Source organism: Miniopterus natalensis, chromosome 17 (assembly GCF_054644295.1).
Source record: "Miniopterus natalensis isolate mMinNat1 chromosome 17, mMinNat1.hap1, whole genome shotgun sequence".
NCBI classification, from domain to species: domain Eukaryota; kingdom Metazoa; phylum Chordata; class Mammalia; order Chiroptera; family Miniopteridae; genus Miniopterus; species Miniopterus natalensis.
This window is the reverse complement of record NC_142097.1, coordinates 42,774,267-43,021,169: the sequence shown is the minus strand read 5'-3', so window position 1 is coordinate 43,021,169 and position 246,903 is coordinate 42,774,267. Positions and strand designations below refer to the sequence as shown.

The window sequence follows — 246,903 nt, the reverse complement described above, 5'->3', positions numbered from 1 at the left end:
CTGACCTCCACCAGACTGGGCTGCTGCCTTCCCTGGCCAGGGCCCTGCCTTCCTGTCTTGAAACTCGTGGTGTCCATGAGCATGCTGTACCTTGGAGCGAAGGTGAGGGTGGCAGCTGCCCGCTGCGCTCCTGCTGCTGGCTCAGGGCAAGGCCCAGCTCCTGGCACAGAGCCCGGGAGCACTGCCACCAGCCACCTGGCACGGTTTCTGTTTGAGGTCCTCTTCAGCTTACCCTGCAGAGGGGGGAGGCTCAGATGCAGGGGCTGCCTGGGCTGGGACAATCACCTTCCCTCCTCCTCCTAACCCCAAAACAGAAGAGTGTGGCCAGAGGCCTGGCCTTGTCCTGCTCCAGCCCACATAGTTCCACTGCTTTTCTCTGCTCGTCCCCAAAAGGCAGGAGTGCTCACTGCCGAGTCCTCGGTGCTACAGATCTTGGCAGGTTGGAGGGGATGGAGGAGCACGTGTGTGCCTGGGCTCAGGCAGGGGTGGCCACTATAAAGGACAAGCCCCCGTCCCCAGTCCCCAGTTGAAGCTCCAGGGACAAGGCAGAGCTGCCCCCTCCCAGAGGACTCTAGTCATTGAAACAATTCTGGGCCTCAGGTCTGTTCTCATTGGCTCCCTTCTCAAAGGTGGGGATCCCCCACGCCCAGTCCCTATCTCCCACCCCCCTGGGAGAGGCCTACTTTAGGGTGTGAGGGGAGGGGGTGACAGAATCACAAAGGAAAGTGTGGCAGGAAACAGCCCAGAAAAGGGTTTCTCCCTGGTCCCAACCCCGTGGTCAAAGGAGGGGGGCTGGCTAGGGTATCGTGGGAAAGGCAGGTACTCCCTGTGGAGGGGCTTCCCCCTGCTTTCCCCATCTGCCCAGATGCCTTTCATCTTTAAGTAATGACCCAACACTCACGCTAGAGGGCAGGAGGGGCAGCCTGAACCCCTGGGTCCTGGTGGGCACGCCCATATGGGTGCCCTTGCCTCTGCAAGCAGAAGGCAGCCAGGACCAGCCGCTCCTCTGCTCCTGCTCGGGCTCCTGTTTCTCTCACCCTCCCTGAGAAATGTCAGGTCCCTGGCCTAGAATCCAAACTCACCAGCTTGGCAGGGAGAGGCAGTGGTAGGGACAGGCCAGCCCTCTGCACCCAGGCCTCCCTCTCACAGGACAAGGAGCAACACTCCCCAAGCAGCCCAGGACAACCAACCCTGCACCTGGGCCATCCACTGGCCCTCACCAGGCTGTGCCCACCGTGGGGGTGAACCCAGCCCAAGTCCCAGCACGACCACCCACAGGCCCAGGGGCTGTCCCTGCCAGCCTGGGAAAGCACAGGTGGGCAGCGTCAGGGGTGAGGGTGGGAGGAGCCTCAGGGGTTTCCTATCAGGAAACAAAACTGAAAGGACAAACCCAGCTTCAAAGGACAGGATCCCGTGCAGGGGGTTGGGGGCAGCTGTGCCATCCTACCTTCCCGCAGGGGCAGCCCCACAGCAGGCTTGAGAAGAGAGGCCCTGGAGCAGGTGGCCTGACTCACTAGGCAGGGCCCTTCTCAAGTGTCACTTCACTTTGGGCCTAAACCTTCAGACCTCCCAGTCCCACTGTGGGGCCGGGGCTCATGGAAGAGCCCCAACCCTGGGCCAGACCCAGGCACCAGGGAGCAGACTCGTCTTTAGCCACCTGGCCCAGTCGCACTGGAGAAGCTGAACAAGGACCCCCGCAGGGCCAGGGGGTGCCTCCTGCCTGGCTCTGATGCCTGGAGGTCTCTTAGAAGCCCACACCATCTGGGCTCCCTGACAGCCTTTGTTGACTTTTGGGTCTGGCCACACAACATGCACACGAGCCAGGCTACCCCAGAGGAAGGAGGCCAAGGGCAGGAACAGCAGAGCCGAGAAGGGCCCAGTAGGAAGAGGCCTGGGACTGCCATTAGGCCAGCAGGTGGAAAGAGCAGCCAGGCCCAGCCCACACTGTGGGTGAAGGTGGCGGCCGCAGGACTGAGCCTGCCTGTGATGGGCAACAAAGGCAGGTCAAGAAGGAGAGAGGGTCACAGTAACCAAGGTGGGACCTGTCCCTCCCTCCCCACTCAACTGGACCAACCTGTCCACCAAGCCCTGGTCTGGCCATCCAGACCTTGTCAGAACAGAGCAGCTGCATGGCCGGGGCGCGGGTCCCTGTCCTCACCCCCAGCCATTTGCCCCTCCCCCCAAGGAGGGGCCTTCCCTACCGAGGCAAATAAAGGCACAGCAAACCAGGGAAGTTAGAAAAGTCTCTTTTTTAAGTTTTTAAATTAAAATTTCACCCTGGTGAAATGATTGATTTGGAAACTAAATCCAAAGGCAAGCTCTCTACTCTGGCATCTGCTCGGCCAGAGCATAGCAGGAAGCAAGCCCCAAGTGAGGCAGAGCCTGGGCCTCTGCCCCTTGCTGGCTTTCTAGTCCTAGCCACCAACTTGGGGTGACGATGTCTCATGATGGCAAAGAGGCCCCACACACTGGCCACCAGGCACCTCGGAGCCCCTTCTGCAGCCACAAGTAGGAGTGGGGGTGGCCTTCCTCCCCATTCCAGAAGCACAGCCTTTGAAAGGAGGCAGCAGAACTGTGTGCCTGCAATGTCACACCACCTGCCATGCAACACCTGCCCTGGACTGGGCGGAGGAAGGGGTGCTGCCCCTTCCCTCTGACCCCATACCCCAGGCCAGCCAGCCCCATTCACATACATTAGTTATATTTATATATTTATATATTATAGTTATATATTAAAAACAGAAAAAACTTGCCTGCAGAGAAACTCCTGAAGGACCCAAGTGGCTCAGGAAGTTTACTATCCCCCCCACCCCCCAAAATTCCTTTATAAAATCTTCCAGTGCGATCTTCAGGAAACCCCCACCCGCCCCAGCACCCCCAACCCTGGCCCTCCTGCGTCCCCAGACCCCGGACTGCCCCCAGCTCCAGCCCAGTGCGCGGCGCGTCCAGTCTCATCTCTGGCCATCCACTGTAGCCACGGCTTTCTGCTGGGCACCCCCCTGCTGTGCTCCGGGGGGCCACGTGGGCTGTGGGTGGTGCAGGTGGTGGAAGCTGTGGGCCGTTGGGGAGGAGGGCGGGATCCAGGTGGCCTGGTGGCTGGGTGGGGACGAGGCCCAGAAGGGGCTGAAGTTTGCAGGGGGCGAGCAGGCCACGGCCGTCATGGGGCTGTTGCTGCTCTGCAGGCCCTCCGAGGCGCGAAGCTTGGAGAACATGGCCAGGGCGTCAGGGAAGTTGGGCGGTGTGGCTGGTGTGTTGCTGGGGGTGCACATCTGCTCGGAGAAAACACAGGTGTCGGGAGGGCTGTCCGCTCAGACCCCTGATCCTGAGCCACACTGCGAGGTCCCAGGGAGCCTCCAGGGGGCTCACCCAGGCCGGCCCCTCCTTTATTCCCATTTGCCAGTCCACAAGCAGCTTCAGCAGGACAAAAGCACCCCTCTCCCCCTGAGCCAAAACCAGAGTTATGATGCTTAGGAATGATACCGAGTAGTGTCAGAAATAAATGGTTAATTCCAACTAGCAGCTGAGTGTCAGGTTAAAGCGAGGACCAGGGAGCAGCCCAGGACACCGCTTCTCAGCCTCACCCTGGTAAGAGCCCAGCTGGCCCCTCAATAATGTTCCCTCATGTTCCGAGGGGTGCTGGTCAGGGGAGGGCGGCCAGATCCTGGGTCTGTCTCCTGGGTCAACCATGGAGAGGCCAGTGTTGGTTTTCATTCCATGTCAACAAGCCAGCCAGCGTATATCTTACTTCTCAGAATGATGCCAGGTCATTTCCATTATCCCCTCTAAACTGCAGGTGGGGAAACTGAGGCCCAGAGCTCAAGTCCCTTGACAAAAGACACACCCACTGAAGGGTACAAGTAGAGAAGATGGTCCGCAGGCCCAAGCTCTAACCTCTACTCAGCCCTGGTCCTTCACACGTACACAGTCAGGTGCAACTTCATGCCTGGGCTCCCCGAGGACAGAAACCCAGGATTTTGATTTCCTGTGTCCCCTGCATCTCCCCCCATGCTGCTCTTGGCCAGAGGCTGGCAGAATCTGTTCAGCCCCCCTCAGCCCTCTTCCTGGGGTCACCACAAATATCCCATCATCTGCTGTCTTCTGCCACTACCCTGGGAGGAGGCTCCCCAAACTCCTCACTATCCCCTGCCATTTCGGATCAGGGAACCACAGCCAGGAAGGGCAGGGGTGGGGTAAGGGATGGGATTGGCACTCTCCCTGTGAATATCAGGGCCTGCAGGCCCCCTCAACCCTGCGGGTAGAGGTACCATCCACCCTCACCAGGGGCGTGGGGCAGACAGCAGCCAAGGCCTACACAGATGGGGTTGGTTCTGACCTCCCTTTCCCAGGAAGCCACGGAGTCTATCTTTGAATTTCTCCTAATTTTAGCAACACTGGCCCCTCCCCCAGGCACAGGGTAGGGGAGAAGATTCTAGGACTCTCCACCTGGCAGAGAGGGAGCTTCACAACTCTGCAGTTAAGCCGCAGCCAGAAATGGAGAGGGGGGAACACCCCACCCTGTTAACTGGGCCAGCCCAGTATCAGCAGCTAGGAAGCTCTGACCATTGTCTTCCTGGGGGCAGCCAATGTAGGCCTTGGCCTCACCCAGACCATTTCCCTCCTCCCTCCACTATTCCCGCCTCTACCCTCCACCCCCCACCCCAGAGCTGACTTCTCGGCAGCAGGAAACAATGAATGGGGGGGAGGGAGTGTACAAGCCAATTGCATCACAGCATCGTGACCAACTTCCCCAGTTCACCAAGCAGGCCCGTAGACTGTCTCCTGAAACAGCCATCCCGTGCCCGGCTGCTGTGTGAGCCTGGGCAAGTTCCTGAACCTCTCTGGACCTGTAAAACTAGGGGTTTGAACCAGATGCGCTAAAAACCCCTCCAGCTCTGTGCTTCTGACAACTATGGATGGGGCTTCCCAGCTCTTAAACCATGTCCACTGCACCGTCAAAGTCATACAGTTTCCAATCCATGGGCCTTTCCCCCCCTCTCGGCCCCGCCCAATCCAACCCAAGACCCCCCTCTCTGAGAAGACGCCTCCAACCATGTGAATGTACAGTAATCTACAGGACAACCACTTATCAATTGCTCATGCCCTGGGTCACTTCTGATGTTGCTACTATGCCATTACTGGTCTCTATTGTTTTTATTTAACTTTTTCCTTTGATTTACTGTCTAAGAAAATGACTGGCTCCTCGAAGGCAGGGTGCTCTCCACCAGCCCATGAGGTACTCAATACCTGGTGCTCCGATGGATACACTGATTACAAGGTCTGTTACACAACCCAACACCTGCCTCGAGGGAAGGAAGCTTCAAAAGGATTGCGATGCCTTGGATTGGCAGATAAGGGGCTCCAGGACCTAAAGTGACCTCCAGTCCCAGTTCTCCCCTGGCCTCCCTGCCACAGCAGCACAGAATGGGTGTTCTGGAAGGCCTGGGCCTGGTGGGGCAAGCCAAGGCCCCCTTGAGAGGAGATGGAGGCAGGGTACGCCCAGGCTCACGGTGCAAGGTGGGAGCTAGAGCTTTCCCACGGTCAGGTGCAGGGGTGGGTGAGCCTTAGCAGCCACAACCCTGCAAGCAACAGCTCTCCCGTCATATCCAACCTGTGTTTGTTTTTTGACTTAAATACAGCATGAGCCGTTCCAAGAAAAAGCTGGTTAAAAGGCCCAGACAGACCCTTCTCTATTTGTCCTTTGGAACGAGATGAAAACAGGGTGCTAAGGACAAGACAGGGCAGAGGAATCATTCGCAGCTCCTCCTGGAGGGGGGGCAGCTCTGGAAAAGGGGCCATGGGCAAGGACACCAACTGTCAAAAATGCGCTCCCCAAGCCACAACATCTCGGGGGAGTAATGTTTTACAATCCCTGGGATGGGACAGTCCCTCCTTCCCCAGCAGGGTAATAGGTAACTGGGGGGGGGGGGGGGAGACAGAGCATTCAAGTGTCTAAAGTAGAAGGCATGTCCTGTGCCCCTGGAAAGCACGATACCCCGCGGCCGGCGGCCGGCAGGGCCAAGGCTCAGGCCTGGGGGGGCCGGCGGAGAGAAGCAAGCACCTCCGGGCCCGAACCACTCCTGTTTCCTGCGCTTCTGCGTGTTCCCATCCTGGGATTAAAAGCAAATTCTTGGCATTTTCTTGTCGGAATCCGTATGGGCTCCCTGCTCAGGGTATGTTCTTCTTCCATAAACAGGAAAGAGAGAACATAGCTCTCGGGGTCGAGCCCGGCTCCCGGCCAGGGGGGGGCTGATCTCTTTCCTGCTCCCTGTGGAGCTGGGCTGTTTGGACGGGGGAGGGGGGGCTCCCCGTAAACAGGCGCCCCGGCTCGCGGACCCTCACTCAGGGCCCTCCCTTCCCGGGGCCCCCGGCTCCCCGCCGGCCGGTTCCCCTCGGAGCCCCCCGCCCAGCCCCCGCCGCCCTCGCCTCCCCCTAGCGCCCCGGCCCCGGGCGCACGGCTCCGGGCCGAGCCGCCGCCGCCCGGGAGGCCGGGCGGCCGTCGGGGGAGCCGGCCGGCCGGGCACCGCGCTTTCCTGGAAGACATTTTGGCTCTTTGTTTACATCGCGGCGCTCGCTCCCCGGCAACATGGCTGTCACCGCGGGCGCTGACAGCGCCGCGGCCCGCGCCCCGGGGCCCCCGCCCGCCGCCGGCCCTCCCGCCCGGGCGGCCGCGCTTACCATCTGGTGGTGGTGGTGGCCGTTGGGAATGTTGGTTTCTTGGAAAAACGTGCTCAGGGCGGTCTGCGGACAAACACAGCGGCGGGGAGGCGGTTAACCGGGGCCGGGAGGGGAGGGGAGCCCACCGGGCGGCCTCCGCAGGGTCCCCGACCCCTCGCTGAGGGAGGGCCGCCGGCCGCGCGCACGGGGAGCGGGCCGCGGGGCCCTGGCGCGGCCGCGGGTCGCCGGACGGGCGATATCAACAGAGCTGCCCCCGCGCCGCCGCCGCCCAGCCCCGGGGCCCGCGCCGGCCGCGCGCGCGGAGGGCCGCACGCACCTCGAACTGCCAGTGGGCCGCCTGCAGCAGCTGCTTCGCCTGGTCGGCGGCACAGCCCGCGGCCAGCACGAACTGGTTGATCATGACCTGGTGCCGCAGCTCCTCCATGTTCACCGACATCGCTCCGGCCGCCGCGCAGCCGGGCTCGGCGGCCGCCCTCGGCTCGCGCTCGCCGCCGCCCGCGGCCTCCGGACCCTCGCCGCCCCGCAGCCCGCCGGGCGAGGCTGGTGGTGGTCCCGGCTCCCGCGGCCGCCGACACGCCAACAACGGAGCGGGGCGGGGCCGGGGCCCAACGTTCCGGGGGCCGCGAGCCGCCGCCGCTGATTGGCCCGCGCCGCTCGGTCAGCTCCCGGTTCCGAGCGGACGTTCGGTTCGAATCCCACGGCCCCGCGGACCCGCACTGTTTCCCTTTTTGCTCGGCCGCGCCCATTGGCGGAGGGCCGCGCCGTGGGGCGCCCCGGCATTGGCCGGCCGCTGTGTTTTGGCCCGTCCGGGCTCGTGGTTGGCTACGGCCGGGTGTTGGGGGCGGAGCCGAGCGCGCTGATTGGTGCCCCGTGGGCCTGTTTGAACTCAACTTGAAAACCTAGAGCGCCCGCTGATTGGCCCGGGCCCCTCTGTTTGGTGTTGTAGGCTTGGGGGTGGGGCGGCCAAGTTCATTCATTACTTCATTGAAACCCAACATGCTCAGCTGGAAAAGCAAGACCGTGCCTTTGACTCACTTCCTCTGAAAGATGTGGTCATCTCGAGAAACAGAACGATCAAAATAGAAAGCAGATCGAGGCTCCGCGGCTGCTCAAGTCTCAGCATTGTTTATATTTTTAAATCTTTCAAGCAGCTCTACTTTTTTTTAGCCTTTTATTGAAATATAAGGTACCCCTTTCATGCCTACTTCCAGTCACTATCCCCCCGCCCCCCTAAGGGCCAAGCAGTTTGGTTTTGGGGTTTTTTTTTACGTTTTTAGATCAAGACTTTGCTCTCTGAAAACGTAAAGCAATGTTAATGTACACTAAATATAACTGCAAGGGAGTAAATAAGACTTTCTCAGTCACGAATATTCTAAACCCAGAATTTTTTTTCTTAAGTTGATTAACCTAACCGAATATTTAATTTCTACCGTCTTTTTCAAAAACAATAAATGAGTGTTATACAGGTCCTGGCTCTCAATCCTAGCCATTTAAAAACAAACTTTGTTTATGTTGTTCCACCTTCTGGATTAGAATTTGACCTTGAGGGCTGTGCTTGGGAATTGTGGGGGTGGATACAGAACCTGCAGTTTAAGCAGGTGGAGGAAGGGGCAGAGAGGTTAGGAAGCTAATACTACTAGGGATTCACTGTTAGAATGTCTGTTTCTAAAAAAACTTACTAAGTTTTAGATCTGAAATACCAATCCCAGAGTATATTTGGAGGCTAAGAAGAAAGAAAGCCAGGGCTCTATTTTGAGTTTGCCTAAAGTGGATTTAACTCTCCATCGAAGGAAACTTAACAATATAAAAATAGAACATAAACAGGGAAAAAGTTACACCCAATGTTTATTACTGATGAAAAACTGCCTCGGGATTTTAATGAGTTTATCCCATTTAGTCTTTTGTTTGTTTGTTTTGTTTGTTTGTTTTGAAGGGACAGGAGTCAGCTTTTTGCCTGCTGAGACCTGTTTCTCTTGCTGTAATTACACTTGACCACCCCAAAGTGTACCTGGGCTCAGACCTGGAGTGTGGCTGGAGAGTCAAGTACAGCTCAAAGCTCTTCCCTTCCGGTAATTGCAAGGTGAAAACAAAAGTGAGCAGCCAACAGCTTACGTTGTCAGGGAGCTCAGGCCATAGCAGCCCTAGAACAAGGAAGTACTGTCATTGCGGGGCTCCAGTTTTCACAAGTACGTACAGGTGCCAAACATGCCAGGGCCATGAGTAGTAAGCTCTACCTGGGCAGAAGCATTTCAGGCTGCAGGAGCCCTTAGATCTTAAGTTAGGAGTTCTCAAGGAAGGCAAGGGGCCTAGAAATGCCAAAATAGCCAAACCTCTTGCCTCCTGGATACCAAGGCAGTCTATCCAGAAGGTTTGTTTAGTGTTTACCATTTGTGGGGCACAGCTATGGGCACCTGGGAGACGCATGGAAGACGAGACCCCCAAGCCAGAGAGACTTGGGTTATGGTTATCTTCTATGGGCATAAGGTCACTCTGGGCCGAGGGGTTGGTGGCTGTCAGGCAGAAATGCTCAATCAATAATTTGGCTTCTGGGAATCTGGCCGGGCTTCCCCTCCTCTGGCTAGTTAAGGAAGGCGTTCCTGTCCTGGGAGTGCAGAGAGAATGAATGAGGTCATGTTCTTTGAGGCCTTTGAGCTGCTGGGATGAAAGCAACTCCTCAAGTGCAAGGTATTATTAACCAAAGGTGTTATTATTTTAATCTGCGAGGACAATGTGCGGCAGGTAAAACAGAGCAATAAAAACATGCCCATTGACAACAAATAAAACACAGTAGTGGCCATGGAAGGAACAAAATCCTCATTCCATCAATGTTCTAGGCTACAGAACGAGCCTGGATGCGGCAACTGAGCCGAGGAACAGTCTCACCCACTATTTCCTCAGGGTCCGGATAACAAGGACGTTTGGAATGGAAGTCACTGAGTTGGCTCTGAGACCGGCAACAGTAGCTGGAACCTAACAAACGGCTGTCATTTCCAAGCACTTCCTGTGAGCTATGTGCCTGAGTTTAATGTCAATCAACTCATTTCAGGCCTTGCAGCAACCCAGAGTCCCATCTCAAAGTGAGGCAGTTAAGGCACAAAGGACAGGAGGAGCTTACCCAAGGTCACAGCAAAAAGTAGTGGAGTCGGCATTGCCCCAGTCCAGTTCCAGAACCTTGTGGTTAACCATTACCCCACACTACCTTCCTTAATGCCGTAGTTGTCACCTCAGCGGGGCTCACAAAGGGACACTTTCCAAACAAGAGCTGTCAAGGGCACTGGGATGATTTCTTTTCTTTTTCTTTTTAAAATTTAATTTAACTTTGTTTTGATTATTTGTACTGGGGACGCTTGAAAATGAATGAGCCTCCACCGGGACAAGCGGGCGCCGGCTGTCGTGCGCAATCATGGGGGCGGGGTGGAGAACTGCTAACCCCAACCTCCATCTCTGCGCTGTGCCTGGTACCTATTCCTTTTGATCTTCTCTCTCCTACTCCCCGACCCAAATGGACCCAAGTGTGAGAGGAACTCCAGAGCTCTCGGGTATGGAAGGCCCACCACGTGCAGCTTCCTCGGGAAACTGTGTACCTCTGCACAGCAGCGTGGGCTTGCAACTCCCAACTGGCCTGAGGCTCAGAGAGGGCAAAGGACCTATTCAAGGTCACACAGCCCCTGCCTGATTTATGGTAGCAATATTAGATGATTAAATCAGGTTTGGTTGATCCAAGAGCTCATTTCTTCCCTCCCTCTCCCCCTCCCCTTCTCCCCTCCCCTCTCCTTTCCTTTCCTCCCTCCTTCCTTGAATTCCTATTTTTAGTTTCCCTATTGTTGCTTTAAGATGCCTAGACAAAGGGACAGTGTGGTTTGGAGAAGCAGAGAGATTTTGAGAGAACAAGAGGAAGATGGGAAAGGATCCAAGTGCTAAGATAAGAAGACAAAGGGAAGAGACGCAGCACCCAGGCGCGCTGGGCAGCACTCCCTGAGGTGGCCGCTGGGGTACTGACAGGCAGGATAGCTCCCCACCTTCATGGGCTTCTAACGCTATTACTAGCTTTGTTTGTTTAATGCAATCTAATTTCGTTACTACTTTTCATTGCAAATTTATGCCATTTCTACTACATGGAGGGTTGGGTAGACCTTGGAAACATTCATTTTTTTCTAGTTTTTTTCCTGAAGGTGGCCAGGGGCTTAGCGCAGGAGTGCTCCTTCTACTCCAGACACGTTCCAGTCCTCCCCTGTGATCACTGAGATTTATGTCTATTGAAAATGTGCTATGAACCCAGCTCTGCCCAGTTCTTCTTTTGGATTACCTTAATTACTACAACAACCCAGTGATGTGGAGACTGTGCATATCCTCGATGAAGAAATGAGGAAAGCAGAATCAGAGAGGTTAAGTGACTTGCCCAAAGTCACTCAGCTAGCTCAGGGTGGAGCTGAGATCCGAACCCAGGAACGTGTCGCTGCTCCCGGCTCTGGTGCTTTTAAATATCACACCCTCCTCTCCAGCCTCACCTACCCCTGAATCCTCCTCCTCCTCCTCTCCGTAGGCGATACCGAGAGGATAGAAAAGCTTGTCTGTGTCATTAGAAGTAGCAGGAAGGTCAAAGAGGGTCCCCTGGGGATGAGTTCCTGCTGGTTTACACCAGATTCCATTTCATCAAATGTCACGTGTCTTACGAGGGACAAAGGCCATACCACTCCCAGCACAGTTAATGGCATTTCCCAAAAGCAGCACTGGTGGCCTATACTCCCTGTCCCGTACCTGTCAGCACAGTGATAAGGTGGCCTCACCTCCAGCTGCAGGTGTGTCTTGTGGTAGGTGAGTCCCTGGCAGTCCTTTCGCAGAGACCCCGAGGCCGAGTCTTTGGCGAGAGGAAGAGGCAGCTTTGTAAGGAGGGCCCTGCTTCTCTGGAGTCCTGGAGCGTCGGCTTGGACTCAGGTTCCCAGCCACTTTCTCTCAACCGGACGGGAGCTGATCAGCCTGGAGCTGGGCCTCCCTAGCCCCACCCTTGTGCCCAAAACACAGGAGGCTTGTTGCCGTGGCAGCTGCTAACTTCAAGGTTTGAGGCGCCTTCCCACCTGACTGCTTTTTTTTTTTTTTTTTTTTTTAGAAATACATCACACACCAAGAGTTTCTGTACGACCTATGCACAGTTTGAGGAATAGTGAAAAAATCACCCAAGTACCCAACAAAGGACTTAAGTCCAAGACCTTTGAAAACCCTCACATGACCCTCCCCAAATACAGATTCTTTCCTCTCCAGGAAGATTCAGCATCCTTACATTTGTATTAATCATTTCCTCGATTTTCTTTGAAATATAATCCTATATGTGTGCATCTCCAAACAATGCATTGCAGGTGTGATAGATGGATTCCATTGAATAGGTGACTCACCTTTCTGCAGGGTTCATTCCCTCTCTCCACTAACTGTGCTGGGTGAGCTCAGTTCAGCCCCCTTACCAACATGGATCCCTCGAAGCAAGGGCTGGCTCTTCCCTTCCATGACCTTAGACAGCAACTCTGATCCAAGCTAGCAATCCTATGAGGTAGTCATGGAAGGCTCCTTGGAGGAGGGAGACCTGAAGCTGGGAAGGAGTGGAGTAGATAGAAAGGAGAAGGAAGGGGATTTTTGGAAGAAAAAACAATGGAAGCCAAAGCACAGTTACCTTGAAAGCAAGTTCATAGCACGGCTCATTCGGGCATCTGTTGGGAGACAGTGGGGTGGGGGAGATGCTAAGCTTGGATGGCCAAGGGTTAGAGTTGGCCTGCTCTGGGCAGTAGGGAGAAGAGGGAGTTAGTATCATTTCCTTTAGCCACGAAAAATGGCCCATGCTTTCTAAAGATGATACAGAGACCCCTCAAATTAACCGGGTTAGGCTAAGTCACACTGAGGTGACATGCAACCCTAAAGTCTTACTTTTCACTCATGCAAAGTTCTGGGCAACCTGGTGACTCTCAGGAAAAAGCGCCCTCTGGGCAGTGACATAATGAGTTGGCAAAATACAGCCCTGGGGCTGCTGCCCGTTTTGTAAATAAAGTTTTATTGGGACATAGCTATGCTGACTTGTTTGTGTAGTACCTGTGCCTGCTTTCCTGCGACAGCAGAGCTGAGTAGTTGCAACGAGAACCGCAAAGCCTGAAGGGTTTCCTCTCTGGCCCTTTCCACCATCTGGAACATGCCAGCAGGCAAATAAATGCTTAAGCCCAGAAGTAATACACTGTTTACCATTCAGCGTCCGGGAGAATCAGGCGGCGGCTCCTGACTTCCAGGGGCTGCGGGGCTGACCCTCCGTCCGCACACCCGGGTGGGAGAACATTAGCAGCTTCTAAACAGCAGCCCCCACCGGGCAATGCGATGAACCTACTGTCACTTGCTTATCTCTGACTTGCTTATCTCTGAATCTCAGAGTCATAGAGGGAATTAACATCAGAAGAGCGGAGAGAAATGTTGACCAGGTTTTTGATGAGATGCTTCTCGAGGTTTCAGGAGTCACCACTGTTTGGACCGGGGCTTGGGTGTTGCTAATAAACACGGGCATGTTCCCCATCAAGGGGAAGGACGTCTTTGCTGAGAAGGAGAGCGCTGGTTTGTACACAACAGAGTCGGGAAACCACCAGAATGTGCCTTGTCACCAGTGGCATCGGTGCTCACGTGCCCTTGGTCCTCGGAATGGTCAGAGCACATCCCATGTCCTGCCCTCGGGGAGCTTCCAGCCTTGAGCTGCCCCACTGACCAGCGTATATAGATGGAGCCCAGTCATCAGAAGGGACTGTGCAGGAGGCAGGGTGTCTGTCCAGGCCCGAAGGCGGTAGCAAAGGACAGGGCCCACTGAAATGTCTGTGGGGAGGAAGACTATTCATCTGCCTGAGCTCTCAGAATGAGCTTGAGGCTTCAAAGGACTTCCAGAGACAAGAGGAGATGGAGGGTCAAGGGCTTGCTGAAAAATGGTCCTAATTCAGATAAGGAGATGCTGTAGAAGGAAGTGGGCAGGGTAGGGAAGGCAGATTGCGTTTGGAGAGAGGCAAGATTAGGTGGGGGTGGAGAGAAGCCCCATGCATGGCCCTTTACCTCTGGTGCCCCTACAGACAGACGCCCCTCGCTCCCCACCCCCGCTGGCTTGGTGACCAGCAGGCCTGGCACCGGGACAGGTTTTCCCTGTGAAGGATGGTAGGAAGGCAATCTGGGTAAGACCTGAGACTTGGAACTCAGATGGACCTCAGGCAAGGCCCTGCTCCCTGCGCCTTCTTAAGGGAGCTTCAGGTTTCCCATCTGGGAAATGAGAACGACTATAGCACTTATGTCTTAGGGTTGTTTTGAAGATTAAACGAGACGATACCCTTAATTAAAACTGCTTGGATGGAGTCATTGCACACACAAAAATGATTATTCTTCATACTATTTAAATTGTCATTTATTTAGTGAGCACTTACTGTAAGGGAAACACTGGCCCTTCTGGGGAGTTTGAACAAACCTAAGACCGGGGCATACCCTACACTGGCTCTGGGCTGAGTAACTGTCCCCAAGATCCACAGACCATAAGAAAAGAGCTGGCTTTGACCCCTGTTATGTTTGGCTCCAGGGCCTTGTATGTCTTTTGCCTTTGGACGCTGGGGATAGCCTGCATATAAGTTTCAAATGGGTTCTACAGAAAATCATTCAGTGAGACTGCTGAGAGGGGGAGCCATGCTCTCACGGGAGTTGAAAGGGCGCACGTGGGAGAGTTTTTCATGAGCAGACACGTGAGCGGAATGGATGGCTGCATGTGGGGTGCAAGTAGGAGCTTATGGGGGAAGAGAGGGAGGAAAGGGTTCAGGGAGGAAGCATCTGTTTTGCGCAAGGTAATAGGGAGCCACTGAAGGTACACGGGCAAGGGAGTAAATGATGACTGCCGCATATCAGGAAAGTTACTCCGAGAGTGATTTTTATTTTTTTTATTTTAAAATTTTATTTATTGATTGATTTGAGAGAGAGAGAGGAAGGGAGGGAGAGACATCAATTTGTTGTTCCACTTATACATTCATTGGCGCGTGCCGTGTCCGGGGATCGAACCTGAAACCTTGGCGTATGGGGACAACACTCTAACCAACTGAGCTACCCGGCCAGGGCCTGGGAGTGACTTTTAGAATAGATGAGAGGAGAGAGGAAAGGACAGTGGAGGCAGGGAAACCAGAGAAGAAGCTAATGGAACTGCCAGACCTCTTTTCATACCCAGATTTCACCTCGGAATATAAAAGATAACAGTATACAGCCAAGCACACAATAAACACACACCTCGAGGTGCATTAAAAAGATCCAAGGCTCCCAGCAGTTCACGGAGTGAACCACAGTGCGAGGAGCACCTGTTTATTACTGTCAGGCTCAATGAGGAGCCTTTGAAGTGTCCTAATGAGGACAGCAGTTATCACTTAACTAGACAAGCAATTAGCTCAGGAGTAACTGTGTCAGGGAGAAGGAAGTCGCTGAATTGCTGACGGGTGGTGGACTTCAGCCGGACTCAGACTCTAGTAGGGACACACGACGCGTGTGTATGTGACACTTTTAACCCATTTGCTGAGAACCTGATCTAACCCTTGGTGGCCAGCACTTCTCCTTTCTCTTCGCCCTTCGGTGCCTGCGCTGGGAGGAGGTGGGTGACTCTCTGTCCTCAGCTCCAGTGTCAGGGGCCTGGGGGGAGGGTGTAGGGAGACTGCGGCTCCGAGAAGCTCTGTTGCTTCCTCTGCCGGCTCGAGCACCGTTAGGATAACTTCCACGCAAGGGCCCGGGACTGTGTGTCCGTCCTGCATTCGTGTCAGGTTTCTGAGCTTTGCCCTGGAGTTGGTTTCTCCTCCTATACTGGCTCTGGAAGACGGCTGATGCCGAAAAAGAAGGAAACCAAACCAGCGGCCCGGGTTTCCCAAAACAAGGCCCAGGGCCTGGAGCCGGGATCCCGGGGCTCTGAACCAGGCTGCCGCTCACACGGCCTCGGGCAAGTCCCTTCCCTTCTCTGAGCTGAGGCTGCCTCGTCTGTCTGGAGAGGGGCGCTGGACGGGTGGCCCCGTAGGCTTCTTCCAGATCTGCAGCTCCAGCCGGGACACCCAGGGAGAGGGAACAGAATTCGCCCCCCTGTGCTTTCCCGTGGTCTAAGTAACCGCAGCTGCGTGCTGGCGGAGCGGTGCGAGGGCTGTCACCGCGTCGCCTCTTCCCCACCCCGGTTTCTCGGGCAGCAGGAGGGAGATGCTGGGCCGTCTGCCCGCCTGCTGCGTTTACCCAGGAGGGCGGAGAGGGGGCCAGTGGGTACCAGCCCGCAATGTTCGTGGGCGCGTTCACGCGGCTTTATCATGCAGAGCGTGGGGCTGAGCTCAAAACCCAGGGTGGAGCGGAATGAAAGAAGACGGAAGCGACTGTCAGGACGGAAAGGAGCGGAGAGGGCCTGGTACTTGCTAGGAATGATCTGGAACTAAATGAAGGCGAAGAGAACGGCCTGGTTCTTTAACCGAGCCCATGAGCAGGAGTTAGGTGCCGCACCTGCCTGAGGAGAGCGAGCGCCCGCGTCAAGGTTACGCTGCTCCCCGGGGCCAGGCCACGCAGGGCAGTGTCAACACCGTCTTTCACTGGGGTCTTGAAAAGTAGATTAAGAAGCTGCAGACCCAGCCGAAGTTTGTAGCTGTTCGAACAGTTCTCCTTTGTTAAGGGCACACAGCTGAGGAGGGAATGAACAGCGAGGAATTCACATTTGGCAAGAAGCAAAATACGGAAGCCCGGTTGCGGGTTTCCTAAAAGACAAGGTCATTCTCCTCAGCGGGACCCGAAGTTGCCAGAGGAACCATGTGCAGGGTCCCAAAGCATGTAGGAGCCGGCTCCTCTGTCGGCGTCAGCCTGGCCCACGGATCTGAGCAGGATGCGAAATTCCCTGCTGGTGGTTTTAGCTTTAATCCGCTGAAACCACGGGCCTGAGAGGGGGATTAGGGCCTGAGAGAGGCCGTGGGTTGCTGGTTGGGCCCCTTCTTTTGGAGACACCCTGTGCTTCCTCCAGAACAGGCAGGGCTCCAATCTTCCTACCCCCTTGCGAGGGCAGAATGGCCACGCCAACAGCCAAGAAGGGGCCTGGCTTGCTCCCCCAGTCCCGGGGCGTCCCCTGCCCGCCGCCTCGTGAATGCGGGGCTACAGACCCAGGCAGCGGCGGTCGGCGTGGCACCTGCAGGCTCCTTCCTGCTACAGGGATCTGCGCGAATCGCTGAAGTGCGTGGATGTGTTCCAAAGGTGAGCAGAAACCAGGACAGCCCAAATGAACGAAATTAAATGCCCGAAGGGATGAGCTGACCTGGAAATGGCTCGTCCATGTGCTTCCCCCGCATGTTTCTCTTTGTCCCTTAGACCCACGGTTGAGAAGGGCTCGGAGCTGATTAACTATGGGGCTTTTGCCTCCCTGCCTTCTGTGGATGCTTAGCCACCCCCCTCCCCCCCTCCCCCCTTAACGCAGGCTGCTCTGCTGGGATCCTCCCAAGGGCTGCGTTCTCAGCACGGGACGGCACGGGACGCTGTGAGGCTGTTTGCTCAATGGACGCGTGGTATTTGCATGTAATTTCCCTGTGCACGCAGTGCTACCCTCCCCAGGCCGCTTATTCAAGTTAAAAGCATTTTTATAGTTCTCTCCACGGCAGTCACTGCCGGGTTATTTCGCTCTTGTCTGTACCATCTTCTCCCTCAGGCCTTCTCCCTGGCCCAGGCCTCCAGCAAGGGAGCCAAGTGGCGCCAAAGAAGGACCAGAGAGGAATGTGGGACTGGCAGCCCGGAGGGACTGCTCCAAGGGCTTGGCTGCTGATCTGCTCTTTGCCCTGGACACTGGCTGAAGTTCTCTTTTCCCAAACTGTAACACTGTGATTACATTGTGGGAAATGGGCCTCTAACTCAATTAGTTCACAGAAAGTCTCTTAGATCTAGAATTTTCTCTGAACTCTCCCCTATGCCTTTCTCTTCCGCCTCACGACCCTAGGCAGCTGGCTATCGCTTTCCTTTGTTTGTTTTTCACTGAGTCTTGATTCAATTATTGCTTGGCTATTTACAGACTGATACTGCATACTCAGACCTGAGTCCGAAGGTACACAGGCTTAGGGTGCTGATTTGTCCAACTCAAAACTCAGTGCTTTTACCCTGCCTCAGTGTTTTCAACTATAAAATGGGGGTGTTACTAGCACGTACTTCATAGCGTCGTGGTGAGGGATGCATGCTTTAGTATGTGTAGAGCTTTAAAAATAAGGCCTGTTTGCCCTGGCTGGTGTGGCTCAGTTGGTTGGGCATCGCCCCGTGAACCGAAAGGCTGCCGGTTCAATTCCCAGTCAGGGCATGTGCCTGGGTTATGCGGGAGGAGGCAGCCGAGTGATGTTTCAGTCTCACATCATGTCTCTCTCTCTCTCTCCCTCTCCCTTCTTCTCTCTCTAAAAATCAATAAAAATAATTTTAAAAAAAATAGGGCCTGGCATATAGTGTTGGATAAATGTCCACTAATGGTACTGTGCTATGCCATGTTTTTCTTTACTGTCCCAAGCATTGATTCATGACTCATTCGTGGGAACAGAAACCTAGTTATAGGCTTGGGGGGGCTATTAGCCAAGATGGGGAATGAACCCTTTTCCCAGGCTCACAGCTGACTGAAGTGGGGTCAGAACAGATCCTTGGGAGCAACAAGACAGAGCTGCCAGCCCTGGCTGGGTAGCTCAGTTGGTTAGAGCGTTGTCCTTATACCCTAAGGTTTCGGGTTCAATCCTCCGGTCAGGGCACATACAAGATTCAACCAATGAATGCATAAATAAAAGGAACAACAAATCGATGTTTCTCTCTCTCTCTTTAAAAATCAATCAATCAATCAATCAATAAAGACTGAGCTGCCTGATTGGGCCACATCCCTGCCTGGCTCTGGCTGGGAAGAAGAAACCCTCAGACACGATAAACCCCTACAGGGCATGGCACTCCCTTTACGAAATGCTGAGGGCAGGACGAACGGAGGCCTCTGAACCGAGCCCGGGGTTATGGGGTAACAGTTCGCTCTGTGATGCGCTGAAGGCCTATTTTGAAGCGGTTCTAGACTCTTCATGACTTGTAGTTCACCTTTACCCAGTAATTACAGGTAGGACCTGCTTGTGGTGAAAGGTGGATCAAGGTATGTCTGAAAGCCTTCTAGTGGTTAGGGCCAGGGGCGGGAGGGAGGTCTCTGAGCTCTGCCCGGTAGCTCTGGTGCCTGGGGGGAGGCTGCCATCAGCTTGTCTGAGCCAGGGGCTTGCCCTGCAGCTCAGTCTCCTCAGTGTCAGTCAATTTAAATGACCAGCAATAGCCCGGGCCGATTTGGCTCAGTGGTTAGAGCATCGGCCTGCGGACTGAAGGGTCCGGGGTTCGATTCTGGCCAAGGGCGCATACCTCAGTTGCAGGTTCCCTCTGGCCCTAGTCCAGGCATGTGCTCGCGGCAACCAATTGATGTCTCTCTCTCTCCCACTCTCTCTGAAAAGCAATGGGGGGGGGGAAATATCCTCGGGTGAGAATTAAAAAAAAAAAATAACTAAGTAAAGGGCCAGAGATATCTTCCTGCCATCCAGGGACCTTGGAGAAAACCAAGGCAAATGGGCTTAGGTACGTTCAGCTCCAGGTTCTGTTGGCTACTCTTGAAAAGAGGGGTGATGGAAAATGCAAAGTGTTATCAGGCAAAGGCGAGAGTCTACACAGCGGCCTTCCAAACCCACTCCAAACCCTGATGAGTTGTGAAATCACGTTCTAGCAGCTGAAATTTTTGCTGATCAGTCCACCCTCTCAGAAAAAAAACAAAACACCAGACCCACAGATAAAAGGTTTCAAACACAGGTAGGTGTCTGTAATTAAGCTCTGGGATGACGTCTCCTGTCTGTCCAGCTCCCCGCTGTTCGGCGTGTGTTTGTATCACGAGGAGCCCCCGCTCTGCCTGCGTGGCCCTGGCTTGACTGACGGACCCAGGCCTCTCCAAAGGTTCCAGAAGGTGCCCTCGGAGGTCATCGACTGTCCTGCTCTCATCTGGGGCTGGCGCTCCCCGAGGTTCAGGGCCGCCCGCACTGGCCCCGGGCCCCATGAACAGCATCTGTAGAGCTGGGGGACGGGACTGGCCGAGCACTTGGGGTGGAGGCGCCCACGGGGGGGTGAGATGGCCACGCCGCGTGACCCTCCGTGGGCCCTCTGTGCGGGTCCTGGCCGTCGGCCTTGCGGATGTCGCGTGGGGGCTGCAGAGGGCTCTCTCCGGGGGGATGCCCGGGCGCCTCGGGTTTAGGGGACAATGGGGGCCTCGCGCGCCACGCGGTAACCTGAGCCGGCCCGGCGGGCTCCGTGGGGCCACGCGCCCTCCGCCCGGGCCCCGCCCCGCCCCCGCGAGCCCCGCCGCGCTCCGCCGCATCCCGCAGCCCATTGGCTGGCGCCGCGCGGCCGCTCCCGCCCCGCCGCGCCATTGGCCGTGGCCGCCGCGGTCCCCGCGCGGAGCCGCCGCTGACATCACGCGGCCCGAGGCGGCGGCGCCCCCGGCCCAGCCGCAGCCCCCCTGGCCCCGGCGGCGCGGCGTGCGCGCGGGGCGGAGGATGGTGCGCGGCGCGCCCGGGGCCCCCCGCCGCCAGAGCCGCAGCGCCGAGGCCCAGGCCGAGGCCCCGCCGGCCGCCCCGGGCAGGCGACCCCCGCTCCGGGCGCGGGGCGAGCGGCCGCGCTGAGCCGCCCAGGGAGGCGCGCGCAGCGGCCATGGGCGCCCTGACCAGCCGGCAGCACGCGGGCGTGGAGGAGGTGGACATCCCGTCCAATTCCGTGTACCGCTACCCGCCCAAGTCCGGTGAGGGCGGGCGGGCGGGGCCCCCGGCTGGGAGGAGGGCGGGCGCTGCGGGGCGGGGCCCGGGGGTCCGGGGACCGCGCCGCTGCGGGGCGGGGAGCGCGGGCGCGCGGGGGGCGCGCGGGGGCCTGGGCGGCGTCGCCTTGGTGAGCGGCCTGCGCTCAGGCTGCCCCGCGACGGAGACGTGCGCCCCGGGGACTGCGGCTCCCGACGGGCGGGGTGCCCAGGGCGCAGCGCCAGGTCCCCTTCCACGCCGCCCGGGACCCCGTTTCCCTTGGGGAGCTGAGCGCTAGGGGAGGCGAGCTCGGCATCCAGAACGGGCACCTGTGCTAGGTGCCGGCCCTGGCCCAGGCATCCAGGCCCCGGGGAGGGGCAGGCGCGGGCTGGGCTTGGGTTTCTCGGGGGACTGCCCGCATCCGCTGCTGGGAGATGGGGGAGGCGGGAACTGCGCGTGCGGTGCGGATGCGGTTCAGGAGGCCGTCGGGAGGGGAGAGAGGTGTTAACAGAGATGTTTGGGCATCGAGGTCTCAGTCACCCCCGCTGTCCCTTTGCCAGAGTCGCAGGGGAGCCTGGGTTTGGGAATGGGCATCGCTCTGGGAAAGGGCGCAGGTATTTACAATGGGTAGGGGCGCTGTGTTTGTTTTCAGGATCATTCAGATTTAGACAAATGTCGGCGGCCTCTGGGTTGCGGCACAGGCATTGGAGAGAGAGGAGGATTTTGACAGCCAAGGAGAGGGGCTCGCGAGGAGGCTGAGCGCCGGCCAGTTCTGAGCTGTTGGTGCCTGACGACCAGACCCCCTGCTCTTTTTCATTGCTCTTTGCAAGACTTCAGGGGACCCATGACTACCGCCTTCCCTTTGGCTTAGGCCCTGATGAGGCTTTCGGTGATTTTGGAGAGGTGTCAGAATTGGGCAGTGGAATAAAAGGCCTGCTAATGAGATGAGCCTGTTTCCCAGCAGTGCGCGCAGTTGGTGCCAGGCGAGAGCAGGGGCCAGACAGTGAACCTGCGCCCCTGCAGAGCGGCTGCCGGTGCTGCGTTTCTCACCACTTTTGTGCCAAAGAAGGAATCCTTGCAGAGATGAATGTGCTCCAGGGCTGTTTTAGAACAGCCTGAGATAAAACTGCGGCTCATTCGCGTGGTAATCAAGCTCTGGCTAATTGCGAGGATATGAAACCGGTGCTAAAGGATGCGTGCGTTTTGCTTTTTAATAGATGACTCTAAGCACAAGTACTTGTGAATTTTTTTTTTCTTTCTGAAACCACTTAGCTTTTATTGATCCGGGGATGAAGCGTGTTTTGCTGAGCTTGGAGTTTTCAGTCGAGTTTGCTGCTGCAGAGCATCCAGGCCTCCTTCACATTGTGGGGATTAGGGTAGGTCATTCCCTGGGAGGATATTGATATAAGTCTGAATCTTGGATGATGGTAATGATAGGACAGTGGACCAAACGAAAACTTTTTGTAGTCAACACACTATGGTTTTAAACAATCCTTTCCACGCTACCTGTGAATTCTAATCATTGAAGTAACAGAAGGTATGGTGGGAGTTTGTTTCTCTATAGCATTTCATAGCATTTCTGCATTGGCATAGGAAGCTATTTATATAGCACTATTCTGCATTTGGTTTGGTCTTTGTCATATTTTCTTTTTAATTTTATTGACTTGAGAGAGAGAGAGAGAAACGTAGATGTTAGAGAGAAACATCGATTGGCTGCCTCTCGTATGCACCCCAATGAGAGATCGAACCTGCAATCTTTCGGTGTATGGGGCAATGCTCCAACCGACTGAGCCACACCAGCCACGGTAGACCTTTGTCATTTTTGAGTTAGAAGCTATACATGCTATTCAATCCTTCTCTGAGATCTTTGCCTCTTTTTTCTTTTTTTTTTTTAATATGTCTTTACTGATTTCAGAGAGAGGAAGGGAGAAGGAGAGAGAGAGAGGAGAAATATCAATGATGAGAGAGTCATTGATGAGCTGCCTCCTGCACGCCCCCGACTGGGGATGGATCCCCCAACCTAGGCCTGTGCCCTGACCGGGAATCGAACCTTGATCTCCTGGATCCTAGGGCGATGCTCAACCGCTGAGCCACGGCCGGGCAATACATTTAATACCAGAAAAAAACAAAATGTCACTCTGTTCAATGATGAAGTCATGGAGATTGACAGTTCAAGTGCTACTAGTACTCTTTAAAACATTTAAAAGGAGGTCATTCTGTTACTTTGGAAAATTCCGGTGACTTTTCCTTGTTTGTACTTTTACTTCATTGAGAGCAGACCGATTGCTTTCACTTCTTGATTTTGTCTTAAGATCTAGGCCCTTTGATTTCCTTGTATCATGGTGGTTGTGCTGTTTTGTGCTTTAGCATCTCCTGTCTCTTTCTCTTTATTACATACATGCACATTGCTGAGCACCTGCTGTATGTCATGCCTTGTGTTGTGGGCCAGTATATGGATTCTGATCCTGTGGCCCAGTGACTTTGATGCCTCTGGCGAGCAGCAGGACAGAAGCCCTAAAATCCACTTTGTCATTGATGATGTGGGGCACAGAGGGAGTATTAACAACACAAGCTATTTGGTGGTTGTATGAGTCAGGACTCTCCAGAGCAATGGAATATATGTGTGTGTGTGTGTGTGTGTGTGTGTGTGTGTGTGTGTGTGTGTGTGTGTGTACATATATATATGATTTATTGGCTCATGTGATTGTGGGAGCTGGCCGGCAGGCTAGCAACTCAGACATCAGTTGACATTGTAGTCTTGAGTCTGATATCTGTAGGGCAGGCTGGCAGCCTGGAGAGTCAGGCAGGATTTCTATGTTACAGCCTTGAGGCAGAATTCCTTCTCCAGGCAACCTCAGTTTTTGCTCATAAGGCCTTCAACTGATTGGATAAAACCCACCCACATTATCAAGAGGTTACCTCTTTTACTTAAAATCAATTGATTATAGATATCTGTCACATCTGCAGTTACCCTCACAGCAACATCTAGACTAGTGTTTCCCCTGGGCTAGCACCATAGCCTAGCCAAGTTGACATATAAAATTTAACAGAGTGGCTTCCACTTTAATTATTCTTATTACTAAGCTTGAATTTTTAGTTGCCGAAAGAGTGCTTGTACTGTGAACATATATTTTTAAAAACAAAAAGTTACAGTCTTTAAAAATCATTATTTAAAAATGATGCTTCTTCCAAAATTTCAGAGCTTATCATCTAGTGTCAGAAGCAGAATGCATGCATGCAGAGATAAATAAGAATACAGAATGTACCATGACCAAACGGGATCTATCCCAGGAATGCAAGGTTGGTTCAATATCAGAAAAGTCAATCAATAGTAATACCTGCTATATTAGTAGAATAAAGGGGGGACACCTGCTGTATTAGTAGAATAAAGGGGGGGGAACACACATGAGCATCTCAATAGATGCAGACAAAACATTTGACAAAATCCAATACCCATCAATGATAAAAATGAAAAAATTCCACACCAAAATGCGTACACAAATGTTTATTCATAGCAGCATTACTCAACATAGCTAAAAGATGGAAATAACCCAAAAGTCCATCAACTGATGAATGAAACAACTGAGAAAGAAAATGTAATAAATCCACACAATGGAATATTATTAGGCAATAAAAAGAGATGAAATGTTGACATTTGCTAAAACATGGATGATCCTTGAAAACACTAATGCTAAGTCAAAGAAGACAGATGTATATATTGTATAATTCCTTTTACAGGAAATGTTCAGAAGAGGCAAATCCACAGAAACAGAAAGTAGATTACTGACTGCCAGTGGTGGGGGAAGGGGAAATGAGGAGTGACTACTAATGGGATTCTTTTTAGGGTAATGAAAATGTTCTAGAATTAGATAGTGGGCATTAGTTACATAACTCTGTGAATATCCTAAAAATCCATTGGATTATACCCTTTAAATAGGTACTTGTATGGTACGTGCATTATATTTCTATCAAGTTGATTTAAAAATGGACCATCGACCTAAATACAAGAACTAAAACTATAAAACCACTACAAGAAAATAGAGGAAATACTTATTTGATTCAGATTGGGCAAAGAGGTCTTTGATACAACACCAAAAACATAATCCATAAAAGAAAAAAAACACTGATAAATTGGGTTTCTTTGAAAATGAAAATGTTTCTGCTTCAAAAGACAATAGTAAGAAGATGAAAAGACAAACCATCATCTGAAAGAAAATGTTTACAAATCACATAAAGAATTTGTATCCAGCCTGGCCGGCGTGGCTTAGTGGTTCAGCATCAACCTATGAACCAGGAGGTCACAGTTCGATTCCCTGTCAGGGCACATTCCTGGATTTCAGGCTTGGTCCCCAGTGGGGGGCATGCAGGAGGCAGCTGGTCAATGATTCTCTCTCATCATTGATGTTTCTCTCTCTCTCTCCCTCTTCCTTCCTCTCTCTCAAACCAATTAAGAAAAAACGTATTTTTAAAAATAATTTTTAAAAATCTTTTTTTTTTTTTTAATATATCTTTATTGATTTCAGAGAGAGGAAAGGAGAGGGCGAGAGAGAGATAGAAACATCAATGATGAGAGAGTCATTGATCGGCTGCAGCCCACAACCCGGGCATGTGCCCTGACCGGGAATCGAACCCTAATCGCCTGGATCCTAAACCACTGAGCCACGCCCAGCCGGGCTAAAAAAATCTCAAAAAAAAAAGTAACAACCCTTGGTATGGATCTTTGTTCTAAGTAGCTTAATAAGGTAAATTCCAAAAAAAAAAAAAGATCCTGCCACCTTAAGGGGAGTTCTGGTGCCAGCTCTTAAGATAAAATGCTCTTTATTCCATCTCCTTCCAGAAGAAAAGGTTATTCATTGAGTTTCAGGCAAAGATTGGGTGTCCAGATGGAATGATAGGGCAGGTGGTTAAAGATCGGGAGTGAAACTCCAAGGAAAGATGAAGACAAAGCTTTGGAAGTCAAGTGCAAGAAAGGAGAAGCCAACATGTACTAATTGCCCACGGGGTCTAGCCAGCTGCATAGGTGTTCATCCCAACAATAAGGCTTTTTTGAAAGCGTGTTTTTGTGTGTGTTTTTAATCTCTGTTTTACAAATAAAGAAACCAAAGCTCAAAAATGTTAAATAATTTGTTCTAGGTCACCCTGCTGGGAGACAGTAACATCAGCATCAGACCCAGCTCTGTCCTAAGTCAAGGCCTTTGCTTTGATTCTATGAGGGAGGGAGAAAGGGAGGGGGAAGGAGGGAGGGAGGGGGGAGAAAAGAAGGGGAGAGGGGGAAAGGGGGAGAAAGGGGGAGAAGGGAGGGGAAAGGAGAGAGGGAGGGGGAGGGGAGAGGATGAGAGGACTGGGCAGAGGATTGCGTTCTAAGAGACATGTCCACATTCATGACCTGGGTGAAAAAATGGAGCAAGTGAGAGGTAGGAAGAGAGTCAGACTGAAAGAGGTTTCAGAAGCCAAGGGGCAGAGAGCCCCAGAAATAGAGTTGAGGCCTTCCTGGAGTTCCTAAGGTGCATGGAGTGTGAGAAGAGACCATTGGCCTGGTCGGTGTTCCAGAGAACAGTTTCAGTGGAGTGGTGGGAACAATTGTAAAGATTTGAGGAGTTACTGGATGTGGGGTGGGAGCAGAGAGAGGAGGAGGGATGGATGGATGGATGGATGGATGGATGGATGGATGGATGGAAGGATGGGTGATGGATGGATGGAGGGAGGGATGGGTGGTGGATGGATGGGGGATGGAGGGATGGGGGATGGATAGATGGAGGGGTGGGTGATGGATTGGGGATAGATGGATGGGGGATGGATGGGTGGAGGGATGGGGGATGGAGGGATGGGGGATGGATTGGGGATAGATGGATGGGGGATGGATGGGTGGAGGGATGGGGGATGGAGGGATGGGGGATGGATTGGGGATAGATGGATGGGGGATAGATGGGTGGAGGGATGGAGGATGGAGGGATGGGTGGTGGATGGATGGAGGGATGGGGGATGGATGGGTGGAGGGATGGGCAAGAGGGTGGACATTAAGGCATGGGAGATGGAATTGTTTTTTGTGTTTTTTTTTAAGCTGGGGAGAGAGTGTGCTTGTGTGACGAGGCGAGTGAAAAGCCGGCGGAGAGGAACAGAAACGTTAGGGAAGGATGGCTGTGGAGGCCTGCAGGAGGTCGAGGCGGCTGGGAGTGAGAGCTCAGGTGAAGACGCCCTTGGACTGGAGGAGGGGGGATAACTTCCTGAGACGGGGAGAGTATGGATAGAAACAGGGGCGTTGTGAGGGGTTGAACTTCCGTGGTGGAGGGTTCGGAGGGAGCCCCACGAGGACGAAGGAAGGTAATAGGGGGGCGACGTTTACTAACAGCATTTACTGAGTAGTATTCATGACTTGGGCGATTCCTCCATTAATGTAAACTCCGTAACTTTTCTGGTTTCACCTCATGTATAATAAATACGTGATTTCTCACGTATAGAAAATATATTTTACTAAGCGTCGGCTGTAAATCGCTTAAATGCCGTGAGATGGCTGCTTCCACTTGCGGCACCTCCCGCTCTATAAATAATGCACTTGGAAAGTAGGGCTCGCAAGTTCTGGACGTAAATAATTGATAGTCGAGCTTTCCTGCCCGACGGCTTGCGCGGTGGCATCTCCTGCAGGTGACTGCTCCTTGCGCTTTAAGCTGTCGGGTCCCCCACGCGCCTCCGTCTGGGCTGTGGCCGCTCTCGGCTCTCGAAGAATCTCTTCTGGCCTGTTGTTTAACTAAGGAGTCGCCTCGCTTTGTGGGGAGCGATTTCATCCTTGTTGTTTTGTCTAAAAAAAATTTCTAGACTAAAGCTTCATGCGTAGAAAATCCAAAAATTGACAACTTGGTTGTTTTCCTGTTAGGGTTTTCGTCTTCCTTCCTGTGGCTTCCACACGGGCTGGGCTGAAAGAATCCAGTCTCTTTTTTTTTCAGAGTTTGCTGGGAACCTTCAATGAAAAGAGACACTGATTTAGGGAGTGAAATCCGTATCCCAGCTGATGTCGCTCGCACGGGAGCCTGGGGCGTTTCATAGTTGCTCCGTATTAACCCGAGAACTGGGGTGAATGGGAGCAGTGGTGAGGTGCGTGGTCGTGTGAGTCCTTCACTTTGGAGAGCTTACCTTCGTGGGGGAATTAGGTTGTAGAAATCTGGGTTACGAGGCGCTTCTTTAATTGTCAGAGCTGGAAAGCATTCCCTGACAGAGCCTGCAGTGTCACCTGCGCCTCCGGTGGTGACAGGTGACTGTCATCACATGCTGGCACTCCCTGGCACAGTTCCGGATCTGTCTGGATGAAGCCTGTGGGGATTCTGCCCCCTGACTGCTGGCTGCATCCAGGTGCTGTAGTGTGGGGCAAAGAGGGCCGTGCCACGCCTGACGCCACGCGGCCTTGGCCACGGCCACGGCCACGGCTAATGAATTGGAGGCTCACGGTGTGCGTGCGTGTGTCTTTCTTTCATGGCACTAAGCTGTTGTCCGGTTAAACCCCATAATCCATGTAGTAATTGCTAGGCAAAGTCAGGGCCAGCTGTAGTATTTTAATTCGTATTTTCCTATTAAACAATCATCTGAAGCACATATGACAATTGAAGAGCGTTGTAGAGGGTTGTACACGTGGTGTCGGGGGCTCTGAGACTCGGTGTTCGGGTAGGAGCTGGCTTATGAAAATCTAGGCAAAGGATTGTATGTGTCTGTATGTACGCTGATCTCCGTGGTTAAGATTCCTGACTGCGCCAGGGACAGAGAGTAGCCACCTCGAGTGTAAGTGGAAAAACCAGGAACAAAATACACACATACGTTCACTGATGTGCCTCATGGGGCCTTCTCGTGGTTGGGCCGATGGTATTAGAGACAGGTCGCGGCAGAGATTCAGTTAAGAATGCTGGAGGGGAAAACAGCGATCTGGTTTATGTTTCCTAGCTTGGCTTCTCGCCGCTTCGAGTTTGCTTATTTATTCCATGCCATTGTGCAGACCCAGAGAAGGACGGCCTCCTGGGCTTAGCAATTGCTCTGTTTGTTGGGAGCTAACATTTTTTCGAATCTGCGCCTTCGCTTGGGTTAGTCGGCCTGGCTTCATTTGCTCTTTCTGTGTCGCCCTCTCCAGGAAGCTATTTTGCCAGCCACTTCATTATGGGAGGAGAGAAGTTCGACTCCGCTCACCCCGAAGGCTACCTGTTCGGAGAGAACAGCGACCTGAACTTCCTGGGGAACAGACCCGTCGCGGTATGGCTGCCATCCGTCTCCGCCGGGGCTAAGCGGCCACTGCCAGCCGTCGCTGGCCCCGCAGTGTCTGTAGCTTGGTCTGAGTTGAGAGGGGTCCCGGGAGGCAGACGGCGGCCTGTCTGGCGGAGCTGGGGCCTCTGGCACTAGACGCTGAGCCGAGGGTAAGGCCGTCTCCCAAAAGCCAGCTCTCCGGGGGCTTCAGCCCTCCGCCTAAATGCCAGCTCTGCAGACAGCCCTTGCCCAGCCCGCCAGCTTGCCCTCTCCTAGCTTTATTTCCTTCTTCAGGGCGCTTAATACCATATAAACTTATTTCTCTGTCTCCCCCCCTGTTTACTATCTGCCTCCCCCTTTAGAAAGTGAGTTTCGTAGGGCAAGGACTATTCTGACTGTTGCATCGCAGCACCTAGGCCGAAGCCTGGCCCGTAATGATAGCCCTTCATAAAGAATAAAGATTTCTTGAATGAATGGTGGAGGGTTGCCCTTGGCGTCTGAGTTGATGTCAGGCTCTGTCTCTCTCGGTCCCTTCAGCTCATTCCGTAAACGTGCTCTGAGTGCACTGTCTGCACCCAGCATGCAGCTTGGGGATAATAGCTGCCCTGGGGCTGTTGAGCGGCTAAGGAAGGTCCCATGGACTTTGGACATTATTTCTAATCCTCCTAGAGACCCACCTGTCCGAGGAGTTGTTATTAATCCCGTTTTGTGAGCTGAGCGAGAGAACTGAGGTTCTGGGAGATGAAGAATGATCGTAGCAGCGTCGACGAAGGGCATACTCCGTGCCGGGCGTTGTTCTAAGGTTTCATGTAACGTTCCCAATGCCCTGGCTGGCTTGGCTCAGTGGTTGGAGTGTCGGCCCGCAGACTGAGGGGTCCCGGGTTCGATTGTGGCCAAGGGCACATACCTGCGTTGCAGGCTCTATGCCGGCCCCAGTCGGGGTGCCAAGAGGAAACTAATCGATGTGTTTCTCTCACAGTGATGTTTCTCTCTCTCTCTCTCTCTCCCTTCCACTCTCTCCGAAAAGCAATGGAAAAAATCCTCTAATGAGGATTAAACAAAAAAAAAAAAAAAGGTTCCCAAACTCACATCAGTAGGTCTGCCAGGCCACAGAGCAATAACCTTTCTTCCCACTGCTTCTCGTTGCTTAAATATCCTGCCTTCCTGTCTCTTAGAAACCCCCGTTTAGTCCGGCAGACAAAAACGTATGAGCAGGAAATGTTTAAACGGCAAGAAAGGTCCAAAGTGAAGGATTCTGTAGGGATGGGAGTGAGAGAGAAGCAGGCGAGGGCCCTTGCCCCGGTGCTGGTGCTGAGAAGAGGTGGCCGGCGGCCTGTCAGCAGAGGGGTGGGGGAGGCGCTTTCCAGGAGTGAGGTGCCGCCTGCAGGCCTAGAAGCATTCACGTTTTTTGTTGACCCAGCAAACGTTTACTGAGCAACTACTATGTGCCAGGTACTGTGATAGGCGCTGGGGCTACAAGGCTGAAGTGAGCAAATAAGGAAACCGGCCTGGCGGGAGTGGACATCTCCTCTGATGGCGAAAGGCGATTGGAAAGGTAGGCGGGCTCCGTGACCTGGAGGTTTCTGACTCTCTCCTGTAGCCACGGGGAGTATTGAGGATTCAGAGGCGGGTACGTGACCTGGAGAAATTTGTTTTTCCAGGACGATGAATGTGGTGATGGGCTTCCCATCTTGAGCTGTAGTTCAAAAACAATTTTGTTGGTGGTGGTTTTACCGTTTTCGTCTGGCGTGGTCCCTCTTTTAATCCCGAGTCCAGCAGCACTTCTCAAAATGCCAAGTCCTTCAGCTTCAGGTGCCGTTCCACCGGCTGTGACTTGCCAGACGTGCGCTCCGGTTTTGCTGCGATGACCTTGGCAGTTGGAGGAGAAAGATCTGCCCTTCGTGACTGAGCCGGGCGTTTCTCTCCCCCGCTGAAGCCAGCTCACGCTGGAGCGCGGCCCCTCCTCTGCGTGGACTCGCCCTTCGCATCAGTTTTGTCTTTTGTCTTTCCTCGTGTCTGGTGTCAGAATAGTTCTTTGTTGGTTGGTTTGTTTTTCACATTTTTTACCTTTCTGGGCTGTAAAGATGAGGTTGGAGCACGTCGGTGCTCCGTTAGGCTCGGCTGAGGCCCGTGCTGCTGACGGGCTTTCCCAGAGTCCCGCCATCGCCATGGTCACCCCTGTCCCCGAGCCCGCGGCGGGCTGGACGGGCGGCCTTGACCTCACACCTGAATCTTTGCCGCACCCGGAGCGTCAACACGGGCCTTTCTGCTGTTGTTTTTGGTAGTAATCCTTACCGTATCCTTTGCGGTGCGCAGAGCAAATGTTTTTTTCTCCAAAATTTCGCGTTAAGAAAGCAAATCAGAAATTGGTAGCTACCAAGTAGTCACGGGAGCGTCAGGTACCGCTTAGGGAATATAGTCAATAACGTTGTAGTAACTGTACGGCGCCAGGTGGGGACCGGACATATGGGGGGAACGCTTCGTAAAGTATTAAGTATATGATCGTCTGACGACTGTGCTGTACACTTGAAACTAATACAGAATAATATGGAGTGTCGGCTGTGATTGAGAAATAAAATTTAAAAAAAGAAAGGAAGCAAATCAGACAACTTCGCACAGGTGGCTAGAAGTATAGACTGAACGTAGCCCACTTTCCCTTCCCTTCCCCGCCCCTGTGCTATTTAATAACAATCAGAGCTGACATTTCTGAGGCGCTCACTGTTTGCCAGGCCTGGGTGCTCTAGGCTGTCCAGACACGTTGTCCTCCCACCCTGATGAGGAAGGTTCTCGCTTGACAGATGAGGAACACAAGGCACAGAGAGTTTAGACGAAGGTTCCGGAGCCTGCGAGCGCCTGCGTCGGGATTTGAACTCGCCGTCCAGCCTCAGAGCCATTTCTGCCGTCAGGTCAGGTGGCCTCGGGACCTCTGCCCACCTCCCGCCTGTGAGCCCGTGCACCTGCTGGGGTGTGGCGAGGGGTCTAAAAGTAGACCAAGTGGCAACGACATGTTCTCCTGGAGTCTTTCTTGAGAGCTCTGCTGGTGTGTAATTCCATCCGCCCGCCTCGCCCCTGGGTTTGCGTCCCTGCGCATCGTGCCTGGTTAGGGAGGGGGCCCAGTGATTGAGCAGCGAGTGGCCTGAGTCCGCGGGACCTGACGGCTACTCTCTAGTAACACATCTCCGGTGTCCGGGCCCGGGCGTCGGGTTGCAGAGGGAAGAGAGCAGCCTTTTAAAGCCGCCCGGCCGCTCGAGGCAGGAGCGTGAAGACGGTGGTTGACATAATTTGTTATATAAAACAGAAATGACATGGACTTCCTGGCCTGTGGGACTTGTGGTCTTCCCTGGCGTTCCTGAACGATCAGACCAAACAGAGGATCGTTCGATGGACCGTCGCTCCGCCTGTAGTTTATACCGGAGCAGTACTGAGCTGCTGCTTAAGAGAATCCATGAAAGTCAAATTTATCGTCTCCCGGGTCAGATCTAAAGAACTAGAGTAGCCCTGGCGGGCGTGGCTCAGCGGTAGAGCGTCAGCCTGTGCACCAAAAGGTCTCTGGTTCGATTCCCGGCCAGGGCACGTGCCCGGGTTGTGGGCTCGATCCCCAGCAGAGGGGCGTGCAGGAGGCAGCCGATCAATGACTCTTATCACTGATGTTTCTCTCTCTCTCCCTCTCTCTGAAATCAATAAAAACATATCTAAAAAAATAACGGAATGCCAGTTTAGTGTGTCTGTGCATTTGTATTTGCGGGTGCATAAAAGCACGTAAGAGAACGATGCATTTGAATGTGTTGCAGTGGTAACTCTTGGGGGTACGTCATCACAGTCACCTATATGTTGTTTGAATTTTCCCCATTGAACATGGTTTCATTTTTTAATTAAAAGCATTTTAATTTTCTTAGAGCATAGAGAAGGGACTGCTGCTGAGCAGAGGAAGGAAGGGGGTCTAGGAGAATATAAAGAAGTAGGAAAATCAAGGAAGTTCCTAAAATTATGGGTGTGATTTTTTTGGGTGAACTACAGGAAGGGCATGTGGCCCGCTGAGGAATGGGGCGAGGTGGCCCGGCCGGGCAAGCGCTGGATCGCGCATGGATGTGCCTGCTTTTTCAGTATCTTGGGGAAGATAGTTTGAAACTACTGCCTAGATTTTTTTTTTTTTTTAAATACAAAAAGCACCACCCGAGTTCGCTCCTTCTTCAGCTGCAGGGCTGCGTTGGCTGAGCTCGCGAGTGGGATGCGTGTCAGACCCGCCGCCCTGCTTTGAGAGGGAGACAGGGATCGTGGTTGTATCTGTCTGGTGTGTAGACTTCAGGGTATAATTTTGTGGATTAAAGTGATAGAAAGGGGTTGCCCCGTAACCTGAAATTATGAGGAAGGAAAGAGTCTCGGGAAGAAGCTGGGGAGAGACGAGCGAGCAGCAGCAGAGCGTTTCTTAGTAGCCGGTCACCTAGCGGGTTACCTTCCCTGAGGATTTCAGGACCAGTTCGGAGCGTAAACTACGTGCTGGGAGAAGGCGGAGGCGGGGGAGGAGGGGAGGAAGGAGCTGCGCCGTCTCCGTTTTTACCTTAGTTTGGTTTCTTTAATTATCATTAGGCCATGCCCAGCATTGCTCTCCCATTCCACAAATCACGGATTGATTGACTCATTCAGTCATCCCTTCATTTCCCTGAGCAAGACAAAAGGCCTTTCCTGCTTGAAGGAACTTTTCCCAGAGCCAGAGGCCTGAGCCCGTGGGAGGAGGGGCTGACGGTCCGAGGCAGCGGGCGAGGGAGGTCTGTGCGCTGCGGGCCGGCGGCACAGCTGACGGGGAGGGGAGGGTTCGGGGGGCGCAGGGAGAGCTGCGGGTGCGGAGCCAGGACTCCACCGAGGGCCCGGGTGCCTTTCTGCGAGCCTTGGACTTCTGTCCCGCAGGCATGGGAATCACAGATGGATTTAAGACTGGGAGTCGCCTGGCCGGCGTGGCTCGGTCGGCGGTTTGAGCATCGACCTATGATCTAGGAGATCGGGGTTCGATTCCCGGTCAGCGCACAGGCCCGGGTTGCGGGCTCGATCCCCAGTGTGTGGCGGGCAGGAGGCAGCCGATCAATGATTCTCTCATCATTGATGTTTCTGTCTCTCTCTTCCTCTCCTTCCCTCTCTCTGAAATCAATAAAGATATATATTTTTTTTAATTAAAAAAAAAAAAAAAAGACTGAGCACCATGCCCAGCTGGTATGGCTCAGTGGTTGAATGTCAGCCCACTGGTTGCTGGTTCGATTCCCGGTCAGGGCACATGCCCAGGTGTGTAGGAGGCAGCCAGTCGATGTTTCTCTCTCGCCGCTGTTTGTATCTCTCCCTTCCTCACTCTCTAAAATAAAGAAAAAAATCAATAAAAACATATTTTTAAAAAAAGACTGGGAGTCATATCATACACATTTTGAAAGATCAGTCAGACCGCAGTGTAGAAAATGAATTAGAGCACCGTAAGAACAGATAAAGGAGAACCAGTTGTCCCAGTGAGACTCAATGGAAATCTGGTCGGGGGCAGTAGGAATGAAGAGGAGGGGGGTCTGGTACACGAGGCTGGTGCCCGGTTGGCAGCCAGTATAAGGGGCAGAGACTGGCCGTTGGTAATCAGAGGTCTCCGGGGCCTTCCCGAGGGACACGGCCAGCTCGTGGGCTTTCTGTTGTATGTGGCAGACCCATGCCTGCTCCTCTGAGCCCTTTCACTTTCCAAAGACGGCTGTGCCCATTCTGGAAACATGTCGTGTGGCCCACGGCTTCTCCAAGCTCCCGAGAGGCCCCCTCCCCTGGCACATGTGAGACCCAGTGCCCTTGTCAAGGTGGTAACTCTGCGTCATGAGAGGATGTCCCCATGGCAACAGGCTCTTTCTCCACTGGCTTTATACTCCACACCCCGTGACCAGCACCCTCAGGACCCACGCCACACACACGCCTGCTCCTGTCAGTTTGTGTGTTGGCCTGGCCCACGGCATCTTGGCACAATACCCCCTCCTCTCTCGGCAGGCCCCGCAGCCCCAGCTGAGTGATACAGAGATTTGACCCCAATTTTGGTCTGAAGGCCAGGAGGGAAGAAGTGCCCAGGTCCTTTGTAGGGCAAGCTTTGTCTTCAGGCACAGGATAGCCGTCCCTCTGTCCTGCAGGGAGGGGGGTCACCACTTTGAGGCCCAGGGAATCTGGGGTTTGTGGTTCTCAGGTAATCTACACAGGCCCACCCATCCTGAGCCTTCGACTTCACGCCTTCCCCGTCAGGGCCCTGACTTTGGCCTCGGAGACTTGCCTGGGCTGCGAATTTTAGTTCTGCCACTCCTTAAAAATTAGGTGCGTGCAGGAGGTAACTGTCCTTAAATGTCCCCGAAGGAGGTTGGCTGACTGTCACACGTGGCTTTAAATGGCTGATGGCTGCATCTGAAAGTTTTATTCATTTTCTATGAGCTCTCTCTTTTTTTCCTATGTTTCTTTCAATGAATTCTTTTTAAAAATTTATTTATTGATTTTAGAGAGAGGAAGAAAGAGAGAGGAGAGAAACACTGACTTGATGTTCCAGTTATTTATGCATTTATTGGTTGATTCCTGTCTGTGCCCTGACTGAGGATCGACCCTACAATCAGTGAACTCTCAGTAACAGCCGCCCAGTTCCACAGTCCTGATTGTGACCATTTCTCCCGCACCTCCTGCACCGGGGACAGTCCGCCTGCCACATGTCACACCCTTACAGCACGCCAGGGACCACGCCGCGGTGACGGCACTCACTGCCCTCTGCCTGGTGGGTGACCTGCCCCCAGAATCCCACCCGCAGAGTCTACCTCCTGGGGCAGCTCCCGGGACCGGCGGGATTCGGTCGGGCTCTCCGGGAGCAAACCTGAGCTGAGAGCTCGGTGACAGCCCTCGATCGAAGGGGCACTGTCCAGAGAGGGGATGACGGAAGCCGGACAGGGCAGGGGGTTGAAACTGAGCAACAGCGCGGCCTGGTCCCTCGGACCAGCTTTGGGGGACAACTTGTACCAAAGTCTCGTATCTGTAGGCTGGGGCCAGCCTGCGGTGCACCCCCTCGGTGAGTCACTGGCTGTCGGGCCCTGCGGTGTGGCGATGGAGGAACAGGCACTGTCACGGACCAGGTGGCTCTGGTTCCTCTTTCCCGGTGAAGGGGCAGCCACCGGCTGTGTGTGGCCAAGGTCCTCGGTGCCTGGGGGATGCGAGCACAGGCCCGGAGGGTAGGGGTGGGGCCCCCCCACAGGACTGCACACCCCGTGCACGCTTCTGCCCTTGCCTGGTCATCTCGGTGTTTCTTGGAGGTCATTCTCAGTCCACTTACACAGGTCTGGCGGCTTGTCCCTTTCAAACGTGAGGTTCACAGGTACAGCATCTCCCTGCGTGTGGCCACGGTGTGCTCGTTGCCGTGGGGCATGTGCTCCCGTGTGAGTCCGCCCCAGCCTGTCCCCGCGTTGTGCCGGCATCGGGGGGCTGCTGTCCTGGGCGCTTTAGCTGCTGTGGACGGTGCGCGCGTGGCCGTGGGCGGGTGGCCGGTCAGCGCGGCTTCTGCTCAGCGGCCCTCAGCCCGAGCGGTGCCCCCGGCTCCCCGCACGACGCGCGCCCTTTCTCTCAGACCTGTGCTTTTTTCCACTGGGGGGTCACGTGTTTGTTAGACCACCAGGGTCGACAGACAGGAGGTGAGCCTGCTTTACTCCCGCTTTGCTCCGGCCAGTGTGCCCCATGAACTGAGACCCTCCGAGAGCCCTCCGGTCACTGCGGTGGGATTTATGCGTCTCCATGGGGTCTGCTGCCCAAGAGGCTAAATTCCAGTAGAGCGCGTGTGGGGTTCGCAGGAAACCCGCGGGGTCATAGCAAAGGGAGACACCCCCCCCCCCCGCTGCATTTACTCCCCGAGCTCTGGTATCATAGGTAAGAGCCACTTATCTAATGCTGGTGTTTCACTAAACATTCTTGCATCCAACTATCAGATTGGCATACGGGTAGAATTCTTTAAAGAAGGTAATATCATTGGTGACGATCACATCACCACTGATAGCCTGTATTTTTATGGCCCTGTATGATTTTGAAAACATTTTTTATTTGATTTTTTAAAATTTATCTTTATTGTTGAAAGTATTACAGATGTCCCCCTTTTGTTCCCCCGTTGATCCCCGCCCCCCCCGCATCTGCAAACCGCCCCCCCCAGGCCTTCACCAGACTACTGTCTGTGTCCGTGGGTTATGCACATATGCATAGAAGTTCTCTGATTAACCTCTCCCCACCCACTCCCCACCCCACCTTCCCACTGAGATCCCTCAGTCTGTTCCATGCTTCTAGGTCTCTGGATCTATTTTGTTCCTCAGTCTACTTTGTTTATTAGATTCCACATAGGAGTGAGATCATGTAAAACTGAACCAGGTAGAATCGGAAAACCTGAGTAGGCCAATAACAACTGATGGAATCGAAGCAGAAATTAAAAAACTCCCAGCCAACCAAAGCCCTGGTCCAGGCGGCCTCACAGGGGAGCCTTCTAATTCTTTCGGTTGTAGGGTTAGATGGTTTACTAAACATTCTTCTTGCTTTTTGAGGGAGGCCTGTGGTGCCGTGAACTTCCCTCTCAGGACTGCTTTCGCTGTGTCCCATAGATTTGGGGTGGTTGTGTGTCATTTTCATTTGTTCCCAGGAAGTTTTTGATTTCTTTCTTGATCTTATTGGTAACTCACTCATTGTTTAATAACATGCTACTGAGCCTCCATGTGATTTTAATCACCCCACCAGATAGACAAGGGCGGCCGGTTCCATTTCACAGATGAGGAGCCCGCTGCCTGGGCCGTGTCTCAGTGAGCGCCAGAGCCGAGGCGAGCGCCTGGGCCTTCCAGCTCCCGGTGGCCTCCCCATGCTACTAAATCACTTCATTTTCATCTCAGTCCTGCACACAGCTCACTGGCAGGACCCGTGGGTCTCAGCTCCTAAACTTCATAAACATTGCTCCACAGACCTTTTATTTAAAAGCCTGTGGCAGTCTGTTCTTCAGGGTTTTGTTTGTTTGTTTGTTTTTAAATATATTTTTATTGATTTCAGAGAGAGGAAGGGAGACGGAGGGAGAGATAGAAACATCAATAAGAGGAAAACATCCATCAGCTGCCTCCTGCACGCCCCCCACTGGGGATCGAGCCCACAACCCGGGCAGGTCACCTGACGGAGAATTGAACCGGCGACCTCCTGGTGCATGGGACAAGTCTCAACCAACTGAGCCAAGCTGGCCGGGCTGTTTTCCAGTTACTTTGTGAGCATTAATTGTGCCACCCTGCCATGCAGTCTGAAGGACAAATGTTTAAAATTCCAAGTGTCGCCGCAGGCATGAACTGTCCTCACCCGAAGATCTTATCCCCCCGTTCCGTTTGCAGATACCCACTTGTGTCTTCCACTGCGCCGGCCTCATCACTCTGGGCCACACAAACACGGCTCCCATGTGGATTTTGCCCCCAAGCTCGGTCTCACAGGAAGCCCTGACCTGCACACACAGGGAGAAGACATCAAAGGGACCCTATGACATAAGTTTGCTGACTTGGAAAGTGCCACTAAACGTTTGAACTTCTGGGGTGTTGAATGTCCTGTTTCTTCACAGACCGGCACACAGAGAACTCTGCGGTGTTCTGCAGTGAAACTAAAGCACATGTTGTAGGAATTTCCTCGAAATTTCTTTGAAACGTCCTGAGACCCGGGGTGCACGCTCTCACCTCAGTTTCCTGTTGTGCAGCCCGTCTTACGGGAAACTGTACTTACTGGTGCTGCATTTCAAAGAAAAACCTGGTTAACTTTTTCATCTTTTTAAAGAGCTGCATAGTGACCTTGAATCGTAATGAAACTGTTCTACAAAAGCCTCTAGAAGTCAAAGGGTTTGGGGCCCGTTGGCTTGACAGGTGGGCACAGATCACTGTTTCATTCTCAAACGGTCTTGCCGGGCCCATCGACTAAAAGAGTAGCCCTGATTATTATAGAAATTAATCAGACGTAGGCCTTCTTTTTATTATTAATTATTTTAATCCTCACTTGAGGATATTTTTTGTTGACTTTTAGAGAGAGAGTGGGAGGGAGGGAGGAAGGGGGAAGAGAGAGAGACAGAGAAACATCAGTTGGTCGCCTCCCGCAGGCAGCCCAGGTCCTCACCCTTGGCTAGGAATCGAACCTGAGACCCTTCAGTGTGAGGGCCAACCCTCTAACCACTGAGCCATGCCGGCCAGGGCCCCTTTTGGTGTTTTAGCTCTTCAGTACCTGCTCAACCAGTTCCTTATATTGAATTCTGTCCATGAAAACAACTGGTGTGGTTTCTGTTTCCTCGGCTGGACCCTGAATAATAATACAGCCTTTCATCTCACCAGCGATGAGGTAGCTGTCCCGTAAGCCTGTTTTGCAGGTAAGGAAGCGGACGCCTGTGAGGGTACAAAAATTTGCCTGAAATCACATAAGAGCTGAGACCCACACCTTCCTTTTTTTTTGAAAAGGATGTTTTATTGATTTCAGAGAGAGGAATGGAGAAGGGGAGACGGTGAGAGAGAAACATTGATCGGCTGCCTCCTGCACGCCCCCGACTGGGGACCGAGCCTACCACCGGGGCATGTGCCCTGTCCTGGAATCGAATCGTGCGTGACCTCCTGGTTCATAGGTCGATGTTCGACCACTGAGCCACACCAGCCAGACTGAACTTATTTTTCAAAAGTTATTTTATACTTCCAGAACGGCTGCAAAGATAGTGGAGAATTCCCATACACCCTTCACCCGGACACCTTACGTGACCACAGTACGTTGATCCACACTAAGAATTGGCAGAGGTGCATTACGGTTTACAAAAACTGTTATTGGGACTCCACCCATTTTCCCACTCAGGGCACTTTTGAGTCCCAGGATCTGCCCGGGGCACCACGTTACCTTCGGTTGTCATGTCTCCTCCAGTCCGTGACAGTTTCTCGGGTTGTTCTTACTTTTCACGACCTTGGCGGTGTTGAGGTGTACCGGTCAGGTATCTGTTTGGGTTTTCTGATATTTCCTCGTGATCGGAGCAGGGTGGTGATGGATTTGGGGGAAGAAGCCACAAGGGAAGCGCCCTGCTTATGGCGCCACATGAGGTCCATCATGGCTTATTACTTGTTCCTGGGGATGGCGACCTTGGTCGCTTGGTCAGGGTGGTGTCTGTCAGGTTTACCCACGGCAGACCTTCCTTTTCCATAATTTATTTGTTAGACTAAGCCAGTCACTGAATCCTCTCGCTGAACTTTGACTTCCTGCCTGATTCCGGGGCTCTGCTTTCTCAGCAGATCATTAACTAGGATCTCTGTGTGCACAGACCCGGAGCCGGCCCGGCAGCCCTGGAGATACGGCCGTGCTCCTGTCCGCTGCTCCGCCTTTGCTTCCTCCTGTGTTCAGACTTGGCACTTGGCCGTTTTCAGTCTCAGAAAGCTGATGGTTAATGCTCAGACACCTATTTATTCTTAATGAACGAGATTGCCTCTGACAAGCTCCGGAAGATGACCCGAGCCCGGCAGGTTTAGCTCGGTTGGTTGGGTGTCGTCCCAGGCACCGAGAGGTCACCACTTTGATTCCCTGTCAGGGCCCGTGCCCCGGCCTCAGGCTCGATCCCCAGTCGGGGGCATGCAGGAGGCAGCCGATCGATGTTTCTCTCTCATCAATGTTCCTCTCCCCCTCCCCTTCCCTCCCCCTCTCCCTCTCCCTTTCTTTCTCTCTCTTAAAAAAATAAAAAATAAAAAAAAGACGACCCAGGGACTTGGTAGCAGGCAGGAAATCAGTAAAAAGAGGAAGAGCCATTCAGAGGCAGCTGCTGAGAGCAGGGAAATTGCAGGACGTGGCTCAGGGATGGAGACTTACAGGGATGGACCGAGGGGCGGCCGGTGACAGACGTGGAGGGCGGCCGAGGTCTCAGGTAGGAGGCCAGGGAAGGGACTGGGATGGAACACAGGGCGAGAGAGCCGCCAGTGACATGAATCAGCCTCGGAGCTGGACTCTGAGCATGACACATTGTGGATATTTGTATCCTGTCTCTGAGATTCGCCATCTGGAATATAAAAGTTCTAGTATGCCTCTTTGGGGAAAATATATATATATATATATATATATATATATATAGTATATTTTAAAATGCCCGTTTTGACTGATGTGGTGCTTGCGTCTCTGGTCATGTTCTTTACACACAGTATCAGGCGTCTGAACATCTCTTTCTTACAAGCGGATTCTTATTTGTGAGCCGGGCAGTGAGTCTCCCATCCGGGCGAAACCCAGACGTCGGGCATCTGGAATGGGGTGCTTATGTGAAGGGGTGGCTTCTCCGGCCATTAGTCGTTATTTACCAACTTGCTGGACGGAAAAGATGACTGTTCCTACGGCAGTAAAAACCCTTCTTTGTCCCCTTTAACTCTCCTTAAAATAGCTGGTGTTGGGCAGGATCCTGTGTATCTGACCACAGCTCATCTTGCGGAAGGTGCTTTTATTGTAGACGCTGGGGGAGTGTTTTGTCCTGCTGGGAGGCCCCCCCCCCCCCGTCTCGGCCAGGGCTTCCTATCAGGGAGGAAGCCGGAAGTCAAGTGAGTCATTTGTCATCAAAACAGTACACAGAGTCCCGTGGGTGCGTTTGCTGTCAGCGTGGTACTGAATGGGTTGCCTGGTCTCAGCGCTCCCGATAGGAGGCAAGACCGGAGCCACAAGAAGGGGGACACACGGGTCTGTGATGGTCGTCGACGTAGACCTGTGTGAACTGATGATGGTGCTTCACCCTGCAATGGAGCGTCCGCGCCTCCCGTGTCACCTGTTAAGGTGAACAGGGAGAACTGATTCCTTGAGCCTGCTCATGCTGGGGTTTAACTATTTGGGGGAAGGTCAACATTAGCTGTGGTGTCACAGAGCCATGACATTGGTCCTGTGTTCTCCCCGCCAGGGGACCTGGCAGAGTCGTTAACAGACCATAAGTAGACCACCTTCGTGGGTCTAAGCCTTCAGCAACCAGACCTGGACATAGAGCGTGTCTGAGTTAAGGTCATCCTGTGACACCCTCTTGGCGTGTCCCCGCCCCCCTTTGATTGGAGTGGAAAAGGGTGCCTTGCGTCTCGTCAGCTCCGTGATCACCTTTCTGCTGTGGTGGTGATGTCCCCACGAGGACTGGATGGAAAATTAGTGAAAGGGGTTTTTTCTGCTGTAAATTTAGCTCACTGACGTTCTGGGCTCCGGCAGACGCAGTGCAGTCGGCCTCGGGGCTGCAGCTGGTTGAACAGGCAAATTTGCACTCGTTCTGCAACGTTTGAGCACAGGCTAAACTGGTCTCCCCTGACACTGATCTAAGAAAATGTTCTGAAGCATCACCCGTCTAAAAATACCCGCTGGTAACTTTTGGACACACTACATTTCTGAGAAAAGAGGAAGTAGAGAAAGCTGAGAAAATAACCAGGCATCATGAAATTTAAATAAAAATCCCTAAAACCTATAAAAGAAAGGGTTTATGTAGTGCTGTAAATGAGTGATTCATGTGACCCCAGATGTTGGTCTCCATAGTAACTATCATTTGATTCTTTGGCGTAAGTAGTACACATCTGCTGATATATAAAATGAGTACTTTTCTATTTTAATAATAAACTGTCTAAAATAATTTTCTTTCTCTTTGGAAGCAGATTTTTGGCATTTGGGGCTCTCTTTTTTCTAAGTAAAAACTTCATTAGTGCATATTCATTTGTTTTCTTTTACCCCCTCCCTTTTTTTATAATTAGGATTCCTTTCAAGAAATGTTCATTGGGCCTGGCCGGTGTGGCTCAGCGGTTGAGCATCACCTTAGGATCCAGGAGATTGTGGTTCGATTCCCGGTCAGGGCATATGCCCAGGGTTGCAGGCTCCATCCCCATCAGGGGGCGTGCAGGAGGCAGCCGATGGATGTTTCTAACTATCCCTCTCCCTTCCTCTCTCTCTAAAAACAAAATCAATAAAAAAAAAGAGAAATGTTTATTACGTCATTGTCTGTAATAGTGAAACCTGGAAACAACCAAGCATCCACCAGTGAAAGACTAGTGAGCGAAGGATGGTGCGAGGGAGACTTCCGTGAAGGGCAGGTGTGGTAGATGTGGTCGCTTCCAGGGAAAAGACGGGAGACGCACAGAGTGAACCTGGAACACCCTGCGGGCCGGGAAGGAGGGAGGTGCTCAAGGACCACGGGCAGGTTGGAGGATGGGCGCCAGCTTGAAGGCGCGCCCGGGCCGAATCGGGGATGCTGCACGCATGCCATCCGGCCTGAAACGCACCTGCCGTGTTAGCACATGACCCGCTTTAAACAAGCCTTTGTATGGAAGTTATTGTTTGAGTGGATTACAAATTCCTGGTAATCGCCCAATAATTTACGACTGGAACAAGGTATCCTACTATCTCACACGCACTGTTACCGTGTTTTCTCTAACAAAAATGTGAGTGCATCCGTCGTGGTAGTTTAACAAAATGCTAGTAGAATGGCTTAAAAATATCTCGGATCTATGGTTGATATATGCATACCTATCACGCGCGCACACACACACACGTGCACATACACACATGCACACGCACACGCATGCACACGGTGCAGTTCCCCGTTTGGTCACCAGGTGGCACTTTGCCCGTGTAAGGCCCACAGAAAGGAACCCTGAACACCGGGGTCAAAGGCCAAAGGGAAACAGCATCGCCTGCAGCCTTGACTGGCAGCCCCCGGGGCCCACGGGCTGGGTTCACCCGGCTGAGCCCACACTGTACCCCCGTCCTGGCCTTGAGGGGGTTGGGATTTAAGTGACTCCGAGATTTGGGCTTATTTCAGTGCCGATGCTACAGGCCAGTCGAGGGAGGGCCCTGTAGCCGCGTGCAGTGCACCGGGTGCAAGCGTCAGAGTCTGCCCCTCACAGATGGCACTCAGGGAGGTCGGTGTGCCCGGCCCCTTTCTGACCCCCAACCAAGCAGGGCACAGCGAGAGTGTGGCGTGAATGGGCAAGTGTCTTGGTCCTGTGAAAATAACGTAGGGAGAAACCACCGTGTCCACCGCGTCCGTGTGACCCAGCGTCCCGGCGGAAGGCGAGTGGCCCCTGCCCCTGCCGCGGCTGCACAGTGTTCTCCGCCACTGCCAGCCCTGCGTGTCCGTCTGGGTCTTCTGCGGGCGTTCTTAGGGTTACAGATGCGGACGTTGCCGTGCCGCGCTCCGGGCTTTGCTCTGAGGTGGCCCTAGGGGCTCCTGCTGCGATGCAGGAGTGCGACATTAAGCACGCCTAAGCGTAAGGGTGTCCTGCAGAGCTGGGACTGGCTTCCGGACCTGAGCAGCTGCCTGTCGAGCTGTCAGACTCTCCGCTCTCTGCTCGGGCTTCTAGAGCGTCCGGGGTCAGAACCACCTGCACACTCGCCCGAGGCTGCCGAGGCGGCTGCAACAGAAAGGCTGTCGCCTCCGGATCCAAGTCCTGGGTCTACTGCTCATTAGCCCTGGGACCTTCAATAATTGCACGAATCTTTTGAGTCTCAGCTTTTTTTTTTTTTTTTAATGTATTTTTATTGATTTCAGATAGAAGAAGGGAAAGGGAGAGAGAAATATTAACATGGATGAGAGAGAAACATCGATTGGCTGCCTCCTGCACGCCCCCTGCTGGGGATCGAGCCCGCAACCTGGGCACGTGCCCTAAGTGGGACCGGAACCCGCGGCGCCTGCCACACGCGTGTCAGCGCCCCGCACGGCCAGGCCGTGGCCGGGAAGCAGCAGCCTGCCCCAGGCCCCACGCGGAGGGACTGCCGGCCTCCGCCCCGCGACCTGACGGCCTGCCTCAGGCTAGTCCGGCTTATGGGGTGCCTTCCCATTTCTCAGACATCGCTCTGGAATAAATAAACTCGCAGCTTATGGAGGAGGCCTAGTGCGGCTCCCAGAGCCCATTGCACTTTCGTAGTGAAGACAGGCTTCAGGGAAGGACGGGCGGACAGAGTGGAATTAGGTCCCCGCGGGCCGGTGCCTTCAGGCAGAGTTAAGGCTCAGGTAATATCCTAAGGGGAAGACTGAGAGCACAGGGCGTTTGTTGTCGGCTTTTCCCCCTTTCCTATTTTTTTGGTTTCGGAGGGTGTGGAGGAGAAACGGCGAAGATTGAAGGAAGAACCGGTCTTTTTTTTTTTTTTTTTTTTTTTTAGCTAAAGAGGAGTTATGGCTCACTCCCAAGTACCTGTGCAAACGTATGATTAACTTACTACTCCAGAAAAGTATTTTAATCCCAAAGTCATTTATTTTGGCTTTAGAATAGACTAGCATTTGTGTCGGATTTTCCTGCCTAATTACTTTCTGCTTAAGCTTGTTTTAAAATTGTTTTAAATTCCTTTATGGTGACAGCCCAGGGAAGGGGGGTGGGGTGGAGAAATGGGCCACAGATGGGTCTGAACTAGGAATCCAGCTCTCCGGTATAAAAGCCTCCTCAGACTGGGCTGGTAGGAGACAAAATCGGAGTCAGCTTTCCGGAGAACAATTTGGCAAAGATATTTTTTAAAGTCTTAAAAATAGGCTTACTCTTTGATCCAGTAATTCCACGTGTAGGAATTTGTCCTAAGGAAGTAATCAAACGAGCCCGCAGAAATGTGGGAACATGGCACTCACCATGTTTATCTCAGGAAATCAAAAGTAAAACCAACATAAAACAGTGAAGACTATGGAACTGATTAAGTCAAGTACGCTCCTATCGCCGACATGCGTGGTCATGTCAAATCACAGACTTTAGAAATGTTCACCCCGTCTTTCCAAGTGGAAAAGAGACTGAAAAATAGTGTGTACGGTTTGAAACAGCACGAAGACACAGAGGCAGGTAGGCGGGCAGGCCGGTGGGTGCGTGGCGGCCTCGCTGGGAGGACTCCGCGGTGGTAACCTTGGTCTCCCTGAGTGGTGAAAAGATGGCCGGTTTTGTACTTTTTTGTGTTTTTCAAGTTTTCTGCTTGAATATATGTTACTTTGTAATTAGAAAAAACCAACTATTATGTGTTTTAAAGGGTACATGTTTAATGTGTCAATGAGAGAGATACAATGTTGCTCTTCAGTACCCACAGAGTGGGTAATTTGGATGCACACCTGACAATTTAGATTGAACATATTTTCTTAAGGGTCACGTTCATACACAGGAATTATCAGCAATCGTATCGAATTCATAAAACCAGATGTACTGTAGGTTATGTTTTCCAAGCGAAGGAACCACCTTCAGCAAAAACCTGTGAGTGTAACCTGGGTGCCCAGTTGTCTGAAGCCAGCGCCAGGAGGTAGCTGGACGCTTCTGGGAGGGAGCCACCATGGTTTGGCAAAGCTACACTGACTAGTAGGTTTTCTGTGAATTATATGCAAAAAGTATTTATTGCCCACAAAACAGCAGAACAATACTGGGAACATTTGAACTCATTCTTAATCCTCTGAGAGCAGTGCCCAGTTAAATGTGTTACTATTTCTCCTTTCTTATCCCATTGTCATCAACTCGGATGCCAAGAGGGAGAGTGTAAGGTAAATTCTGGGCAACCAGGAACCTTGATGACCCCAGAAGAGCACTTGGCTCACATTTGAAAGACCCCTGCTGCATCTGATCAGCTGGAGGGGGGGGGGTGCTCTTCGCTGGCGGCCCTGCAGCTCTGCACACGCAGGCTTCTCCTCTGTTCCCAGTTCCTAAATTCCTAGGATACCACGTGGCTTCACCCAAGGAAACACCTCGCGGGTCTGGCTCCCTGTCCTCCAAGGTCAGATGGAAAAGCCTTTTGTGATTAACTCGCCATGGTGTGTCCTTTGGTATTTGGAGCCGCAGTAGGCATTTTCATTAGTTATCTGAATTTTGAATGCTGACTCAGATAAGCTTCATAGAATGGGAAAGGCAGGTCCTCCAGTAGTTAGGAGACTGGGGCCTGCCCACCTCACCTCGCAAGGCTGTTCTTTGTCACCCGAGAGGCCCTGTGCCCGTGAAGAACAGTCATGAGTCTTTATAAACACCCCGCCTTCTCTCGCTCTTTTCTGACAGTTTCCTTACGCGGCCCCGCCTCCCCAAGAACCAGTGAAGACTCTGCGAAGCCTGATCAACATTCGGAAGGACACGCTGAGGCTCGTCAAGTAAGTCCCGGCACTCAGGCCAGGGGCCAGGGGCCTTGTGGAAACTATTTAAACTATGTACTAGTAACTTTGATTACAATGGAAACTAAACATAAGTAAACATAGCTAAACATAAACAAGTGCGCGCGGACGTTAGTTAGTAGTAGCGCTGTGAAATATCAGCCATCACTAGACACCCCACCATGGTAATGAGGTCTCCTGCCACCATCCCCAAGGAGGGTGGAAGCCGAAGTTTATGGTCATGGAGAGAAGCCTACAATATGTTAACTTAAAAAAAAAAAAGATATGGTCCGGCCAGCGTGGCTCAGTGGTTAAGCGCTGACCTATGAAAACCAGGAGGTCACAGTTTGATCCCCGGTCAGGGCATGTGCCTGGGATGCAGGCTCGATCCCCAGCAGGGGGCGTGCGGGAGGCAGCCGATCAATGACTCTCCCTCTCCTTCCTCTCCCTGAAATCAATTTTTAAAAAGATACGTTTTTAAATACCGGTTTGCTAGATGTGCCGAGGAGGTGAAGACCCCTGGGGAGGAGGCCGGCAAAGCTAAAGTCCACTACAACGTGGAGTTCACCTTTGACACCGATGCCCGAGTGGCCATCACCATCTACTATCAGGCCACTGAGGAGTTCCAGAATGGCATTGCCAGGTAAGAACCAGACACCAGGCGAGCCGCTCCCTCCCCGGCCAGGTGAGGCCCGTGCCTTAGACGCTCGCCTGGGGAGGAAAACATTCCTTTCCTGCAACCAGGTGAGATCTGGTTCTTGAACTTGCTTCTACAGAGCCTCACTTCCGCCCCTTTTCTCTTTAAATTGTGCCCTGCGGGTGCAGTGGCAGATGGCAGCGTAGCCCTTTAGGCCATTAAGATGCTGTGAAAACTCTATTAAGCTGCCCTCCTGTGACTGAGTGGGTCTCATAGATAAGTTTAATGGCATTACCAAGCAAAAGCAAAGGAAATAGATAACAAAGGGGGTCTGGCCTACTCTGCTTTATTCCTAGAGCCTGTGGATAATTGGGAACAGGCACGAGCTGGAGGAAGTGGTCAGATCCGTCTGGGCTGCACACTAACTCTCGCTCTGCTTCCTGCTTTGATCAATAGCTACATCCCCAAAGACAGCAGCCTGCAGTCGGAGACGGTGCACTACAAGCGAGGGGTGTGCCAGCAGTTCTGCCTGCCCTCCCACACCGTGGACCCCTCCCAGTGGGCCGAGGAGGAGGTGAGCCGCCCCGGGTGGAGGGGACTGGCTGCTGGGAGAGAACGCGGGGCAGGTTCCGCACGTGGACCCAGACGGGCCTGGGAGCTGGTTAGGACCACGGCCAGCAGCAAAGGGACTAAGTCACCCAGGCTCTCGAAGATCATGCTCACCTTCAGCCTTGGGACTCCTTCAGATCCTTGAAAGGATGCGCCTAACCTCGTCACTTTTCTATTCCAAACTAGCCGTTAGCCTGGGGCATTTCAAGAAATCCACGCTCAAAGAAAAGCACCTGGAGGGAGGTTAAGGGCTGTACCTCTAAGAGATTTTAAAAAGAAACTAGTGGGCCCAGTCAGCGTGGCTCAGTGGTCGGCGTGGCTCAGTGGTCGGTGTGGCTCAGTAGTTAAGCGTCAACCCAATCACGAGGTCGGGGTTCGATTCCCGGTCAGGGCCCATGCCCGGATTGTGGGCTCGATCCCCAGTAGGGGGCGCTCAGGAAGCAGCCGGTCAATGACTCTCATCATTGATGTTTCTCTCTCTCCCCCTCTCCCTTCCTCTCTCTGAAATCAATAAAGACATATTTTTTTTAAAAAAATGCAATCTCTATAATACATAAATAAATAAAGTAAAAAGAAACTGGTAGCCTTCTGTCAAACGGACGCGGGTGGCTCCGAGGTCGGTGGTGGAGAAGCCGAGACAGGTTCTTGGTGACACAACACCTCCCTTTCTGATGGTCCCTGTGCCATTTAACATGTGGGCTCCTCTGTTCTTATTTCTCTTCTTCCCCTCCAGCTTGGCTTCGACCTGGACCGAGAGGTCTACCCCCTGGTGGTCCACGCCGTGGTGGACGAGGGAGACGGTATGGGCGCCTTGCCTTCTTTTGCCAACACGCGGCCCTTTCGTGGCACGAGGCCCGGGGCAGCTGGGGCCGCCTCTGTGGGTGCCGGGCGGTGCCTGCACCCCCCTCCCGCAGTCCTGTTCCCCAGGCCCTCGGGCTGACAGGAGCCCCCCTGGTTCCGTGACGTGGCCCTGTGGTGACAGCCCGGGACGTGTGCCCGGCTGCGGGGAATCGCGGGGGGCGGGGGGCGGCCGGCGGGCCTCAGGCAGGTGTATTGCTTGGCTTTCCTCATCACCCATGTGCCTTCGTTTCTTCCAGAGTATTTCGGCCACTGCCACGTGCTGCTGGGCACTTTCGAAAAGGTGAGTGAGGGGCTTTCTAGGGCCTGACGTTAGCGCAGTTCACTCTTTCACGGGGGGACGCGTTAACCCTTGTTGCTGGCTGCTGAGCTCAGGCTGGGGGGCACTGTAATTCCATGGCGGGGGTCCCAGAACATGCGCAGTTGAGAGAAGTCGCAATGAACCGCTGGGGCTTTCTGGCCTCCCCCCCCTGTCATGTCATAACTGTCATATTTTTATTCCAGCACACGGATGGGACTTTCTGTGTCAAGCCCCTCAAACAGAAGCAAGTAGTAAGTATTGAGGGCGGGGACTGTTGGTGCCCCCCCCTTTCGCCTTTGCTAAGCACTCTTCTTTCCCTCTCACCCCCCTTTTTTTTAAATCAAAGGAGAGAAGAAAGGGTGTGCTTTTGTATGTTGGAAACTACGTGGGTGGCCTGGAAGGGACACTGAGTTTTGGTGTCTTTACTGTTCCAGAATTGTTGGCGTCGAGGCAGCCATTCTCCGAGCAAAGGGCCTGAGAAGTGAAAGGACAAGATTTGTCTCCTGCCATTAGGTTTAGCGCACTCCTTTTATCCAAAATGTCAGGCCTGAAACACTTCAAGCTAAATGAGAAAGCGCTGGAACCCGACTCAGGGCCAGTTAGGGCGCCTGGCTTCACGTATCCCACCAGGGCTTTTCTAACATCCAAAGTTCGCCAGCCAGCTGCCCCCTTCCAGAGTGACCCGCCAGTCAGGCACCTGTCTGCCAGAAGTCCTACCCCAGTTGTGCCCCACGCCGTCCCCTCTCGCAAAAGTAGGGGGAGAGCCCTGGAGGGTGAGGAGGGGGCAGTGGTGCCTGGGACACTGGCAGCCCCCACCCATGGGGTGATGGGCATCGGAAATCCTACAGTATTCATTTTTTTGAGGGGTGAAGTGCTCTCCCCTCTTAATGAGGGCAGTAGTAGTCAAAATACCTTAGTGTAAATTAGTTGATAGCGTCCTTTCTCTTAAAGCAGGTTTTAAGAGAGGCAAACGGACCCTGAGCCCAGGGTGCTGCCTCGATAGGGTGGCCGGCTGGAGTAGCTCAAGGAAAATGGCTTATCTGTGTTTCTGGTGCTAGATTGGCGTTAGTCACAGACTTTGTCAGACCGGAGAGTAGGATACAAAGTCAGTGACAAGCTAGGTCTCAGGAGAGGGGACCTAGACAGGCCAGGGAGCGGAGTGGCCTCCATTAGAGAAACCAGGGACGGGCCAGCTTTAGCACCGCCATGGCCCAGGCTAGTGGGAGGGACACTGGCTGTTGAAGTTGGAGGTTTAAGAAACAAGGCCAGGAGGGGAGATTTTGCCGCCTGTTGGGGACGGGTGACTCCGTGGCCGAGGAGGGGCTCAGGCGGCCTCTCCTTCAACCCCTGCCTTCCACATCTGTCCCTTCCCCTCTTTTCCTTGCCCATTTCTTCTCTTTATTTCCTTTCCATTCCTTTATCTTTACAATGTGTCATAGCTCGTGTTACATTTTGATACATAACTGTTCCATCTTTTTCTAGCCTACGCCTTTCGTAACTGTCAGCAGTAGCGAGGGCAGGACACGTATTATGGCTGTTTGTGAACCTTTGTGTCCCTGTTGGCGTAACGGTGGGTGAATTAACTGGTTTTCTCTCCTCTCTCAGCGAGGAGACATGAGTAAATAAAAGCAGCCTTGGATTTTCCCATTGTGAACCCGCAGCCCTTAGTGACGAGCGGGGGCGGGAGTTGCCGCTCTTATCTCAGTGGGGTCAGCCTGCCCTTGAGCTGCTTTCCCTGTTTGCTCGGCAGGTAGACGGGGTCAGCTACCTCCTCCAGGAGATCTACGGCATTGAGAACAAGTACAACACGCAGGATTCCAAGGCGAGTTCGGCCGAGATGCTGAATGCACTCTCCCCGAGAGGCACAGTGAGAAAGTCTCTTGATAAAGCCGGGATCTGGAGGTGTTGGGTGCCAGGCTCTGCAGTCAGTTCGGTCCTAGAAGGCTATTTTTCTGTTCCTCATTTCAGAGCATGACACTTCAGTTACTTTGGAGGCCCTGGCCAGTGTGGCTCAGTTGGTTGAGCGTCGCCCCCTGCGCTAAGGTCCCCGGTTCAGTTCCCGGTCAGGGCACATGCTCGGGTTGCCGGCTTGATCCCCAGTAGGGGGCGTGCAGGAGGCAGCCGACTGATGTTTCTCTCACATCGATGTTTGTCTCTCTCCCTTCCTCTCTCTCTAAAATAAATAAAAACCTATTTTAATATAAATAAATAATACATTAAAAAAAATTTTTTAAATCACTTTGGAAATGAAAAAACAACGGGCCAGTTTGGGTTAGTCCTCCGAGAGCCCCGGGCCCCCCGTTTGCTGGCCGGGCTTTCTGGATGCTGATCTTTAAACCCCTCCTCTTCCCTGTGTGGTCCGCTCGGCTCCGCAGCTCAGCTGGTGGGAGAGGCCGGGTCTGAGCCACACGGACGAGCTTGAGATTAGGGCTCCCAGAGTAAACCCAACTGAGAACGCGAATCCACCGGGTAAACTGTAAAGCCCCATGTGAATGTGAGGTTCTGTTCCTATTTCTTGTCTCAGTCCTTCGGGCAAACCGCCTGGTATAGAGCGTATGTGTCTTTCGTCCCGGGCTCAGCTTCTGTCTCCCCGCCAGGTAGCAGAGGATGAGGTGAGTGACAACAGTGCCGAGTGCGTGGTGTGTCTCTCGGACGTCCGGGACACCTTGATTCTGCCCTGTCGCCACCTCTGCCTGTGTAACACCTGCGCGGACACCCTGCGCTACCAGGCCAACAACTGCCCCATCTGCCGACTGCGTAAGCCCCGTCGGGTCCACACGCAGATGGGTGCTGGGCCGGGGGATGGGCGCTGGGCCGGGGGATGGGTGCTGGGATGGGGGATGGGTGCTGGGATGGGGGATGGGCGCTGGGATGGGGGATGGGCGCTGGGATGGGGGATGGGCGCTGGGATGGGGGATGGGCGCTGGGATGGGGGATGGGCGCTGGGATGGGGGATGGGCGCTGGGCCGGGGGATGGGTGCTGGGATGGGGGATGGGCACTGGGCCAGGGGATGGGTGCTGGGCTGGGGGGGCGCTGGGACGGGGCGGGGGGCACCGTGTCTGTCTGACTCCCGCACCCAGCTGTCCTCACCTGACCTCCCTTTTCCTTCTTTGCAGCCTTCCGGGCACTGCTGCAGATCCGAGCCATGAGGAAAAAGCTGGGCCCCCTGTCCCCAACCAGCTTTAACCCCATCATCTCATCCCAGACGTCCGACTCGGAAGAGCACTCGGTGAGTTGGGCTCAGAACCACAGCCCTGTGTGAACCAGCAGTGCGGTCCCCTCGCTGCCGCGTCTCGCCTCTGGCCCCTCTCTTTACCCGGCTTTGCAGCAAGTAATTAAACCCTGGCAGCCGAAGTAGCTAGTAAGCTGGCTGAGACCACGTTGCCTTGAGACCAGCCTGTAGGCCCTGGCCGGTGTGGCTCAGTGGTTAGAGCTCAGTCCGCCCGCAGACTGAAGGGTCTCAGGTTCGATTCCGGTTAAGGGCACCTACCTTGGTTGCAGGTTCATGTGGAAGGCAACCAATCGATGTGTCTCACATCGATGTTTCTCTCTCTCTCTCCCTCCCCTCCTACTGTCTCTGAAAAGCAATGGAAAAAATATCCTCAGGCGAGGATTGAAAAACAAACAAAAAAACCTCTGTAGCACAAGGGAAAATTGGATAGTGATCATCAAACCCTTTTCCTCCTGGCAACCGGGTGCTGATGGTGCCTAGAGCCCTCCGGTACTTTCCCCCTGTGGGAACTCCCCCACGCGGAAAAACGGGGGCTGTCTTAGGTTGGAATACAATTTACTGTCTTTATCTGAATTCTCAAAGGAGGTGACTGTTTTCCTTTATCCCATTTTCGTGGCTTCAGGGGCTGGGAGCCAAGCAGCTGAAGTCATTCCCCTTTGTTTCAGGGAGGAAGGCAGAGTGTTGGAGGGAAGCCTCCGCGTGGTGTAGCTGTAGCCCAGCAGATACTCTGTGCTAGGGGAAGACTCTCATCACTCAGTAAGCGGTGCTGGGACAGTTAGCTATTTGGGGAGGAAAAATCAGTTTAGCGCTTTGCTCCTTAGCAGATAACAAGTTGCACATGGAGTCGCTAGAGAACCGTACTCCAGACAGAGCAAAGCAGGCAGAACCTCAAAACCTGGAATAAGTTACCAACGACTCTCCGGAGGACTGTGGATGGGAGAGGGCTCTCTGAGCTTAAAGCAATGGGATACGATAAACCAGACTGTGCAGATTTTACCACATAAGAAATTTAAACTTCAGATGTGTAAAACATGACCAGAGTTGAAAGGCAGACAACCACCCATTTAAAGAAAAGAATTGTCATCACAACATTTACATCAGAGGAAAGCCTCGTGTGCGCACCGTGGGTCGTGTGAGTAAAACAGGAGATGAATGCTCAAAGGACCCCAAAAGAATTCTCAGAAGAGGAAACATAGCTGGCTGACAGCCGTGTCTTTCAAAGTCAACCACATTAACGATCAACAATATGCAAATTGACAGGAGACACCAGTTTCACCTTTCAGATTTAAAAACCTCTGCTCCATGCTGGCAGAATTAAACAGGTTTCCTGTTCTGCTCTTGGGAGTGTTAACTAGTAAGGTCCCTGGGGAAAAAACAAAGCCGCTGTATATATCAAGAGCCTTAAGCACGTTTATACCTGGTAATCTAAGGTCTAATTTTTAATACCAAGAAAACAATCTGAAAAAAATATTTATGCACAAATCTCAGGCATAAAGAATAGCACCGGTGGGACCATCAGGAGGAACTTCCAGTGCCTGTGAAAAGGGGACATGTGTGAAGGAAAACATTTCTGTCCAGGGAAATAAGCAGGATATAAAATTGTTCCTGACAGATAGACTGTAACTATAAACAGTATAGAGGGGGAAAAAATTGGAAGAAAATACACAGACTGCTAATAAAGTTACTACTCTGGGTGATTTGATTATTGATGGTATTTCCCCTCCTTTCTACTTTTTTTTTTTTTTTTTTAATCTTCACCCAAAGATATTGATTTTAGAGGAAAGAGGAGAGAGAGAGGAGAGAAACATTGATCAGTTGCCTCCCGTACGAGCCCCATCCGGGGATCGAGGCCACAACCTAGGTATGTGCCCTGACAGGAGCCGAACCCCACCCCTTTGGTGCACAGCACTTCGCGCCAACCACCTGTGTCACCAGGCCAGGGCCCCTCCTTTCTACTTTTACATATTTTCCAAATTTCCTGTAACAAACATATATTTCTATTACAATAAAAAAGTAAACATTATTCAGAAGAAGCTGATGTAGAAGCAGAATCTAGGCATCTGTGGTCCTTGGGCGTGTTCTCTTTCTTTGGCCTGTAGCTCAGAAGCAGCTTTTTTTGACAGCCTCCCACCCCCCTAGCAGACCTAAAAGAAAACATTTTCCCAGTCAGAGCAAGAAACAGGATCGTGCGGTAAAACCAAGAGCATCTAACTCACTTTCAACCTGTCCGATTCCCCTAGTCCTCCGAGAACATTCCGCCAGGTTATGAAGTAGTGTCTCTGCTGGAGGCCCTCAACGGGCCCCTCACCCCGTCCCCCGCGGTCCCGCCGCTCCACGTGCTTGCAGACGGCCACCTCTCAGGGATGCTGCCCGCCTATGGTAGTGACGGCCACCTGCCCCCGGTCAGGACGCTCTCCCCCCTCGACCACCTGTCCGACTGCAGCAGCCAAGGACTGAAGCTCAAAAGGAGTCTCTCCAAGTGAGTGGCCGGCATTCAACAGTACGGGCCTGGGGTCCTTGGTGGGGTGCTTCCAGCCACCCCTCGCCTCCTGGCTGCCTGGGGCAGGGCAGACCCTCTGGGCTGTTCCCAGAGATGCTCCTTCCACGGAAGACCTGGGGCTGACGCCGGGGGGAGCGTATCCCATCCCTTAGGAGAGGCCGATAAGGGGGCCCGTGGGGACTTAGGAAGGTCCAGCAGACAGATCTGTTACGCATTCGGTTGGGTGGGGGAATGGGGCCTCGGGAGCATCGTTTAGTCTGAAGATCTGTATCTCTTAAGCATTTAAACCCAACGAGGCACAGTCCCGGTCAGCTTTCTGCTGCAGAATAAAGATGGTGTCTTATAGATGAAAATATTAGGACACCAAAAATGCCAGTGGTTTTTCCCAAGTGCCGACACGAGTCATGGAAGGAAACTGGGGAGAAAACTCACACGTTCCGACACCCAGACGAGGTCTCCCACCCGCCCCCTGCTCCGTAGGATGTGGGGCGCCCGCGCCCTTTCCTGCGGCGGCTCAGCTGCGCTCCGTTTCAGGTCCGTGTCCCAGGACTCCTCCGTGCTGCAGGAGAGCGACGGGCGGTCCCGCAGCGAGTCCGAGGCGCGCGTCTCCCCGCGGCCGGCTGCTCAGCGCCTGGGAGAGGTAGAGCGCGCCGGCCCCCTCTCGGGCGCCGCACTCCAGGGCTCGCCCCTGCAGGCCCACCTGCTGCCACCCTTCCTCAGACACCTTTGGGACCCTCTCTGGGAGCAGCAAAGGTTTCGTTCCATTCAGTCATTCATGGCCTGTCACTGTCCCGTAAGCCGAGGACAGCAGCAGCAAGGAGCCCGCAGAAATCCCTGCCGGGTGGTGCTTACGTTCTTGATAGCGGGGTGGGCGTGGGCACAAAAGGCAGAAAGGAAAAAACGTGTCAGGGGGCACTGCGGGGCACTGTGACAGGCGGGGGAGAAGGGGTGTCGGGGCCAGAGGTGGGGTTGCTGTGTTCACAAAGTCGTCCATGAACAGAGACGGAAGGAGGTGTGAGAGCAAGCGGTGCAGGTGCTGGGGAAAGGGCACAGGCACAGGCAGGTGGACAAGCCCTGTGAGGACGTGCTGGGAGGGGAGGAGGTGGGGTCTCCTGCCCCCTGCACCCCCACAGGCTCTAGGTAACAGGCCCATCACACCCACTCGGCAACGCGGTGAGCTGGGTACCGTGGAGCACACAGAGGTGACAGAGGCTCCTGTCCTCAGGAGCTCGTGGTCTAGCGGGGACAGGACATGACATGGCTAACAGCACATAGCTGTTGCTCAGCTAAGTGTTTGTTGAATGAATGAATGAATGAATGAATGAATGAATGAATGAATGAATTTAAGGATAGGAAACAGGCGTGCCCATAACAGGGACAGTAAGTGCTGGGCAGAGGTGGGAGAGATGGCAAGTGGAGGAAACCAGGGGAAGCGTGAGGGAGAATGAGCCTGGAGCTGAACCTTGAAATTCTTAGAAATGAAGAGAGAGGCCAGAGAAGCACTGGGGATGGGGCAGGGCTCTGAGCAGGTCAGTGGTTCTGTGAGAGCTGTTTCCTGAAGGCCCACCTGCCGGAGGTGTGTCGATGGATCAGGGGGAGACAGACTGAGCCAGGAGCCCAGGCTGGAGGGAATGGGGGTCTGAGATCAGAAACGCAGTCTGCCAGGAGGAAAGAGAATGGGTTGTGGAGCTAGAACCCGTGGGACTTTGCATCTGCCTGGGGTGGGGGGGTCGCCTGCCCGGGTGGCTGACAGGCGGGGTACCAGGGCAGGTGGGGGGAAGGTGGTGTGGTAGATGACTGAGCAGAACTAACCCGACAGCCACGTGGAGATGCGCGGCCGGGGGCAGGGGGGCAGCCTCCCCTTCAGAAGGAAAGCTCTAACCCTGGGGAAGCCTGAGGTGTCCCCGTGTCCCAGCTGCTGGCTGACCTGTCACCCGAGCTGCGGTCTTTGTACGGCCCCAGCAGGTGCTGTGCCTCCAGCAGGACATGCTGACTGACTTTGCCCCTCCCCTGGGAGACAGCATCCAGGCCAGGGCTGGAGAGAGGGTGACAGGACACCACCCTGCCCCTGCATGTTCCTGATGTCGTGACCGTGACCTCGGTCCCTCCCAGTGTCCCCTTCCCTCCTCTTTCCCCGAGTCTCCTGCCCTTTCACGCTTCCTCCCCGTGTATGTGTGTGTCTGTGTGTGTGACCTGTGCTCCCTCCATCGCCCCAGGAATGTGGCGTCACTCCAGACAGCGAGAATCTCACCTTGTCGTCATCAGGAGCCATCGACCAGTCGTCTTGCACAGGGACGCCCCTCTCTTCCACAATTTCCTCCCCGGAAGGTACATGAGGGAGCAGGGAGGGCCTGTTGATTCCCCCGGCCCTCAGCGCCCCTGTTTCCTCCCCAACAGACACACTAACACCTGAGCTGCGTGATGCAGGCCCCACTTGGGAGGGAAGGAGACCTGCTCACCTGGGGGGGTTCTTGCCCCTGAGCTGGGGGACCGGCAGCTGTCTTCCTCCCAGTCCTGCAAGTCCCTGGTCCCCAAGGCTGAGTTCTAAGCTCTAAACACTAAAGAGCAGAGCCAGGGAAAACCTTAAATTAAAACCCTTTTAGGTGAGGGCAAGGGAAGGCCGCCGTGGCCCTCACCGCGCGGAGCAGGGAGAGCCCCGCTCCCGCTCAGCTCCCAGGACCCTTGCCTGACCTCCGTCTCCCTCCACCTCCTGTCTCCAAAGACCCCGCCAGCAGCAGTCTGGCCCAGTCGGTCATGTCCATGGTGTCCTCCCAGAGCCAGCACTCCCAGATCAGCACCGACACGGTCTCCTCCATGTCTGGCTCCTACATCGCCCCCGGCACCGGCACCGAGGACGAGGGAGAGGCTCTCCCTTCCCCGCTGGCCGCCAGCAGGGCCGCCTCAGAGGAAGGAGAGGTGAGGGAAGGGCACGGGGACATTCTTATCTCTGTGTGTGACATATCCCGAGCAGCTCCCTGAAGGGTGTGCCGGGGACATCTGCGGAGCCCCCACCGTGCTGGGAAGGGGAGCCTCGGAAGTGGGGGGTGTAACCCCAGGCTCCCCCCTCCGGCCTGGCTCTGCTTGGCACCACTTTGGTCCTGAGGACGTGGCTTGGGTTTGCTGCCGGGCGAGCCGGGTGTGGGAGAGCCGGCGTGTCTGTGCCCACATGCTTGTTGCTCTTGCAGGCGATGCCAGGGGCGTCTCCAGACAGCAACTTCATGGGCCTCGCAGAGGAGCAGGATGCGGAGGTAACACCCACAGGGGACCTGGTGCTCCCTCCCGTCAGAGGGTCGGCTGGTGCTGCCTGGGGAAGCAGATAGGACGGGGGTTGTTCTGGAACCATTCTTCCTGGGTGGCACAGGTCAGGGGTGGTGTGGAGGGAACAGCAGCTGAGCTCTGGTCGGTGGAGCATCGGTTAGCAGAGGGCTCTGGTCTGGTCTCAGTGTGACAGGCATGGAGTGGGCCCTCCGTTACCTTAGTGACTATTCGCACAGGTGACTGGGTCACAGGCGCTTTCTGGCACTGGGGGCCGTAAAGACCTGAGTGGCCTGGCTGCTGCCTTCCCACACCCCTGGAGGGAGGGGAGAGACAATTCACTGTCAGAAGTAGCTTGACTGAGGTGTATGGGAGGTTTGTGAACCGCCTGGCTCACAGTGAGGGCTCTAGAACTTTTACTTTTCTCTCTCTAGAACTTTTTCGTGAACCACATGGTCTCCAAGGAGTGTCTGGATGGGGTTTGCGATCCTAAGGGAGTTCTGAAGTTTTATGGCCTCACTGTTTGTTTTTTCACTGTTTCCACCTTAGAAAACAGTATGAACTAAACCGGGACCAAGGCTATTCCTGGCGCTTCTAGCGAGCATCCGAAATGTGCCCCAGGCCCAGTCCCTCCGGGCGGCCGTGCTTCGCCCAGCCAGCCTGCCTCTGCCCGGCCTCCCAGGCTGCTCCTACTCTACTGGCGTCAGCCCTGGGGTTAAATGCCGTTAGGATGACTAGTTCGGTCTTTGGCCCGTGAATGTACAGTTGGCCCTTAAACAGCACAGCTCAAACCCTCATTGTCCCCGAGTCAGCCGTATTTTCAGTCTGCAGCAGGAGCCCGTGTGTGCAGAGGGCCGACCAAAGTGACACGTGGGTTTTGACTGCGTGGGTGGTCAGTGCCCCTAACCTGCCATCGTTCGAGGGTCAGCGGTAGTCACTTGACTGCTCGGTAGACTCACGGCACCTTCCTTCTGTTGTAGGGAAATGATGTTACAGAGGAAGACGGCGGATCACCCACACAGGAAGATGGTAAAAGACCTGGTCTTCTGCTCCCTCTTACCCTACCCTTTCCTGGGTGTTCTTTCAAGGAGGGGGCACTGGCGTGAGTTGGTGGCATTCCTCAGCGCTGTGCCCTTGGGGAAGGGTCACCTCCTTGATGGATAGTAGAGCAAGCAGGGTGTCCGAGGCCGCAGTGGCCCTCCTGGCTCGTGCTGGGCTCAGAGCCACGGCCGGCAGGAGGCGGTGGCCGCAGATCTGTGGCTCTGCGTTTACACCGAATACATTCCGAAGCTTCTCGGGCGCAACTCCCGCCGCCTGCCTTCCTGCCCCGGCTTCCCAGCCGAGTCCCCAGAGCTGCTCCAGCCGCCCCGAAGTTTAGCAGCAGCAGCAAAACTGTCTCCTCCGCCTGGGAGAAAGGACTGTTAGGCTGCTGGCTTGGTTTTGCTTTAGCGAGGAGAGTGGCTGACCTTACGGGAAGGGTCCTAGGAGCCGGCGGCACGGGGAAGGTGCCGTGTAGAAGAGCGTTCTGCAGCTGTTGCAGTTGTTTTCTTGTAACGATTCAGCCTCCAGTATGTCCTCGGTTGGAAGGGTGTTGCTTCCAGTGCGGCAGCTGGAGAAGGGATGGTCCGCAGGGCGGGGAGCAGCAGGAAGGAGAGGGTGGGCCGGGACGTCCCGCCCAGGGATGGAACACAGCTGATCCAGGAACCAGCGTCTCTCCCCTCCTCTGCTCTGAGGCCTCCGCGGAAGGACGCCTCCAAAGCAGAGCCGGGCCCCAGCGGACGCAGATGTCATCCTAGCTGCTTCTGCTTCAGCGCTGGCCGTTGCTTGGGGAGTTCAGGGGTGCGCATGCTGACTTGACCACTGTCGCCTGGCCAAGTCGCCCTGAAGGAGGGGATGGCCGCCAGGGCTGTGCCTCCACCACACCTGTGCACGCCGGCCGGCCCCCGGAGATGGGGCCGGGCACTTCCTCCACCAGGTTGAGGTCGTCAGTGCTCAAGGCTCCCTTTGTGACTGTCCCCCCACACAGAATATTTGCTTCTGACAAGCGCAGGGCCGTGGGTGTTTTCCGCCTGTCATTCTATAGCCCCCTTCCACACACACACACACAAAAAGAGAGCACTTGAAAAAAATAACTTCTAAAACTTTCCCCTTCTCCGCTCACATGTCTATAGGTTTTGGGTCAGTCCCTTAAAACATGCCCACAATAACAAATTTCGTAGGTCTCATAAGAAAATGAATCCTAATATTGTAGATGTGGTGATTCTGACTTGATATGCAAACTCATGGAACCTACGGCCTTTCATTGCTGCCCTGTTATTTAGCGTTTGCAGAGCCCTGTGGTCATAAGCACAACCCACAGCACAGACAGACACAGGCAGGAGCAGGGTAGCTCCACCAGCGGGTCCCCCAGCCCCTGGCAGAGCTCCGCTTGGGTCACGTCCCCCGTGTCCCGGCCAGCAGCCCTCCCCGGGGCCTGACCTGCTGTGGAACAATAGCTGGCAAGGGGCCAGTTAGGGAAAGGGAGCAGCCGGCTAGCTCGAGAACACGAACATGCCCACACAGTTCGATTCCTTTATTGTCCACTCTCTACCCACTTAGTTATTGTCTTTTTTTTTTTTTAAACACATGGTTTGATTTTTTTTTGTCTCCATCCTTAAGATTTTTTTATTTTAAGGACAGCAAAGCAGAGGAAAATCCAGCCAGCCCCTGTCTAACTGCATTAACTCCATTACAGGCCAGAGGACATGCGCATTCCTAGGTATGGAGTGTGACAATAACAATGACTTTGACATCGCAAGCGTGAAAGCACTGGACAATAAGCTGTGCTCTGAGGTCTGCTTACCCGGTGAGTGGCCGTCTGCTGAACATGAACTTGGTGGGAGATGCTCCCCTGCTCACACCCCCGCTCTCTCCCTGGGACACCCATCTCCTGCCCTGCAGCTCCTGCTGAAGCCACGAAGCCACGGGCTGTGCTCAGATGCTTTGTGTCCTAAGGGAGAATGTTAGGCCAGGGAGAAAGGAGCAGCTCTCCCTCTCCTTCCCGTCTGCCCTGACCGGCCCCCTCCATCATGATCTTGCAGATCCCATGGCGGGCAAGATCCCATGGCTGGCGGCCTGGCCTTGTGTCCTCAACCGGAAGTTCGAGGCAGACACACCTCTCTACCTTGGAGAGAGAGCCTGAGCCCTTGCAAAGGACATCCGTAGCTCCCCCGAAGGAAGGTGTTTCATTAGACTCAGGGAGGAATTTGAAAGCCAGCATTTTATAGACTAGCGCATGGCTCCCTGATCCAGTTGCATTATACTTGTTAGCTCTGGATCCCAAAGGAAAGGTCAGGGGTCGAGGGCGACTGCTCCCGGGAGCCCTAACTTTAAATTTCATCAGGGCTGCTGAAATTTAGTGTCCTTCTCACGACATTAAACAATTTAGGCCGATTTCCTGCAAAGGAACCGCATTAATCACATGGTGAGCACTGACCTCCTTGGACCCCATGCTCATGTGAGGACTCCATGAGCCACTTCTCCCGAGTGGACTCGGTCAAACTTGCCCTCCCGGTTTTACGGCAGACGTTGTCCCTCACACGTGTTGTTGGTAATCTCTCCAACACCCCAGCCTCAGAGCAGCCCCATCATGTCATGGGTCCAGTGCTTTACTCGTTCAGCGAAGTGCTCGGAGGCATGGGAGCCACACAGCCTCCCGTGGTTGCCACGCTCCATCAGCCTGTGAAAGACACGAGTCCTCGCACGCCCGGGCCCCGCACAGGCTGCCGCCGGGGAGCCGGGCGCTCGGGAGATGCTTCCTCCAGCCTCCCGAGGGCTCTCGGGTCATTTTCTGTTTAGCGCTGACCCGGTCAGGTCTGGACGTCACCTCCTGCCTCCCTCTCCCCACCTTGCTTCTGTCTGTCTGTTTTTCACGTCTTTTTGCCAAGTGTAAGTCTGTCCGTCTGGTTTATTTTTCAATCCATTTACGTTATCTAGACTTTGTATGGAAGTTCATGTTCGCTCTGTGCCAACACTGTCCTCCCCGGCTACGCCACGCCCGCCCCCGCGCTTGCTGGGCCTGCACACATCCCAGAGGCTCTTGCTTAGGTTTCCATCCCTAACGGGCGAGGGCCCGTGTTCCATATACTAAGATTTTCCGAGAAAAAAAGTATTGCGAGGATATATTCACTCCTGTTCCAGACAAATGGGGATGCTTCAGCGCAGGGTTATGGGAAGGACCGGTCTTGGCCGCAGATGACATCTCTGCCCTCACTACGCCCTGTGTTTGTGGCAGCTACGCCGACCGGCTGCTCGCTGGGCTTCAGGAGAGAATCTAGGTTCCTGCCTCCCTCGGGGGGCTCTCCCACCCACCCCCACCTTTTGGCAGAGGGAGCTGCTGGGAATTGTCTTAGCTGACCATAGGGGGGAGGTTGGAAATTATGCCTCTGCTTCCTCCTGTTCCTAACCCCCTCCGGCCAGCCTGCTTGTTGATATTTATTCCATGGGGTTGTGGGAGGGGAGTGAGAACTGAGAGGAGGGAAGAACCCCTGGGGTTCCTGGTGGTGGTCTTGAAGGAGAGTCAGCCATCTGAGCTTAAACTGGGTTCACAGTTGAGGCCAGACACAAACCAGACGCCGCCGTGACTACTTTCGGGAGAGGGACTCAGGTGTGAGCGCGTGAGGTGGCCCATTGTCCCCTCGCCAGAGGTCTTGGGGCTCTTGTGGGAGAGGGAAGGCCTAGCTGCCCTCTCAGTAGACCGCTCTCTGGTTCTGCTGTTAGCCTCATACAGGTAGCAAACCTGTATGAGAACTCTGGAAGCACCCGCTGGGTTAGTGACAGGCTCATCTGCTTTGGCAGGTCCCATGGAATGAACTGGGCTCTTCTCCCTCCGCCATAAGGTCAAACTTCCATCAGATGACAGAGAGAGTCCTGGCTGGCTGGGCTGCTCGTGGGCCTGTGGCCTCAGGACAGCTTCCCAGGCCCTTGGTCTCTGCTTGAGTCTGTCTCCCTCCAGGCAGATGGTGCTCCCTTCTCAGAGGGCCATGAGAAGAGCCATGGGGGGGGGGGGCCAATCCCACCTTCCCTGTCTGCATCACCCTCCCCATGCTCCCGGGTGCTCTGTCAGCAGACCCAGCCAGAGGCCCAGCCCCTGGCGAGGACCGCACAGGTCCCCACCCTCACCACTCATCAAGTGACGCTGAGAAGGGCGCCTGTATCTCTGAGCCCCTCCTCCCCTAAGAGGCTTCTGGGTGGGGGGATGTTCTGAGATTGTTCTGAATGGCTCTCAAAGGGAGGAAATCTAAGTTGGCAGGTGTAGGTGGTGAGCAGATTAAAATTTGGAGACCATGCTAAGTAGTTGTGGTTCCAAGGAATTTGACACACAGGTGGCAAGATAGTGACCAGGGGACCAGTGGTGATTCTGTGAACAGCCATTGGGGAGTGTAGTGATGGGAAAGAGCAAAGATAATTTGGGTTTCGTAGGAGAGATACAAATACAGTTTTAAAATGACTGCGTTGGGCAGAAGTGGGCATAGCTAAATGAAATCTAAAAATACCTACGGAGACCTGAAATTCAAGGGGAGTAAACGACCTGAGACTAAGATGCTCCTGGGAAAGTTGACACTCCCGAGGCACCAGAGGCACCAAGGAAACATCCAATTTACTTTGCTGGGGAGAGAAACCGCAGGAAAGGGGAGTGCAGAATGGCTCTAAATGTGCTCCCCAAATCCACCTCTAGAGGTCTCTTCACTTTCCCGTTTCTGATTCCCCCAAATGGGGAACTGAATGGAAAGCACCTTTATCTGTCTCCCTCCAAGGGTTTTAAACCTCCAAGCTCCATTTTCGGGCTGAAGGGCTGGACAGAATGGTCGTGCTGGCTCAGGTAGCCTTTGGGGTTTCCTTCCCGTGGCCAAGCTCGCCCCTTGGGCCGGGTGAGCGGAGAGCAGCAGCGGGGTGTTGCTGAGGCCCGTTGCCAGCATCCCCTTTAGGGGAAGGACGCCACCGAGTGTATCAAGACACGGGGCAGAACAGGCTTGAGGTTGCCCCAGAGGAAGCAGCTGTCAGCCTGGCCACGATTGTGTAATAGCGTGTCTGCAGCCAGGGCTCGTGTGAACGCAGAGCGGCAGCCTCCTGTCCGCGGTCTCCTGGCGAGCCGGTGGCGTTTTTATTTTGTGCATGCACGTGTGTCTTCTCTCCTGTTTACCATCTGCTTTTGGTCTTTCCTACCGAACAGCCGCAGCTCCGGAGTCCTGCCCCATAAACATTGAGGAATAGGTATGAGATCTACCAAATTATATAAACGAACACACAATTCATTCTACTTTGGGGTTCCTAGCATAAACGGCAGTTGCCTTCTCTCTGTCTGGTCACATGTGAAGTGCCACCCTTAGAGGGGAGGAGCTCTGCTCACCCACGTCCCCAACTCCAGTACCTCAGGGACCAGCGGTCCCCAAATTCCTGCTGGATGTGAGAGAGACCTGAGAATTTCCTGTTCTACTCACTTCTCCCCCCCTGGGGTCCACCTCCTCAGACTATTATTAGAGACAAGAGGGATTATCACACCAGGACATTTCTTGGAAATAAGCAGTTTATACCGCTTAATCCCAGAGTTTCTGCCACTAGAAGGTTTCGTGTCTTGGGCTGGCTTGCCTGAGGCCGGCCCCACACATTTGTGAGCGGCAAGCCTCGGCCCACCCTTCAGAGTTGGTTGGCCCTGCCCAGGAGGAGCTGATGATCTCATGGAGGCAGTCAGTGTGAGAAGTGGGGTGGCAGTGCCAGCTGCTGGGGGAGCCCTCCGAGCCCCCTGGGCCTTGTCCGGCAGGGGGCCTGTGAAGGCAGGGTGTGGGGATTCCTCTGCTGCTCAGAGGCACAGGGGCCAGAGGAGGGAAGGCCTCCCTGACGCTGGGACTTAGGTCTGCATCCTGCATGTGGGCAGCCGAGGCCCTGCCTTTCCTCTCCACAGAGCTCCTCGCTGCGCTGGACAGAGCCCCGTCCTGGGCTGGGAGGGCGAGGAGGGAGAGAGGAGGGAGCCTGAACGAAGCCTGGGCGCTGGCTGTTAGGCATTTTCTGCTAGTCGGTGCCCAACTCAGTCCTCACCAATCCTGGGAGTTAGTAAAGTGACCTGCCAAGGCTCATACAGTGGACTGGGGGGAGGATGAGGTCAGTGGGCGGTGACACCTGTGGGACCCAGAGGCTCTCAGGCTAGTGTCCTGGGGTTGATGGCACCAGCAGAGAGTAAACCTCTGGGCTGCTCGGGTCAGAAAGAGAAGAAGAGCAGCAGGTGTGGGGACGGGGTGCTGCAGCCATGGCACTACCCCCCCCATGTCCCTGGCACCCTGCAGGGTTGCCCAACACTTCCTGCCCTGCCCTGGCTCTACGGCAAAGGCAAACACTCTGGGCCCAAACAAACACACTCCTCTCCCTGGGCTCCACTTCTTCCTGCCCTGAGAAAAGCTCAGCTAGATGCAGTTTCTCTCTCCGTGTCCATCATAACATGCAAGCAACTTCAAACAGTGCACAAAAGTGGATGCTAGGGCAAGTTCACAAAACAGGAAACATCCTGTGCGTCCCTCTGTCGGTGTGCCACAGTGGCCGAGACTGTCCCTGGCCCAGTGGCTCTCACGCGCTGTGGCCTGCGCATGCATTGGAGTTTCAGGTAACACGCTTCCTGCCAGCTTCCGTGCCGAGCTCCGGGGCTGCCCTGCTGGAGACACCGTCTGGACCTGGCCACATGTCGGGCTCCTGTAACCTTCCTTTCTCTCCTCCAGGCACCTGGCAGGCTGATGACAACGTTGTCAGTCGTCGGAACACAAGGCGCCGGCGCCTGTCCTCCAGCAGCCTGGAGGATGCTGAGACCAGGTCCTGCGTGTGGGGTCCTCTGGCTGTCTGAGAGCCCCACCCCCAGGCCGGAGCTCCCTCCTGTCCCCAAGTTCCATCCATGGCCTCCTGGGCATCCTCAGCAGGACACGCAGACTTTTACACCCACGTGGAAGCCGGGTGTGGATGTCAGCCTGCTCTTTGTCCGTCTCATCTCTTTCCATAACCATGACCCCGTCCCTCCTTCCTCGCGGGCTGAAGGCACCAGGTGAACAGCTCACAAGACCTTTTGCAGAGACTCTGGAACGTCTCCACTGGATCTTGATCTTCAGCTGGAGCCAAGGCCCGCAGGCTGGTTGTTTCTGGAGCATCTTTTTTCTCCTTGGGGGTAGACCAAGAAGACTTGGAGTTTTAGTGGCTGCATTGCAGACACCCATCTGACATTTCTTGGTGTCTGGGACGTCATAACCAATTTGAAACCTCCAGTTGGAGGTGGGTTTGGGGGATGACTCCTGTGAGAAGGGAAAGCCATATTGCACTATAAGTGGAGTTTCCCTCAAGGACAGGAGACATGGTGGCAACCAGAAGGTAGGTTGAAAAAACAGTTCTTGCTTCTGGCAGGCGAGCTAGTCTCCTGTGCCTCATGTTTCTGCCTGTTTAGGAAGGAGGCCTTGAACCTGACCACTCACAGGAGGGTTTGTTAGGATCAGGTGCATTCATGAAGGCCTGGGGCTCCATCCTAAGGTGACATCTCAAAAAACATGTTTTTGACCACCTCTCTGTACCAGGAACTGTTTCATCACTATGGCCCATCAGGTGGCACTCATCCCTATGTTCCCCGTCTCCACCCCTTTTTGTTAATAGTTGAAGAAATAGGCTGAGAGAGGGGTGGACCAGTGATCCTCCAACCAGTGCCCAGGATTCCCAGAGGAGGTGGTGGAGAGCACTGAGCTGGGCAGCAGTGGGCTGGGCGCCTGGTGGCTGGAGCCAGGGCCTTCACCCCTGGGAGCCTCTCCACCCCACGTTTTCTTCCCCTGCCTTCCAGTTCTCCTGAGCCTGATAGGGGAATGGGAGGTATTGCCTTCCACAGGCTCTTTAGAGATTTAGAGAGATTGTTCAAATCATGTGCTCCCCCCTCAGCTCAGCGTAAGGCATATAAACAAAAGCCTGAAGGGCAAGGCTAGGCCAGACCATGAGCTGGTGGGTGTTTCTCCTCTCAACACGAGCGCTGTGGATTCCACATAGTTCTGGGGTAAACGCTTTGTTCACTGGCTTTTGGAAAAGGCGGTTATTCAGTGGAGCAGGGGTTGGGAGCCAAACTGAGTACAGCACTTAGTGAGGCTGAGATGAGGAGCCTCGGGCTATGCCCATCCTGATGGCTTGTCTTAGTATTTAGAATTGTTGCCTAGAAGAGTTTCTCAGGGCCCTTTCCAAGGCCTCCAAGAGAGCCCAGTGCCCCGAGGATCCTTTGCACCTTCTGTGTGGCTTCTCTGCACCCCAGGCAGGTGGGGACCCTCACACTGCCTAGTGGTTGTGGCTCACATTCAGGGGGAAGAGTCCTGCTGTTCTGACAGATGTGACATGAGCCAAGCTGGAATCGAAGCGTCTGTCTTGAGTTCCCATGTCCACCTTCTCTGAAGTCCAGCAGAGTCCTCTGCTGGTTCAGGCCCCACTTCATGTCCTTCCTTTCCCTGAACATTCTCTCAGCCCCTTTCATATTTAAGATCTGAGCAATAACCCCACTCCCTGATTTCCTTGAAGTTTGAGGCCCAGAAACACCAGAGAATGGGTTTTTCCCCTAGCCTAGGGTAACGGCACACAGACCCGCCTGCTCTCCCGGGAGGTGGTAGTCACAGTGTGGTGTCACCTGAGATGAAGGAAATGCAGGTAAACAGTGGCCAGGAACCCTAAGAGGAAGCCGTCACATTCAGCCTTTCTGAGGGGTCTGTGTCCTTGCCCAGGGAGAGGCTCAGAAAGATTCTTGTAGGCCTTGGTTGCATAACCAAGACATCTGCATTACAGAATGGCCCTTCAGTCCTTGTGTTTCATACTTCCTGTCCTCTCCCCTATGCCCCCCCCCCCCTTTGTTCTCATTTAGATCTTTGGCAAGCAGAAATATCCCATCCAAAGAGGCTGGTCCTCAGCCTGATCAGGGGACAGGGTCAATGCCAGCCCTACTGCCCCATCCATCACCTGGACACCGTCGTGTTGTGAGCAGATGACCCAGAGAGAATGGATGGGGCCTGGCTTCTCACACGAGGGCACAGACTAACTGGAGGCCTGTCACTCCTTCCTGCCACTCAGGTCTGAGCTCTCCCATGGCCTCCAGGTGATCCTGGCCTCCTTGAAGAGCCTTCTTTCCATCCCACCAGAGTTCATGCCCACGCTGGGGCATCTCTTGGGCACCAGACCCACACACTTTAAGCCATCTCACCCGGAGAGGGTTAGCATCCCGTCCACCTGACCTCGGCACGCTTGTTGCTCCCTCTGCTTTCGGATCTGCACACCTGGCGTGTGCGCAGCTGTGTGTATACTGTTGTGCCGTCTGTGGACCCCTCTCACTCCCTGGAGTTACACTTGTGGGCACACTACAGTGGGGACATCAAGGATGCAATATTTATGGATTGCTGCATGATTCCTAAAACTGAATAAAACTGTTTACAAGGGAAGGAGAGCTGTTGACTGTGCAGTTGGCTTATTCGTGACAGTTTTTGTCTGACTTTCTCCAGCAACCTTTACTCAAGAGAATGTGTATGTGGAGTGGGAGGGGGCCAAGGGTGGGGAAGGACATGCCATCCCCTGGGCACAGGCTTCCCACCCCAGCCCTCCCGCGCCCGGGCAGAGGCCTGAGTAGGGAGCCCTCAGCCCCACCCTTGCCCTTAAACCGGAGAACTCCCAGCACTGCAGCTCCTCAATAATTGAAGAGCAGGAAAGCTGGTGACAGGAGGGAGGCCAGGGGAAGGGAGGAGGGAGGGCCACAGCCCCATGTCCCTGCACCCTGTCCCTTAAAGGTTGGTGAAATTGATGGGGCAGATGGCCCCCTGGGAGAATCTGGGACGTGCATGGCTCTTCCGAGGGCTCTGCTTCCTCCGCCACCTGGGAAGGAGGGAGCGCGCTTCCGCGGAAGCCTCGGGAACGTCAGGGGCGGGGGGCAGCCGCTTGCGGGGAAGCGGGGTGACCCTACCGACCTCGGGGTGCGCGCGCCCGGTGCGTCCCCGGCTGCGGACCTGAGCGGCCGGCGGCGTCGGAGGGTCAGACCCGCCCGCGGGCACCGGAGCCGACACCCAGGGTCCGGAGCAGGGCCGGGCTGCAGAGGGTGAGCAAGGGCCACTCGCAGCCCGGAGGACAGGGGCTGAAACCCCGGCGCGCGGTTCCCGAGCCTGAGCCCGCGGTCGGCCTCGCGGGTGCCCCGGGCTGCGCCCCAGGAGCCGCGGACGCCTCGGAGCGGCGGGGACAGGAAGGGGCTGGGGCGGGAGTACGGTTCCTGGGGCGCACGCCCCCCCCCCCGGTGCCCGGGCCGGGCGGGAGCGCAGAGCCGCGCGCTTCTCCGGGCGCCGGCGCGGGCCGGGAGCGCGCGCAGCCGGGCGCGGCGGCGGGCAGGGGGCCGGGCGGCGCGGGAGAAGCGCGCGCGAGGCGGCCGCGGGGAGTGGCTGGAGCCGCGGTCACCCTGGAGACGCGCTGGCCAATGGCGACCGCGAAAGCTGTTTATGGGGGCGGAGCGTCGCCATGGCAGCAGGAGAAGCCTTCGGAGCGGCTACTTAAAGCGGGTCCCCCGGCGGCGGGCGCTCAGAGAAGCGCCGTCAGGCGAGGGGGCGACGAGGGGTGCTGGCGGGGCCCTCAAGCGGAGGGCAGAGAGCCGCGGGGTGGGGACAACTTCTTCCAGAACTTTCCTTTGGCCCGGGCTGCGCTCTGAGCCAGGTAAGGGGCTGAGAGGTCAGCGGGCCGCGGGAAGGGAGGGCGCCAGCCCGCTCTCCCATCCGTCCGAGTGGTGGGCTCAGAACCTGACAACGGTGGAGTTTGGGGGTACAGTTCTGTGTCCTGTTCCCTTCCTTCCCGGTGGTCTTCCATCCTAATACCCCTTGTCAGACATCAGACGCCTCCCCTGCCCCCCGCCCCGTCGAACTGCCCTCCCGGGCTCCCTCGCCCCTCTTCCCTCCGCTTCAGGGCAGGGGTGTCTGGTTTCCCGCTCCTGGGAAGAACGGGGGAGCCTCGGAAGCCCCTACCCTCTCCCTTTACTCGGCTAATAAAGTCTCTCCAATCTCCGAGAGGAAACAAGAGCGAGGCGGGCCTTGCGGGGGTCGGGCCTCAGGGCGCTGCTGCTGTTTCGCAGACCTCGGCACTAAGAGATCCCGGCAGCTGCGGGGACGATTTTAGAGGAATTCCGCACGCGCGCGCGCGCACGAGCACACGCACAGGCACACACACGCACGCCCTCGGGGGCGGGGCGGGGCGGAGCGCTCAGCTCCCGCCGTGGTCCCCGCAGGCCCCACGTCCGTACTCGGAGGAGGCGACCCCTGGGGCGCGGGATGCGAGCGCGCGCCCGCGAGGCTGCGTAACTGGAGCGGCGGGAGCGAGCGGGCCGGAGAGCGCGGCGGGCCGGCCTGGGCTCGGCCCGTGGATGCTGACCGCCCCCTCGGAGGGACCCCGCAGACATGGCGGAGAGCTGGCTGCGCCTCTCGGGAGCCGGCGCGGCGGAGGAGGCCGGGCCCGACGGCGGCCTGGAGGAGCCCGACGCCCTGGACGACAGCCTGACCAGCCTGCAGTGGCTGCAGGAATTCTCCATCCTCAACGCCAAGGCCCCCACCCTGCCCCCGGGGGGCACCGACCCCCACGGCTACCACCTGGTGCCGGGCTCGGCCGCCCCGGGGTCCCCCCTGGCGGCGGACCCCGCCTGCCTGGGGCAGCCGCACACGCCAGGCAAGCCCACGTCGTCGTGCACGTCCCGGAGCTCGCCCTCGGGGCTGCAGGCTGCTCCCCCCGACGACGTGGACTATGCCACCAACCCGAGCGTGAAGCCGCCCTACTCGTACGCCACGCTCATCTGCATGGCCATGCAGGCCAGCAAGGCCACCAAGATCACCCTGTCGGCCATCTACAAGTGGATCACCGACAACTTCTGCTACTTCCGCCATGCTGATCCCACCTGGCAGGTAGGGGAGGCCACTCCCTCCCTCCCGACCCTCTCCCTGCCTCCCTGCCTCCCCCCCTCCTTCTCCCCTCTTGCCCACAGACTGGACTCACTTCCCTCAGATCCGAAGATCAAGTAGGCAGGCAAAGTGCAGCCAGGGCCCCACTGGAGGAAGGCCCTGGAGGAAGGGCCTGGAGGCAGCCCAGTGCTTGGAAATGCCCCTCATTTGACTTCAGAGAGGGAGGAGAGAGGATGCTCAGAGGGCTTTAGGTATGAGGATGCTGAGGTCAAGGGGCAAGCACTTGTCACTCACCCAACAGACTCAACCAAGGACCAGGGCCAGACGTAGCTGTGGACACAGCCCTCCTAGGGGAAGGTGATGGACCGAGGGACACATTTTTGTCCCAAGTCCTAGAATTCCTAGACACTGTCTTGCCCAAGGACAGTTTTTCAGGACCTGACTCAAGAGGCGGAAGCTGGAGTATTGCCTCTGCCAAGCTCTGCAGTTGGCTGGGGGGGCATGGGGGGCAGTGCAGTGGGGTGTGAAGGCCAGCTGTGTCTCAGTGGCCTGGGTATGGGGCCTTCCTAAAGCAGCAGTCCCCGCCCCCACTCCAGCCCCTCCCCAGTTTCCTGTCTCCACTCCTCCCCCTCTTCTCAGTCAACCTCCCTGGGGGGACAATTACCCTGAGCCAGGTGCTTTCCACAGGGGCTCTGCCTCCAGCTCTGGCTTCAGGTTCCAAGTCTCCCGAACCTGGTGCAGAGCTGCCAAGGGGCCAGGCCACCATGTAAACATCCCAGCCTTGCCAAAGGGCACTACCCACCCATCCTCCCTGCTGTTCACGCCCCTGACCCCTTTCCTCGTCATGGTTTGGATAAGACTATGCAACTAGGAATGAAGCAGGGTAGGCAGGGCAGACATTGCCCTGAGAGTCTCAGGATCAGGGGCTACCTGGGGACAGAGGCCCTGAGGATACCCAGACTCTTCCCTGGGGCACCCACAGGCAGCAGGCCACACATCACAGTATTCTTCACTTGCTCGGCGCTGACTGGGGCAGTGCCATCTGTAGCCTTGGTGAGAAAGCAGAGACACCCCCCCTCCCCCGCCACCAACTCTACCCCAAGCCTGCGAAGCTCAGGCTGCGGGAAATGGGCCCCAGGAATGAGCACTATGCTCTTCTCTGGGTAGTAATCAACTGAGGCCAAACAGCCTAGGGTGGAGGAGGGGCTGTGGGGGGTAAGGGCCCAGGCCAGCAGCCAGCTCAACAAACAAGGAAAGTCATCAGATCCCACCACTTTTCATCCCTACACACACTCCTATGCAGGCACGCACGCGTGTGCACACACACATACATACTCACACCCTCGGTCGCCCAATGCCCCCCACCCTAACGCACTCACTGCACAAACAGAGCGGCCCAGCCAGGCCCAGGCAGAGGGAGCTGGCTGTCCAGGCCCTGGGGGAGCTGAGGCGTTTGGCCAGAGGCTGCGAGTGGTGGGGTAAGGGAGGGAGGGCAGGACGGGGTGGCACTGAGAGCCACCCTGTGGCTCAGGGCTCGGATGACTGAGCAGGCAGATATCCCAGCAACAAGGAACAAAAGCCCCCGACAGCACTCCTGGCTCCGGGTGCCCTGTGGCTGGTGTCCCAGAGCCTCCATTCCCCTCCCCCATCGGAGAGAAGATGGTAGGAGGACAGGCAGGAGCACTGACAGCCACATCAGGGACTCTTCCTTGCCACTCACCCCAACCTGTCTTTCCTCTCTCCTTGGGCCCAGAATTCCATCCGCCACAACCTGTCCCTGAACAAGTGCTTCATCAAAGTGCCCCGGGAGAAAGATGAGCCCGGCAAGGGGGGCTTCTGGCGCATCGACCCCCAGTATGCTGAGCGCCTGCTCAGCGGGGCCTTCAAGAAGCGGCGGCTGACCCCGGTGCACATCCACCCCGCCTTTGCCCGCCAGGCCGCGCAGAAGCCCAGCGCCGCCCCGTGGGCCGGGCCTCTGCCCGTGAACACCGAGGCCCAGCAGCTGCTGCGGGAGTTCGAGGAGGCCACCGGGGAGGTGGGTTGGGGTGCGGGCGAGGGCAGGCTCGGGCATAAGCGCAAACAGCCACTGCCCAAGCGGGTGGCCAAGGTCCCTCGGCCTCCCAGCACCCTGCTGCTGACCCAGGAGGAGCAGGGCGAGCTGGAACCCCTCAAAGGCAACTTTGACTGGGAGGCGGTCTTCCACGCCGGCGCTCTGGGCGGAGAGCTGGGCACGCTCGAGGCCCTGGAGCTGAGCCCACCGCTGAGCCCTGCCTCGCATGGGGACGTGGACCTCACTGTCCATGGCCACCACATCGACTGCCCTGCGACCTGGGGGCCTTCGGTGGAGCAGGCTGCTGACAGCCTGGACTTCGACGAGACCTTCCTGGCTACGTCCTTCCTGCAGCACCCTTGGGACGAGAGTGGCAGTGGCTGCCTGCCCCCTGAGCCCCTCTTTGAGGCGGGGGATGCCACCCTTGCTGCCGACCTGCAAGACTGGGCCAGCGTGGGCGCCTTCTTGTAAGAGGCCAGGCCCTGCCCCCACCTGTGGACAGCACCCAAGTCAGGGCCCAGACTGCCCCCAACACAGGCCCATGGGACCATACTGCCCAGACAGGGGCTGGGCCAAGTCCCCCGAGGCTGGCCCCACGAGGCCACACATCCCCCAGCCTGGGCTGCCCTCAGATTCCCGCCCAGGAGGCTGAGAACTGGGGCTCAGGACCAATGATTTGCTGCCTCCCCTCCCAGCCCCCCCTACACACACACACACACACACACACACAGTCACAGTGTTTCATTGACCCTCTTCTTCCCTGACCCAGGGACCAGCTAAATAGCCCTGCACTGAGAGCAGCGGCCTGGAGGGGCCCTGTCTGGGCTGGGGAGTCAGAGGACAGGGCCGGCCCCTGAGCACCTCAGCTTCGAAGGTTGTCCCTTCCCCTCTCCCACTTTCCTCCCCAGGTTTCTATCCAGAGAAAGTTCCCAGGTACAACAATGCTAATTAGGTGACTGCAAATTAACCCCCTGGAGGCCTCTCCCTGCAAAACCTCCCTGGGGCTGGGGTGGGCAGTAGACGGGGTGTAGCTGGGAGGAGGGGGCAGAGAGAGGAGACTGAAAGGTCCGGGTGCTGGTGGGGCTGGGAGATTTTCTAAGGCCTCTGGAGTCTTCTGGCCCATCTCTAAAGGGGGGCTGAGCAGAAGGTGGAAATCCCTAATTTTTGAGCCCGACTGGAGGCTGAGAGCAGTGAGGAGTTGGGATTCTGGGAGGCAGGGGCCGCCAAGCTGCAGGGGGAAGGGGAAGACAGATTAACGTAGTGAGTGTAGCAGATAGCTGAGGTTTAACCGGGAGGGATGTCCAGCTTGCTAGAACCACTGGGACCGGGACAGCTCAGGCTCCACCCTGAGCACCCCAGGCTGCATCCCGAATCTATCCTCTTGCCCCTTGGGGCAATTTAACCTTTTTCATGGAAAGTTATTTACAATAAAAAAATTTTGAAAATAAAATTTTTAAAAATCTGAAATGGACCTGCTTGCAGCTTCTTTGGGAAAAGGTGAGGGCAAAGTTTGGAGGGGGCCCTTCTCTTCGATGCTGAGGCGAGTGGCTGGGAGGAAGTTGGGGAGGTCACCGAAGGCATGAAGAGTGCCTCCTGATGAACGCCCCACAACTCTGTGTCCCCAGGGAGAAAAGTGGGGGGGGGGAAGGCAGCCTTCAGGAGGTCCCCTGCAGCCTGAGCCTCAGTGCCTCTGTATGCACAGTGGGGGTCACCGCACCCACAGCCCCTAGGAGTGTGGGAGAAAGGAGGCACAGCCCCTGCCCTGGCCCTGGGCACTCACAAAGGCCGAGCCTGCCCCGGGCTCCGCTCAAGCGTCCCCCGCCGAGAGGGCGTGCCTGGGCTCGCCCGCCTGAATCTGCGGTCCCTGGCCTGGGCCAGTCTCCAGCACCTCCCTCCCTCAGTCTTCTGGGGGGGACAGGGTTTGAGGTCAGAGGGCCCCAGCCGCAGGTGCCCCACTCCCACCCTGGCGCGTGTTCACCCAGCTCGGTGCCTTTCCTCCCAGGCCCGATGCAGGCTCAACGTGGAGGAAGGCCACCAGGGCAGTCTCTGTGCCCAGCCCCCACTTCCCCACTTACTCACACGGGCAGGTCTGCTCTGAGGAACCCAGCCTACCAGGGTTCTGATAGGGAAACTGAGTCATAGAAAATGTGTGTTTGAGCTCAATCCTCTCACCCCTCCCTGCTTTGTCTAGAACCCACTCTCCACCCAGCCCCACAAGCACACCCTGGGGGTGCACGCTCTTCCCCCACCACACACACACACACCCTGGCACAAATGGGGACTTCGTGCATAGTCCTGCCTGGCCTCCACGGGCCCCTTTCTCACCCAAGCCCTTTCTTTCCCTTCCCTGGAGCCTGGCTCTAGGCCAGCCCGGCCTTCCCCATGCTAACTTGCTGCTTTCACTTGCTAATTATTCCAAATATTTCAGATGGGCTCACTTACTGCAGGACCAGCGGGGTGGGGGCCTTCCTGAGCCCAGAAGCCAGCCCACCCCCTTCCCACAGCAGGCTGGGGAGGCTGCCTCTCTCTGAGACTCCCCTCATCTCCAAGCAAGTCCTCCCTCCCTCCCCCACCATCCACCAGCCTCTCTACTGGCCCCCAACAGTGGGGGAACAAGGGGGGCTTCAGCCTTCTCCACTGGCTCTCAGGATCAGCCTCCGGCCCCTGTCAAAGGGGTTCCACCTTGGATTGACAAGTGGGGCATGCCACTGTCTCCCCCACCTCACCCTCTGCTGGCTAAAGAGGGGTTTGGTCAGGAGCAGGCAGAACTGCCCAGGGAGGTGAGGAAAAGCAGAGGAAGCCCAACAGAGGCTCTGGCTCACTCCTTGCTGCAGGGGAAAGTCACCAGGGGCTCCTGAAGATCCCTGGGCTGGGCCAGAGTCTCTGGGGCTGGAGCCCAGGCATCAGCATTGTTCAAAAGCCCTGAGATGCTACCAAAGCTGAGAGGGGGCTTGGAATGGGCACAGGCAGGCAGCATCATAATGCAGAAAGTGTGTTTCAGAGCCCATCCCTCCGACTCATCCCTGCCCTGGCGGCTCTTTTAAAAAGATGCTCAGCCCGTCCAGCATGGCTCAGTGGTTGAGCGTCAACCCATGAACCAGGAGGTCAGGGTTTGATTCCCGGTCAGGGCACAGGCCTGGGTTGCGGGCTCGATCCCCAGCAGGGGGCCTGCAGGAGGGAGCTGATCCATGACTCTCTCTCTCTCCCTCTCCCTGAAATCAATAAAGATATTTTTTAGAAAGGTGTTCATTTGCTTCATATTTATTGATAGATTCAATGTAACCCAGTCTAAATACGCTCTGAGCATTTGACAGTAAGTTGCAGGCATACTGCCCATTAGCAGGAACCACTCAAGTGTATATGTCCCTAGAACAAGGACATTCGTACAGAACCCTCGTGCCCCCGTCACAATCGGGAAATTGACATTGACCTGGTAATCCCCGCTAACTGCAGGCCCCGCTCAAAGTTTGCAGTCGCCCCGCCGATGCTCCTCTCGGGCCCAGCACCCCAGTCCAGGGCTGCAAGTTGCACTGAGGGGTACTATGTCTTTTAAGCTGTGTGGCGGTGAGCCCACGACTCAAGCTCTCTGAGCAGGTTCCTCTGAGCAGGTTCCCCATCTTTGAGGTGAGAGTCCCTAAACTACTTCATTCTTGGGTGTTGGGGACAGCCCTTCCCAAAGAAGCAGCCACTTTTCTGTCCCCTAACTGGTGGCCTTTGCCCCACCCTCCCTCTGCCAAGTGTCCTTAGCCAGGAGTGTGATGCGGGAGAGGGCAGGAGCTTAGACCTGGGGTCTTCCCCCTCCCTGCCCAGAGCACATCCTGTTCCCCTGGACAGGCCACCACAGGCTGCAGTTACTCAGGATGTCTGGAAGGCACCTGGGATTCCCCTGAGGTCCGCATTCCTTGCTGTCCTGCAGCAAAAGGCCAGGCACCTGCAGAGCTGAGCTGAGGACAGGATCCCTCTCCACCCCGCACCCCCGCAGCCACACACCCAGGGACAAGACTCAGAAGGAAGAGGGTGAGCGGGAAGGAAGGGGCGCGAGGGCAGGGGGGCAGGTGGTTGGGAATCAGGGGCACTTCCATCCTGGGCCGGAGCCCAAAGGTAAACAGGTGTATTTGGACTCCCAGCAGGGGGCAGTGAGGCAGGCCTGGGCCTGTCAGGGGTGGAGATGGGGGGGGGGTGCTGCGTTAACAATGGGTGGAGAGTGCCCCAGGTCCTGCTGACACATTCTTGTGTAATTATGAAGAGAAAACACAGGTGACAAGGGAGGGGAGGCGCTCTGAGGGGGTTTGTGAGGCCACCCATGCTGGGGCTGCGCTCACCTGTGTAAGCCAAGGAGGCACACGGAAGCCCTGGGGGTCACCACCCTCCTGGGGCACATGTGTCTGTCCCACTGGGTGGCTCCAGGTGGGACAGGGACAGGGGCAGGTCAGAGCCACCCCAACGGGCATGCTGGGGCCTGAACTTTCCCTGTGTGTGTCAGGAGCAGACAGGGACCAGCTGGAGGGCACTGTCCCCCAGAAGCCAACCAGCCTGGGGGGTGCAGGGAAAGGCAGGGTGCACATTAACTAAGGTGGGGGGACGACAGGGCCGAAGGTCTCCATGCCTTGCCCCCAGCTCCAGCACAATCTGCTCTGAGGGCAGAGGGGCAGCCTGGACCCCAGAACACCTTTCCCCTTGAAGGAAGCAGCTCACTGAGCTCCCAGGAAAGCAAGAGTTCCAGGTACTGGGGAGGGCAGGCTGCCTGCACACAGCCCACTCCTCCTGCGGCCCCCTGGGCCCTTTGAAGCCACAGTGATTGCCCACAGACTTCCCAGCTGTTTGCCCAGGGAATTAAGCTGAGCAGAGAGGCTGCCAAGTGCTCTCGCCCCTGCCCCAGACCACCCTGCCCCCTTCCTGCCCACCTCACTCTGGGCACCAAGCCCTGTCCCCGTCCCCACACGGCATTCCCGTTTCCTCCAACATGCTTTAAGTGCACTGTGCTGGGCCAAGTGGGTGGGCTGAGTGGCAGGGAGGAGTGACATGCAGACCCTGCCTCAGAGTTTTCCGTCTCAGAAGCTCTGGAGTCCTCAGACTCCTGCAGGCAGAGAACCTGCCTGTCTTGCTCATTTCTACATTCGCAGCATCAACTTCCTAAGGAATGAATGAATGAATGAGCGAGCTGGCTGGGCAGATGGAAGAAAGGTAGAGGAGCAGCCAAGTAGCCTTGGCAGAATTCAGTTGCAGACAGTAAGCACGAAGGGGTTCTCCAGCCAGTGGGGCAGGGAGGTTCCTGGAGCCCCAGGGCTGCCCGGTTGGGGAGAGAGCAGTCAGGTCCGCCGGAGCTTGGAGGAAAGCCCCTTGCTGCTGCCCTGTTCTGGGCAAGTAAGCAGCCCCTTTGCTGCCCCTGGGGGTGGGAGTGGGGCCTCAAGTGCCAGCTGAAGCTGAGTGGACCCGTGGCAGGTGTGAGCCAGGTGAGGAGAGAGGGGGAGGTGACACAGGACAAGGAGGAATGGATGGAGGGGGGTGGAAGAGGCCCAGCCTTCCCCATTCTCATCTGCTCCTGTAGTCTCCCAATCCCCTGGGGCCTGGGACCTGGAGCTGAGGGTATGGAGAAACTGGCATTCAAGGACCCCATTCAAACCCACAGGGTCAGCAAACGGGCCTTTCACCTATTTGCACCCCAGCTACAAAGTTACCAGGACAGAGCTGTGCCCAGCTCAGCTGTCCCTGCCTGGTCCCGCCCCACTGTGCAGCAGGATGGGCCCTGGGGCCACCGACCTGCTGCCCCTGGTGGCCCTGCTGCCCAGTCTCTAGCTGAAGCTGGCAGATCTGTGAGGAGCCTGAGAGCTCCCAGTGCCTGGTATTTGGCTAAAGATTAACCCTGGCCTGGGGGGAGGGAGCCTGTGAGGCTGGGCCAGGAGCTGGCACTGTCTCCCAAGGCAGGCAGGGTGGAGACCACCAGTTCAAGGCCATCTCTGGAGAAAGGGGGTGGCGTGCAGGCATTGTGGGTGAACCTCACAGAAGGCCAGGACTCACACCCCCATCCGCGTGCCCTGGGTCTCTCTGGGCTCCCTATTTCATGGGTGGGTTTTACTGAGGTGAGTGGGACATGAGGGTCTCCCAGCCCTGGAAGGAATCCAAGCAGGGGAGAAAGAGAATCACCAACTAGGCCCAACTACCTCCACGAAGAGAGGTGGGTCATGAGGAGCAGGCCCCCACCCAAAGGCTCAGCTCAAAGGCTCTGCCACCCTGTAGCCCAGGAAGCTCCTGCCTGAGGGAAGAGTTTGGGGAGGGGGCAGGAGGGCCACTGTGACCAAACCTGGTTCCATGTGGCACGGACCGGTGAGCAGGCCCAAGCCCTGTTGGCAGAGGAGGAAACTGGCCTCTGCGGTCTGGTTCCTTAGTCTGGAGTGGAGTGTCCCCATGACTGAAGGGGATGAGCCTAGTTGATGCCCAAAGAGAGAGCCATCCCCACACTAGTCTTGAACTTTGACCTCCACCAAACTCCCAGTCCAGCTCCCAGATGCCTGCCCATAGATGACCCGAGGTGCCCCGGCCCCCGGGGCTTGGGAAGGGGAATTTCAGCCCAGGAGGAGACAGGTGTGAGTGACAAGCAACGATGCGGCTACAAACTGAAAAGTAACCCAGCCTGGAACGATGCAGCCCAGTTTGAAGGAGCAGGCGCGTAACAGATACTTGTTGAACCCGCAGATGAATGAGTGGCCATATGAATTAGTAAGTGGAGGGGAGCCAGTTTGGGGAGGGGAGGAGAGGACACGGCGCAGGTCAGCCCAGGTCACGCGGGGGGAGAGTGGAGTCTGACCGGGAGCGGACACCACCAGCCCGGAGGCCTTCAAGCTGGGCTGAGATGCTGTCCCAGGGCCACCGGGTGAAGGCAGGAGCTCAAGCCCGAGGTGCAGGGACTCTCCCAAAGCGAGACAGCGGAGGAGCCGCGAGAGCAGGGTCCAAGCCGTGGCAGGGCCACTGTGAGGGCCTTGCCCCCCCGCGCCCCCGCACACACACCTGTTCCAGGCAGGCCCCGCCCCAAGGAGCCTGCGGTGCGAGAAAACAGGCGGCGCGGGCTCCGGAAGGAGGCGGTGTCGGCCCCGGACGGCCCGGGCCTCCCGGGGGGCACTTCCTTAGCTCGGCGGGGGCTGAACCCACAACGGGGAGGGGGGAGGAAGGGGGCGCGGGGCCGGGAGGCTGAGGCGGGGCGCCGAGGAGGCGCTGAGTCACGTTCAAGGCGGCGGCCCCGCGGGAGCCAGGCCTCCCCGCGCGGGCTGCGGGCGTGAGAACGTGCCCGGGGCGCGGGGCTGCGGGAGCGCGCTCGGGGGCCGGCGCGCGGGGCGCGCGGCGGGGGCGCGCGGGGGCCCCGCACCTCCGCGGAGGGCGGTCGCGCGCTGGCGTCCTCCGTTGCCTGGAGCCGCGCGGGCCCCGGGCCCGGACCCCTCCCGGCCGGTGGGGGCGGTGCGGGGAGCGGGAGGAAAGGCGGGAGCGCTGGGCCAGCCGCCGGCTCCCCCCGCGGCCTGCCCCTCCCCGCAGTGCCTCCTTCGCGCCCCCTCGAGTTCTGCTGGTTTATTGGCTGCCTCCCTCCTCCACGGTCCTCTCCTCTCCGGGGCCCCTCTGCCCCCCCCCTTTTCTGTTTTCACGCATCCATCTGCCCTCCGTCCTCCCCCGCCCCGTCCCTGAGCCCCTGGGCATTCTCGGAGGTTCCAGCCCTCGGGGCGCGGCGGAGAGGCGCAGGCGGTGTCGGGCGCCCCCTCGCGGCCCCCTTGGCCAGGGCTGGGGTTCAACTCCTGGGTTAGCGGGGGAGCGCGCCCCCCTGCGGCACAGCCGCGTCCTCCCAACCCGCTCAGAGGCTTCTGGAAAGCAGAAGGGGCGTCCTACAGAAGAGACCTTGAGACTGAAGATGCCCCGGGGAGTGCAGGAGTGGGCCACCCCGTGGGACACATGCCCACGGGAACACGTGTCCAAAGCCAGACTCCCACCTGCTCCTGGGGCCTGCCCTTGGTAGGGTGACAAGTTGGGGTGGGAGGCTGGGGGTCCACAGAGGGGCAGGAGGGAATAGGGGCCTCTCAGCCACATCTCCTGTGGTGTTTCTGCTCCTTGTGAGTATGTTGCTGTGATTTGCAGGGCAGAGAGGCTCACAGTTGCCTCAAGGGCGCAACGACCCCGTTTCCCTGGGCTCCCCACTGTCAGACACACACCCAGAGCTCATCTCATCCCTTTGGTCTTCCCTCCATGCCCCTGCTCCGCCCTTACCCTCCTGGATTTAGCCCTCGCTTAATTATTAGTTTACTGTTCATCATCAGTTTACTGTTCACCCTGTCTGTGTCGGACAGGGCCCTGGGGAGGCAGCCCAGCTCTTCCTGTCCCCCTCGTGGTACCACCCTCCCCGGAGGCCTCGCTGTCCTCTCGCTTTTGTCACTGGGTCACGAAGACCTTTGCTTCTTGCCTGCCTTTGATCTGCCCTCGGCGGGGCTCCAGCTCTGGCCCCTGAGCTCCTCCTCCTGGGCTGTGGGCCACTTCACAGCTCCACTGGGAGGATGCGGAGCCGGCCTCCCAGCCCCACCTTTCCAGGGTCACACTTTGCCTCCATTCCTTAAGTGGGCATGGTTCTCCCAGTGACATCCCCCAAGCCTCTTTGAGGACCTGCATCCAAACCAGTTTACTCAGGGGACAGTCAATTTGCAGTGTGAAAATGACTTTAAAGCTCACCCAAAGAGAGAACATCTATTGAAAGGTGATCAAGGTATACTATTATGTTAACATGCAGCCTACAGGAAAGTTGTTGTTGTTGCTGTTAAGTCCTCACTGGAGGATATTTTTTCCATTGATTTTTAGAGAAAGTGGAAGGGAGGGAGGGGGAGAGAGAGGGGGAAAAAAACATTTGATGATCCCCAGCACAGGCCAGGGCAGGAAAGTATGTTTAATGTGATAACATTTGGGGTTTTTTTCTTTTTATTATTATTATTTTTTAATATATCTTTATTGATTTCAGAGAGAGGAAAGGAGAGGGAGAGAGAGACAGAAACGTCAATGATGAGGTCATTGATCGAGCCCGCAACCCGGGTATGTGCCCTCACTGGGAACCAAACCCTGATCCCCTGGATCCTAGGTCGAAGCTCAACTGCTGAGCCACGCCCAGCTGGGCTGGGTTTTCTTTTTTCAAAAAAAAGAGAGAGCCCTAGTTGGTGTTCTCAGCGGTTAGAGCATCGGCCTGTGCACCAAAGGGTCTCAGGTTCAATTCCCGGTCAAAGGCACATGTCCAGGTTGCAGGTGCGGGAGGCAGCCGATTGATGTTTCTCACATCAATGTTTCTCTCTCCCTCTCCTCTCTCTGAAATCAATAAATATATATATATACTATGTATATATTTTTAAAAAACAAATTGCAGGTTTGAGCCCCCACGTGGTTGAAAGTACACTAAACAATTCCTTTGCTCTCTCTTCCTTAGAAGAAGGCACCCAAAAGCTGCCCACTCCTGGGCTTTCTCTCATTTTATGTATAAAAGGATTTCAGGGGGAAAAAGAACAAAAACAGAAAACCTCCTGACTACTCTGTCAGATGGCACAGTTGATGGCTGGTGGTTTCTAAATGGAAAAAAAAAAAAAAGTATATTTTTGATCATTACAGAAAAAAGGAAAATTTGTTTTCTTAGAAGTGTCGGCAATAGAAAGGTAATTTAAACTCACAATCTAGAAACTAGAGAAACTGAGCATCCCTTGTACTCACCATTTTAGTGTATTGGGGGTGTTTTCTCCTAAGTTTGTTTTTTTTCTTTTTTTGCAATGCATCCGTCCTATTTAAGTGGCTGTAATCCCAGAGAACAGACACTGTCGTGGTGGTTGACATCAGAGCTCACACAGTTTCAGTAGGGCTACGGGGCCAGGAAACGTTAAATTGGAGGAATGTTACACTTGACACCCCAGAAAAAGCCCGAAGTCTGGAATTAGGAAGTTACCAAAGAAAGAACACTGTTGGGGGAGGGAGCCCTTCCTTCCTCCCTCTCTCTCTCTGCAAAGAGGACGTCCTGGCTTAGCAGAGGGGCCTTGGCTGTGATTGGCACCAGTTGGTGAAGGACAATCTAGGCTCCTGAAACTGTGATTGAAACTCCGCTTGCTGAACGAACAGCCTTCGCCGAGTCAGCGTCTGCGTGCCAACGCGCGCCTGGCCCTGGGCTGAGAAGGGCTTAAACTCGCCCGTCTGTTCGCGCTACCCTTTTTTCTAGACGTGGAGGTCATAAAAATAACCTGCCTTGCACAACGGATTTTCTTGAAAACCAGGTTGGCAGCTTTGCATAGCAACACACAAGCCTCCCGAGCTGCCAGGCGCGGGCCGGGGCGGAGGAGGGCCCTGGGCCGGGCAGCCGCGCGGATTCAGGCCGCTGACCCCGGAGCCGGAGCCGGAGCCGCCGTCGAAGGGAGACGACGGGGGGGGGGGGGGGGCCCGCTCGGAAGTTTACCAGCGAGCAAGGACGGTGTTTGTAACAGAGATGGGCAAACGGAAGGCTCGCCCTGCAGGACAGCTGGCTACCAAATTACCCCTGGGGAAGGAAAGCTGAGAAAAGACGCAAAGGCTCGCGCGCGCATACAGAAGTTCATTTACAGAGGTGCAGGGATATTGCACAGAGTTCAAAGTGTTTGTTCACAATCATAGGGGATTCCCTTCCTAAGACATACAGAGCAAGATGGTAGCGACAGTCTTCCAGAGCCACTGCGACGGGCTCCGCGCCGTTCCGACGAGTGGCAGGCGCGGCCACACCCAAGATGGCGGCCCGACCCGCCCGTCGCCGCGCTCCGCGCAGGCGCACTTCCGCCTGCCACTCCCGACATGGCGCCGCCAACGCGCTCTGGGGCGGGGCCAAGGGCGGAAGAGGATGTAGCCCGGACGGAAGCCGAGAAGGTACGCGCGCCGGGGCCACAACACTGGACAGGGAAGCCGCGGGGTCGCAGGGATGATCCCCCCGCAGGAGGCGTCCGCCCGGCGGCGGGAGATCGAGGACAAGCTGAAGCGGGTGAGACTGGGGCTGGGGAGGCGGGGAAGGAGGGGAGGGAAGGGGCCGGGCCCCGGGCCAGGGCATCTACCCTGGAAGGAGGCGGGGGTGAGCGGGGAGATTGGCCTGGGGGCGAGGCCGCGAGCCCGCGACGCGGTGGTCCTTAGCCTCGGGCTTCTGGTGACTCCGTCCCCTCCGCTGCCCCAGGAGGAGGAGACGCTGTCCTTCATCCGAGACAGCCTGGAGAAGAGCGACCAGCTCACCAAGAACATGGTGAGTAACCGTCAGCTGCGAGGGGCCGACGGGCCTCGGGAGCCTGGACGGAGCCTCGCGGCCTGGCGGCTGCAGCGCCTGAGCCTTCGGCCCTGGCCCGGGTGGCGATGGCGGGGATGCGTGGGTGTCTCTTAGCAACGGCGCGGCGTGTCTGCGACCCAGCTCCCTTCGCCTTGTCCGCCTCGTCACTGAGGATGCCGCTGCCCCGCGGGCCCGGGCTTTCTGTCTTCTCCCCGAGCTCTGCGCTCTTCTTCCTCTCCTGCAGACATTTAGTGAGCCTGACTTAGGTGGGCTGGGTCCCGGTCACGCGTCACCCTCGATTCCAGGGGCGGTCGGAGGGCAGGGTTGGCACTGCTGAGATGACCGAGGGCAGGCCAGGCTCAGCCGAGGTCTCCCCCGTGGGCTTCGGGGTGGAATGAGCTCTGAAGTCAGACAGATGTAGGATGCAGCCCTCTCCCTCCACTGGCTTGTGTGTGGCCCTTGACAGGTAACTCCCAGCCTCAGTAGACTCATCTGATAAAGCAGAGACAACGCCAACCTCCCGATGGGGCTGTGAAGGTCACAGGAGCTGATACGTGGGAAGGCGTCTTGCACACCACCTGGTGCCCAACAAATAGGGAGTTTCCTTCTTTATTTCTAGAGGAGGCTGTAAAGCACAAACCGAGTAAATTCAAACTCGGGTGTGCATTTAGTAACACAATCATAAAGTCCCAGTCTGTGTTTAATGAAATTCACCCTTAGAGAGAGAGAGGCTTTAGAAAGTGCCAGCAACAGCATTCGAGGCTACTCCTTAGGACTCTACTTCCGGTCCAGTCTAGGAGAGCCTCAGAAAGGACAGAAATTGAGATTTGGCTTCAAAGGATGGAAGGGAAACTCTCCTGGGGTGATTATCTTAGGAGGAGTTCATTGGGTGCTTGGGTTGCCTTCAAATCAAACTTCGTCCAATTTATTTGGACCGCCTCCAGGCATGTGGTGGGTGCTGAGGATACAGTGGTGAACAGCTTATTGTCTAGAAAGCCATGGGGAAAGCAGCAAATGCCCAAGATCTGGCTGGGGTCTGGAAGCAGTGCTGGGACAGCAGTGAGGCCTGAGAGCACAGGGCTCCTCCCCCGCAGGTGTCTATCCTGTCTTCCTTTGAGAGCCGCCTTATGAAGCTGGAGAACTCCATCATCCCTGTGCACAAGCAGACAGAGAACCTGCAGCGGCTGCAGGAGAATGTTGAGAAGACTCTGTCCTGCCTGGACCATGTCATCAGCTACTACCATGTGGCCAGTGACACTGAGAGGATCATCAGGGAGGGGTGAGCTAGGGCCAGAGGGTCACGGTCTTTTCATTCTGTCTTTTTTTTTTTTTTTTTAACTTATTGTTGACTTCTTTTTCTTTAATTTATTGTTGACAAGGGCCACAATTTTAACACCTCCTGGTCCTAGGCCTTGGAGAGGAGGGATAGGATGTATTTGAATCCGGAGTCCCCTGGATTAAGTCTCTTCTTCCCCCTTCCCAGGACCCTCCCCTTGGCCCTCTTCGTCCTCTGTCTGCCGGGGCTGATGGGACTCTTTTCCTTCCCAGTCCCACAGGGAGGCTGGAAGAGTACCTGGGAAGCATGGCCAAGATTCAGAAGGCTGTGGAGTATTTCCAGGACAACAGCCCAGACAGCCCAGAGCTCAACAAAGTGGTAAGGGGCCAGCAGGGTAATGTGAGAGGTTTGGGGACACCAGGCCCTGCCCTGGTCTCAGAAGAGACAGAAGCAGCCAAAAGAAGAATGTGATAGAAAAAGCAGGTACCTAATACTGTAAACATACTTCGGTCCTCAAGACTCTGCCTCAGGAACCACAGGTATACATTTTATTGCATTTGTATAATGTAATTAAATTATAAGTTACATGTGCAGCGTATACTTAACATTTGATTTTTATAAATGCATTTGTGGTTTTTTTATTGTGGTAAAAATACATACTATAAAATTTATCAACTTAATCTTTTCTTTAAAGCCAAATTTATTCATTATTGATTTCAGAGAGAGGAAGGGAGAGGGCGAGAGAGATAGAAACATCAATGATGAGAGAGTCATTGCTCGGCTGCCTCCTGCACATCCCCTGCTGGGGATCGAGCCTGCAACCCAGGCATGTGCCCCAACCAGGAATCGAACCACGATCTCCTGGATCCTAGATTGATGCTCAACCACTGAGCCACTCCTAGCCAGGCAACGTAACCACTTTTTAAAATTTATTTTTAAATTACAGTTGACGTGCAATATTTTATTAGTTTCAGGTGTAGTGATTAGACATTTATGTACCTTATGAAGTGACCACCTCTGTAAGTTTAGTACCCATCTGGCACCATATGTAGTTATTACAGTATTATTGACTATATTCCCTGTACTTTGCTTTACATCCTTGTGACTGTTTTAATAACCAGTTAGTACTTCTTAATCCCTTACCTTTTTCACGTATCCCTCTAACACCTCTCCCATCTGGTGACCACCAATTTGTTCTCTGTAGTTATGAGTTTATTTCTGGGTTTTTTTGTTCATTTATTTTGTTTTTTAGATTTCATATATAAGTGAAACCATATGGTATTTGTCTTTTTCTGACTTATTTCACAATTTTGTGTGCACATGTTTTCAGTTCCCTTTCATGTCCTGGATACCTGTCTCTTATCAGGTATATGATTTGCAAATAATTTCTCTCATTCTGTGGGTGGTCTTTTCACTTTTTGATGGTATCATTTGCAGCACAAAAATTTTTAATATGAGAGTTTAATTTATCTATTTTTCTTTTGCAAACCCTTTTCTAACAAGAAAACAAGTGAATAGTGCAGTGAGAAAGTAACCAGCCAATGTTTATGAAGCATCTACTTATAGAACTCTGGGTTTCACCTGTGAACATGCAGTTTGGGAGAACATGAGGTGCAGAAATAATCAAGGAAAGCTTCCTGGTGTTTCTTCTCGGATCAAGGAAGCGAAGGCAGAGGAGGGGAGGCGAGGGCTAGCTGACCGCTGCAGCAGTGGCGGACCCACTTCCTTCCTTCACCCCTGCAGAAGCTGTTGTTTGAACGGGGGAAGGATTCTCTGGAGTCCGAGTTCCGTAGCCTGATGACCCGGCACAGCAAGGTCGTTTCCCCTGTGCTCATCCTGGATCTCATCGGTGGTGAGGAGGAGCTGGAGGTCCAGGAGGAGGTGCCCCTGGAGCACCTGCCCGAGGGCGTGCTCTTGGACGCGATCCGCATCTCACGCTGGCTGGTGGAATTCGGCCGGAGCCAAGGTGAGAGGGCCCGGCCCACAGGGCAGGGCCGGGGTGACAGGTGCCTCCCCTTTATTTCTTTCATCCACCTGGGTGCTGTTGATTTAATAAAAAGTTTAGCCATGGCCGGGTGGCTCGGTTGGTTGGAGCGTCTCCCGTACACCAAAAGGCTTGAGATCGATTCCTGGTCAGGGCTCATACCTAAGTTGCAGGTTCAATCCTCAGTCAGGGTGTGTACAGGAGGCAACTGATTGCTGCTTCTCTCTCACATTGGTGTTTCTCCCTCTCTCCCTCCTGCCCTTTCTCCCTTCCTCTCTAAAATCAATAAAAATTAATAAAATCATTTTGTTGATGGCTAAAGATATGGTGTTTTTTTCTTATTCACTGATGTCGTTTCTTTGCCTCCTATAAATTACTCACATCCTTTGAATCCTTACCAAATCTTTGCGTTTTCTTATCTAAAAAAACTTAGCTTCAAAAATTAAAAAATGATCAGTACCCCCCACTTCTGTTGGGGGTACTTTCACTTTTAAGACTGTCTGATTTGGGTTGAAGCCCCATGGGTGGCTGTGAGCCAGAGCAGGCGCTAGGAAGGGGTTAGCAAGCAGAAACAGTGGATGCCACTGCTGCCCTGCGGGTCTGGTCCAGAGGGGAAGGAGGCTGCCACAGCCCTGTCCCTGTCTCCTCAGATTTCATGAACGTCTACTACCAGATTCGCTCCAGCCAGCTGGACCGCTCCATCAGGGGCTTGAAGGAGCACTTCCGCAAGAACAGCTCTGCCTCCGGGGTTCCCTACTCCCCTGCCATCCCCAACAAAAGGAAGGACACACCCACTAAGAAGCCCATCAAGCGGCCAGGTGAGTCCCCACCCTGGCCCATTAAGCACCAGCCAGAAGGTTGTGTGGGACCTGGGTTGCTTTCAGCCACCCTAGGGTCAGCAGCGTCGGCCCCTCTGAAGCTTGTCCTCAGAGTAACCCCCCACTGTAGGCAGACAGGACAGAAAGCAGGTGTCTCTCCACCCAGCCAGGCCCCCATCAAGTGAGGCTCTTCAGCAGAGTCTGGGGGTTGCATTAATGTCTTTGGAGGAGGGAGGGGAGTCACAGATGTGGAGAGGCATGGTAACGGGGTGCCAGGGCAGAGCCACTGGCTGGGCCTCCTTCCCCTGCCACGTCCCATCAGGAGGCCAGGCAAGCTGCTCAATCGAGATCGTGGGCTGGGACAGGGGCAGCCTTCACCTCAGAAAGCCAGGGTGGCTTGAAGTAACGCATAGCTGAGAAGCAGATGGGGGAGTTTCTCTTCCACAGTCAATCCAGGAAGGGAAAAATCCCATCCCACCCTCTTGGAGCAAGTGCATCCGGCTTTCAGGGCGCACTGCAAAGTTAGTGCCTGTGGTGGGCAGTGGAGGGAGGGTGCTCGGGGGAGGCCCGGGCCATGGGTTATTGGTGTCCTGTGTGAACAGCGCCCTGTCTGTCCTCCCTGTCATCATATCCCCGTAGTTTGGGCAGGTAAACAGTGTCCCTGTGAGTACCTGCAGGTTGGCAGGCCTGGCGGTCTCTGGATGCTGAGAGGTGTTGCTCTGGGCTCAGGAGAGGCTGGGACACTCTAGGTGAGGGGCTGCTGCAGGCACATGCTGCTCTTTCCAGAAAACCAGTGGCTCCACTAAGCCAGCCGACTTGGCTGCAGCTGTGGCTGCTTCTCACAGGTCGGTCCCTCTCTGTGCCTCTGTGGGTTGAGCAGGGACTGTGTCTGGGCAGCTGCCTGGGCCTGGCCAATCTGTATTCGCTTCTCCTCTCTTCTCTGATGGGCCCCTGGAGGCCCCAGGCCCTGATGTGCTCTGCCCCCAGAGTGCTGGCTGGCCACGCAGGGATAGGGCCTTCTGGGAGGAGCAGCTTACAGTGGACCGAATCCATCCTTGGCTTGTAGACGCAAGAGGAAAACTAGCTGGGAGGGTCCCCATGTTTCTGTGGGGTTTCAAGAGTAATCAGGAAGTGGCGGGCTCAGGACTGGTGTTGGGATGAGGGAATCAGGCCTGGGACATCAGTTCCGGGCTTGGGGGAAAGTAGCAGGGAGGCTGGTTGGTGGTAATGAAACGCCAGCCTCTGTCGTCCGTGGTAATTGGGCACCTGATGACTTTGGAGCTGCCATACCAGCAGCCCCACTTGACATCCATGCCACTGTGCTGGCTGGGCTCCTGCGGGCCTGCGGCCCATCTGCTCCTGCTTAGTTGCAGGGCAGGAATCTGATGTGCTCGTTAGCAGGGCTGCTCACTGAACACGGGGAGACAGATGCTGAGCTGGGGCCCCGAGCGTGGTTATTAGTAGCTAATTGTGGTGTGGTGCGAACAGGAGGAAGTGAGCCCCTCCAGACCTCGCCTCCTTTCACCCAAGCCTTCCGTGGGGTTCGTCCAGGATTCAGGCAGCCTCACTGTACTCAGAGATTGAGGGGACGGAACTAGCAGTCTCCAGGGAAGAGGGACCCGTACAGGACATCTGTGCTTGCCTGTTTGAAATGCTATTTTGTTTCCCCACGTTTCCTGCCCTGAGGTGTCTCCTTCCCACAGAGGTGGCTGACCAGGAGGCTGGGGATGCTGCAGTTTTGTCTTCATTGTTTTAACTTGTGACACTAACTATTGTTTTTTTTCTGTGCCGAGAGCATGTACCCTCTCCTGCCCTCTTTCCGCTCTCTGTGAGGCTTCTGTTAACCCCTCTGAGCTCTCGAGTTTTTTCCTGTTGCTTTGGTGGTTTGGGTAACTTCAGTGTGTGTGGCCCAGCTGCCTCCGGGTCTCCAAGCCTTTCATCCTGGGCACTGCCCTCCTAGGAAGCCCCTGCCTGTCTCACTAGCTCCCGGGTGCTGCTTTCTGTTGCCTACTGTTTGGCTACCTGCCAACACTGAGCATGCCCAGAGAGCTGTGCCTGGCACTAGCAATGGGGCGCAGGCCTCCCAGGTTCCAGGTGCCCTGAGCTCTGTCCCCGGTCTTGCCCTCTGGGTGTGAGAGCTTCGTCACCAGCTCCTCCATTATGAGCTCTGGTCTGTTCGGATTTCAGTGCCACTCAGTACTTTTTATTTGGCTCCTCTTGGCGGATCTTTGCCGACCTTATCTCCCTCACTCTGCCTGTCCTAAAGTGAGCTCAGAGCCACACAGTGAGGGTCAGCGGCAGAACCAGGAGGCCCACTGGGAATGTGTCCATTCCTTCGCCTCTGTCTGCTGGGTGCCCGCGGCCCTGGGGAAGGGGCTGCTGGGAGAGGTGGTGTCGGGCGTGCTCACTGTCGGGAGGCCGGGCGTGGGCCGCTGCTGTTTTCTCTCGCTCGTTTCCTAGGTCTTCTTATCTCCTCTCTGTGTGGCTCTGGTGACAGGGACGATCCGTAAGGCTCAGAACCTTCTGAAACAGTATTCCCAGCATGGCCTAGATGGGAAAAAGGGGGGTTCTAACCTCATTCCTCTGGAAGGTAATCCCCCTGTCCCCCTGTTCCCCCTGTCCCCCTCTCCACCATGTGTTTGTTCCCGTGGCAGGGCAGAGCCTCCAGCCCCTCAGGAGGGCCTCGGGAGCAACCCTGAGAGGGGAACGGGTGGGCCTGCACGGCCCTGGGCCACTCGCTCCGGCTGGCATAGGGACAGGTTTTGTGGCCTTGGCCTGGTCCTGTCTGGATGGCTACAGCTCTGCCCTCCCTGGGGCTCCCCACTCCCTCCCCTCCCTGTCTCTGTCCTTGTCTCCTGTTTGAACTCAGAGAAAGTTCTTTGCCGTGGGCAGCCCTTTCACGCCGAGACCAGCGGTGGCAGGACCAAGCCCGCCTAGGCCTCCTGATCACCCCTCCACTCCCACCTTTAGAAGGAGCGGGGTGTGCAGCAAAGGGACAGGCAGCTTCTTGGCCATGTGCCTTCCTTTCTCCTGTCATAGGAAGGACAGCCCCACCCTAAAGGACCTGACCCTCTTTCATAACAGTGATGCTGGGGGACAAAAGGAAGGCTGTCCCCATTCACTCGGCAGTGGCATTTCTCTAACTGGGCCTCTCCCCGTTATGGTGAGATAACCCCATGGAGCTGAGCATCAGCCCCTCCACAGCTGCCAGAAGTCCTTCAGAGCTCTCCTTGGCCTCGCAGCTTTCTCCTGGCCTCCGGGCTGGGGGAAACCAGCTCCCTAGGATAGTCTGGGCCACTGCAAGTCAGGCTTGAAACGGCTGTTCCCTAGGTGGCCTGAGGCAGAAGGGGGCTCAGAGCCCTCTCCAGTGCCCCTTCCCCAACACCCACCTCACACCCTCTCCTGGAGATTAGGCCTTCTTCCCAGTTCCTGAGGGCCTGCCCGCCCGGCCCCTGGATAAACGCTGCTTGTATTTGTGCGGCTGACGTCTCGCTAGGTCACGAGCATGATTTCCGAGTTAAGCACCTGTCCGAGGCCCTGAACGACAAGCACGGGCTGCTGGCCGGTGAGTACCGCAGACCAGCCCGAGGGCAGCTACTGCTGCCTCACAGCAGCCACCGGAGGGCCCAGCCTGCCGCTCTGCTTCGAGAATGGGCCAGATCTGTCGCCTCTCTCTTTCCAGTCTCTCACTCTTTTGGGAACTAGGTCTCCTTGCCTCTCTCCAGATGGGAGTGCACACTTGGCTCTCAGGGCCCGGGCCAAGGGGAGAAGCTGCCACTACTTGGAAGGCAGGCAAAGAGGAAAAGGTGGCTTCCTGGAGGGCAGGGAGCCCTGATATTGACTCCAGCAACAGCTCCAAAGCCCTGACTCCTGGGAGCCCACCCCTTGGCAGATAGAACTAGGTTGCCCCTGCCCCAGCCTCCAGTAGAGGGATTCAGTCTCCCGTGTCAGCTGGCCTCATAGGCCGAAGCCCACAGCCTTCTTATATGTCTCAGACAGCCTGGCTGGGCTGGTCACTGCCCTCTCAGACCCAACATTTTCTGAGATGGATGCCTGCCCATCCCTGGCTCCTCTCCAGTACAACTCAGAATCCTCAATCCTGGGGCCAGACATACCCTACCCAGGAAATCCATTTGGGGATCTTCCCTCCTTACCCTCCCACCACCTCCAGTACCTGACACTCTGGGACATAGATACTGTCCATTGCAGAGCTAAAAGTGAAGCCAGGACAAAGGCCGGACTCAGCCCGTTTTCCCCTCCAACCGTGGGCCTGCCGGAGTCCTCAGCTTTCTTCCGGAACAGTCTTCCTCCTCCCCCGTCTGCTGCCAGTCTGAGCCCAGGCCAGGAGCTGGGGAGACCCACACCCCTGCAGCAGGGAGAGGGCTGCCCCCAGACCAGCAGCTCAGTGCACTACTGTCCTCCCAGGGAGAGACGACATGCTGGATGTGGAGACCGATGCCTACATTCACTGCGTCAGTGCCTTCGTCAAGCTGGCCCAGAGCGAGTACCAGCTGCTGGTGGAGGTCATCCCTGAGCACCATCAGAAGAAGACCTTCGACTCTCTGATCCAGGTCCTGCCCACACGGGTCCAGAGGCCATAGAGAGCTGTCACTGCAGCAGCGGGAGTGTGGACCATGCCTGTTGTCTGTAGCCCTTAAATACAGCCACTTCCACCCTGCATCCTGGGGATCTGCCCTGGGTGGTGTGTCGGGTTGGTATCTCTCCATCAGCAGCATACTGGTTCCCTTACCCCCTCTAGGTGACCTCGCCGTCTGTGAGAACCAGCTCTCACCACTCTGCCCCCTCCCTGAGCTGTGCGCTTGTCCCCCTCAGGATGCACTGGACGGGCTGATGCTGGAGGGGGAGAACATTGTGTCCGCTGCCCGGAAGGCCATCGTCAGACACGACTTCTCCGCAGTGCTCACCATCTTCCCCATCCTGCGGCACCTCAAGCAGACCAAGCCTGAGTTTGACCAGGTGCTCCAGGTATGTGGTTGGGGGACCCTTGGGGACAAGGGGAGGAGGAGCCCTGCTACCTGGTGTGGCCTCCCAAGAGAACCGTGTTCTCTGCCCCCACGCCTCCGCTCAGGGTGGCTGGAAGGGGCAGTCCCCCGGGTGAGAAGCAGGGAGCAGCTGGAGTGCACGGGGCTGCTTGCGAGCACGGTGGCCGGGGCGCCCGTTGTGTAGCTGTGTGCTTCCTTAGGGAACGGCCGCCAGCACCAAAAACAAGCTGCCCAGCCTCATCACCTCCATGGAGACTGTTGGAGCCAAAGCGCTGGAGGACTTCGCTGACAACATCAAGGTGAGCTCCTCCCTCCACTGCCACAGCCAGCTCCCTGTGGGCAGGGCCGCCAGTGGCCTGTGGAGCATGCCTTCAGAAGGACGGCCTATGAGCGGGTGGGTCTGCTGGAGGGAAGTCTGTCAGCACCCATTGCCTCCCTTTTCTTTCTGGGTCCTCCAGGCCTGAGGCTCCTGCCCACCTTTTCCTGGCACATCTGTCTTGCTCATCTTTGTGCCTTAGGGGTATCCTGACACCTGTCTGCCAGGAGGTGGCACCATGAGCTGGCATGGGGTGGGTTCCAGGCCTCCTGGGGAGCTCTTTCAGGGAGTCAGCGGTTGTTTTTCCCACAGAACGACCCTGACAAGGAGTACAACATGCCCAAGGATGGCACCGTGCATGAGCTCACTAGCAACGTATGTGCTGCCCCCGGTCACCTAGAGGGGGTGGGGCCCAGAGCCACCCTTTTCACTGGGCAGACCCCTGGCCCTGCACTTGCGCCAGAATGGCCGGGGGGGGGGCGCGTGTGGAAGGTGGTCTGGCCTTTGGGCCCTGCCCGACCTTCCTGACTTTTTTCCATCCCTGCACAGGCCATCCTCTTCCTACAGCAGCTCCTGGACTTCCAGGAGACGGCGGGCGCCATGCTGGCCTCCCAAGGTACTTGGCGCCTCCCAGCGGGGCCCCCAGCCCTGTGCCCCCTCCTCCCTCTTGCCTGGAGATGCGGGCTTAGCCCCTACTCCAGCGGGCACTGGCCACCTCTGATGAGGAGGCTTCCCCCAGCCTGTGGAGTGGGATGGAGATGTGACCTGTGGTGGACCCTGAGTTCGCTGGACCCTACCCCTCGGCTCCCTGGAGAGCACTGTGTGTTTGAAGGTGCCCTCCTGCCCCACCCTCTGTCCAGATTCCTCCAGCTACTCTTGTGTTTGCCTATCCTCCTGATGAGTTTCACACAGCTGACACTTTGGGAGGCTGGCATCTTGGGGCCAGCCTGGTGCCTTCCTGAGGTTGGCACATGACATGTGCACACTTCTAGTTGTTCCAAGCACTGAGACCCAGCTCAGTGTGTCTGGGCCCTGGGCCCTGGGCCCTCCCTGCCCCCATCTGAGGACTAGGGGCCATGGGGCAGCCTGTGCCTGTGGTTCTCCAGGTCTCTGCCTTCCTGTGTGCTCCCTGGTCTTCAGGGTCTGGCTTGGGTGTGCCTTGCTGTGTGTCTGGCTATGGGGAGTGGTATGCTTGACTCAGGGGACACAGCTGTTCTAACCCATTTCTGCGCTTTGTATCTTTCCTTGTCTGTCTCTCTCTCCCTCCCTCCCTCTGTTGCACCGCCTTCCACTCCGTAGTTCTTGGGGACACATACAATATTCCTTTAGACCCCCGAGGTAAGCAGTAGGGCTCTGCAGCCCCATTCTCCCCCTCTGAAGCCCCATGAGTGAGGCTCCCTGGGGAGAGAAGCAACTAACAGACTCAGGACCTACTGGGAAGTGGGGGTCAGAGGACACATGGGTTCCTCCAGGGTTTCCGGCCCTCTCACGGCCACTGTCTATCTCTGAGGTTGTCCAGGCAGTATCCTGCTGTCCCAGCACCCTCAGGACACCCTCCAGCCTAGCCCAGCACCTGCCCCCCACCCCCGGCCTTCCAATCTGTGTAGGCAGGTCCCCTCTGTTCAGCAGGGCAGGAGAGCAGGTGGTGGGATGTGAGGAAGGGGAGAAGCTGTGGGAGCCCATTCTGACTATTGCTGACAGATAGGATAGGCGGGCCTTAGATGCCACCCAGCAGGGGTCGGAGATTGGAGGTCCTGCTAGCCTTTCTGAGGATCATGGGCCACCCTGTCACCATAGAGGGGCTTATTCATTCAGGGTTCCAGAAAAAGTCCAAGGGAGTGCTCTATGTAGCCAGCAGGGTGCCCTGGAGCCCAGCAGATACCCAGCTCTTCCCCAGCTCCTTTCTGTCCCATCAGCCAGAGGAAGGAAGGCTCAGAGGCCCCTCCCAGCCTGACCTCAGTTGCCCCCTGGGCGGAGGGAAGACCAGAGGGTCTCGGTTGCTGCCGCCGCCATAGCAGGATTCTCCTCTCTCACAGAGACCAGTTCTTCAGCCACCAGCTACAGCTCCGAGTTCAGCAAGCGTCTCCTGAGCACCTATATCTGTGAGTCTCCAGCCGGCCAGCAGCCACAGCCATAGTCCCTGGCTCGCCCTGCCCTCTTCTTTTAGTGCTCTTCTGCTAGTCCTAGTTCCTCTCCTGAGCCCCCGGACCTTTGGAATTATAACCTAACCTCTGGTTCAGGGCAGAGGGGGGTTGAGGCTTGTGGGGTCTGGAGTCGGGGAGGGACTGCAGTGACAGGTAGGGCTTGGTTTATGGGTCCTAGGATTGGGTCATTTTGGTCAAACTGCCATGTGGGTGTGGCCACATCTTTTCCTATGCAGGTAAAGTCCTGGGCAACCTGCAGTTGAACCTGCTGAGCAAGTCCAAGGTGTATGAGGACCCAGCTCTGAGCGCCATCTTCCTGCACAACAACTACAACTACATTCTCAAGGCCCTGGAGAAGTACGTGGCGTGGGGCTGTGCCCTCTGCTGGCTGTGCCCTCCGCTGGCTGTGCCCTCTGTGTGTTTGGTGGGGAAGGCAGTGCTTTACTCTTCACTACCCTGGGACACGGAGGCATGTGTGCTGCCTTCTTATAGGCCTTGTGGGTGGGGTGGTTCGGGCAGGCCCCGCTGGTGTGCTGTCGAGGCCTGCAGCCCTTGGGCCCTGGGAGCCAATCCAGTCTCCTCTCCTCCATTTCCTACCCCACCCCAGGTCCGAGCTGATCCAGCTGGTGGCTGTGACCCAGAAGACGGCCGAGCGCTCCTACCGGGAACACATCGAGCAGCAGATCCAGACCTACCAGCGCAGGTGGGAGGCTGGGCCCTCTCAGGCACCCCGCCCTGCACCCACCACCCGTACTCTCCTGAGTCTCGGGACACTGGGCCCGAGTGGGATCAGTATCGGGGAGCTGTTGCCCTGTGGACCCCAAGCCTCCACTCGTCCTGTGATCGTGTTCAGCAGTGGTGATGGGAGCACCTTTACCCACCGCTGCCTATTCCTGGGGGCCCTGCGCCAGCCTCTTCAGAGGGTGGTCCACCTGCCGGCCAGGGTGACGCTAAGCCTAGTTGCAGGGCTGACGTCAAAGATGTGGGGAACGTGTGGCCCAAGCGAGGGGCAGGGTTACTAGAGCTCTTGAGCTTGGCTGAGCAGCCTCTGCAGAGCCCCCTCTTCTGCTCTGGGGTTTGTGTGTGTCTCTCGCCCTTTGTGCTCCTTCCCTTAAAGTGTCTTTCTCTGCCTTCCAGTGTCTGTCCCCTACCTTCCTTTCCTCCTCACCTGCTGCTCTGTCTTTATTTACGGTGATACGAAGGGAAGCGTAGTTGACAGTATTTGTTCAACTTATTGAATGTTTTTTCCTCTTCATTGTCAAAGAGAGCCTCTCACACTCTATTCCTGAAGAAAAACCTCCGTTGTGTTTTGTTTAGTTGTGATGCAGATGAGTTCCTGCCCTCCCCTCCCCTCCCTCAGTAGATCAAAAGATTTAAAACAACAACAAGCAAACCAGCCCCCAGGAAGAAGCAGCTGTCTGAGGCTGTCCCTCCTCCGCCCTCTGCTTTTTCTCCCTCTGCAGCTGGTTAAAGGTGACTGACTACATCACGGAGAAGAATCTACCTGTGTTCCAGCCCGGAGTCAAGGTGGGATGAAGGCCTGGGCTAGGAAGGGGTGTCTAGCATGTGTGATATCATTTGCTCTGTTCCCGGGAAAAAATGTTCGAGAGTCCATCTGGGGTGAGAGAACAGAGGATGCCTGTGGCCATTAGAGCTGGGCTCACGTGTTTGGGGAAGGAGCAGGGGTTGGTGACTGCCCTGAGGAAAGCTTTCCCCCCCCCCCCAGCTCCGGGACAAGGAGCGTCAGATGATCAAGGAGCGGTTTAAGGTGAGCTGGGACCCTGTCCCCGCCGCTGCTGCTGCTGCTGCTGCTTTAGCGGCACGTTCATCTCTGGGTCACTTCTCTTTCCACCTCCTTGGTGGCCAGGGTTTCAATGATGGCCTTGAAGAATTGTGCAAGATCCAGAAAGCCTGGGCTATTCCTGACACGGAGCAGAGAGACAGGATCCGCCAGGCTCAGAAGCACATTGTCAAGGAGACCTACAGGGCCTTCCTGCACAGGTGAGCCCTGCTCCCCACTTCCCTGGCTGCAGCTTTGTGCTCTCCTTCCAGAAAACATGGAGGAGGTAGGTTTGGGTGGCAGATCCAACGCCCTGGGCATTGGTGTGGGGTCAGGCAGAGGTGCCCCTCAGGGACACCCCACCTGGAGGGCCCTAGGCTGAGGTGAGCATGGGAGGGGGCGGGCTGCCTGCTGACCTCGGTGCCTGGACAGGTACAGCAGCGTGCCCTTCACCAAGAACCCCGAGAAGTACATCAAGTACCGCGTGGAGCAGGTGGGCGACATGATCGATAGGCTCTTTGACACCTCTGCCTGAGCCTGCTGCTGGCTCTGCCTGGTTGTACCAGCCGGCATGTTATTGGACACATAAACCAGTGTTAACCTGCCTCTGGCCCAGTGAGTTTGGTGTCTTTTGGGACAGGCCGTTTCTTCACTGCCCATGCCAGGAGCCCTGTTCCTGGGCCCTTGAGTCCTGGTTTACGCTTCTTCTCCGCCTACCCCCCCCCCCCCCCCATTCTCCACCAAACCAGCACTCTTCTGGCACTGGCTTCCTGCACACCTTGGGTCTTATGTCCCTGACCTCGGCCTGCAGGGGCCACGTGATGGCTTCAAGACAGGAAAGGACAGAGGAAGACAAAGGCTTTGCCCACAGCTGCCTTGTGGGCACAAGAGCAAGAGGCAGAACAACCCCCGCCTAGTTCACAGCTGGGGAGGAGCATGCCCTCAGCTCACGTGGGTAGAGAGGCACAGGCCACGCTGAGCAGAGGGCCTGGAGGAGACATGAGCAGAACTGACCAGCTCTTGGAATCCATGCAGAAAACATTTCCCGTCACCTGCATCCTGAGGGCTGGGGTGTGCTATCCCCCAGGAGTGCTCTCTCCCCATTCCCCCTGGGGGCCAGCACACCTCACAGTCGAGAGGAGTTCTGACCACCCTGTGTACCTGACCCTCGGGGCCCTGCCCCCTGGTCCCCACTGCCTCCCGCCCAGCCCAAGCAGTAGTCTCAGGAGCAGTTAGGCTGGAGGGGGAGGGGGACTGGCTAACTGGTGGCCACTGGTGAGAAGTTCAGGAGTGGAGTGGGGGTCTGGGTGTGAGGTGGGGCCCCACCTACATAGGATGAGAGTGAACAGCTGAGCTCAATGAAAACAGACCCTCAGGGTGCACTTGCACTTGGGTGATAGGTTTATTTCACACACGTTGCTTGCACACTATCAGGAGAGTTCAGGGTCGCCTGGGGTCCTCCAGGCTCAGGGAAAATGTGGCCTCCCTCCCCCTCTCTCTAAAGACCCTGTCACAGCCCTCCCCCAGGTCTATAGCCCCGGGCCCTACCCTGTTACAGCCTGGGCTGCCCACCATGGGGTGCAGCCTCCCCGGGGGCTGGGTCAGATTTGCATGTTGCCCACATCCAGAGTCCAACGAAAATGAACTGGCTGCACACTACCCCTGCCACATACAGCAGGAAGAAGGTGTGATCGGCAGCCTCGACCCAGCTCCTCCGTGACCCCGCTTCTCTTCTGGTGGCCTCTGTGGGGGAGGCAGGAGCACGAGCTGCACTGCAGGGCTCAGCCAGCACTCTTCCCCAGAGCAGAGGAGTGAACCCAGGGACTGGCGCCATATTTCTCCCTTCTATAGATTCACACCTAGTGAATATTCGGGTCTGGCCCATTCTAGGCCATCTTGAGTTGAAGGAAGACCCTCCTAGAGAGGTTCCACGAGGCACAGGGTCATCTCGGGGAGTTTGAAGTCACCCAGGCCTTCAGGAAGATTAACCTTGCCCCCTGCTCCAGACCTGCCTCTTCCATGGTAGTGCAGCCGAGAGATGGAGGCCGGCAGAGTGAGTGCAAGGAGCTTTTAAATAGCCCCAGGGACCCGGCCCCAGGCATGCAGCTGGCAGGCTCCGCCCTATTCAGCCTCCCAGCCTCCTGCCTCACCCACCCCAGGAAGAGTCCCAGCCCCTGCCCACCTTCAGGATTAGGCCCTGCATGCTCACGAGCTTGCTGCGCCCCTCTCAGGGCTGGGTGGGGGCTGCTCCTGGCCGGGAGGTGGTCCCTGGCCAGCAGCCCAGCCAGCAGCACAGTCTCCATGGTGCTGATGAAGAGCAGCAGCAGCAGGACGGTGAAGTAGTAAACTGGGAGGGCAGGGACAGGGGTAGGGGTCAGGGGCCAGGCCTGTGCCTCCAGTGCCCAGGGAGCTGAGCAGAGGGGGAGAAGGAGGCAGGCCAGGCAGAGTGGTCCTGCCCAGGGCCAGGTGAGGGCACAGGGCTTACTGAGCAGCGGGTTGCAGGAGGAGGAGCTGGGCAGGGCCTGCACCAGGGAGGAATGGAAGACCAGGTAGCCCAGCAGCAGGGTCACCTTGTAGGCAATGCGCTCCGTGGCCTGGAGGGGCAGCAGCCCCCCGCATATGTCAGCCAGCAGCAGCGCCTCCCCGGGAACCAGCAGCGCTATGATGGCCTTCAGTGCTGTGTTCTGAAGGTGCAACTGGAAGGAAGAGCATTGGGGCTTTCTGGGGGGACGTGCAGGGGGTGGGCGGGAGATGGTGATGTCATGCCTCTGGCTCTGCATCCTTGATGCCCCTGCTGCCCTCTGTCAGCCACCCCCTGACTCACCGTCACCTGGAAGCAGGGCACCAGCTGCTGGGGCGGGACTTGGGTTTTCAAATCCTGAACTATATACTCCCTCTTGACGCTCACAATCTCATTCACCACGCGGGCCTGAAACTCTAGCTCTGCCACTGGGGGGGAGGAGAACAGTGAGCTAAGAGATGCCCCGGCCCCCAGTCTCCTGGGAGTAGGGGTAGAGACAAGCTGGTGCCCAGGACGATGGAGACTTCTGATGGCTGCTGGGGCAGGCTTGGAGATGAAACTGGTCCATGCAAGGGCTTTCCAAACCAGAATTTGCCCCCCCCAAGTTTCCTCCAGTTAGAGGAAGGGCCTTTCCGATTCATAGATGAATTTTCATTGTACAAATAAATGCACTTTGCACCGCTTTGTGGAGGGGAAGTGGTTGCAGACATCCACTGGTGTAGCATCTCACATCTGAGTTACTAGGATTCATGGGGCTGCAGCTGTGGTATTGCCCAGAGGGGAAGGGTGTACGGGAGGGGTGGGACTTCTGTGCCAAGCCAGACATCACCTGACTGGCCTGTGGGGTACTGACTTGGTGGCTGTGCCCTCAGGATGTCTCCAGGGATGAGGCCACAGCGACCTGAGCTGACACCAGTGGCCCAGCCACTGCAGCTTGGCCCTGGGTGTTGAGGGCAATTGCTTTGCAGTAGCCGAGGGGGAGAGAAGACGAGGGGCTGCAGTGAGAGCAGGGGGAACTAGGAGGCGGGGCTGCTGCTTGAATGGGAGGTCAGGGTGAGAAGCATCTTTGCTCCTGGGTCTGTTCAGCTCCCCTAAGCCCAGGGTAGACCGGTGTGAACACAGGCCCACTGTCGCTGTGAAAGACATTTGCCAGAGGCCAGAAGCTTCCCCTCCCCTCTCCCCTCACCCCCCAGCCCCTGTCAGGTCGGCACCAGTGTTGCTGAGAGCGTAGAAGCTGAGGGTGCAGTTGCTCTGGTCTCTGGGGAAGTGGAGGAGCTCAAAGTCACAGTTGGTCTCCGTGGTGAGGGCCAGGTAGAGCTCGACATGGCCATCTTGGTCCACTTGGGCCCGCGGGCTCTGGTCCTGCCAGTCCACCCAGAGCCTGCTGGGAAAGGCAGCAGAGCCAGAGGCCCAGCCCCTTCTCTGAGTGGGGAGGAGGGGGAGAGGGGCTGCCCAGCTGCCATCCCCTGCCCTCAGGACTCCAAAAGGAAGGGGTAACACGGGGCAGTGGAGGCATGCCAGTGCTCTGCCAGGGCCACCAGGAGAGGGACGTTCACTAAGAGGGCTCCAGGCTCTAGGTGGGGAACACAGGGACATGCATGGTGGCTCTGGACAAGAACTCCCGCCACACTTACGCCTCCTGGATAGTGAGTTCTGGTGTCCACAGCGAGTCCCAGGGCAGCGTAAGCACGCGCCGTGGGTGCGCACTCGTGTTCCAGGCCAGGCGAGTGTCCAGCCAGGACTGGAGACACAAGGACCCGCTGAGGCTCTGGCCCTCTACATATGTGCCTCTCGGCTTCCAGGTTGAAGACCGTACATCTGAGCTGGACTCAGTGGGTTCTCTTGCCCCACCTCCACCCTTTTACACTCACCCCACCCCCACCCCGGTGGGCTCTCACCAGCCGAAGCAGCAGCATGGAGGACACTGTGTACTGAAGGATGTCCTGGGGGAGGGGCAGCACGTCACCTGGGGGTTGACGGCTACATGACCAAGGAAGGCAGGAGACCCCCGCACTCCAGGGACTGAGTCCCGGCCCATTCCCAGCTTCACACTCTGGCCCACCCTCCTCAGCCTGACGCTTACCACATCAAACACGTTTGTCACAAACACCTGCACGTCCACGATCAGGGGCGTACTCCCATTCTTCGGAATCTGGATGGTTTCCTGAACCTCCAGGGGTGAGTTGAGGTCAAAGAAGGATGGCCAGGCTGAGAGATGGAGGTCAAGGTCACCTGGGTGCCTTGGTGCCCAAATCCCAAAGCTCATGGCCGCCTACCTACCAACCACTGGTGTGCGGAAGCTGCGGCCCTGGGCCAAGGGCCTAGTGGTGCCAAGTCGGAGCAAGGCGAGATGGAGCAGGAGCCGCAGGGCCATCATCAGCGCTGTGCCGAGGGCTGGGTGGAGCAGCAGCACCTAAGCTGCAACCTCTATTTCAGTCACTTCTCTGGGGGACTGAGCAGTTGGTCGAGGCAGCTGCTCTGTGCAATGACCCGCGGGCCTTGGACTTGGCACCCCCACCCTGGGTTCTGCAAACACCTGAAGACAAAGCCCAGGACCAAGCCCTGCCCACCCTGCACCTGCCTAGGCTTTCCGGTCCCGCTCCACTTCCACCACCTGGAACAGGTTGCCGTGTTCAATGCCAGCCAAGTGGGCCAGGCAAGCACAGAACCACCCCCATCCCCACCCACGCCTTTCCTGGCTTGGTCCTTCCAATCTGGGCAGGTGCCGATGGCCTCCCTTGTGTTACCATAGTGGGCACCCACCTGGCTGAAAACAAGTCCTTGTCAAAGTGCCCTGCACACAACGATGTGAGATGGGCACACCTCGGAGTTCTCCAGCCTCTCCTTAAACACCCATCGAGCCCACTTCACGTAAAAGCTTCGGCTCAAGGACTCCAGGAGTGGGGCGAAGTCGGGGACAAGTGGGGGCTAGCTGAGCAAAGCCCCAGGGCGTTCCTGTTCCCCCACCGGATTCTCAGGCTGCCCCAGTCCAGCAGCGTTAGAAGGGCTGCTGTGCGCCCTGGAACAGGACCGGCAGGGCTGGGGCGGGACTTTCTGGTCCAAAAGAGAAATCGAGCTGTTGGAGCCCTGACCCCAGATAGCAGCAGCTAGGGAAGGAAACCCAAGGCTTAAAGTCTGCAGGCACTGATGGGGCTGCTGAGACTCCAAGGGTCCCCAGGGAGCTGGGAGCAGGGCAGGGCCCACCACACACACACTGGCGCGCAAAAGCTCCTAGGAACAGACACAGGTCTGCGTCTGCCATCGACCGGCTTCATCGAGTGCGCGCCGACACCCCGCCTGCCTGCGTCACGCGCACCGGCGGCGGCCGGTTTGCGGATCTGTGCGCGTCCGGCGCTTCCAGATGGCCGCGTGCAAAGAGCCTTCGCCTGTCGCGCTCCCCAGCCTTGCTCATTTAGGAATTTCTGCGCAGATTTTTAACTCGGCTGCCCTCTTTCCCAGTGACTCAGGAAAGCACCTGCACCCAGTCACCCCAAGTTCCCTTGTGAAGTCCCAGAGACTTCCCACCACAGAACCTCACGAGATACGCCGGAGACACAGCGCATCGCTTGCGCGTGAAATGGTTTGCGCGTTTTATTAACGGACGAAACTCCATCCACTATTCCCCGGCCTCTGACTCCAGTCCTTTAACACACAAGTGGACCCCCGAAGTGCGTTTAAGTCACATTAACTGTCAGGATGCCATTGGGGACCTTCTGGTCCCGCCAGGACGGGCTGGGAACCAGGCGCGAGCCCCGGACGCCGGGAGGCGCGGGCTCAGGCGCGGGAGGCCCGGCCGCCTGGCTCGCGCGCGTCAGGTCGGTGGAGTCGCGCTCCCGCGCGCTGCCCCTAGGGGCGCCCTGCGGCGCGGGGCGCTGCGCAGGAGGCCGGCGCAGACCTGGCGGAATCCCTTGCGGAAGCGCTTGGAGACCAGCGCGTAGACGATGGGGTTGACGCACGAGTTCGCGTAGGACACCAGGTGCGAGAGGATGCGCAGCGCGTAGGTGGCGCGCGTAAGTGGAAAGCGGCCGAACCACACGCAGAGGATAAGCGCGTGGTGAGGCATCCAGCAGAGGCAGAAGAGCGCCGCCACGGCGATGATCATGCGGGTCACCTTGCGCCTGGCCCGCCGGGCGCGCGAGCCTGCGGCCACCGGGTCGACCGCGCGCCAGAGGTAGCGCAGAGTGCGCGCGTAGGTCAGGCCGAGCACCAGCAGGGGCAGCAGGTAGCTGAACACGAAGGTGCAGAGGTCCATGGCGCGGCGTCGGGGCGCGCTCCACGCCGGGTGGCACACGGTCAGGTTGGCCAGCCTCGACTGGCGATAGTAACTCAGGTAGGGCCCAGAGAAGAGCAACGACAGGCCCCAGATGAGCGCGATGGCCGCCAGCGCGTTTCGAGGCGTGCGCAGCTGGCGGGAGTGCAGCGGGTAGCGGATAGCCAGATACCTGCGGGTCAGGCCGGGAGGGGAGATGCGGGCTGAGCGGGCGGATTCCGGTGCAGGCCCCGGCCTTTGCACCTCTGGGCCCACGTCCACTCTCGAGGAAGGTCCTTAGTGCGCGGACACCCCGCGCACACCCGCGGGGCGGGCGACCCGGTGCATCCCCGCGGGCCCTCTGCAGCGTCGCCAGGGGGGGGAGACCCAGCAGCACGAAAGGCGCACGTGCCGGACACTCGCATCTGCTCTTTCCGGGACTACTGCCACAGCCAGGCTCCACCCGGGAGGGCACCCCGAAGGCTGAACAGGCTTTGGGGCACCCGGAGGCTGGGATTGCCCACCAGTGACGGTGCCCGGAGAGGTAGGACCCGGGCGCCTCGAGGCTCCAGCAGACAAGCCTGGAGACGCCAGGCGAGGAATCTCCTTAGAGAAGCGGACGCTCGATGGGTCCCAGCAGCGCTCTTGGAACCGACACACTCCGCGCGCAGTGGAGCCGGGAGGTGCATGCGGAATGCGGCCCCACCTCGCTGTTTTTCCAGGGGGGATGGGGAGCACATGGGGGTGGAGGGGGGCGGGGAGATCCCATTGTCAGACCCGTATTTCCTCCCCAGGACTCATCCAGGTGTCCTTCCAAGCTCCGGCTTGGGGGGCTGGGCCAGCTCGAGCGCGCTCCTCTCCCTGCCCTCGACCCTGGCCTGGAGGTGGGGTGCAGAAGGCGTGGGACCGAGCTAGGGGCCCCAGGGTGTGCTCCCTCGGACTTTGGCACCCCCCCCCCCATGAGGGACCCAAATTCCGCAGTCGGGCCCAGAGTCCAGGGCAGCGAGCAAAACATGGCTTCAAGGTTGAGTTTGACGCCATGAGACCGCTGGCTTCCCGAACACAATTCCTGGGTGGGCGGCTCTGAGCACCCAGCCTGAAGTCGTTCTCGGCTGTAAAGTGGACACAGTAATCCCTCCCACCCCATCCCGATCTCACGGGGGCCTTGAGCCTCCAGCGAGACCAAGCACCGGGGGAAAACGCTGCGCTCTGTCGGCTGCTGGAGGCGCGCTGGGCAGCTGAGGTCTCAAGCCTACAGCCTCGGGGACGCACCTGACAGAGGGACCCCGGGGTCCCGCGTCCTTACGCATCTTTCTCCAGCAGGCCGGCTGGTCCTCCACTCCCTCCCGGTCCCTCTGCCGTCTTAGAGTCTTTTTCTGCTCTCCGCACGTCTTTCCCGCGCCCCTGCCCGGGTGGCCCACCCCTGGGCTCACCTGTCCAGGGAGACGGCGGCCAGCGTGAAGCTGCTGGCGTGCATGGTGAAGAAGGTGAGGAAGTGCACGGCCCTGCAGAGCAGGGAGCCGAACACCCAGCCGTCCAGGGTGTAGATGGTGGCCTGGAAGGGCACGCAGCACAAGATGAAACACAGGTCGGCCACGCCCAGATTGAGGATGAACAGGTTGGTGGTGCTGACCGCCTGGCGGCCCCGGAGCAGCACGGCCAGCACCAGCGTGTTGCCCACGGTGCCCACGAGAAAGATGAACGCGAATAGCATGGGTACGACGACCGCCTCGGGCTGCCAGCTGCCCCCGCCGCGCATCTCGCTCGCGTGCCCGACCCCGGGGCCACCCGAGTCATTCATGGTGCAGCCGCACCCGAGTTTCGACGGGCGCGCAGCTCAGCTGCAGGCGGAGTGAGCCTCGCGGCGCCCGGAGCTGGAGGCGGGGGTGCGCTGGGGCGAGCGGGAGGAGCTAGCAGCTGCAGGGGTGGGATGGCCCCCCGAGGCGCTTGGCTGCGCGGGGCGGGGGGGTGGGGGTGGGAGAAGGGCTGTCAAGTGGCGCTGGCGCGTCCAGACCCAGGCGTGGGCAGCCCAACCCCGGGGCGCAGGGCTCTTGGGCGCGCTCCAGTCCCGGGGTCTGGGCTGTGCGGGGCTGAGAGGCGGACTGACCTCCCCAGCAAACGCTGGAGTGGTGGAGGGAACGAGCTCCGGGACCTGCGTGTGCGCGGCGCTGCCGGGAGCGCTCGCCCCGGACCCGACGCGCCTTAGCGCTTCCCTGAACCCTGGTGGGCGCGCGGGGCCTCCCCGGGCTGGCGGGGGGCGTCCTAGGAAGATTTCCCGGCGGGTGCTAAGAGGTGGTGGTGGGGAGGTGACAAGGGGTGGAGGCAGGTGGGGGCCTCGGCTTTCCAGAATTGGAGAGTGGGACAGCCCTGCGGTGTACTCCGCGCCTCTTCCCAGTCGTAACTCCCAGGAGCACCGCGCCTCACTCAGGGGAGCGCCCAGAGGCCGTGGAGAGCCCCCGAGGGGATGAGGGAATTTGGTTACTTTCATCTCGTTCCCTTGTCTCCCCCATTAAACGTTTCTCTCTCCGATTCAATCCAATAAGTAGTATTTATCCAGCATCTCCTGTGTGCCAGGTATCCAAAAAGGGAAAACTTGAATACAAAGTAGCAGAAAGCACCAGCAGCCTTTTCCTAGATGGCCAGGAGGGTGTTTAGGTTGCAGTCAAACTTAAGTATTTGTTTTTAATTTTGACGTATCGGTCATCAAGCATTTGTGACGTGGAATCATTATTGTTTGTATAGAATTTAACCCCCCCAGTGCACTGGGTATGAAAAATCACCACCTTCTGCTTCTGTAGCTTGATCCCTGCCCTGTCCGTTGGCTCCCAGTCAAGACCATTCTCCCCCCCCCCCCCCCCCCAGCCCACCTACCTGTTCCTGTGAGCAGGGAAACCCTAATCACACCCCTGCCCTGCCTGCCTTCTCATTGCATAGAAAAATAATGCAGCTCACGTTTATGCGATGCTTGTCATTCATGCATTCAGTATTTAGTAAGCACCTACCCTGTTCCAGGCACCGTTCTGGGTCCTTGGGACCTACCAGTGAGCTCTGCAAAGACCAAGGCCCTCGGCGAGCTTCCTTTCTTGCAGGGGAGATGCACAATAAACATCACTCATGTAAATTATTCATCTCGTCCAAGTTGATAAGTACTTGCAGGCAAAGCAGATGAGGGTAAGGGAATTTAGGGGTTACAGGGGTAGCGGCCACGGTGCAGTTTAAAACGGGGTGGTCAGGCAGACCTCATTAGGAAGGTGACATTTGAGCAAAGACTTGAAGGAGGTGGGGGAGCTGGATTAGCAGGTATCCAGGAGAAGAGCGTTCCAGAGAGAGAACAGCCAGTGCGGGCCCCACGGCGGGCACGTGCCTGGGCCCCTGAGCAAGGAGGCTGGCGTGGCTGTGCCCAGCGGACGCGAAGGCGTTTGGCAGGACAGGGCGGCACTTCCTCTGGCCCTCGCTTTCTCAGGCTGTTCCCTCACAGGCGGGGTGTTTCTTCCTGTTGGTGGGCACCCCATCTCTGGAGTCCTCGGGGAGGTAGACACCGTGAAAGCCGAAGTCCTGAGCCGTCCGCCCCCGGCCCCTGTGCGCGCGGCGTGAGCAGGATCCTCTTTGCAAGGATGCAGGAGGTGGAGTTCCATCCCCGGGTCCTCCGCCCTCGGTGGACGGGAGGTGGGATTGCACCCGAGAAACCTCAACGGCAGTGATGCCCGCCAGCGCCCGCAAGCCCTCAGCCCCTCCCCCGCAACTCAGGTCTGGGAATCCCCGCCCCAGGCTCGGGCGCTTTGCAACAAGTGGCCGCCGCCTGCGGGCAGGGCCGAGGGCGGCGGAGTCCGCCGCTATCCCGTCAGCCCGCCGGCAGGCCCCGCTCTCTCCCGCGCCGTCGCCACGCCTCCTCTATCCCGTCCTGCTCTGCGGCTCTGGGGCAAGATGGCTGCTGAGAAACAGGTTCCCGGAGGCGGCGGCGGCAGCGGCGGCGGCAGCGGCGGCGGACGCGGTGCCGGAGGAGAGGAGAATAAGGAAAACGAACGACCTTCGGCCGGATCGAAAGGAAACAAAGAATTCGGGGACAGCCTGAGTTTGGAGAGTATCCTGGAGTAATGGGGCCTAACTTGGGATGACTACGTGTCGATCTGGCGGGCCGGGGGCGGGAGAGGCCCGGGCTTGTCGCTTCTCTAGCCCTTGCTGTTTGTCACTCCGAGTTCCTGGGTCTGTATTTCGAGCGGTCTTTCCTCGCATCTCTTTCTCCCTCCAGGCTGGGGACTGCCCTTTTCTTTCAGGCGGCCCCGGGATGTCGGGCAGATTTCTGCACTTTGTCCGCAGTTGGCCCAGTTGGTGGGCTGGTGGTGGGGTTGACGCTCTGGCCAGGGCACCTTCAGCTGCTAAACCGGGGAGAGGAAACTGCAGTCGGTCGGTCTTGACGTTTTGGCGTAATACTTTTGTCTGACAGCCGTCGGGGAATGGGTGGTAAAAATCACAGCTGGATGTTCTGCAAGTGAAGGCAGAAGTTGCTCGGAGGAAAAGCTTGTTGCCCCTTTTGAATGCAGATCATCGCAGCTTTTCAGCATCACTTGTGTGTCGCTGTCTTCGTAGATCTGTAGGCGTTCTATCGTGTTGAGAGTTGTCCAGACGAGCTGGAGAAGTTGATTTCTAGTTTACATCAGCGTGTAATCACCACCGAGGGCAGATGACACTCGTTCGTGGGTTTTTGAAATGAAATGACAAGTGGAGAAAATGTAGCTGAGTTTCCGAAATAACTTTTCAAGGGGTTGGAGTTTTACTTGAACTGGTGGTGTATTTCCAAGTAGGTGTTAGGATGCTTTGGTGTTACGACGGACCTTATATCTCCGTATTGAAATGGTCCTTTTTGTTTTCAGTATTTTAAAATACAGCCGTAGAGAAGTATTGAGGAAACTTTAAAAGAAAACTAAAGTTGTCTTTTAAATGTAGCTAAAAGGTGATTGGACTTTCTAAAGTTAGGTACGTCTTAAAATATTTTAAGATTCTTAAAAGGAGAGTTTGGTCAAGGCTTTTTCTTTTAAAAGGAAAACTTCAATATTTTAATGCAAACGGTGGCCTAGTTTGGTTGGCATGTGCTCACTGTAGGCTCATGCAGCATCACAGCTGTTAAGGAAAGTTAGATTTGGCAGAAGTAGGAGTTATGCAAATAGAGGAGTAATACACGTCATTTATAGCTGGAATCTGCTTGAATGAGTACATTACTGGGTCCAGGTGTAAATGTGTGGGAACCTCCCCAGTTACCGTCAGCGTTTAGAGTCCAGCAGCTTTATTTAAGCTCTTGGGTTTCGGTAATAATAGCTAGTTATGGCCTCCTTTTTAAGTTTGAAAGTAGTAATAGTTAAGGCAGTCAGCTTTTCTATGTGTTTAGTCCTGTCCTCTCACAAGACAGCTATTGAAAATGATTACAAGAGGTGTCACTAGTGAATGTGCTAAGTATTTCAGAAATGTTTAATGTGCTGTGGTTTGATACAAATATAGACTAACAGGGACATGTTTTGATTTATTTGGGTTCTTGCCATTGTAAGCTTTCCTTAATCTTGGCTCTAGTTCTTCAGATTATTAAGGAATCGCAGCAGCAGCATGGCTTACGGCATGGAGATTTTCAGAGGTACAGGTTAGTATCATGTGCAAGATATGTGCAAGCCACTGTGGAATTTTCAGACTTAGTTTGCCTTTGTTAATGTCCTATTTACTCTGTGATATCAGAAAGTATACCTAGAAAGTCTAACTCTGAACTTACATTGAGTCCTCAAAAGATACTTAATTTTCAAATTTAAAGTTTTATAATGAACACAAGGAGCCAGCCTTTTATCCATTTTGCCTCACAGTGTTGCAGATACGTTGGAAGCTTCTGCTGAAATTAATAAGCAGCTAATGGTGATCATTTCTGGTTTTCTAGTTATTTTATTCATTATTGCATTTTAATTGGATTTTTGGTGGTAAAATATACATAATATAACGTTGACATCAATATGTACCTTCCAGTTATTTTAATGTCTTTAAATACATAAATACATTTGTATATGTGTGCCTACCAAATAGTATTTTTGGTTTTCTAGTCTTTTTCTATGCACTTTTTCATAAATTTGCTCATATTGTATGTGCTACAACTTTGTATCCCACGTTTTTGCTAAATATTATATTGTATGTATTTCTCCCTGCCTATAAAAATGTTCTACACACATGACTCTTCTTTTTTTTTTTTTAATATATCTTTATTGATTTCAGAGAGAGGAAGGAAGAGGGGGAGAGAGAGAGAGAAACATCAATGATGAGAGAGTCATTGATTGGCTGCCTCCTGCATGCCCCCAAATGGGGATCGAGCTTGCAACCCAGCATGCGCCCTGACCGGGAATCGAACCGTGATCTCCTGGATCCTAGGCCGTCGCTCAACTGCTGAGCCATGCCCAGCCAGGCCACACATGGTTCTTACTAATACCCAGTATATATGCACACCATAATTTATTTACCTTTTTCCCAGAGTTGGTTATGTATATGACAGTCAGTTTTGTGGGTTTAAAACTTTTGTTCCCATGGATCTCTGTTCAAACCTCTTTGTATTTCTGATTATTTCTTGAGTATAGAATAGTACAGAAGTAGACTTGGTTTAGGGAGTATGGACATTTTTAAGGATCATGATAAATGTATCCATATTGCCAGAAAATTCTTACCAATTTATATTTCTCCCCATAATGTGTGAGTGTTCCATTTGATTTTATGTAAAAGGGTAAGTGATAATTAAAGCAAAAGTTATGAATGGAGGGAAGAGATCTAGTTTATAGATTAAGACATACTTATTTTTCTTTTTAATAAGCTATACCCTGGTAGCTTTAGGACTAAGATGCTAAAGTATCATTAAAATATTATTCTGTATTTTAAATTATATGCTATATTATTTGATTAAGGGTTGGTAAAATTTTATATGTATTTTTACACTAGTTTAGTCAAAATACTTTTACCAAGCATCTATATGTTAGGCACTGTGCTAAGAAATTTGAAAATAAAATCATCTTTGCACTAAAGGAGTTTATATTAGTGAAGCAGACATGTAAGAATTTAATTATAATGCTCTATACTATAATAAAAGTAAGAATAAAGAGCTACATGAGCAGAGGGAGGCTTGGCATAAGAGGTTCCTGCTCATTCTTTCAAAACCCATGACTTTCCAGTGAAAGTGTTAACAAGAAGAGAATGGTTAATATTGTCCTTTAGATTCAATTTGACACATGCTTTGTTTTCTTGGTTGCCATTTTATCTGCATGATCCTCCGCAACTAGAGTATGGGTTCTTTGGGAATGGGTACTGTGTCCTTTGTGTCTTAGTGTTTTTTGTGATGCCAGTCCAACTGCCCTGCATGGTTTAGTTCAGTGATTGTTTGCAAGATGATATGTGGTGTCTGTAGTCACCATAAGTAGAACATGTTAAACCCTTGATCTTACCTTATTGTAGAGCTGACCATTGAAAGTACTCTCAGCCTGGCTGAAGGATTGTTGTTTGTGGTTTCTTACAGGGGCTACTGTTCCCGGAGACAAAGACGTCTCCGGAAAACACTCAACTTCAAGATGGGGAACAGACACAAATTCACGGGGAAAAAAGTAACTGAAGATCTTCTGACTGATAACAGGTAGTGACTGCTTAGTGCTAGGTGCTGAGTACTTTTTGCTAATGCATTTATTGAACAATTACAGTGTGCCAGATATTGTGCCAGACTCTTTAAATTGTCTCGTGATTTTTTAGCAGCTCTGTGGAGTGGGCATTTGTACTATTGCTATGTTAGGAAACTGAGGCTCATAGAGGTTCAAGAACTGTGGTGGAGTGGTAAATGTTAAAGTCAGTGATTAAAATCTAACCAGCAGATTTCAGTGTCTGAGTGCTTACTTCAGTCAGTATATCTTAGGTGACATTGGGCCATGTGTAAATTTTACAGAAGAGTCCTGTGTTTCAGAGCTGAACGCACCTGTGCTTCATGTTTGCTGATGAAGTAGTCTGTCAGGCAACATGTATTGAAGATCTAGGTCAGTTCCTCAGACTTCGACCTGTGGGCCAAATTGGTCCTTCTGCCACCTGTTTTGTAAATACTATTTTATTGGAACATAGCCACACCATTTGTCTAGTATTGTTTACAGGTGCTTTGTGCTACAATAACAGAATAATTGTGACAGAGACCATATCGCTTACATAGTCTAAAATATTTACTATTAGGCCCTTTACAAAAAAAGTTTGCTGTCCCCTGGTCTAATATGTGGCCAGAACTGAGCTAGACCCCGTATTGGATGTAGAAGAGTTTAGGAGGCATAGTTCTTGAACCTCATTGACTGTGATCTTGTTCAGAGATGTTGGTCAAGTACAAAACAGGAAACACTGAAAGACAGCAAAACTACTGTACTGTGTGTCATTGACTCTTAAGAATTCTGAAGTCTTGGAAGGGAGAGATTAGCTTGGGGATTCTTAACAGGGAGCCAGGAAGTCTGCCTGGAGGAGGTTGGACCATGAAGGATTTGTGAGAGGAAAGAACGTTCTGTGTCAGGTGCTCAGGAACTGTCCTGCTCTGGACAGTTAGCTTCTGCTCAGGCAGTGAGGAGGCTGGGAGCGTGGTGTGTGGAGACAGTCAGAAAACTAGAGCACAGATACTGATGGGATGGGCAGGTTGTATTGAGTAGATCTGATGTGGTTGAGCTTGGAAGGGTCTCTTCAATAGCGAGAACCTTTATTTGAAGAGAGAAGATTAAGCTGATGTTTAAGGAAGATGAATCAGGCAGTAGTTTAAACAAAGATTCACTGCAGTAATAATAAAGTAGCTAATTTATTCAGCATTTAGCAAGTGCCAGGCTCTGGTCTAAGTGTTTTACATGTGTACTGCAGGGAGAGTCAGGCACAGAAGGCTTAGTACTTTGCTCAGAGTCACCCAGCTAGTGAGTGATGGCACTGAGATTCCAGCCCAGACTCTAGAGGCTTTTTCTTAACCACCTCAATGTACTGCTTCCTAAGGCCTTGGTTTCTAACTGGGTTGGGATGAAGGAGGTGTGGATCAAAGGTGAGGCCTCTATTTACTAAAATTTGGGAGAAGTCAGTCTAGGTTTGCCGTTGAGGTGGGAGCAGGCTTTTCAATGAGATATACGTGAAGGTTGGTTAGAAACCTGAGGTGGCGCCTGAGGCGGGATCAGAGATGCTGGTTTGGGGTCCTGGCTGATGCTATGGGAAGAGTAGTCAGGAGGTGGGCCAGGGAGCACGTAGAGAGAAGTTGAGAGGCTGTAGGTTGTGCCTTGGAGAATGCCTGAGTCTGATGCTCCTGGCCTTTACTCTTCAGCTCACTTGCTCTTGTCTCTGGTGTAGATATTTGCTTCTGGTTCTGATGGATGCTGAAAGAGCCTGGAGCTATGCCATGCAGCTCAAACAGGAAGCTAACACTGAACCCCGAAAACGGTTCCACTTGTTATCTCGCCTGCGCAAAGCCGTGAAGCATGCAGAGGAATTGGAGCGCTTGTGTGAGAGCAACCGGGTGGACGCCCAGACCAAGTTAGAGGCTCAGGTTAGTGTCCTAACCTCGGCCTTGTTTTACTGTGGAGATTAGAGATGTGACTTTAAAATAATACAGTGAAACAGAACAGTTTCTTAGGTTTCTTTTTCTCCCCCATCGCCCTCCAGGCTTACACAGCCTACCTCTCAGGAATGCTGCGGTTTGAGCATCAGGAATGGAAAGCTGCCATTGAGGCTTTTAACAAATGCAAGTAAGTTCTCCGATCCAAAGGCTGTGGCCAGTTTTGGTTCTAGACAGTCACGTTCCTTCCAGCTGGTGGTCGTTTCTGTGAAAGTCAGTACAGTGTCTTGTTCTCTTCCCTTTGCAAGTGTTGGCTGTTCTCTTTCATCCTCAGACCGCACCAGTTCCGGTAGTTGGTAGAAGGGCCTCAAAGTGCCATGTTTTGTTTTTAGCCACCATGTTCCTTGTGAGTTTGTTTTCTTAAAATAAGGCTGCTGTGAAGGCTGGTGTTTTTTTCCTTGCAGAACTATCTACGAGAAGCTTGCCAGCGCTTTCACGGAAGAGCAGGCCGTGCTGTACAACCAGCGTGTGGAGGAGATCTCACCCAACATCCGCTACTGTGCATATAACATTGGTGAGCACAGGGTGGCCGGCGGTCCATCTCAGAGAGCCTGGACTTTATGCCTCTCATCCATTTTCGACGTGGCTTTTGGTTGATGAAAAAGTAGAACTGTCAGAGTCAGCTCTGCTCAAATCGCAGAAGGCAGTGCCTTTGCTTTCGTTTCTGCCCTTCCATCTTCTGCGCCCCATGAGCTTCATACAAGGACTGGGAGTCACTGTACCTGCTTGTGGAAGGGGAGTTCCTTCACGTCGGGGGTGAACCTCCTTCACGTGGGAGGTGACCCTAGTGGTTTTGGAGAGAACAGACCAGACCAGACCCTTGAGCATTTTCTACTCTCTCTCCTTCTCAGGGGACCAGTCAGCTATCAGTGAACTCATGCAGATGAGACTGAGGTCTGGGGGCACCGAGGGTCTTCTGGCTGAGAAATTGGAGGTAATCTAGTATGTACATTCTTGTGAAAAATCTTTTTTTTAAAAAAGTCCAGAAAAAGGAGTCCATAATCCCATCACCCAATGTAATTACTATTAATAGGTGCATATTTGTGTCTGTATGTTTTTAGTAAAGTTTTTTCATTTAATATTTTTAATATTTCATTTAATATTTTTTCATTTAACATTTTCATGATGTTTCATTTATTTTCTAAGCAATATAGGCTCATAGAAAAAGTGGGAAATACAAAAGATGGGGGGAAATAGAATCATATAGGTTACCACCCAGAGGAAGCCACTTCGAATACTGTGAAGAAAATCTTGCAGACTTCTGTGTGTGTAGGGATAAAGACATGTTTTTTAAAAATGGGATCTCAGTATACAGTTTAGTAACATTCTTTTAAAATATAACGTCACATGTGGTTTTTCCCCTTCAATAAACACGTTTCCACGTCGTCTTTTGTTGGCCGTGTGGTACGCCTCTGAAGTGTGTTTTATTTCACCGCTTCACTGTTACTAAGTGCTAAACAGGATTACCGTAAATATCTGTGTTCCCAGTTTTTGTACACATTCTTAGTTATTTCCTTAGGATAAGTTCCTAAAATGGAATTGAATGTTTTGGAAGCTTTTGATACATACTGACAAATACTTCAAGTTTCTACTAATTTACGTTTCTGCCTGTGGTATATACAGAGATGCTTTCTTCTCCCACCCTTACCAGAACTTGGTGATGGCCTTTCTAACTTTCTGTTTTGTCCTTTTAAAATTTGAGATTCTGTAAGCCAAGATACATTATACCAAGGAGGAATTTAAATAAATTTGTATATACTCTATAAGGTATAATATGTTGGTTTTAGAAGGAGAGAAATACTAATTTCTGTTTATTTCACCTTGGTCACTCATATCCGTCAGTGAAAGCTTTAACTCTGAAACTGCTTTCCAGGCATTGATCACTCAGACTCGAGCCAAGCAGGCAGCTACCATGAGTGAAGTGGAATGGAGAGGGAGGACAGTCCCGGTCAAGATCGACAAAGTGAGGATCTTTCTATTGGGATTGGCTGATAACGAGGCAGCCATTGCTCAGGTGAGGAGGAAGTGCCTATTCGCTCTTCTGTGTCTGTCTGAAGAGGTGTGAGTATGTGTTTAAGAAGTAGTATTTTGGCCTGGCCGGGTGTGGCTCAGCAGTTGAGCATCAACCTAGGATCCAGGTGATCAGGGTTCGATTCCCGGTCAGGGCACCTGCCCAGGTTGCGGGCTCTATCCCCAGTCAGGGGCATGCAGGAGGCAGCCGATCAATGACTCTCATCATTGATGTTTCTAACTCTCTCTCTCCTTTCCTCTCTCTGAAATCAATAAAGATATATTTTTAAAAAAAAGAAAAAAGTATTTTGTCAGTATTCATTTTCACAAAACAAAAATTTATCTTAATGCTGCTGGGAATTTGTTAACAGCCTCAAGATGCAGCCTCTTGAATAAAATTTTTTTAAAAGCTGAGTTGATAGAGAAGATGTTATGTTTAAAGGGCAAAGAAATTGACAGCGATAGTCATCAACATAACAGTGGGAGCAGTAAGAAGTTGGCTTAAGGTAAGGGGTAACTTTTGGCCCAGCAGGTGGTGCAGCAGCTTCACTGTAATGTCTCTCTAGTCTCTCTGACCTCTTGTCCTATCCTTCTAGCCCTAAAGGGGCAGCCTCTTGTTCCTGGGCCTTTTAAGGAGAGCCTAGCTAAGCCAGAATATCTTGTTTGATGTGCAGTAGATATATAATATTCATGCAGAGCTGCTTACTGACATAATTGTTGCCTGTTTGTGGGTGTGAACAACCAAGTGAGTTTCAAAAGATAAGATCCTGGTGCTTTTGGTTTGTACAAAGTACTCAGTGATTAAGGCACTCGTAGAGCTCCTCCTCCATGGGAGGCAGAGCGTCTTTTAAAAAAGCCAGGCTGTTTAGCATGTCCACAACCTCACCGAGGACCAGTGGTGTTTCTCTCCTGAGACTCCATGGTAAACTGTTGGCCTGAGTAATTTGCATACGGGGTACTTTGTTAGTTGTGCTGATGAGTTGTTTTAAGCCTCCAAACTTTTCAGTGACTTGTTCCGAAATAGCTGCTTTGGTTTGAGGACAGCTTTCAGCAGTGGAACTACCTGTGCCTCTGTGTCGCATGTCGCCCTTCTCATTTCACCTTTATTTGCTTAAAGGACAGGACTAGAACAATGCCAGGAAGCTTTCCGCCCCCTTAAACTAAGAGATTGGGAAATAGTGAGAGCATTTCATTGCACTAGAGTGCGGCAGTATCTTCTGGACTGGGGCTCTGGTTGCAACAGTCATTTAGATTATGTGATCAGGGTAGTTACTTTGTTTTAACGTCATACATGCTGGAAGAACTGCCATCAGTGACAACGAGGCAGGAATTCTGGCTAGAATGGGGGGGCCCACAGGGTAGATTCAGTGGGAGCACCGTAGGATGGCCACAGACATGTATCAGATAAAGGACAAGAAAAGCTAACATTTATTAAGTCTTAAAAGTTATTCCGCTTAAAGGTTAGAAAACATAAACTCACTTTCCGTTTACTTTGGTCAATAGTGCATTGTACTACAAAGGAAACCAGGGTATTGCCTTTTAGTCTTTCTTGTATTCACGAAATGTTGTGTGTTTTTTACTTGTTGGAGTTATACTGAGTTCCAATTTTGTATCCTGTCTTTATTAAAATTTTATATCTAAACACAACTACTGCTCGTTCTGTGTCCCCCTAGTTTTCAGCTGCATGTTTATGTTATTAAATAGAGTCTGTGTAAGCCCTGACCGGTGTGTGCAGTGGTTAGTGCATTGGCCCATGCACTGGAGGGGCGCAGGTCGGATTCCCGTTCAAGGACACCTACCTGGGCTGCAGGTTTGATTCCCACCCGTCGGGGAGCCTGCAGGAGACAGCCACTTGATGTGTGTCTCTCACATCGGTGTCTCCCTGAAAGCAGTGGGGAAAGTATCCTCCCTCCTTGGGTGAGGAATAAAGAAATGTTCATAGTCTGTATTGTTTCGCTGCTTGTGGGGTAGGTCGTGCTGCCTCCTGTTAAGTGCCTGGTTGACTTCCTAGTGGTGGTGGATACAGTTATCTCGGGGTTTTCCCCCAATCCTCACCCGAGGATATTTTTTCCGTTGCTTTTCAGAGACAGTGGAAGGGAGAGAGTGAGAGCAAGAGAGACAGTGATGTGAGAGAGACACATGGGTGGGTTGCCTCCCGCACATGCCCTGACCAGGGCTGGGGATCGAGCCTGCAACCCAGGGACGTGCCCTTGGCCAGAATCAAACCTGGGACCCTCAGTCCATGAGCTGACACTCTAACCGCTGAACCAAACCAGCCAGGGCAATTATCTCTGGTTTTTAACAATGTTACAGTATGTTAGGGTCACTTCTGAGTGTCAGAGATCTTTAAATAATGTGGTAGATATAAAAGAGTAGATTAAACAAAATGTGTATTAGTCCCAGGGAATCCTGGTAGGGTTTTAATGTTAAAAACAGTTTAGTGCCACATGTCCTCTATCACACATATACCAAATCCAGCTGATAAATAAAATAATTAAGTACAGTGTCAAAGTTAATTAAATCCTTAGGTGTCAAATCTAGTTGATTAACAGTCTATTGAATTGAATGACTCGTAGGTTTTTAAATATGGAAAATACCCTTTAGCCATTTGAGATTAACCCCAAGAAGAACCAGTTGCCCCTTGGTGCCACTGTCATACGATCCAGCTGCTCGAACGTGGACCTTACCCTCCTTGCCAGTTCTCATTGTGCCGAGTTTTCTGCCCTGGAAACCAAGAGCTGTGTCTTAGAGAGAAGGGCTCTTCATTTCGGTGTCTCCTAACCGACCTGATACGGGTATTTGCCACCCTCTAGGAGCTGGGATGCAAGAATTTGGTGGTAGTCCCAGTTTACTGCTTGCTTGTTGAGGTTTTTATGACTTTAAATACTGAAACAGTAGTTTACTGAAAAGCATGGAAGGAAGAAATAATTCAGGGAGCTAAAACATTGGACTGAAAAGACTGGAGCTGAGAGTGAATCAGCTGCCAAAATCCAATTGCAAAATCCTGAGTCTCTTCAGCCAGGCTTTAAATCTTCATGTCTTTAGTATTGTCTTACTTTATAATTTATTTCTATTTTGCTTTATTTATACTTGGTCCCCCGAATTGTCACTGTGGTTGCATTGTGAGGCAGCTCTATGGGGAGGGGAGGGCAGGGTTTAAAATATCTGAAGATTGGATGATTCTTACCAAGTTGTGGTTAATATGTTAATGTTTGAGTGGAAAGGAGACCATTTATCCTTCTGTTTTTAAAAAAAATCTGTTCTTAAGTGAGGTATGTATCACCGTTTTCCAGATACCCATCGTGTTTCTAGACCTCCGTGGGCCAGGTGAAGCTTGGTGCCCATCCTTGGTGCTTCTGTGGGTGTGGTCAGACTTGCCTCGTTCATCTCTTAGTCATAGCACCTCCTTCCAGCAACATTTGTAGACAAGTGAAAACAGCCTGGGAAGTCTGTCTTTGGTGCAGGGGGCGTCTCTAGTTCAGGACATACAGTAGCCAGTTTTCCTCTGTATCAGTGAGCCAGGAGAGGTGGCCTCAGGCTGCATCCTGGGATGTTTGAAGTTTTATAAAATTGATCTGGAATATCTGCATTAGGACTAATGAGTGACACATCCCTTCTGGGCCTGAGGTTCCTCTGTGTCTTAGGTACACCTGGGGAAAAGGACCAGGGGGCCACGGCTCTTATGCAGGGAGTGTGTTTGGAGCACCTTTTGCTGGTTCAGCGGCAGACCTGTGGGGTCTGCGTGTGGATTTTGAGGAATCCCGCTAGATGTGTAGAGAGCTATTTCTTGTTCCTTTGTCCTTTCAGGATTATCTTAGCCTCCACCATAGGTTTATAGAATAAAAGTGTAAATAGCAAAATGTTGGAGACATTTGCCTAGCCCAGAGATTAGTGGTCTCTGAGTCACTGTGCATAACTGACGGATGTCCTCCCTCAGATAGGCTTTTCCTTCATTGTGGTTTCAGTCTCCTGTAGAATTCCCCATGGAACTAGAGTGTTGTGGACACAGTGAGAGTTTAGCTTTGCTCAGCACCTCGATGCAGAGGGGTCCTCATCAAAGGGAGTGAAGGGGACACATGGCAGTGAAGAGGTTTAGCAGTATTTTCATTTTCTTATTTGACCCTCCCTGCAGGAAAGGAGACAGATCCTGTGTAGCTGGTAAAATAAAGTTTACCCTTTTCTTACTTACACACCCATTGCCCCAACCTCGAACCTCGCCCATCTTTAAAAGGGTGTTGGCGTAATTGCTGGATTGCAGGTATCAGACTGGAGCAGGAGTTCACCCTGCCTTCTGAGGATGCGGCTCTGTTCTGAGTGTGGTTGGTGCCAAGTCTATTCTCAAATCTTACTCCAATTAAACTATTATATGTCTGCCCTGTTCCACAGGCTTTTTACTTTGAAAACTGGCCAGCAAGTTTGATTAAAAGATTATACAGAATCTTGTAACTGAAGTGCTTAACAGTGGTTTGTATTTGTGGAAAGTGTGTTTCTCCAGAGCTGCACTGTCCAGTACAGCAGCCACTTGAACACAAATGTCTAAGTTTAAATTCATGAAAACTTAACAGTGCTCAGTGATCAAATGGAGCTAACACCTGTCATATTGACAGCGCATGTGGTCATTGTGGACAGTTTCACGGACAGCGTGGCTCTAGGTTTCAGTGAGTTGATGGTGGCCGAGTTGGCCTTTATAGACTCATAGAGTGACCATGTCCTGATTTGTTCCTGAGTTAGGGAACAACCGGGGAATCGCGTGGCTTATAAATAGAAAAGTGTGTTTGATTTATGTTGGGTAATTCACAAGGGCTTTTTTTTCATACTGAAAACTAGGACAAACATAAGAGTTCTTAAGAGAAGAAAAGATCTTTCTTTAAACCCCTGCCAACTACCCCCTAAAGGCGTGGGCAGTCCTGGGTTTTCTTTCGCACTTTCTGAGAGGTCAATTGAATGTCAAGAGATAGGATTGGATGTTAGTTTCTGTGGAAAGTCAAACATGATAATGGAATGGATGTTTTCATGTCACAGTGGGTCTACCAGTAACACAAGTTCACCTCCTCTCTGCCTCTCGTCCGTTCCTACCTGCTCAGTCGGATTCTTTAGAACAGTAATGTGGTATGGCAGGTATTCATTCAGTTAATGAATCACCTTTCCCTTTTCCCAGCTGGCCAGCAGAGGGGTGACGCCCTGTGCTTGTGCAAAGACTGTCTTTGAGTACTTGTCAGCCTGTCTGCCCTAAAAATGTTCTCAGCAGAGCCATGTGGAATATCTGGGTGCAGACTTTCGGTGATGAAGAGAACTCGTATGATATGGAAGAGAGATGTATTTCTGATTGGTTATTGATTAGTAGTGTTACCCACTTGCTTGGACCTAAAAGAAACCCAGTGTCAGCAAGTCTGTTGGCTTACATTTGTAGGGATAATTCTGCTGGCACACAGTGGAGTTTAAGACAGTTTGTTCTGGAGGGAGAAGGGAAAAGAAACCTCTGGCGTGCTTCAGTGTGAAGTAGCAGTGCCCAAATCTCGTCTGTAAGGCCCCTTCAGGATGCCAGGGGCAGGTCCTGAGCACAGGTGGAATGTTGGAGGAAAGTAGTAGAAAGTTCTGGAATAGGAAACAATTCAAAGCATCTGTTGCCTGGCACATAGTTTCAGATGTTATGCAGACACTTTTTCAGTACATTCACTTTACTTATATATAAAATTCCCGTTTCCATATGAATAATGAACAGGACTGTAAGAAAAGTCTTATATGGTGTGGAATAGTAACAATTGAAATGCTCTCTGACTTGGGACACTTTTTGCTGGTGTGTACTTGGAATCAGCGCTGTTACACCCCCCTCCCATCTGAATATTGTGGCTTCCTCAAGGGGAAACCTTCACTCGTTCTGCCTTTGTTTAGGCTGAGAGTGAGGAAACCAAGGAGCGTCTGTTCGAATCCATGCTCAGCGAGTGTCGGGACGCCATCCAGGCTGTTCGGGAGGAGCTCAAGCCGGATCAGGTAGGACCAGCAGCTGAGCCACTGCCTCTTGCTCTGGGTGGAGGTCCTCCTTGTTCTTCGTGGCTCATTCCCAGGTGGGGCCCTGGTGGGCTGAGTGCAGTGGCTCTTAGCCACTGTTGTTTTGGGGTGTGGTGCTTGGCTAACAAGCAACGAAAGCCTCTGGGCTCTATCAAGTTGAGGAATTCTCTTTCTGTCCTGTTTCTCCTAGTGGTTTCCTGTATTACCTGTTAAGCTTCTGGTCTCAAATTCATCTCTCCAGGTAGACTTCTCCAGGGCTCCCTTTTTCTAATAAAATCGCTGTGGCTCATTGTCATCTGGGAAACCTTACAGCCGTTTTTGCGTCTTTCTTCCCTGTTACCAAAACCCCTGCGTACTCTCCCTTTGTCGTTTCTGCCTCGCGCTGGTGTGCTCACCGTCCTTCACACGCCTCTCCCACCTTGTCTCCTTACACTCTCCTTTCCTTTCTCACTCCCGGCTTACCTCTTCTCCCAGGCAGGCTGCACCTGTTTCGTAGGGTCCAGGTCATAGCTCACTGTCTCAGAAGCCTGCCCTAACCATCCTAGGCCACAGAGATCTCTCCATTTTCCACATATTTCGTACCTACAGCCAAAGGTTTTGTTTGATAGTTAATCAAGAATTGCCTTTTAACATTTTTTGTATTGTTTTATTTTGAGTTCTTCCCCTCAAGATTATAAGCATGTTAAAAGCAATGATACATTTTCTCCAGTATCTGCCACGGTACATTGGGTATAAAATGTCTAATAAATATTGGTTAGGCTACAGTCACCTGTCTCCCTTTCCCTTTAAGATGTTTTTGTACGTTACACTTCCCTTCATCCACTGAACAGGTAGGCAGAGCGCCAGCCTCCATCATTCACTTTGAATTCCAAGCAGTTGAGGGATGCCGATACCCCGCAGAGCAGGGTGGATAGGGTGATACCAAGGTGTATCCGTGCCCTGGCGCTGCTGTAACAGCACTGCACACTTAGTGGCTGCAGACAACACAACTTTATTTTCTTAACAGTTCTGGAGATTGGAGTCTAAATGGGTTCTCAGGGCTGCATTCCTGGAAGCTCGAGGGACACTAGGGGAGAATTCATTTCTGGTATTCCAGAGAATGCATTTTCTGCTTCTAGAAGCCACCTGCATTCCTTGGCTCATGGTCCCTTCCTCCATCTTCAAAGCCAGCGGCATAGCTTCTCTCTTTTCTGACCTTGGCCTCAGTCACTATCTCACTGACTCCTGCCTCCTACTTATAAGGAGCCTGTGACTGCATTGGATATTCTAAGCCAAGCAAAGATCCTTAACTATCACATCTTCAAGGGCTCTTTGCCACGTAAGAGAACCTCTTCACAGGTTCCAGAGTTGAGATTGGACATGTTCAGGGGTTATCACTCAACCAACCACAAAAGGCAGGAACTGATGGCACAGAGGGTCCAACTGGGGTTGAAGGCCACACCCTAAGGGGAGCCATGGACTGCGGAATGTCTGCAGCTAGTGCTGTGGACCTGGCTACAGGGAGCTGCACACAGGAAGCAGACTTACCGGCCATTACTCTGAATTCCCTTACCTTCCTCAAGTCCAGTTTTCAGATGCCAGTGGCAACTGTGGGACCCTGTTGTAGAACATGTCCGATAGATCTCTGGTGTTTGGGGACCCCTTCCGGGGCACTGTGGGGCCTGCACCACCGAATGAGGAGGTCAGAGCCGAGGATAAGATCAGTTGTTTACCTTTTTGCTTCTGCAGAAACAGAGGGATTTCACCCTAGACGGGGAGTTGGGGAAGGTCTCTAATCTTCAGTACCTACACAGGTAAGGGCTGTGATTTTTTTACTTTTTAAGTATTATATAGTACATCATTGGAACAAAGGAGTATATATAAGCTTCGTGTATGTTTTACTATATAATTTAATATATAATAAGTGATAGTAATGTATCTACACGTTTTACCTGTAAGAGCATGTGCACCGCATTTGGGGTCCTGAGCTCTACACAATTTAAAGTTGTACGCAGCGTAAGAACTGGAATAGATCCAGCGGCTCTGAAGCACCCGCTTGACTCCTGCTTCTCCAGGCCTAGCCGCTCTGGTCACCCTCCCCTCTTCTGAGTGTTTGACACTGTCCCTCTCACGTTTAAGTTCAAACTCAAGTTTAATTCCATCTGAAGTTTATGTTTGAGGGGTAAGGATCTGCTTCACTTTCCCCGTGAAGTGCTGGATTGTTCATACAGTTTATCCACGGCTCTGGCCTCCATGCCAACCTGCAGAGCTGGCCCTGTGAGGCGCACCTCCATTCATTTTTCCCAGCATGCTCCTGTGGGCTCCTCTCCTCCGCTGATGGATGTCTGCACTTACGCTGAACCTGCTTTACTGTAATTTATAAGCAGTCTCGGATCTGGTAGAGCAAGTTTCCCCCACCAGCTTTTTCCTCAGGCATATCTGACTGCTTCTGTCCCTTTGCCTTTTTGTGTACATTTCTGCATCATCTTGTCAAGTTTAATTTTTTTAAAAAGTGGATCATTTGTTTCACAGAAGAAAGGAGGAAGGAAGAGCTACAATTTTTGGAACTTTTTGGGGAGAAATAAAATCAGTTGGGAAAAGTCCATTTTTCGTCAGATTCGGTTCTCCATGTGTCTGAGAAATTAAAATTTGAGAGGGGCAGCTGTCATGTGAGCATGTCATCCTTGTAGTGTGAGTGTGGGCCAGGCCGTGAACTAGTCCTTGTTCAAGGAACAAGCTTGCTATCCATGGATCATCTTAAGGACTACCTCTGGGATTAGTAGCTCTGCACTTCTTAAAAAAAGAAACAGGTTATAATTCAGGCTACATCCAAAGTCTCATACTGGTCTCCTACATATTTGCCGCTGAACAGCCAGAACTGAGGGCCCCATGAGCTTGAAGACCAGGCTAAATGGCTCTGCCATGTGACATGCCCTCACCCCCACGCTTCCCCTAGGTCAGTCTCAACTTGTGGTCCTGTGCTCTTCTCAGAATGTCAGCTTCCTGAGCATAACCTGAGCTGACATGTGCTACATTCCAGCTACCTGACTTACATCAAGCTGTCGACAGCGATCAAGCGCAACAAGAACATGGCTAAAGGTCTGCAGAAGGCCCTGCTGCAGCCGCAGCCTGAGGATGACAGCAAGCGCTCTGCCCGGCCCCAGGACCTGATCCGGCTCTACGACATCATTCTGCAGGTGCCCCTGAGGCCTGGCAAGCAGGCGCTTGGCCTGTGCATGAGTTGGGCACCAAGTGACTTTGCTTTTCGTAGTGAAAGGGTGGTGACAACCAGCAGCTGTTAGTGTCTTGTCCTTGTACCATTTCAGTAGTCTGTGACCCCAATATTATCTGTTTATTTTATTCTTTTTTTAAATTGATTTGGATTGGGGGGAGAAACATTGATATGAGAAACATTGATCGGCTACTTCCCACATGCGCTCCAACTGGGGTTTGAACCTGCCACCTTTTGGTGCATGGGACAATGCTCCAACCAACTGGAGCCACCTGGCCAGGGCTGTGACCCTTATACTTAATGTGTTGATGTGCAGAGACTAATGAGCCCACAGGTTTCACAGAGCACTTTGTCTGCGTGTGGGCCTCACCCACATGCTGTGGCGCATCCTGAGACCAAGGTCACAGTGTCCTGTGAGCAAGACTGTGGGACACATTCACACACAGGCATCCATGTAGATGCCAGACGAGCAGGCAAGCTTGAAATAAATGGAAGGGTAGAGCCTGAAATGCAAGTGCAGAGCCTGAGCTGTCCCCTCTGGCTACACTGCTCTAAGAAGTCTCTGGAAGGGGTAAGGTGTGGGCTGAGCAGAAAGGACAAGTAGGCTCTCAGCGTCACAGGTGGCGGAGGTGACAGGTGTGACTCCCCTTCCATCTCAAGCCCGGGCTGTGCTCTCACCTCGTTGTTCTTACCCGGTCTGAGCCGCCCCTCGTGGGCTCCCTTTTTGCGTCTTGCGCAGAACCTGGCAGAACTGCTCCAGCTCCCCGGCCTGGAGGAGGACAGCGCCTTCCAGAAGGAGACGGGCCTCCGGGCCCTGGTGTACAAGGCCTACAGGTGCGCGGGCGGGCGCGGCTCTGGTTACCTTGCCCACGGTCAGGGAGCGGCCCGGGGTGTTTGAGGGAAGTCTCAGGTTGGGGCTGCAGTTCCCAGTGCCCCTCCTTTGCTCCTGGGTAGGCTGGAGCCGGACAGCACACCCGTTAAGTGTCTTCTCCCTCCTCTCTGCTTCCTCCCCGTGGAAAAGGAACAGTGCTGGAAGGGTCCACAGCAGAGCCAGGGCTGAACCAGAGCAGAAGCTAGAGAAAGCTGGCTTCTCGGTTTTTAAACGACTCATGTTTTTACTGGGATGTGGGCTGTGGAGCAAGAGGGGGTCTGGACGGAGTGGCCAACTGGAGCCCTTATTATTTTGGCCTTCACACCCCAGCACTCTGACTCCCCAGGGTGCCCATCTTGGCCACATTGCCCTTCTTCTGGCCCCTGGGGACCCTTCCATCCTGTTAGGCTGGCAGCCCTCCGACTTTGCTGATCCCAGTGGACTGGTTTCCATTAGGAGGGTTTGGGATTTGGTTTTTGAAAGATGAGCAGAGATGAACGATTGACTGATGTATGGGTGGTGCTGGGTGGCATTTATTTTGGACCTTCACTGTCACCTCCGATTGTGGGGAAGAGAGCAGCTTAGCCCAGCAGACCTGCGCATTGAGAATAGTCCCAAGCCGTGACCCTGAGGTTAAGAAACCTGTTTCCAAATCTAAAAGTTAGCCCTGGCTGAGTAGCGCAGTTGATTAGTGTGTCATCCCAATACTCCAAGGTTTCGGGTTCAATCCGTCAGGGCACATACAAGAATCAGCCACTGAGTGCGTGAATAAGTGGGGCGACAACTCTCTAAAATCAAGTAAAATTTTTTAAATTTAGTCTAAACTTCCAAGGAAGCCTTGCACTTGGGGAACTGTTGCTCTAGAATTCTGGCTTTTTTCCTGCCCCCCAGGTGCTTTTTTATTGCTCAGTCCTACGTGTTGGTGAAGAAGTGGAGTGAAGCCCTTGTCCTATATGACCGAGTCCTGAAATACGCAAATGAAGTGAGCGCAGGGTCCGGGGCCTTCAGGGACAGCCTCAAGGTGAGTGGCTGGGAGAAGTGGCCCAGGGAGGCTGTGGGGGCTGCCACTCCTCAGGCTGGTCCCCTGGTCAGCGTGGCCTAGGGCGTGTCCCTGAGTGCCTGGAAGCAGCTGCAGGTTGTGTGCTCACGGCAGCGTTTGGGTCTGAGGGGGACTCAGGTTCTGAGGAGAGCCATTCCTCTGGGTGATACTCCTGAAGTGCTGTTCTTAAGCCCCCTACACGTTGAAATTGCCTGGGAAGATTTTTTAAAAATGGATTCACATCCATCTCCTGTCCCCACACACCAGGTTTATCTTGATTTGCTGCCTTTGGGGGGAAAAAAATGGGTATCTTGGTCGTACCCAGAGATTCTGGTTCTAACTGGGGTGGGGTCTGGGATGAGCACTGGGGTTTTTAAAGCCCCTCAGTGGTTCTCATGTGTAGCCAAATGAGGACCAGTGCTGAAGCTGTTCCCCATAGGCTGCCCGGGCCAGCAAGCAGCCTGGGTGTTTGCTGGGAATGCTGACTCCCAGGCCCACCCAGGCCTCTGAGTGGAAATGTGCATTTTAGCAAGATCTGGGGGCGATTGGGTGCTGTCATCGTGCGCTAATATGAGTGCGGGTGATGTGGTTACTTGACTTGTGGAGGGATAGCTGGCTCTGCAAGCTCTCGGGCGGCTGCGGTGATGCAGATTCTTCAAGCAGCGCTGGTCCAAGGAGCCCATGTATGTTTTATGAGTAGAGACTGTTTAGAAGAATGAGCTGAGGTTTAAAATAATAGCACTATGTTAACGTAGACTCAGGCTGTTTGTTCAGAGCAGCACCAGGCAGGGGTGGGGGTAGAAACTTGGTTTCTGCCTTCAGAGAACTTGTGGTTTTGTCACAGCCACAGACCTGCGTGCTGGAGCCCGTCTGTGAACACAAACGCAGGAAGAGGTCCTGCAGCAAAGGCAGGCAGCTAGGAAGGACTGATGGTGTGGGCAGAGGGAGGGGTGCCCAGTGTGGCAGCAGCGTCACAGTGGGTGTCATCGGGATGTGCAGGCAAACCAGTGCGATGGCTCCTGAGAAGGGAGATGTTTTACAAACACCCATCCTCCCTAATGTTCGGCATAGAGGCCTGAGGGATTCAGCAGGACCCAGACCTCATCAGATCACTCTTGAATATTGTCAAGCAAGAGATGGAGACAAGAAAATGGCCTCGTACTCGAGCCAGACACCCTGGGGTGACGGCCCAGCTTTGCAGCCCCTGGGAATGCAACCAGGCACATTATTTGGCCTCTCTGTGCTTCAGTCTTACCTATAAAATGGGCACAACCTTCTTCAGGATCCTCATGAAGGTGGAATTAGCATTTGAGTAAACCACTCAGGACATGCCTGGCACAGAATGCATTTAGGGTATGATACAGTTATTTGTTAATACTATCATTAGTCGCATTATTTCCAGGCATTATTACTTAATCCATGGCTTAGCTTTTCCCATTTGCAACAGGCTGGTGTGTTTTTAATAGAAGTGTTTAAAAGTCAAATAATCCCATGAAAATACAGTGGAGTCCCCTGACTCAGGTTGGTTTGTGCCTCTGGCTGCCCCAGCTCACGAGTGTGTGGTTTCTGAATCCTTGCAGGACCTGCCCGATGTGCAAGAGCTCATCACGCAAGTGAGGTCGGAGAAGTGCTCTCTGCAGGCGGCGGCCATCCTGGGTGAGCCTGCCGTTCCCCACAGCCCCTTCCCTGCCGATCCTCCTCTCCCGCCCCACACTGATCTTTGAAGATTGAATGAGGTTGCTTTGCTTAATCTGTATGATTCTTATTTTCCCACCATTACTTCTGCCGCATTAAGGCATCAAATTGTGTGGAAGAATTCAGGGAAACTATTATACCGTCCCTTCTCCCTAGTCGTATCTCCCTAGCCGGCACCGGTCTGGGCTTTACCGTCTGCTCTGCATGGCTTCTCAGCAGAGCTTGGGCCCAGCGGGGAGAGGGCTGACTCTCCCATGGGTTGACCTCTTCTGCTCTTGGGATTAGAGCCTACATGTGTGATAGATGTCACTTGTGATCTAGTTTCCTAAGCCCTTGTCCTTACTGAATCCCTGTGACACTTTCAGATGCAAGTGACTCCCACCAAACAGAGACTGCCTCCCAAGTCAAGGACAGTAAGGTAAGTCTGGGCTGGGGCTTCCAAGGAGTAAAATGTAGGATTCCCAACTCATTAGGAACGGTTGCTCCTTGGTAGAAAGGACCCTCAATCTTAAGGACATATCCTACTCCCTCCCTTCTTTTACTCAAAAACCTGGAAGCTGCCTGTATAAGGCTCATCATGTGTCATCTGGATGGTCCCAAATAAGGTTTGGGACTTGCTGTGCAGAGTAGCACCCCTGGCTGGGAGCTCCTACTTGGGCATCTGGCAGGCCTGTATGTACCCTAATCCCAGCCTACCCCTTTCTCAACCTCAGCTATAAAATGGTTCATGGTAGCACTCTCTCACGGGAGATTTGGGGGGATAGGTCGCACATACTGGCCCTGAACTGGGCGCTCCACATGGAGTGAGGCCCTACCGCTCGCTGGTCTGTGGTTAACCCTGTTCCCTCCCTGTGACTCGATTTCTAGCCTCTGGTTGAACGGTTTGAGACATTCTGCCTGGACCCCTCCCTTGTCACCAAGCAGGCCAGCCTCGTGCACTTCCCCCCTGGATTCCAGCCCATCCCCTGCAAGCCTTTGTTCTTCGACCTGGCCCTCAACCACGTGGCTTTCCCACCCCTGGAGGACAAGCTAGAGCAGAAGACCAAGAGCGGCCTCACTGGCTACATCAAGGGAATCTTTGGATTCAGGAGCTAACCAGGCTCTTCCTGGGGGCAGGGGGGAGGTTCTGGCTCAGTCTGTATTGTGCGAAAACCCCAGCAAGTTCTGTGATATTAAATCCAGGTCCGAGTTGGCCCGGGGCGGGTGCGATGTCCTCAGCCCTGTGTCCATGTCTTGTGTGTTTGTGCACTTACATCCCTAACCATGTGCTGGAAGGGTGGGAGCCCTATTGTCATCTGGTGTGTGTGTGCAGGTCCCTCTGTCCCCTGCTCCTGGGGGAGGGCCACTGCCATCTGGTCCCATGTGAGCTGTGACTGATATCCTTGCTCAGTAATGTGTTCAGGGAGGAGGTTCACACCAGGCACGGCGAGGGGTTTGGGATGTTTTATCCCATTTCTTCGGTACCGTGGATTGGAAACGAACTCCTCGCTGTGAGTATCCAGAATCCCTCGAAGTTTGTCCATGACTAGGATGCATTGGCAGTGTCACCCCAGAATGACAGTCAGCCTTATCCCCTTCGCCTCCGAGTGAAAGTTAAGAAGTTTCAGAACAAGCAAAGAGCTCTATTTTTAGAAGAAATGTGTTACTCTCAGAAATGATGAGAACAAATCTTATATTAAAAGGCAAAGACATTGGAGACTCTGCCCATTTTTTACATGCCCTCCCGCACATCCAGTCCCAGGGCTCTCCTTGGGGGACATGTTGCACATCCTGTCGCCTGTCACAGCAGGTGTATCCTGACTTCCTGGCAGGGTGGGTTTGACGCCAGATGAGAGTGTTGGAGGGAGGCACTGTTCTACAGAGTTCCCAGAATAACTTTTAGTTGCTATTGTATTTTAATCAGTTTCTTTCATTACCTCATTTCTTTAGTCACTCTTTTATTTCTATTATAGCATCACTAATAAGTCACAAAAGCAATGTGAGAAAGCAAGGAATAAAGTGATTTACGCATGAGATGCACCTGAAACCTGAATCCCTTTGGAAATGGAAACATCCCATAGGAAGGAAAACCCCCCACGGGAAATGTTGGCGTCAGTGTGGTTCAGACATGGTGCCGACGAGCAGCTTGAGGAGGAGGTTGAACGGTTCAAGGTCAGAGCGTACGAGATGGAAGCCCACTGTGGGCACGTGGGGCTTGCCTCCCAGTGCATTGCAGCGAGAGCACCAGAAGCCAGAGGAGTGCGGTGGGAAGACGAATGGGACAGTCAGAATGGAATGTTGTCAAGGACTCTCGCGATGCTCACAGGCGTGATCTCTCCTCCCCCGGGGTTTGCGTTGGGTCAAAGAGCTGATTTTTTTTTTTAATTGGGAAGTTTCATGGTCTCGGCCACACAATGTAGGGTTACCCTCCCTCTCTCAAAATATAGCAGATCTTAGGTTGTCTTGGGTTTTGGTCCGAAGTCTCGGGGCCTAAGGGTCTGAGGGAGGTTGGGGATTTCACCCCTCCCTTGCCCTCCTCCAGCTCCCCAGTGCACTCAACAGCACCAGGGCTGCGGTCCAGGTCCCATCTCCCTCGCCACCTCGAGCTGACCTTGGCCAAAGCCACAGCCAGGATTGTCCTTCAGTGCCAGGAACCCAGTGCAAGGCCCCACTATGCTGGCAGTCCTCCCGCCTACCTGTGCCGGCGTCTGTGGCACTGTGGGGGTTGGACCAGGGCTGGAGAAGCTCCAGTCATCTGGGAAGATGTCCCTTTGTCTTGCTCATGGCCCTTCCAGCACCTCCGGTTTAGAGTGCAGGCATCAGTTATTCTCATCACTACTCTCCTAAGCTTTTTCTTTCTCATGACCACACTAGAAATTTCCCTCCTCCTGGCATCCCTGCTGGCTGCCCTGACTAGTGTGGCTGTGGTCAGCCAGTGAGGCTGGGACAGGACATGTTTGGTGTTACAAGTACATGTTTACATAAGAGGACAGGGCTGGCAGGGCCGAGGTCTCCTGTCGGCTCGCACATCCCTTCACATTGGGTCCCTGGACATTAAACAGGGGTTGTGGTGGGGGACAGAGTGCCAAAAGCAGGATCCCATCCTGTCCTCAGGCCCAGGAAGCTGCTTTCACCTCTGAGAACAGGTTCCAAGTCAGGCCCTGGGCCAATGGATTCAGGAGTGAAACAGCAGAGCTCACATGGTTCTTCCTTCCCAGGGAGCAGGTGACACAGTGAGGTGTGCAGGTGTAAGGAGTGGATGTGGACAGCGCTTTGTTTCCAGGGGTCTTTCCTGCTGTTCGGGCTCGAGTCCCCCGCCCAGGATAGGCTGGACGGCCAGCAGGTTGGATCCTGTGAGGGTCTTCTCTCTCCCCAGACCGAGAGTAGGAGGAAAGCTCAGTTCTGTTTGTCTTTTTAAGATATCATATGGGCTGCTGTGTTAATGATTTTTGTTTTTGTACTTGCTGGGGGTGATGGTCTTGATCTGCAGAAATATTAGAAGCAAAAAGCTGACTTTAGTTATCGAGGTAACGCTCAGCATGGGGTTGAAAAGACACAATTTGGCCAAGTTTGCCTTTAACCCCGTTGGTTCTGTTTATAATAAGGAGCATGGGCAGCTGGAACTGGATGTTTTTACCCTTTTCATACGCGTTGTTTTGATGTACTGTCTCTGGTTTTACATTAAGCCAAGCGAGGGTTCTGGACTCCCTGCTTGAAATGAAACACTACTGGGCTTGGTTCCATCTCCTTCACCTGCTGGCAGCCTAAGCCCTTCACTGTGGCCGTGAGGTGACAGCCTGGGTAGGAAGGCAGTGTGCCCGTCCACCCGAAATGGCCCTGGACCACCGTCGGTCTTTGCTCCCGAAGCTGAGGGAATGGCCTCGCCGTTCTCGGAGAGGAAGCCGACTCCAGGGACTCGAAAGTGAGGCTGCGCTCTGCCCCTCGCCCCTCACTGCAGAGCCCGCTCTTCCTACGCTCAGCCTCATTCACTACACGCAGAGCTAACTGGTCACTGAATTCTAAACAGCGCGCTGCTGTCTCGGCCTCGGAAAGCTTGGAACCTTCAGAGGTCTAGGAAAATGTCCAAAGATAGCAAAAATATGTGTTGGTTCTAATTTTTTGTTTTGAAGACACTTGTTGCTACAGAGGAGATGGAAACCAGACTTGGCTGTAAAATTTATCACTGTTCCAAAGCAAAGATAAATTGAAAACTGCCCACATCCTGACAACAGCAATGGGAAGAATCCAGCCTGTTGGTGTGTTGGATGTCAGGACACGGTGCGCGTGGGAGGGGGGCGAGGTGGGACACAGCCCCTAGCTGCAGGGGGTCCGCCTCCCTGCCTGGCGCAGTAACACTGGAGGTGTTAACTAGCTGTGTTAGCAGTTGGTACAAGTTAAAAGAAAATATAATCTCAAATGACTAATACGGATGAAATACTTGTGGGAATCTTGTCTCACAGTTTAAGGGACCTAGGTGTGCTTTTGGTTTTGCTCTTGCTTTGGGGGCAGGGCTGGGACCGCCTGGGCAGCCCCGTTAGAGGCCGCAGAGACCCCCAAGGCAGCGGCCCTGCTTCCTCCCTCGGCCGGTCGGCGGCACCCACCCAGGGGATGGTAACTGCACCGGAAGCGGGGCCTTGCTTCTCTGGTCCCCGTTTTTAGCAGGTGGTTTTGTTCACCTCCGTGAACTGCAGCTATGTGTCCTCACACTCAGGCTGTGTTTGAATGACCCCTCGCCACCTGGCAAAGAGCCACATCCTCCATGAGGCTGAACTGTCCCCGGGGATCTTCAGGCAGGAGGCTGTTCTGACGGCAGGGAGCCGGGTCCCTGAAACCAGTCACATTAGCTAGTGCTGTCTGGTCTGGGGGAGAGGGGGCGAGCATCCCTTCACCTGAGCCCTGTCCAGGCTCTGACCTGGGGCCCATGGGGGGAGCCCTGCCCAGCTGGGCTGCGTCTAGAAGTGTCCCCTCTTCCTCACCCCGGCCCTGCAGTGAGGAGGTTCCCGCAGTGAGCCCAGGGTCCGGTGAGTGGGCCCCGCGGGCCTCTCCCTGCTCTGAGCCCTTCTCTGCCTTTCTCTTCGGTCCTCCCAGAGCCGAGTCCCGCTCGGTCTAAGCAACGTCATTAGGGCAGCAGGCTGAGTCACGTGAGCTGCCCTTGCGTGCTGCCCAATTTCCTGGCAATAAAGACTAATTAGGAATCAGTCTGTGAAGACTGTTATTAGTTTCCCCCCCGCCTGCTTGTTCACCTTATAAACCTTTTCTTCCCAAACCAGGAGCGGGGCTCAGTGTGATTTAGCCGCTGCCCTTCGCAGAGCCGGTGCAGCTCCCTCCCGCTGCCACGTGTGCTGTTGACCTTGCCAAGGACACGGTTAGCCAGCTGCCCCCGTCAGACCCGAACTTCTTGATAGGGCTGCAGGTCCCCACAGGCAGCTGTGAAGGCCAGCCATCCTTCAAGGTGGCAGAGGGACCCAGAGCCCTTGGGCAGCTTGGGAGACCCAGAGGCCCCGCAGTTCCTGGCTGAGAGTGGGCGGGCTGTGGACTCCTGGAATTCAGGGATGGCTTGTGCCACAAGCTGCTGCTATGGCCCGGAGACGTGGGTGTACCAGCACTGGTCCCACAGGTGAGCTGGCGACAGAGGAGGCTCATCTCCTAACTCCCATCCCCACCAGCCCTTGTCCTCTCATCCCAGCTGGTGGAGGGACCTTCAGTCCTCAGCAAGCCAGGGAAGGCAGGGCAAGAGGTGGGCCAGCCAGCTTGGCTCCCAGGGTCTGGTGGCAGAGCTTCTGTGCAAACAGAGGGCAATTTCCTGAGATGGCAAAGCTTATCCTGACCAGGGAGCACCCGGGGGCCTGGAGATCGCCACCATCTGCTTCATCAGGGAGAATGCCCTTCCCTGCAGGAGCCCAGGAGCTGGGGGGGAGAGTGGGTAGCTTAAGCCCTGGAACATCCGAGCTGCCACCCGTTGCCTAGCTGCATGGGTGCGTGTGTGGCAGCCTCGGAGCTGGAAGCTACGCTGCTCTCAGCTCTGAGCGGCCCTCTTGCTCCAGCCCCAGGCCCCATGAGCTGTCAGCAGCCCATGTCAGCCCTCCTGGAAGCGCCAGGCCAGGGGACGTAAGCTGCCATTTAAAGTCATAGTTGGCACAGTGCTGGAGGGAGACTTGGGATCAAGTGATCGCAAACCTCTCAATCCACAGAGTAAGCAAGTGCCAGGCGAGAGGAAGGCCTTGGGGCAGGACAAGAAGCCAGGTCCTGGGCCTCCTGCCTGGTTCGAAAGGGGGAGACAGGCCTGGTTCAAAAGGCTGCAAGTCGGGGCCCCTGCCCAGCTTCCAGGTCGGAGCTGTCTGGCAGAACTGTACCGTGAGGCACAAGTGCAAGCCACGTCTGTCATTCCAAATTTTCTAGTGGCCACGTTAAAAAAGTAAAAAGAAACAGGTAAAGTTAATTTAAAAAAACATATTTCACTTAACTATATATATCCAAAATGTCATTCTGACGTGTAATCGATATAAAACTCTATTGAGATGTTTTACACCCTCTTTTCACACTAAGCTCTGAAATCCAGCTTGAAATTTACCCCGACAGCGCATCTCAGTTCTCACTGGCCAGGGCGCAAGAGCCACACGGGGCCCGTGGCCACTGCATGGGACAGCACAGGTCCATTCCTGGTTTCTAAAGGAGCAACTGGCCCTGGCTGGTTTGGCTCAGTGGTTAGAGTGTCGGCCCGTGGACTGAAGGGTCCTGGGTTTGATTTCGGCCAAGGGCACGTAGCTCAATCAGACTCAATCCCTGGCCTTGGTGGGGGCTCAAACTAATCAATGTGTCTCTCTCACATCAATGCTTCTCTCTCCCTCTCTCCCCCCTTCCACACTCTGAAAAAGCAATGGAAAAAATATCCTTGGTGAAAATTTTAAATAATAATAATAAATAAAACCCTGTGTCTATTTTTTTGTCCCTTGGGAGCCAGGACACTGCCCCCTGAGTAGGAGCACCCCTTGGTGAGTGGGGGTCGTCCTCTGAGTCTGCTGTTCCTGCCACCTTACCTGGTGGGCCCTTACCTGGGAGCTGGGCTCTGATTTGCTTGGGCATTAGTCACGCAGGACCCCAGCTCTTGTTTTTCCTGCAGTGAATCAGCCCTAATCCCTGGGGGTGTGAGGCCCCCTGTGGCACTCGTTTATTTCCAAGAGGGCTTCTGCAGACGGGAGGCACAGACCCAATGTTCCGGAGCTCTGCCCGGCTCTTCCACCACCTGCCCTCCTCCGGGGGCCGCGGCCCTCTCCCCTGACTGCTCCCGCTCCCGGGGCTGGAGCCCGGACATCATCTCCCCGCTGGGCTCCCACCTCCAATGACTACCACCTCGGAGGAAGGGGCCTGGAGCCCTCGGACAGGGCCTGGGGGCCGCCTCTCCCGTCTCCGCTCTCCTGGGCTGGGCGTTGCCTAATCTCAAAGATAAGAAAGTGTGCCGACTGGTTTAGGATGAGAGGCCCATCGGCAGGGCTGGCTCCTGGACCCTGCAATTTAAGCAAATGGCCCCTCTCTGAGAACTGTTGATTGCAGGTGCGCTACTAGTGGTTAGAAGAAAATTGTCACCCAGGAACCAAGTGGACCGCGGCTGGGGCAGCGGCTGAGTGGCCTCTGGGCCCCACCTTCCACCTCACTCCGCGGCAGCCAGTGGGAGCAGAATGGTGGAGACCACGCCGCTTCCCTGCAGCCGCTGGTCCTCTCCCGGCCTCCTGCTGCCCTCCTACCCCCACTGCCACCGGCAGTCGCTCCCCCTCCAGGATGGGTGACTTCTGTGTCCCCTCTCCAGGGCCAAATTCAGCGGCTTGTCCATGAGATGCAGCCAACAGGGCCTCAGGCCTTCTCTGTCCCCCTGGGACACGTGGCCAGCGTCAGGCCTCCGTCCCAGGTCTCCCCAGGCTGCCGGGACCCCTCTCTCCTTCTAAATGTTTCCTGCACTCAGCTAGGCCGGCCAGGATGCCCCACACTCCACACAGAGTGACTGCACCCTTCTCGAGCTGGGCCAGTGACATGAAAGCCTGGAGATGGGGGGACCCACTCCTTTCTTGAAGACCCTGGGGGCCACCGCAGAAGAAGGCAGCTACCCAGGTGACCTTTCCAGCACCCAGCGTGAGGAAAAGGCCAATAAACTGGCGCCGCTGACAGCCACTCCTCCTGACTTCAGAAAAGCCACCAGCGGCCACTTGCAGGAGAGGCAGGGTTCCCAGGGGCTCATTCAGCAGCACCTGGGGACTAACACAGGATCCTTGGGGGAGGGGCCCAGGGGAGTCCCTGGAGCTGGCCTGAGACCCTTCTGACGATCCCGGCCATGCATGTCCTACTGCCCCTGGCCCTAGAGTCATGGGCAGGTGGGATGACGCTGAGCCAGCCAGGAAGATGGGTCAAGCTGGGTGGTGCCCACTTTTAAAATGTACCTTGTGCCAAGTGTCTGGGGTGAATGCCCCTGGCTTCCTCCTCATGTCAGAAGCGACCACAGAGCAGAGACCTGGAGGCCCTGGGGGTGAGTGGAGAGCCAGGGCCGTGGGTGGGGGCACCCAACAGGCCTGCCGCTGCGCTGGCCGGAGGTGTTCATTAACCCGAGCCGAGCTTGGGGCCCGGCCTGTCCCGGGGCCTGCGAGTGTCTGTCTGGAGCCCTGTCCCCCTGTTCCCAGCTGCTTCCCCAGCTGGGTGTGACTGCTGCTGGCTGCCTCCGGGCCTGTGGGAGTGACAAGTCCAAACCTTCTCTGGGAGTTGGGCAGGCTCGGGCGCCCCGCCCTCGGGGCTCTGCCCTTTCCTCCCAAACTGGTTGTGCAGGAGAGGGCGTGAGTGTGGTGAGTGTGGGTGCATGCGCAGCCGCGGGCCTCACCTGCAGAGAGGGGCCTCCCAGAAACTGCCTTTCCTGCCAGTGCCCCGCCACCCCAACTTGCCAGAGCCCAGCCGAGCCGCCAGCCAGGACACACGCCGCCCGCCGCCCAGCCCAGCCTGAGCCAGCGCCTGCCTCACCACCATGTTCAAGGGGCTGAGCAAAGGCGCCCAGGGGAAGGGGTCCCCCAAGGGCTCCCCCAGCAAGCACAACAGGTGAGTGGAGCTGGGGGATGGGGCTGTGCAGGGTGGGACCAGACCCAGGTGCTCCAGCCACCTGGAGGTGCAGCCCGGAGCCCAGGAGCAGCCAGCCCAGTGCTGGCATTTGGTGTCCCGAGGCCAAAGGGCCCAGGGGGTTGGACTCTTCCAGACCCAGGCTGAGCTCCAGCCCTGGCAAGAGGCTAGCAATGGCCTGGGGCTCCTTGCATTCTCTGGGCGGGGGTGGGGGTGGGGGTGGGGAGGAGGGGCTGGGGTCAAGAGTTGGGGCTGCTCTGCAGGAGTAGGGGGAGGCCCTGGCAGCTACCTTCCTCCGATGGGAGGCTGGGGGACTGGAGGGCCTGGCTCCTGTTCATGGCTCTGCCCTCAAGGCTCTGCTTGGGCTGGGACGACCCTTGGGACCTGGGCATGGGGTGGGCAGAAGGCCTGAGGCCAGAGAAGCTGGGAGCTGGGAGCTGGGAGGCGGGATGCAGCTTTCCCCCACGGGGCTCTCACCTCAGGCCTTGAGAGTCTTGTCACAGAGTTGGGGTGATTCCTTTACTGTACAGGTGTGTGGAAGGGGTGCTGTGGGGAAGGGAAGGGCCCACAGGCCCCAGGCCTCCTCCAGCCTCCCTTGGTTCACCCAGCTCTCTGGAGGGCCCAGCCAGGCTTCCCGAGCCCCACCGTGTGTGGGCAGACTTGGCCGGCATTCCTTCTGCACTGGCCACCAGCCTCTCTGCAGGGTAGGGTGGCAGCTTACCTGGGGTCCCAGGTGTGGAAATGAGAGGACATGAAAAGCCTATTATCCTGATAGAGATCAGGGCGAAGGGCGCCAATCCGAGGCTGGGCTCCTGGGCAGACAGGAAAGACCGCACTGAAGACACTGGTTGGAGCCACCTGTCCTCCCTGGGGCTCTGAGCCCTGCCCAGGATAGAGGTGCTCCTTCTAGGGGGAGCAGGACCCCCAGGAGGCCAGGCCTGAGGACAAGGTGTCCAGGGCTCGGGACCCAGAGCTCCCCTCCCAGGCAGCCTCCTGGGCAGTGCTTCCTGGCCGGCATCTCTGTCCACATGGCCCTGTCCTCTGGTTGCTGCCCCCTAAGAGGGCTCCTCATTCCCCTCCCGTGCAGTCCACTTGTCCAGCACGTGTTTGTTGCACCCCATTGTGTGTGCCGAGGCTATTCTAGGCACTGGGGATGCCCCACAAACAACTGACTGGTCCCTGACTTCACGGTGTGTGTACATCCTAGTGATGTAAAAACTCGTACTTGCTGGGGGCCGACTACACGGGCTCTGCACTGGGCGCTTCGGATGGATTGGTTCTCTTAACACAGTGACACGGCGAGGCAGATACTACTGAAGCCCCACTTACAAGGGGGGAGCCTCTGTCACAAAGAGGTTAAGTAACTTGCCCAAGGCCACGCAGTAGTAGTGACAGAAAGGGCCCAAACTGCCCAAACTCAGCCGTGCTGTCTGAAGTTCGGCCTGAATCTGGCCGGGTCTTTGCTGCACCGCCCTCTGCCTGGGGGGCTTTGATCCCTGGGTGGGAGCCCAGCTCTGTGAAGGCTTCCCTTCCCCAAGACTGTGACCCCACAGGGTGCCTGGCTCCTGAGGCTCGGGCCACTCTTCCTTTTATTAGGTCTGCTTGACCCTCTGGGCCCCAGAGAGTGAGCTCCAGCACACAGCAGGCGCCCATAGAGGCTGCTGGACGAGTGCATAGAAAAGAACCCTGGAGACCCCGTTCAGGCTCCTGGCTGTGTGACCTGGAACAAGTCATGTCCCAATTTGGGCTCAGAAGCCCCAAATATTGAAAATGGGGTGCCCTGGAAATCTCTTGGCCCCCACATGCCCCAGTGCTGTGTGGCTCCTCTGGAGAGCCTGGGCATAGGCGAAACCTGGGGTTCTAGGGGGGCAGGGGGAGGCTGGGCTGATGGGCTGGGGTGGGAGGAAGTCGCAGTGGGGACGCACTGCTGCTCCCCAGCCCGCAGCCGACCCAGCTGCCCCTCGTCAAGGCCCAGCCGTCCTGCCTCAGGTGTTAGACTCGAGCTGGTGATTCACTCCCGGGGCTGCCGGCCTGCCAGGCCGGGAGCTGGGTGGGTCGGGAACTCACTGCCAGGCCAGTGACGTCAGCCTGCTCCGCGGTGCCTCACGCGCCTCGACCCTCGCTTTCTGATCCCTAACTGAGGGCTGCGCTCCCTCCACCCCCTGCACAGTATCTGAGCCTCCTACAGGAGACCAGAGCTCCCCAGCCTTACCCTCCCTCCAGGGCAGCGAGCCCGGCTGTAGGGAGGGCCGGGGCCGGGCCGGGGAGGCAGGCGACCCTACCTGGGTGAGTAGACCTCTGCCCAAAGGAAACAGGGGGACCTTTTCCCACCATGCTGCCCTGTGTCCCTACCACCCAATAGAGCCGCCACCCAGGAGCTGGCCCTGCTCATCTCCCGCATGCAGGCCAATGCCGACCAGGTGGAGAGGGACATCTTGGAGACCCAGAAGAGGCTGCAGCAGGTGAGGCCTAGGGGCGGATAGCAGGGCGGGGGGCATGGAGGCCCAGTGTCACGTCACTAGTCGTGGTGAAGATGGGACAGATGAACTCTGTTCTTCACTGGCCACTCCCCAAACACAGTGGGAGAGAGGGCTCGGCCGGGCTTCTAACTTGGGAGGTCACAGGGGCTCGGGGACCAGGCCTTCCCTGTGTCCTTGAGCTCACCCCTCAGATGCCCTGGGCCTATCCCTCTGCCAGTGTGCGTTCCAGCGTCCGCCAGTGCAGCTGGGGCTCATCGGGGTGGGGCTCGGGGCAGGGCCGGCCGGGAGGGTGAGGTCCCACGCCCCCTCGCCCGCAGGACCGGCTGCACAGTGAGCAGAGCCAGGCCCTGCAGCACCGGCAGGAGGCGGGCCGCAGCCTGAAGGAGGCCGAGGTTTTACTGAAGGACCTTTTCCTGGATGTGGACAAGGCCCGGCGGCTGAAGCACCCACAGGCTGAGGAGATCGAGAAGGAGTGAGTGGGGCGGTGGTGGGCGTGGGCTCAAGGATGCAGGTGGCGGGGACCCCGGGGAGCCCCTGGCCCAGCCGTGACCTGCTGGCTGTCTCCTTGGCAGCATCAAGCAGCTGCACGAGCGGGTGACCCAGGAGTGTGCCGAGTACCGTGACCTGTACGAGAAGATGGTGCTGCCGCCCAACGTGGGGCCCAGGGTCGACTGGGCACGGGTGCTGGAGGAGAAGCAGGTCAGGGGACATCCCCAACTTGGAGACCCCTCAAGGAGCTGGATGTCACACCCGGCAGTAATCAGAACAGTACAGGGTGTCATCGGGGGCCTGACAGTTTGCTGGGACCCGGAGGTGGGAAGGGGTCTGGGAAGGGAGAGAGCGAGGAGACAGTGCAGCCGGGAAGACTTCCTGTAAGAGGAGGCTCGGAGGCCTCAGAGAGGTGGAAAGGCGTGGCTGGGTTGGGGTGAAGTGGTGAGGAGAGGACCCTCCAGAAAGAAGGAACTGAGGCTCCTGCCAGAGGAAGCCTGGGCGTGATAAGAGGGGGGGTTTCCTGGGCAGAACCAGATCACAGGCACCCTAAACCCTCAGCCTGACTGCAGTCACGGTGACACCAAGGCCCCAGCTGGGGCCACTGGAGAATGGCATGTCCCCAAGGGTGAGCCGCCGGCTAACCCAGGATATTCCCCTGGCTCGTCCACCCTCTGCCCAGAGGACCAGCTCCACCCTGCCGGTGGGGATGCGGGAGGGCAGGCCCGAGGCGGAGCTAAGTGGCCGGCTCTTCTGCAGAAGCAAGTCCGAGAGGGTCAGTACGGGCCGGGCATGGCGGAGCTGGAGCAGCAGATTGCGGAGCACAACATCCTGCAGAAGGAGATCGACGCCTACGGGCAGCAGCTGCGGAGTCTCGTGGGGCCGGTGGGTGAGCCTCGGGCACATGCATCCCAGCCCCAGCCCCCTGTCTCCCATCAGAGCCCGGGCTAGGCCCGCTGGGCCCTGAGGGCGGGAGGCGGGCCCCAGGTGGCCCAGGGCACGGGGAGATCTCCCCTACCCCGCCTCTCACCGGCCCGCGTTTTCTCCCCCTCGGTTGAGACAGGACGCGAACTCCATCCGAAGCCAGTACCGGGACCTACTGGTGAGCAGGAGGAAGGGCCAGGCTGGCGGGCTGGCAGCGGGGCGGGCCCGGCTGCCTGCACCCTGGCCGGGGCCAGTGCTTCTGGGTGCAGCCTGATGGTGCCCCCTGCTCCCCCTTCTCCCCTGGAGCGCAGAAGGCGGCCTCGTGGCGCGGGCAGAGCCTGGGCAGCCTGTACACGCACCTGCAGGGCTGCACGCGCCAGCTGAGCGCCCTGGCCCAGCAGCAGCTCCACATCCTGCAGCAGGACTGGAGCGACCTCCTGGCGGACCCCGTGGGCCTGCGGCGGGAGTACGAGGTGAGCGGGGGAGAGGGGGGCGGGGGGGGGGGGACGAGGAGGGCAGCTCCCTCACCGCCTGCTCCCCGGCTCCCCAGCACTTCAAGCAGCACGAGCTGCTGAGCCAGGAGCAGTGCGTGAACCAGCTGGAGGACGACGGAGAACGCATGATAGAGCTCGGGCACCCGGCCGCGGGGCCCATCCAGGTGCCCGGCCCAGAGGCCCCTCAGCCTTGGGGACCCCTGCTCCCTCCATCCAGGGCTTCCCGGGGGGGCTGGGGAGAGGGAGACACGGCCCAGCTCGGGGCCAGGGGGCAGGGCCAGCAGAGTGGGTGGTGGGCGGTGGACCGACCAGGGTCTGAGGGCTCCACGCGCTGTCCCCAGGTCCACCAGGAGGCCCTGAAGATGGAGTGGCAGAACTTCCTGAACCTGTGCATCTGCCAGGAGAGCCAGCTGCAGCACGTGGAGGATTACCGCTGGGTGAGCCGCGGGCGGGGCGGGGCGGGGCTGGGCAGGGCGGTGGACGGGGGTGGCCACCAGGGCCCCGGCTGGAGCACGGACACGCTCGCATTGTGGGAGACAGGGCACCTCATAAAAATGACAGAGGTGTGTCTCTGTGGCCAGGTCCCAGAGGGAAAATACCGTCACACCTACATTCCCAGCAAGGAGATGTCACTCCTCCCAAGAGAGGGCGAGCTGGTTCTTATGAGTGAAATAAAGTGACTCTTTTTATGCATAAACCGTAGATACACACACACAGGGGACCCACAGCGCTTCCATGGTGTTAAAATTTCATGGAAGTGGTGGGGAAACTAAGGAAACCATGTCTAGAATACCTCCTTAGAAAAGACAGTAATAAAAAGTGTTGAGAAACATGGATAGAATGTACAACCGGGACTCTCTTTGGTAGTTTTCACCCAAAATGTTTCATATCCTTGGAGAGAGATGAAAGGGGTGTTTTCTTCCCTTTTTCTGTATAAACCACAACATCATGTCCCGCCATGGACAAGAATTCCGGGGGTGATCAGCGCGTCATCCGATACACCAAGGTTGCGGGTTTGACCCCCAGTAACCGCACATACAAAAACCAACGAATGATGCATGAATCAGTCTCTCTCTCTCTCTCTCAAGTCAATTAAAAAACAAACAAACAAAAAAACAAAAAAACATCAAAGCACATCCCCAGCTTCTACATCTTCTACACCCTGGGCCCCCATCCTGCGCACCCGCCCCGTGTGCCACCTGAGTCCCAGCCAGGACAACTCTGGGGGCTGGAGGGAGGCAGAGGCCTCGCCCTTCCTCCCCCCCTGCAGTAAGGACGAAGCCAGTGTTTATAACACTAAAGGAAATTAAGTTCAGTGACCCAAAAACGCCCGTGTGCAGAACACTCCAGCTCCAAGGGCCCTGCTGCCTGGGCCGTTTGGGTTTAGCCAGTTTGCATTGAGCTGTTTCGCTGGGGTGGGTGCCCTGGGCTCTGCATGACCACCCGCGACCTCAGTTCCAGGAAGAGGCCAACTCCGTCAGCCAGACCCTGGCAAAGCTCAACTCCAGCCTGGACACCCAGTACAGCCCTGCCCCTGGGGGGCCCCCTGGTGCCCCCACAGAGCTGCTACTACAGCTGGAGGTGAGACAGCCCCACCCGGCCCCCTGGGAATGGGGCCTGCCTGTGTGTCTGGGCCTCACCCTTCCCAGGTGCCTAGTCCTGCCCGAGCCCTGGCCTGGGGACCAGGAGGAGGGGGTCACTCTAACAGGAGGAGGCTGGTCTGTCACCAGCAAGCTCTTCCCCCCCCTGGACCTCAGTTTCCTCACCTGTAATGTGACAGGGCCTCCAGGGTCACTCTGGGGCTCCTCCAGCTCCCACTCTGGGCAGTCCCCACCCACTCCATCCAGCAGACCCCAGGATCCTCCCAGGGAGGGGCTCCTTTTACCATTCTGACCTGGAGACCATCTTCATAAGGCCAGGTCTCTGGCTCTCCTGGGGGAAGGATATGGGGCGGGCCTGGCCTGAGCCCCCACTGCCTGGGACCCCATAGGCAGAGGAGAAGAAGCTGGCCGTGGCCGAGAAGACCATCGAGGACCTGCAGCGGCGGAGCCGGAAGGTGGCCCCTCTGCCCCAGCGCAGGAACCCGCCCCAGCAGCCTCTGCGGGTGGACAGCATCTGTGACTGGGACACAGGAGAAGTACAGGCTCAGCCCTTTCTGCCCCACCTCTGTCCCACTCCTACCCATTCCCACCACCACCCCTGCCCCTGCCCTGCTCCTGTCCCCCTACCTGTCCCTGTCCCCAGCCCTTACCTCATCTAGGCCTTGGTCCCTCCTCTATCCCCGGCCCCTGAGCCTACATGAGCCCCTCCCCACCTACCCCCAGGTGCAGCTGCTGAGGGGTGAGCGGTACACGCTGATGGACAACACTGACCCCTACACCTGGGTGGTGCAGGGCCCAGGCGGGGAGACCAAGCACGCCCCGGCCGCCTGCTTCTGCATCCCAGCTCCAGACCCTGCAGCCGTGACCACGGCCTCCAAGTAGGTTGCCTGGGGAGACTCGGGCAGGGGCAGGCTGTGGGCCCACACTGGCCCTGGGGGGCTTGAGGCCATCGCCTGGCCTTCGCCTGGCCTGGTGCCTGTATGGATTGGGGGATAGCGGGAGGAGGGACATCTTCTCTGATCTCTTCCTTGATCCAGGCTGGCCTCCGAGCTGCAGGCCCTGAAGCAGAAACTGGCCACAGTGCAGAGTGTCCTGAAGGCCAGCGTTGCAGAACCCTTCCGGCCTGGCCAGCAGGGTACCGAGGGCTGACCGGGGCGTTGGGGGTGGTGGAATAGAAGATAAGGACTCCTACTTTCGCTGCTGCTGGGGGGCTACAGTGGGCAAGGTGGGCCCTGGACCCTCACAGGCACCCTGTGTCCCCAGCTCCTACTGGCTCAGCCACAGTGGACCCACAGGCCCAGAAGCTCCTGACACAGATGACCCGGCTGGACGGGGACCTGGGGCGGATAGAGAAGCAGGTGCTGGCCTGGGCCCGGGCCCCGCTGAGCCACACGGCTCCGCTGGAGGACCTGGAGGGCCGCATGCAAAGCCACAAGGTGGGTGAGCGAGGGCGGCCAGGAGAAGAGGTGGCCCTGCCCCGGGGCTGCGAGAACTCAGACAGGCACGTGTGGGAGCAGCCCCAGGACCCACGGTGGATGAAGGGAATGCCCCGTGGGAATCACACAAACTGGGTCCTGTCCTCCTGCCCAAGATCATCCACATGGGGAGTAGCAGGGCCAGGACTGTTCCCAGATCTCTAGCCTGGGCCCTCCGAGCACATACCCACCACACTCTCAGGCTCGTGGGAGGAGTTAGGTCGAACTGGCAGGAGGGCTGGGTGAAACCCACCTGCCCAGAACACAGATCCCTGCCCCCCGCCCACCCCAGGGCACAGCCCAGCAACTGCAGAGCCTGGGAGCTGAGAAGGAGGCAGCCCAGCAGGAGTGTGAGGCGTTCCTGTCGGCGCGGCCAGTGGGCCCGGCCGCCCTGCACCTGCCCGTGGCCCTCAACAACGTCAAGAACAAGTACAGTGACGTGCAGGCTCTCTGCAGCCTCTACCAGGAGAAGTGAGTGCTCTGCGCGCCGGGAGGGAACCCCGGGCGGGGCAGCGGCGGTGTGGCCAACGGGGTGGCTGACCCTCGGCCTCCCCTGCGGCAGAGCGAAGGCTGCCCTGGGTCTGGAGCGGCAGATCCGGGACGCAGACAAGGTCATCCGAGGCTTCGAGTCTGTGCTGGCACAGGAGGCCCCCATCCCCGCTGGCCCGGGCGCCCTGCAGGAGAGGGTCAGCGAGCTGCAGGTGAGGGCCCAGCGGTCTCCTGGTGGGAGGGGTCACAGCCTGAACAAGCTTTTGGGGTAAGGTGGGTCGACGTGGCATCTCATGTAACTGTGAGGGTCCATCTCGCTGTGTCCCCTCCCCCGCCAGCGCCAGCGAAGGGAGCTGCTGGAGCAACAGGCCTGCGTGCTGGGGCTGCACCGCGAGCTGAAGGCCGCCGAGCACGCGTGTGGCGCGCTGCAGAACAACTGCCACGAGTTCTGCCAAGACCTGCCTCGCCAGCAGCGCCAGGTGCGGGCCCTCACGGACCGCTACCACGCCGTGGGGGACCAGCTGGACCTGCGGTGAGCGGCTGGCCATCAGGGCTTGAGGCACGCCCCACAGTGCGCAGCAGCTGCTGCTGCTGAGCTGTGTGATCTTGGGTGGGTGACTCCACCTCTCTGAGGCTGTTTCCTCACCTCTAAAATGGGATAATAGCAGCACCTACACCCCCAGGGTGGTGCCTGGTAGAGACTGTCGGGTCCATCTGTGAATGCTCAGCTCTAACACAGGGCCAGAATTAGGGGGTCAGCATGGTGGTCACTCAGGCCTCCTGACCTGTCCCGGTGAGGGAGGGACCCACCAGCCTCCTCCCTGCACCACGCACGGCCCCCAGAGGGCAGCTCTCACCTCTGCTCCGGCTTCATCCTCGCGCAGGGAGAAGACGGTGCAGGATGCCGGCCTCACCTACCAGCAGTTTAAGAACTGCAGGGACAACCTCAGCTCCTGGCTGGAGCAACTGCCCCACAATCAGGTGCGGCCCAGCGATGGGCCCAGCCAGATTGCCTACAAGCTGCAGGCGCAGAAGGTGAGGGGCTGGGGCTGCAGGGGACCTGGGGACAGGTCGGGACCCTGCCCAGAGCTGGGACCTCAAACCACCTCCACCTCCCTGGCAGCCTCTCCCACGGGAGAGACGCCTGTGCTCCTGTGGCCCCCTAGTGGCCAGTACTGTAAAAGACCTTAAGCTCAGACCACAAGGCCTTGGGTCATCACCACCCCCCATGCCCAAAATGTTCCGCTTTGCCCCAGAAACGGCCAGCCTAGCGCCATCTGGCCGGAGGTGGGCAGTGGGCTCTATGCTCTTGGCAGTTACACCTCCTACTGCACCCTCTTTCTCACACTTGCCCCTACTATACACTGGCAATGAGCCCTGGGCTGGGGGGACAGCCTGGCCCTGGGGCAACTCAGGTCATGGGAGGCCGATGTATCACAGGCCATGATGCTGATAAGTGCTTGGTGGAGAAGCCAGAGCGCTGTGGGAGCCCACGGCAGGACACGTGTGGGGTCAGGGCAAGAGGTCTAGAGGGAGCCGACTTCTGAGCTGAGGCCTGAGGAATAGAGTGGCCAGGTGGGAGGGGTGAAATGTCCCAAGCTAAAGCCACAGTGGGTCAGGGGAGGGAAAGGGCAGTTTCCCACAAAACCCTCCTGGCCCCTGAATGTGGCCCTGGAGGCGCCTGCCTGGAGGAAGGTCCTGAGCGGTGCTACCTGGCCTCCTGACTCTCACCTGTTCCCGAGCAGAGGCTGCTGCGGGAGATCCAGGGCCGGGAGCGGGACAGGGCCAAGGCATCCCGCCTCTCCCGGGACCTGCAGGAGGCTCTCCAGGTGAGCACTTTTACTTCAGTTGGTCCCTCTTTATCCACCCTCCCTCCCTCCCTCCTCCTGCCAGTGCCCTGCTCTCCCACCCAAACTTCCCTCACTGACCCCCAGCCTGTTGTCTTTTCCCTGCTCAGGACTATGAGCTGCAGGCAGATACCTACCGCTGCTCCCTGGAGCCCACCAAGGCAGGGTGGGCCCCCAAGAGACCCCGAGTGGCTCCCCTGCAGGAGAGCATCCAGACCCAGGTGAGGCGGGACCCAGGGGGCACCGGCTCTGTGGTCTCTGGGGTGGGAGCTGACCCTGCCCTCCTGCGCCCCCTCCCTTTGGCCCCTCTAGGAGAAGAAGCTGACAGAAGCCTACACAGAGGCTGTAGCCATGCACCAAGAGCAGCTGCACCAGCTAGAGTTTGCCAGAAGGATGCTGGAGAAGGTATGGGGAGGATGCCCACTCCGTTCCCGCAAGAGGCAGCCTGGCCTGGTTGTTGACCTGGCCGACTTCCTTCCCCCTCACCCCACCACCTGCAGTCCCGGGGTTCTGCCTCCCCCACTTCTCTCCCCAGAAGCTCTTATAGGCTGGGCTCCATCTCAGAGTAGATCCTGGAGATGTCATTCAGGGGGCTCACAGCTTAGCCACTGGACAGTCCCCTGGGGGGGAAACAGGAGAAAATGCCCACAAAGTCTTCAGCCTTAGGACCCAGCAATGGGCAAGGCCACCAAGGTCTCCTCTTCGTGACTCTTGGTGACTGACCAAGGGACTGGCCAGCTTTCCTACCCAGAGCAGTACTCCAGTGTCCCCCAGAGGGGTGTGCAGATAGAAGGGGAAGGAGGAAGGTTGGAAGGGAACACCTGTCCTATTTGCACATTACAGTGCAGGCTTGGCCTGGACCCTGCCTTGCCTCCTGACATCCTGGGATTAATGGGTCCTCTCAAAATCCTGCATCCAAGCGTCTCAGGTCTTCAGCTCTGCCTCCCGGAACCCACCGGGAAGGATGTCTCGGGAAGCAGGGAAGGGTGTCTGTTCCTCCACAGTCCTCTCCCCTGTTCCCCTCACTCTGCAGAAGGAGCTCAGCGAGGACATCCAGGCGGCCCTTGGCGTGCAGAGGGGGTCTGCGAGCCCAGCCCAAGCAGGCAGGGAGTCAGAGGCGCTGAAGGCCCAGCTGGAGGACGAGCGAAAGCGGGTGGCCCGGGTGCAGCACGAGCTGGAGGAGCAGAGGAAACAGCTGCTGCGGCTGAGGACCCAGCGGCCCTTGGAGAGGCTGGAGGAGAAGGAAGTGGTGGAGCTTTACCGGGACCCCCAGCTGGAGGGCAGCCTGTCCCGGGTGAAGTCCCAGGTGGAGGAAGAGGGCAGGAAGCGGGCTGGCCTGCAGGCAGACCTGGAGGTGGCGTCCCAGAAGGTCGTGCAGCTGGAGGGCAAGAGGAAGGCCATGCAGCCTCATCTGCTGACCAAGGAGGTCACCCAGGTAGAGAAGGACCCAGGTCTGGACAGCCAGGCGGCCCAGCTCAGCAGTGAGATCCAGCACCTGCGGGCAGAGAACACAGCTGTCTCGGCCCGGCTGGAGGGGCTGAAGAGGGAGCTGCTGGCGCTGGAGCAGGAGGCGGCTGACGTGAGGGAGAGGGTCGTGGTGAAGGAAGTGGTCAAGGTGGAGAAGGACCTGGGAATGGTCGCGGCAGCCCGGGCCCTGAGGCTGAAGATCGCGGAGGACGTGGCGCAGAGGAAGAGGGCGGAGGAGGCGGCGGCGCAGCTGCAGGCTCGCATCGGAGACCTGGAGCGGGCCATCAGCGCCGTGCAGCCCAAGGTGGTCGTGAAGGAGGTGAAGAGGGTGGAGCAGGACCCAGGCCTCATCAAGGAGGCGTCCAGGCTGCGCGGCCTCCTCGAGGGGGAGAGGAGTAGGAACGCCGTGCTGGCCAAGGAGCTGAAGGAGCTGCAGGGCAAGTACAGCGAGGTGGGGAAGCAGAAGCCCAAGGTGGAGCTCCAGGAGCGCGTCCGCGAGATCTTCCAGGTGGATCCGGAGACGGAGCTGGAGATCGCGCGGCTCCGGGCCGAGCTGCAGGAGACCGCCAGCAAGAGGAGCGGCGTGGAGAGGGAGGTGGAGAGGCTGCTGCCCGACCTGGCGGTCCTGCGGGCCCAGAAGCCCCTGGTGGAGTACAAGGAGGTGACGCAGGAGGTGGTCAAGCACGAGAAGAACCCGGAGGTACTGCGGGAAATTGACCGCCTGAAGGCCCAGCTCAACGAGCTGGTCAACACCAGCGGGCGCGCCCAGGAGCAGCGCATCCGGCTGCAGGGGGAGCGGGATGAGTGGAAGCGGGAGCGGTCCAAGGTGGAGACCAAGACGGTGAGCAAGGAGGTGGTGCGCCACGAGAAGGACCCGGTCCTGGAGAAGGAGGCCGAGCGGCTCCGCCAGGAGGTGCGGGAGGCGGCGCAGAAGCGGCGGGCCGCCGAGGACGCGGTCTACGAGCTGCAGAACAAGTACCTGCTCCTGGAGAGGAGGCGGCCCGAGGAGAAGGTGGTGGTGCAGGAGGTGGTGGTCACCCAGAAGGACCCGAAGCTCCACGAGGACCACAGCCGGCTGAGCCAGAGCCTGGACGAGGAGGTGGGCCGGCGGCGGCAGCTGGAGCTGGAGGTGCGGCAGCTGCTGGCGAGCGTGGAGCAGGAGGAGGGCCTGCTCAGCTTCCAGGAGGACCGCGACAAGAAGCTGGCCGTGGAGAAGGAGCTGCGGCAGCTGACCCTGCGGATCCAGGAGCTGGAGAAGCGGCCCCCCGCGGTGCAGGAGAAGATCATCATGGAGGAGGTGGTCAAGCTGGAGAAGGACCCGGGCCTGGAGAAGTCTGCGGAGGCCCTGCGGCAGGACCTGGACCGGGAGAAGGCCCAGGTGACGGAGCTGCACCGGGAGCGCAACAACCTGCAGGTGCAGATCGACGTCCTCCAGAAAACCAAGTCGCAAGAGAAGACCATCTACAAGGAGGTGATCAGGGTGGAGAAGGACCGGGTGCTGGAGGGCGAGCGGTCCCGGGTGTGGGAGATGCTCAACAGGGAGCGCTCGGGCCGGAAGGGCCGCGAGGAGGAGGTGCAGCGCCTCCGGGAGCGCATCGACAGGGCCGAGGGGCTGAGCAGGACCTGGGCCCGGGAGGAGGCCGAGCTCCAGAAGGCCCGGAGCCAGGCGAGCCAGGAGTGCAGGCAGCGGCAGCAGGAGCTGCGGGAGCTCGAGAGGCAGAAGCAGCAGAGGGTGCTGCAGCTGCAGGAAGAGTCGAAGCTGCTCAGCCAGAAGACCGAGAGCGAGCGGCAGAGGGCCTCCCAGCAGGGCCAGGAGCTCTCGCAGCTCCAGGCAGCCATCCTCCAGGAGAAGGACCAGATCCACGCGAAGGAGAGGACCCTCCGGGAACTCCACACCAAGGTGAGCCGGGAGGAGCTCAACCAGGAGACCCAGACGCGAGAGACCAACCTTTCCACCAAGATCTGTATCTTGGAGCCCGAGACAGGGAAGGACCTGTCCCCGTACGAGGCCTACAAGAGGGGCATCATCGACCGAGGCCAGTACCTCCAGCTGCAGGAGCTCGAGTGTGACTGGGAGGAGGTCACCACCTCGGGCCCCTGTGGGGAGGAGTCGGTGCTCCTGGATCGAAAGAGCGGGAAACAGTACTCCATCGAGACCGCCCTACACTGCCGGCGCATCTCCAAGGAGGAGTACCATCTCTACAAGGACGGCCTCCTGCCCATCTCCGAGTTCGCCCTGCTCGTGGCGGGGGAGACCAAGCCCTGCTCCTCGCTCTCTATTGGCTCCATCATTTCCAAGTCCCCACTCGCCTCCCCAGCCCAGCAGAGCACCTGTTTCTTCTCTCCCGGCTTCTCTCTCGGGCTCGGCGATGACAGCTTCCCCATTGCCGGGGTCTACGACACGACCACAGACAACAAGTGCACCATCAAGACGGCCATGGCCAAGAACATGCTGGACCCCATCACGGGGCAGAAGCTGCTGGAGGCCCAGGCGGCCACGGGGGGCATCGTGGACCTCCTCAGCCGGGAGCGCTACTCCGTGCACAAGGCCATGGAGAGGGGGCTGATCGAGAACAGCTCCACGCAGAGGCTGCTCAACGCCCAGAAGGCCTTCACCGGCATCGAGGATCCCATCACCAAGAAGCGGTTGTCGGTGGGCGAGGCCATCCAGAAGGGCTGGATGCCCTGGGAGAGCGTGTTCCCCCACCTGCTGGTGCAGCACTTGACCGGGGGGCTCATTGACCCCAAGAGGACAGGCCGCATCCCTGTCCCGCAAGCCCTGCTCTCGGGAATGATCAGTGAGGAGCTGGCCCAGCTCCTGCAGGATGAGTCCAGCTACGAGAAGGATCTAACAGACCCCATCTCCAAGGAGCGGCTGAATTATAAGGAAGCCATGGGGCGCTGCCGGAAGGACCCCCTGAGTGGCCTGCTGCTCATCCCGGCCGCACTGGAGGGGTACCGCTGCTACCGCGCAGCCTCCCCCACCGTACCCCACACGCTGCGCTGACGGGGCAAAGTCATGGGAGTGTATGTGGGGGAGGGGGAGGATGCATGCACCCCTCACCCCAGAGCAGCCTCATCCAGGGGGTGGGTCTCCCGTCTGCCTGATCCCTGTTCTGACTCAACATTCGCGGTGTTGGGCTCCCTCCCCTAATTTAGGTGCCCACTCCATCCCCAGACCTGGAGATCCGTAGATCTGTTCCTCCCCTACCCAGTACTTGCAATAAACGAATTCTTCCAGCATCTTGTTCACATGTGGGAGTGCAGAGTGGATCTGTCTGGGGCAGGACACAAGGGACCCCTCTGCTTCAGTCCTTCCCAGCTAGGGAGTGGACATTCACACTGGGCCTCAGAGGAAATGGGCCCCCATGACTCTGGGAGGGATATGCTGGCAGGTCATGGAAGGAGATCGTGGACAGGCAAGTCCCTGATGTGCCCCCAGCAGAAAAGCACGGGAAAACTTGGAGTACATCACTTTTATTTCCTGATTTTAAATCCAGAGGCAAACAAATGTAAGCATATCCTAGGTAACAACTACTTAGGACACACACACACCTGGGACCAGGAAAATGTCCCTTCTCTCAGCCACCCTGCATCCTGCTTTACTTGGGACTTTTTAACTGGAACTCAACTCTTCCCCAAAACATTTTAAATCCAAAAAGACCAGCAGGGGGCACCCTTTCCCTCAGGGTCTGGCTCTGCAGCTGAGGGCTGGGCAGGTGAAGGGCAGAGGAGTGCCTTGCCCGTGAGCAGTGGCCAGGGAAGGCTTTCTGCTCTCCTTGGCCGGCTACCCCAGTGCCAGGAGACCCAGGATCTAACTTAGCCCCTCTTGCATGGAGCTTCTGTGCCATCTTGAAATGGCACCGTGGAACCCAACAAACAACACAGGAACTTGCTAACTTGTTGGCAGGACCAACCCAGACTCGGCCCTCTTATGGCTGATGCCAAATTCCATAGACCTCTGCTCTCTCCGCAGACATGTTTCCTTTCTTGGGAAACCGGTGAAGAGGCAGCTGGGGCCGCAGCTGGAGGGAGGCTTTCAGGTGGTGGCCTCATCTGCTCTCAGCGGCAAAAACGCTCCAGCACACACTGGTGGGGGGCTGGGGAGGTCTCGGTGGACAGGAAGTATGGATGGGCAAGGGCGCCCTTGGCTGAGATCCGCTGGCTGGGGTCGTACTGCAGGAGTTGCTGTGAAGGAAGGAAGAGGGGGAGGAGAGAGATTGGGCGTGTATGGTCCAGGGTGGGGAGAGGAATGGCCCTCCCAGGATAATCCTGGCCGGTGGGCCCTAAGCCCCAGTGTGCTGCCTTCAGACCCAGAACTGCACACAGCTACTACCTCCCAGCTCAGGAGCCAGTGTGAACACCCCTGGGATGTGGAGACCAAGAATTAGTTCTGGTCCAGCCCAGCTGAGTCAGTCTCTCCCTTCCTCACTGAGGTTCCCGTACTGCGGTTTCCAGGCCCCAGCCTACTTCTAGCCGAGACAGACTTCTCTCTGTGTATCGGGAAGTATGGGGCCAAACCTGCCAGGGTGGGGCAGGAACTCCCAGTCCCTATTCCCAGCCAAGCTGTGGAAGGACCCACTGCCTCGGAGTGGGAGTTGCCAGGACAGTGCTGAGAGCTTTGGTGGGAAGTATGTGCTGTCCTGCTGGCACTGGGTAGGTACACACGCTGACTTCTGGAAAACTAGACACGTAGCCTGAAGATGGAAACACGGCCCAGCCTTCCTCTGAACCAGGGAGAAAGGTGTCTCCCAGGCTTTGTGCGTAAGAACAGATGGCTCTACTAAGGCCACCAGGGCAGTCTGGCCTGGGCCAGCCCAAGGGATCAAGATGGTGCAACAGGAGGGGAGAGACAGAGCAGGGGCCCAGGCGGCAGGGAATAGCCTTGTGTGGGAGTAACCACTGTGGAAGGCACTGTGGGGATACTGACGCAGTAGGGGGTGTGGTCCCCGCCTGGAAAAGCTTACAGTTTAGACCACAGGGAAAATTACCAAGAACACAAGGCAACGGCAAAATAGGGCAAGAATCACAGCATAAAAACCAAGCTAACTAGAAAAGAGACGTTTACAAAGAAACGGTGTACACTGGACTTATGACAGGAGAGGCCTCTAGGTGGAACAATCAATATGCTCAGGGACTGGGACAAGCTGGTTGTGGACAAAGGTCAGAAAAGGGACCAGCCTGGACTCAGAAGGAGCCAGAGTTACACAGGACGCTGGTTAACTACAGGGACACTTCTGCTTGGAGCAGCAGCTGGAGCTAGGAGGCCTTTCTTGCCCTCCGGGCCGCCTACCTGTACCTACCATGAGCAGGTCCTTGCCCTCCGGCTCCAGATTGGGCACAATGTTCTCCAGCCCCTTCCTGGTCCACTTGGGGAAGCTGCCCTTATAGTCAGGCAGCTGGGTGACACCTGGCCACGTGGCTTCACTGGGTGTCCCCAGGGTCCGAAAGATGCGGAAGAGCTGGTCAATCTCAGAGTCACCGGGAAACAGAGCTTTGCAGGTCACCTGGGATGGGAAAGAGGTGACAGTTAGGGGTCCCCTCCTGATCATTCAGAATCCAATACCAGAGAAGGGCTGGGCCAGGGAGGCACTGTCCAGACCCCTCCCGGGGCTGGCTGAGAACCCTGGCCTTTCTGGAATAAAGCTCAATTCCTCAGTCCTTTCGCCAGTCCCTCAATCCGCCTCTGACAGGTGACTCAGGGCCCCCACCCCACCTCAGTGGGGCCCTCCCCGGGGCCACGTCCGTCCCTCGCTCTACCATCTCTGCAAAGATGCAACCGATGCTCCAGATGTCCACCGCTGTCGAATAGAACCTGCTGCCCAGGAGGATCTCAGGGGCGCGATACCACAGCGTCACCACCTGTGGGGACAAGAAAACCACATTGTTCGGGGGGTAGCCGAGGGTGTGGGCAACTTCCCCTCAGCCGCCCTCCCCTCCCCTCTGTCCCACGGTTACCTCGTGGGTGTAGGTGCGCAGGGGCACCCCGAAGGCTCGGGCCAGCCCGAAGTCGGCCAGCTTGATGGCGCCCAAGTCGCTGATGAGCAGGTTCTGGGGCTTCAGGTCGCGGTGGATGACCCGATGGGAGTGGCAGAAGTTGACCCCCTGCAGCAGCTGGAAGAGGTAACTCTGGAACAGCGAGGGGGCGCCAGCTGAGCAGGGGGTCGGCCGCCTTCCCCGTCCGTCTGTCCGTCTGTCCGTCTGTCCGTCCTTCCCGCGGTACCTTGACTAGGTGCAGGGGGAGCTCGGAGACCGGCGTGGAGTCCATGAACTTCTTGAGGTCCTGGCTGAGGAACTCGAACACCAGGTACAGCTTCTTCTCGCTGTGCACCACGTCCAGCAGCCTGGGGGGGACCAGTCAGGAGGCGGCCTCGGGGGCGGGGAGGGGGCCGGGCCCCCCGCCTCCCGCCCCGGCTCACCTGACGATGTTGGGGTGCTTAAGCTCCTTGAGCAGGGAGATCTCCCTGATGGCGGTGCTGGGGACCCCTTCGGTCTCCCTGCAGGAAAGGGGGGCCCAGCAGCGGAGCAGGGAGCTGAGAGGGTGCTTCTGCCCCTCCCCCCGCCCGGGCCCTCATTCGGGAGGAGGGCCACCCCTCAGGCGGGGCGCCGGGCTCCGGGGCGCCCTCCTGCCCCCCGGGCAAAGCGCGGTCGGGGTGGGGCTGCGCCCTGAGCCCCGCGCCCCGCGCCCCCCGCGCTCGGGAGGGGCCCCGGGGCCGCGCGGAGCCGGGCCACTCACAGGTCCAGCCGGATCTTTTTGAGGGCCACGAGCTGGCCCGTGTCCTTGTTCCTGGCCTTGTACACCACGCCGTAGGTGCCCTCGCCCACCTTCTCCACCTTCTGGAACACGTCCATGGCGCCGGGCCCCGCCCCGGGCACCGCGTGTGAGGTGCGGCCGCCTGGGCCCCTGGGCCCCGAGCCGCGTGCCGGCCAGGACCCGGCCCAACCTCGCCCCGCGGCCTCCTCTGAGGGCGGGACCTCGGCGGGGTCGGCGCCCCTGCGTCCTGGGCCGTCCAACCCTGTCCCCCACCCCTGTCCCCTCAGGCGCGCGGCCGGGATTCACCGGAACCCTGCGCGCCGGCGCGGCCTTCCCGCCGGCGGCCGCCCGACGCGCGGCGCCCTCTGCTGGCCGCCGCCCGCCTCACAGCGCCCCCTGCTGGCCGCCGCCCGCCTCACAGCGCCCCCTGCTGGCCGCCGCCCGCCTCACAGCGCCCCCTGCTGGCCGCCGCCCGCCTCACAGCGCCCTCTGCTGGCCGCCGCCCGCCTCACAGCGCCCCCTGCTGGCCGCCGCCCGCCTCACAGCGCCCCCTGCTGGCCGCCGCCCGCCTCACAGCGCCCCCTGCTGGCCGCCGCCCGCCTCACAGCGCCCCCTGCTGGCCGCCGCCCGCCTCACAGCGCCCTTTGCTGGCCGCCGCCCGACCCTCGCGCCCCCTGCTGGCCGCCGCCCGCCTCACAGCGCCCTTTGCTGGCCGCCGCCCGACCCTCAGCGCCCCCTGCTGGCCGCCGCCCGGCCCTTGGCGCCCCCTGCTGGCCGCCACCGGCGCTGCACCAAGTGCGCACTGCGAGGTCCTGCCACCAGCGCCTTTATTCAGGGAGATACCAGGCACCCAGCGCCGGCGCCCCAGGGCTCGGCTGGGCCTCCTGTGCTCTCCCGCCGGAGGGGAGGGGAGGGGAGGGGAGGGGAGGGGAGGGGAGGGGAGGGGAGGGGAGGGGAGGGGAGGGGAGGGGGTGGCGGGCTCCGGCGCCGCCTGTGCGCCCTCGTTTCTGGCACAGTCCGGATGCTCGAGCGCTGCCCTCTGCTCGCGGGCCCCCGAGCCGGCCGCCGCCCGGGGAAGCCCCGCGTGTTGTCTGCAGCAGCCCCCGCGTCTGCAGGGGCGCGTGCTACGCGCTGCCGCCCCTCTCGCGCTGGTACCGCCTCTGCTCTCCGATGGCTCGCTCCAGCCGGGGGAGGTCCAGCCCTTCCACGCAGGTCAGCACCCGGGCCTTCACCACCGCGCCTCCGTCTGCAAGACACGAGCCGCCGGGCACGAGCTGCGGAGGAGCCGGGCACAGGCGGCCCCGCGGGCTGTCGCCTTGGCCCCCGCACCACAGGCGCACGCCTGGAGCCGAGAGGGTGGCCCAGAAAGTCCGGCCCTCCGGGGGACACGGGCGGAGACACCTATCCTCTGCCTCCCTCCCTCGCAGCTTAATTCTTGCCACCTTTCTACAGGCCCCAAGAGCCTGGGGTTGAGGAGGGGTCGCAGTCGCCACCCCAGTTTTCCATCTGTACCAAGGGAAGGGCATCCTGGCACCCTCTGGCATTGGAAATCAGGGCAAAGAGGACCCCATCTGTAATCAACCCCAGGGGAGAGTCATCCCACCCCCTGCACGAGGGGCAAAGGGGGGGCTTCTAGCAGGTGCTGTGGGGACCTCATGAAAAGGTCTGTCGGTGTTCAAGTGACATCAGACAGGAAAAAAAAAAAGACACCTGGAGTTTGCCCCTGTTGGTTTTTCTTTTATTTATTTTTGCACTCATGTGCTCCCCGCTCTGCAGATGAACCGGGGCATGCACTCAGCGCTCCAGATCGCCGTTCCGGTCTTCCTTAGGTGCAGCTCGGAGCCACGGGCTCTCTGATCAGCAGCGCCTATGCCCAGCTTTCCTCCCGTCCTGGCCACGGGGACTTGACTTAGCACAGCCTGGGGGCCGAATGCAGAGTGCTGGCCAGTGTGGACTCCAGTCTTCCGCAGGGGAAGGTCAACGTGTGGGAAACACGGGGTCACCTGTGTGTCGCTGACTCCCGCTGGCCCCGGTGATGGGCTGCAGAGGCTGCACAGCCAGGCGTGCAGCGGGCAAGGGGCAATGCCTGGGTCTGTCGGCCAGTGTCCACGGTGGACTCTCCACCCTCTTCAGGAACAGCCGGGCTAGCGACGCTATCAACCAGACAGGGCGTCCGCCCCAACGTCTCGTGGCGCTGCGAGGCCTGCACCTTTCCTTGGGACACGTGTGGCCCTAAATCGCTTTCACAGAGCAGCTGCGTGTGCTCAGGGCGAGGCGGGGAGAGCAAGGGCAAAATCGGAGTCTAATTCACAGTTAAAAAATCTCCAAATAGGGCTCTGGCTGGGAGCAAGAAGGAGGGATGGAGGGACAGGCGTCATCACAATGCATTGGATTGAGGGGTGAGCCGGAGACAAGGGAGGGGTGATATGGGGGACGGTCGGACCTCCTTTTAGGAAGAGTGACTGTGAAGGGAAAGAGGGTCGCAGCTAAGCAGGCGTATAGAGCAGAAGATGACATTCATTATTATATTATTATTACTGAGGCAGGAAAGTTAGAGCAGGGAGCAAAGGCCTCAAGCTCGGCCCCTCCCCTTCTCCACCTTGGATAGAACATCACAGATGCGACCTCCACGGAGCGCCTGTTCCGCCACTTCCCCCTCCTCAATTTCCTGTAATTGAGGGGATTCCTTGTGCCCCCCCCAATCGATGCCTGGAGAGGAGAGACAAGGACAGGCAGCACAAGCAGTCACCCACCAGCGTCAAGGCAGAGGACCACCCTAGCTCCCCTAACCTTGCCCATGTTTCATAAAAATCTTCCACCCAGGCCCCATGGGCGCATCTTGATCTCCAAGGTCACCCGCTCTCACTTTTCGAGTGGGTGCTATCACTTCCGTAAGTTTACTGTGCTTCGCTAAATCTCTCCATCACGCCCTTGAATTCCTTCTTGGGCCGCGACAAGGACCTGGATGGGGCCGAGGCCTCGCTCGGCCTCCCGGGTGCCGCCTGGCCCCAATGGCTAATATCATTACTGTCTTCACGTGGAAGCGGCTGCTGGAGCCTTAAATACTGAGGGGGGAGAACCTGTGGAAGCAGGTGAAGGGTTCGGCTGGGAGAGCAGCGCCCGTGCGGAGGGCAGGCCACGGTCACGGCGCCTCGGGCAGGGGGACCCTTCTCCACCCCAGACTGGAGGGAAGGAGCCGCTGACGGGTGTGGCCGCTGCGGCCCCAAGTTCACCTGGGATGCAGGCGGTGAGGTAATTCGCCGAAAGGGACTGGGGAGGTGACGACGTTGGGCTCTTGCGTAACAGCTGACCCCCTGAAACAGCTGTGTGCATTGTGGGACGGGAGTTGAGGGGGACATGGGGGAGGAATTCCAGGCAGCGTGGACGACCCCAGTGAGATAAGACACCCTGACGTCGTCATGCGAGGGATCCAAGGAGCTTTGTGACCTGTCTCCACCCTCAGTCGGGCTGGACCGAGAGGGTGGAGGTCGGGGCTTAATCAGGCGGGAGTGAGAGGTGAGGGCTGAAGCTTCTGCCAGGGGTGTCGCTGAAACAAAGGTCCAGCTGGAGGGAGGAAAGCCGGCGGGAGAGAGGAGATGGGGGGGAACGGAGGCGGCCAAAGTCCACGGCCGAGGGGGGCAGGCGGAGGGTGGACCGGAGCAGTCCAGGGAGCAGAGGCGGCCGCTCTGGGAGGGGCCTGGGTGTCGGGGGCAGACGTGGGGCAGGTCACAGGGTGGCAGAACTGGTACCGGGAACCAGCAGGATTCCGGCCCCACCTCTGCGGTGTGGGAGGCAGGGTGGGGAACTGCGGTCCTGGGAACAAGCCAGGTTTCAGGCGGGTCCGGGCGCAAAGGCAAGAGCATGAAAAGGCGGCTCGGAGGTGGAAGAGCACAGGTCCCCGAGGACACGACAGGAGGCGGGGGGGGGGGGGGGGGGGCACGGGGTCAGCTGGAACAAACCAGAAGGGTGGCAGCGCGGGGCTTATAGCGAGCGCTCCAGGCAGCCTCCGGCCTGGGAATTCCACCAGCGCCCCGGAGCAGCGCGTGGCGAGGCCGCGTCCCGATACCGAGGCACCTGGGCAGGGAGCCCTCGGGCCTTTGGGTGGTGCCCCGAGGGTGACGCAGCCCGAGAGTTTAGACACGGAGCTGGCATTTCTTCACCTTTTCTATCTCCCAGCAAGCCCTACGTGTAAACATGTCAGACAGGTGACTTTAGGCACCCCCTTATCTGTCCTCAGAACCTCCCACAGGACTTCGGACCTGACCGGGGTCAGCCACACCATGCGCCCTGTGCCCGGGCTGGGGGCGGGGTGCCCCTCCCTCCTCACTGTCCTTTCTTTCCTTGTGTCAGTTGCAAACCATGAGCATGTATCACTTTTAGAAACTTAGGAGACTTTACTTTTTTAAGAGAGAGAGAAAAAAAGGCCCTGGCCAGGTAGCTCAGTTGATTAGCGCATCGTCCCAATGTGCCAAGGTTGGGGTTCGATCCCCAGTCAGGGCACATACAAGAATCAACCAATAATGCATAAATAGGTGGAATAGCAAATCAATGTTTCCCCCTCTCTCTAAAAAATCAATTAAAAATTTTTAAAAGTTAAAAACATTTTAAAAAATACAGTTTGTAATGTGATCAGTGAACTAGTGAGTGCCTAGGAAGGCTGCTGCTGATCTAAGAGTTGATTGCTCAGGTTCGATTTTTCTTTTTTGGGCCAGAACACTGCGCAGTGGAACTGTGTGCCCTCCCGATTCATCACAGCAATGTCACTGATCAGTTGCTTGCTCCGCCTCATTGATGGTCGGATGGACCCGGCAGGCCCAGGGGCTGGCCTGGTCCCTGCACTACGACACTGCAGCTGGTGATAACGATCGTAGCCCGGGTTTATTATTTCACCGGAGCTTTGAAAGAGGTGACCTTCAAACGTAATGACTTCTCCTGCATTTAGTCACTGTGGTTCTCCGTGGAAGAGCCTTCCCTCATCAATCGTTTGGTTGCCCTGAGATAGAATCTAAACAGAAAAAGGCAGGATAGACGCAAGGGAGGGGGGCAGCAGGTGTAAGGCGGCCAGGAGGAAACAGTGAGCCAGGTCCAGACTCCAGGAAATTCTATAGAACAACTAAGCTCTCCAGTAAATGGCACTTTTTAAAAAAGAAAGAAAAAAGGAAGAGAGAATGGTTAGAGATGCAGAGACTGGGGATATGTGATCCAAATGGACACGAGGGTCCTGATTTGAGCTGCCCACTGTAAACAGGGTTTTTTTTTGTGTGTTTTTTTTTGCAACTGGGGGAAAGTGAACATGGACTAGGTATTAGATTATATGAAGAAACAGCTATTAAGTTTGTGAGGTGTGACGGTGGTGGTGGTCGAGATGCATATTCAGGTATCTATGAGCGCGAGACAATGCCTTTTATTCGCTTTAAGCAAGCCCTGGCCCGGTGGCTCGGTTGGCTGGCGGGTGTGAAGGAAAGTGGCTCAGGGACAGCCGACGGGAGGTAAAAGATGCACGTGCCTGGGTTCAACGGAGCAACCCTCAGCTCTGGGTGCCAGCGATCCTTCCAGGTCGCTCTTACTTGATCCGCCCTTTGTGTCCTATTTCTCTCACCCTGACTTTGGGGGTGGTTATTCCAGCCCCATCCTCCCTGAGCCTTGGTCTTCTCATCTATGAAGTAACAATAATAAGACTCAGAGTAAGGGCTGGTGGGCAGATTCAAAAAGATTTAAGCAAACCTGGCTCCAGGCCTGGGCTCTGCAGCCCTCTGGAAATGAAAGGTTTCTCTCCGCCCTTCCTCAGTGCCCTGCAGAGCAGCAGACGGGCTCTGAGCCCGATCACCTATTTCCCGCGGGTCCTTGAACTTGGGGGCTGGTTTGGAAGGAATGTTAACACCGGTGAGGGACTCCTGTGGCATCAGAAACCAGGCCCAGTCCTAACAGAGCCACCGCTCAGAACCCAGAGTAAAAAAAGCGTCTGCAAGGTGCCCACTTACCCTCCTGGTGCTCCAGCTCCCCGAGGACAATGTACAGGGAGCCCGGCTGGGCTCGGAACGGCTCCACCAACTTGGTGCAGACGAGGATCTGGTGCTGCTCAGGCCCGTGCTGGGCCGCCAGGGTCACTCGGGACTGGGTCATGTCGTAGAGGCACAGCCTGCAAGTCGGGGAAAGTGCGATTGTTTCTCTCCACAGACCCAACCACCACAGAGCTTGAAAGGGTTGGGGAGGCCAATAACTCCAAGGGGAAATGGTCAGCCTCACTTTGACAGACAAAATAAAAATGGCAGCAACAAATCCCAACAACTGCTTTCAGTCTAGAGTGTTGAGCTATAAATTACATCCATTTAATATTAAAAGGCACCTGTCCAGCGAGACTTGACAAAATACACCCTTGGTGTAACCACCACCCCAGTCAACATCAGGTGCATTTCCATCACCCCAAAGTTCCCTTGCGCCCGTCTGAAGTCCACCTCTCCGTCTCCCACCCCAGGCAACCACTGATTTGCTTTTGGTCTCTATAGCTGAGTTTTCCTGTTCAAGAATCTCATGCAAATGGGATTTCTCAGTTCTTTCTCTTTAATTCTCACCAGAGGATATTTTTTCCATTACTTTTTCAGAGAGAGTGGAAGGGAGAGAAAGGAACATCGATGTGAGAGAGACACACAGATTGGCTGCTTCCCAATCATGGCCAGGGCTGGGGACCAAGCCTGCAACCGAGGCGTGTGCCCTTGGCCGGAATTGAACCCGGGATCCTTCAGTCCACAGGGTGGCACTCTAACCACTGAGCCAGACCTGGCTGGGGCCAGCACGGCTCTTTTGTGTCTAGCTTCTTTCACTCAGCAGGATGGTTTTGAGATCTGTTGATGTTGTTGAGTAAATCAGTGCTCTGTTCCTTTCCATCGCTCAATAGCACTCTGTTGAATGGATGTCTTTGTCGAAAATCAGTAGATTTTGGTTAAGTCAACAGATTTTGGTTAAATAAATTATGATATATCTATGCCATGGTATAAAGTGGATTTAAAGCGATGGCACAGATCTATACACTTGGCGCAGAACTAGGTCTACCTGGTAAATAAATAAATGGTACCACCTAGTAATATAACAGGATCTCATCTAAGTTAAAATATTTCTACATAAAGGGTGTCCCCCCAAAAATGTATGCACACACTTTGAATAATTATAAAGGCAGTATTTATTAAAATATATTTCATTTTCAAAATTGAGCTATCAGCTGTTAAAGTGTGTATACATTTTGGGGGGCACCCTGTATACGTACACATACTTCTCCAAGAGAGTCTTGTGAGGAACTGAGTCTTATGGACAAGGCCAGCCACCTTGAATGAGCCACCTTGGAAGCAGACCCTCTAGGTCCCGTCCGGCCTTCAGACATTGGCCCAGCTAATCTACTCCCAAGTTCCTGGCCCACAGTAACTATGAAATAATAAGCTTTTGTTTTGTTTTATTGATTTTTTTTTTTTTTTTTAGAGAGAGAGGGAGAGGGAGAGGAAACATCGATGTGACAGGGAAACATCGACTGGTTGCCTCCCATATGCACCCCTACCAGGGATTGAACCTGAAACCTATATACGTGCCCTGATGGGAACTGAACCCTTGACGGGTATGATGCTCAACCAACTGAGCCACACCGGCCAGGGCCGAAATAATAAGCTTTCGTTATCGTTTTAAGCCACTAAATTTTGGGGTAATTTATTACACAGCAATACATGACTCATACAGTATATATGTATGTGTGTATGTATATGTGTATATATGTGTATATAGTGTGTATACATACCCAGCCACATATACATATAAACATACACACACATGAAAAAGTGTGTAATCACCAAAAGATTAGCAGTGGTTGTTTAGACAGTGGGATGTCGGGTGATTTTTTATTTCTTTCTTTACACCTTTATGGTCTACATTTTTTTTTACAATGAATGCATCTTAAGTTTTTAGCATTTTAAAAATAGACAAAATTATGATTATTTAAATTTGGGGGGGAGCCACTTAACCCCCCCCCCTTGTGAAGAAGCCACCGCTCTCACCTGCCGAACGTCCGCAGCGCGCCCCCGTCGGGGACCTGGCCGGCGCTGACCTCCCAGGGGAAGTAATAGGTCCCAGGCTTGGGCAGTGCCATTGGCTCCTGTCACCAAAGGCGTGGGATGGGTTGTTGCAGATTTCTGACAAACCAAGCAGACCACGAGATGGGGGTTAACAGATGCCTGAGACCCACAACGTCGGAAAGGCTAGTTCCAGTGGGTGGTGGTTTAAATTTTTTTAAAAACATCTTTTTGATAGGTTATGCCATCACAGTCTGAAGAACAAAACTACGTACCTAAGCTCCTCCTGCTCCAGTCCCCTGCCACCCACCCCCTTCCTTCCCCCCGACGCAGGGGGCCGCCTGTCACCAGCACGCGGGACCCGGCCGCCGTGAGGCCTGCTTTCGTCACTAGTACAGTCTTCCATTCTTTCAGAGTTGTACAGAAAGGGAGTCTTCACGGGTTTTAAAATAACCTTTTTATTTTAGAACACTTTTAGAGTGATTTTTTTTTAAAGCCCGTAGGACGGTCCAGAGAATTCCTATACACACCACCCCAGTTTCTCCCGTAATTAACACTTCGCGTTCGTGTGACACTTGTCGGCATCAATGCCCCCACAGAGATGTTGTCAACTCCGACTTGACTTGGATTTCCTCAGCTTCCCCGACGTCCCTCTTCTGATGCGGAGTCCCCTCCGGGACAGCACATGCCACTTGGCGGTCACAGCTCCTCTGGGCCTCCAGCCTGTGACGGTCTCTCACACGTCCCTGTTTCTTTGACGAGCCCCCTGGTTTTGAGGATACTGGCCAGGGGTTTCGTGGGCTGACTTTCAATTTGGGTTTGTCTCACGTTTTTCTCCTGGTTAAATGGGGGGTGACGGGGTTTCGTTACAATTTTTTAAAAAGGGAAAGAGAAGGCTGGTTAAGTGATGCTGCAACAACGCAATGGAACCCTGCGGGTTGTTTCCTTTAATCACCCGAGGATATGTTTTTACTGATTTTTAAAAATATATGTTTTTATTGATTTCAGAGAGAGGAAGGGAGAGGGAGAGAGGGACAGAAACATCCGTGATGAGAGAGAATCAACAATCGGGGAATTGAACTGCGACCCCCTGGTTCATGGGTTGATGCTCAACCACTGAGCAACACTGGCCAGGCATTGTTATTGGTTTTTAGAGAGAGAGGAAGTGAGAGAGAGAGAAATTAATTGTTTGCTTCCCATACATGCCCCGACCAGGTATCATACCCGCCACTTTTTGGTGTATGGGACAAAGGTCCAAATGAGCGACCCAGCCAGGGCCACTCGTAGGCTTTTTAAGATGAGGTGTTACACACACTCATATGGCAAGATCTCCAAGATACACTATCTGGAAAAGAAGTGAGGAACAGGCGTGTACATGTAATATATACGTGTGTGTGTGTGAGAGAGAGAACAGCTCCGTACCATGAGAAGCCACGTGCAGAATAAGTTAGCAAAGTGGGGATTCAACGATAATTATTCGATGACAAAGGGATCCTGAGGGTGAGCGCCTTCAACTACTTCTTGATGGGACAAGAAAGGAGATGTGACCAAAGAAAATGGTAAGGAAACGATGCCAAGTAAGATCCGTGCAGAAATCAGATGACGCAGCCTCAGTCCAGAAGAGGAATGTAACTCAGAGCCTTGGTTCTGGGCTCCTCTGTTGAGGCCAGCAGTGTCCCTTGGTCATTTCAGGACAGTATGCCCAGCCGGGCTTGGCTGGCCCAGCGCCAGGGCCTCTGGTCGAGGTCTGGCTCTGTCCCCCTAAATGCACATGCTCTGCAGTCCGCCACCAGGGAGCAGAGCGTCTGTCACCAGACACGAGACAGCCCCCTAATCACCTCTGGCGTAAGAGAGAAGCGAAAAACAAAACAAAAAAACAAAAAAAGCCCAGAGGTTGTAGTCCTTCCCGTTTGGGATAATGGGGACGATCCCGTCCAATCTGGCAGAAAGCTGAAACTTCAGAATCTTTTTTAAGGTAATTTTTCTACTCTTCAAGCATCATGTATACTATAAGCTAAGCTATAAGTAACAATGCCATTAAATTTAGTTTTATTTTTTAAATTTTCATACAGTAGAACTGACTCTTTGAGGGGGGGTACACACTTATAAATTTAACCTGAATTTCTTTTCAAACAAAAGTCGCTATGCGTTTATTAAGACAAGCACAGCTGGCTCCATAAGTCGTTATCCACATATTATCACACATTCCACAAGGTTCCCGAGAAGAGAGCTCAGGGCAGGCTTCTCTTGTGACTCAACTGGATTCCAACTAATCTCCCTAAAAGTCTGAGTATTGGTGCAACCTGTAATTAAGGGCCCTGCCCTGTTCATTCCCCAGGGCACTTCTGGCAGAAATATCCCTGGTAGGAACAAGAGAAATAAAAGAACTACTCTTCCTCTGAAGGTCTGGGGAGTTTGAAAATATTGTACAGGAAGGATGGTGAACCAATCTGACCAATTCTTTCATTTCTTCTAAAGCAACCGCCAAGGTTTCTGCAGCAGGATGGAAGGTCAGAGACATAACACCTGTAACCAAGTTCGTGAGAGCCTGTATCAGCTTCCGGTTTGTTTTTTAAGACAAGAACCTTGACTGCATGTTTGCCACTCCAGAATCAGATTAGGCTCCCGGCTTATTAGGAAAGGCTGTCACTCGGACAGCCCGATGGAAGAGGTGCACGGGACAAGGGGTGTGGGAAGGGGCGTGCAGCTTCCAGCGCCCTCCCACGCCCCTCCGCACGGTCACCAACCCAGAAGCAGCTCGCTAATGCTTTAAAAGTTACAAAACTTTGCTAGTCTCTATTGCACAATGAATCTTCAATGTGAAAACTCGAGTTACACAACATGATTTGAACTATGGCCTCAAAAGGTCCTAGCACGTGGGGATTACAAATATTACACGTAATCTCAACTAAATAAATTTCAACTAACCAAATAAAAGGATTATTTTACTAAGTCTTTAGAAATTTCCCAGAGAAAAATGTATTCAGAGACTCATCATCCATGGGTGCTAAAGGTACCAGTGGGATGTGTCTAATACAGCATCGGGGACATTATTAAATATTTACTGAGTGGACGCAGAAGAGAGTGAAAACCAAAACCATCTACTCCCACACTCAGCTTGGGACACAGAGAACCCCAACACCTTACCGCCTACATGAATGTGACTTTGTGGTCTGCTGCCTTCAATGGCATTTTTTTACTTTTCCTAGACTGTCCAGGCCAGGCAAATGGTTTGAACATCAACAGCCAGTTTGCCCACTGAGATTCTTTGAATTCCCTCGCCTTAACGTTTCCAGCAATTTTGGACTGTCGTGCAGTGGTTCTTACCCAATCCTAAACAAGACCCTGAACTGAAAGACCCGCCTTAAACCAAACTTCCAGTTCTGGCCTTACCTTCGCCTCTCTGAGATTCTGCCAAAGCTCTGCCAAGTAGTGCTCTCCTTTCCAGAGAACACAATAAACTCAGCTCTGTCTACTAACAGGTTGTGTGTTGGTGATACTCTGAGCCAATTTTTGACAAGAGGAATACAACCTAAACACCGTAGCCAAAATAATAATATTTTAATGCCTGGTGGCACTAAAAACAGCATCAGTAATAGTGCCCTTGCCAGGGAGACTGGAGCTTGAGACAAAAGGAACAATCGGCAATCACGATCTTGTCTTTATTTAAAATTTTGCTATTTTGTTCATCGTGGATTTTCTTGCATTACTTTTGATTTTTTTAAAATGTTACATTAGAACACTATTAATCTATTCATTCTTTGGCTCTTCCTTAAATTTTGTGTTGGGAGGTGAATGCTTCACTCATTTACCCTTATTCCCAGTACTGGAAGGAACACAGCATTTAAATGTATAGTTTTGTGGACAGAAAAAAAAAAAGGTTCTGTGGAAAGTCACCTCACAGGGTGACCTGATCATAAATTCCTACATGGGCAGGTCATCAAGGTGAGCAGTCACATCCCAGGCCTGTAACTTCTTTTATATATAAAAGTATGTTGATTAAAGTTACAAAGGTAAATTAGGGAGATATAAAGGGGGTGGCGTAGTGCGCTTTATCTTCATTATCATGGCCTGAAGTCTAAACGAACAACTAAAAACAGGATTTAAGGATTTTACTTATCTTTTTTTTTTAGGAATCAGAACTAAAAGCACAACTGATTAAAAGTGGCTGCGTCCGAGGGTGGGGAACGTTTGCTTTTCATTACAAATCCCCCTGTACTAGGTTTTTAAAACCTGTGCATTTACAACTCGGACGACGGCGAAGATCATCATGAAGACAATAAAGTGGATTCCAAAGATCTCTCCCCTCGGGCCAGCTCGGCCTCAGGCGAAGTCCGCGCCCCTCCCAGCGCAACGCCGCCCACGCCTCTGGCAGCAAAGGTGCCATTATTTTAAAAGATAACGCTGGAGCCCCCCCCCCTCCCCAGTGCTACTGGGTCCCCGTCTTTTTTGGCCCAATCCGGGAGGCTTTGGGGACACCCTGCGACGCCCCCTAGCAACTGCGCAGAGCCCAGGGTTCACCTCCCCTAGGACCTCGAGTCTCCTTCCCCGCTCTTTTCCGGGGAGGCTTTTGCGTGCGGACCCGGAAGCGGCGAGACGGGTCAGACCCCAGGCGCAGGCGCAGTCCTCCTCCACCTTGTGGTCCCGCCCCTTCCCAAGCCCCCAGCCAACCTGTCTGCGCGTCCGGGAGGCCTTGGGCTGCTTCTTCCCGCCCGCGTGATCACGTGACGAACGAGGGGCGGGGCTGAGCGCGTCTCGCTTCCCCCTCCTCCCCCCGGACAATTTCTTGTGCAGCTTCCAGGGTCTCTTCCCGGGTTTTGGGAGGGGGGGCGTCGGCTCTGGGGCTCTCCTGGCCGAGAGCTGGGCACTCGCCTTCCCGGTGGCTGGGCCCGGGTCACGGCGACCAGGCCGGCGCCGCCTCCACCTTGGCTCGGGTCCGTCACGCTCCCGGGGGTCGGCGGTGACGGCGAAGGGGCGGGCCGGGGCGGGCCGGGGGCGGGGACTCGCGCGGTTTTGAGGCTGCTCTCCGGGCCCGGCCGGCGCTACAGCTCCCGATAACCTTCGTCACCGCAGTCTCGGCCTCCGCTACCTCCGACGGCTGTCACCATGAATCCGGACCTGCGCAGGGAGCGGGCCTCGGCCAGCTTCAACCCGGAGCTGCTCACGCACGTCCTGGACGGCAGCCCGGAGAACACCCGGCGCCGGCGAGAGATCGGTGAGGGCGGCGGGCCAGGCCTCCCTCCTTCCCCGAGCAAGGCTTGAGACTCCCTCGATAGAGTCTGGGGGTGCTGTCGGACCTGGGCTCTGGCCCAGCTTTAGGGGAGCCGCGACCTGCACTTCTGGGGGCGGCCTGTGGAGGGGTGCGGAGGGGGTTCGCCCATCCGAGAGGGGACCTGGGCGGTGCCTCTGAAGCCAGCTGCGATTCAGGGAGCTGGTAACGGAGCCCAGAATTCCTGTCTTCGTCTTGATGCCCTTTAATCCCTTCCAGAGAACCTGATTCTGAACGACCCGGACTTCCAGCACGAGGACTTGAACTTCCTCACTCGCAGCCAGCGTTACGAGGTGGCTGTTAAGAAGAGTGCCAGCATGGTGCAGAAGATCAGGGAGTTTGGCATCTCGGACCCTGAGGAAATCACGTGGTTTAAAAAGTACGTAGGCCCTAGTCGTAGATCAAATTTTCATCTGTGATCAAAGCCCAAACCTTAAATCCGCGGACCGCGGGTGCTTTCTCATCGCGCTTGGCGTTTGAAGACGCATACTGGCATGTTTTCAGGCTACTTTGGAAGCTGAATGCGTGGAAGATAAATGGTTAGGCTTGTATTTAGACCTTTTAAAGGGATGACCTGGGGAATGCTGATAACGAATTGGAGACCCTGCAATTTTCATTCTCAGGAACAGTATAAATTCTTTAGGACAGGAGTCTCAATTTTGAGTGATTTAAATTCAAAGTGCTTTTGCTCTTTGTAGGAAGGAGGCCTGCTAAATTTAGATGCTGACTTGGAAGGATTTTTCATTTGCAAGACCAAACATTTAAGTATTTTGTAGCAATAACATCATATTTTTCTGTGGTGGCGTAGATCTTGAGTTTTAAATAATGTAAACTAGGGAGTGGGGGAAGAACATAAGTCAAATCTCAGAATGCATATGAAGTATTCTAAGAACTCGGCATTGTTGAACCTGCAGGCAGTGGTAACACGGTTCTCTGGTGCATGTGAGGCCTCATAAAACCATCCTGTGGTCCCAGCCCCTGAAAAAAAGAGTCTTTCCCTTTTTCAGACCATCCACTTTTTGTTGTGTTTTGTTATTTAATTGGGGGAAAAATGCACTTTGTTTTTGCCTTTAAGTAAGTAAACACTCCATAATTACATGATCTTAGTACAAGGTTCCCTTTGGCCTGTAGCACCTCTTACACTTCTTATTTATTCCTGGGCATTTCCTCTTTTAGGTTTCTACATTTTAGAAGAATTCCAGTATTTTCATCAATAAAGATTAAGTGATGTGAATGGTGTATATTCAAGATCCAAGAAAAAAATGAAACAGGTTTTCATTACAAGTTTTGCCTTTATGTAGTAAAAATCATTCCTCCCATAATACTGTTGCCTCTAGTACATTTGGTATCTAATTGTTTTCAGCTTTACCTCTTTACTATTGTCAAGATGAAATAATTTACTCTGGTCCTTAGCACTTCCCTCAGAATTCCTTTTCATTTTAGTTATAAAAATACAGTTTATTTTTGGTAGCCCAAATTAGAATACTTACTAACTTCCAAATGCTCTTTTTTTAATTTTTAAAGTTTGTAACTCATGGCTGGGGGGCTACTAAGGTGGAGCCGTGATTTTCGACCTTGTTCATCTCATGGCACACACAAACTAATTACTAAAACTGTGGCACACCAAGAAATATGTTATATTTTTTGCCAATCTGATAAAAAAAGGTATAATTTTGATTCATTTACACCAGATGGCTGTTGTTGTTGGCTGTTGTCATGTATTTGACAATCGAAAGGAAAAGAGGTCAGTGCCCCTGACTGAGGTCAGGTATTGTATGTTTGCTTGTTTTTAAGAGATTTACAAATTTTTAAAAATTTATTTATTGATTTTAGCCAGGGAGAGAGAGAAACATCGATTTGTTGTTCCACTTATTTGTGCATTCATTGTTTGATTTTTGTATGTGTCCTGACCAGGGATCAAACCCACAACCTTGGCATATTGGGACGATGCTCTAACCAACTGAGCTACCTGCCCAGGACTGGTATTGCCTGTTTTAAAAATTCTTGTGATACACCAATGTGTGTCTTGCTGCCCCTGGTTGAAAATCGCTGAGGTAGAGCAACTCCTAGAAGATTATGTTTCTGAATTTTATTTTTATTTTATTTTATTTTTTTTCTGTTAATCCTCACCTGAGGATATTTTTTTCCTTTGCTTTTCAGAGAGAGTGGAAGGGGGAGAGAAAGAGAGGGAGAGAGAAACAAACATCAGTGTGAGAGAGACACATCAATTGGTTGCCTCCCGCAACTGCCCCCACTGGGGCCTGGAATTGAACCTGCCCTTGACTGGAATCAAACCAGAGACCCTTCAGTCCTGGGGGCCGATGCTCTAGCCACTGAGCAAACCAGATAGGGCTATTTGTTTGTTTTTATATATATCTTTATTGATTTCAGGGAGACGGAGAGAGAGATAGAAACATCTATGATGAAAGAGAGTCATTGATCGGCTGCCTCCTGCACGCCTGCTGCTGGGGATCGGGCCTGCAATCCGGGCATGTGGCCTGACCCAGAATCAAACCGCGATCTCCTGGATCCTGGGTCGATGCTCAGCGGGTGAGCCGAGGCATGCCCAGCCCAGCCGGCTAGGGCTGTTTTGCTTTTAAATGGTTAATGCAGTGTTATTCAGAGTTGGTTAGAAGATTTCATAATCTGTGATGGTAACCAGATTAAAGGGAAGTCACAAGGAAATAGGACAAAGCTCTTTATGTGAGTTAAAAATTAGTGGACAGCTGGCAGTTTTGTGTATTTTTCATGATGCATACCTTGCTATTTGGGGACTAAAGAACAAACTTGAACATACCCTTTGACATCCTTCCAGTATCCATAGGATAATACTGGGAGATCAATCTATGTAAGAAAAGGGGATTGAAGAGTATTCTTGGCAAGTAATGAATGCTATCAGGTCTAAGCCTCCATTGATTGTAACTCATGCCCACGTTTTATATAATTATGAAATTTATATAATTATGATGTAGCATAAATTGTAAGATACATCAGATTTCTTAAATGCTAAAGTTGAGGTAAGGGTGTGCTAGAATTGATGGAAAACAGTAATCTTTCTCTTTCTGGGGATTTTGGGCATTTACTGATCTCTTTTACATCTATTCCTCCTATCAAAATACAACTCACTTATGAGAGTATTTTGAAGTTGACTGAATATTAGTAAAATACTTTGGAATGTCTCAACTTGAGCAACAAAAGAACTTTCAGTTCTTGAGAAAATAAGGCCTTGCTGTTGGGGGAATATAAAAGTTGTTTTTCTGAACTCCTTTCCTGTAATTTTGTCTGTTAACTGTTTGCTGTGAAAAAACAAAATGTTCTTCAGAGTAATTTAAAATTCTAATAAGAAGTAGTCACAGCATCCTTAGGTTTTTATTATTATTATTTTTATTTTTAAAGCGAGAGGGAGAACCTAATTTATGCATTTATAGGTTACTTCTTGTATGTGCCCTAACCAGGGATTGAACCCCCAACCTGGGCATATCAGGACCACACTCTAACCAACTGAGCTGCCTGGCCGGGCCCTTCTCAGGTTTTTAAAGCTGGTTCCTTGGAAAGCATCTTCAGGAGGAATTAAACATAACTTAAAAACAAGCACTCAGAGTTTGTTCTTGAGTTGATTTTCAAGTGGCCTCCAAAAAGAATCTCAGTATATTATTAACATAAATATTTGGCAGTCTTTATTTTGTGTCACATATTTTCCCCTCTCAGTTTCCTAGAATTATTTTGTGCCAAAGTCATCATTTTTTAAACCCAGAGTCTCAGTTCCCTCATGGAGGTAGGAGCGTCTTATATTGGCACCATGTCTAGCACCAAAGTGACCACTTGTATTTCTCAGGAATCCTTGTAGGCTTGTTTCCTCTTTTGGTAGGACGTGGCTGTCAGGGAGTGCCATGGTGCTCTTGCCTTTCAGAGTGACTTCTACACGTTACTCTCTACACGTGACTGTTAGGCTTCAGCTCCCACGTCAGTGAGGTGGGGGTGTTTTGTGAAGCATGTTACTTTCCTACAGCGTAGCAGCAGGAAAATGCTGCTAATCTCAGCTACTGGGGGAAAGCAGCTCCCCTTTTCTGTTCATACCCATCCTTCCCCTCTTGCCCTCCATTCAGTTTCAATTAACAGTTGATACTGCTGTAAAAATCCTGGAACGCTGATGAGGGCCAGCCCAGGCTTTCCTTGGGCATTTGAGTCTGTCTGGCACCTCTGGAAGGTGATCTTCCCCCCGAAAGGTGATCTCAGGGCCTCTGCAAAGTTGAATTGCGAGCCTGCCCCCGACCCTTGGTTCATGCTCTGCTTGTACAGATCAGGACACACTGGTGGCAACACCACCCCCTCTTCATCCCCTGAGAAGTCATGAGCGTCATGAGAAAATAGTTAAAGACTGAATTTCATTATGATTCAAGTTCCTTTAATCAAGTGATTTTCAGAGCCCATTGGCAATAAATGTTTAGCAGGCTCACATTACCTGCTGACCCATCTGTAAACCGCAGACCGTTAAAGTGTGTGCTTCGGCACTGGAATGTGCGTTTACCACTCTGGGGGTTTGCTTCGGTGTCTAGGGATAGATTGCTCACCTTCTTTCATCTGTAATGTTTTATTGTGTGTCTTTAAAAAAACTCAGCCACAACCGTGTCATTGTGCAGAAAAAATGAACAGCTGTTTAATATCAAGTATCTAGTCAGTGTGCACTTTTCCTGACTGTCTTATGCTTTTTGACAGTTTTTTTGAGTTTTTAATTTTATTGAACTTACTGGGTGGCATTGGTTAACAAGATCATACCGGTCTCAGGTGTACAAGTCTATCCACACCACCTGCACATCGTGTTGTATGTGCACCCCCCAAGTCACGTCTCCTTCCTCCGTCCTTCTTTGAGGCTGTTTTAACAGACCTACAGTAAGTATTGTATGGAATTATTTTGATTTTCAAACAAGTAAAACCTGAAAATAAAGACACATGCTCCAAAAAATCCAACCAGCCAAACCAATGCATAACACCAACAAAACCAAAACCAGAAAGTGTTCTTAGGCTCAAACGGTTGGTAGAATTTGCTTTCTGGATTAAGTATAGAATTAAAGAGGAATCTGGCCCTGAAATGGCAAGGGGCAGAAAAGATTCCACTACGTTTAATTTCGTGAGAAAGGGGTTTGAGGGCTCCTGCCCTTGGTCCTGGGGCCGGTCTGGCAGGAAGGGTGCAGGCTGCAGTTTCTAGCCTGAGGCTGAGACCCTTTTCTTTTCTCTCCTGTAGACTACATGTGATCAATTTTGTGGAACCCATGAACCTCAATTTCTCCATGTTTATTCCCACCTTGCTGAATCAGGGCACCACTGCTCAGCAAGAGAAATGGCTGCGTCCCGCCAAAGAGCTCCAGATAATTGGCACCTACGCCCAGACGGAACTGGGCCACGGTTAGTCCACATCTGAGGGTCAGTGGGTAACCCACCTCAGGACTTCAGTTAACAGATGACTCCTGGCATTTGTTTTTTCCTGCTGCTACACAGTTGAGATTTTACTTTTAAATCATTAAATTTTAAATAAAACTCAGCGCCTTGTCCTCTCATAGATCATTTCCCCATAAACTGGCCCAGGACTCTGGCCTGAAACATCCTTCGTTGTTATTTACCGTTGCTCCATACCCCAATTTTTAACAGGTGTTGAGCAGTTGGGAAATATGGGGTTAAAATATGGCAAAATACCCCACCGTGTTAGTGCCTGATTGTTAAAGCTTTCTTGGAAATTGTTGAGAGGGTTGCTGCCTCTACGTCTGGGAGATGCCTCTGCTTTAATAAAATGTGGGTTTTAATGGGGGCAGGGGACTAGAGCAGTTAAGTGTCTTGCTCTTTCATTGCCCACTAGTGGGGCTATAAGGCAGTTTGAAAAAAAAGTCGATGGTTCTCTTTGTTTCTTTTATACGTCTTACCTATACATGTCCATGGACTTTGCATTATGAATAATTCTCAGTTAAATTGTTCTTAAAAGCCTGGCTACTTTCAAAAAGTATTGTGTTTGGTCTCGATGTGAAATAAGTTTGTTTTCATGGACAAGGCCATTGGCAGGTATGTGTCTTGAATTTGCACTGCCCAGTCTCATTCCTAATTATCATATTGCTTCGTTATGTAAATAAAGGAGAGTAAAGACAGGGAAAGAGGATTTGGTGCATTTTGGTTTGTGAATTGGTTTAAGAAAATGCTTTTTATCATGATCCCCGGGAGGACTGCAGATTCTGGTTCTGTGGTCTGAACACCTTGTCAAACACCCAAGATCTGAGCTTCAGGCCAATGCTGAAACTACAGCCTGAGGAAAGGGGTCTCGAGGGAAGGACAATAACTTCATGTGGTCTTTCCACCTTGGCGGGGGGTGGAAGAGAGTTTTGTGATCTTGAAATAGCTTTTTCTCTTTCAGGGTGTATCATGGCAGAATTTATTTGACTTAATAGTCGTGCTGTTCGTAGGAGGCATAGGGTGTAAACCGTCCTGGGTCCAAATGGGTCTGATATGTTTGTCTCTTACTGGTCTAACCCTCCTCTCTTTTTAAAATACATTCCAAATATATATTTGCCCTACATTTTGAAGGAAGAGCAGAAGAAATGAGGCTTGAACTTCACTGGTTTGAGGAGCCCAGAAATTGGACTATAGGCTCTGGGCGAGTTTGCAAATGTGAGTTTTTTCCTGTGGCTTCTGATTTTTAGATATTTTCTTGTGTTTGAACCAACTTTGTCTTCATCTCTACAGTTTACTTTAGAGCTGAGGTTCTCAGCTGGTGTGCTATAGTACGCTCCCTGGTGCGCTGCAGGAATTTTTAAAGCGTGACTGTTTAGTCAGGGCACTGACCTCTTTCCCCTTAGATTGTCAAATAAAATAGTGACGGCAGCCACACGACAGCCGTCCAGTGTGAGTGAATCAAAATTATACCTTTTTTGTGTATGTGTCAGATTGGAAAGAAATAAAATACCTTTTTTGGTGTGTCGCAGAATTTTCGTACTTAGTTTGCGTGTGCCATGAGATGAGGAAGGCTGGAAAGCACCGCTTAGAGAATACATGTTAGGGTTGGGTCTTGTTTCCTGCCTGAATCCTGAATCCTGTCAGTTCCCATTGGTGCGGGCTGTGCTCCGTTGACTGCTGTCCCTTCCCAGGAAAGCCAGCCAGTCTGTTAGCCCATTCCCTCATGTGACAGCATGTACCTTAGGCAGATTACATAAAAAGTTCAGCATCAGAGAGCTTGGCAGTAGAGTAAGAGCAGCTGGCACAAGATAAAGGTTTGACTATTTAAGTCCTGAGATTTTGGAACATTGATCAACAATGATTATGTAAAGTGTTCTCGCAGAGCTGGCTCTAACTTTGCGCCTGGGATTCTTTCACTTCTGGGGAGCCCCTCAGAAGTGAGAGACTCAGTGTTGCCCATTCCAGGATTCTCAGGAACCTTAAAATCCCATCTCCTGCAGAAAGTTTCAGTCACCCGGCTCCTCTCTTGCCTCTAGAATGTCTTCCGTCCTCTAAATACACACCTGTCTGCATGGGCACATAAGTTCTGACTTGAATTTTGTGCGTAGGTCTGTGGCCTTCATCGAAGGCAGAGGTCTGGGCTGAGGGGACCCCCGCTCCCTGGGGTTTGGGTGTTGAAGGGACAACCTAGAGCGTGTGTGGTCCAGGGTTAATCATCCTGACCAGACATTTCTCCAGGTCACAGGTCAGGTATTCAGGGTTTTCTCAGGTACTTGATCATTTCACATTCTGGTCTGGTCACTCCCTGGTGATTCTTCTTGTGTGTCATTTTCTGTTACTGTTGTTATTAATATTGAGGAAAATGAAGCTTACACAGTATGTTATGAGCATCCTTGAAGGTGGTGCAGTATCTTTACAAGTTCCCATCACCAGTACTCAAATTGAAATACAGCATCTTTCTCCCTCTGAAACCTGAAAAATAGTGAACTTGATTTTATAAGTCACTGATCTTTCTTCCCCTGTATCATCACTGCTCTGTCTCCCCGATGGTCTCCTGTCCCTCTTCCTGGGTGAGTCTCTTCCCTGTTAGGACTTCCCATGAGACTTGCTCCCTTGGTGTTTGGTTAGTCTAATTTCCCCTCTATTAAAAATAACAGTATCAACTTCTTTACAAAACTATGTTCTTTGCAGTTATGTCTTTAGAATATCTCAGAAACGAATTACTGCATTAATGGAAATGATCATTTTCTAGCTTTCATTGCATAGTTCAAGACTTTTCCTGAAACGTAGAACCAGTTTAGAGTGTATTTAGCAACTTATTAGTATGCTTGGATCTCCATGGCCCCATCAGCATGGTTACTGTGGTTTTGTTTTGCTACGTTAATGTATACCTAAGAGTTAAGTTTTCATTTGCAGTGCCAGTGAGCCTGGATATTGTTACATGTTTTGGCTTCCTGCCTGCATTTCCTCCTTTGAGCACTGACCCAGTGGAGCATGCCTGCTGCTCTTAGTGATTGTCTTGTACCCGCCAGGTTTCCGTTGCCTTCTGTTCACTCAGCATCTGGCCGCACGTATTCAGTGCGCCCTTCCCTCAGCAGGTGTAAGTTTTCTTTGTTTTCTCCCGGTCTGTTGCTTCGATGTGTACTCAGAGCTTCGACTCGCGTATGCTGTAGAGTGATGAATGAGTCCCACGCTGTTTTTATGGTTATTAACTCCTAACTCGTTTTCCATTATGTTCTTCTGGTCCATCTTAGAGTTTTATAATGGTTCCAGTTTACTTCAGAATCTTAAACATATCACAGTGACTCGTTTCTTCCTTTGTTTTTCTCCTAGCACCATAAACTTGGGTTCATTGTTGCTTTGTAAGATATTTGAAAATCTGATAGCATAAGCCTGCTATTGTTACAGTTCAAGACACATGTATTCCGTGTGCCTGCATACTTGTTCTAGATGCATTCTGATCTCAGTTTGTCAAGTCGTAAAATATATTCTACAGGAATTAAAATGCATGTTACATTAAATCCTTGTGTCTTCCTGGGAAATACTAACTTTATTTAGTCCTTCAGCCAAGGACTAGCAGTTTCTTTTTTTGCTATTCGTATCTTCTTCTATTCATCCTATTAGATATATGTATTTTCCTAATTAAATATTTAATATCCTGAGCTAAATTACAGAACAAATTTTAAATATTGTGTTGCTTTTGTAAATCTCTTTTGTGGGGTTTCTACTTCAATGGCCCTAATTGATAAGAATGCAGTGATTTTTTTTCTTTTTCTTTATAGCCTACAGCTTTATTTTATTTTATTATTTTATTTTATTTTATCTTATCTTATCGATTGATTTGAGAGAGAGAGACATCAGTTTGTTGTTCCACTTATTCGTGTACTCATTAGTTGCTTCTTGTATGTGCTCTGACTGGGGATCAAACGTGTAACCTTGGTGTGTTGGGACAAGGCTTCAGGTGTCTGAGCTACCTGGCCAAGGCCTTACAGCTTTTCTAAAATCACTTATTAATGATGGTGTTATTTTTATTTCTTCCTTTCTCTTATATTATCAAATCATTTTGTCCTCAGTGTTGACTTCCAGCCTTTCCAGCCCTTTATCACAGAGGAGAGACTAGAAAGGCCTTCGGTGTTATGGGTTTAAAAGAATTAACTCTGGTGCTTCACCAAGTAAAATGTTGGTGCTTTATTTTAAAATAAATTATTTTAAAATAACATGTAATGTCCTGGCCGGGTTGCTCAGTTGATTAGAGCATCATCCCCATACACCAAGGTTGCAGCACATAGAAACATCAAGCAGTGACTGCAGAGGTACGTGGACCAGCAAATCGATGTTTCTCTCTCTCTCAGCCTCCCTCTCCAAAAAAATTTATATATATGTAAAATATTTGTGACACATAACTAACATTTTTTTCAACAAATATTTGATTTAAGTGAAAAAATTATCTAGGTCACTTTCTCCTTGTAACATGTCTAAATTCCACCCACTTCCGAATAATCTTAGTCACAAGGGACATTCTTCTGCTGTGAAAACATTCTTCAGTCTCAGACAGCTTTGACCGTGGCGGTTTTACCCGTCCGCCATGGGTGTCGTGGCAGCTTTGTTATTGGGTGTTGCTCCGCAGTGCACTCTGCGCCCCCCACCCCGGCCCCGCATGGGGGTGCTTCAGAGGGGCCCCTCCTTCCCGAGCTCTGGTTTCTAGTAATGCAAATGAGCCTTTCAGTGCCACCCGAGCAGGTCCCACGCCACAGTTCTCAGTCCTGGTTCAGAGTTTCCTCTCTTCAGGTCCCAGGCATACATTTATTTTTGTTCCTGCTCCATTCTTTTAAAAATGGGACAGTTGGCATTTTTTATTGTGAATGAAAGGCACTCTCTCATCCCATGAATTTTTTTTTTTTTAACTTTTTATTTTGAAATGATTATAGATTCCTAGGGAGTTGCAAAAATAGCACAGATCAGCCCCATGGACCTTTCACCCAGTTTCCACCAGTGGTCATATCTACGGGATGCTTCCAGTAAGTCTCTAGTGTCCTCATCATTGTTCTCAGCCCAGTGGCACTAGACTCAAAGATGTGATTGGACGATAAGATTATTTTTTTCTTTTTTTTTCTTTTTAGGGAGGGAGAGAGGGAGGAGAAGGGGGGGGAGAGAGAGAGAGAGAGAGAGAGAGAGAGAGAAACTGACATGTTCCACTTCTTTACGCATCATTGGTTGATGCTTGTATGTGCCCTGACTAGGGATCGAACCCCCAGCCTTGGCATATGGGGACTATGCTCTAAGCAGCTGAGCTACCTGGCCATGGCTAAGCGATAAGATTCTTGTTCTTGACTTGTTTATAGAATGAGGAAGCCGGTCACAGATTCTCTGATTTTTATGTGCTTGCTTAGCTGAAAGCACAGCCACCCAGTTGGAAGACATAATTGGTCCGCTCTTGCCTGAGCAGTGTGCCCTGGTTATGTCTTCTTCACCTTTTCTGGAACAAATGGAAAGATCTTGAAACTGAAATGTTTCTAAGATAATTAAAGCGAATAATAATATCAGCATAGAGTTGGTTAATTTAGAGCTAGAAACTAAACAGAATGCCGGTAACATAAAAAAATACAAGGGCAAGTCTTGGCCATTGTTGCTCAGTTGGTTGAGCGTCGTCTCGTGCACCGAAAGGTCAGCAGTTTGATTCCCAGTCAGGGTACATGCCTGGGTTTTGGGCTCAATTCCCAGTAGGTAGGCATGCAGGAGGCAGCCGATTGATGTTCCTTTCTTTCTCTCTCCCCCTCCCTTCTTCTTTCTAAATATCAATAAAAAAACAATTTTAAAAAATACGAGGGCATGTAGAAGACATAAAGAATTATTTTCTATTAAAGATAAATTCACACAGAAGTCTAAGGCATCTGCAGATTTTAAATGGAAAAGAATGACTTTAGAAAGTGGAATTAAAATGACTAAGATGCTTATTACTTACAATCCCCATAAATTGTAAAGGAGAGTTTGTTATGCATGAGTCTGTTATTTGTGATTATTATGGTCTTCACCAGAAATTGCATGTCTTTTTTTATTTCTGAAATTTACTAGGATGAAGAGCACTGTTGGTTTTTGTATTAAATGATTTTGATGGCCTGTGGCTAGATATCAATGATGAACCCGAAGGAAATGAGCAGAGTTCAGGGATGCAGATCAGTGCTGGATGTTTTGCGGACGAACAGAAGAGTCCGGCACTATTGAAATTGCACCTGGGACATACTGTCCTCTGAGAGAACTGCTGTGCTCTGTCTCAGCCGCTCTTCAGAGCAAAGCACATACAATGTAAATTCTGCATTCCCTGTACTTGCTTCTGATTTTTATTTCCTTTGATTTAATGGTAAGCCTCGAACCTCTGCCTTGCGCACATGGTTTTGTGTGCACAGGCTTTGAAATCGGCAGCCAGCCCTGCCAAACATTTAGAGACAAGTATTGTACAAAAATACTTCTTGCCAACTTCAGAAAAATTGCCAGCAGTTATGAAGTGATACAAAAAGGGACAGTGCTCTTATACATGATAAATCCACCACTAACTCATACTTACAGAAGGTGTTTTTTTTCTCCTTCCCTTGATCTGTCTGTTCACATTGCTGATTCTCTCACACCTGATGGCTCTTCTTAAATGCCCACCCTTGATACTCCTTTGAAGCTTTGTGCACCGAGGGCCTTCGCCTCTGGATCTTCACTTGGGCATGTTCCTGCCCACCTTGCTTCACCAGGCGACTGCGGAGCAGCAGGAGCGCTTCTTCATGCCCGCCTGGAACCTGGAGATCATTGGCACTTATGCCCAGACAGAGATGGGTCATGGTACGGTGCATTCAGTCTACTTTCTGGGCCGGGCGGGGCGCTGCAAGCGCAGCACGTGTGGAGTGCCCGCCACGTGGTAGCCATGGCACCTCTGCGTGCCATACATGCTCTGTTTAAATGCGACCTTTCTGCAGAAGCCAGGTTTTTCAACATACAAGTCTTGGCAAGGACATTGCTTTGGTTGGTGAAAATGAAAGTTTAGGTTATCACAGAGAAATGCTGATTTTTTCCCCTTTGGTTCCCCTTTAGAAGGTCAGTGATTACAAGTGAGGCCTTACTAATTGGTTTCCAAGCTCACTGAAGTTGTGTAGAGTGTGTGTGCAATAGAATCTGAACCCAGTGACCCTTACTACTGATACGTTAGCGAACTTGCACAAATTCCAGAAGAAATACAGATTCAGAGTGGATGTGCTCTTTGATTTCCTGGTGGGAAATGAGGGGCTTATATGCTAAAATGGGAATCATTTCATACCCAGAAGTTACCTGAGCCTGATTCAGTAAATTCAGTGACGTTCTGAAGGTGGCTAAGCCAGAGCTCCGAAAAATAAGATGAGCTGTACCCCTGGGCAGTTGGTCTCACTCTGTGCCTGCTACCTTTTTTCTTTCCATCCCCTCCTCCCTTTTCCCGTCTCTTCTGAGTTCATATCTGTCTTTGTCATTCATCTGCTTCCGGCTTCTCTTTTTCTACTTAGAGGTCTCGGGACAGCTGGTCCGAGGTGTGTTTGCCACTCGCCCTTTTTTTCTGTGCGACTCTATCTTGTCGTAGCTACTTTGGCTTTCGTCTTTGGTACTGAATACTGCTGTGCAGGATTGTCAAGGCTCCAGAGGGGGTGCCATTTGTTTTGGTTGTGCATTTGAAAATGTTTTGGCATAATCTGTTCTGTTTAATGTTATCTCATTTTCCTAAAAAGCTGCCCCTTTGGTGAAAGGAGCCTATGAGTGTCTCTTTTCTTGATTCCCACTCTGGGGAAGGTTGTGGGCTCACATGCAAACAGGCCATGGCTGCTGTTCACCTTGGAAGTTTCTAGATGTTTCAGAGCTTCAATGTTTGATGAGATCTATGCAGCATTAACAGAGCAGTTTGTATTATCAGGGAGAGTGTCACTTAGAACATTTTCCTGTAACTCTTAAAAGAATTTTGGCACATTTGTGTTAGGATTTAAAACATGACTCCCTGCCCCTCCTCAGTAAACATACGAAACTGGGAGCTTTTCCTGGTCACACTGAAACAGCCAGCACAGTCACTGTTCTAGGTCTTCTCCCCCATAATGGTTATACCTTTTTAAGGTCTCATTTTCCATTCTAGCAATCATTCTGAAGTAAGTTCTCAGTTTACAGGGCCTTTAACTAGACACTCTTCCTGTCACAAGATATCTTATCCTTCGTAGTTGATGCAGTAAACACAATAGTGTGAGTTGAAATTGGCATACTCACTACTTAAAAGGGCAGTTAACTTCCTATGAGATTATGTCCTGTGATCTTATAAAACTAGGACTCTAAGCTGCCTTTACATTTTCTTTTGGTTGATCTAAATAAATGTTACCTGATTTAAGTGTAGGAAGCTATTATGTATCTTGGTTATCAATCATTTGTAGCTCATCTAAAAACATTTTATTGTCATTAGAGCCTGTTCTTCTCTGAGATATTAGAGCTTAAAGGACTGGACAGGAGATGTACCCTGTGTGTGTTTTTTCCCATATTCTGTCTGAAGTGAGTGTAATTTATTTCCTTAGGAACTCATCTGCGAGGCTTGGAAACCACAGCCACTTATGACCCCGAAACCCAGGAGTTCATTCTCAATAGTCCTACTGTGACCTCCATCAAGTGGTGGCCTGGTGGCCGTAAGTGAATTCTTTAGCAGCTATTAGGTGTTATACGATCACGTTTAGAATGTACAGCTTATATGAGGAAATCGTTTTGAAATATAGAAAAAAACCTTTTTTTTATAGAAAAACTCTTAAGGCTTAACTATTCTAAGCTATTCCACATTGACTTGTGGTGCATGTTACAGATACGTGCACACTTACATAGCATGGAAAGGACAGCTGTCTCACTCTGCTTTCCTTCATTTTCACCTAAACCTTTCCATGTATTAGCATAGTTTATAGCATCATCAGTCAAAGTAACTGTACTCCCTGTTTGGTGAGTCATTTCTGTATTGAAAAGCACTTGAGTTGTTTTCAGATTTTATTGTAAATAAGTTTGACATGAAACTTACTGTATTCCATTCTGAGCCATTGTCTTAGTATATATATCTCAGATGGCGCTAGTGCTTGAAGGATTTTGTTATTAACATTATATATTTTAATATGTGACACTACAGTTTTGTAAGAAAAAAACTAGCGTGCAAAAAGAGGGTAAATATTTCTGGATGTACTAACCAAAAACCTCTTAAAGCAGCTCTATCCCATAGGGCCTCCTGCAATGATTGGAATACTCTCTGTCTTTGCTGCTCAGGGTAGTAGCCACTACCATGTATACCTATCGAGGACTGGAAATGTAGCTAGTTGACTAGGGAACCGACTCTTTTATTCTACTTAGTTATAATTTCGTTAAATGTAAATAGCCACGTGTGGCTAGTGGCTGCTGCTTTGGGAAGCGCTACCTTAAGGGAGAAAACTGAAGTAATTTAAATGAATGTTCTTATGGTTAACCTGTACTTTTCTTTATATAAGCAAGTAAATACGTAGAAAAGAAAGCAGAGCTGAGCTGTCTTTTAAAATAAATTGCTATCAAATCAACATGTTGTGCACCTTGAACTTACATAGTATTACATGTCAGTTATCCCATTTAAAAGTTTATACATATATGGAAATGAAGGATTGCTTTGCCAAATTTCCATAAATTTTAATAACTCCACTTACGTAGATTTTCTTCTGAAAACTAGGGGTGGCGCTGTCATAAACAAGGCTCCCTGGGCACACTATTGATAGTCTGGTGTCATATTTAACATGTATTCTCCCCTTTTTTGTGTCTGTCCTTTGAACATGAAGAAGGGTTGCTCACTGTCTCTTGTTTACTTTGATGCTGCAGTTGGAAAGACCTCAAATCATGCAATAGTACTTGCCCAACTCTACACGAAGGGGAAATGCTATGGATTACATGCCTTCATTGTACCTATTCGTGAAATTGGAACCCACAAGCCTTTGCCAGGTTAGACTTGTTCATCTGATGTTGAGATGAAAACTTAAACCGAGCACTTTCTAATGCAAAAAGTGTAACATATAACTAAAGAGGAGTGGGGACAGCCAGGGATTCCAGAGCGTGAACACCTGGTGACTTTCCTTTCTCCTGTGGTAGGCATCACCGTTGGTGACATTGGTCCCAAGTTTGGCTATGACGAGATGGATAATGGCTACCTGAAGATGGACCATTATCGTATCCCCAGAGAAAACATGCTGATGAAGTATGCCCAGGTATATGACAATAGAAGAGAGGGGCAGTGGTGTCGGGCACGGGATTGCTGTGGCTGTTGGTAACCACGGTGTTAAAAGGGTCTGTTTTTAGGAGGTAATAACATAGTGTCACTTCTGATGCTGCTTTTATTATGACAGTGACAGTGAAACCAAAGGCCGTTGGCAGGTCCGAGGAGCATGTGCTGGTCTGCTAAACCCACGACTCACACATTAGGGTGTGTGAGAACCACCTGGAGGGCTGGCTAAAATCCCAGTTGCTTGGCCCCCAGAGTTTCTGATTGAATAGGTCAGTGTGGGGACTGAGATTTTATATTTCAAACAAGTTCCCAGGCAGTGCTGATGCTGTGGTCCTGGGGACCACACTTTGAGAACCACTGGCCAGTTTAACAGGAAGCATCAGTCCCATATTCTTTTTCCAGGTAAAGCCTGATGGCACATACGTGAAACCCGTGAGTAACAAGCTGACCTACGGGACCATGGTGTTTATCAGGTCCTTCCTCGTGGGAGAAGCTGCTCGGTGTCTGGCTAAGGCATGCACCATTGCCATCCGCTACAGCGCTGTGAGGCACCAGTCTGAAATCAAGCCTGGGTAAGGTGGAAGCTGAAGTGGGCTCATTACTGAAGACCTGGCTTTGAGCCCATTCAGATATCAAAATTCCCAGATGTGTAGAAAAGATGCATTGTCTATAAAGTTAGCTAAGATGACAGTGTACTGGATCTGCTACTTAGAACCTAGGCTTCCTGTTCTTAAGTAGAAAGGTGAGAATACCACCTTATTATTTTTAATTTTCTAAGAAAAACAGTAATAATATTACTTGAGCTGTATACGTGAAGTGTTCAGAACATTGAAGGCAATTTGAAAATTCTAGTTGCTACTAGCAACTACAAATTGGGCATGGTGGAAATGACATTAAACTGTTGTGTCCATGCCCATGGTTTATTCCTGCTACTGCCTTTCACTTGGGCATGACTCCCTGGTAACCTTTTTACTCCGAAAGAGGGGATAAAGAAGTTGATAAGAGCAGACCTTAGAATTCAAATATTTGACTCTGTGCATTGGGTCTTCTCCATAGTTGTGATCAAAATATAGTTTATTTAGTCTAGTTACTGGGTTAGATCTCTGTATCATCGCCTTCCTCCTATGAAATTAACTAACTTTGATTTTGTATATTGCCATAAGATAGTTTCCTTAGTCATACTGGAAAGACAAAGAAAGACACAAACTTCACAGCTAGAAACTTCTGTCCACTGAAGACAGCTTAACAAGGTGGTTAACAGCATCTTCTGTAGCTACATAGCCTCAGTGTAAATTGAGGATCTGCCGCTTACTAGCTGCTTGACTGAAGGCAGGTCCTGGGCCTCTTGTTGCTCCAGTTTCACAGGGTCTTTATGAGAATTAAATAAGTTAATATAGCAAAGTGCTTAGACCAGAACCGGGCACAGAGTGAGTTCTGCACATGTGTTTAATTTTTCCTTTTTCTATATACTTTAGTGAACCAGAACCTCAGATTCTGGATTTTCAAACTCAGCAGTATAAACTCTTTCCACTCCTGGCCACTGCCTATGCCTTCCATTTTGTGGGCGCGTACATGAAGGAGACCTATCATCGGATTAATGAAGACATTGGCCACGGCGACCTGAGTGAACTGCCTGAGGTACGTGTTCAGTCTCGTTCATGTGTGGGCACCCTTCTGCTTCTGCTTGCCTGAGATAATATCCAGAGGAAACTACGAATTGGGATTTCATGAGTGGTCCATATATTCTCAAAGGATCCAGAAGTTCTGATTGGAAGTGAATTAAATGTGAAGACTTGTGGGTTTTGTCTTTAAGTTTCAGAAGTGCTGTACCGTATTGGTCGTCTGTTAATCAGGGTGACTTTTTGCCAAGTGGCACAGTTCAGAAGGGAGTGTGGGAACGGATGGATTCAGGCCGGGTAGACGCCCGTGCTGCTTCAGTCACGCGCGAAGCAGGTGGTTTTGAAAGTGACCGGCACTGATGGAGGGTCAGTGTTCTCATTAGAACTCGGGCTGTCAGCACTCAGATGTTCTGACGGCCTGTGCTTGCCCTCAGCTCCATGCCCTCACTGCTGGGCTGAAGGCTTTCACCTCCTGGACAACTAACACTGGCATCGAAGCCTGCCGGATGGCCTGCGGCGGGCATGGCTACTCACACTGCAGTGGTCTTCCTAATATTTACGTCACTTTCACCCCCACCTGCACCTTCGAGGGAGAAAACACCGTCATGATGCTGCAGACCGCCCGGTGAGAGCCTTAACTCGTGACTACTCTTGTCTGTTAATAAGTGTGTTTGAGACCTTCTCATGGCTTCCAGTTACCATGGTTTTTTTGTTTGGTTGGTTTGTTTTTGAATATGTCTTTATTGATTTCAGAGAGAGGAAGGGAGAGAGGGAGAGAGAAACATCAGTGATGAGAAAGAGTCATTGATCAACTGCCTCCCGCACGCCCCCTGCTGGGGAGCGAGCCCACAACCTGAGCATGTGCCCTGACCGGGAATCGAACCACGTCCTCCTGGATCCTAGGTCAGTGCTCAACCAGTGAGCCAGGCTGGCTGGGCTGCTACCATGTTTTCTCTTTGCGTTACATTTGTTCCTGAAAGACATCATTGTGCTCTCTATCCTGACCCACTGTGTTTATCTTGTGATCAGAGCAGCAAGTATGAAACTCACTTGTCACATGACTTAAAGCCTCTTGAAGGTTTGGTTTTATTTCAGTTTCACCAGAAGCAGAGTTACTAAAAGCACGTGTACTGATGATTTTTAGGTTTCTGATGAAAAGCTATGACCAGGTGCACTCAGGAAAGTTGGTGTGTGGCATGGTGTCCTACTTGAATGACCTGCCCAGTCAGCGCATCCAGCCACAGCAGGTGGCGGTGTGGCCGACCGTGGTGGACCTTGACAGCCCCGACAGCCTCGCGGAAGCCTATCGGCTCCGCGCGGCCAGGTGAGCTGGCCCTCGGGCTGGAGCTGCGGCAGGGAAGAGAAAGGGTGTGAGCTCCATTGCTCTCCTTCCCCAGCTTCAGTTCTCTCTGATTTCTCAACAGATTAGTAGAAATTGCTGCCAAAAACCTGCAAACTGAAGTGAGTCACAGGAAAAGCAAGGAGGTAGCCTGGAACCTGACTTCCGTTGACCTCGTGCGAGCAAGTGAGGTCAGTGACAGCTCTCTTTCCGTCTCCACTGTGCCAGCCCTCCCTCCAGCACCTGCCCCGTCCTCTTGCTGCAGAAATCCTGTCGCTGCGTGGAGGGTCCTTCCCAGGGTTTTCACATTCCACTGTGTTCTTTTATCCAGGCACATTGCCACTATGTGACGGTTAAGCTCTTTTCAGAGCAGGTCCTCAAAATTCAAGATAAATCCATCCAGGCTGTCTTGAGGAATCTCTGTCTCTTATATTGTCTGTACGGAATCAGTCAGAAGGCGGGGGATTTTCTCCAGGTCAGTATTTGCCTAAGTTGACGTCCTTTTTTTTTGTAGAAAAATAATTGTGGTCTGCTTTATAGCTGTGTGTGCATGTAATATATCTAGCTGTTTGTATACAGGGTGGCCAAACGTAGGGCAGTTGTTTGGGTGGAAAAAGACATGTGGGTCATGATTATAACAGTAGCTTTATTAACTCAAAGGAACATCACAATGCAACTGAATCTCCTCCTGTCCACCATGTACAGACACATATCTGCATCATTTGTCTGTTCTGTTTCTTCCAGGAGAGCATCCTGACAGACTCTCAGGTGACCCGAGTGCACCAGCGCATCAAGGAGCTCCTGACCGTGATCCGCCCGGATGCCGTCGCTCTGGTCGATGCGTTTGATTTCCAGGATGTGTCACTGGGCTCCGTGCTGGGCCGCTATGATGGGAATGTGTATGAGAACTTGTTTGAGTGGGCCAAGAACTCTCCACTGAACAAAGCAGAGGTAAAAAACAGTATCTTTTCACCTTTTATAATTGTTCATTTAAATATTAAGAGAGAAAAGACCCCTGAGCTGGTCTATCTGTAAAAGCTTTGAAAGCTCATCTCGGACAGTCACGTTAGTCAAGCAACAGGTTCAGAGGGGAACCAGCTCATTCCTGCAGTAAGCAGGCCTTAACTTCCTTGACTGTTTAATAACTCATTGAAGCTTTTCAAACATACGTAAAAGCATGACACTGATGCAGCTCCCCAGGCCCTTTGTCACGCTTCCACAGTCTACTTCCAGCCAGTTGGCTTCATCTGGAACCCCCAACCCTCACTGTCCTAAGAATTATTTTGAAACAAATCCAAGATGTCAGATAATTTTATCCATAGATATTTCAATATGTATCTCTACAAAAGATAAGGATTCTTTTTAAAAATATAGCATTCTCACACCTAAACAAATTAACAACAATTCTTTAACATCATGAGCTGTCCTATGTCCAGAGCTTCTCAGTTGGCTCAATTCTATTCCCCACCCCCACCCCAATTTCTTTGGATCAGGATCCAAATAAGATGCCGATAATTTCTTGGTTAAAAGTATGCTCTTTTTGCCCAGCCTGTGTGGCTCAGCAGTTGAGCATCAACCTCTGATCTAAGAGGTGAGGGTTTGATTCCTGGTCAGGGCACATGCCTGGGTTACAGCCTCAATCCCCAGTAGGGGGTGTGCAGGAGGCAGCCGATCAGTGACTCTCATCATCGATGTTTCTCTTTTTCTCCCTCTCCCATCCTCTCTCTGAAATCAATAAAGACTTAAAAAAAAAAAAAAAAAAAAAAAGTATGCTCTTTTACATTGCAAGCTCCTTATCAGTCATTTCTTCTCTCTCCCTTCCCTCAGGTCCATGAATCTTTCTACAAGCACCTGAAGCCACTACAGTCCAAGCTCTGAAGGTCACAACAGCACAGTCCTCTACTGCACCTGTCACACAAATCTGCACTGAATCTTGATCAAATTCAGAGCGCTATCGAGCAAATGATAAATTGACCCCTTTCCTCTTTATAAATGAAGAAAACAATGAACAGCTCTCAGAAATTAAATGGAAAAAAAAGTATTTTAAGTGCAATTAACACTAAGAGAGACCTGTGAAGCATTCAGAAAACGCTTTAAGAAATGCAGTCTGACTTCCCTCTGTAACGCTGCTAACCCCAGGCCATCACTTTTGATAATTAGTAGAATGTAACTACTAAGTAGTTGATTTTTTCACATCTTAATTGCTAATCACTGGATATCTGTGTTTTTAAGCAAAGGTATTTTTTAAGTGAGGTAGAAACCTTCCGAGCTTTCCTGCTAAATGCCCTACTGCTCCTGCCACCAACCCTGGCTTAAAAGCAGAACTGAAGAAAATTGATTGGGGAAAATAAACTAATCAGGAAACTTGTTGTGAGTGAGTCTGTGCTTGACACATTTCCTGCCTGCTTGCCCTTGGTTGCTGATGTATTGTTTTTTTGTTCATAGTAGCATTTTTCTAACACAAGGATTTCTTCAGCAAGATTGTGGTCCTGTGTAACTGGAAGTTAATCTTCCATTTGAAGGATCCCTAAATTATCACTGTAGTAGCGCTTTGTCCCCAACAACTTGGGAAGAGGTAGGTAGCAAAGTTATCTCTACGTAGGACCTTTGTCAGCTGATGGGACTTCAATCTGTGGTGTTTGGTCTCCCTCCCCCCCTCTCCCTTAACCTCCTGAAAGAGATGCTAAAGGAGGAAAGGTCACCATTCCTTCCTGGTAGGAGGTGTAGGGAGGGCTCTTAGTTATGGTTGCTGTAACTTTGGTGACCATATTAACTGGATAGTCTGGAACAATCCAGGTTTCATATGTGCTGTAAAATGCTTGGAGGTCACAGTACCTGTCATGACAAAAGTAAAAGCATCACTCAGGTTACTTCTGACACCCAGGAGTAGCACAGAAAAATCCTTTGTAAACCATATATTCTGGTTTTTGGATCAGAAAATAGAATCATTGAAACTATGGCTAAAGGACAAATGGAAGTTGCATAGAATCTGTTTCTTATTGTACATCAGGCTTTATTTTCAGTATGTTTCTAGGACTGCTAAATTGTCCTTTCAGCTAAAATCTTATCTGCACAATCTTTCTATATTTAAAGGGTAAACATGTACCTCTTAATGATTTTATTCTTAAAGTCAACGTAAAACAATACATCATTTTTTTTCTAACTGTGTCTGTGACATCTGCCTCAGGAAACTGGTTCTAGAATCAGTCTTGAGGATGTGGTATAATTCATGGAAATGTAATTACTATCTGGGACCTGACATAAAATCTGTCCCAGTGGAACTGGTAACACGATAATTTAGGTCCAGCAGAAATACTGTCTGTTGACAGAAGCCTTAATCTTTCCACCAGGAGAGTTAATTGATAATTGTGTTAAGATGGAAGTAAAAAGTGCGGTGTTCATCTCATTTGGGTATTTGACAGTAGTTCAGATTCTGAGAAATAACAAAGTAAACTTAAATTGCTGAATATTGACCTGTTAAATACAGAATTGTTTCGATATCAGTGATTACGTACCTCACTCAGAGATGACTGTCTTGATCAGGATATGAGTGTGTTTGAAGTGATACCTAATCAAAAACTAAATCTGATATTTGATACTATTTTTATTAATATTGGTATGTTTTGTCTTGAACTTGACTCACTGTAATCAAAGAATAAAGACATAAAACCTAATTTGTACTGTCAAGAGGGAAAGTGTACCGCACGCATAATTAAGTATAAGTTCTAGTTTTGAAGAATTTTAAGATAATAGGTTTATTAGGTTTAGGTGACACTAAGGACAAAAGGAGTGAGACCTCCCTGAGCTGATGGCACTAACATCTGCTGTAATTGCTGAAGTTGTCTCATGGGCCATGAGTGCTCTGGTCACTTTAGGAAAATTAATTTGTTGACTAAAAAGGAAATGGCAGATCCAGTTTGCTATCCCTAAGGAGCCAAACTGCCAGAGGTAAGATTGGTTTTGAGTTCTTTTGTGAGCCGTTTCCAGAGAGTTACAAAGATAAACTTCAAACTACTCTCCTCCAAAATGATGATAAAGGCTGAGTAGAATTAATGAGGTTTCTCTATTAGATACTGATGTCTTTTTTAAAAAAGTACTCTGACCAGTACTCAAGATTGAAAAGTTGAGGTTTAATAGGGATGTTTTGCTCTATAATGGGTGAGGGTTGATCCTTCCTCAGGTGTTTGCAGCTGTTTCATGCTGTTAGGTGTGTGCCGAGGAGTATTTGTGTTTGAACGTTAGTGACCTCAAAACATGATTGGTCCCAAAGCCGTGGGGCCCTTCCTGTTGTCTGCAGAACATAACACTACTAAGGTATCGGCCTTTCATGTTCAGTCTCCTAGAGTTCTCTGGGGAATGCTGCTGCCCAGGACCACCTCCCCCTTTCTGAGTTCTTTCCACCCATCTTATTAGGAAGGAGAGGAATAGATGATGGTTTCTAACGCTGCTAATCTTTTTACACGTGGGAAACATGCCTGGAGTTACAGGCTGTCTTCTAGCAGTAGCTGCTACTACAGCTGGAGAGAGGAGCAGGGCCAAGAAATTGGTTATTCTACCTGAGTCCAGGAGTCTTTTCTTGATTCTCCTGACTCCGATAAAGGTTTTGATTGTTTGCCTGGAATAATGTGGAGATCATCTGAGCTAACTGAATATTTACTACATTCTGGAGGATTAGACCAAGTCCTATGTAAATGACTAAAAGGGTTTTTCATTTTAAAATGGTGGTGGTGGTGTTTTGCTTTTAACTGTGCATACTTACTAAATTTTTCAGTAACTATTCCTGTGGCCCATGACAGTAAACATAGAAACATAAGGAACCTTCAGAGTTAGTTACCAGGTGTTAGCTGTTGCAGACATGCATATTCCTAGATTCCAAGGGGGTTTTGTTTGATTTTGCCTTAAATTTAAGTGAGCCATTCATTATCTCTGGAAGATCAGGGAAAATTGGAAGTGATTTTAAGAATTCTGAACTGGCCCCGGCCGGGTAGCTCAGTTGGTTAGAGCACCATCCCCATACGACAAGGTCGCAGGTTCGATCCCTGGTCAGGGCACATACAAGAATCAACCAGTGAATGCTTAAGTAAAGGGAACAACCAATCGATGTTTCTCTCTCTCTCCAATGAATAAATTTTTTTTAAAAAGAATTCTGAACCAAAATAAGTTGTTTTGCCACGATACTGTTGACTGTTTCATAAATTAGGTACCAAATGTGAGCTCTTCCACATAATACTAAGACTGCTGGCTACTGCTTTGTAAACACCATTTTACTTACAATTGCTGTGGACTTGTATCCTCTGGAGTGTATAATTACTTTGCTACCTTTTCTCTTTCACTGCTGTGGTTTGGGTTTGCACTTACTTTTCGTTGTCACCCAGCCCCGCGGGACCGTCAGTGCGGGCGGGAGTGCCGACGGTGCAGGGGCCGCAGCACGTCAATCACGGCTGCACAGCTGGGGGCCGCCAGCAGCGCTGGGCCTGCCGGCAAGACAAACCACTAGCCCCTTTTTCCGCTGTAAAATTCAAAGACCCTTAATAAAATCTGTAATTAGCACAAAAAAGTTACGTGTCTTTATTGGGGGTGCTGTGGGGTTTCATTCGGGCTTTACGCCTTTGATTTCCGTATTTGAACAGTTAGGTCGAGGCCACTTCCCTAAGCTTTGGAATGTGGGATAAGTACCTAATTATGGTTTGACACGTCCATCTTCCAATCGTAACACAAGTCTCACGCGCTCCCCGTCACCACGCGGCCCTCTGAACGGGGCTCGGCCTTGCGGCCGGGGTGCACTGACCTTGGAGCCCGGAGCCCTCGTCCCAAAGCGGCGTCGAAGCAGCTCCTAGCAACGGGCGGAGTCGCGAACAGAGGCCGGGTTCCGACTAACGGCCGCGGCGAGGCACCCTGGGAAATGTAGTTCATCGTGGCGTCCCCTGTTCCCTTGGTCCCGACAGGTGAGCGGGCCTCGGACTACAACTCCCAGGATGCCTCGCGCCTCGCCTTTCTTTCGGAGACCTGGCGACTAAGAGATTGGCGTCCACAGGGCGCCCACGCCGGAGTCCTGGCCCAGCTGGGCCCGGACCAGCGACTATGGCTCGGACAGTTCCCAGCGGTAGCGCCTCCGAAGTGAAGGGTGCGTAACCCCGGGGGACTTCAGGGGCTGGGAGGATCGCGGGCTGCGCGGGGGTCGAGATGTGCCGGGCGCGCGGAGTCCCGGGACCGAGGCGGTGTCCGCGGGAGGACCCTCGCGGAGGGGCGGGCTCGAGAGTTTAAACTGGCGCGGAGTCGGCGGAGCGGCTGCGGCGACTGGGCGGCGCCTGTGGCCCTGGGGCCTTCGCGCGCCTCCGTTAGACGTGCGGGCGCCGAGTCGCGGGAGATGCCCGGCAGCGCCCGGCCGCGCTGAGACCGCGCGCGTCCGCGCCCGTAGGTGTGAGAGCTGCCGCTCCCGGGAGAGAGACACGGGCCTCCAGAGCGGCCCCCGCGGGTAACCCCAGGTAAACTCTGCAGGCGAGAAACACGACGGGCCGACGCCCGAGAGACGGGGATGACCCCTCCCCCTCCTTCCTCCCGCGGCCGCCCGAGGTCGCTTCGCGGGGCGCGGGGCGCGGGGCGGGGGCGGCGGCGGCGGGAGGAAAACTCTGAAGAAAACAGTCGTCTGTGAACGGGGCGAGCTGGATTTATAGTTAGTGTGAAAGACAGGATTTCCACGGCCCGTGAAAACCGGCCCTGGGGGGGAGTAACCCGCACGCGCACGGCTGGGTGTGCGGAGCGCGCCCCGGGCAGTAGTCGGGCTGCGGCCTGGGCGCCCCGCACCCGCACCCGCCCACCTCCTTCCCGAGAGGGGCGCCCGCCGCCTCAGCGCCCCCTTTCGGGCCAGGGACGCGGAGCTCGGCACTAAGCAGGCCTCGGGAGGCTCCTTGGGTCACTCGGGGCACTTCAGCGTCTGAGTTGCTTCCCCCCGAAGGAACGGTTCTTTTATGAAAGGAGGTTTCAACCTCTTGGCCGGTGCAGTGGGAGAAGCTTTGATGGGCCTGGGACTTAAGCATGGTTAAAGGTTTTCAGCAACCACTTACAATTTTCTTCCTTAGGGGAGCCTGAGCCTGAGCCTGAGCCTGAGCCTGAGCCTGAGCCTGGGGTGGGCAGACCCCAGATGAGCTGGCCAGCGCGGTGAAGGAGCCGCAAGCAGTGCCCAGAGCCTTGAGATGGTAGGCAGAATGCAGCGGGAGATGTGTGGAAATGGGAACCTGCCCTCTTCGCCCAAGATCGCCAGGGCATGGAGGACTGGGGGAGGGGGGCTTCGTGACCAGGACCCCAGGACCGGGATTGGTCCCTGGACAGGAGTGACATGGAACTTCTCCTTAAGCAATGAGCCAGCATTTCTTCTGAGCCTCTGAACCTACAGTTGGAAGCAGTTTTAAGTCTGTTGCTGGTATCGAGTCGGGCATACGGGATAGAGGAATAATGTTCCCAGTCACATTGAGTCCCGGCCGGGAGGGTTTGTGTGTCGCTTCTAGAATTCAGGCAAAAGGAGAGACTTCTTCGCATGGGTGGGGGGCGGCACCCACAGTGGCATCCCCGGCTGGTTAGTAGGGGCTGTTTCCATGCTTTGAATGAGTCTATCCTGATGAATCTCAGAGAGCATAAAGGGCTCACATCTCTAAGTGCCATCCGTGCTCCTTTTCCCTGTGGTGACTTGGCAAAAGGCAAAGCAGTTGATTCTACATTCTCGGTTTCAACGCACATTACTGTTTGTATGATTTCGTTAAAGTGATTTGTTTTTCCCATTTTAGGCATCAAAGACCAAGAAAGGGTTGAAAGGTGAGTGGAGAGATGGAACATCACCCATAAGCCAAAAATAATTCCCCCACCTTGGGTCCAAAAGTAACTTACATGTGTCTGTGTCTGAATGTTCCTGGTGGTTTCCCCATAATTCCATTGTGGCTTTCGTCTTTTAGGGGATTCCTAATGTTGCCTCATTGGCCCTTAGAGTAATCCAGAAATAAACAAGGAATGGGATTTGGAGAAAAGTCCTTCTCGCTGAGCTCTGTATCTAGAAGATCCAGAAGGACTCGGTTGGGGTTAAGGGTGGTGAAGGCACTTGGGCTAGATGTGAAAACTAATTCACTCACTCGCACTTGGGTTCCCGCGTACCCCATGGAAAAGTGGCCAAGGAGGCGTGTGTGCCTCCAGACCAGTTCTGGGGGTCTTGGGTGGAAGGGTTATAGGAGGCTGTCGGTATGAAAGAAGTTTGTGTGTGCCTAGAAATCCGTGACACTTTTCCCAGAGACACGCACTGGGCTTTGTTCAGAGCCTAAAAGACTGGCTTGTTGGCAGTGTGTCACATAGAACATAGGTTCTGCTAAAAATCTTCACCATCTTCAAGAAGGTTGAATTTTTCCCCTGGGGTCTTTCAACAAGGTCATGGGACTTGTTGCCAGAGAGTTAGAAAGCACCTCGTGGCCAGTGAAGAGAGAGCTAAGCCTAAGGTCCGAGGTCTGAGAGCCCTGAGATCCTGGGGTGAGGGCTCAATACCCATGGCTGTAGGACCATTCTTTCCTCCTGAAGTGCTGCCACTCTTTCTGTTCCAGACTCCATTGATGACATCCTTGAAGACCTCCTGGGGGATGAGAGTAAGTACCCCTTCCCAGAATTCCCTGATTTAGGCTTGTTTTTTGTTTTTAAAATTTTTTAAATATTTTATTAATTTTTAGAGAAGGAAGGAAGAGAGAGAGAAATATCAGTTGGTTGCCTTGCGCATGCACCCTGACCAGGGATTGAACCCACAACCTGGGCATGTGCCCTGACTGGGAATCGAACCCACCACCTTCTGGTGTACGGGGCAACACTCCAACCAACTGAGCCACACCGACTAGGGCTCTTCTTTTTTTTATAATTGAGATATAATTCACATAAAATTTGTTCTTTTGAAGTGTACATTTCGATGGCTTTTAGTGTATTCACAAAGTTGTACAACCATTACCACAGTCTAATTCCAGAATGTTTTCATCACCCTGTAAAGAAACTCATGCCCGTTAGCAGTCAATCCCCACTCTCCCCCCGCCCCCAACCCTAGGCAACCACCGATCTACTTTCTTTCTCCATGGATTTGCCTCTTCTGGACATTTCATATTAAATGGAATTGTACAGTATGTGGCTTTTGCATCTGATTTTTTTCATTTACCACAAGGTTTTCAAGGTCTCTTTCCATGGCTGGGCAACGTTCCATTGCGTGGATGTGCCATGTTTTCTTTGTTCGTTCATTAGCCGATGGCTATTTGGCTGGTTCCACATTTTGCCCAAGCTGTTAGGAATGATGCTGTTATGAGCATCCCGGCAGCCTTGGACCCTGGAAGTATATTGTTCTGCCTGCATTTCCGTGGGGTGGGGTGGGCATGGGTTCTTCACTTGTCACCAGTTGGCATTTAGGCTTCACCTCCTGCTTGGAAATAGACCACCCCGTCCCCATTCAGGTTTTTCAGGGAATAACATCAGAGCCCACCTGTGGGGCCACCTCCTTCCTGCAGACGGCCCTTCTCGCCGTCGAGAGGCCTGGGAGACAGCCTGGGCGCTCACAGCCCTTTTTGTGGTCACTCTAGGTCTCTGAGCCCAGCAACATCTTTCCTGTTCTCTCTGTTTTCCAGTGATGCTGCCTGAGAAGCCTGTGAAACTAGCTTCACGAGCCAGAGATAAGACGGGCATAGCCCAGACACTCCCTTCTGCAAGGGCTAGAACCAAGTAAGCACAGGACTGGTTGGGCAGCCATGACCCGGTTCCGTCCAGATGCTCTACCTCCCTGTCCTCTGCCTGCAACTTAACATGTGCCACCCTTCAGTGTCAGCCATCTCATCCTCCCCCCTCAGCTCTTGGTCGGGGAAGAAGACTTTGGGAGTGGAAAGAAAACGGAACTAGAGGTCGGAAGTCCTGGCTTGTAGGCCTGTGCCTGCTGCTTACTGTGTGACCTTGGGCAATCCCTGAACCTCTCTGGGCCTCAATTTCCTTATCTTCAGACTAAGAGGCTTGTCCTGGTTTGGTGATTGTCAGGTTGTTTGTTCTGAGGTTCTCCTGACAGTTGAGCCATAGTGAGGAGCTTTGAGTTTCCCACCCCACCTTTTTAGCCGCAGTGTGTCTGCTTCTCTCTCTCACCTGTTGTTTAACAGTTTGGTTTTAAAGAGTCCCTACTCCTTTTTTAAGAAGTTAAAAATCACTGCATTAGGTAGCCTGTGAACTTCCTTTCAGCAGCTCTGTTCCCCGGGGAAGAGCGGCTCTCCAAGTTCACCTGGACTCTAAGCTGTTCTTTTCCCAGTCACCTGGCGTCCTGGGGACGTGGGCAGTGCTCATTCCGCCCCTTTGCAGGTCCCTCCTGGAAACCGATGCCTTCGGCACCACGGCAGGCCTGGCAGGAGCTGAAGCCGAGGTGAGCCTGGTCTGGTGCCTACTCCCTACCCTCTCTACTTACTCCGGGAAACAGTGAGATGGGAAATGGAGGGGCTGCTTACAGAATGGTTCAGAAGGCCCTGAAAGCCAGCTTGTTCACAAGCCAGAGAATCCCCAGGGCTTCCGAGTTTCCAAAGCAACATTCCCTTCCTTCCCACCAGTGGGATGACCCAGGAGGTGGCGCTCCTGGCAGCTGCTGTGGCCCTGAGTGTTGCACCTTCGAACTGGCTCCTATAATAAACTCCACTGTGTCCAATCACCTGCTCAGTGGCAGGGTCTGAGTCCTGTGCTGGGAATGGTCTTCCTGGTGGGGAGGAGCAAAAGCAGCAGCACTTTCTGGGTCTCCACACCTGGGCAGGTTCCATTTCAAACGACACACAAGCGCCACATGAGGGCAGGACGCTCCTGTTCATGCCCCATTGCCCAGGCTCGCCCCTGCCCTAACAGAAGCAGGGCCACTAGGGGTGAGGGCCCTGGGCTTGAAGGGCCTTGACTAACACACGTCCTTCCCTCTGGTGAACTTAGGTTTCAGATGTCTCGGATGCAGACCCACAGGCCCTGCTCCAGACCATGAAGGTACTGGAGCAGCTTGCTAGTCCTGGGCCGGGGGGCGGGGTTGGGTACGGAATTTCTTGCTACGCCCTCATTCTCCCTAGTCTGTCCCTTTCAAGATCGCACTTTGAGCCCTTCCCAGGGCAGGAGTGGAGCTCATCTGTGAGCTATTGCCATCGGCCCCTCCAGGGATGGATCTCTGGTTTATGGAGATTCTCCCACCCAGAGACACATGGGCCAGGCCTCTGGGGACATGGGGCCAGCTCCCATCCAAAGTCTCACCCAGCTACATCCCTCCACACCCCACCACCTGGCGGGAAAGATAGGGAGACTATCTCCTTTTTCTGCACATCTCTCCCCATTGCCCTGCCAAGTCCCCTGCAGTAGAGCTGTCCTCTGATCAGATCAAGACCCAAGCTGATCTTGACAATGCAATTTAAGACATAAATTCTGAAGACTAATCTCTCAGTGCTTGGAGCATGGAGTCACTTAGCAACCACAGCTGAGCACCTGTGGGATCCCTCCCTCCTCCCCCTTTTCCAGGACCTGGACGACATGGATACGGATCTCTTAGGTCTGAAGAAGTCTCATCTAGCCTCTAGCAGAAGTGCTGCAAAGGGTTCTGGGAAAGAAGAGCTTCCTAGCAACCCCAAATCTGCTGGAGTGTTAACAGCTAGTGAGAAAGGCGAGTAAGACATAGCTCCTCAGATCTAGGGAGGCTTTGGAGACATGGAAGGTGCTTAGAAGGAAGCTTTCCTGTCTTGTGGGTTTTCTCTGCTTGGGGTGGAGAGGCCAAGAGCTAATTGTGTATGAGCATTTATGGTGGGGGAGGGGGACAAGTCGAGCTGCCTTCCTGGAGCTGTCCAGTCCCTCTGATTCCAACATGGCAGCTCGTGGAGAAGCCATTTAAGTAAATTGGAGACTTTTATGGTAACCTGTGCATCTCCCAAGTCCATGTCACTAGAGTGCTTGTGACTAGAGGGCAGGTAGCTTCCAGACCACGTTTCCCTGTCAGAAGCCTGTGTGAGATCTGGGGAAGTGCAGACACATCCCAGGGGCATGTCCACAGCCACAGTCCCTCAGCTCCATCTGGAAGAGGTGCATGCATCCTGCACCCAAGTCATTCTGTGGAAGAACCTCAGCCAGCAAGGGCCCAGGCCGTGACCTTGCCTTCTTTGCTTTCTGCAGGGGATGCCATTCCCACCAAGAAGCCCTCTCCCCCTCCCGGCAGCTTCGGGCATCGGTACAAGAAGTTTTCTTTTGAAGGTACCACAGGCCTTCCAGTCCCGCTTCTGGGACACTCTAGTTTGGGGAGAGGAGTAGCCTTGGCAGCGCTCACTGGCCCGAGTCGCTGTGTGTATCAGACAAGAAGCAGGCATCCGGTGCCACTGATTTAGTTCCTTGTGAACCCAGGGAGGGACGAATTATGTGTATTCACCTCAGTATTTGGGGAACTTATTTGCAAGAACTTTGAAGCCAGACATCAAACTGAAGATTTTATAAAGTATAGGAAAGGTTCCTTTCCCTTCGTGAATGCACAGATGTTTGATTTCTCTTCCAATGTCTGGGGACATTTCCAGAAGGCTGTGCCAGCAGCAGAGTCTGTGGCCACTGGCAAGCCTGGCACAGTCACACTGGACCACAGGCCCAGGGGCACTGTCCCACTCCCTGTCCCCGTGCAGAGCCTGGTCTGTGTCCAGATGCTGAGGGGCCTGTTCTGTATCAGTGCAGCTAGGAGAAAAGTAATAACCTAGCAGCCCCTCAACGCAGTGCAGGGCTTTCCTGGAGCGAGTGTACAGTCTGACCTGTGCTTTCCCTCTGCCCACGAGACTTGGAAGACCCACTGGCAGGACTTCTCTCCGACGATGAGGAAGGAATCACCAAGACGCTGCCTGGGACAGAGAGCAAAGAGGCTTTCGGAAAGAGCCCAGCCCCAGCCAGAGATCAAGGTAGGGAGGGCGGGCTTGTGTCTTGTCCCCGGGAAGATGCTCTGGGCATCCCGCTCACTGAACTTCCCAGTGCAGAGCCAGAGACCCGCCAGGCAGGGTCGCAGGACTGAGATTTGGGATCAAGAGATCATTCATCTCTTAAGAACAGGGTGGGGGGCGGGGAGCCTGGGAGTGGGTTGGGGTTGGGGTGGGGTCAGGTCCTGTGGAGGGACCACACATGTTTGATGCCTGCCGCCCCATCCAAAGATCAGGGTTGCAGGGAAATGCTTCTCTCAACCCATCACAGCATCACAGTTGAGGGCTGGATGGCTATGGGCATTGTGACCTGTGTTCTATCTCCTAGGCCCCTCCATTCCTCTAACCCCTGGGGACACCCCTGTCCGAAAGAAAGAAGAATCTCTTTTTGATGATGAGGATGACCTCATGGCCACCCTGGGGTTTGGAGATAGCCCCAAAGCAGAGAAGAGGCAGACAGGAGACCAGTAAGCATCCTTAAGAGGGGAGAGTCCCTGGCCAGGCTGCTGCTTCAAGTCTGGGGAGAAGCCAGGGGGTGGATATAGAATGGGCCCCAGGAGCCCCTCGTATTCATATGTAGCAGCCCTGTGTCCTGTCCTACAGGGAAGCGCCCCGCCCTGCTCGCTCCAAGCTGGATGAGCTGCTGGGCCGAGGCACTGCCGCCAAACACCTGGCTCGTCTGGGCACTGGCGAGCACCTAGACTTCAAGCTGGACAGGAAGTACCGGAGGCCACAGGGTGAGGGAGCTTGCGGGGTAGGGAGGGGGGTGGGAATGAATCCCCAGAGCAGGTTTCTACCACAACCCATAATAAGAACTAAGCTTTACATCATGATGCACACACAGTGCACGTTTATAACCGAGACAAGTGGCATGACAATAATTACCATGTTCCATACTGCTGCTGCTTTTTATTTACATGCTATTTGATTTATAAATACATTGGTTGCAACACATTAAGTTGGTGTCTCCATCTGCTAATAGGTAGCAACTCGCAGTGTGAAAGCCACTGCCGTGTTTCTCGGTGTCGGTCCAGGGCCATCTGTGGACTTGTTCTTGTCACACGCAGCTCATGGCCACCCCAAAGGGTGCTGGGCAGGGCCCACTAGTGCATTTTAGCAGCTCCCCAAGGATCTCTGAGTGCTGGGGTTGGAGACATGGGGCTGACACCCAGCCCCCGCCCGCCTCTTCCAGAGCAGCTTCGCCTGCCCACGCTTCACACACCATGCTGCCCGTTTAGCTGTCTTTAAACAGCTCTGTAGCCACGACAGGGTTCGACTCCCCTACCCTGGATCACAGGCTCCTTCATCCACAGACAAAGAAGATCCCTGGGGCAATGAGGGCTTCACCTTTGGGGCCTATCAGCCCACCGTGGCCTCCTCTGAGGGCCGGCAGTCCCGCCGGCAGGCAGGCAGGTAAGCAGGCCTACAGGGAGCTTGGCCTCCCACAGGCTGCCCACTGGAAACGGGTAGCCTCGCCCCATCCCACCGACAGTCGGGTTTGGAGGCCCCGCTGCGCAGGCTCTAGGCTCTGCAGTGCTGGAGGAAGAGAGGTTGCCCAGTCCCCCCTGTGTGGGCCAAGTTAGACTCCCCGGTTCCGCTCCCCGCCTCCTCGGAAGGGAGAGAATTATCTCAACTTGGGATTTTTCTCCCAGTATATATTTTAAACTCTATATTTTTAAATAATTTCAAACTGACAGGAAAGTTGTAACAACAGTACAGAGAACTCCCTCCTGCCCTTCGCCGAGACGCAGCAGTTGTTAACATGCCATGTTGGCTGTATTGGCCTTTCTTTCTAAATAACCCCTGCACATGCCAATGCTTTCCAACCCCTGCTGCACCAGCCAGTAGGACATGGGCAGTGGCCGATAAAGGAACCGGTAGCAAGATGACTGTTGCCGGAAAACCACTTGATCCAGCTGATTTCCTCTGGACACATGTGCCTGTGGTTGTCCTTTGGTTCTGTTCACTGCACATGGAACTGTCCCCAGTTCACATGATGGGTTTCAAGATGTTTCAAGATGTCTTTTTCGTGGTGTTTTACCAACAGTGCTCGCCGCCACTGCTCTGCCTCCTGAACTGGTGCAGGCGCTGTGTTTCCAGGGCTGGCTGTGCTGAGCCCGGGGGAACCGGGCCTCCTTGGTGTGGGCCTTGCAGTCACACACACACCTCCCCCCCCAGCAGTGGAAAGGGAAACTGGTCAGAGGTTCTTGGGACAGGCTGGTTGCCCTGTCCTAGACCCCCTCCTCTTTGTCTTGAAGTAGGTTCTCAGCAGAAGGTGGCATGGACCTCAAGGGAGAACCAGGTTCCAAGCAGAGCACCCCAGCAACAACCAGCCCCACCCACCCCAGGAAGGGCGGAGCGGACTGGCTGGGCCTCAGGGAGGAAGATGAGGACCTGCTCCCTCCCCCTCCCACCAGAGAGCCTCGGAGGGGAGGTTCGGCACTGTCCACACCCTCTGTGCCCCATCAGGAGAGCCAGCACTCTGCTCCAGGCCGGCACTCTGTCTCCACTGGGCTGCCCTCCTCCTTGGGGGCAGAGGCACCCCCCAAGGGTGCAGGTTCTCCTGCCAGAGCCAGCCAGCTTTCCCAGCTAGGAGCATCTGAGGAGGGGGAGGAGGACTGGCTGAGCCATGCCTTGTCTCTGAAGAAGTCCCGAGATCTTACCAGAGAAGAGCGTGCTGCCACTTCTAAGGGCCAGAACTCGGTGGGGGCCAGGGGCCGACCCCCTTCCAGCAGGTACTGGTGCGGGCTGCCGTCTCCAGTGGAGGGAGGACCGGGCAGGGTGTGGGTATAGGGAGTGCCACCTCTTCCCTGAGCTCCTCTTCCTCTGGATGATGCAGAGGGCTCAGACTTGGGAAAATTGCCAGGATGGGATGGTGGGAACAGGAGGAGGCCAAGGGGAGGCAGGAAGAGGAACAGCCTCACAGCCTCACGCTGGGGCCTTGTCCTGTCTTCGTCCAGCCTGACCTGGACCCCTACCACCTTCACTTGAACGTTTACTTCCTCAGCCAACCTGTGGCTAGTCCTCAAGGGCTTGAGCATGCAGGTGCAGGAGGGACCTCAGGACCAGCAGCACAGAAGCCGCCTGCCGAGGCTGCCGCCTCGGGGTACGTCTGCAGCTGGGGCCCAGGGTGGAGAGAGGCACACTGGGGGCCAAACCGGGCCTCCTCTGACTTAGGCAGATGGTACATAGTATTCGATACCTCGCATCAGGCCCACTGATTAAGGAGTTTCCAGAAGCCTGGGCCCCACTATACTCCCTGAGGTCTCACTTTGTTAAACTGCCAGCCACTGGGGCCTTTCCAGTCGATGTAATGTGAACCTCTTTTCCTTTCCTGCCACCCCCATCCCTGTGTCCTCAGGTCCCCCATGACTTGGAAACCAGCCGCCTTGTCCCTCTATGCAGGCAACTCAAAGAAGGACACAGCCCCTGGAGGCCTCTCTGGCACGGGTTTGTTTTCTGCTTTGCTTGGGGGTTAAAATCTGGGTGAGAAAGAGGCACTTTGGGCTTCCTTTGGAGTTCCCAGAAGAGAAGTGATGCCACACACACACACACAGAGACACACACACACACACACACACACACACACGAGACCTTGGGCCTTCATGGGCCTCCTTCCTGTTCAGTTCTCTGCTGTCAATTTTTCAGACCCTGCGATGTGTTTCCCGAGCTCCCAGGAACCCACAGGGCTTTCTCTGCCTGTCCAGGTAGGGAGGGCTGACAACTAGATATAGGTCTTAGGCCCATGATGCAATTCTCCCGTGCTCAGAGGCCACACCAGGATATCAGAGAGTGCACCCGGGCTCTCCCATCAGTACTTTCCTGCACTTGGAGCCTTGTCAGGCAGAGCTGGGTGCTAACTTGCCAATACCAATAGGGACTTAGAGGTGCCGCCAAGGCAGGGTAGCCGGGAATGCTCTAATCAGAAAGCAGGGTTGTAGGTGTCTTGTTCTGTCTAGAAAGCCTCCTCCATCGTGGCCATCCTCCCTCCACACCTCCATGTTTCCCAGGTGTGGCAGTCACTTCTGACCCCTGGGACTAGGGAGCCTGGCCCACAGGATCATGTCCCTGATAACCCAGAAGCACCTTTGGAGATGGGGCTTGGTGGGCAGCCAGCAGAAAGCAGGATAGCTGTCAACATTTGGACTTCAGAGCTGACAGAAAGGGCCAGTGTCATAAGCTTTTGTCATTGTTAAGACAGCTGGATCTCAGCCATTCGTCCAGGAATCTGGACTGCTGTTGGGAGGATGCTGTCCTGAGGAAGAAGGGAGACTCATTCTAACCAGACCTGAGTGGGGAGAGCGGTGACCATGTGGCTCTAGGGCCTCATCCTTGGTCTCTAGGTGTCAGGTCCTAACCCCATCTGCAGCCCCTTCTCAGATGCAGGGCCTGTGAGGCCCAGAGATAGCTGTGCTCCGCTGAGTCCCTGCCCCTCCCTAACCTGGGACATGTCTCACCCTCTCCTATAGTCCCCACTCCTGGAATCCCTGGCGCAGAGCAAGCTGCCGGGCACAGGATACCAGAAGCAGCTCCTGGCTGCTCAGGTGCAGCTTCAGAGTGGCACTGCCCAGCTCCAGGCTGAGCTTCTGCAGAGTCAAGCCCGGCTGGCAGAGCTGGAGGCCCAGGTGAGGGTCAGGGGCAGCTGACTGTGGGTGCAGGGTTGCAATGGGAAAGTGTCACTGTGAGGGCTGGAAGCCTTCCCCAGGGGGCCCAAGGGACTTGCCTCCATGCTGTCCATCTTGCTATCTCAGGTGCGGAAGCTGGAGCTGGAGCGAGACCAGCATAAGCTGCTGCTGGAGAGCTTGCAACAGCGACACCAGGCTGACCTGGAGCTCATCGAGAATGCTCACAGGTACCCCTCCACCTGTGGCCTCCTGGGCTTCCCAAGGCTCATAGCCTGCCCCAGCTGATGTGTTCCAAGAGGCCCTTCGGGTGGCCACCCTCGCCTTCTGCACCCCACAGCTGGGTGTTTTGTTGGCAGAAGCCGCATCAAGGTGCTAGAAACATCTTACCAGCAACGGGAAGAACGGCTGCAGAGGGAGAATGCGGAGCTGTCCGCCCAGTACCTGTCACACTGTCAGGAAGCTGAGCAGACCCGTGCCGAGCTCACCGCCCAGCACCAGCGGCGTTTGGCAGCTGTAGTGCAGGAGAAAGACCAAGAGATGGAGCGGCTCCGGGAGCTGCAGCGGTGAGGGCACCGCCCAGGGCCAGGCTGGCAGGGGAGCAGGCTTCCAGGGTAGCCAGGGCAACCTGATTGCCATGAGACCCCCACACCGTGACTCAGCAGCCTTTGAACCGAGGCCTGTCCCCTTTCCTTCCATGCGAAGACCCAGGCCAGCACACTGACCCATCCCACCCATGAGTGGGGGGAACACTGCCCCTACAGAGGTGGGAAGGGGTACCCACAGTGCCCACGTTGTTTGTCTGGGCCTGGCAGCAGCAAGCACATGGGCTAACTTAGCCCAGGTCAATCCACTCACCTTCTGGAACTCTAGTTACTGGATCGACCCTGGAAGTGGTTTGTGCTGGGTGCCTGGTATAGTTGCCATTCTAGGTTAGAGCAAAACTAAGAAAAGGTACCTAAGGGAGCTGGCTGATGAGGACAGAGCCAGCCTTTTAACACTACTCAGTCCAGACGTGCCTGCTTTTCCTCTGTGTAGTGTCCTTTGCTGAATAACGGAAGGAATCTACCCCTTAGATAGTGGATGTGGCATTAAGGCACCAAGACAGATAAGGCTGAAGAGCCAGGGAAACTGAGGCAGTGCCTGGAGGAGGAGGAGGGGAGGCCTGGGAGCAGTGCACCCAGAGATACGCTCCTCCCTCGGGAAGCTGCCCACAGTCCACCCTCCCCACGGCCCTGTAGGGCCTCCATCCTGGAGATGCGCAAGGACCATGAGGAACAGCTGCAGCGGCTGAAGCTGCTGAAGGACCGAGAGATTGATGCTGTCACCAGTGCCACCTCCCATACTCGGTATGTGTCTGGTCCAGGCCCTACCCACTCCAAGGGGGTGGTGCTGCGGTCCCCAGGCCACGGTGACCAGATCCTCCCCAGGTCCCTGAATGGCGTCATTGAGCAGATGGAGAAGTTCTCCAGCAGCCTGAACGAGCTGTCCTCCCGTGTGGAGGCCTCGCACCTCACCACCACCCAGGAGCGGGAGCTGGGCATCCGGCAGCAGGACAAGCAGCTCCGAGGTACCGCATAGGCCTTGCATCCCTTCCTCCTCTCCCATCTTGGTGGGAGGTGGGCAGACAGTGAGTGCCCTGTGGGCCACCCCTAGCACTGCAGGAGAGGCTGGGCCTGCAACAGCGGGACATGGAAGAGGAGCGGAGCCGGCTCCAGGAGGTCATCGGGAAGATGGAGGCCCGCCTGAACGAGCAGAGCCGGCTGCTGGAGCAGGTGAGGCCACCTTCATCCAGGCAAGGCCTGTCTCCTACGGCCCCCAGGGAATGTCCATAGTACTCTGAGCTCACCTCCTGGCCTCAGGACTTCCCTCTGAAATGTCTCCTGCCTTTCCTGCCCACCTCCGCAAGTGCCCTCGCCCACTGCAGCTGAGCCCCTCTGCCCATCAGCTGCACGTCCCGCTTTCTCTCCAGCCACTTGAATCTGTCACAATAGCTGATGCCTGTGACCTTGGAAGAGATGTTCTTGCCTAACAGACACATTTTGAATTCCCTACATATCTTTCACACAGAAGAGTGAGCTCTATTCTTCAAAGAATACCTTTTGTTTTTTTTACTAGGTTATAACATACATTTCACTGAAAAAATTAAACTACAGAAACAATAAAGAAAAAATGGAAATTATTCACTAGCTAGAGATAGCCACCGATGATATCATGTATGTCCTGTGGACATACCAACATGTAGATATAGATAGTTTTATATTATGGACCATATTTATTCAGTTCTTCATTTGGTAACTTTATTAAGCCCCTGCCTCGGTCCAGGCCCAGTCAGCTTCTAACCTCATGCTGTGTGTGTCCTGTGTTCCCTGCCATGTGCAATGTCACTCTCACCCTGTGCTTTGCCTGCTTGGTTGCTGGGAAGCAGGCAAGGCCAGTGCTCACTGGTAATTCAGAGACCAGAGATGCTGCTGCCTCTGGAGCCTCCCAGCAGAGGTCCCTGAGCCGTTAAGCCTTGGTGCAGTTAATCAGTGGCTGGACCCTTAAGCCTTCTCGGGTGTCCCTCATTTTGCACCTCTCTGGAAAGGAGGTGTTTGTGACACAGGTGGGAGGTGCAGATAGCTTTGCACAGCAGGCAGGCTTGACTGGGGGCAGGTGGAGCACAGAGGGGGAGCTCATTCTCAGCCCTGACCGGCATCAGGAACGCTGGCGGATGAGTGCTGAGCAGTCCAAGGCGGAGTCCACACAGCGTGCCCTGGAGGAGCAGAGGAAGATCATGGCCCAGCAGATGGCCATGGAGCGGGAGGAGCTGGAGAGGGCCAAGGTGAGTCCAGCCACACCATATTCAGCTGCTGTCCCTGCCCTTATTCCCAAGGATGCTCACCCCTCGCCTTTGTGCCCTTGTCCCAGAGTGCTTTGCTGGAGGAGCAGAAGTCTGTCATGCGCAAGTGTGGGGAGGAGCGGAGGCGCCTGGCAGCCGAGTGGGCCGAGTTCTACGCACAGCAGAAGCTGAGTAAGGAGAGGGCTGAGCGAGAGGTGGAGCGGGTGCTGCAGGTGGACACCCATCGGGAGGGCACCCTCATCAGCCTGGCCAAGGTAGGACCCTAGAGCCGCCAGCCCTGCCTGGTCCTCTGTCTGCTCCTCCATCGGGATGGGTCTGCTTAGCAACAGGCACAACAAGAGTATCAGAATTAAAACCACAATAATCATAGAATAATAATAGCTTCATTGTACTGTCCTAGGTGCTTTATACATGTTGCTCATTCAATCCTCATCATGTCCGCATGACTTAGATACTCCAGAGATGAAGAACCTGGGGTTCAGAGAAGTTGAGCCCAGGGGTGAGGGGTAGCACCCAGACATGGGCCCCCCAGGCCTGTCTGACTGATCCTGGGACCCCCTATCCCACCGCACCCTCCCAGAGGCAGGGTCAGGTAGAGCCACAGCCACGAGGCAGGCAGGCTAGGGGCACTTTGAACCCTGAGCAGAGCCCAGTTCAGGACAATACAGTGGAAGCGTTGCCATCTCCAGGAGCAGGCAGAGCTGAAGATCAGAGCAAGTGAGCTCCGAGCCAAGGAGGACCAGCTGGCGGCTGAGAGGGAGGCTCTGGAGCGGGAACGGCAGGAGCTGCGGCTGGAGAAGGAGAGGGTCAGCGCTGCCGCCCTAGGCATCAGGCGCCGAGCCGAGGAGGTGGAGAGGATGAGCCAGGTTCCAGGCAGCTCAGCTCGGGGCATGGCAGGGGCTCGGGCAGTCCTGACCTCAGCCAGCCTGGCTGACCCTGGTGGCCTGCCTGCAGGTGGCCTCAGAGAAGTACCAGGAGGGAGAGCAGGCATTGCATGAGGCACGGCGGGTGCAGTCGGAGCAGCAAACCCGGCTACAGCTGATGCGACGGCAGCTGGAGCAGCTGCAGCAGCAGGAACAACACATGCACCAGGCAAGGCCCCTCTCAGCTCTGGCTCCTGCCAGTCTAGCTCCACTGACACCCCCCCCCCCACCTCCAGCCTCCCACCCTCACAGCCGTGACCTTCTCTCTGGGGACGGGGAACAGGAACATCTGAATCTGGCCCAGCAGAGGCTGCAGCTGGACCAAGTCAGACAGGACCTGCCCTCCAGCCCCATGGGGCTGTTTGCCAAGGCACAGGGCCTGGCATCCTCTGGCCCAAGTGGTAAGTGCCTCTACAAGAATGGGACTTTGACCACTGGGCGGGGCAATGTCAGGAGCATCAGATCCATGTCTCCCTCTACTCAAGTTAGGGGGCTAGCTGGGTTTTAAAGTTATCTTGTTACTACTTTTTTACAGAAGCAGTGCATGTTCATTATAGAAAATTAACTTTGAAAATGGAGGGAGAAAAACTTTTTTTGAAAGTTACTCTCAGCCGCACTTTCTAGAGAGAACTACCTTTAACATTTTGGTGCATAGCGTTCTAGACTGCCATGTGTGTTTTTAAAAACAAAATTGAGCCTGGCTGGTGTGGCTCAGTGGTTGAGCATTGACCCATGAACCAAGAGCTCACTGGTTTGATTCCCAATCAGGGTACATGCCCAGGTTGTGGGCTGAATCCCAAGTAGGGGGTGTGCAGGAGGCAGCCAATCGATGATTCTCTCTCATCGATGTTTCTCTATCCCTCTCCCTTCCTCTCTCTCTAAAAATCAATAGAAAACATTGTTTTAAAAAATTGACATCTCATATATTGTTTGGTACTTTGATTTTTTTTACTTGGAAATATACATACGGAGCATGTTTTCATATCAGTAAACATTTAACCATAATTTTTAATCAGCATAAGTTTCCATTATGAGGCTGTTCCATATTTTTTATTTTCTATTGAGTGATTTTTTTGTCACTAAGATAAAGAGCACATTAGTAAAAATATTTGTACATACATCTCTGCACCTCTGATTATTTCCCTAGAATAAAGTCCTAGAATTGGACTTGCCAGGTAAAATCCCCTGAGCATTTTCAAAAGCTTTTCAGAGTTGGTGGATGTGCCAGAAGATTGGTTCTGGCTGCACCCACCCACAGTGGTAAGAAGGCCCCTGCGAGACAGGCTGTGGCCGTCGTGTCCTCCCACCAACACTTGGTCCCTGACCTCCTCAGCTTTTTCAGCCATCGTGGCTCCTGTTCCCGCCAGTCCTCAGGGCAGCCAGCCGCCAGCCAACCTAGGCCCTTCACTCCTCCACGCCAAGCTGGTGCTGTTGAAACACACAGCTGAGCAGGTAAGCATCCCGTAGCAGGGGTGGCCCAACCCAGGCCTGCCATTCCCCCTGATCCCAGGGGTCTTCATGGTCACACTGGTGACAGGCAGCTCAGGGCAGTCAGACAGGAGCACATCCTGGCCCTGAGGAGGGCTGAAGCCACCCCTTGGAGGAGAAAAGTGCACATTGCTTAGTGACCATCTCTGAGACCTGCCCTGTAAGCCAGATTCTGTTCGAAGCCATTGCTTGTATCATGTCAGTGGAACCTCACAGTAAGCCTGTGATGGTAGTTACAGTAGTTCCCACTCACGGAGCATTTCCTGTGTTTCAGGCTCTGTACTGAAACTCTGCCCTCCCCAGCTCTACAAGGCAGATAATGCTGTTCTCTCTAGTTTACAGACAGGCTTAGAGAGGTGCAGTCATGTGCTAGCAAGTGGCCTTGCCAGGACTGAGACCTGGTCTCACTTCTCCCTCCAGGTCCCTCCTTCAGCCTCCAGCTTCCCAGAGCGAGGGAGGAAATGGGGAGGGGCCCTGAGTGAGGGCTGGCTCACTAGCACCTAGGGATCCCCCTCTCAGTCCCTCAAGCCTATGTCCCTGTTCACAAAAGTGGTACAGGAGGGAGCCAGAGGGTGACTACTCACTCAGCTCTGCATTTCAGGACCGAGACTTCTTGGAGAATGAACAGTTCTTCCTGGAGACCCTGAAGAAGGCCTCCTACAATGTGACATCCCACTCAGCCTGAAGGGCCCTGCTGCCTCAACAGAAGACTCCGACCCTGACACTCTCTCCTGCTGCCCACTGGCTGCCAATCCAGGGAGGGGGTGCCCAGGGCCTGATAACAGCTCTGCCTGTGGACAGGGTGCAGGGGCATTCCTTCTGAGCATGCCAGCCGTGGCTGAAGCTGCAGGTGTCCCCGTGCCTCTAAGGTTTGAGGTACAATGGCCTCTGGGGAGACAGTGCTGAGAGGCTCAGCCCCAAGACACTGTCAGCCTCAGCTTTGGTTCTCTCGCCCTGAAGATGTCCAGCTGGGACCCCAGGGTCCACCTGGGCTCTGTGGACCCCTCCCGTCCTCTGCAGGCAGATGGTTGGGGGATCTTTTCACCTGCTCCTCTTCTGAGGCAGGGTGTCTTCTCAAGGGATGCCTAAGAGGCCAGCAGAGACAGCACAGGGTCCCTTCCCTACTGGGTGTGTGGAGTAAGACCACATGTTTTGAAGGGTCTCCTATCCTCCTGGCCACAGGTAGGGGATGCAAGGGCAGGAAGGGTGCCGTGCCCAGCCAGGTTTTCTCTCACAGTCCGACGTGCTCTTGGGACTCAGCTAGCCCTTCATGCTTACCCAAAGCCCGAGTGATTAGCTCGGCATGGACACTGGCTTTGCTGGCTGCTTCTCACAGGCTCCCCAGAGGCTGGCGGAGGGAGGGGTGGGGAACAGGACAGGAAGGCTGCTTTTGTGTTCACCTACCACAAGGCCACAACTGGGTGGGAATGAAGACAGAGCCGGGCCTCTGCCCTGGGAGGGTAGGAGCACTGGGAACCCTGAGGGACGCACCCAGGATGTCCCCTAAGGTGGGCACATTTCCACTTGTGGTTGGGCCAAGACCAGCTGGAGGGGTACCAGGAGGAGAGGGGTAGGAATTGCAGTTACTTGTAAAGCGGCTTCTCTCGGTGAGCTTATGACCGTCCATGGAAAGAACATGTCCTCGAGCAGGAAGAGCTGAGTGGGCCTTGAACAGGCAGTTTGTGTGTCTGTCTCAGAACAGCTTTCAGAGGGATCTTACTTGTTTACCAACAGTTTACACCATGTTGGACCCATCAAAGTGCTATATATATTTTTAATCCAGCCAGTTCGTTTCTTGCATTATTTGATTTAGAGATAGCCCTTCCCTTTCCTGTTTTACAATTTCACTGTGTATGCACGTATGTGTCCACAATACAGAATATTGATTTGTGCGTTTAAAAATCGATTTAGCGCTGGCCAGCGTGACTCAGTTGGCTGGAGCACCGTCCCATACACCAGAAGGTGGTGGGTTCGATTTTCCGGTGGGGGCACGTGCCTAAGGCGCGGGGCGATACCTGGTGCGTGGGGGAGGCGCAAACGTTTGCTGGCCGGGCCTGGGACCCTCAAGCCTGCAAGCCACACTCCGCGGGCAGCGGGACCGAGGCTCAGGGAGCTCCGCCTGCCCGGTGGCCGGCCGCGAGCAGGAGCCCCAACCGCTCGCAACCCGGCCCGGTCACTCAGCACTTCCGGGGCGGGGAAGCCAGCCGCTTCCGCTTGCGGGAAAGGACCTCGAGCTCTTCCCGGAAGGAGTCTGGCTGGGGCGGGGGCGGGGCTCCTGGGTCCCGGGGGCGGGGTCTGGCGGGGCGGGGGCGGGGCCGCGGCGGCGCGCTCGAGCGCTATTCCAGTCGCCTCAGCTGCGTTCCAGAGGCCGGGGCAACGCCGGCCTGAGGGAAGATGGCGGCGCCCATGTGGCGAGCAGCACTGGGCGGAAGTCGGAGGTGGCGGGGCTTCAGCACGTCGGGTGAGGGGTCTCGGGGTGTGGTGCCCATTAAGCCGGAGCCCTGGGACTCGAGCCTGCGCCCGCCCGGCCTCCGGGGGGCCGGGCCGCAGCCGGCCTGAGACGTCCCGCTGTCTGCCCGCAGCCGCGCTGAGCCGCCGGACCCCGCCTCTGGGGCCGATGCCCAACGAGGACATCGACGTGAGCAACCTGGAGCGGCTGGAGAAGTACCGCAGCTTCGACCGCTACCGGCGCCGAGCGGAGCAGGAGGCACGGGCCCCGCACTGGTGGCGGACCTACCGGGAGCATTTCGGGGTGGAGTCAGGTGCGGGCCTCGGGGCCCCGCCGGCGGCCTCCGGGAGCCCGGGGGGAGGGGCCAGCCTGCTCCCTGTCGGCGGCTTTGTCCCACCGGGATTTTTCACACCCGTTGGTCCCTTGCTTGGAAAAGTCCCTCCCCCACTATTAGAGTTCCACTTGAGATATTTCTGCGAAGATCTTGACCGCCCCCATTCCGAGTCAGCGCCGCCCCGTGCTCCTGGAACACCCGGCGGGGAGCCCTGCCGCCCCGCAGCGCACTTTACTTTCGCTGCCTGCCTCCCAGGGGGCGAGCCCCCTGAGGACGGGCCCTGCCGTCTTAAGCATCACTGGGGCCTTGCCCCCGCGTGGGGTGCAGTGCTCTGCGGAAAGAAATGGAAGGGCCCGGGCAGGGTGGCTGGGGAACGCGGCCCCTGAGCAACTTACCAGTGCGCCCTTTTGGAAAGCCTTTCCCAGGCAGTGTTTCTGGTGGTTAAGGGCTTGGGCGGGGAATCTCTACAGCCCTGCTTGAAACCCGGGTCGGCCTCTTAGGAGGGACTTCCCTGAGCTTCAGTTTCTTCAACTATAAAATCAAATAATTACGTCTAAGCCACAGAATTGCGAGTGTTAAAGGACACAGCCCATTGGAAATCCTAACCTAATCCACCCTTAAGAAGGGTTCAGTGTGTGTTAATTGTTATTGTCTAGTGTAAATGGGAAAAGGTGTTGGGTTAAAAGTTCTCTAGGGCCTTGCTACTCAAAGTGTGTCTTGGGACCAGCAGCACAGGCATTACCTAGGAGCTCCTTAGAAAAGCTGTTTTCATGCCCTGGCTGGTATAGCTCAGCTAGAGCATCATCCTGTACAGGGAAAAGCCTTGGGTTCAATTCCCAGTCGTGGCACATGCCCAGGTTTGGGGTTCAATCCCGGGTCGGGGCACAACCAATCCATGTTCCTTTCCATCTTCCCCTCCCCGTTTCTCCCCCCCCTTCCTCTGTCCCCCACTTGCCTCTAAAATCAATAAAAAGTATTTCTCGGGTGAGAATTTTTAAAAAAGAAAAAAGAAATTCCGTTTCAGGCCCCACTCTGACCTGCTGAATCAGAATCCGAATTTTAACAATTTCCCAGGAGACTTGTATGGCTTGTTCATTAAAATAAGAAGTGCTTCTTTTGTTTTATTTTGTTTTTTTTCTTGTTAATCCCCACCCGTGGATATTTTTTCCATTGGTTTTTTAGAGAGTGGAAAGGAGGGGAAGAGACAGAGAAAAACATGGATATGAGAGAGAGACATCGATTGGTTGCCTCCTGCACTCGCTGTGACAGGCTGAGGTTCGAACCTGCAACCCAGGTACCTGCCCTTGACCGGGAATCTAACCCAAGATCCTTCAGTGCGTGGGCTGACACTAACCACTGAGTACACTGGCCAGGGCAAGAAGTGCTTTTTTAAGTCCTTTTAGCTTCAGCTAGCCTGCTGAGGACACAGGTGTGTATCTGTGGCTGGCTGTGAACAGGCTTGAAGGTGATCCCAACCATAATTGGGAGACATGTGCCTCTATTTCCCTTGACCTAGTTCTAGACAGACAGGGTAACTAGAAAGTGCAGTCTCAAACTTATCCATTCTGCTTAGCAACTGGACCCTGTTCAGGTCTGTGAAGCAGACTACACGGTATGTATTAGTTTTGTGAATTAAAGGGAAAGCTTTAGCAACAGATCTTGGGCAAGTGAGAGGACTAGATAGGGACAGGTGGCTTTACCAAGAATTGATCCCACTTCCTCTAACACATCTTCCCTCCCTAGATCCCAAAGACAAGATTGACATTGGGCTGCCTCCACCCAAGGTCTGTCGGACCCAACAGCTACTGGAGCGGAAACAGGTCCTCCGGGAGTTGAGGGCCAATGTGGAGGAGGAGCGGGCTGCCCGCCTCCGCACAGGTAAGCCTCCCAGGGGAGAGGGCCCTGGCATGTCCTTGCCCCCACCCTGGTTCCCAAATGGCATCATTCCTTCCCAGCGTGCATTCCACTGGAGGCTGTGCAGGCTGAATGGGAGAGGACCTCTGGCCCCTACCACAAGCAGCGTCTGGCGGAGTACTATGGCCTCTACCGAGACCTGTTCCATGGTGCCACCTTCGTGCCCCGAGTTCCCCTGCACGTGGCCTACACCGTGGGTGAGGATGACTTGATGCCTGTGTACTACGGCAATGAGGTCACTCCAATGGAGGTAACTGCTGGTTGTGCCCCTTCTTGCCCTGTGTGCACAGACATGTCCCACTGCAGGACCACAGGGCCACACATGCAGAGCCACAGACAATTCCTTTTTTTAAAAAAATTGATTTTTAGAGAGAGAGAAGCATCAGTGTGATAGCGTATCATTGATCAGCCACCTCCCGCATGCGCCCACCCCCACCACCAAGGATGGAGCCTGCAACCCAGGCCTGTACCCTGACCAGGAATCAAACCTTGATCTCTTGGATCATAGGTCAGTGCTCAACTGCTGAGCCATGCTAGCTGGGCAACAGTTCCTTTTTGAAAGTATTTTTGGAGGTGGTTTTTATGGTGGTTAAGGGCACAAGCGTGGCATCTACGTGGTTTGATCCAAAGTTTTATTGTTCAGTATCTCTTTGATATCCTAGTAAACACCATTATAATTACCAAAAAAGAAAAGAAAAGAAAAGCAGCTCCATCTTGGCTGGCCCACTGTATTCAGAGTGCCTTTCTCACCTGTTCATTGACATGTGGGCCTTCTGTGGTTCAGCTCTTGGGATAGGCAACTCTGCATGGTTCCTTCTATAAGTTTCTCTTTGCTGGCCTGCCTCTAGAGGGGCTGTCAAGGGTGTTTGGATCAGAGTGGGCTCTCCCTTCTCCAGGGCTCCCTCAGACTCCTGCTCTCCAGAAAGAAGGTCTGTTTATAACAGCTTGTCTGTTCCTGGTAGGGGTGACGGCTCCTTCTTTTTTTCCCTATCAGGCTGCCCAGGCACCACAGGTGACCTATGAGGCAGAGGAGGGCTCCATGTGGACACTGCTACTAACCAACTTGGGTAGGTGTCTAGGGTACACGGGGCCTCTCATCCTCACCACCCATGAGCCAGGGCCCTGGGGGGCTGAGGGAAGGGCCCGGTGGAGAGCTCCAGCCCCAGCTCCTTTCATGGGCCTCAGTCGGTGGTCTGTTTATGTGCAGATGGACACCTGCTAGAGCCAGATGCCGAGTATGTCCACTGGCTGGTGTGAGTACCTGGGGCAGGGCAGTGGGTCAGAGTGGGTCAGGCATGTGGGGAGGCCCTGGCATCCTGGGAAGAGCTACACTCAGCCTTGGCTCCACCGTGGATTAACAATGGGAGTTTGGGTTAACCTCCCTCCCCTGGAGGTAGCCCCTCACCTCTGCTTCCTGAGAGTGTCAGGGGCCTTATGATCCAGTGGCTGAAGACAGGTACAGAAGAAAAGCAGGCAGCGGACCTCGGCTGCTGCTACAGGCCTCCTGGTCTCCCTGAACTCATTTCATCACCTGTAAATCTAGGATGGTGCCTCACATTCCTTAACCACCCTGAGGGGCTCTGTAACAACCAGATGGGAGAGGGACCATGAAAGGCCTCTGGCAGCTGTGATATGCTCAGGTTGGCCTGCCTTTTTTTTTCTCAGTTGCTTTTGGCTCTGAGCACCAGGCCAGGGGACAGAAGTCAAGCAGGTGACTGCAGCTTTGGGACTTCTGGGTAATCGAGGCCAGTGATTGGGAGGTGGTTTCTGTCATTTTTATTCAACTGCAGTTGCCAACCTGTGCAGCAGGACCCTCTGGGGCTATCTTTCAAGGCGGGTGCAGTGGCCATCCCCGTGCCAGGTTGGGCAGAAACTGACAAAGCCCAGAGCTTTGGGAAATGGAGAGAAAAGCAGCTCAGGTGTCATAGTCTCCAGCCTGCATGGCTGTGGCAGCCCCACCGGCTCCCCAGGGCGTAGCAAACAAGCTGCTTGGCTTTGCTCTCACCCTGACTGTCTCTGGGACCCTAGCCCTCTGCCTCTGAGCCCCTGAGGTTCACAGAGCTCCACCTCCTACTCAGTCATAAAGTAAACATCCTTTTAGCGTCTGTGTCCCCTGGAATTGTTTCAGCCTCTAGTGAGTACATGGTGGGGATGCTCCTGCTGCCACCTCTGTCCAGTGGCAATTAACGGATTACTCTTCCTCCTACCAGAACCAACATCCCTGGCAACAGGGTGGCCGAAGGACAGGAGACGTGTCCCTACCTGCCCCCTTTCCCTGCCCGGGGCTCTGGCTTCCACCGCTTTGCCTTCCTGCTCTTCAAGCAGGAGAAGCCAATCGACTTCTCTGGGGATACTCGGCCCTCACCCTGGTAATCGACACCCCACACACATGCCCCCACACCTCCTACCCCAGCCTCAGGCCAGCTTCCCAGCAGTGGTCAGTCTTGCTCAGTCCTCTTTGCCTCTCTCTTAACTCATGACCTTAGGCTGGCAGACAGTAGTTGTGCTAGGCAGGCCCTAAGGGGCTCCTCAGGATTGCCTGTGGGGCGGGGGTGGGCTGTGGGTTCTAGTATCCCTTCCCCACTCTCACATTCCCCCGTCTTCCAGCTACCAGCTTGCCCAGCGGACCTTCCACACTTTCGATTTCTACAAGAAACACCAGGAAGCCATGACTCCAGCTGGCCTGGCCTTCTTCCAGTGCCGCTGGGACGACTCGGTCACCCACACCTTCCACCAGCTTTTAGGTAGGAGCACAGTGGGCTGGAGGAGGGGAGGTGGCTGGTCTGAGCCCACAGACCTCTCCCAACCTGACCAGTAGGTCTCCCTGGTTACAGGGAGTCAGCCATTCCTCAGGTGGGCTGGCTGGGTAGCCCCAGCCTGGGGACAAGACAGGGGCTCAGGCCAGCCACAGTTGCCATCCACATCCTCACTCTTCCTGCAGACATGCGGGAGCCCGTGTTCGAGTTTGTGCGGCCACCCCCTTACCACCCCAAGCAGAAACGCTTCCCCCACCGGCAGCCCCTTCGCTACCTGGACCGGTACAGAGACAGTCATGAACCCACCTATGGCATCTACTAAGTGGCCAGACTGCCACCCACCTCAGAGGGTGGGCTGGACCTCTCAGGCCACTCTATCAGGCTCTGCAGGAAGTTAACCATAAACACACAGGTCCCTGGGGCCAAGCTGTGGGGTTTGGGGCCCTGTCTGAGGCAGCCCCTCTGTTGCCCTCCCAGCAGGCCCAGGGCCTAGGCGTGAAGAGGCTCTCTCCAGGGGTGGTGGCAGGGGTGGTGCATGAATAAAGATGATTTCTGCTATAGCTGGTCTAGGTCTGTGTTCTGGGAGCAGCCAGACCCACCCCCCCCACCGTGGAGTTGTATTGCTTCATGGGTGGAAAGAGGGCTGCTCCCCACCCCAGGGGGTAACCCCCCACATCTGCCTCCTATGGGTGTCAGAGGCTCTGCGATCCAGTGGCTGAAGACAGGTCCAGAAGAAAAGCAGGCCTCTGGAAAGAGATGTGCCCATTGAGCGTTGGCCCCTAACTGGCTGTAGGGTGCAGGCTCCTGCCCTCTCAGGCTTCAGATCTTAGGCACACACAGCCCTGCTTGGGCCTAGGAAGCCCCTGCACCCTCCCTGGTTGTTAGGGTATTTCTAACCTCTAAAGAAAGACTGTAGCCAAGCAGGAGATCTGTGCATCTTTTCCAGAACGGGCAACTTCGCCTATTTACAACACACAAGACAGTGCTGCTTTGTGTTGTAAAGCAGAGGGCCCACACGGGGTTCCCAGTGCAGTTGAAGAGTGCTTTCGGTTTCCATTAAAGGGGGTATTGAAAAAAACCACTGGACTGGTCTGTCTCTTGGTGACCACAAATATCCACTTCACTGTTGACACCCTGACTTGGCAAATGCCTGAAGCTCAGCTCAAGGAAAAAGTGCAGCAGGGTCCCCGGGTCAGAAGAGAGCACTTACGGAGTACTAGCTGTGAGCCCCTGCGCTTACGCGGGGCGGGCACTGTCTCATTTAATCGCGGAAACCCCTGGGAGGGAGGTGGTGGTGGTAGGTTTTCAGGTGATGGCCTTCAGCCCGGAGGAGACCGGAGGCTCTTTGGGGGTCTTGTCTCTTGAGGCTCGGGCCAGATCCCCTGCTCAGGAGCTGCTGAACTGAGAACCTAGGGAAGCAGCATGGAGGTCCCAGGGTCAGGGCCAGAGAGAACCGGACCCCAACTCCCAGCTTGGGGTGGCAGGAGGCCGGCAGGAGTGGCTCTGAGCCTAGACGAGTGGGGAGGCCATGGGGAGTCGCAGGGCTGGACTGGGTGCGCTGCCGGGAGCCGCGGCTGGGGTGGGTCCTCTGAGAAGGACTGTCACCCGCTTCTCCCAAGGCGGGACCTAGCTCCTCCCCGCCGCCCCGCAGGGCTTCCGGCCCCTTTAAGAGTCCCGGCTCTCCGGGGGTGTGGCTCCCGCCGCCGCCGCCATGGCCTCGCAGCTGCTGGAGGACAGGCTGACCTGCGCCATCTGCCTGGGGCTCTACCAGGACCCGGTGACGCTGCCCTGCGGCCACAACTTCTGCCGGGCCTGCGTCCGGGACTGGTGGAGGCGCTGCGACCAGGAGTGCCCCGCGTGCCGCGAGCCCGTCCCCGGCCGCGCCGAGCTGCGCCGCAACGTCGCGCTCAGCGACGTGCTCGAGGTGGTGCGCGCCGAGCCCGCCCCGGGCGCCGGCCCCGACCCCCGCCCCGCCCCCCGCCCGGACCCCGGCGCGCGCTGCCCCCGGCACGGGCGGCCGCTCGAGCTCTTCTGCCGCACCGACGGCCGCTGCGTGTGCAGCGCGTGCACCGTGGGCGAGTGTCGCCACCACGAGCGGGCGCTGCTGGACGCTGAGCGCCGGGAGCGCGAGGTGACTCGCCGGGGTGCCCCGCTCTGCTCCCCCGCGCGCGGGCAGCCTCAGCCGGAGGCGGCTTCGGGGTACTTCTCTTCCAAGGTGGTGGTGGTCAGGCAACAGATGCTTGGAAGAGAGGCTTCGGAGCTGCGGGCAGGGAGGCCAGGGTGAGGTTAGGGTGATAGCTGCGGTGGAGCGAGGCCGGGAGCTCTGCGGGTGAGGGGTGGAGCCCAGAGCCCGCGTGCTGGACGGCAGCCCCCGCGACTGCCCAGGTCGCGGAGTAAGGCCCGGGCGATGCTGCTGTTGGTGGCGCGAAGACTGGGCGCTAAGCAGGAGAGTTTGCAGTGGGCCAGCAGATGACAGCAACAAAGGGGGCGGGGGGGGGGGGGGCAGGTGGTACAACCCGAAGGCACGTGCTCAGTGGAGACTGGGAGGGGAAGTGATGGGGGGGCGGGGATTGTCCTCTGGGGAGAGTCAGATGAACTGGGACAGTACAGGGGCCTGGACAAAGGCGGAGCATTGGACTTAGGAAGATGTGATGACTTTGGCCAAACTATCAGCTTCGCCCACCCGTTTACTCGTCTGGAAGTGGGGTTAACACCCGTCCTTACCTTGGAGTGTTGCTGGGAGGAAAGGAAGCAAGGCAGGCTCTTGGCCAGGTGCAGGGACCCGAATCCTGGGAGCGGGAGTTTTTCCTGCTCCAGGAGACTACATTTTGATCCAGAAGGGGCACAACCAAATAGGAGTGCCCTCTTCTCGTGCCCAAAGCTGGGGCTCAGCACTGTCCCGGCATTTGGAAGAGCCCATCTTGTGTGTGCGCTGCACTGCCTACTCATCAAACAGCTCTGGAGCTCTGGACCATCACCCCTTCCCTGAAAAGCGAAGGATTGCTCCCATTTATTGTCTAGGGGTATCGGGGAGTTACAGCCCAGAGAGAGTGGGTGCTCTGCCCCAAGTTGCTCAGACTGCAAGAGGGACTGGAAGTCAGGTCTCCAGCCCAAGGCTTCCACTCTGCACATGCATAGCCCTGTTCCAGGTGGGGAAGGGGCTTTGTCTAGGCCTCCCTGGGACTCTGACCCGCATCTTTTGGGGCTCAGACCTAGGCTGGTGCTCTGTGTGCTGGCCCACTGGTCAGCCTCATCTGGGGCAGCATGAGGAGGGGGGACTTCACAACCAATCCTCGCCCCCTCTTGTCACTCATCCCCTGTCCCCTGGTGGACAACACAGGCTCAGCTGAGAGCCATGCTGGAGATCAACCGGCAGCAGGCCTCCCAGGCTGAGAGCCAGCTACAGGAGCTGAAGCAGCGAAGCAGCCAGATCCAGGTACCAGCCTGCCTGTCCCCTCCCACCACTTCATGTTGTTTTTCAGGCAGCCACTAGCTGGTCCCTGGGACACTGGGCAGTAGGTGTGAGCTACCTTGAAAATGCTTCCTGGCATCAGGGAGTGAGGGGCTGAACAGGGTAAAGAGGTTCCAGGGATCCTAGCTCCCCATAGCCGCACCCCTCAGCTCAGTGGGCAGGTGTGGCCCTGGCCACCCTAGGCTCCTCCTATACCCACCCAGAGCTCAGCCTGCACCCTGGCTTCTGTGGTCTCTGGCAAGTTCAGCCGCCTGCTGCAAGCCCTGGAGATGCGTCGGTTCCAGGCACTGAGGGACATCGAGGTGGGCAAAACACAGGCACTGGCACAGGCCCAGGAGGAGGAACGGCGACTACAGGGCCACCTGGAGGCCATGGCTCACTTTGACCACAGGATCTGCGATCTCCTGAAGCAGTTGGATGACCGAACTTTCCTTCAGGTACCAGGGCAAAGGGCAGCAGGTTGGGGTCCAGCATGCCTGCCCCTTGCACCCAAGCTTACTGCAACTGTTCCTGGGACTCAGGCATCACAGCACCTGGCGCCCCTGGGGCCTCTCGGGCCGCTGACCCCTCCACTGTGGAATGAAGATCAGCAGCTGGGGGGCCTGAAGGAGTTTCTGAGCCAGCTTTCTGTCGTCCTCCTGGACAAGGAGGACCCCCACGGGGCACCAGCTGAGGCTGCTGACTTGGGTCCTATAGGTAAGGCTGACCCCAGATCTCTCTACCCCTCTGGGCCCAGCTGTCCCTCCCACTAGGTGTGGGAGTGGAGTTAGGGCCCAGCTCCCCATGAGCTCCCCTCCCATCACTCCCCTAACACTGCTTTGTCCCCCAGAGGCCCCAGGTGCCCTGGCAGTGGTCCCAAGCCCGGTTTGTCCGCTGAGGAGGAAACTCTGGCAGAGTAAGGAGGCCCAGCATATGTGTGTGTACCTGTATGTGTGTGAAAGTGCATTGTGCACACGTGTGGATACGTCTGTGTTTGTGTGCACTTGTGAGTATGTGTGTATGTGGCACGTGCTCTGACTATACTGTCCATGCCCTTCCCTGGGTCTGGCCTCACCCCCCTACATGCCTGTCGCAGGGTGCACACCTCTTACACATGGAGCCAGAGTAGTGTTTAAGGGGATTCCAGGCACACAGATTTGGGATCAATCACGATTCTTCCACTACTGTCCAGTTAGTTACTTTTCTGGGCCTCAGTCTTCTCATCTGTGAAATGGGGCTAACAGAAGATTCCACTCAGAGGTTCCCGCCAGGATTGAATGCTCACTCAGCTTGCAGTGAGCCAGGCAGGCTCATGCTCCGTCGATGGAGCTTCGGTCGTCATCTCTCCCCTCTGGGGACAGGAGGGTGGACATGCACAGGCACCCTGTCCACTCACCTTCAGTCCATCTTTCCCACAGATTATCGCAATCTAACCTTCGACCCAGAGAGTGCCAACCGCCACCTTTACCTGTCTCGGCAGGACCAGCAGGTAGAGCACCGGCGAGAGCCCCGGGGCCTGGCTGAGCCAGGCAGCTTCGAGCTCTGGCAGGTTCAGTGTACCCAGAGCTTCAAGTCTGGGCGGCACTACTGGGAGGTGCACACATCTAATCACTTGGTGACACTGGGCGTTGCCTACCCGGACCTGACACGGCACAAGGTGGGGCCCTACACAGACAACATCGGCCGCGGGCCCAACTCGTGGGGGCTCTGTGTTCAGGAGGATAGCGCCCAGGCCTGGCACAATGGGGAAGTCCAGCGCCTCCCAGGGGTGCCAGGGAAACTCCTGGGCATGGACTTGGACCTGGCCTCTGGTTGCCTTACCTTCTACAGCCTGGAGCCCAAGACCCAGCGCCTGCACACCTTCCATTCCATCTTCACCCGGCCCCTCTACCCTGTCTTCTGGCTCCTGGAGGGTAGGACACTGACCCTATGCCATCGACCTGGGGCCAAGCTCCCTTCAGGGCTCCAGGAAGAGGCCTCAGGGCTCAGCTGAGTAAGGCACAGGATGGAACTCCAGGCTGGGAGCAGGTGCCACCATCTTGTGTGCCCAAGAGTTGCCCCAGCTCCTGGCCTGGGGACCCGAGGCCACAGCTATAATGGGACCAGCTGTTGGCCAGCAGACTGACTTGGGACCAGGTTGGTCCACTTGAGGGGATGGGGGGGACCCGCCCAAACTGAAGTTTACTTTTCTAACCTCTTTGAAGGAGCTGGGACTAGGAATGGAGTAAAATGGGAGGCCCCTGCCCCAGGCAGAGCCCAGTTCTAGAGCCCAGTTATAACTATATGTATATCCAAGATGAATATTTTTGAGCAGGGAGCTTTGTACAAGCCATATTTATTTCTTTGTATGTACATGAGCTAAAGTGGAATTGCTCAACAGAAAAACAGTGAGCATTTGAAGATTTTATTTTCATACAAAAGACCAAAATGAAGCCCCCTTGAGTCAAGTCACTTGCCTCCCTCACTTCTCTCTGCCCACTGTCCCCACATCACATCAGCAGAGTTGTGGCTGCGCCTCGGCCGTCATCCCTACCCCACGTGGGGATTATGTGCACTGAGACGCATTAGTGCCAGCACAGCGCTAGGTCCTTCTGCTTGGGAACATGCTCCCATAAACATCCCTGCACATGTCTTTGCTTGTGTTTCTGGCTGTGGGGCTGCTGGGTCATAGGACAGCTGTGACTTTGTTACTGGAACCGTCCCACTTCTTGATCTGGGTGGTGATTACAAGGGTGTTTGCTGTATTTTATTTTTTAAATACGTCTTTATTGATTTCAGAGATAGGAAGTGAAAGAGAGGGACAGAAACAATGATGAGAGAGTCATTGATCGGCTGCCTCCTGCACACCCCCCGCTGGGGATCGAGCCCAGAGCCCGGGTGTGTGCCCTGACTGGGAATGGAACCATGATCTCCTGGTTCATAGGTTATTGCTAAACCGCTGAGCCACGCTGGCCAGGCAAGGGTGTTTGCTTTATAACTTCTTATACTGTACATATAGGTTTTATATACTCGTGTAAATATTTCACAATTAAAGTTTTCTTAGGCCCTGGCTGGGTAGCTCAGTTGGTTAGAGCATTATGCCAAGGTTCTGGGTTCTGTCTCCGGTCAGGGCACATATAAAAATCAACCAATGAATGCATAAATGAGTGGAGCAGCAAATTGGTGTTTCTCTCCCCCTCTCTCTCTTGTTCTTAAAAAGAAGTTTTTCTAGAAGATAACATGTGCAAAAACACATACTCCAAAAAATACAAAATAATTTTTTATTTGTTAGAAATGTATCTCCCTCCCACATTGATATCTGGCCTTGGTCGCTGCGATGGTTGCAGACCCCATCTTGTGGCCTTGGTCCTCAGTGGCACGGCTCCCTGGTGAAGGACAAGGTCAGGCCTCTGACTGGTGCAGCCTGCGCAAGGAGCTCCCAATAAGATCCCTAAGGTGGGGAGTTCCCCAAACTCAGAAAGGGGGGTTTCTAACACTGGGCAGCCTGACAGAGTAACAGAGCAGTCAGGACCTCAGTGAACCGCCAAGTGGAGGCCCCGCGGGGTAGGAAGCAGGACTGGGCTGGCCACACGGCCGTCACTGCTGGCTGCCTCAGTGCAGATTCCAGCCATACCCTCCTGACCCCAACGCCCCAACACACGTGTCCAACAGGCTGAGCCCACACTCTGGAAGGGACAGAGAAAAGAAGACTGGCTCCGTTTCTATGCCCACGGTAGGAAGCGTTTGGGGCCATTTATTCTATGAATTTACTTTTTTATCAGCTTGTTGGTCCTTTCCACATTGTTCTGTGGGAGTGTTCTGTATCGTGACTATTAACCTTTATGTCGTTGATGGGATGCTACTGTCATTTCTATAGTGTGCAGTAGAACAGTGCTTCTCCGGGTGTGGGGACAAACATTTACAAATCTCTCAGAAAGCTCCTTCAAATTCAATTCGCTCAGTCCACCTGATTCTGACAGGAAAGTGCATTGGTGTAGGGGGAAAGGAAGCATGGACTTCAGGGTGTAGCGTGAATAGCCAGTGGATGTTTCCAGCATTTCTACCCCACTGCGCACCATTTCTGGGCCTCTGTGTGGCAGAGTCGGGAGGGTGGACACACACACAGACCAAGGGCAGGGCGGGGCAGGAGAGATTTTTACAAGACAGGGACCCTTACCACACAGGCTATATTGTCAATATTGTAATAACTATGTATGGTACCAAGGGGGGGGGGCTGGAAATATAAGGGGGAACACTTTGTAAAGTATATGATCGTCTAGCCACTATGCTGTGCACCTGAAATTAATACAAAATTTTTAAAAAAATAAAAATAAATAAAAGGCAGAGGCTTAGGGGCCAATGGATTTGGAGGGAGTTGGGTTGGAGGGCAGAGAAGTAAGGGGTAGAGAGGAGGCCACTCTCTTCCAGGCAGGACGTGAAGGAAGGGAGCAGCACAGCAACTGGGGGAAACATGGCTTTAAATCACAGAGGACTGGAAGCTAGAAGACAGTGGAGCCAGGCCTTTGAGATTCAGAGAGGAAGGATTTCCATTCAAGAATCTCATACCCAGCCAAACTGTCAATCAAGGATGAAGCCTGAACAAAGACCTTTGCAGGCACTTCCACATCTAGTCTCAGGAAGTTCCCAGGGGACTTTTCAAAAGTAAAGAAGTAAATCAGTGAAGGGAAGGGAAGACCTGGGACCCAAACAATGAAATTCAACGTGAAAGATAAGTAAATAAGAATCGAAATCTCCAGAAATCCGAGCGTAGCATCCACACAGAGGCTCAGGGCTCATGAGTGTTTGCTTTAGAGATGTGGAGGTAACTGCTGAAGGAAACTGGCTGGCTGTGGGAGCAAGAATCTGGAGTATGTGGGGCACAGGACTAACAGTTTTTATCGTTATAAGCCTCATTAAATTGTTTATTTTTTAAGTACTCTAAATACATTATTTGAAATAAATACAAATCCAGTTTTTAAAAATTACATCAAAAGCATAACAAAAAAGAACGTGGATTGGATCCCATTGCAGTTTCTTTCAAAGATGCAAGCAGGGCTAGGATGGCTTGTTAATTATTCTTGGTGGCTGAGCTGCTTTGGCTTGGTTCATTTTTGCTTCTGTTCAACTTCTTTTATTTTTTTAAGCAGTACTGCTGCCAGAGGTTGCAGGTGAGGTTTAGGATTATTTTCAGCTTGCACCTTGTGGGTTTAAATTCCTCCTCTGCAGGACTAGTTATGTGGCCTGAGGCAAGATATGGAGCCTGTCGGAATTCCATTTCTCATCCTTCACAACAGTCCTTGTAAGGGGAGAGGGAGATACGGGCGTGACTGTGCTCCAGCGGAGCTCAAAGTGCCAGTTACCATTTCCCCTTAAGAGCGAATTCTTTTAAAAAGGAAGGAGTATACTGGGCAAACAACTTTAAAGCTATGATAATGCAAATGAAATATCGAAATGCCACCGCCCTGACAAATCATATCTCCATGCCTTCCTGCGGGAAGGGAGCACATCTTCCTGAACAGGCTGCAGGGTGGGGAGCGGAGGGCCAGCTGGAACTCACCTGAGCACCCCCAACCTGAGAGGCACCCCCTCCCCCTCCAAAATCAGGTAGGTCTGTGGTCTCCGCAAGCCCCGGCTGCCAAGCCACGGAGCAGGGTGGCACTGATGCCTGAGCCTCTGAACCGTTCCTGGTCTTGGCAAACAAGGGCCAGTCATGATGAAGGGTCCCCTGTGGAAAGCAACTTATGAAACTCATTACCGCCTTCCTGCCAAACCGGGCACACCCAGGCCGGCTCCCTCTGCTATTCCTCCTGCCCCGAAGACCTTTTCCCGCCTTAGTTTCTGCACGCCGGAGTCCTAGCAGCCAGTCGGTGAAGACCCAGCTCAAAGGTCACTTCCTCCGTGATGCCCCTTCCTTTATCATGAATCTCCCAAGCAGGAGTGGATAGCACCTCTCTTGCAATGTTTAATAGATCTTAGTTTTCTTCCCTCCTACCAGGGAAGATGTCAGGAGGCTCCGCATAGCATATTTCTAAATTAAATACTCTTAACCTAGGGTCTTGGGGGGAAAGTCTATATTTCATTGTCCTCTAGCTGAAATTCAGCATTTCTTTGTTATGAATGGAGAGAACACACCACAAAGCTATTAGCAATACCTGTGACTTGTCACCAATAAAAATTACAGGCATTTTCACAGCATGTTACAGTGGTGACAGAGAACTTGGAATATCATTTATGTTCATCACTGTTTCAAAAATAAGTAACTGCTAGGCCTCCATCAGATCTTGTTATTTATTGTGTGAAAGATACACATATATAACTTTATCACAAATTTGTTTTCTTAATGTTTTGTACCTGTATTTCAATGTAATCAGTTTCCATGGAATCCTAACCATTTTACTTTGTGCATTTAAAAGCACTGCTTTGAAAAGGGCTCTGTAGGCTGCACCAGGCTCGGAGAGGGGCCTAGGCATGCAGAGAAAGGTGAAACCCCAGTTCTAGACAGATCACCCCTCTTACCCCTTTATTCCTCCCACTTTAGGGTCTCATCAGCAGGAGGTTTGCAGACCTTGGGGTAGGCAGATTTGCCTCAGTTATTCTATATTTTAAAAGTAAACTTTTAGCATATATATATATATAATCTGTAATTTTATTACAAAACCATTTTTTTGGCATTAGTTGGAGCATAGTTATGTATTTAAAGAAAAGTTGTGAAGGTAATTCAGAATTCCCATATATCTCCCTCCCAATTTCCCCTTTTGTTAACATCTTACACGGCCATGGCACATCTGTCACAGTTAAAGAGCTAATATGGATACATTCTCGTTAATTATATTCCACAATTTATTCAAACTTCCTTACTTTTCCCCATAATGTCCCTTTGCAGGAGCCCATCCAGGGTACATATCATATTTAGTTGTCGCGCCTCCGTAGTCTTCTCTTGGCTGTGACAGTTTCGCAGCCTTCACTTGTCTTCGATGACCTTGACAGTGTCCAGGGGTGCTGGTCAGGTAGGTATATTGTAGACTTTTCGTCAGTTGGGATTTGTCTGATGTTTTAATCATGATTGGAATGGGGGTGTGGGTTTTGGGGAGGATGACCACCTCCCATTATGGACAAGACTTCTCACTGCTGATGTTGAACTGACTTGATCCCCTGGCTGGGGTAGAGCTGGTCAGGTCTCCGCTGTGAAGTTTCCATGCACAGGCCCCGCTTGCGGTGTGGGAAGTTATGTGCCACCTCGGAGCGTCTACAAAAATTATTTGGAATTCTCCTGAATAGGAAATCTGTCTTACCACCCCCCCCCCAGTTATTTATTTATGCAGTCATTTATATCAGCATGGACACACGGATGTTTCTTTTACATTTTGGGTTATAATCCAGTGTTTCTCGAGCTATTTTGCGGCCATTCTATTTTTGTAAACTTAACATTATTAAAGTATAACTTACAATAAAATGCACCATTTTAAGTGGATAGTAAGATGAGTCTTAACAAATGCCTCCACTCGGGGAACCCCCGGCCCCCAGCCCCAGGGACACCACAGGTGCCCAGGCATGTCCATGGACGGGAACTGAATTCCTCATTCCTTGGAGGATGACATCAACTTCCCATTTCAGGTTTAGAAAAATCCAGATTCCCCACCGGGGGGTGAATAGAGCCACTAAAGGACAAAAACGCGCGCTCATCCCCAGTTATGTTCTCTGCAGTCAGCAGCTCGTGCACTTTGCTCACGGTGCAGAGAAGGGGCCTGGAAGACGAAGGTGCTGGCGCGACACAGTGGCCGTGCTGGGGGAGGCCGGGGTAACGGGGGGTGAGCTCCCCGGCGTCCTTCCATCGTGTTCCCCTCCTCCACTCTCTGGGGTCTCCCGCACGCCGTGCGGCAGCGCCCTCCGCTCGGACTCGCGGGTCCAGGAGGGGCCACGGCCCAGGAGCCCCTGGGAGCCAGGCGGGGCCACGGCCCAGGAGCCCCTGGGAGCCAGGCGGGGCCCAGGGCCGCCCCGCGCCGTCAGAAACCCGCCGGCGGGCCCGCGGCTCTGGGGGGCGGTCCGAGCTGGGGACGGGCGGGGGCGGGCCCCTTGGCTTCAGGCCGGGGGGCGGTGCCCGGGCGCGAGCGCTCGGGTCCCTCCCAGGCGGGAGCAGAGCAGGCGGTGCCCGGGCGGCCGCGGAGCCATGGACGGTAGCGGGCCCTTCAGCTGCCCCATCTGCCTGGAGCCGCTGCGGGAGCCGGTGACGCTGCCCTGCGGCCACAACTTCTGCCTCGCCTGCCTGGACACGCTCTGGCCGCACCGCGGCGCCGGTGGAGCCGGCGCACCCGGGGGCGCGGCCCGCTGCCCGCTGTGCCAGGAGCCCTTCCCCGACGGCCTGCAGCTCCGAAAGAACCACACGCTGTCCGAGCTGCTGCAGCTCCGCCAGGGCTCGGGCCCCGGGCCCGGGCCCGGCCCGGCCTCGGCCCCGGAGCCCGCCGCCCCCAGCGCGCCGCCCAGCGCCCCGGAGCCGTCGGCTCCCTGCGCCCCCGAGCCATGGGCGGCGGGCGAAGAGCCTGTGCGCTGCGACGCGTGCCCCGAGGGCGCCGCCCTGCCCGCCGCGCTCTCCTGCCTCTCCTGCCTCGCCTCCTTCTGCCCCGCGCACCTGGGCCCGCACGAGCGCAGCCCCGCGTTGCGCGGCCACCGCCTGGTGCCGCCGCTGCGCCGGCTGGAGGAGAGCCTGTGCCCGCGCCACCTGCGGCCGCTCGAGCGCTACTGCCGCGCGGAGCGCGCGTGCCTGTGCGAGGCCTGCGCCGCCCAGGAGCACCGCGGCCACGAGCTCGTGCCGCTGGAGCAGGAGCGCGCGCTCCAGGAGGTGGGCGCGGGCACCGCCGAGGTCGCGGGTCGCGCCGCCCCCGCCCCGTGCTTCCCGGGCTGGTTCATTCCCTCCGGTGAACTGGGGGTCTTTGCTGCCCCTCCCAGCCCTGACAATGTCTCCGCTCGTGGTGGGCCATTCCCCTCGAGGGCGGATGGGGGGCCCTGGGAGGACGCCAAAAGGACGCGGAGGGCGGACAGGGGGCCTGAAGCCCCGGCGGGGCTCTTGGGGGGTCTAAGGCAGGAGGGAATCTGGGTGGGGGCGGGGGGGTCCTGGGCCGCTGATGGGCCCCCGCTCAGATTTGCCCAGGGCTGAGGCCGAGGCTTTAGATGGGTGTGGCGAGGGCAGGAGTGTGGCCAACTGTCCAGGGGCCGGTGGTGGGAGCGTGTGCGCCTAGTCGGTCCTGCTTCCTCCGCCCCAAGTTTCCTTTGGCCTCCAGCCCGGTCTTGGCGCCTTGGCCTTGGGATTTTCCGCCTCTCCAGCCTGGAACCGTGACTCATAAGATCCGGGGGATTTGCCCGGAATCCCCATTTTTAAGGCCTGGATTGGGGACATAGAGTCTTTGGGGACAGGGGTCCCCAGGACAGCTGAATGCCCTCTTATGCAGCCCCCGTATCCCCATTCTCTGCCTCTTCCCCACTGAAGGAAGTTCTCAAGTGAATGTGAGTGACATTGAGGACCATGGATGGCCTTGTGCTTGCCCACTGGTCAGAGAGGGGAGGCAGGCAATGTGCGGCCAGCTGGTGCTCTCCCTGAGCATGTGGGAATGGCAGTGGCCTGGGCTTGAGGCACCTCTGGCATATTGTGGGACATCATGGCCACTCCCAGTCCTACCTATGCACAGATACCACTCCCAGGTCTCCCCTGTCCTGCCCCTTGGTGAGACCTGACCCCGGTGCACGGCTGAGGCCTCTGCGGACTCCATACTCAGGAAGGATGTCGTCCACAGGCCGAGCAGCCCAAAGTGCTGAGTGCGGTGGAGGACCGCATGGATGAGCTGGGTGCCAGCATTGCACAGTCCCGGCGGACGGTGGCCCTCATCAAGGTCAGACCCGACCCGAACCCCGTCCCCTCCTGCGGTAGGCTCCTGACATTGTGAGTTCACTGCATGGTCTAGTCCATTCCAAAGAAACCTGTGCTCAGGGCATTGCCCAGTCCCCCTGAGCACAAGTGTCCCCCCAGACCTGGCAGAGACCCAGGGCAGCTCCAGCTGGTCTTTCTGTGCCCCCTCCAAGAGGGGGCGGTAGTGGGGCCTGGGAAGGAGGGGGCCCAAACAGCGATTTCTTCGCCCTCACCACTGCTCCCACTGCTGTCCTGTGCAGAGTGCAGCTGTGGCCGAGCGGGAGAGGGTGAGCCGGCTGTTTGCAGAGGCTTCGGCCACCCTGCAGGGATTCCAGAAGGAGGTGCTGGGCTTCATTGAAGAGGGTGAGGCCACCATGCTGGGCCGCTCCCAGGGCGACCTTCAGCGGCAGGAGGAGCAGCGCAGCCGGCTGAGCCGGGCCCGCCACAACCTCAGTCAGGTCCCTGAGGCCGACTCAGTCAGCTTCCTGCAGGTGAGCGCAGCTCTTTGGACCAGAGAGGGCGAGGGCGGGGGGCAGAGAGAGGACAAGGCAGTGGGTGCCCTAGGCTTCAGGGCTGTGCTAGCTGTCTCACCCCAGCTGGGAGGAACTATGGCCAGCAGGGCCTTGATGGGCATTTATCTGGCACAGGAACTCCTGGCACTCAGGCTGGCCCTGGAGGAGGGGTGCGGCCCTGGGCCTGGTCCCCCGAGGGAGCTCAGCTTCACTAAGTCGTCCCAGGCTGTGAAGGCAGTGAGAGATGTGGTGACTGCGGCCTGCGCCAGCCAGTGGAAGCAGCTGCTAGGGCTGAGCAATGATGAGGCTGGGCTGCAGAAGCTCAGCACGGAAGGTGGGTGCCCCCTCCAAGTGACTCACTGTTCCCCAGTCTTCTCTCCCAGGTCCTCAGGCCTGCTGCCCATTCAGGACTACAGGATGGAAACTGTGCCTGTTGCAGGGTGGGACCCAAATCCTGCCCGTAACCAGAGCCACCACCCTGTAATGACCAGTCAGCCACTTTGGCCATAGCCTACAGGGCACCCTTTAACTTCAGAGGGGCTGGGATCCCAGGGCAAGTGGAGCAGGGGGCAGAACCCGAGTACCAGGCATGCATGTGAACACAGGGTGCCCTATTTGGTTAGTGTGCCTGTCCCAGGAGGTTTGGGATGCTGGGAGGAACTGGGGAGAAGAGGGAATTGGGGTCACAGCTCTGGAAGGGGCACTTTGCATAGCAGTCTTGGGTAGCTGGCGAGAGCCCCTCCCCACTGTCTTTCTTCTCTCTGCAGCCGATGCCGAGTCCCAGGACCCAGATAACAGCAACCACCTGGAGAGCGAGGCACCCAGGGATTACTTCCTCAAGTGTGAGTAGACGCTGGACTCTGCCTTCCGTTCACACTGGGCCCTCTGATGGCGGCGGGGCTGGGCCCTGGCACAGGAGCGCTTGGGTTCCCCTCCCTCATTCATGGGGTGAACTAGGTCAGCTCATGGGGGACTCTCCAGCAGGGCTGAGTAGTGCTGGCCGCAAAGATGGGGTGAGGTGGGCACCTAGGGGATGGGTCGTGCACTCTGAGCCTGGTCCTGAACCCTACGTCTCTCTCCTGTCCATGGGAGCAGTCGCCTACATCGTGGACCTGGACAGTGACACAGCAGACAAGTTCCTGCAGCTGTTTGGGACCAAAGGTGTGAAGAGGGTGCTGTGTCCCATCAACTACCCTGAGTCACCCGCCCGCTTCACTCACTGCGAGCAGGTGCTGGGTGAAGGCGCCCTGGACAGGGGCACCTACTACTGGGAGGTGGAGATCATTGAGGGCTGGGTCAGCGTGGGGGTCATGTCCGAAGACTTTTCCCCACACGAACCCTACGACCGGGGCCGGCTTGGCCGCAATGCCCACTCCTGCTGCCTACAGTGGAATGGACGCAGCTTCTCCGTCTGGTTCCATGGGCAGGAGGCACCCCTGCCTCACCCCTTCTCGCCCACGGTCGGGGTCTGCCTGGAATATGCCGACCAAGCCCTGGCCTTCTACACTGTGCGGGATGGCAAGATGAGCCTTCTGCGGAGGCTGAAGGCCACCCGGACCCGCCGGGCTGGCCCCTCGGCCTCCCCCATTGACCCCTTCCAGAGCCACCTGGACAGCCACTTTTGGGGGCTCTTCCGGAGCAGGCTGAAGCCCGCCTTCTTCCTGGAGAGTGTGGACGCCCATCTGCAGATCGGGCCCCTCAAGAAGTCCTGCATATCTGTGCTGAAGAGGAGGTGATGCAGGGGGGCCAGGGGTCACTGCTGCAGCCTCAGCTCCTGGCCCGCCTGCATCTCTGCAGCCCCGGCTTGCCCCACAGGAGGCGCCAGCCTCGGAGTCCCACGCATCCTCAGCAGCCTCGTTTCTAGGGCCTCCACCTTCCGTACACTTGGCCTCCTGCCTCGCAGGGAGGAGGCCCCCCAGACCCTTTCAAGTGCCTCTCAGACCCTCCCCCCTGCAGGCCTGGTTTCTACCAGAGAAAACCACAGCCGGGACAGATCATGCTACCCCAAGCCCTCCTTTTCCAGGGCCTAGGACAGTGCCTGGCACACAGTAGGTGCTCAATAAACTTTTGTTGAATGAATGACTCCCTTTTCTATCTTCTCCACCCATCAAGAATTCCCAGTATGTCTCATCTTTCAAGAACTGGCTTGAGAGGCAGGAGAAGGGACCGGAGCCCCTGGTCCCAGGATTCCCGCTAGGAGGGAGAGCCCTGGCCCGGGAAGGGGGCGCTGAACCAGGGTGCCTGTCCTTTGGGGCAACCCTACCCCCTGGTTCTGGACAGGGGCAGCTAGAGAGGTCTTCTGTGGGGGTCGGCCCACAGTCATGGTGGCTGCCTGACTGTTTGCTCTGGATGGCCTGCTACCCATCAGCTATTTTCATCCTGAATGCCCACCCTGGACCTAATTTACGGTATTTGTACCCAGGATTAAATGCAGGCATCACACCCCGAGAACAGGGCACGGCTCCTGGGTGGGGGCAAGAAAGTTTGAGACCTAGACTTTCTTTCACTCACATACCTTCTCAGTTCACGGAGGATGTGACTGAGCTGACCCTGGGGTGTGGCTGGAGCCGAGAACATCTACAATAAAGGGACCTGTGTCCTCCTCTGGAATCTGCCTCATTTCTCTGCACTTAGCTGTGCAGCTGGGACAGTGCTCAGCCCCAGGCTGGGAAGACCCTGCCCTGTACCCCAGCAGAGCCTCTGCTTCTCTCCCTGGAAGGCCCGGTGCCCCATGCTGCCTCCAAACCCCCCATCATGGCCTGGGACGCCCCAATTCTGCTTTCAAAGGGGAAGCTTGCTCCCTGAGGCTGCTGGGTGTGTTTCCAGGCCAGCCCCCTCCTCCCTCAGTTCTTTGTGGCCCAGGGGCACCCTAGGGAAGGCCTGGCAGGGAGGGCCAGGGCAGACAGGGGCCACTCTGCACCCGGCCCAGGTCAGGCTGGACAACGGGTGAGTTATGCACCCAGACAGCAAGGCCATACAAGTCCTGCCCTGGCTGCCTTAGCTGCTAAAAATAGCCCCTCCTGCCCAGCCCTGCCTCAGCCCCTGCAGCCAGGATGTTGTTTTTCTGGGCAGGGCCTCCTTGCTCATGGTGCTTTGTGTTCAAAACACCGTTCCCTTGGCAGCTGAGGGCCTCAGCTCACCCAGGCTGCTCTGTGGCTGTCAGGACCGGAACCCGTGGGGGCTTCCTAGAGTCCCCTCACCTGCTGTGAGCCTCCCACCTTTCAGCTTGAAAAAAGAGAAACATTAAAAAGAAAAAATGTTAGAAACCCCCCCATCTAGTCCAAGCCTTGTATCACTACTATTTCCATATGAAGAAACTGAGGCACAGAGACATGCAAGAGCTGCCCAAGGCTACCCAGTCCAGGACACTTGCTCCATGCTCCATGCTTAGGTGTGTCCCGTGCTTAGAAATGTCTAAACACACGCATACACCGGCACACATACACACACACAAGCTAGCGCGAACATACCCTTTCCCAGGGTTGCAGTAGCTTGTGTAAGAGCTGCCCTGGGCCTGGTCCAGTTTCCAAGGCCACCGAGCCCTGGGCAGAGCTGCCCCAGGATCTGCCCTCCCTGAAGCTGCCTCCTGCCCCACTCTCACCCCTCCAGTCCCAGACAATGGTGGAGAGTGTGAAGGGCCTTCTGAGGCTGTGGCTATTAGCTGAGTCGGGCTCCTTTGGGCCAGGCAGGGAGCCAACCTCCACTTAAGCTTTGTTTCCGTGGGAAAATGAGCTCCGGAATTCCAAACAACAGACCGAGCAATGGACTCAAGCATCGCTCCCTCCTGGCAGCGGCCGGCTGCTGGGTCCTGCACCCCTGACGGCTCCCAGCCCCTCCCCACACTCCAAGAGGATGGAGGCAGACCCTCTTCCCCCTTCTCCTCCGGTCTTCCGTGCCCTCCCAGGGAACACCCACTGAAGAGCCTTCCCTGACCTCCCCTCCTCCCTGGCCCAGGACCAGGCGAGACCCAGACTGTGGCCAAGGCCGAGGGCTGTCCAGGAAGATGGGCTGAACAGGGAGGGGCCGAGGTCTGCGGAGGCCCCGCTGGGCTGCGCTGGATTTTCCCCCAGGCAGGAAAATAGCATTTAGCTGCAGGGTCTGTGTCGCCTCCAGCCCCACACCCAACACACACATTCCCCTTTGATGCCGACGTTCAAAACCTGGACCAGGTCACTCCCTTTCTGCACAGCCATCTTCTGGAAGATGCATAAGAATGGCTGGAGGCCCTGGGGGGTCCTCGTTGGCCTCACCCGGCCCAAGCCTCAGTCTGTTTCCCCAGGGCCCTCAGACAGGGGGCTGGGATGGAGCTCACACCGGGCTCAGAGGTGAGGCACCCAGGAGGCAGGAAATGCGCTCTGAGGCCCTGTACTTCATCTTCAAGTGACAAATTCCGAATCGTAATCCATATCTCTTATTCTGCTTTATGACAAAAAACGATGCTTGACTGCCGCAGCGCCGCAGAATGGATTTGTGCGTGAGTCCCGCAGTCAGAAAGTCTTGGCTAAATATTCCGCTTTAGCCATTTCCCAGCTGTGGGCCCTCGGGCCCGGCCTTAGCCTCAGTTTCCTCACTTGTAACAGGGGGATGAATAGAACCGCGTTATTTGAGAATTAAATGAGATCGTTTCAGCAAAGCATTTGGCACATTGTCATCCTCAAATAACTGAGTAAAATGGATACTCTCGGAAGATTTCTCAGTCCTCGGGGTGAGTGGGGCTCCCTGACCTGGTCTCCACGAGCTAAGATGAGCGCAGCCTAGGTTCGCCCCGCCGCTAGCACTGGAAACTTTCGAGTATCATTCCACGGCGTTTATTCAGTGCAGGACCCGCGCTCGCGAGGGGCCCTGCCCTCCGAGGGGCCACGCGAGCGGCTGGGGGATCCCTGCAGCTGGGATAAGTGTTGTGAAAGGAAAGAGCCACTCCACCTCTGGGGACACACCCACGAGAGCTGAAGAGACGTGCACACCCACGTTCGGAGCAGCACTAGTCACAGTCGCCAAAGGGTGGGAGCAGCCCAGTGCCCACTGACAGATGACGGGTAAGCAAAATGCGGCCTCGCCGTCCAACGGATTGCTACCCAGCCCTAAAGAGGAAGGAAATTCTGGCACGGAGCACCACGGGGTGAGCCTTGAAGACACGCTACGCAAAATAAGGCAGGTGCAAAAGGACGAATCTTCCATCGCCCCTCTTCTCTGAGGCCCCTAGAACGGGCAGGCTGATGGGAACAGACGGTAGGAGGGTGGTTACCAGGGAGAGGGGAGGTCAGGGTTTCTCAGGGACGGAGCTTCAGTTTGGGCGAATGAAGGTCTGGAGATGATGGTGGTGTTTGCGCAACAATGGGAACGTGCTTCATGCCACCGATCTGTCCACTGGGGGGTGCAGAGCGGCCTCCCCGAAATATGCCAGTGTGGCATCTCGACTACTTTGAGCTAAGGAGACTTGTTTAGCTTCCTCGGATATTTTAGTTACTTTTCCACAATTACTACTCTTCGTTCAACCTAATATATAAACACTGAGGTCTACCCGATTTTTAGGTCTTTATTTTCCTGTGAAGGCTCCCACGTACCTGGAAAAAGTAAAATAAAATGTGTATGTTTTCTTCCTGTTAATCTGTTTTATGTCCACTTAATTCTCAGTCCCAGCTGGAGATACTAAGAAAATAGAGGAGAACTTTTGCCTCCCCTACAAAACAAAACAAAACAAAACAAAACACAAAATCCCAGAGACCAGGGCGGGGGGGGGGGGGGGGGGGGGGAGGCAAAAGACCTTGGCTGTGAGAAGGAGCGCTAATGGGACTGGGGGAGGGACACTTCCAGGGAGGACCTCCCCGAAGGACAGCCGAGGGCTGAAAGACCAGGAGGAGCTATAGCAAGAAAGAAAGGGTGGGCCTGGGCTCCCACTGGGCCAGAGCACTCGGGGGGCCAGCCTGTAGGAAGACCAGGGGGAGGCGTGAGGTAGGCAGGCCCGTTCTGGGGGCACAGAGCCCGCTCAGGATTCTGGACTTCTCCTGGGAGCAATGGGACTCCATGGGGGGAGTTTCACATGGGGAAGCAATACAACCAGATGGGAAAGTGCAAAGTCACTGTCATTTAGGTGAGAAATGGGTTTAAGGAAAGAGAAAGGAGGGTGAGAGGGACTGAGGCTCCCCCACTTGGCACCGTTCCAGGGAGATGGAGAAGGCGCACCCCAAGCCCTCGGAAGGGGGACCCAGAAATAGCAGGGAGGGGCCCAGGACCCCAGAGCCTCTCCTGGTCCCTCCTTCCCTGCGGGTCCTCCGGGTGTGGCTCCTCAGTGCTGGACACCCTGGAGGTGACGCCTACGTCTTCCTGGCTCCTGGGGTTCGGCGGGGGGAGTGGGGGGACACAGAAGTGGGCCGGGACAGCAGGCCTGTGCAAACACTCCCGCAGCAGGAACCGCTCAGGACAGGCCTCGCAGCTACGTCTGGGGAAATCGAACTTGAGGAGCACTGAGGTCTGGACCGGGAACCTCAGGGTGGGGCTCATCACCGCCAGCCAGAAACAGCCGGCGGGCCCTGGCTCTGGCTGCTGAGAGGCCAGGAACTGGTGTTACGGAAATGCCCAGGGCCAGAACAACCCGCCCCAAAATAGCTCACTTCCACATCACCAGGGCTCCCGGCAGCTGCCACTCTGACCACTGACTGAGGGGGAGTGTGTGGGGGGAAGCGGTGTATTGAACACGAATTTGTTCCATAGCCCTCAGGTGTCAGAAATGTTAATTTTGGTATTTTTCCTAAATCAAAATTTATTGTGAGCTGCCCTTTGTCAAGAGGGTAAGAAACTGGTCCTCAGGCATCTCGGTGGGGGCGGCGGTGTCTTCCACCTCAGCAGAGCTGTCGCCTGGGGTTCACGCGGAGCCCCGGGATAGGAGAGCTTCTCCTCGGGGTAGAAACCCCTGTCCCCTGGGGCAGCTGCTGCGATGTCCCTCGTCCAAGCCCAAGCGGTCCTCGCATGGCGGGCCCCCTCCTCCCCTGGGCCCAACAAGGTTTGGGGCAAAGCACCAAACTGTTGTCCTTCTGCTCCAAACTCACCGTAGTCCTCGGCTGGGGCTGTCATAACAAAATGCCACAAACCAGGTGGCTTAAACCACGGCTATTCACTGTCTTACAGCCTGGAGGCCAGGGGTCCGAGACCGAGGTGCCGGCCACACTGGTTCCGTCCGAGGCTGAGGGGAGACGGCCCGGCCTCCCCCAGCCTCCGGCAGTTTGCCGACGGTACCTGGCAATCCCGGCAGTAGCGCTCCGCTTTCGACGTCACACGGTGCCCTTCCTTGTGTCTCCGTGGCCAAATTTCTCCTTTTCAGGAGGACACCAGACAGATTGGCTTAGGGCCCACCCTAATTATCTCGTCTCATCTCAGCTAATTAGGTCCGCTACAACCCGGCTTCCAAATAAGGCCGCATTCCGAGGTGCTGGGGTTGGGATTTCAACATATGAACCCGGGGGAGAGGGGAACACAAGTCAACCCCCAACACCTACCCTCTGAAGTCAGCTTCCTGACGCTGGGCCTGGGCCCGGCCGCGGTTCCCATCGCCTGTGGCTCCCTCCCAGGCTCTGCCAACAGGGGGTGCTAGAGGGCTGCCGGCGGGAGAGCAGGCTGCCTGGCAGCTCCACCTCGGCCACAAGCCGCAGTTCCTTAGCAGCAGCTAAAAGCAGTTTACAATTTTGGGCCTTGGCTGGGTAGCTCAGTGGGTTAGAGCGTGGTCCCCATCAGCCAAGGTTGCGTGCTCGATCCCTGGTCAGGGCACAGACAAGAACCAACCAATGGATGCATAAACAGGTGGGACAACAAATCAGTGTTTCTCTCTCTCTCTCAAATCAATTTTAAAAAAATAAATTAATTAAAAACAGTTTGTAATTTTTGCAGCCTTAGAGGGCTGGGTTTTAGTTCCCAAGGGCTCTTCCTTCAAGCTGCTGTGTTTTTTAATAACTCCAACTTTGCCTTTTGGTCCATCCCCCAGCCCTAGGGCTGGTGGCTGCTTTGTGCACCTTGGGACACCTGAGACTTTTTTGTTTCGCTTTGTCAGTTACCTATTACCTGACTTTAAAGTGACGTGCGTAGCTTTGTACCTGTGTTAATTCCTTGTAGTAAATTCTCTGTTCAGATAGCTGGGGTGGTTTCTGCCTCCTGAATAGATCCTTTCACACAACCCAACAGCACAGTTCAGATCCCAGTGACCACACCCCACCTCCTGGGATTGCAAGTGGGAGCAGGGGGCATGGGGGGCTGCCACTGGAGAAACCTCCAAACTCTGCTCCTGTCCCTGGGGTCTGGAAAGTACCCCTTCCCTTTCTAGGCCCCCCCCCCACACACAGCCTTCTGTCTCCTACAACCCCAGCCACACACAATAGGCCTCGGCTCCAAACGGAAGCCCTGGCCTTTGTATCTTCAGTGCCTGGCAAGTTCTGTGCTCGGCCAGTGCCCAGAACAACTGTTAGAGAGGCCACAGCCTGCCTGGGGACAAGAAGTCTCTCCTCCCCTCGGTGAGAGCTGGGAAACGCCTTTCGGTCTCTGAGTCTCTCGCCACATGAAGAGTAAAACAAAAGACAATATCTAAAAAAATGATCCTGCCGCACGGAGAGGTCGAGAACTCCCTGAGCCACACTGACACGCCCGTGAGCACGTTGTTTTGGGGACCATAAATATGGGACCGGTCCAGCTCCAGGAAACAGGTCCCAGCGGAGTGGGCGCTATTCTCCTCTAGCCGCCTCCCCTCCCACCCCAGTTTCCCCACCACCACCCCTGTCCTTTCTTCTGGAAGGGAAGGGGGCCTTTCAAGCTGAGAATTGCAAAATCAATTTAGTACATAACAATTAGCAATTTAAAAAAAAATAGCAAAATAGAATAGAGAATATTCAAGTACAATATAAAGTAAAACTTGTCCCAAACTTGGTCTGGGGCAAATCTTTTTTTTAGCTGATGTAATTCAGCCTCCTCCTGGGGGAAAAAATAACATTCCTGATTAAATGTGTACATGATTTTTAAATAAACCTTAAAGACATAAAGAGTTTTCTGGGAAGCAGGTTACCCACCCACCTGTCTTTAGTCCAGAGCCCAGTCACCTCTGGCCAAACAGTGGCTCTCTGACAGTTTTTTCCTATGGAAGGGCCCTTCCTTGGGAAACCTTTGAATTGGCCCACCAGGGGCCTTTTCCTTTGAATGCAAGATGGCAGTAAATACTTTTCTTTTTTTAATATGTTTTTATTGGTTTCAGAGAGAGGAAGGGAGAAGGAGAGAGAGAAACATTGATGAGGAGAGAGAGTCATTGATCGGCTGCCTCCTGCACGCCCCCTACTGGGGATCCAGCCGCAACCCAGGCAAGTGCCCTGACCGGGAATCAAACCGCGACCCCGGGTTCATGGGTCAACGCTCAACCACCGAGCCACGCCAGCTGGGGGGGTCGTTTTTTTGTCAGGATTGGGTTCTGAAGGATTCTGAGGGGGTTTCTACAGGAAGCAAGGACCAAGGGTCGGTTCTGGAGGCGTTGCTGTCTCTGAGCAGGGTCTGGGAGCAGCGGGGATTAACCAGGGGCCGGTGGCGTCGCGAGGTGAGTGGTTTAGCACAGGGCACCCACTGATGATTAGGAATTGCAGAGCCTGTCTGGGGTGACTCTGGTAAGAAAGCAGCAGTCGCTGAGAGAGGGAGTCGTCATGACCTCTGACAACTGCTGCGCGACCTTGGGAGAAAGCAGGCCGCCTGCCAGCTTGGCTGCGTGCTTCACCTGCGTCTCCCTTCCCAGCCTGGTTGACTGCAGGCTGGTTTTGTTTCACTCCGAGGTGATTTTTACTGTTTCAGTCCCAAACAGGTTTTTACTCTTTCAGTTGCATTTATAAATATACATCCGTGTGTACTGGGTCTTGATAGAAAACGTATTTCTTACTGTGGGTCAAGGTTAAAAAAAAATGGCAATGTTGGTGGAGGCAGGAACAGCGCCAGGTGTTAGACAGGTGGGGTCAGACTGGACCTGGGTTCTGGCTGGGAAAGAATTCAGAGTCGAGACCCAGACTATAAGAGAACATTTATTTGGTAAACCACAGAGGTGGAAGAAGAAATTCATAGAATAAATGGGCTTAGGAAGCAAGTTATAGAAGCAAAGGAAGGGCCCTTGGAGCTTAGAAGTGAGGAAAGGGGACAGCGAGGGGGAGGGCAAAGGCGTGGGCTTGCTCCCGGAGGGAGAGTGGGAGGGGCTACAGATGGGTCCTTGTCCTAAGGGTTTTAAGAGAGGAGATCTGGGGGAGGTCCGAGGGGGAGAGCTCAGTAGAGAATTCAACTGCTTTCCAGGTGTGTCCTTTTAGGGTCATGGTCTCTGCTGATTGGTTGGTCAGCGCCAGGGCAGGGTCATTAGTCAATGCAGCTGGTCCTGAGGTCAGCCTTGACGTCACTTGTCTGGTTTTGCTGCTTTTCTGGGCCTGGAGCTGAAACACAACTGAGGCCTAGATGTTATCGCTAAGGAGGAAAGGTCAGGGGGCCCGAACCTGTGACCAGCTAGGGGAGGAAAGGTTAGACCTTTGTTTTCCCAGCTTTGCCCGTGGCGTTGCTAGGCACCCGGGGCTTTCCGTGACCTTCTGGACCAGGCCCGTGGTCCTTGCTCTGTCATGTCTGTCTAACTGCCCACCACGGAAAGCCACCATGTGATGTTATACCCAGTTTTTGCGAGATTAATTCACACAGAGACCAAATTGAGTGTTTGGAATTTATTTCGCCGGCGGCTACGAGGGGGCTCATGCCCTAAACAGACTTGCAGCCTCGAATAGTCTTCACAGGGAGAATTTAAAGGCAAAACTGCATCCTGGTTGGCGTGGAGAGGGGTGAGAACCTGGCAAAGCCATGTACAGAAGCCAAAACAAGCATTGTTTAACTGTTACAGTTGGCTACTTCCTGGCACTAGCTTGTAACTGTGTGTTCAGGGTTACAGAACAGGGTCGGCAGTTAGATTAAAAATGAGGGTTACATGCTTCAGTGGTATTTTGCTTCCTGACCTTTTGATGTCTTGGCACACAAAGAAAATGATTATTTGTTCAACACAAATGATATCTGTTCTGCTCACTGGGGCAAGTAGATGAAGCTTCTTGGAGGTCAAGAGGGTCCAGGGGCCCTCTCACCTTGGACCCCACCTGGCTGTCCTGGGGGTAGGGGAGCAGTGTATCTCAGGCACACCCACACCCCTACTTAGCACACCAATCTAGATTGGGTCCTGGAAACCACCGGCCCCCTCCACAGCCTGGGAAGCAGCCCTAACAATGTGTTTTTATAAAATTTGCAAAAGTTGGACATTTAAGCTGCAATCAGTTAAGCCTATCTCTCCCCACTCTGACTTCCTCTTTATCACATTTTCCTCCTGTCAGGAGGCCTCAGTATGACCACAGCACTGTGTATTCATGATTGTATGTTTTAGTTTGCAGAACTTGAGAAAGAAGATACCTACTTAAAAGGGCTCCTGGTGGCTAACTGGACTCAAATTAAAAAAAAAAAAAAAGCCTAGCAGCCATATCTATGGGGGAGGAGAGGGCTCTGGCGCAAACTGCACTTCAGGGAGAAGCCTGCCTGCGCTATGTCCCTGCATCTTCGCCAGCCTTTAAAAAGGAGTTCCTGGAATCCTATTTTTACCAAAAGGACTATTTTCCCCACCCAATCACAGCTGCGCAGTTATAGCCCCATCAGCTTCATCACCAGTCAATCAGAGTGGCTTCACTTTGGGCCAAACTGTTGGGATTTGGTGCACCAAAAGGTTACAGGTTCGATTCCTAGGAAGACGCATGTAGAAGGCAGCTGATTGATGTCTCGCTCTCTCACATCAATGTTTCTCTCTCTCCTCCTTCCTCTCACTCTCTAAAAAATCAATTAAAAAATCTTGAAACAAAAACAAGCCAAAAAACCAGGAGCCCGGCCCTGGGGCTGCCTGGCCCCAGAACTCCCTCAGAGCCATGCTGTTTTCACAGCTGTGCTGTATGTATCACTATTGAGCTATTTTGTGCTGAATAAAGTTTCCTTCTTCACCACACTCCAAATTGCGGATTCCTGTTGGCACTGAATTGATCCCAACGGCCATAGGTTGACAAGTTCCTAAGCAAGGACCCCCCCAAAATTGTATAAGCTTCAGGCCCCACAAATCCTGCTTTTGTCTCTGCCACCAACCAAGTTCAGCAAAGGGGGGTGAGACTGGACTGTTGCCCCATCTTCCCTTTTATGGTCCTTAGAGAGCATCCATTCTTCCATATCCGTTACTAGGTGGATTATATTTCTTTTTGAAATTAATTATTAATATATAAAATGTGCACAATAAACAGCACAGAAGAGTATACAATGCACACCAAGTCACCAGCCAACCCCAATTCCAAGACCCACGCCTCAATGGAAGAATGCCAAAGTAGATCTTTCCAGAAAGTTTAGATCTAGATCCTATTTTTTATACATCATTGTGTATTTAACAAACCTTGGCAATCTTTCCATTTCAGGGCGTAGAATTTGACTTGTTTTCAACGGCTGCAATGATTGCATGTGAGAAAATTAACCATGTGGGGCAGATTTCAAGTCCCTTATGCCCTACTTCATCGCACTTGCCCTGCAAGGTCCAACGTGGTTTTGCACAAGACCTCACACAAGGCTGTTATTTGTTTCCTAATCTTTCCAGTTTTTGATCATTCATCTAGGAAATCTCACTCAAAAAGTTAAGTCAAAAAAAAAAAAAAAAACTAAGTCAGTAGGTGGATCCCCAGGAGTCAGGAAACAGCAGCTGTTTGTCTGGAATCAAACTCTGAGCCCTTGAGATCAACGACGCAGCAGCACCTCCATGCGGGGAGTGAGATGCTCACATGCCCCCTTAAAGGTTCCCCTTGTAGGTGGGGGAGCCTACCTAACTACAGCGTGCCCACTGGGGCCGCCCAGTGCTGGGTTACAAGCTAAAACGACTCAGCCCTGTTTCGTAAGCTGCTGGCCCCACATGGCGCCGAATCCCGTTCAGTCTTGTTCAAACCTTCCAGCCCTGACGCTGAGACGGGGCGGACGGGACCGCAGAGCCTGGACCTTCCAGAGGGAGCAGCGCCACCTGGAGGCCAGCTGTGGTGGGGGCCGCGGGAGCCGGGGGCCGCGGGAGCTGGGGCCGTGTCCCTGGGGACGGGGCATCTGGTGGGGGGACACGGAGATTCTCACCGCCCTCCAGCCAGGGTCTGGGTTTGACGTCATGAAGGGGATGGCAGTGTTTCCTGACTCTTTGCCAGCCAGCCCACCACATTCTGGAACAGAGACTGGGTGCTGCCCTCATCTACGCCTATGGCTGGGACCACCCAAGTGGGCCGTCAAGTCACCTAGTTAAGGCTCCATAATGCTCGTTGAGTTGACTGAAGATGCCCCAGTAAGGTGACTGTTGAGAGTTCCACACACCAGGTTTCGTTTACAGCCCCCATTCCGTGTGCCCAGTGCTGCTTCCCTTAATTTCCCCTGCGACGCGCCCAACTGTTCATTCGCGTCCGGCTGAGAACTAGCCGGTGAGCGCCCAGGAGGTTTAGTTACGCAGGGTAGGTAATCCATTCAGGCCTATGGTCTGGAAGACTACAGGTTCCAGAATGCATCCTTCATGAGCATGCGCAGAGGTTGCGGGAGCGTTGCCTTCTGGGAGTTGTAGTCTTCAACGTGTTTGTGACGCAGGAGAAACTAAGAGGGAGGAGGAAGAGGGAGTAAACTCTTACCACGTGACACTCGGGATCAGGTGGTTGGGCCAGCCTCCGCTGAAGAGCTCTGATTGGCTGGCGCTAATACGAACGACGCCACTAGGGGCGGGCCGGAGAGGAGCGCAAGCGCACTGCGCTACGAGTCTCGGGACCCCTTTCCCGGAGACTATGGCGCTCAACAAGAATCACTCGGAGGGCGGCGGAGTGATCGTCAACAACACCGAGAGGTGAAAACACCGCCGCAGGGCCCGGGAGGACCGAAGGGAGGGCGTCGAGATGTGGGCGGTGGGGAATAAGTCGGCCAAGAGGGGAATTTGATGGGGTGCGGGGGGGGGCGCAACGGCTGGGGGCGGGGCTGGAGGGAGGTGGGTGGGCCGCGGGGGAGGGGCCGGGCTCCCCGTCAGCTGTGGGGTGGGGTGGGGCGGCTGAACGGGGACGGAGTTTAGGGGCGCAAGTGGGGCCTAGGGGTAGTTCTTGAGCCCCTTTCCCAGAATCGGTGACTTTTAAGTGATGGGAAGAGCCTTAGAAATCATTGCCTTTTTGGACGTTTACTATGTTACTACGTGTCAGGCACTGCCCCTCTTCTACTTTATTTAATACTAAATCCTGTGGGGCAGATACTATTAATACACATTTTACACGTAGGGAATCCACCTGGGAGGCACAGAGAGGTTAAGTAACTTGCCTGAGATCACAGAGCTGTAACAGAGATGGAATTCCAGGAAAGGAATCTTGACTCCAAAATCAATAGGTGAAACTACCACTATATAGCCTTCCAGTGTATTCCAGAACTGCTCAGATGAGAAACAGGCCAGAGGTGAGATGAACTAGATATCGTTATTCAAGCGTCTAACACATTTCCTGCCACAGTGTCCATCCTTGTAAAGGTTCCTTCTTGCCTTTTTCTCTTGAAGACCTGTTGACTTGGGTTACCCCCCTCACCCCCCAAGCAGAGGTCTCCCAACTTCAAGGTTCTTTCTACCAACTCCCCCAGTTAATTCTGCCTTTCCTCCAAAGTCTGGGCTCCTTGGATGGCTTCTCTCTCTCCTTGCTCCTTGGGCATTGAGAATCAGACCAGCCAGCCCTGGT

General features: G+C 54.4%; 16 protein-coding genes across 24 annotated transcripts in view; 11 read left to right on the top strand and 5 right to left on the bottom strand.

Annotated features, from left to right (window-relative positions):
• Window positions 1-2,037: 2,037 nt before the first annotated feature.
• On the bottom strand, window positions 2,038-7,144 carry UBALD2 (UBA like domain containing 2). The gene is made up of 3 exons (XM_087825697.1): window positions 6,992-7,144; window positions 6,676-6,738; window positions 2,038-3,269 (listed from the first exon to the last, which is right to left on the bottom strand). The coding sequence occupies exons 1-3, from the start codon at window positions 7,109-7,111 to the stop codon at window positions 2,952-2,954; spliced, it is 501 nt and encodes a 166-aa protein (XP_087681823.1). The 5' UTR covers window positions 7,112-7,144; the 3' UTR covers window positions 2,038-2,951.
• A 13,235-nt stretch (window positions 7,145-20,379) lies between these two features.
• Window positions 20,380-66,629, top strand: RNF157 (ring finger protein 157). The gene is made up of 19 exons (XM_087826362.1): window positions 20,380-20,479; window positions 28,582-28,700; window positions 46,679-46,767; window positions 47,264-47,410; window positions 47,861-47,978; window positions 48,747-48,813; window positions 49,111-49,154; window positions 49,376-49,423; window positions 50,923-50,994; window positions 51,770-51,929; window positions 52,290-52,402; window positions 54,646-54,884; window positions 55,440-55,545; window positions 57,122-57,233; window positions 57,628-57,821; window positions 58,091-58,153; window positions 59,141-59,189; window positions 60,895-61,005; window positions 65,906-66,629. Exons 1-19 carry the CDS (start codon window positions 20,392-20,394, stop codon window positions 66,025-66,027), a joined length of 2,061 nt encoding a protein of 686 aa, XP_087682488.1. The 5' UTR covers window positions 20,380-20,391; the 3' UTR covers window positions 66,028-66,629.
• A 3,977-nt stretch (window positions 66,630-70,606) lies between these two features.
• Window positions 70,607-73,622, top strand: FOXJ1 (forkhead box J1). The gene is made up of 2 exons (XM_016212373.2): window positions 70,607-71,104; window positions 72,855-73,622. Exons 1-2 carry the CDS (start codon window positions 70,607-70,609, stop codon window positions 73,620-73,622), a joined length of 1,266 nt encoding a protein of 421 aa, XP_016067859.2.
• Window positions 73,623-84,037: 10,415 nt separating this feature from the next.
• Window positions 84,038-98,349, top strand: EXOC7 (exocyst complex component 7). 3 transcript variants are annotated; one of them, XM_087826360.1, is made up of 20 exons: window positions 84,038-84,150; window positions 84,337-84,402; window positions 85,518-85,702; window positions 85,972-86,077; window positions 87,443-87,665; window positions 88,334-88,501; window positions 90,999-91,102; window positions 91,910-92,066; window positions 92,927-93,072; window positions 93,335-93,487; window positions 93,705-93,803; window positions 94,133-94,195; window positions 94,370-94,436; window positions 95,857-95,922; window positions 96,201-96,321; window positions 96,572-96,667; window positions 97,428-97,491; window positions 97,691-97,732; window positions 97,832-97,965; window positions 98,177-98,349. In XM_087826360.1, exons 1-20 carry the CDS (start codon window positions 84,091-84,093, stop codon window positions 98,277-98,279), a joined length of 2,223 nt encoding a protein of 740 aa, XP_087682486.1. In that variant the 5' UTR covers window positions 84,038-84,090; the 3' UTR covers window positions 98,280-98,349. The 3 variants fall into 3 exon arrangements, with proteins under 3 accessions (XP_087682486.1, XP_016067888.2, XP_016067886.2); XM_016212400.2 differs by lacking the exon at window positions 91,910-92,066 and having other exon boundaries at window positions 84,047-84,150; window positions 90,999-91,091; XM_016212402.2 differs by lacking the exons at window positions 90,999-91,102; window positions 91,910-92,066 and having other exon boundaries at window positions 84,041-84,150.
• Window positions 98,350-99,252: 903 nt separating this feature from the next.
• On the bottom strand, window positions 99,253-102,639 carry ZACN (zinc activated ion channel). Its single transcript, XM_087825764.1, has 9 exons — window positions 102,546-102,639; window positions 102,349-102,473; window positions 102,164-102,208; window positions 101,900-102,006; window positions 101,477-101,646; window positions 100,569-100,693; window positions 100,230-100,440; window positions 99,927-100,091; window positions 99,253-99,487 (listed from the first exon to the last, which is right to left on the bottom strand). Exons 1-9 carry the CDS (start codon window positions 102,637-102,639, stop codon window positions 99,297-99,299), a joined length of 1,233 nt encoding a protein of 410 aa, XP_087681890.1. The 3' UTR covers window positions 99,253-99,296.
• Window positions 102,640-103,876: 1,237 nt separating this feature from the next.
• GALR2 (galanin receptor 2) lies at window positions 103,877-106,440 on the bottom strand. The gene is made up of 2 exons (XM_016212371.2): window positions 105,948-106,440; window positions 103,877-104,707 (listed from the first exon to the last, which is right to left on the bottom strand). The coding sequence occupies exons 1-2, from the start codon at window positions 106,313-106,315 to the stop codon at window positions 104,077-104,079; spliced, it is 999 nt and encodes a 332-aa protein (XP_016067857.2). The 5' UTR covers window positions 106,316-106,440; the 3' UTR covers window positions 103,877-104,076.
• A 1,998-nt stretch (window positions 106,441-108,438) lies between these two features.
• Window positions 108,439-130,658, top strand: SRP68 (signal recognition particle 68). The gene is made up of 16 exons (XM_016212442.2): window positions 108,439-108,595; window positions 110,077-110,143; window positions 112,040-112,153; window positions 113,863-114,058; window positions 114,175-114,257; window positions 114,532-114,641; window positions 114,979-115,061; window positions 116,001-116,141; window positions 122,030-122,128; window positions 123,875-123,939; window positions 125,166-125,322; window positions 126,097-126,191; window positions 127,120-127,249; window positions 128,848-128,923; window positions 129,328-129,380; window positions 129,830-130,658. Exons 1-16 carry the CDS (start codon window positions 108,439-108,441, stop codon window positions 130,055-130,057), a joined length of 1,854 nt encoding a protein of 617 aa, XP_016067928.2. The 3' UTR covers window positions 130,058-130,658.
• Window positions 130,659-137,927: 7,269 nt separating this feature from the next.
• On the top strand, window positions 137,928-152,565 carry EVPL (envoplakin). The gene is made up of 22 exons (XM_087825695.1): window positions 137,928-138,013; window positions 140,394-140,493; window positions 140,829-140,983; window positions 141,084-141,210; window positions 141,724-141,885; window positions 142,064-142,102; window positions 142,236-142,397; window positions 142,475-142,582; window positions 142,760-142,855; window positions 143,874-143,999; window positions 144,409-144,555; window positions 144,743-144,897; window positions 145,057-145,154; window positions 145,283-145,455; window positions 145,787-145,965; window positions 146,057-146,195; window positions 146,322-146,515; window positions 146,868-147,018; window positions 147,729-147,812; window positions 147,941-148,051; window positions 148,143-148,235; window positions 148,864-152,565. Exons 1-22 carry the CDS (start codon window positions 137,943-137,945, stop codon window positions 152,302-152,304), a joined length of 6,111 nt encoding a protein of 2,036 aa, XP_087681821.1. The 5' UTR covers window positions 137,928-137,942; the 3' UTR covers window positions 152,305-152,565.
• A 184-nt stretch (window positions 152,566-152,749) lies between these two features.
• CDK3 (cyclin dependent kinase 3) lies at window positions 152,750-156,149 on the bottom strand. Its single transcript, XM_087825694.1, has 7 exons — window positions 156,034-156,149; window positions 155,717-155,794; window positions 155,521-155,641; window positions 155,256-155,426; window positions 155,058-155,159; window positions 154,601-154,804; window positions 152,750-153,485 (listed from the first exon to the last, which is right to left on the bottom strand). Exons 1-7 carry the CDS (start codon window positions 156,147-156,149, stop codon window positions 153,360-153,362), a joined length of 918 nt encoding a protein of 305 aa, XP_087681820.1. The 3' UTR covers window positions 152,750-153,359.
• Window positions 156,150-157,039: 890 nt separating this feature from the next.
• Window positions 157,040-169,031, bottom strand: TEN1 (TEN1 subunit of CST complex). 2 transcript variants are annotated; one of them, XM_016212434.2, is made up of 4 exons: window positions 168,774-169,031; window positions 164,088-164,222; window positions 162,033-162,190; window positions 157,040-157,297 (listed from the first exon to the last, which is right to left on the bottom strand). In XM_016212434.2, exons 2-4 carry the CDS (start codon window positions 164,177-164,179, stop codon window positions 157,176-157,178), a joined length of 372 nt encoding a protein of 123 aa, XP_016067920.1. In that variant the 5' UTR covers window positions 164,180-164,222; window positions 168,774-169,031; the 3' UTR covers window positions 157,040-157,175. The 2 variants fall into 2 exon arrangements, with proteins under 2 accessions (XP_016067920.1, XP_016067919.2); XM_016212433.2 differs by lacking the exon at window positions 157,040-157,297 and adding an exon at window positions 157,754-158,760.
• ACOX1 (acyl-CoA oxidase 1) lies at window positions 168,978-191,695 on the top strand. Of its 3 annotated transcripts, XM_016212432.2 has the most exons (15): window positions 168,978-169,036; window positions 169,176-169,317; window positions 169,591-169,750; window positions 174,614-174,774; window positions 183,366-183,473; window positions 184,666-184,785; window positions 184,933-185,048; window positions 185,468-185,637; window positions 186,541-186,703; window positions 187,119-187,309; window positions 187,829-188,008; window positions 188,109-188,214; window positions 188,355-188,498; window positions 188,768-188,974; window positions 189,851-191,695. In XM_016212432.2, the coding sequence occupies exons 2-15, from the start codon at window positions 169,209-169,211 to the stop codon at window positions 189,899-189,901; spliced, it is 1,986 nt and encodes a 661-aa protein (XP_016067918.1). In that variant the 5' UTR covers window positions 168,978-169,036; window positions 169,176-169,208; the 3' UTR covers window positions 189,902-191,695. The 3 variants fall into 3 exon arrangements, with proteins under 3 accessions (XP_016067918.1, XP_016067917.1, XP_087682485.1); XM_016212431.2 differs by lacking the exons at window positions 168,978-169,036; window positions 174,614-174,774 and adding an exon at window positions 181,475-181,632 and having other exon boundaries at window positions 169,115-169,317; XM_087826359.1 differs by lacking the exons at window positions 168,978-169,036; window positions 169,176-169,317; window positions 169,591-169,750; window positions 174,614-174,774 and adding exons at window positions 169,766-171,921; window positions 181,475-181,632.
• Window positions 191,696-195,784: 4,089 nt separating this feature from the next.
• On the top strand, window positions 195,785-212,621 carry FBF1 (Fas binding factor 1). The gene is made up of 28 exons (XM_016212447.2): window positions 195,785-195,832; window positions 196,603-196,644; window positions 197,656-197,749; window positions 198,368-198,428; window positions 198,974-199,024; window positions 199,544-199,685; window positions 200,189-200,266; window positions 200,830-200,949; window positions 201,293-201,431; window positions 201,568-201,701; window positions 202,278-202,377; window positions 203,226-203,699; window positions 203,972-204,070; window positions 204,326-204,414; window positions 204,613-204,671; window positions 205,434-205,589; window positions 205,716-205,816; window positions 205,946-206,152; window positions 206,828-206,935; window positions 207,017-207,156; window positions 207,243-207,361; window positions 208,288-208,410; window positions 208,497-208,682; window positions 209,118-209,294; window positions 209,383-209,520; window positions 209,635-209,752; window positions 210,685-210,803; window positions 211,441-212,621. Coding segments are annotated over exons 2-28 (3,417 nt in total). The 5' UTR covers window positions 195,785-195,832; window positions 196,603-196,643; the 3' UTR covers window positions 211,525-212,621.
• A 579-nt stretch (window positions 212,622-213,200) lies between these two features.
• MRPL38 (mitochondrial ribosomal protein L38) lies at window positions 213,201-219,510 on the top strand. The gene is made up of 9 exons (XM_016212463.2): window positions 213,201-213,300; window positions 213,422-213,601; window positions 215,366-215,500; window positions 215,578-215,786; window positions 216,531-216,603; window positions 216,744-216,789; window positions 217,747-217,905; window positions 218,144-218,280; window positions 218,478-219,510. Exons 1-9 carry the CDS (start codon window positions 213,234-213,236, stop codon window positions 218,612-218,614), a joined length of 1,143 nt encoding a protein of 380 aa, XP_016067949.1. The 5' UTR covers window positions 213,201-213,233; the 3' UTR covers window positions 218,615-219,510.
• A 493-nt stretch (window positions 219,511-220,003) lies between these two features.
• Window positions 220,004-224,175, top strand: TRIM65 (tripartite motif containing 65). 2 transcript variants are annotated; one of them, XM_087826357.1, is made up of 6 exons: window positions 220,004-220,423; window positions 221,633-221,728; window positions 221,968-222,201; window positions 222,286-222,460; window positions 222,594-222,659; window positions 223,162-224,175. In XM_087826357.1, the coding sequence occupies exons 1-6, from the start codon at window positions 220,004-220,006 to the stop codon at window positions 223,734-223,736; spliced, it is 1,566 nt and encodes a 521-aa protein (XP_087682483.1). In that variant the 3' UTR covers window positions 223,737-224,175. The 2 variants fall into 2 exon arrangements, with proteins under 2 accessions (XP_087682483.1, XP_087682484.1); XM_087826358.1 differs by lacking the exon at window positions 222,594-222,659.
• Window positions 224,176-229,889: 5,714 nt separating this feature from the next.
• TRIM47 (tripartite motif containing 47) lies at window positions 229,890-233,872 on the top strand. Its single transcript, XM_087825693.1, has 6 exons — window positions 229,890-230,558; window positions 231,508-231,603; window positions 231,881-232,111; window positions 232,268-232,466; window positions 232,900-232,974; window positions 233,228-233,872. The coding sequence occupies exons 1-6, from the start codon at window positions 229,890-229,892 to the stop codon at window positions 233,866-233,868; spliced, it is 1,911 nt and encodes a 636-aa protein (XP_087681819.1). The 3' UTR covers window positions 233,869-233,872.
• A 12,077-nt stretch (window positions 233,873-245,949) lies between these two features.
• The window catches only part of WBP2 (WW domain binding protein 2), a 7,167-nt gene continuing 6,213 nt past the window's right edge, over window positions 245,950-246,903 (top strand). For 2 of the 3 annotated variants that reach the window (XM_016212453.2, XM_016212451.2), the window contains exon 1: window positions 245,950-246,041. In XM_016212453.2, coding sequence (XP_016067939.1) covers window positions 245,983-246,041 — 59 coding nt within the window. In that variant the 5' untranslated portion in view covers window positions 245,950-245,982. Of the gene's footprint in view, window positions 246,042-246,292; window positions 246,632-246,903 lie in introns of those variants that run through there. The other variant, XM_016212454.2, reaches the window with a different exon arrangement.

Coding starts and splice junctions, on each gene's coding strand:
- UBALD2 (XM_087825697.1), bottom strand. CDS start 7,111: ATGTCGGTGAACATGGAGGAGCTGCGGCACCAGGTCATGATCAACCAG. Junction 6,739..6,991: donor CGGCCCACTGGCAGTTCGAG/GTGCGTGCGGCC, acceptor GTTTGTCCGCAG/ACCGCCCTGAGCACGTTTTT. Junction 3,270..6,675: donor GCCACCACCACCACCAGATG/GTAAGCGCGGCC, acceptor TTCTCCGAGCAG/ATGTGCACCCCCAGCAACAC.
- RNF157 (XM_087826362.1), top strand. CDS start 20,392: ATGGGCGCCCTGACCAGCCGGCAGCACGCGGGCGTGGAGGAGGTGGAC. Junction 50,995..51,769: donor ACAACACGCAGGATTCCAAG/GCGAGTTCGGCC, acceptor TCTCCCCGCCAG/GTAGCAGAGGATGAGGTGAG. Junction 57,822..58,090: donor CCGCCTCAGAGGAAGGAGAG/GTGAGGGAAGGG, acceptor TTGCTCTTGCAG/GCGATGCCAGGGGCGTCTCC.
- FOXJ1 (XM_016212373.2), top strand. CDS start 70,607: ATGGCGGAGAGCTGGCTGCGCCTCTCGGGAGCCGGCGCGGCGGAGGAG. Junction 71,105..72,854: donor ATGCTGATCCCACCTGGCAG/GTAGGGGAGGCC, acceptor CCTTGGGCCCAG/AATTCCATCCGCCACAACCT.
- EXOC7 (XM_087826360.1), top strand. CDS start 84,091: ATGATCCCCCCGCAGGAGGCGTCCGCCCGGCGGCGGGAGATCGAGGAC. Junction 85,703..85,971: donor GAGAGGATCATCAGGGAGGG/GTGAGCTAGGGC, acceptor TTTCCTTCCCAG/TCCCACAGGGAGGCTGGAAG. Junction 93,073..93,334: donor CCTTCGACTCTCTGATCCAG/GTCCTGCCCACA, acceptor TGTCCCCCTCAG/GATGCACTGGACGGGCTGAT.
- ZACN (XM_087825764.1), bottom strand. CDS start 102,639: ATGGCCCTGCGGCTCCTGCTCCATCTCGCCTTGCTCCGACTTGGCACC. Junction 101,647..101,899: donor GAACTCACTATCCAGGAGGC/GTAAGTGTGGCG, acceptor CTTTCCCAGCAG/GCTCTGGGTGGACTGGCAGG. Junction 100,092..100,229: donor CTCCTGCAACCCGCTGCTCA/GTAAGCCCTGTG, acceptor CTGCCCTCCCAG/TTTACTACTTCACCGTCCTG.
- GALR2 (XM_016212371.2), bottom strand. CDS start 106,315: ATGAATGACTCGGGTGGCCCCGGGGTCGGGCACGCGAGCGAGATGCGC. Junction 104,708..105,947: donor GCCGCCGTCTCCCTGGACAG/GTGAGCCCAGGG, acceptor CCTGACCCGCAG/GTATCTGGCTATCCGCTACC.
- SRP68 (XM_016212442.2), top strand. CDS start 108,439: ATGGCTGCTGAGAAACAGGTTCCCGGAGGCGGCGGCGGCAGCGGCGGC. Junction 108,596..110,076: donor GGACAGCCTGAGTTTGGAGA/GTATCCTGGAGT, acceptor TCTTGGCTCTAG/TTCTTCAGATTATTAAGGAA. Junction 129,381..129,829: donor CCCAAGTCAAGGACAGTAAG/GTAAGTCTGGGC, acceptor CTCGATTTCTAG/CCTCTGGTTGAACGGTTTGA.
- EVPL (XM_087825695.1), top strand. CDS start 137,943: ATGTTCAAGGGGCTGAGCAAAGGCGCCCAGGGGAAGGGGTCCCCCAAG. Junction 141,211..141,723: donor GGGTGCTGGAGGAGAAGCAG/GTCAGGGGACAT, acceptor GCGGGAGGGCAG/GCCCGAGGCGGAGCTAAGTG. Junction 142,583..142,759: donor CGGCCGCGGGGCCCATCCAG/GTGCCCGGCCCA, acceptor CGCTGTCCCCAG/GTCCACCAGGAGGCCCTGAA.
- CDK3 (XM_087825694.1), bottom strand. CDS start 156,149: ATGGACGTGTTCCAGAAGGTGGAGAAGGTGGGCGAGGGCACCTACGGC. Junction 155,795..156,033: donor AAAAAGATCCGGCTGGACCT/GTGAGTGGCCCG, acceptor CCTTTCCTGCAG/GGAGACCGAAGGGGTCCCCA. Junction 153,486..154,600: donor AGGGCAAGGACCTGCTCATG/GTAGGTACAGGT, acceptor CTTCCTTCACAG/CAACTCCTGCAGTACGACCC.
- TEN1 (XM_016212433.2), bottom strand. CDS start 164,179: ATGGCACTGCCCAAGCCTGGGACCTATTACTTCCCCTGGGAGGTCAGC. Junction 162,191..164,087: donor GCGCTGCGGACGTTCGGCAG/GTGAGAGCGGTG, acceptor CCCGACTTGCAG/GCTGTGCCTCTACGACATGA. Junction 158,761..162,032: donor GGAGCTGGAGCACCAGGAGG/GTAAGTGGGCAC, acceptor TCTCCTCTCCAG/GCATCGATTGGGGGGGGCAC.
- ACOX1 (XM_016212432.2), top strand. CDS start 169,209: ATGAATCCGGACCTGCGCAGGGAGCGGGCCTCGGCCAGCTTCAACCCG. Junction 174,775..183,365: donor CCAGACGGAACTGGGCCACG/GTTAGTCCACAT, acceptor TTATTTCCTTAG/GAACTCATCTGCGAGGCTTG. Junction 187,310..187,828: donor ATGATGCTGCAGACCGCCCG/GTGAGAGCCTTA, acceptor GATGATTTTTAG/GTTTCTGATGAAAAGCTATG.
- FBF1 (XM_016212447.2), top strand. Junction 199,025..199,543: donor CCCTGCTCCAGACCATGAAG/GTACTGGAGCAG, acceptor CCCCTTTTCCAG/GACCTGGACGACATGGATAC. Junction 203,700..203,971: donor GGCCGACCCCCTTCCAGCAG/GTACTGGTGCGG, acceptor TTACTTCCTCAG/CCAACCTGTGGCTAGTCCTC.
- MRPL38 (XM_016212463.2), top strand. CDS start 213,234: ATGGCGGCGCCCATGTGGCGAGCAGCACTGGGCGGAAGTCGGAGGTGG. Junction 213,602..215,365: donor GCATTTCGGGGTGGAGTCAG/GTGCGGGCCTCG, acceptor TTCCCTCCCTAG/ATCCCAAAGACAAGATTGAC. Junction 215,787..216,530: donor ATGAGGTCACTCCAATGGAG/GTAACTGCTGGT, acceptor TTTCCCTATCAG/GCTGCCCAGGCACCACAGGT.
- TRIM65 (XM_087826357.1), top strand. CDS start 220,004: ATGGCCTCGCAGCTGCTGGAGGACAGGCTGACCTGCGCCATCTGCCTG. Junction 222,461..222,593: donor TGCTGACTTGGGTCCTATAG/GTAAGGCTGACC, acceptor TTTGTCCCCCAG/AGGCCCCAGGTGCCCTGGCA. Junction 222,660..223,161: donor GAGGAGGAAACTCTGGCAGA/GTAAGGAGGCCC, acceptor TCTTTCCCACAG/ATTATCGCAATCTAACCTTC.
- TRIM47 (XM_087825693.1), top strand. CDS start 229,890: ATGGACGGTAGCGGGCCCTTCAGCTGCCCCATCTGCCTGGAGCCGCTG. Junction 230,559..231,507: donor AGGAGCGCGCGCTCCAGGAG/GTGGGCGCGGGC, acceptor TGTCGTCCACAG/GCCGAGCAGCCCAAAGTGCT. Junction 232,467..232,899: donor GCAGAAGCTCAGCACGGAAG/GTGGGTGCCCCC, acceptor TTCTCTCTGCAG/CCGATGCCGAGTCCCAGGAC.